The sequence below is a fragment of the Acipenser ruthenus genome, chromosome 2, assembly GCF_902713425.1.
Source record: "Acipenser ruthenus chromosome 2, fAciRut3.2 maternal haplotype, whole genome shotgun sequence".
In the NCBI taxonomy this organism is placed as follows: Eukaryota; Metazoa; Chordata; class Actinopteri; order Acipenseriformes; family Acipenseridae; genus Acipenser; species Acipenser ruthenus.
The window spans coordinates 107,056,828-107,262,756 of record NC_081190.1 but is presented as its reverse complement, the minus strand read 5'-3'; the positions used below and the strand labels follow the sequence as shown (position 1 = coordinate 107,262,756).

At 38.9% G+C, this 205,929-nt stretch overlaps 2 protein-coding genes across 20 annotated transcripts; both read left to right on the top strand.

Annotated features, from left to right (window-relative positions):
- The first annotated feature begins 29,432 nt into the window (after positions 1 to 29,432).
- Positions 29,433 to 89,020, top strand: LOC117409494 (transmembrane anterior posterior transformation protein 1 homolog). Its single transcript, XM_034015645.3, is given in 15 exon segments — positions 29,433 to 29,734; positions 48,187 to 48,317; positions 59,392 to 59,510; positions 69,846 to 70,008; positions 70,682 to 70,817; positions 72,123 to 72,220; positions 72,795 to 72,864; positions 77,555 to 77,635; positions 78,125 to 78,196; positions 78,199 to 78,230; positions 84,004 to 84,063; positions 84,573 to 84,641; positions 84,996 to 85,072; positions 85,800 to 85,960; positions 88,361 to 89,020. Coding segments are annotated over 15 exon segments (1,698 nt in total). The 5' UTR covers positions 29,433 to 29,535; the 3' UTR covers positions 88,591 to 89,020.
- Positions 89,021 to 96,494: 7,474 nt separating this feature from the next.
- Positions 96,495 to 204,406, top strand: LOC117408504 (prominin-1-A-like). 19 transcript variants are annotated; one of them, XM_059005712.1, is made up of 31 exons: positions 96,495 to 96,890; positions 123,843 to 124,558; positions 161,156 to 161,214; positions 162,279 to 162,305; positions 164,068 to 164,273; positions 176,800 to 176,920; positions 177,056 to 177,119; positions 177,616 to 177,705; positions 178,761 to 178,784; positions 179,672 to 179,889; positions 180,590 to 180,664; positions 181,815 to 181,878; positions 183,108 to 183,267; positions 183,895 to 184,047; positions 184,170 to 184,293; positions 185,046 to 185,149; positions 186,039 to 186,123; positions 186,529 to 186,675; positions 187,228 to 187,299; positions 187,966 to 188,059; positions 188,535 to 188,560; positions 189,014 to 189,067; positions 189,324 to 189,404; positions 189,499 to 189,567; positions 189,882 to 189,971; positions 192,321 to 192,436; positions 195,334 to 195,357; positions 195,859 to 195,927; positions 199,928 to 200,027; positions 202,753 to 202,792; positions 203,001 to 204,406. In XM_059005712.1, the coding sequence occupies exons 2-29, from the start codon at positions 124,336 to 124,338 to the stop codon at positions 200,001 to 200,003; spliced, it is 2,715 nt and encodes a 904-aa protein (XP_058861695.1). In that variant the 5' UTR covers positions 96,495 to 96,890; positions 123,843 to 124,335; the 3' UTR covers positions 200,004 to 200,027; positions 202,753 to 202,792; positions 203,001 to 204,406. The 19 variants fall into 19 exon arrangements, with proteins under 19 accessions (XP_058861695.1, XP_058861719.1, XP_058861806.1 ...); XM_059005715.1 differs by having other exon boundaries at positions 96,497 to 96,890; positions 187,966 to 188,058; positions 188,543 to 188,560; XM_059005736.1 differs by lacking the exon at positions 162,279 to 162,305.
- Positions 204,407 to 205,929: the final 1,523 nt, after the last annotated feature.

Below are 205,929 nucleotides of genomic sequence, written 5' to 3'. Positions count from 1 at the left end.
TATTCCATAGCTAGTACTTTATTTATATACCGATATAGACATTTATACAATTCCTGACTCCTTTCAGTTTCATACATTTCATATTCACCTAAACCTTGAGAAACATGACATTCAGCAGCAGTACTGTAGCTCTGAGCAAAGGATTGCCTCTGGTGTCATAGCGCGCTGTGTCTCAATTGTAGTCCTGCGAGACAGCCGTGGCCAAATGATGACCGTGAAGTCTTAAAAATGAATCGTGTACCCATTAAATGCTAAGGTTAAGGGTTTAATTGGTTTATTCAAGCACACTGCTAATTATAATGCAAACAGAGTTGCACCAACACAGAGAACCTATCAAAAGAAGAAATATACAGCACTAGATTAGTAACAGGATTCGTGAATACAGGCCACTGGCAGAGTGTGCTGAAGTCAGGATTGAGGTGTGCTCACAGTGTTTTAAGAGAAAGCTCTCATTCCACCAGTCGGCAAAATGTCTGACTGCATCCAGTGCCGTTAACCCTCTCTGTAAAACCTGATGATACCCTGGCTGTATCAGCCTTAGCGGAATGCTTTACTGATGTGAAGGGGTGGATGTTCCACATCTTTTACAGTTAAACTCTGATAAAACAGTGGTTCTGTTATTAGTTTCTCAGCAGCAACTAGAAGCAACAAAATATCTAAAACAAGATCTGGGCAATTTGACCACAAACATAAACATGGACGTGAAAAATCTAGGGGTCTTGTTTGACTGATTTTTCTTTTGAGTCACATATTTGCAATGTCACCAAAGTGTCCTTTTACCATTTGTCACGCCCCAAATCCCCTGCAGCTGATACAGAATGCAGCTGCTAGGCTTCACTGCAGCTGATACAGAATGCAGCTGCTAGGCTTCACTGCAGCTGATACAGAATGCAGCTGCTAGGCTTCACTGCAGTTGATACAGAATGCAGTTGATAAACTTCACTGCAGCTGATACAGAATGCAGCTGTTAGGCTTCACTGCAGCTAATACAAAATACAGCTGCTAGGCTTCACTGCAGCTGATACAGAATACAGCTGCTAGGCTTCACTGTAGTTGATACAGAATGCAGCTGCTAGACTTCACTGCAGCTGATACAGAATGCAGCTTCTGGGCTTTGATATACTTTTTTGTAAAGGTACTATATAAATAAAGTATTGATCGATTGATAATGCCTCATGGGTAGATAATTACTGCCTACCCTTATCTATAGGATAACATTCAACATGTTCAGTTGAGTCTCAAGGCTTTTTTAGAGTTCAGTTTCTTTGTTTTTGCCTTCATAATATTTGCACAAATCACCCTGGACCTTGCTTGAACTGAGCATTCAAGGTCTCTCCAGAGACATTCAGTGTGAATGAAAGTGAATGAGAAGCAAGCCTTTCACTATTCAGTTTTACAAACATATTGTTTTTACAGGGAATGTACAGGGAATCCTATTTATTATTACATTATCCCCACTCCGGATTCAAACTCTTGGCACTAAAGGCAGACACGCTACAGTTTCGCTAAAGGGGAATCCCGCCTAGCGGGTCTGTAGTCAGTGTCTTTATGGACACATACAATGTGCCTATCTGACCAGCGGGCCATTCATTACAACTACAACATTCATTACAACAAGCGGGCCATTCATTACAACTACAACATTCATTACAACAAGCGGGCCATTCATTACAACTACAACATTCATTACAACAAGCGGGCCATTCATTACAACTACAACATTCATTACAACAAGCGGGCCATTCATTACAACTACAACATTCATTACAACAAGCCGATCATTCATTACAACTACAACATTCATTACAACAAGCGGGTCATTCATTATAACTACAACATTCATTACAACAAGCGGGCCATTCATTACAACTACAACATTCATTACAACAAGCGGGTCATTCATTACAACTACAACATTCATTACAACAAGCGGCCCATTCATTAAAATATATATATATATATATATATATATATATATATATATATATATATATATATATATATATATATATATATATATATATATATATATATTGTAAACGATTGCACCCACTTGGGTTCGTTGCCCCTTTAAAAACATGACCCAGGACACTCAAATGGATTTTTTTTCAGCGCGGTTGCGCTATTTTTTTAATAAACACAAACGTAACACAAAGCACACAAAATAAACACCTAGCTCTTTCTGAGCACTAACTACACACGCAGGAACCTAACTATCACAGGACGGCTAAGCCGTTTCCCTGTTCCACAAAACTTAACCACACAGGTTTGCACTGTACCTTTTTCCTCGGGACTGCCAGGAAGCAGAGCACTCCTTTCTGCCTCCTTCTCTTTAGCAGCCCCCAACAGACTGACTGCCCCTCCTGCACCTGGCTCTAATTTACAATAATAGCCAGGTGCAGGGGATCATTATTAATAAAACAATTAACAAACAATTAAATTAAACAATAACACAATTAGCAAATTAAATGAAACAATAAAGCAAACAACCAAATCAAAACGGTGCATTTCTATAGCAGGGAGGTTTTAACCCCCTCCCTGCTGTTTCTCATAACCCACTACTTCACACATCCCCCCCCTTGTCTTTACAAGACACAGGCCACGAGACGGCCACCTCCTCCCCTGAAACACAACCACCCACCCTCAAGTCCATAAATGTCCTTTCTTGCCCTCTTCCACGGGCAGGCTTGAGGGTGGATCGGTCCACATCCCGGCTCAGCCAGGTAAGGACCGCGCACCGGCGACAAGGGGACCCAACGGTTCGACAGGGGCGACCGGAGCGTAGACCGTGGCACTGGAGGATGCAGCAGTGGGCAGAGATCTTCCCCTGGGAACCGGCGCAGTGATGTCCGATCACCCAGGGGAAGCGAAGCAGCGAACAGGGGGAGCGACAGCGACGTCTGGCAGCAGCCCAGCGACGTCTGGGTGCTCGGGAAGAGCGGAGCAGGGAACCAGGGGAAAAGCTGTGGCCAGTGCTGCAAACTCCTGGGCTCTAGGTCCAGCGCAGGAAGGTCCGGGAAGACCGGCCGGGTGTCCTGGAGCAAGGGGTGAGGGACTGGACGCAGCGGTGCCGGACTGGACCGTAGGGGCAGTGGTCGGGGCTGTGGTGGAGGTATACTTTTCACCTCCCCCCTGGGCTCCGGAAGCGGCGGCTCCTCCCCTCTGGGCTCCGGAAGCGGCGGCTCCTCCCCTCTGGGCTCCGGAAGCGGCGGCTCCTCCCCTCTGGGCTCCGGAAGCGGCGGCTCCTCCCCTCTGGGCTCCGGAAGCGGCGGCTCCTCCCCTCTGGGCTCCGGAAGCGGCGGCTCCTCCCCTCTGGGCTCCGGCAGCGGCGGCTCCTCCCCTCTGGGCTCCGGCAGCGGCGGCTCCTCCCCTCTGGGCTCTGGCAGCGGCAGCTCCTCCCCTCTGGGCTCTGGCAGCGGCAGCTCCTCCCCTCTGGGCTCTGGCAGCGGCAGCTCCTCCCCTCTGGGCTCTGGCAGCGGCAGCTCCTCCCCTCTGGGCTCTGGCAGCGGCAGCTCCTCCACCTCTGGCTCGGGAGGCTGCAGGGCTCCGCTAGCCTGCTCCCATTCTTGGAGCAGCAGCTCCAATTCTGTTGGCTCCCTTTTCTTCACTGGAGCCAACCCCATCTCTCTCTCCCACCTCTTAAGTTGCTCTCCCTGAGCAACGGCATTCCGAGTGATCTGCTCAATCAGGAACAACAAATCCATCTTCTGGGTCTTAGGGGCGCCCACACTATCTGCCACCATATGTAAAAGGTCTCACCCACTCGGGTTCGTTGCCCCTTTAAAAACACGACCCAGGACACTCAAATGGATTTTTTTTCAGCGCGGTTGCGCTATTTTTTTAATAAACACAAACGTAACACAAAGCACACAAAATAAACACCTAGCTCTTTCTGAGCACTAACTACACACGCAGGAACCTAACTATCACAGGACGGCTAAGCCGTTTCCCTGTTCCACAAAACTTAACCACACAGGTTTGCACTGTACCTTTTTCCTCGGGACTGCCAGGAAGCAGAGCACTCCTTTCTGCCTCCTTCTCTTTAGCAGCCCCCAACAGACTGACTGCCCCTCCTGCACCTGGCTCTAATTTACAATAATAGCCAGGTGCAGGGGATCATTATTAATAAAACAATTAACAAACAATTAAATTAAACAATAACACAATTAGCAAATTAAATGAAACAATAAAGCAAACAACCAAATCAAAACGGTGCATTTCTATAGCAGGGAGGTTTTAACCCCCTCCCTGCTGTTTCTCATAACCCACTACTTCACAATATATATATATATATATACAGTGCCTTGCGAAAGTATTCGGCCCCCTTGAACTTTGCGACCTTTTGCCACATTTCAGGCTTCAAACATAAAGATATGAAACTGTAATTTTTTGTGAAGAATCAACAACAAGTGGGACACAATCATGAAGTGGAACGAAATTTATTGGATATTTCAAACTTTTTTAACAAATAAAAAACTGAAAAATTGGGCATGCAAAATTATTCAGCCCCTTTACTTTCAGTGCAGCAAACTCTCTCCAGAAGTTCAGTGAGGATCTCTGAATGATCCAATGTTGACCTAAATGACTAATGATGATAAATAGAATCCACCTGTGTGTAATCAAGTCTCCGTATAAATGCACCTGCACTGTGATAGTCTCAGAGGTCCGTTTAAAGCGCAGAGAGCATCATGAAGAACAAGGAACACACCAGGCAGGTCCGAGATACTGTTGTGGAGAAGTTTAAAGCCGGATTTGGATACAAAAAGATTTCCCAAGCTTTAAAAATCCCAAGGAGCACTGTGCAAGCGATAATATTGAAATGGAAGGAGTATCAGACCACTGCAAATCTACCAAGACCTGGCCGTCCCTCTAAACTTTCAGCTCATACAAGGAGAAGACTGATCAGAGATGCAGCCAAGAGGCCCATGATCACTCTGGATGAACTGCAGAGATCTACAGCTGAGGTGGGAGACTCTGTCCATAGGACAACAATCAGTCGTATACAGCACAAATCTGGCCTTTATGGAAGAGTGGCAAGAAGAAAGCCATTTCTTAAAGATATCCATAAAAAGTGTCGTTTACAGTTTGCCACAAGCCACCTGGGAGACACACCAAACATGTGGAAGAAGGTGCTCTGGTCAGATGAAACCAAAATCGAACTTTTTGGCAACAATGCAAAACGTTATGTTTGGCGTAAAAGCAACACAGCTCATCACCCTGAACACACCATCCCCACTGTCAAACATGGTGGTGGCAGCATCATGGTTTGGGCCTGCTTTTCTTCAGCAGGGACAGGGAAGATGGTTAAAATTGATGGGAAGATGGATGGAGCCAAATACAGGACCATTCTGGAAGAAAACCTGATGGAGTCTGCAAAAGACCTGAGACTGGGACGGAGATTTGTCTTCCAACACAATGATCCAAAACATAAAGCAAAATCTACAATGGAATGGTTCACAAATAAACATATCCAGGTGTTAGAATGGCCAAGTCAAAGTCCAGACCTGAATCCAATCGAGAATCTGTGGAAAGAACTGAAAACTGCTGTTCACAAATGCTCTCCATCCAACCTCACTGAGCTCGAGCTGTTTTGCAAGGAGGAATGGGCAAAAATTTCAGTCTCTCGATGTGCAAAACTGATAGAGACATACCCCAAGCGACTTACAGCTGTAATCGCAGCAAAAGGTGGCGCTACAAAGTATTAACTTAAGGGGGCTGAATAATTTTGCACGCCCAATTTTTCAGTTTTTTATTTGTTAAAAAAGTTTGAAATATCCAATAAATTTCGTTCCACTTCATGATTGTGTCCCACTTGTTGTTGATTCTTCACAAAAAATTACAGTTTCATATCTTTATGTTTGAAGCCTGAAATGTGGCAAAAGGTCGCAAAGTTCAAGGGGGCCGAATACTTTCGCAAGGCACTGTATATATATATATATATATATATATATATATATATATATATATATATTATTTAACATCATGTAATCAAAGAAACTATGATATCGCAAAAGTCTACCGGAAGCCATAATAGTATTTCATGTTAAATTTCGAAATGTCACATTTTTCAATTGTTGTCAGTTTTTCGTTAAGTATATAGAAAACTACAAAGCAGTGTGCAATTCAATATGTTAACTTAACATTATTCAGCAGGTTTGATTCGACTTTATAAAGCAAAATTAGTTAATTCTACAGGTGATTCAAAACTTTTGGCAATAGCAGTATTATTCAGTCTTATCACACAACAATCACCTGGTTTAGCTCTATTGCATACATTGTTTCTAATAGTTTCTAATAAAATGTCCTCACTGTGTAAATATAAATGACGGTAATAACTGTATGGGATGAGGTAAGGTAGAGGTGCATAGCAACAGCCATAAAGAAAAAAAGTCCCATATTGAGTTTCACCTAACCACTAAGTGAGCATGTCAGACTTGTCAGGATGCGCAATTAATGCACAATTTAATACCTCTCTGTATGTTATTGCAATAGAAATTAAAGTTCCAGGATAAGCCAGATGATTTACATTTTTTAAACAATAACAAAAAGCCAGTCAACAAAAGAACTGCACAATTTTTGAAAGGGAAAATGTAGTCTATATTTTTTAAAATGTTGTATTATTTAAGCAGTTTGCTTTTCAGCCCTGTTTCCTTATAGTGTCCTGCAGCGGACGTTTTACATTTTGGTTTGGATTCCTGCCCAGAGTTAAATATATTACTAAAGCTGAGAGAACACAAAACCACCGTGGATTGGAAGTTGGTTTCAGGATACTAGGTTTCAGGCCACTGCATGGGCACACCAGAGGAGATTTGGGGTTTGATACAGCAAAGTTGTCTCAAACTAGATCTCCCGGTCTCCTGAAACCAGGTTTCAAGTCACTGTTCTTGAAAAAGTGGCTCAGTTTTACTGCAAGTGCCACAGGACCCATGTCTTGGCTCCCACTGTGAAAGAGTGCTCCTGGTTTCATAGGTAAAGAAGCTTGGTACATTCTGAAAGAAGAATGTGAAAAATGCACACCAAAAATATACTTCACTGTAAAACTAAACATAATTGTGAGGCACTTCATATTTACTATGCGTCTTACTAGTCTTCATTCATTCATTCACATTATTTTTCTTTTTTTAATAAAACAGCTTCAAAGATGGATGCTCAGATTTATCAAATGGGGTCAACTCAACACAAAAGTGTTTAATAGTACCGACTTACTTACATTGGTAATAAATGTGCTTATGGTTCACTATCCCAACGTAATTCATATAGACTGATCCTTATTATCTATAGATTATCTGCAGCCAGTCTAATGCTGCCCAAAGCTGGGATGGCATGGGTAATGTAGCCTCAACCCTACCCTGGAAGAGGAGAGGGAGGGGCATTTCAGTCTTCTTGTCAATCCAGCCCTTAGCCACTGGTTTTGAAAAGCAGCCCAGTACAAACTGGGCTGAAGAGCACAGTGGTTTTATGCTATGGTCTGATCTGTCTACATTGAGAAATCACCAAACTAACCTTGCAGTTGTCAACTCGGGAGGTGAAAGGCTATTGTTTTAATTAATCTACCTAACCTTAGAAAAAGTTTGATTGAATTGTAAAATAAAAACACAGTGTAAGCTTTGCCCTGTCCTTGACTCCAGTTTCCAGTTGACTATAAAACCCTGACAGAGCTAAAAAAAAATGTGCTTTATTAATGTTGGCACTGCCCTTCAACATGTACTGTGACAATATGAGGACTTTCAAGCACTGTTATTTTAACAATGAAAAACAACACTGATGAACTATATATATAGTAACAACCTTATCACACCTTGAAAATCAAGTGATGCAAGCTATTTCACTCAACGTTTTTCCTTCTTTATGCAAGTCAAGGTTGTGATAATAGTAGAAAACACGAGTGGAGGCTTTGAGTAAATTGTTGATGCTCATGATGCATCAGAGTAGAAAATTGCAACATGTCTAAGACTTTTGCACAGAAGTGTATATATATATATATATATATATATATATATATATATATATATATATATATATATATATACAGACGTGCTCAAATTTGTTGGTACCCTTACAGCTAATTGAAATAATGCTTCATTCCTCCTGAAAAGTGATGAAATTAAAAGCTATTTTATCATGTATACTTGCATGCCTTTGGTATGTCATAGAATAAAGCAAAGAAGCTGTGAAAAGAGATGAATTATTGCTTATTCTACAAAGATATTCTAAAATGGCCTGGACACATTTGTTGGTACCCCTTAGAAAAGATAATAAATAATTGGATTATAGTGATATTTCAAACTAATTAGTTTCTTTAATTAGTATCACACATGTCTCCAATCTTGTAATCAGTCATTCAGCCTATTTAAATGGAGAAAAGTAGTCACTGTGCTGTTTGGTATCATTGTGTGCACCACACTGAACATGGACCAGAGAAAGCAAAGGAGAGAGTTGTCTGAGGAGATCAGAAAGAAAATAACAGACAAGCATGGTAAAGGTAAAGGCTACAAGACCATCTCCAAGCAGCTTGATGTTCCTGTGACAACAGTTGCAAATATTATTAAGAAGTTTAAGGTCCATGGAACTGTAGCCAACCACCCTGGGCGTGGCCGCAAGAGGTAAATCGACCCCAGATTGAACAGAAGGATAGTGCGAATGGTAGAAAAAGAACCAAGGATAACTGCCAAAGAGATACAAGCTGAACTCCAAGGTGAAGGTACGTCAGTTTCTGATCTGACCATCCATCGCTTTTTGAGCGAAAGTGGGCTCCATGGAAGAAGACCCAGGAGGACTCCACTTTTGAAAGAAAAACATAAAAAAGCCAGACTGGAATTTGCTAAAATGCATATTGACAAGCCACAATCCTTCTGGGAGAATGACCTTTGGACAGATGAGTCAAAACTGGAGCTTTTTGGCAAGTCACATCAGCTCTGTGTTCACAGACAAAAAATGAAGCTTTCAAAGAAAAGAACACCATACCTACAGTGAAACATGGAGGAGGCTTGGTTATGTTTTGGGGCTGCTTTGCTGCGCCTGGCACAGGGTGCCTTGAATCTGTGCAGGGCACAATGAAATCTCAAGACTATCAAGGCATTCTGGAGCGAAACGTACTGCCCAGTGTCAGAAAGCTCTGTCTCAGTCGCAGGTCATGGGTCCTCCAACAGGATAATGACCCAAAACACACAACTAAAAGCACCCAAGAATGGATAAGAACAAAACATTGGACTATTCTGAAGTGGCCTTCTATGAGTCCTGATCTGAATCCTATCAAACATCTATGGAAAGAGCTGCAACTTGCAGTCTGGAGAAAGCACCCATCAAACCTGAGACAGCTGGAGCAGTTTGCTCAGGAAGAGTGGGCCAAACTACCTGTTAACAGGTGCAGAAGTCTCATTGAGAGCTACAGAAAACATTTGATTGCAGTGATTGCCTCTAAAGGTTGTGCAACAAAATATTAGGATAGCGGTCCCATCATTTTTGTCCATGCCATTTTCATTTGTTTTATTATTTACAATATTATGTTGAATAAAAAATCAAAAGCAAAGTCTGATTTCTATTAAATATGGAATAAACAATGGTGGATGCCAATTACTTTTGTCAGTTTCAAGTTATTTCAGAGAAAATTGTGCATTCTTCGTTTTTTGTGGAGGGGTACCAACAAATTTGAGCATGTCTGTATATATATATATATATATATATATATATATATATATATATATATATATATATATATATATAATCAGTTTAATACAACCTGGTTTTTGCGACTGGAACTGCTTTGCCCCAAAACTGGAGACAGTGCTCCACTTGGTGGTGAAACTGAAAACTAGTTTATCCCCCTTTCTGTTTTCTGTGTGACCTAATGTAATGCCATGGCAGCAGTTTGTTTTAATATCAATATTTTGATATTAGTATCTGCTAGTATCTGCTAGTGTATAATAAACAAATCCCAAATATCAGTCAATAGATACATAGACAAGCTGTGGTACCAGAAAATGGTCAAAATGAAAGGGTCAGTAATAAAACTTAAAAAAATAAATACTGATATAAAACAAAAATGCATTTGGATGGCTCATGTATAATATTTTTATTAAAATCCTTATCCATATCCCTACAATAATTTCAGCTGCATATTTTGATAATTGATTCTATAGTACGATATGTTAAAGTACAAGAGACTTTATTTACAGACGTTCTTGAGTACCTAATGGCTGTGCATCTCAGATCTGAAATGATAGGTTTTTGCAAACAGGATTTTTGAGGCGGTATTGGGAGCAATAGGCCAGGCTGGATTTGCAGTCAATCTTGTGAGGAAAGACCTCAGTGGCTGGATTCCTTTCTGTCAATTTGAGGAAGCAACTGGTTGGTTAACAACTAGGAAACAGGATGTTAGAGGGTCCGTATTTTGTGTTTTATGTTGTCTGTTATATGTATTATTGTAGTGGTGCACAGGGAAATGCACAACCACTTCACGTGCAGATTAAAATGGGTATTTGTATGGGGGCACGGGAAGTGCACAATTAGTCCACGTGCAGTCTGTGCTGAAATTCAATTGAATGATTGATTAGCAATCAAGTCTCGACACAGCTGCTTAACAGAATGAATGTTTCATGCACACGGGGCTGGGGGTTCAGTGTGGAGAGAGTGTGAGGAGAAAGTAAGAATTAGAGAACAATAACAATTGCTACTCGTGCTGGAAGCACCAGCACGGTACTTGTTGTTTGTTAGTGTTTTGTTTGTTAAACGTGCAGTTTTATTTTCTGTCCAGTGTTGTTTTGTCCTGACTGTTTGTACTCCTTCCTGGTCAGACATCACCCACCAGTCATTCTATGGCTAGAAAGTTCAAGAATGTTAATGGAATATAAACCTGCCAGGTGTAAACTGCAGTGCATCCCCCTTTATAATGGGGGATCATAGATCATGCTATCTGTGTAAAAGCCTTATAATAAGAATGAAATTGCTAGTGAAATGGTATTATGGGGCAAAAGGGACCATACCATTATTATCAGGTCGCCGGTCTAAAGGGACATCATATAACAAGGTACAATGTAGCACTGTAAACTGTGATGAACCTGAAACAGTGAAAATACCATTTTATTAGAGTCCTCCTTTTATTAAATAAAACACACACAAAAAACCACTCATTCTGAAAATTGAAGTTAAGGTTTCCTTACTTTCATCTGAACAAATTATTGTCAGCCCTTCTACTTTTCTCTGTTACCTTTAACCCCAGTTTTACCTTTTACCCCAGCGTTACCTTTTACCCCAGTTTCGCAAGATAAAGTTAATTATTGCTTGAATCACATTAGCTTTAATTGAGTTAATCAATTTTATCCAAAAAGGTGACAACCAGCTAATGAGGTTCATTATTAATTGAGAATTTACAGCAGTCTGCCAACACATCCTAAGACAAGATCATTTTACAACAGATAAAAGCTCTATCTATTACGCAGCATTCAGTTTTTTTTTCTAATAAAGTGCCCTGTCACACAGTTTATACAGATTAACAATTGTTCATATGTGCCAATGTATGTGTTTCACCCGCAATACATCCTGCCGTTAATACCTTTAATGTCTCAATATTCCAGATAGGAAAAGATAGTCCCTAACATTCCCTGCATTAACAAAATACTGTAGAAAAAACATGCAATAGGCTTAACCTCTGTGGAATGCACTTGCTTTATTGTTTCAAAATATTTAGCACCCCCTGCCTTCAATAAATAAAAGCCTCTGTGCTTTTATTTGGTATTTTGTTTTCTTTAGGTTTTGTAAATACCGTTTTTTGAGCTGGGGTTGGAAACCCTTCTCTAATAAGCAGGCAGTGGAATGTGTCCAGGTGTTAATTGACTTATAGATTATCAATTGGCCCTGGTCACATGCGATCAAAGAGGAGCTGTAAAGCCAGTTGTCTTGTTCCTTTGTTCTTTGCAAGTCTGAGAGAAATTGGTTGAAGCCTCAGAACTGTGTGTGTAACCTGGATGAGTGGAACCGGGGGCTGTGAGCAGTACGTTTAGATTAGGAATTCATTCAGACAATTTTAAATCCCACAATAAGTTTACCTCCCTGTAATTGGGGGGGGGGGGGGGGGGGATCTGTGCTGACTATCTGGCGCATGCACACTGCATTTAACGAAGGGGTACTGGCAGATAACCCTGACCCTGGAATCCAGAGAGAGGACGGCGTTTTGGACTCCCTTCGGGTTGTACCAATTTAGGACCATGCCTTTTGGGTTGCACGGAGCACCAGCCACTTTCCAGCGGATGATTTTGCAGCCCCATCAGCAGTACGCCGCTGCTTACATAGATGACGTGGTTATCCACAGTGAGGACTAGCCAAGTCATCTGTGTAAAGTAGCAGCGGTACTGCAATCCTTGCGAGGCTGGGCTCACTGCTAACCCAAAGAAATGTGCCATTGGGAAGAGGGAGTCGGAGTATTTGGGGTATCGAGTAGGGGGTGGCCAGATCAGACCGCTGATTGCTAAGATGAAAGCCTTGGCTGACTGGCTGGTCCCTACGACCAAAACCCAGGTGCGCTCTTTCTTGGGACTAGTGGGCTATTATAGGAAGTTCATCCCAAGCTTCACCACGCTCGCTGCTCCCTTGACAGACCTCACCTGGAAGGCTGCCCCAAATACGGTTCAGTGGACGGAGCTGTGCCAGAGAGCCTTTCTCGCTTTGAAGTGTAGACTGTGTAGCAAGCCAGTGCTATATAGTCCTGATTTCAGTAGGAGGTTCACCCTGCAGACGGATGTGTCAGAGACAGGTCTCGGGGTAGTGTTGTCTCAGGAGGTGCGGGGAAGTGAGCACCCGGTCCTGTATATCAGCAGGAAGCTCCTTCCCCACGAGAAAAACTATAATACCATCAAGAAGGAGTGTCTCGCAGTCGAATGAAGGATAACAATGGCAGAATCATGCAGTGATACTTGGCCCTGCAGCCCTATGCCTTCAGGTTAGTCCACTGAGCAGGGAAACTGCATCAAAACGCAGATTTTTTCTCTCGGGAAGGCTTGGGGGTGTAGGATTTTCGAATGGACCGGTGGTGCCATTCTGAGGGGGAGGATATGTAACGTGGGGGGGGGGCTGACTATCTGGTGCATGCGTGGTACTGCAGGAAGGGGGCAGCAGCCTCTTAGATCCACCTGTCAGTCATGGCAGTGACACGGAGAGGTGGGGATGAGGGTGTGTTGGCTTGCCCTCTCTCTGAGTGGCTGAGAGGTGGCCTTGGGGGATTATTCAGCCCATAAGTACTGCGCTTGGTTATGTATTCGGGTGGCCGCTGGCTGAGAAGGCCAGTGTAAACATAGACCAGGCAAAAACGCCAGTGGTTGGAGCGAGTGACCAAAACAGGCAAGCATGGCTGAGGAAAACAGCCAGCAATAAATAAACAAATTATTAAAATATATTGTTACGTACCCAAGGGGACATGTGTAGTGATAGGGGAACCTTGGCCACCCCAGTGTATAGTGTATAACAGCATAGGACGGAGATCCCGAGCTGACCGGCTTAGCGGCAGTGGGGGCACTGCGTAAGCAGCACTTTTTGTTTTGTAGTTTTATTACTGTGTTTTATTTTCCCTTTTCATTTCGTCTTTTGTTTTCATTTTTATTTTGAGCACCTGTGAATGTGCCAGCTGTTAACTGTTTACCAGTATTGGTATTTCTGTGGTCGGTACTCAGGCCATGGACAACAGCGCCCTCTGCGGGCTAAAAGAAATATCCAAAATAATAAAACTGGTCAGTGAATTGCCCACCACCCTTCCACACTCCCTTTTTAGTGGGAGCAGCGCTGAGGCCAACTGTGTGACAAACGTTTATTTTCTAGATGTGTTTTGTTTTGCCTTTCTGTATTTCTTTTATTTACACTTGTGTGTAATACCTTTGATGGTAGCCTAGTGGTGATTACGTGCAACAACACGTGGAAAATATTGTAAATAAACCTGGGCACCTGTGTTGCGTTTCAACTACAATCCCTCTCTCTCTCTCTCTCTCTCTCTCTCTCTCTCTCTCTCTCTCTCTCTCTCTCTCTCTCTCTCTCACCAACCATACACAAAGAGTAGAGAACATACAGGAGTAGAAACATTCAAGCAGTTACAAAAGTAATGGGCAAACAATCTACTTTACTCTTAACTACATTTTTATCACAAGCGTTCATAGAAACAACCAGACATCCATACTATACAAGAAAAGTACATAAAAAGTGTATGTACACGGCAAGCTTGCGTACACAATTAGTTGGCCAAATTGAAATCCAGTGCTGAGAGACTGAAGGAGAGGTTTCATTAAAAAAAAAAAATCTTAAATCATATTTATTTTTGTCTTTTTTATTTGGGAAAGTACGCATTCAGACTAGAACCTTTATACTGCAGTGAATTATATGGTAACATTATATTGTGTCTCTAATTACTGTGTATTTACGTGGTAATTACTCCGTCAAAACATGTGTACCTTCACATAATTACAATGTTTATACTTAATGTGTAAATCTTTTTGCTCAATATATGTAAGTACACAATTGTATCAGACAAGGGTTAGGGTTATAGCATGCAAAAACATTGTAAGTACACATGTGTTTACTAAGTAACTACTTTGTAAATACACAGTCATTAGAAACACTATATGTAAAGTGTTAACAATTCTACTGGATTGTTTCTAATCCTTCTGTTTTGGCCTTAACTGGAAGTGGCAGCTGCACATGGGTCTGGAGATTCTGCAGCTTTGATTGTTACATTTGTGTTTCGTTTATAATGAAACTCGCTCATTCAGTTGTTCTTTGCAAGGGATAGCGAAGCACAGAACCGTGAAATGTTGTGCTTCTCTGTAATTATAACACAGGCCCTGGCAGACATCCAAACCCTTTGGGAATCATCATCCAAAAATATATATACATCTTCATTATGCACCCAATATCAATGCTACCCACAGCAATTCATCTCTCTTCCAGCGAAATAATGTCTGAGATTCACTGGTATCTTAAGGAGTAAGTAGCAGGGTTCTGAAAAATATAGCGTGTTGCTACAACTGTTTAAATAACGTATCTGTAATTTCTCTTTTCATTGTTAACATCCTGACCACTTTTTACACTTGTAACTTTAAAGACTGTTTCAAAGCTCTTTTCAAAATGTCCGCTCTAGTGCACTGATACAGTAAGGATTATTGACCACATTGTCAAACAGGTAACACAGCAATAACGATCCATGATGTGGCATGGAACAGAAAAGCCAGAGCACTTGTTGCTATGTTTTTTTTTTTTTAAATCGCTCTTGCTGCAGTGTTTAGAGGACTCAAACCCCAGTGCACTAGAGCGGCCATTTTGAAAATAGCTTTGAAACAGACTTTAAATTAGAAGTGTAAAAAGTTGTCAGGATGTTAACAATGAAAAGAGAAATTAAAGGCACGTTATTTAAACAGATGTAGCAACACGTGGGGATGTATAACACTATATTTTTCAGAATCCCGCTACTTCCTCTTTAAAGTCATCTTCAGCTGTTTGGCCCCACTGTGATTCTTAGGATATTGCAATGCATTGATAAACAAAGAGGTGATTTTTATTTTTCCTGCTCACTTTCATTTCATATACTGTAGGGCAAAACTTGTACAGCTGTATAACCCTTTTTGTAATTACCATCATACTAGTAAATGGGCATTCATTGGGGGAAAAACAAAGTTGGCTTTTAAAACTATACTATACACCATGAGAAAGAAAGTGTCAGAGGCTATTTTTTTTTATTTGAAACAGTGTGTGATGAGTAGCAGCCCACTGTGTGTACTGTTTTCCTCAAATATCTGTTTTGTAGAACAAAGAATCGACTCCCTGTCATTATCCCCTAAACTCTCAGACAAGCAATGGAAGGAACATCTTCCTTTTCACTTGCTTCTAAAAACACACAATGATTAAGAAAAAAAAAACGTAAAAAAAATAATAATCAAATAAATTGAATGTAAAAGATAGGATAAAGCTCCTACAAAAGTTTTCATTAGGGAAGGTGGCCAAGAAACACTGTCTAGTTACTCATATCACTGCTTTCTATCTATTTTTAGTGGGAAGATAGCTATTACAGATGTACCAGCTACCATAGGGACATGCAGTCTGCATTCTCAACTACTGAAACTCACCTCTTCAGCTTAAAGTGCACAGAGACACAAGTACCACTTCAGCACCAGTATGTAAATGCACTAATGCATACTTATTTTTATTTTCATGTACACATCTGAAGTGCAGTATCTGTAGAATTCAACAACAAAAAAGTAGAGTGCATGCACCTGATCTTTCTGCAAATTATGACCATAAAGTCACTGTCTGGTCGATATGTCAGAGTATACACCTGCATTTAGAAATCCATCAAAAATGTTACTTGTTCATTTACAAACTATTACTTCAATGTGGCCATTTCTAATCACACAAACAGTTTTAGGATTTAACACCAACATTATTATTTTTAAATTTTATTAAGGCATGTGTGGAAGGGTGGGGGTATTCACTGACACGGGAGACAGAAGATTTTATTTGCAAACACCGCACAGGTGCCCACATTTATTTCTTTTCTTTTTTTTAATTTATTTTAGCCTGCAGAGGGCGCTGTTGTCCATGGCCTGTATACTGCCGACAGTAAAACAGGACCACGGGGTTACCAACACAGGTATACCATTCCGTGCACCTACAAGTGCACAAAAATAATAATGAAAACAGAAGGCGAAAGAAAAAGGGAAAATAAAACACAGTAATAAAACTACAAACAAAAGTGCTGCTTATGCAGTGCCCCCACTACCGCTCGCTAAGTCAGTCAGCACGGGTCTCCGTCCTACACTCAGTTGTCCCTATACACTGGGGTTGGCCAGGGTTCCCTGTATATCTACACACGTCCCCTCGGGTACGTATTTATTTATATTACTTTGTAAAATTCGTTTTTACGGAAGGCTGTCCCCTCAGCCGGGCTCGCCTGCTCCTTGTTTCACGCTGGCCTCTTCTGCCAGCAACATTGTATTTCCCCGAACACAGCCACCCGAGTGCACAACCAAGCCAGATCTTATGGGCCGAGCAGTCTCCCAAGGCCCGCCCCTCAGCCACTCAGAGAGATTTTTTTTTAATTGAATTGCACATGTCAATTAATTTTACACTGAAGGGATCATTCATACTCAGATCAACTCAACTTTTACTTGAACGCTGCATTTGTAATGAACTGTCACAGTTACATATACACCCCCCATCCCCACCCCCACCCCCTAAAAAAAAGAAATAAAGAGATATAATCACAGTACTAACATTCCTTAAAATATGGCTTGAGTGACCTAAATAGCTAGAGGGTATATGTTTGGCATCTTCCTCAACAAAACATTTTATAAGAGCCATCTTCCTAGTAGAAATTGCAAGAAAATAGTGATATAACTTCACAGTGTTTTTTGGCCATCTTCCGTAACAACTTTGGTAATATTATTATTTGTTTATTTAGAAGACGCCTTTATCCAAGGCAACTTACAGAGACTAGGGTGTGTGAACTATGCATCAGCTGCAGAGTCACTTACAATTACGTCTCACCCAAAAGACGGAGCACGAGGAGGTTAAGTGACTTGCTCAAGGACACACAATGAGTCCGGGGCTGAGGTGGGATTTGAAACAGGGACCTCCTGGTTACAAGCCCTTTTCTTTAACCACTGGACCACACAGCCATCTAATAGCCATCTTCCCAGTAAAAATAGCTAGAAAGCAGTGATATGAGTAACTAGTAGGGCTGCAACAATTAATCGATGCATCAATTATTGATAATCTGTCCTTACATTTCCCGAGCTTCGATAACATATTGGTGAATCGATGCATCAAATTAGAACCCAGGTTGAAGTCTCCTGTTGCCAGTTTGCATTAAAACCTTGAGAGTGCGAGAGTGCAATTCTTTTAGTGCTAGTATGGTAGATTAGCGCGTTGCTAGGATACACGCATTATTTTGTTGAATCGCTGCAGTTTCTCTTGCCGCATCGCATCTGGTGGGTAGCAGCCTTTACACCATTTACCATAGCATATTTATGTCCCGTCTCTGCTCACTAATGATTGGACACCTGCATAACAAGGGGCAGATCGTTAACTCTCCCATTGGTTAAACCTACTCAAGACCTTCAATTGTTTATGTCCCGCCTCCGCTCACTTATGATTGGACTGCCGTGGAGAAAATGCAGATCTTCTATTGGTTGATTTTACTTTATATATTAAAAAAAAAATTCTGCACAAACTCTTTAGTTGATTAATCTCTCCAATTTAATCTGTTAATTGGAGCAGCCCCTCGCTATACTGCGGATTCGGATATATCGCGGTCCTGGAACTGGCTCCCCATTTTTACAGTCTAACTGTGCATGTCTTAGCTGCAATATACATAGTCAATTGCACTTAGAATTACTGTTCTTTTTATTTCGTGCGGCACATCGCAAACAAAAATATACAAAACAAATAAAAACAAAACATTAATATCATACTGTTATCATATACGCACGCATTGCACAATAACACAAAGCAAATTAAATATCTACTTGCTGAAGTGATTTTTATTTTAGCTGACAAGGTGTTCACTTGTGGCAGCAATGCACTAGCAAAAGTCACAAGACAGTGACATCAGCTCCCTAGCAACAAGCTTCCTATGTTTGGAATGGGATTCTTTCAATGCAGCGGGTTTGTCCATTTGAGAAAGGAGAGGAAGACTCATGAAATTAATTGGAGACTTAAGCTGATGAGAAGCAATTACCCTCCGCATTATGAATTAAAACGGTGTGCTGCTTTTTATATGAAAAATGAAAAAAAGCGGGTTACGATTTACAAGAAATAGATGTCTACAATTATTTATTTCAGCAATTTTTTTGCAAAACTCCAAAAATGCTAATTCAAAAGTATTCATACCCTTTGATACTATGATAGTATTGTCTACAAGGTGCTACAAATTTCAATATGATAATGCAGAACCTAATTCTAGAAAAGTGTAGAAAATGCTGGATTGTAGGTGAACTTTCTTAGAGTATAAAAGGGTTAGGCATACGATGATTGCTGTCATTACCAAAGAGTCAATATGGGAAAAAGTGAAGAGCTGTCTGAAGACCTTAGGCAGAACATTATTTATTGTCATAAAGCTGGAGGATACAAGAAGATTTCCAAGCATTTGCGTATCCCAATTTCAACTATTGTTTCTATTATCAAGAAGTACAAGATTCATAGTACTGTCACTACCTCAGTCTGGAATAAAGAAGGTTCTTTCACCAAGAACAAGTAGAAGAATTGTGCGGATAGTTAATAACACTCTGAGATTGACTGCCAAAGATATTCAAAGTGAATTGACTGGAAGTGGGACTGGGGTTTCCATTTCAACCATAGGTCGACTATTGCATGGTGAAGGTCTCAATCGTCGCAGGCCAAGGAAAAAGCCACTCTGAGGAAAATATCACAAGGACAATTGCTTAAAGTTTGCAAAACGGCATCTGAATGATGAATATGAGTTCTGGTCAAAGGTTTTGTGGAGTGATGAAACAGAATTCGAGCTATTTGGTCATGCTGATAGTCGTCACGCTTGGAGAAAGTCTGGTGAGGCATACAAAGAAAAGAACACCATACCTACTGTCAAGCATGGAGGTGGTAATATCCTTTGTCACGAATGAATCTAAAACATGTCTTCTCTTGTACAAGGTGTGATCACCTTTTTTGAGTGGAAGGTGTATGCGGCAGAGATAGATGTCTCTTTGATAGAAACAGTTTAATTTATTTGAAGTCTTCCCACTGATGATGGGAATGGGAATGTAGAGATGGAAGCTCTGCTAACAAGATTTAAGTTTTTATGGGTATCAGTCTTTTAAAGACACACCTGTGGTGGCTTTGACAGACTCACTGAGAGCAGACACTGACCCAAGACTGTGACAGCTACTGGAAGCAGGCTTATTTTTGGGATGCAAATTGAACATTTGTAAAACTGCATGTGTGTTAAAATGTTGTAATAACTGTACTGTGTTTTAAAGAATATAAAGCCAACAGAAATACTAAACAAATTCTTAAAACACACTATTAATACAAGAAGTTATAATATGCTCTGTATTAACCTATAGTCATGTTAGAACATTCTATATTCCTGTTTATTCTGTTATAACGGTGACAAATATTATTGGATCTTTGTAAGTGAGTAAAAAGGGAGCTAGCAACCAAAAAACACCTGTGAAATGAGCTTGTCTGAGCTACTGGTGCCAAGGTTTATAACCTTGAGGAGAAAAGCAGAAACAAGAATCTCATTTAATTAACTCATATGCTCATAGTCAAGTTTCTTATTTAGCTTGATCTGAAAGTAGTCTTTAAGATAAACACAGGTAATCTAGAATAATTCAAACAGAATATAAATGAACTATATATGGCTTCATTAAATCATGAACATTAATGAAGACCCGGTAAAAACAAGTGAGGGGGAGCCATAGCATAGGACCATGTTACGCCATACATCTGAGAAAATGCTTACAGAAGACTCTTCTACTAATGATGACTAATCAATTTTATGGAGGGAGTTGCTGGGTGTTTTGGGAATGTTGTTGACTATGAGGGACAGGAGCTGTTAAGGCTGATTTAATGTGTACGACTTATTTGAGACTTCTGATGTAAAAACCAAGGTAAAACCCTAGTCAAATATAACTACAAGTTGATGTGGTCCATGCTCTGAGGATCTCTGATCGAGCTGATTGCTGTTGGTGTCGTATTTAGAAGTCTTTGCCTTTGAAGACAGTTTCTGTCCTTACATTATATTCTACACTTCCATATATATTTTGGAAGGTAAGAACTATTTTGAATCTATATCTATTTTATATTGATGCATTGCTATAAGGTATATGACTTGTGTTTTAGTCTAAGAGAGTGATATATTGGATGTTCTAGGATTTAGCGGTGGGCGTTTTTAGCTCCATGCATGCATAGCCTTAGGGCAAAACATGTTGTAACCATAAATGTATTGAAGTATTAATGCTATTATACCTGTTAAAGCACTGGACCGCCCAGGATGCCTGTCAGCTGGGATTCGACGTAGTCTGTAACTACTCAATCCATTTTTAAGCATTTAATAAACCGAAGGGGTACTAATACTACTCTGATTCATTAAAACTTCAAATCGAATGAGTCTGTGTGAGTTTCTTGATTATCAAAAGTCATCTGGATACGTTGCAAGCCCAGTGCACGAATGATCCACTTACAGGAGCCCAAAACAATGTCTCCCCTGAGTTTGAGTGTGCTTAGAGTATGTGCGAATCTGACACCTTCTATGGGGCTGTTTTTCCTCTAATCCACCACAGGTGGAGGGGACCTCTCGCTCTACAGCATAGCGCCGATACTGCTGTATAAAGGAGCTGGCTCCTTTGTAAGGAATGTATATCGGGTTGTACCCTTGAGCAAGGTACTTTACCACCTAGATTGCTCCAGTAAAAACCCAACTATATAAATGGGTAATTGTATGTAAAAATAATGTGTAAAAAAATAAATAAATAAAAAATAACGTAATTGTATGTAAAAATAATGCGATATCTTGTAACAATTGTAAGTCGCCCTGGATAAGGGCGTCTGCTAAGAAATAAATAATAATAGAAGCCTTTAGGTGACTTTCACGTGATTTGATTGGCTCTTGTAATTCTGATATTTGCATAAATCCCAACTACCCACAGTTCTATAGTTACTGCTTTCTTTCACCTTGACTCAAAAGCTACTTATATATATGAGAGAGAGAGTGTGCAAGGGAGACAGAATAATAGATGGGTTTCAGTGAGTTACAGGAAAATAATTCTAAGGTTTATGTGACGTCATAAACTATGAGACCATTAGGTTGAGTAGTTTATAAACTGTCACAGAAAAACGAGATGTTATCTATTATTTTTTATAATACATGGATATTAGTATCTGTAATAAAAAAGACAATAAATGGATGTTAAGGTTAAATTGCAAGTGAATTTAATGAATAATAATAATGTACATTAAGTTAATATTAAAGAATCTTAAATATTATTTTGTTTTTGATTATTCAGGAATGGTGTATTAAACTGGGTAGATAATGAACTGCAAAAAATATTGTATTTTTAAAGAAAATGTGTTTCAATGGGGTATGTTTTTTTTATTTTTTTTTTTTAATAAGTTGCTGTCAGAGTTGAAGATTTGTGTCGCTCGCTTGGTTGGTGCTCCCGTTGGTGAAGCATGATTGTAAATCTTCACAGATTTGTTAAAAGTGCCTAAAAAACACGAATTGTGGCTGTTGTCGAGTGATGAAACTTTGGAAGTCATTGACAGGAATGTCTTTAATTTCCCATTCCTCTCCAGTTTCTCTGAGATACGAATGTACCAGCTTTACATCAAATTTAGTTTTTTTTAACGTATTCTCATTTTGTTGATCATTAATGAACATTTCTCTACTGTGGGTGTTATCGAGTGATTGAAAATGAGACATTTTGTGTTTGAATTGAAAATGGTCTCAAGGAATTGAATAGGTCAAAGTTCAAGTATATTTTCCTCTAGAGGAATTATGACATTGATATCACTACTGTGCTATTATGCCTTTTTTTTCGAATGGCTCAGGATGCAAATATAGCCTATATATATTTAATTCAAAGGAACAGCCAACTAAGCCTTTTGAGACAGTATCAATATTTCAGTGCTTGGAAAACTAAATTGTGAATGAACCTGATCCCAGGTCATATCGAATTTGGTGATATATGCGATTTCAGCCTAGATTTTCTATCATGACTGAAAGTGTTTTGCAATGCAGCTTTTATATCTATAATATTCAGTCAATTTACACTGGAGAGATTGTCCAGTCCCTGTGCTGGATTTAATACAATCTTGTATTCAGGGAGTTAAATTCATCCAAGGAGTTTACTTGGTCATTTTATTCTTTCAATAAATTAGGAGTGTAAAAATGTCCAGGGAAATTGCTCCAGACCAGCTCCATCCCTTATAGAGCCAAGCCAATTCCATTTATCTGAGTGAGCAGCAGTTCTAAAGTACTTTGATTGAAAACCACTTTGATGTTTATTCAGGAGATTATGGAGATCGATAAAATGAAATCATTTATCATAGACACTCCCATCAATATCTTTTTTTAAGAACTGGCAGAAATGTTATGGGTTTTATTACAAAGGTGCACCACTTTAACTGTTTGCCACTTGGTGAAATTTGTAGATGCCAGCTGTTAACAACGGCCTTCTTAACACACTGGTTCTGAACAGGTGACCCATGGGCCAGAAGTTGAGGCGAATGTGACCCCCACAGCCAGACAGCGAGGGGGGAGCCAGTGCGGCAGCACCAAGTCCGGACAGGAGCGACGGGGCCGCCTAGGCTGAGGAGCCGCCAGACGGGTGAGTTGGAGCGTTTGGTCCTCCGTCAGTGTGAGAAGGCCCAGCTCCAGATTGAGGAAATCCTGCAGGCAATGGCTGCGGCCAAGACTACCCAAAGTGACTCTGAGGTGGGGGAGGCCCCCTATGCGAGTCTGAGGATGATGGTAAAGGAAGAGTGGCCTACAATAATCATGCAATGTGCAGCGTTGACGTCATCTCCTCGCATCAAAAACAAATCGGTTTGATGGACAGGGCAGCTGGGAGGCTTTCCATAGCGCGTCTGAAACGATCGCACTGGTGAACTGGTCGTCGGTGGCCAACTACACTGCGCTGCCAACTGCTGTGGACCAGCAATTTGGAGAGGCTGCATCTATCTTCACACACGTGATGCGGCTGAAGGAGCGACAGAGGCGACTGGGTGAGCCATTGGGGGCACTGGGCAATGATGTAACCATGTGAATACAGAAGGCACTGGGTATCAGAACTGTCCAACAAAGCTAGGGACAAGATAGGGAGGGCCGAAATGCTAGGGGATGCCGTAAAGGAGGCGTGCCACCAAGAACAGATCCTCATGTGGGCCTAGACCGCCTTCTCCCGCTCACAGACGGGCCACGGTAGTCGAGGTAGACACGCAGTAGCGCAGGCGACCCCCGAAGTACCCACAGATGAAGACAGTGTGGCTGTTTGTCAAGGCCGGCTAACAGTCCTGAAGTCAGGGACCCCATTTGACCACCTTGTGTGCTGGAACTGCAGGGTGCAGGGCCACCTGGAGGCCCGGTGCCCCCAGCCACCCCAATACCCAGGGTCTTGCGCTCCGCCAGCAGCAAAAGACAATGGGTTGGCTTAGGGGAGTGCAGACCAGCCCACGACATACAGCTTGCTCTAGTCAAGACTCTGTGATGGTGGGGCTGGTCAGTCAGTGTAGCCACATGCACGTGTCCTGCATGGTCGGTGGGGTACAGTGCAGAGCCTTGGTCGACACCAGCGCCACCATCACGCTTATTTGGCCTGGACTGTTACCATGCTGTGGGGAAGCCAACAAAACCTTTGGGCCCCTACCGAGTTCCGCCTCCAGGAGCTTGAAGTTGGGCTGGGCGGCATCAAGTGCTGACACCCAGTTTGGCTTGCAGACATCAGGGAGGAGTGCATTTTGGGGGCTAATGTCCTGATGGTTAAGGGGGCCACGCTAGACGTGGGACAGCAACAGCTGTGGGTACAAGGGGGGGGGGGGGGGCCAACCCGCTACTGTGCAACTGAGAGAGAAGCCTACCAAGCCTGGGGCATCACCCTGACAACCCAACTGCCCCGGCTCACCAGCTCGCCCGCCTGCTCAACAGCATGGAGGGGCTCGACAGTAAGCAGCGGGTGGCGGGGTGCCTCATCCCTGTGCGTTTTTTATGTTTATATGTATGTATGTAGTGGTGCACGGAGTGTGGGTTATGTAGCACAGGTGATTTAAAATGTATATTTGTATTTAGGAACGGGGATTGCACAATCACTTCATTTCATTACTCCAGTGCTGACTGTTGTCTGTCTCCTCCCTGGTCTGACATCACGCACCAAGGCAATCTGTGACACAGCGCCAGCGACTGAAGGGGCTCTTGGAGGAGTACAAAGCCTGTTTTGCCCCAAAGTCCAAAGACTGCACGCAATCTGGTTTGGTCCTTCCTCACCATGGGGGATGCGCTGCCTAGCCGCGAAAGTGCTCTCTGGTTCCCGCTGGCCAAAAGGGAGGCCGCGGAGGACAGCATCCGGGAGATCGCCGCCGATGGGTTGATCGAGCCATACGACAGCCCCTGGGTGGCTCCCATAGTGCTCTCACTGAAGAAGGACGGCAGCCTCTGGTTTTGTGTTGACCACTGGTGACTCAACATGACTCAGCAGTGTGGAGTAGTGGTTAGGCCTCTGGACTCTTGACCGGAGGGTCGTGGGTTCAATCCCCAGTGGAGGACACTGCTGCTGTACCCTTGAGCAAGGTACTTTACCTAGATTGCTCCAGTAAAAACCCAACTGTATAAATGGGTAATTGTATGTAAAAATAATGTGATATCTTGTAACAATTGTAAGTCACCCTGGATAAGGGCGTCTGCTAAGAAATAAATAAATAATAATAATAATGGTCATGCCTACCCGCTCCCCCGCATCGATGAGGCCCTGGACAAAATCATGGGCTCCTGCTGGTTCAGTGGCTACTGGCAGGTCAAGCTAGCCTCTGAGGATTGGCCAAAGACGGCTTTCACCATGGGGCACGGTCTCTGCCAGTTCACAGTGATGCCATTCGGCCTGCTCACCAGCTCGCCAGCCTGCTCAACAGCCAACCGGCTCACCAGCTCGCCTGCCTGCTCAACAGCTCACCAGCTCGCCTCCCTGCTCAACAGTCACCCCGGCTCACCAGCTCGCTGTCTGCCCAGCAGCTGCTTCGGCTAACCAGCTCGCCACCTGCCCATCAACACAACGGCTGGACCGCTCGCCAGTCAGTCCAACAACCCACTAACACTACTGCCCGGCTGCCCGCCCACATGCCAGTCCAGCAGCCCCCTTCGCTGTGGGCTCCTGGAGGACCTCCATCTGCGCAGCATGGAGGGGCTCCACAGTAAGAAGCGCCACCAACTGAAGGGGCTCCTGGAGGAGTATGAGGCCTGTTTTGCCCCAGTCCAAAGACTGTGTGCAGTCGGGTTTGGTCCAGCACCACCTTACCACGGGGGATGTGCTGCCTAGCCGTGAACGCTGGCCACCAATGGGGTGATCGAGCCATCGACCCTGGGTGGGTCCCATAGTACTCTCGCGGAAGAAGAACGTCAGCCTCTGGTTTTGTGTCGACTACCGGCGACTCAACGCTGTCACACCTACCCACATCGATGATGCCCTGGATGAAATTACAGGCTCCTGCTGGTTCAGCTCCCTTGACCTGTGCAGTGGCTACTGGCAGGTCGAGCTGGCCCCCATGGCCCGGCCGAAAATGGCTTTCACCATGGGATAACGGTCTTTGCCAGTTCACGGTGATGCCATTTGGCCTGTGCAATGCCCCTGCCACTTTCAAGTGCCTTATGGAGCGCATCCTCAGTGGCATTCCCCTCTTGGCCTAAGTGGTCTATTTGGACGACTTGCTCATCCATGCGGCGACCTACGAGGGGGCCATTTCCAACCTGAGGGAGGTGCTAGAGTGGATCCGGGCCACTGGCCTGAAGCGGCACCAGGTGAAGTGCTGCCTGATGCGCCAGGAGACTGAGTTCCTCGGTCACGTGGTGGGGGCCAACGGAGTTGCCACCGACCCAGCCAAGGTGGAGGCGGTACGACCCGTGTCCTTGCCTACCCCGACCCGTCATCAATGGCAGTGATGTTGGACTTGGGGGCATGCTGTCCCAGATGGGCCCCGAAGGGGAACGGGTAGTGGCCTACAATAGTGGAATTACTGCGTCACCCGGAGGGAGCTGTTGGTGGTGGTGCAGTCAATCCGTCACTTCCGGCCCTACTTGTATGGCAGGCCATTCACTAGTGGTTACTGCGCTTTAAGGAACCAGAGGAGCAAGTGGCATGCTGGATCGAGGTGCTCCAGGGCTTCGACTTCCAGTTCCAGCACCGGGCCGGCTGGCAGCATGGGAACACTGACGCCCTGTCTCGCCGACCATATGAGGTTGCTCAATGTCGGTATTGCGAGAGCCTGGACCTAAAGGAGGTGGGCCGGGGACCAGGTGAGCATGGTCAATCGCAATTTTTCGTGACTCGACTCGACTCGAGTCATTACCATCAAATGACTCGACTCGACTCGACTCCCTGCTCAAAAGACGTGACTCGATTCGACTCCCTGCTCAAAAGACGTGACTCGATTCGACTCCCTGCTCAAAAGACGTGGCTCGACTCGTCTCCCTGCTCAAAAGACGTGACTCGACTCGTCTCCCTGCTCAAAAGACGTGACTCGACTCGACTCCCTGCTCAAAAGACGTGACTCGACTCGACTCCCTGCTCAAAAGACGTGACTCGACTCGACTCCCTGCTCAAAAGACGTGACTCGACTCGACTCCCTGCTCAAAAGACGTGACTCGACTCGACTCCCTGCTCAAAAGACGTGACTCGACTCGACTCCCTGCTCAAAAGACGTGACTCGACTCGACTCCCTGCTCAAAAGACGTGGCTTGACTCGTCTCCCTGCTCAAAAGACGTGACTCGACTCGGAAATAGTAACAGAGTGGATTCGAAAGAGGAACAATTTAATAAAAGAATAAACACATTTTTAAATTTTAAAAAGAAGGGTTCATCTCACTATGATTTATTGAGTTTTAATGTCAGAATCAGTGCAATATTACTGTCAGTAGTCACATGTGAAGAAGGGTCTTGGGGAAGCTATAAAAAAGGCCAACAAGATGCTCGGATATATAGTAAAAAGTGTTGAATTTAAATCAAGGAAAGTAATGTTAAAACTTTACAATGCATTAGTAAGACCTCATCTAGAATACTGTGTTCAGTTCTGGTCATCTCACTACAAAAGGATATTGCTGCTGTAGAAAGAGTGCAAAGAAGAGTGACCAGAATTATTCTGGGTTTAAAAGGCATGTCATATGCAGACAGGCTAAAAGAATTGAATCTATTCAGTCTTGAACAAAGAAGACTATCTGGCGATTCAAGCATTCAAAATTCTAAAAGGTATTGACAATGTTTACCAAAGGGACTTTTTTGACCTGAAAAAAGAACCAAGGACCAGGGGTCACAAATGGAGATTAGATAAAGGGGCATTCAGAACAGAAAATAGGAGGAACTTTTTTACACACAGAATCGTGGGAATCTGGAACCAACTCCCCAGTAATGTTGTTGAAGCTGACACCCTGGGATCCTTTAAGAAGCTGCTTGATGAGATTCTGGGATCAATAAGCTACTAACAACCAAGCAAGCAAGGTGGGCCGAATGGCCTCCCCTCATTTGTAAACTTTCTTATGTTCTTATGTTCTAATATGGTAAAAATATATATATATATATATATATATATATATATATATATATATATATAACATACACTAATAGCACTGTCTACTGGCACAATTTTGCCCGCATCACAGTTAAAATAATGTAAAGGATTATGCAGTACATGAATATTTCTGCAAACCTATTCAGAATTTAGGAAATCTGTAATGACATTTTTTTCACGTGGAACTAAGTTTGGCATTTATTAAATTGGAATCAGAGTTATAGTGCAATTTAAATATAATATTTATATGTATTGTAAATGATAGGGTCTTGCATTTAAATATCTACATGTTTTCAAATAAAATACACGTCTTTTTGTCTTGCTGAAACAGTATGTTTATAACTTTTGTTTACAGTATTGTTAAGTGGCTTAAGTTTTTCCAGTGTGGCTAAAAAATGTTAAGTTACTTTAGCCACAGTGGCTAACTAAATGAAAGTCTTTGAGGGAATGTAGTATTGTCGTTTTTTATACACAAAAAAAAGCTTACTTGATTTGAAAAACGTCATGAACGATACAAGCAACTTCTTACACTATTTGGTTTGATTAAATGAGAAGTACACAACAAAATATGAAAGCTGAGCATTAATTTCAACAAATAACGACGACAACTTTTTAATAATAAAAAAAATTGTAGCCTACTTAAATAAGAACATTAGCCTGCTATATTAAATTAAACCAAGTACGTACACTACTCTTTCAAAGAAACGTTTTATGCCTCGGCACCTCTTTCTTTACAAATTAAGCACTGGTCAGAACCAATGACTCGAAGTGACTCGAGCCAGATTGGTGACTCGACGAGCTTGGTATGTCAAAGATTTTCAAGGTGTCTTTATATCATCAGTGGCTAAAGTTATGGAACACCTGTTAATCTTGACTAACTAAGTCAATAATTGGTGCAATTAAGTAAATGAGAGCTTGGTTGAAACGAAAATCAGAAAACAATGTAGCTCTTCATAACCAGGGTTGCAGACCCCTCATCTGATCTAGATGATACAGAACTATTGCAGAAGCCATAGCTAATCCAGCGAGCCTCTCTAGTGCTGCCAGCATCAGGAATAGTGTGGTGAGTACAATGTGTCCCCGGATTTGGAATACAAAATACGGTCACCTTAAGTTACAGGATGTCCCTTCACCAGATAAACACTAAATGCAGAGTATTCTCCAAAAGAAACGTTTCACCATTCGCACTGCATTGTAGGATTTGTAGTTCTCTAAGCCTCTCCCTGCGTGGTGAGTGATGACGTCACACTGTTGTGTTTGTTGGTGCTGTGAGCGAACATGGCGGATACGGTGGGATCAGGGCTGGAAGAGGGAAAGGAGATGGGGACAGAGACCGAGGACAAGGAGAAAGAGAAACAAAAAACGAGACACACTATCAGGACAGTGTCGGAGAAACTGAGCAGCACCCCAGAGATCACTGAAACCCTGGGCTTTTATGAGAGGAAGGTAAACCGGGAGAGGAAAAGAAGCCTGTCAGGTACGACTGAGCGCACACTGACTCTCGGTACTTGAGCACATACACCGAGAGAAACTGATACCGGTACTAAAAAGATTGACATACAAAATAAATAAATAAATAAATAATAAGTTCGGATACCTTTCTTATGCGCATGCATTTTCTAAATACGTTAAACCTCGGCGTCAGGTACACTGTTTTCTGTTCGCTTTTGCTTGTTGTCTCAAGTGAAGAACTATGATGTATCGTCACAAACGTGCAACATTATAATATTTACATGTTTAAAATCAGAGAAAGGTAATTTATCACATATGTCAGCCTTCACAGGTTTTCTATTTTTGCACCTGCAGAATTAGACTTGAATAAACTTAGACAAGTATTACAACTGTCATTACTTAGCTAGTGTACTATCAGGTTGAACTGGTCGCTCGCGTAATGCACTGCCTTGCACACAGTTTATGGTGTTTATTTAAGCACCGTACTGTGCTTTCTGTGATATCATATCAACAAAGATAACGTTTAGAGACTGTCTTGCAAATATAAGTAAACTTTGTTCTGTTTAGTGCCAGAGTTTCACTTTGGCTTTTTAGAAGTACAATAATAATAACCAATATTTCACCTCTTCCACAAATGCTTCATCATGATTTAAAGCATCCAAATGAGTAAATAGAATTGTTTGACCCCTTGTTCACGAAGTTGAAACGTTGGGTCCGTTTCTCAGGTGTTGTGTAAGTATTGTTTTTTTTTATAAACATTCCATAAGTAAAACATTTATTTCAAAAAATGTATAATGGATTTCTAACCCTCGATTAAACCAACTTGTTTTAACCTTCGACCTGAACACTTTTTGCTTTTTAATTAGATAAGGGGTTTTCAACTTTTTTTTTAAAACTTTACCGCGTTTTTTTAGCTAAAGTACCCTTTACAATTTTCGCTCTACTGAATGGTACCACAGTTGCAATAAAAGGCAGAATAATCTGATTAACAATTGATTTCTCGTTTATTTCATACTAGCTGAAGTACCCGGCGTTGCCCGGGGAAATTCAATATTTCAATATTATAATATTTAATGCATGTTAACGTTATGGTTTCCTATAAGTTACCGATCTTGGGTGTCGCACAATGCGCTCGGATTATTATTTTTTGGGGTTTTTGCCATTTTTAAATTTTTTAAAATGTGTGTTATTTTTATTTATTTATTTTGGTTTTGTGGGTTTCTTTAATTTGAGATACACGGCTACTGTAGTGATCCAGCAATGGGGTTACTAAATAAACCCGGGGGTCAAAATTCTGACAAACTGCTGGTTTAGACAGAATACCAAACAGTAGGCGTAATTCTTAAAACTTCGTTGCATGTCTTTGGATGCACAGAATTAAATACCGTATTTCGAAATCTCTTTGGAAATACTGGAATTCACTTTGTATTTGGCAAAATTATAAGTAATACAAAATAGTCTGCATCAAATGTTTATCACATTACCATTACTTTCCACACCAGCATGTCTGTGTGCCATTTATCACCCTCATGAAAAAAAATTAAAATAACGAACAACTTTTTTTTTTTTTTTATCCAGCAAAAACGTGACTCAACTTTCTGCCGCTTTGCACTTTTTCAGTAGACTGGTGTTTTTTCTTTTGCAAGAAATGTATCCATTTCAAACACTGAAAACAAATTCAACCAGAAGCTATTGCTAAATGCAACCATGCCTAATAAATAAAACAAAAACCGTCAAAGTATGAGTATTGTGATATGTTATGTATGTTTACTGGAGCATTTATACTTAGCACTTGCAGTATTAGACATAAAAGTATTAAAACTACTGGCTGTAGCTAGTGTGTCATGTTTGAACTGGTCACTTGCGCACTGTCCGGCAGTGTCTTGTTGACCCAGATTATTGGTGTTCATTTAAGCACCATAGTGATTCTGTGATTATCATCTCAACAAAGATAATATTTAGAGACTATAGCCCCTTTCACACTGGCCTGCTCTGCCCGGGGCAGGACCTGGTGTCATGCGGGTTGGCTACTAGGGATGTGCTTTTTTACAAACGTTTAAGTGCTGTGCAGTGTTAGCGTTTAAAGACTTAAACCATATCTACAAACACACACACTCTTTATGTTACATTCTGATGTATACCGACAGCCCTGGTTAGTATTTCCTAAGCAAAGAAACCCTAAATAAGCAAATAATGTTTTAACATCGAAAGACTTAACTACAAAGTAAAAAATAAAATAAAAACCCATACACACTAAAGTATATATTGAAGTGTTTATATTTCAATGTCCTATTCAATCAAACAATTGTTGTAATTATAGTTGTCAGGGGAGATAGAACTATATACATATTCAACCATTGGCGACTCATGGCTTGAAAAACTGGGGGGGCACAACCCCCCCAAAAAAAACGTGCTCAAACCCGATGCCCGATTTTAACCATTTTTATGTAAACATTAAGCTAGCTTTCTAACATTACCACATTATCATCACAAACAGTTCTACGCCAGATTGTCACAAGAGAGCTGCAAACAACACTTAACAGGCAAGAGTCTCTTATCGACAGACAGCTACACCTGCACTAACCTGAGCGTTTGAAATGGAAGGATCGTCACACTCTTGTGCTGTTCGTAACATTCTGAACTACAGAAGAGTCAAATTCGGTTTCTGTTGATGTCTCTGGTGTTGGAGGTTTAGCTTTTTTGTTGTAGAAAAACTCCAAACGTAGCTGTCTTTTTGCCATTTTAACAGGGCTCAAATTCACTCCGTTTTAGCACATATTTTCGCTGACTGAAAAAGTGAAAGTCTCACACGAGAACAAATATAACGGTGAAGGGTCTTAGACACTCTTTGGTTATGTTATTATGTTTTGAAAGTTTGAAATAAACTGCGCATTTTTAAATAATAAACCCTGACAACAGTGGCGTAGCCACGATTTTTTTTCGGGAGAGGGTGACAATGGTAACTTTTTTAAGGTGAATAGTCACAGTGGTGAAATTGGCAACCTGATTTCTTATTAGTGCATTGACGTTTTATTTTCGAAAAATAAATAACTTTTTTTTTTTTTAACAGAAGATCCAATAACCAAATACACTGTTGTGCAAAAAAAAAAAAAGATTCAGTTTATAAACTTCCGATTAAAAACAAAAAAAGGAAATACAAAGCAAAGGACTTGAACTTTTAACATGCGCATCAGATTTCAATTTCACATTATGATAATAAATAACTATATATAATTTCATTCGTACTTATGGTTGTTCATTTCACATTTGGTGTTCAAAGCAAAGCAAACCATTTTATTTAATTTCACAAATCCTGACTAATGTAATTACTCTTTGACTGACGCAGGACTGCCGATGGTACCTAATCTTCTGGAGGTTCGGGGGAGGAGGGACTTGTGCACACAGTTGCATTAACTACATTGTATAACTACAGCGCCTTTAAAAACAAAAAAAAATGTACAAACAGCTGATCCAACAAAAAACTTGGGTTGATTGACAGCAAATCCAACCACTCATTTTTTTTTTTTGGTATCACACTGCACTGACATTCGCTAGTTGAGCTGACGGACACGCTGTAGCCTAAACAAATAATCAGAACGAAAACAAGTAGGTAACCGAACTCAAGAATTGAAACAGTTTTGCCGGTTTTCTCTCAGCAGCGTCCAGAACTGTTTTCATTCTAATTTATTTCTTTAGCTATTCAATTAATAATAGGTTGTACATTTACCACTCCATCTCCAAGACCTGGATGGACTTGGTTACCGTCCCTTGATGAAGCTGGCTGCACAATCCGTGAAAAATGATAATCTTATTAGTAGGCTGGCTGCTGGAGAGGTCAGCTGGCAATAAGATATGTCATGAGGCGAGTGCATTCTATGTAAATACATAGGCTACTCATTACATAGTAGATGTCCTCTACCACATCTATGTGTGTAGTAGCTAGGCTACATAGCATATACAGTAATCATAGCCTATATGTTTCATGCATCTGTGTTTGGGGTTGAGCAAGTACAGCTTGCTTATGTATTCTCATTGGTTGATAGCAACGCGGTAAATAAAAAGTTCGCTCCGTGAACGAAAAGAAAAATCAGCGCTGCCCGTGCTGCGTCTGCTCCGCGTCCTGTGTGTACACACAGCCTGTGTGTACACACAGGTAGACTATAATGGGAAGCGAAAAATATAACAATATTTCAATTTCTTACACATGTTTAAGTGTAAACGATCCTAACACAGTGGCTAAGCCACTGCCCGCAGAAATCTGGGGGGGCACGTGACCAGGCGTGCCCCCCCTATGCGTCGCCACTGTATTCAACCCATTTCCGGATGGTATGTTTTTAGAATAGTTTGTTTCTTAAAGGTTCATTTAACAAAAATCTGTTCTGTTAAGTGTCAGTGTCAAAGAGTTTCACTTTGGCTCTAAAATGTTTAGAAGTGCAATCATAATGAATATTCCACCTCTACCACAAATGCTTCATCATGATATAAAGCCATTTTGACATACAGTGCCTATAGGAAGTATTCACCCCCCTTGGAAGTTTTCACAGTTTGTTGTGTTACAACCTGAAATCTTGATGCATTTAAATGGGATTTTTTTTCCTTCCTTTGATTTACACAACCTACTCAACACTTTCAATGTGTGAAAAAATGGGGGTGGAGGGTGAAAAAACAAATCAATTAAAAATAAAAACCTGAAAAGTCTTCATTAGATAAGTATTCACCCCCTTTGCTATGACACTCCTAAATAAACTCAGGTGCAACCAGTTGCCTTCAGAATTCACACAATAAGTTAAATGGGGTCCATCTGTGTGCAATAAAAATGGTTCACATGATTTCAGATTAAATACACCTGTCTCTGTAAGGTCCCACAGTTGGGTAGTGCATTCAAAGCACAGATACTACCATGAAGACCAAGGAGCTTTCAAAACAAATCTGGGATAAAGTTATGGAAAGGCACAGATCAGGGAGGGGTATAAAAAGATTTCAAGGGCATTGAATATCCCTTGGAGCACAGTGAAGTCGATCATTAAGAAGTGGAAGGTATACGGCACAACCCAGAATTTGCTTAGAGCAGACCGTCCTCCCAAACTGAGCAGCCAGGTAAGAAGGGCATTGGTCAGAGAAGCCAGCAAGAGGCCAATGACAACTCTGAAAGACCTACAGCGTTCCATGGCTGAGATGGGAGAAACTGTCCATGTGTCAACAATAGCTGAGGTACTCCACAAATCTGGCCTGTATGGAAGAGTGGCAAGAAGGAAGCCATTTCTGAAAAAAGCCCATGTAAAATCCTGCTTGGAATTTGCAAAAAGGCATGTGGGAGACTCTGAAAAGTTGGCTAAAGATTCTGTGGTCCGATGAAACAAAAATTGAACTATTTGGCCTAAATGCAAAGCGTTATGTCTGGCACAAACCCAACACAGCACATCACCCAGGTAACACCATCCCTACTGTAAAGCATGGTGGTGGCAGCATCATGCTATGGGGATGCTTTTCATTGGCAGGGACTAGGAAGCTTGTCAGGGTAGAGGGCAAGATGGATGGAGCTAAATACAGGCAAATCCTTGAGGAAAACCTGCTTCAGTCTGCAAAAGACCTAAGACTGGGATGGAGATTCACCTTTCAGAAGGACAATGACCCCAAGCACACAGCCAAAGCGACACACGAGTGGCTTATAAACAAGAAAGTGAATGTCCTAGAGTGGCCCAGTCAAAGCCCGGACTTGAATCCAATTGGGAATCTGTGGCAAGACTTGAAGATTGCTGTCCACCAGCGATCCCCTTCCAACTTGACAGAGCTTGAACAATTTTGCCAAGAACAATGGGTGAATATTGCATGATCCAGATGTGCAAACCTGGTAGAGACTTACCCCAAGACTCACAGCTGTAATTGCTGCCAAAGTTGGTTTTACCAAGTATTGACTCACGGGGGTGAATACTTATCTAACCAAGACATTTCAGTTTTTTTATTTTTCATTAACTGTTGTTTCACAGTAAAAATTATCTTGCCTCATCAAAGTGTTGAGTAGGTTGTGTAAATCAAAGGAAAAAATCCCATTTAAATGCATCAAGATTTCAGGTTGTAACACAACAATCTGTGAAAACGTCCAAGGGGGGTGAATACTTACTATAGGCACTGTATGTACAAAAGATGTAATGTCTGCACCCATCCCTACATATTATTTGCTGACATTGACAAAGGCAAAAGAAAGATGTTTTGCTACAGTAAATATATTGACTGGTGCTGCATTTACATTTTGCATTTGGTTGTGTATTGCATAGTAAATGCATACTTTACTCGGGTAGGATCATTTCTCAAGGATCCTGGCTACGATCATAATGGTCATCATTATTCATATGTATTGAAATACAGTAATGTACAAAGTTGAGGTGAGTTACTGTCACAAAGACGGCCAGAGTGGGTGGCGTCAGACCGGAAGTAGGAAGGAATTCAAACAAAGACAGTGGTTGTGATGATGAGCTGAGTGCAATGGCTGCACTCAGCGTTTATTAACAAAATAAAAAGGTTTAACAGTACAAAAACAGGACACGGCACTTGACGCCAAAATAAACAGACAGACAAAACGACTAGACACTAACTCACAGGTGAAACGGAGACGAACAAACACGGTGAGAATACACTTATTATATTTATAATTACGCTGACGATTTTACTCCTTCTCTCTCACCCGTTCTCCACTCTCTGAACACCTAACCACGACTGAGTGAAAATGTGCATCTATATATACTGTTGTGCTGGGATTCAATTACTAATTAATCATTCACTTGAATCCCAGCACGTGAATTAATTCTGTGCAACCCCGTGCTCACATATTACATTTAACCAGCACGTGAAGTGATTTGTGCTCTCCTCGTGCCTAAATACAAATCTACACTTTAAATATACGTGAAACACAGACCCGTTTATATCCCGTGTACCAATCTATACACCAACATTAACACACACACGCACGCAACATACAACACAGATCACACAAATGCACACAGGGGCGGGGCGCTTTGCCACATATACCCCCCCTTGTGCGCAGCACACATGGCCTCAATGGCCACCTCCCCCCTTAAAAATCCAGCAGTCCAGGACAAAGTCTCGGGCTGGGAAGGGAGGCTTCAGTGGGCCCATGGCTGGCCATGCTGTCAGCACCCCTGCCGGTAGTGGCACGGCTGACAGCCTGTTGGTCCCGTCCTGCAGCGAAAAAGCTGCGGGGGCAGGTGGTCCCCCGACCTCCCCCTTCTTCGTAGCCGGCAGCTCCCTCCTGTGGGGCTCCGGCCACAAGAACTCCTGCAGCGAAACTGCTGCTGGGGAAAGTGGTCTCCAGACCTCGTCCCCCTTCTTTGTAGCCGGTAGCTCCCTTTGGTGGGGCTCCGACCACAGTACTGCCGGCAGCGAAGAAGCTGCAGTGGGAGCAGGTCTCCGGACCTCCCCCACGATCTCCGGCAGCGAAACTGCTGCAGTGGGAGCAGGTCTCCGGACCTCCCCCACGATCTCCGGCAGAGAAACTGCTGCAGTGGGAGCAGGTCTCCGGACCTCCCCCACGATCTCCGGCAGCGAAACTGCTGCAGTGGGAGCAGGTCTCCTGACCTCCCCCACTTTCTTCGTGGCCGACAACTCCCCTTGGTGGGGTTCCGGCCACAGTACTTCCTGCTGCGATGCGGAGCAACTAGCAGCCCCAAGCAATGCGGCACGGCTGGCAGCCCCAGGCGAGGGTGAAGCGTGGCAGGGAGTCAGGACCAGCCGGGATGCGGGTGTTGGCCCTCTTCTCGGCCTCTGCGACCAGGCGATTCTTACCCATGCTTCCCTCAGCAGCCTATGCAAGGGCTGCGGAGGGCCGCCAGCTTCACGCCCTGGTCTTTCTGGTGAAGGGAGAGGCAGCTCCTGCTTCTCTCCCCCTGATGGTGATGGAGGCAGAGGCAGCTCCCGCTCCTCTCCTCGTGATGGTGGGGAAAGTGATACCAGCAGGCATTCATCCTCTGCTGGTGGGGGAAGTGATACCAGCAGGCATTCATCCTCTGCTGTTGGGGTAAGTGATACCAGCAGGCATTCACCCTCTGCTGGTCGACAGGGACCCAGCAGGCATTCACCCTCTGCTGGTGGACATGGCGGAGGCAGAGGCAGCTCCTGCTGCTCTGCTCCTGCCGGTGGAGGTGGCGGAGGCAGAGGCAGCTCCTGCTGCTCTGCTCCTGCCAGTGGAGGTGGCGGAGGCAGAGACAGCTCCGGCTGCTCTGCTCCTGCCGGTGAAGGTGGGAGCAGCGTGTAGTCTCCTGGCGACGGAGGTGGGAGCAGCATGTCGTCTCCCCCTTTTTCAGGGGACTGGTGCTGCTCTGCCTCTCTTGCAGGGGACTGGTGCGGCTCTGCCTCGGAAGGGGAAACCAGCAGGCATTCTTCCTCTGCTGGTGGAGGTGGGACCAGCAGGCATTCTCCCTCTGCTGGCAGCTTGGTTCCTAGGGTTATGGAAGCCCCGACTTTCCTCTCTTTGGGCTGTGGACGCACCGACTCCTCCCTTTTGGGCTGTGGACGCACCGACTCCTCCCTTTTGGGCTGTGGACGCACCGACTCCTCCCTTTTGGGCTGTGGACGCACCGACTCCCCCCTCTTGGGCTGTGGACGTTCGGGCTCCCCCCACTCAGGCGTAGGACGTTCGGGCTCCTCCCACTCGGGCGTAGGACGTTCGAGCTCCTCCCACTCGGGCGTAGGACGCTCGGGCTCCTCCCACTCGGGCTGTGGACGCTCAGGCTCCTCCCACTCGGGCTGTGGACGCTCAGGCTCCTCCCACTCGGGCTGTGGACGCTCAGGCTCCTCCCACTCGGGCTGTGGACGCTCAGGCTCCTCCCACTTGGGCTGTGGACGCTCAGGCTCCTCCCACTTGGGCTGTGGACGCTCAGGCTCCTCCCACTTGGGCTGTGGACGCTCAGGCTCCTCCTCATAACTGCGGAAGGGACAGTTGGCGAACAGATGATCCTGGTCGCAGAGGAGGCACCCCGGCGTTGGCTTGTTAGATCGCCGTGGATGTCTGGCCCTTAGGCGGCACTCCTCCTCCCTGTCCTTCACCTCTTTATCCTCCTTCCATCCCATTTTATTTATTTATATATATATTTTTTTGTAATCCAACACTTTTTTTTTTTTTTTTTTTCAAAAAAATGCGGTTCCTGCTCTGGCCTGAGTCCTGGAGGCGCTGTCGATCCCATGCAGGACACCACGTGTCACAAAGACGTCCGGAGTGGGTGGCGTCAGACCAGATGGAGGAAATAAATAAACAGAGAGATGGGGTTTTGGTGAGGCTGAACGCGTGATCGCGTTCAGCATTTAATAAACAGAACAGAAAATAAAAGGTTGGAACAGACAAAAACACTGGACACGGCACTTGACGCCAAAATAAACAGACAGACAAAACGACTAGACACTAACTCACAGGTGAAACGGAGACGAACAAACACGGTGAGAATACACTTATTATATTTATAATTACGCTGACGATTTTACTCCTTCTCTCTCACTGAAGTGATTTGTGCTCTCCTCGTGCCTAAATACAAATCTACACTTTAAATATACGTGAAACACAGACCCGTTTATATCCCGTGTACCAATCTATACACCAACATTAACACACACACGCACGCAACATACAACACAGATCACACAAATGCACACAGGGGCGGGGCGCTTTGCCACAGTTACACATAACAATACCCCTGAGACTCATTTTGTACTGTAATACCCAGTTTAATTCAGCCCTCACTCAGCCACATTTTATTCCGCATACAGCAGTATAAATATTGATTTAATCCCTCCAGCTGGTAAGATTCTCAGACTGTGAGGGTTTCGTGTATATTGTTTTACATATACTAACTCACATACTTTAAAACCATTACAAAAGACCAATGTGAAAATATACAGAAGTTCTGTCAAAATGTGTGTGAATAATTGGTTCAGGCTTGGAAATTTTCAGTCACAGTTCAGTCATTGCATGGGCAAAATTTGGGTATCACTGCTTGGATTCAAATTAGTGTAGTGAGAATATATATATATATATATATATATATATATATATATATATATATATTACAGTGCCTTGCAAAAGTATTCAGACCCCTGACCAATTCTGTCATATTACTGAATTACAAATGGTACATTGAAATTTCGTTCTGTTTGATATTTTATTTTAAAACGCTGAAACTCAAAATCAATTATTGTAAGGTGACATTGGTTTTATGTTGGGAATTATTTTTAAGAAAAATAAAATACTGAAATATCTTGCTTGCATAAGTATTCAACCCGCACACATTAATATTTGGTAGAGCCACCTTTTGCTGCAATAAGTCTTTTGGGGTAAGTATGTACCAGCTTTGCACACAGTGTCGGAGTGATTTTGGCCCATTCTTCTTGGCAGATTTGCTCCAGGTTGTTCAGGTTGGTTGGACGACGCTTGTGGACCGCAATTTTCAAATAGTGCCACAGATTCTCAATGGGATTGAGGTCAGGACTTTGACTGGGCCACTGTAGGACATTCACCTTTTTGTTCTTGAGCCACTCCAATGTTGCTTTGGCCTTGTGCTTGGGATCATTGTCCTGCTGAAAGGTGAATTTCCTCCCAAGCTTCAGTTTTTTAGTGGACTGAAGCAGGTTCTCTTGCAGTATTTCCCTGTATTTTGCTCCATCCATTCTTCCTTCAATTTTAACAAGATGCCCAGTCCCTGCTGATGCGAAGCATCCCCACAGCATGATGCTGCCATCACCATACTTCACTGTAGGGATGGTGTGTCTTGAGGCATGGGCAGTGTTAGGTTTGCGCCACACATAGCGCTTTGAGTTTTGGCCAAAAAGCTCTATCTTGGTCTCCTCTGACCACAAAACCTTTTCCCACATCGCAGCTGGGTCACTCTCATGCTTTCTGGCAAACTCCAGACGTGCTTTCAGATGATACTTTTTGAGTAACGGCTTCTTTCTTGCCACCCTCCCATACAGGCCAGTGTTATGCAGAGCTCTTGATATGGTTGACTGGTGCACCATTACTCCACTCCCAGCCACTGGACTCTGTAGCTCCTTCAAAGTGATTGTTGGCCTCTCTGTGGCTTCTCTCACAAATCTCCTTCTTGTTTGAGCGCTGAGTTTTGATGGACGGCCTTTTCTTGGCAGTGCCTGGGTGGTGTGATGCAGCTTCCACTTCCTGATTATTGATCCAACTGTGCTCACTGGGATATCCAAACACTTTATTTTGTACCCTTTCCCTAATCTATGCATTTGTATTACTTTATCTCTAACTTCTGTAGAATGCTCTTTGGTCTTCATTTTCCTTCAGATTCAGAGCCTGACCAATGATCCTTCAACAGTGGGGTTTTTATCCAGAAAATGTGACAGCAACTTTATTATTATTATTATTATTATTATTATTATTATATATTTCTTAGCAGACACCCTTATCCAGGGCGACTTACAATTGTTACAAGATATCACATTATTTTTACATACAATTACCCATTTATACAGTTGGGTTTTTACTGGAGCAATCTAGGTGAAGTACCTTGCTCAAGGGTACAGCAGCAGTGTCCCCCACTGGGGATTGAACCCACGACCCTCCGGTCAAGAGTCCAGAGCCCTAACCACTACTCCACACTGCTGCCCTTTAATGGTTCACAGGTGGAGGCCAATGGTAAGGTAATTGTGTCCTCGTTAGGGCAATTTCTTTCATCGGTGTAAACTGGGAGTTTCCACAGCAAGATATTTCAGTTTTTTATTTTTCCTAAAAATATTTCCCAACATAAAACCAATGTCACCTTACAATAATTGATTTTGAGTTTCAGTGTTTTAAAATAAAATATCAAACAGAACAAAATTTCAATGTACCATTTGTAATTCAGTATTATGAGAGAATTGGTCAGGGGTCGGAATACTTTTACAAGGCACTATATATATATATATATATATAATATATATATATATATATATATATATAATATAATAGAATTTTTTTTATATATATATATATATATATATAAAAAAAATTCTTTTTTCTTGTGTGACTGTGTACAAACATGTTTACAAGGTTAAAGTCTGATAGTGAGAATGCAAAGTTTATCCAAAGTGGTTCTATTGTAACAGTTTCAGATCTATATTACAAAATTTATAAACCTTTGCCTTCCTTTCCACTTCGTATAAAACATGAAAATTTATGTTTTTATTGAGTATTATTTTTAGTTTGTCCTCATCTGCTTGTGTCACTAACCAAATAGTAGAACCTGGAGTGGCTATAACTACTAAGCAAAAAACAAGTTGTTTCCATGCCTATATGTATGTGAACTAAGGGGTTGATTGGATCAACATATACCCCACTGGTATAAGCCACAGCTGCATTTGTTAAGAGCATTTTACAGCACTAGGAAACCCCCTGGATTGCATCAACAGCCTATCCTATGCAATCCAAGGATATTCCCAGGTGCTGTAAAATGTGCAAAACAATTAATGGGTGGCTTATACTAGTGAGTTATAGGCTGATCAAATCACCCCCTAAATATGCCCACTGATGAAGCATCCCTGTAAGGGGAGCTTGTGTAAATCAACATGCCTACATCTAAAGGCATCCTTCACGTAGGCCTTGTACACACACGCCTAAAGGCTGTGTGGTCCAGTGGTTAAAGAAATGGGCTTGTAACCAGGAGGTCCCCGTTTCAAATCCCACCTCAGCCACTGACTCATTGTGTGACCCTGAGCAAGTCACTTAACATCCTTGTGCTCCGTCTTTCGGTTGAGACGTAGTTGTAAGTGACTCTGCAGCTGATGCATAGTTCACACACCCTAGTCTCTGTAAGTCGCCTTGGATAAAGGTGTCTGCTAAATAAACAAATAATAATAATAAATGTGGTTGCGAGTTCACATTTTGCTCTTATTACGGTTTAAGTACACACAAAGTTTGGTTGCAAAAGGCAGTGACAACCGCACTAGTTAATACTGTTCGGAACAAGTAGCGAGTTCTGTTATTAATTCAGTTCAGTTAGTTGATGCATACTTCAGTAATACTCAAAGAAATGAAATAAGTTATTTACAAGCCGCTAACCAAAATCCTGCAACAGTCTCTTAACACAAGTTGTACCGACAGACTGGAAAATTGCAAACGCAATACTGATCCACAAAAGGGAGACAAAACTGAACCAGGTAACTACAGACCAATAAGCCTGACTTCTATTATATGTAAACTTATGGAAACTTTAATAAAATCCAAAATGGAAAATTATCTATATGGTAACAGTATCCTGATAGACAGTCAGCATGGTTTTAGGAAAGGGAGATCGTGTCTAACTAACCCGCTTGATTTTTTTGAGGATGCAACGTCGACACTGGATAATTGTAAAGCATACAACATGGTTTATTTAGATTTCAAGAAAGCTTTTGACAAAGTCCCGCATAAAAGATTAATTCTCAAACTGAACGCAGTAGGGATTCAAGGAAATGCATGCACATGGATTAGGGTGGTTAACATGTAGAAAACAGAAAGTACTGATTAGAGGAGAAACCTCAAAATGGAGCGAGGTAAGCAGTGGAGTACCACAGGGATCAGTATTAGGTAATCTGCTCTTCCTAATCTATATTAATGACTTAGATTCTGGTATAGTAAGCAAAGTTGTTAAATTTGCAGACGACACAAAAATAGGAGGAGTGGCAAACACCGTTGCAGCAGCAAATGTCATTCAAAATGATCTAGACAGCACTGGGCAGACACATGGTAAATGACATTTAATAGAGAAAAGTGTAAGGTACTGCATGCAGGCAATAAAAATGTGCATTATAAATACCATATGGGAGATACTGAAATTGAAGGAATCTATGAAAAAGACCTAGGAGTTTATGTTGACTCAGAAATGTCTTCATCTAGACAATGTGGGGAAGCTATAAAAAGGCCAACAAAATGCTCTGATATATAGTGAAAAGTGTTGAATTTAAATCAAGGGAAGTAATGTTAAAACTTTACAATGCATTAGTAAAACCTCTTCTAGAATATTGTGTTCAGTTCTGGTCACCTCGCTACAAAAAGGATATTATTGCTCTCAAAAGATTGCAAAGAAGAACAGCGACCAGAATTATTCCGGGTTTAAAAGGCATGTTGTCTGCGGACAGGCTAAAAGTCTTGAACAACGAATGCAGCGATCTGATTCAAGCATTCAGAATTCTAAAAGGTATTGACAATGTCGACCCAAGGGACTTTTTCGACCTGAAAAAAGAAACAAGGACCAGGGGTCACAAATGGAGATTAGATAAAGGATTCGATGGTAGATCCTCTGGAATGAGCTCCAGCTCATCCAGAACTCCTTGCTTCTCCCACGCTACTCCACTGCTCCGCTCACTCCACTGGCTGCCGATCACTGCTCAGATCCAGTTCAAGACTCTTGTACTCGCCTACTTGTCTTGCCCACACTGCACCCAGCTACCTGCAGACCCTCATCTCTCTGCTCCGTCTGCACTAGAAGACTGGCTATACCTCCTCTACGCTCCCCTGACTCCAGAGCCCGTTCCTTCTCCACCCTCGCCCCACAGTGGTGGAACGACCATGGATGTCAGGACTGCTCAGTCCCTGACCACCTTCCGATGCCTCGTCAAAACACACCTCTTCAGACAACACCTGTAAAACTCAACTCTTCTGGACGATTTAGCACTCTGCCTTTTAATGCACTTTAACTTGCACTGATCTGCTCCCAATTTTACTGTATTTAATCCTGTACTTACCCATTCTCTAGTATTTTGTATTTCATTTGCACTTGAATGTAACCCTGATGTAACTATCAACACTGTTATCTGCTCTTGAACTGCCCTGTACTATTTTACTGTAAAGTGACAACATTCCTGCTGACCCGGGTATATTATGTACATTGGAAAAGGTTGGGAACCACTGTCTTAGAGTATGGTACTGGGGATGCTTTGTTATTGTTTACAACATTTCTAGTTTCAATAGTGGACGTGATTTACTAATTACAATTTTTGGAGATCCACACATGCATTACAAAAAAAAAGCAACATACTGAATTATCTTTAAGACAAACCGATCTTTTTTCTTCACCCTCAGGGTTGGAATCATTCCAGGACTTTTTTTCATATTTTCATAACCGGTGCTTTTGTAATATAGTGCTCCAGTTTGAGAGCTGACACAAATGTTTTATTTCCACCTAAGGCCATGGTTTGATTTTAATTGGATCTTTTCATTTCATGTTTTTATAAATTAATTTGTCAGCCTATATTTTATAAGTCCCATATAAAATCTAATTGTAGTACCAGTCTACCACAAAAAAAAAAAATCAGTAAAATGAAAATTGTACTTCTCAAATCAAGCTGTACATACCTCCAGGAACAGACAACTGTTTCAGAAAAAGCGGTTGTCATTTGAAGTGATTTGGTGTTTTAATGAAGTTGTTGACTTTGTTGTATGTAGTTTTTATTATTACTGTACTGTAATTAATTTAAGTAAATAGAGCAAGAAACTTAATTCCAGGAGCCTACAGTACATTTTTACAGTGACTATCACTTTTTTAGGTCTCATGTTTCTATATAAACGACAAAGTTTATTGTAGATAATTTCACTTTTTTTTAATAGAATTTTTTAATATTGAAGAAAATGTATGTTTGTAGATATTTCAATGCTGTAGTTCCGCCCGCTTCTCTGCATTCTGTTTCAGGCAGTCATATAAGGGAACATAGTCAACATCAGGCCAGTAGACATTTGTTTCGTGTGAATGGACAATGCACATGAAACTTGGCAAGGAAAGTTTGTGAAAATGTCCCAAAAAAAGTTCTCAGTATTTTACCGTGAAAGTCTCAATTTCTTGTGTGATTTCAGGAAATGCTCGTGAAATCTACGCCCAGTCACATGTAAACACGAGTTTCTCGTGAAGATGTTAATTAGCTTGTTCAGTCCAAGCTGCTATAAAAGTCACATGGGAATACATAAGTTATCATGGTCCAAAGATGGCAGCAGGGGAATTAATGTTTTGTTTATAGTATTTCCTTTATCAGATTGATGTTGCAGATAACCCCGCTTTTTTCTTCGTCTTCCCTAGAACTTTGCATAATGCTAATCATACACGGATCTAAATGTTTTTATAACATGTCTTTTATAGATTGTATTTACCAAGTTTCTATTTAAAACTATTACTAATAATGTAGGGTAGCAATGTGGAGTAGTGGTTAGGGCTCTGCACTCTTGACTGTAGGGTTGTGGGTTCAGTCCCAGGTGGGGGACACTGCTGCTGTACCCTTGAGCAAGGTACTTTAACTAGATTGCTCCTGTAAAAAAAAACTCATACAGGTACAGCACAAATGAGGATGCCATTTTTGCTATAAAGAGATACAAAATAAGCTAATGAAACAAAAATGTGATACAAAATAAAAGTAAACAGTCGGGTTACAAAAATATAGATAGCTGTGCATCTCTAATAGCAGGACCCTCTTCACATTGCTGTTGTGCATTTCTTGCTGGCAGTTGAGGTAGCTGTTACTCCTTTGCTTGCCTGAACACCTCCTTATGGTCCTGGCACAGATTGTGCAGGATACAGCAGGCTGTAATAATTTGGGGAACAAACGCATGGTTCACTTCAGTACGCTTCAGTAGTATCCGCCACCTCCCTTGCAATAGCCCAAACGCCTGTTCAACCACCACTCGGATTTGGCCCAGTTTATTATTAGTAAAGATCTAACCCCCGTCCAACAGATGATGTGTGAAAAGCAGTGTGGGCGACAGCAGGGGTGGTAGCGGTGAGCTGAGCTAAACAAAATAATTGGACACTACTGAATTGGGGAGAAAATAACAAAATAACGAATTGGCAACTACGAAATAAAAACAAAAAAAGCAGGCACTGTCCATCGGCAAAGCAGATCTTTAATCTGCTCATGTAAACAGTATTTTGGGGACTTTCACGGTTAACAGCAGGAGAATCTAACTGATCCGTCAGCATGGCTAATTTAAATCTGACCCCCCCTCCCCCTCTCCTTAATTTGCATAGCGTTCTGGGAAAAGTAGGCGTTCCAAAGGAAATGAGAGGCTTTACATGTAAACACAAAAAGGCACCACGTCCACGTTTATTTCACGAGACACAAATGCCTCGAGAAAAGTCAAACACTCGGGTAACGCGACCTATTGAGGATATGTCGGTTGATTTACAGAAAATCTTAAATGTTGACGACAACTGTATCTCATTTTCTTAACTCATCCAATATGCTTCTAACAGGAAGTATATGATGATCAGTTTTGCTAAATTATTTAGTTTTTTAATGGTTTATTTTATACAACAAAGGGTGACATTTCAGAAGTGAGGTAATGTTGTAGGACATTAATGCCTTTTAAACCACATGTAGAAAGTTGCCTTTAAATTCCAGATTGTAGCAATAAAGATGGTTATGGCTAGTGAAAAAGTAAACTAAATAAGTGACATTTAATCAGAGCTTTGATGCACATGTTAACTGGCGAAAGGATGATTTTAGATAGACTAAACCTAATGAGTTATTTTTTTAGGTTGCCTTTTTAATTGATTATCTTTTATGATTAAACTGCAGTGCCATTTAAATCACTGTAACTTCAATGGATAACAAACTTGATTCAAGTGTACAGTAAATAGAACAAAAACATGAAATGCTTATAAAATTGTTTTTAAAATCTTATATTGCAAGACCATTGTAAAATATATTAAAAAAACAGTATCAGTTATAAAAAGGGCTTGTGAACCTCTCTAATGTGTTCGGTGCCAGGTTATTCACCTGACTGGCAGTACTAACCTGGGTTGGAACTGAGCTGTGACCTTTTGGGTACACAGAGTAAATGTAAACCTAAAAAGTGATATTTGTCATAAAAATGGATAGTGTGCTTTTGGAATTAATTTGTTTGCTCTATTTACTTTATAGGATTTACAGTTACAATAGTCAAGATACAGTACAACTCAGAAATAGATTTTATAATTGCAGCTTATATAATCACCTTATATCACTACCATTTTGTGATCATGTGACTGTTTCGTATGACGGAAACCACATGCTTTGAGATATTACACGTAATTTAAAGTTCACTTTCAAATTTGGTACAGCACAAAAACCCAGTATTGTTTGATTTGCATATAGTCCAGTTTGATTATCAATTACGCAAATGTAAAGTTGGTGGTCATGTGGCAAAGGAGGCCAGTTTATTCTTTAGGAAAAGACTGAAGGCACTGACAATAACATGCTTTTACTGTAAATCGGAGACTTCAATGAAAAACAATTACATGAAAACTACACCACTCGGTATGACTGGACTGGTCCCATCCCATTATTTTACCTTTTATTTTGTTTTCAAGCTCAAGAACAGTCTGCAGAATGTTACATTATTATTTATTTTCTCCTAATATAGAATGCCACGAATGTGTTTGGAACAGTAACAATGGAAACAGCAATCCTGCATAATGCATAGTTTTCTATTTGTAGCGTTTTAACTGATTTGTCTTTTTTTTTTTAATGCAGATCTTTCGTTACTGAGGTTCATAAGTGCTGAGCTGACAAGGGGATACTTTCTGGAACACAATGAGGCAAAGTACACAGAACGGAGAGAAAGAGTTTACACATGTATGCGGATACCTAGAGAACTAGAGAAGGTATGTCATTGCTGGTTATCAGTTATTATTAGTATAGTGTCTTATGGTGAAGGCATGTTGAACATGATTTATATTGGTTCCCATGTTATAGATAGGGGTCTACCTAAATCGCGATTTCGTGGAAATCGTGAAATTGAGGGATCACCGCGAAATTCACCTCTTAGGGGCCAATGCATACAAACAAGTACAGAGAGGAAAAAAAAATAAACAAAACGAGTTAAATGAACTACTGCACAACGCAAGCGACGCAAACTACGTATCTTCCTTCTGTAGATAGCCCTTTTTTATTCCTTCGCCATCTCGTGTGCATTGCACTTAAGCAAAAAACAAACAAACAAAAAGTAACATTTACAAAATAAATTCTCCAAAGCAGTTAACATTCTTGTTTACTATTCAAATGACAAAGTTTTAATCCGCCTGTCAGTGCGTCTTTATTGCTTTTATGTGACCTGTACTGTGCAGTAGGGGGTGGGACAAAGTTGGCGCTGCATTGTTTTGATTTAGGTTGCTAAAATCTAGTTTTCAGCATTGGAGGTAAATTAGTAGAAATGGATGACAAAAAAAGCAAAGTATATTTCGGCTGAGGAAACTGTACAAGCAGACTGAGGTCATTGTTTTGCATATCTTAATGTGTCTTTGGCGAAAATACGATCGATCGCTATTTAGCTTCAGAATCACACATTAAACAAAAAGGCTACCACAGAGGCTGCTGAACATAATGTAAAATAAACAGCTTTCAGAAACCAAACTGGAAAGTCAGCCCAGACAAAAAGTATTCCTGTCTGCAAGTTAAATTAGTACTAAAACGATCCAGCACAACCACCTCGCTTCAACCTGCTGCTTACTTTTTCGCAGTTGGAATTTTAGACCCGAATAGCCACGTTCTCTTTGTTTTGACTCGGTACTAATAAAATAAATTATTGGATGGGACAAATAACATGACAACAAACATGCTGCGTGCTTATTAGCCAGATGCCCTTGTGTAACCGAGTTTTTGGGCTGTTTCTAATCGATTTCCACATCTGTATAACTTGGCAAAGCTTTGCTTTAACGTCCAACCAATTCAGTGGATGCAGAACGTGCAGTCTCGAGGTATGGGCAAGTCAACTGCAGGGGGATGTTGCATGCTTGCCTTTAACAAATGACAGCACTCTTTTTTAGTAAGGAAGCAAGTACCACTATTTTTAGGCTTTATAGTGTTCTGAAATACTGTCTACTTGGGTTTATTTAATGTTTAAACAGATCCGCAAAATGTCAGCGAAATCCTAAATTTATTCCGCAACATACCCGTGAAAAATACGTAAATTTACCAGGATTTAAGTAGACCCCTAGTTATAGACCAGGTATAAAAATAAAATTCATAGTAGAATTCGTACAAAGTTTTTGCATAAAAGTAAATCGCTTTGCACACTAATAAATCACAAAAAACAACTGTATATAGTGAAAAGAGGTGCCTCGATGTCGGCTTTATTAACATTAGTAAAGATAGTAATGCATTTCTGAGGAAAAGTTAAACTTGGACCAGACCCTCATTGATTAATTAATGAGTGATTCACATGTGTATACGCTATGTAAAGCTGTATGGGCCCTTCTTTCCTTGCCCAATATTATAACATGCTTATAGGGAAGCTGACATCTAGTTGGCTGTAGTAAAATATTGAAGAGTACACTAGACTGAAGTTGAACATAATGTTCCACGTTATTCTTGGCCTGTTACCAATTGGTGCCAAGTCTACCAAATCCATAAATGATGATTTCCATTACGTGACAGTAGATGTTAAAACTTCATGCTGATTTGAACTCAGCTCTCGCCAAGATAAGCACCAACTAACATAGCTTTACAGTAAACTAATGTGATCCATCTGCGTCTCCATCCATTTGTGTTTCCTTCCATATGATGATGTAGATATCCTTCTGCCTGGTGTTGATGGCTGAAGTGTAATGCTGGTTCCAGGGATCAGCTTATTTTGCCTCCCCAGCGCATCAGCACACACAACGGTTGCGATGCTGGCTCCGGGGATCAACCACAGCGCAGTCTCCCCAGCGCATCAGCATGACAACTGTCTGGACTGAGCTAAGTAGGGTACATCTCTGGGGTCTTCAAGTGGGCATCTTCTGTCGTTGGTGTTTCGTCGACTAGCCCACGACACCTCAAGAGGGCTCGACTGTGATTCTAGTGTCCCAGCATCACCCCCCTCCCCCACTCAACTCAACGCAGCTTACTTACCTGTACATCAGCATTTCTTTCTTTCTTTGTGCTTGAGCTCCCCAACCAGAATCTTTGTCTCAACCACAGCCAGTTGCTGCTCCTCTTAGCTGCTTCAGATAAGTTCTTCGCTGTGCAACGCAACTCTTGGCCACTGAATCCGGTGTCTCTGAGAAACCGGGTTGTAGAGTGTGCCACAAATCCTCGACAACCCACCTCCACTGGGTAAACCCGGACTCTCCATCCTCGCTGTTCCGCTTCAGCGGCTAGTTGAGCATACCGCAATTTCTTCCTCTCATACGCCTCATCTACAGCATCCTCCCATGGCACTGTTAACTCGAAGCTTAGTGATGGCAATCTCAGGTGGAAAGAAGCCAGCATTTTCCAGTCTCTAGCAGCTTCCAGTTGTCCTGCGCGAGGATTGGTTTTAACACCTTTTCTTGGTGGTTGCTCTCCTGGGCGGAAGAATGTTGTCTATAATGTTTTGATGGAACTGGTGGTAACTTATTGGTCATGTTACGCTTGTCTTCCAATGCTAATGCCAAACATCGCAGCACCTGGTCATGGCACCAAGTAAATCGTCCTCGGCTAAGACCCACCTTGCATCCTGTCAAAATGTGCCTTAATGTTGCTGGTGATGAAGACAAAGGACATGAGGGATCATCTTCTCCTACCCAGAGGTTTAGGTTCTATGGTGATGGGAGAACATCATATGTTGATCTGATGAGGAAACTAGTCCTGCTATGTTCCATTATCCATAGGATTTGCCAGCCGATCTTGCGTTGTTCCACACTCTCCCATCTCATCCATTCTCCCTACTTGGCCTGGGAAACGGCCTTTACGCACCTCATCCTCTCCTCCTGCTTCTGCACCTCGTTGACTACCAGCTTCTTCTGTTGAGCTGGGGTTGCCTTGTGCCATGTAGGAGGAGCTGAAGTGAGACCAAGACCCCCTTATCCATGCTGAACTTGCCCCATGATATCACTGATACGAAGGGCAGCCTTTGCATCTTCCATGGCTTTCTTTCCCACTTTCTTCCAGTTAACAACACAGGTGCTGCCTCCCTTACGCATTTGTTGCGTGACTCTGCTAATGTAATTTCCAGTTGGACCTTGGCGCACTTAAACTCCTCAGTTAGAGCGGAGACTGGTAGCTGCAGTATTCCTTTACCATTAAGTCCCACTCTGCTGAGGCAGCCTGGAACTCCCAACCATTTCCTGACGTATGAAGTGATTAAAGCTTCCAGCTTCTCTGCTGTTGTCAAAGAAACCTCGTACACAGTCAGTGGCCACAGCAGCCTTTGGCTGTAGACCAAACTGAAAGCACCAGAGTTTTATTTTACCCTATAAAGCGCTGCTGTTTATGCTCTTCAACCTTTGCACTGTTTGTTGTCTAACTTCTCCCACACAAACTGTGTTCTTTAGATCCCTGTCGTACCATCTCCCAAGAGTTTCCAGTGGCTTCTCAGACACTGTTGGTATTGCCTCACCATTACTGTAGAACCTTTTATCTACTACTTTACCTTTTAATTATAGAGATGCTCCTTGATTTAGTGGGCTTGAATTGCATTCGTGCCCATTCAATGTTATTGGTTAATTTGCCCAATAACCGATTAGTGCAGGCTACTGTTGTAGTCATGGTTGTCATGTCATCCATGTATGCTCGAAAAATTATGGTAGTCACATTCCAGAAGCCAAGCACTCTCCTACCCATTTCGATGCCCTAATAATTACTTCAATTGCCATGGTAAAAGCCAGTGGAGAAATGGTGCATCCTGCCATTATTCCGACTTCTAGGTATTGCCATGTAGTGCTGAATTCTAAATTGCAAATCTCCAAAGTAGGCTTTCACTAAATTTGTTATTGTCATCGGTACACTCAAAAAAATCAAAAGCTGCCCAAAGAAGTTCATGTGGCACTGAACCATATGCATTAGCCAAATCCAGGAATGTCACATGGAGCTCCTTTCTCTCCTTTTTAGCTGATTGAATTTGTTGCCAGATCACATTGATGTGTTCTAAGCATCCTGGGAAACCTGGAATGCCTGCTTTTTGTACTGAAGTGTCAATGAAGCAGTTCTTTAATAGGTAAGTTGGCAATCTCTGAGCAGTAATGCTGAAGAAAATCTTGCCTTCTACGTTTAATAGGGAAATCGGGTGAAACCGACTGATGGATGGAGAAGAGCAGAACAGAGTCAGAAGGAGGGACTCAATCTGTTACAAAGGGTCATTAAAGATAAACTTGCTTGTAGAATCTTTCTTTTGTTCTAAAGACTCCACCTGCTCGGTGCCATGCTCTTGGTACAACCTGTTTTTCCCGTGCCACTTTCAATTTCAATTTCCACAGGATTCGTAGAACTCCTGAAGCACTCTTGTACACTGTGTACAGAACTCCATTAGGCCCTGGAGATGATGAATCCCTTGCTTTTATCACAGCTTGCTCTACTTCTTTCCACTTAGGTGCACAGTCCTCCATTTGGTATTCTGGTGGATTGATAGGTGGGATGTCTGGAGGAATTGACATTGGCTCCTGCTTTTTGAATTTGTATGTGTTCCCTCCAAATATCTCTCCAGCTCAAACTTAGATGCTTTTAGTGTGCCATTCTTCTCACTGGTGTATAGTGTCTTTACAAATTTGAATGGGTCTTTATAAAAGTTAGTTCACGCACGCTCCTTCTTTTTATAGCGTTTCCGTAGCCGCTCAGCTTTGTGCAATGTTGCAAGCTTAACTTTTATGACTCTTTGTAACAGGTTGAGTCTCTCCTTCTGACTCTGTTCTGCTCTTCTCCATTGCTTCCTCAGTTGCCTCCTTTCTCTAAGCGTTCAATCTCCTGCTGCCATTAGACTTTCCAGGAATAGTTTGTACTTTTTTCCTTCCTTTTTTCAACTCCAAACCTCTCGCTGCCACATGTGTAGATGATGTCCCCAAATTTATCCAGCTTTTTTTCAACTGTTCCACTTAACCTTTCCAACGCAAAACAGAGCTCTGTGTTTACTGTGTCTCACGCAGTTTTCTCACAAGCTCTTGCCCATTTAACTCGAGGCTTGAGCCCATTAAGGTTCTTTTCACTCTTATGCTGGTTTGTCTGACCGGGTTCACAAGGATCATTAGGTTCATCACTAGCTGTATCTATACAAGTTATCTTCATGGTCTGTGGTTTGCTTCCTGTTGCTGGATTTCATTTGACTTCCTTCATAAGAAGTACTGATCAGTGCGAGGCCCTTCTGTCCCTTCTCCCTCAAGCATTTCATTCTCCCTTGATGAATCTTCAAACCCCTGACCGCTGTCGCCTTGCTCCAGCCGCAGACACAAACCTGGAGTTCCATGTCTTTGCTAACTGCAGATCTTGAACTTTTGTGCAGTACTCTCCATTCTCATATCCGTTTCCGTTCCTAAGTCGTTAACCGTGTTGTCCAACGTTGAGTCATCTTCCGCCCCCGCTCTCGCAGACTCTAGGGGTATTTTTCTCTTTAATTTCTTAGAAGCCTTGGGCGGGTGTTTCCAGCATCCTGTAAACACAGAGCTGGATACTGCCGACAAGGGTAGCTAAACCTTGCCAGCCCCAATGGGGTCTCTTTCCTCCTGTCGGCTGTCTGGATAAAAAGATTACATAAAATAATGGGAGGAAAAATATGGTGCAAAATACACGCATTCAACCAAACATTAAAAGCTGGTAACTGGCATTTTGCTGAGATGAAACTTTGCCATTTTACTTTTAGTTTTGGACCCGAATATGTCTTTTAAAATAATATAGATATTGTCCCAACACTATATTCAGTACACTACAGTATGTTCCAGTAAGTTTATATTCTTTATGACCTAGGATTTAGAGTTAAATTAAAAATAAATAAAAAATATGTGTGCTGTTACTAAATAATGTACTGTGTAAAATTGAACGAATTTTGGAATAAATCCAGTTTGAATTTAGGTTGCATTATGTAGCCGTTACAAACAGCTAGGCTTATTTAGATAGTTGGATCATTTCTTGTAATTAATCCGGCTGGCTTCTGGTGGAGCAATAAGGTGCCACATGGCTTTGCAGTCTTCTGCAGTCCCAGTATTGGGTGCACTGCACTGAAAACCACACAAAGCAACTTTGGAATGGAGAGCAGGGGTGCAAATTCAAGACAAGGCTGTTTTATTGTGCTTCAGTTAATACTGGAAGTAGAGAAGCCTCGCTACTGAAATGGGTACAGTAGCCTTGTATTTATCCTGGTAACCAAATTTCATATTCTTTTCTCCTTCAGTATTTGTAGTGGTACGTTGATGCTTCTCACTGTCTAGTTTAACCTTCACCACCCTGGTAAATACACTACTGTATTTGACCATGCCAGGTACAAACCAGGATTGTGTTGAGTGTTTTTTTTTGTTTTTTGTTTTTTTAAAACAAAATTTAAAGTGCATGGTTTATGAAAGATTAAAATAGTGCATGATAATGAGTGATTGAGTGTTACAAAAATGTTTTGTTTTTAGTATATTTTTATGCATTAAAGAAAACCACTATTTATCTCCAAATGGTTTGGCAGATTATTATTATTATTATTATTATTATTATTATTATTATTATTATTATTATTATTAGTGCAGGTTATTGAAAAGCATATTGAAAACATTGAGGCCTGGTTAAAGTTATATTTTCAAGTGCTGTAGGCCTTGTGTTTGTTTTTCTTTTTTGACACCAGCAGAGGGAGCCAGGGTCAATATAATAAACTGCATATAAAAATAAATGGTGCATTCCAACCACCTGCATTACCCATAGCTAAAGTATTGGTATCACCCTGCACTTTTAAGAGTGTCTGTTTTTTTTTTTTTTTAGAGCCATAGAAAGAAATAATGATTTATTTAATATTTATTCATATAATATGTTGGGCTGCAACGGCAGGCTTAGCGTGATTAATGGGTCTGTTCAGACCATTTATATTTGTTGCAATATAAGGTAGATTATACGATTTTAATAATTTTCCAATTGATTATTTGAATAAATGATTACACGTGCCCATCCCCAATTGTTTATAAAATCAAGAACATTTCAATAAATAAAACAATGATCCCATTTTGATAAAATCATTGGACCATTGAAAAGAAAATTGAGGTGCTGTTTTTAATGCGTTGTGCCAATATTGTGCAAGTAACTCAGTGTCTACTTGGATAACAAATTGTATATAGCAAAATAAAATAATTGTAAAAATTATCTTTTACAATACTGACAGTGGAAAATGTAACAAAACAGAACACTAGAACAACTTATGTTTTACATTTAAGCCCTTTTATTACATATTCTGTAACTATGGGACCACAGAGTTCAGAATAATGTTTAAGTACTGAATTGAACAGTCATTAATCGTTAGCAGAATAAACATTATTTTCCCTGGCAGGTGAAAAACAAGTCACCACTAATGCAGTTACCTATGTATTTATAGTTGATATGATTGTCATCTGATCATAAATATAATTAGCAGTTGGTTTATATAGGTTTTTAAAGAAACGTGTAGTACAAAATCCCCATCTCTCTGGTAATTAGTCATATGCAGGCTTAAGCCTAAGAAAAGTGTGTCATACAGCAATGAGTAGCTTTAACTGTGGCAGAGACTAACAGGCAGGTTATTTTTTGACCTAATGTAAGATATTGCAACCATAATTAATCCTTTGCCTTAGGTTTAGCAGCAGTACGAATGCATTAAAGTAGGGTTGGGACAATATTGAAAATGTCTGAAATGATAATTGCTGGATAAAAAATTGCAATAATTGCAATTGTCGTGGTGTTTGCTCATTTAGGTTCTGCTGGTTATACAAATATAAAATGCAGTAGTCCAACGCTAAACCGAGGACAAGTGACCTGGGATAAGTAAGTGTCTGGTTTAAAACCAAACCAAAACAAAACATGCACATTTATACTTCTCAATTTATCTTAAATGTGTTTTCCTTTTTCGCTAAAATACAATTTCTCTGTTGTGTTCTTTGTACATAAAGAATCACTGTACAGTATACAAATAGTAAAATCAAATGAATACCCATTGCATTTTTTACTTTAGGCTATAGGCTACTGTGAAAACAGTAACACACAAAATAAATCATGCCTTCTCTGTACACATTACTGTAGAATTCAGGAAGAATAAAATACTAAGTTGAAACTAAAAAATTTGGCATACTTTTTTTTACTCAACTACTTAATAGTACATAAACAACAAAATAGTTAATGTTGCCGCATTAACAAGCTATGATACCATACAGTACCTTACATATACTGCACACAGTAAAGAAATCATAAAATGTACATAGACTAGTTTACAGTGTACGCATGGCTGCAAGAAAAACACATAGCCTAAAATAGTCCACAACTGTTTTGTGTTGGGATGATAACCTTAGTGTAGCACATTCTGCACATAGGGTTCCTCCATTTTCTCCAAGAATACCGAAAAAGACATTGAACTTGTAGCATTTCTCTTTTTTGTTAAGCTGTTTTTGAAAGAGAGCGCTCACTGCTGCTTTCACTCACTGCCTCAATTGTGAGGGTCTGGAACCAACCCCCCAGTAATGTCTCCCCAGCTGACACCCTGGGATCCTTCAAGAAGCTGCTTGATGAGATTCTTGGATCAATAAGCTACTAACAACCAAACGAGCAAGATGGGCTGAATGGCCTCCTCTCGTTTGTAAGCTTTCTTATGTTCTTAACCACTGGGTCATCATTTGGAAGTGGCGGCTGCTCCAATACACTACAAGACGTAACAATTCAATGTTACTAGAAAGATGGAATACTTGGAATTACTTGTGGAATAATTAAACGAAAAATAGCGTAAAATTCAGCTTTCATTAAAAATCGTCATAATGAGTACTTAGTGTTCTGCATTTCCGGTTTATTCTGAAATTATAGATTTTTTTTTTCAATTATTATTATTTTTTATTACTTAACCTCGGTTTTTACTGATTTTTCCGGTACTATTTTCTAGGAAATACACAATATTTTGATTAAAATGCTGTTTTATTTAGACCCACCTTATAATAAGCAGCTTTACATTACATCCTAGTATATAGCAGGTACGTTTAGACGTCAGAGGGTCAATGACATTCAAACGTTTCACATTCACAAACACATTATCACATAATTCTGTTGTCCAATCAACGTCTGAGCGTGGCAAGTTCTGGGCGTAGTAATTAATTGCTTGATCAAAAACTAAATGGAAATACTTACACAAAAATATATTATTTTTAGTGGAAGAGGAATGGGGAGAAAACGTAAATCGGTTTATGAATATACAAAAGAAAGCAAATGTTTCGAAGTAAACAAAAAGCCAAATAACAGAAGTGGGCGAGATGAGGCAGAGGATGCATAGTGCTGCAAATACTGCTGCATTGAGATACATGTTCGCGCTGACAGAATAAAAGAACATACTGAAAGTAAGCGACACATTTAACTTAAACAAGAAAGTGAACTGAGAGACAAGCAATCAACTTCTGTGGCTTTTACACATGCTTTAGTTGGTAAACCTATGGGACGCACTGATGGGAATGTCCAGTGTGATTTTTGACGTATCCCCCGATGGCTTGGATCGTCCAGTTCTGTCAATTTTCTTTTTATGATTTCAAGGTGAATAAACCTGGCTAGGTTTGTGCTGATGTCATGTTCATAACTTCTGCAGATACCATTTCCGTCAGCACATCGATTGACCAAACGTTTGCAGAGTACCAGCTAACTTGGGGAAAATGTGCACAGATTCTGCTTCATCATACATGCCAGGGACATTAAACTTAATCAGAAACCAGAACTGCTACGCATCATATTCCACATGTAAAGTGTGTATACTGAGATTTTTTCTCCCAATTTTTTCCCGATGTTTCAATTTAAAACTTTTTTTTACTACTTTTTTTTTTATCCCTATTTTAATATTTGTAAAATAAACTTGGAAGAATTCCCAGGATTTTTTTTATAAAGATAAAAACCAAGAATGCGGAACACTATGAATACTATATTGTACGTTTCCGATAACTTAGTAATTATTTTTCTAATGCAATTTTTTTTTATTGCGACTTCTGTTTGATACGATATTGTCGTAAATCGTCCCAACCCTACTTGACAGTATTTGTATTGAATTATCTAATGAAGTTTAGTGACATACAGTTCTGTTGTTATTCATATTATACCCCATAGATGGTGACATTCTCTACAAAGTATAGTGGAGGCACTGCGATAGTTTTGTCACACTTTGTTACATGTTTTGTTATTGAATTGTGATGAAACATGGCTTTAACTTTTTAGCATACGTTAAGGAGTGTATCAGATTGTCGGGATATATGGAGATTTCTCTGTCTGCTGTAAATCCGTCCGTCTGTCACACTTACATTTTTACATGTATCAAGAAGTTGTTCCACATACACATTTAATATACTTTACAATGATACTAACACATTGGTTGCTTTCCTAGTGACCTCTGGGTCTTAAACACCTGTTAAATTTTCATTAAACTATTCATTTGAATTTCTTGTTCTATACCATTCTGTACATGCTGTTAAAATAAACAGTCATCGACATTTTCCTCTGATTTTGAATTTACAGCTGTGATGGGGATATTGTACTGACAATTAACCCTAGTGCAAAAGTGTAGTTCAAATATCATATTCTGGGTAGTTTAGGCAATTTTTTTTTTTTTTTTTTACATTAACCACAAGACCTAGATGTGCCTCAGCCTGTAATGATTGTGTTTTTGTCATTGCATACTGAATATGAAAATATTACCTGTTAAACAGGGTAGTCTACTTTATGGCATTCTTTGACTCTGATTAACTGAGAGACAGCCCACCAATGCCCCTTTGTTCAATGCAAACCATGAGAGGAATATTGTGTAGCTTCTGTTTTCTTTTTGCTGTTTTTCAGTTAATGCTTTTCGGATTCTTTTTGTGCCTCGATGCCTTTTTATATGTCTTCACTCTCCTTCCATTGCGAGCCATCCTGGCCCTGATCAGGCTCATCACCTTTCCATGCTGTGGACTGAAGTAAGTAAACCTGCTTAGTGTGTTGGAATTGCACTAAAGGGAGAATCCTATTGTAAGCCTCCCTCCTTGAGACCAGCTCCATATAAAGACCAGCTCTGAGACCATTCTCTGTAAGAAGGTCTCCTTCTATTAGGACCAACTTTTTATACACTAGACCAGTGGTTCTCAAACTTGAATTGTTTTTTGATCTCGGTAGACCACACAATAAACCGTATAGGTGACTGAAAAATAAGCACATACAAAAATCACTATAATACTAAGCATAATCGTAGACTTGCCTTTGTTTGTTTCAATGCGATGACGGGGCCTGTTTCTGTGAGCAAAGTTATTTTAAAATTGGAGTTTTAAAGAACAGTTCTAGTTTACTTTTCATTAACACCAAGTTACAGAGAGGGGGAAAAAAAACATTGTTATTTTTAAATTGATAATTAGGGCAGAAATTGATGCAAATTAATAATTCGTGAAGTTACAATACATCCATGAGGTAACAGCAGTCGAGTCTCCAGCTATAATCCGTATTTATAAAACGGAATGTTTGGATACTGCGCGCTGATTGGCTGTTGAGGATTTTTTACCGTGCAAAATAGTACAATGCAATTCATTTTTGCCGAAGCACAGTTCAATTTAATAAATTATCATTACACATCATATAAAACTTGCAATCAATATCCACATTGTATTTAAAAATGAGTGACATTCCTTTCGTCACATTTGATCTTTTTGAAGGCATGACAGTATACAGTGCGTAGAATTACAAGACACAAAACCTGTTTGGGGGGGGGGGGAGCAAGACACAAAGATTTAACAACTTAATGAAATCGAAGAAAATAAAAAGGCTTGGGCAACTGGTGTTTTTATTGGTGAAACATAAAGACATGGTAAAACAGTTTGTCTTGAAAATCTAAACGGTCTGTTACGATAATTCTATGCTTCAGTGCGTAATTTGGCTGATCAAGAGTACTCAGTTTTGTTGTCTCCGTGCTGGTCTCAATCGCTCTGTAAACAGTGCTGACATAAACTGCAATGAGAGCCTATTTGTGACCAAGCCAATAATGTGTTTTTGTATTCATTTCTCCAGGTTAGCGGTAGTAATGCGTGGATAGTGAACTTTGTCTTTTGCTGCCTTTTCTGTATCTTTTCATTATCAACAAAAATAGTGATTTTTAAATGCTTGGTCACTAACAAGGCTAACATTGCGGGTTATGTCAGCTCTGTTTACAGAGCGATTGAGACCAGCACGGAGGCTTCATTCATTTGACTTACTTGCAATAAATGGAAACGCTGAAAACCTGCAGTTTGAATGTTTACTACAAGTAATAGAACCTTGTTTGAGGGACTTTTTTTCTCCAAAGCGGAAGGATATTTTATAAAAAAATGTTTTTGTTGTATCCGTTTTATAAGCGGGATAAAACTCCATGGCTTATGCGTTGTGTTTCATTAACATACAGCCATACGTTAATGCAACACAACGCCCGCCCTGTCGTTTGTTACTTTACAAGCTGCTGTGTTGAGTGCACGTGAGCGCAATACACAAAAACTCCCTGGTAACGAATGCATTTTAAACTCCAAAACTATATATGATGGAGGGTTTAGACATTTTTTTAACTTGGAGATATTCTCCATGTATGCATTTTCTTCCTGCATTTGTAGCTGAGTTTTTAAGGTCTCAAATTTGGGGTTTGCAGTGGGATCTCTAAACTGTGCTGCTGCTTCCTTTCTGTAATTATGTAACCTTTCCACAGACCACCAGTGGACCACAGATTGAGAACCACTGAATTAGACCATTTTATGCCCTCTGGTGGACGTAATATATTGGTATGTGGAAATATTCCCGAGCAAAGAAATTGCAGTTGCTGTTAAATGTTCAAAATGCGATACTAGCCTAAAAGATGCAAATCTTGCAACTGCTACTGGCATGGTATGCTGTAACTCCATGTTAACCCTTACACCTTCAGCTGGAAGAAGCAGCTGGAAAGGCAATCTTGCTGTAGATAGGGTTTGCAAATGTAAACATATTTCATACCATATTCCTGTTGGGAACTTGAGGGTGGCTTTTTTCTTAAACATTAGTAGTTATACGCAATATTAGATATCACCATGTTCATTTTAACCAATGAGAATGCAGTCTTGGTTTTGACACTTTTTTTTTTTTTTTTTAAACTGATCAAGATCTACCGGAAGTCCCGCCTCCCTTCCGGTTCCAAATTTTGTAGTTTTTAAGCAATTATGGAAATCCCACCCTTTCTTCCTGTCTTGTGTTTGTATTTTTTAAACAATTATGGAAACCATGCTCCATGTTTGTAGTTTGTTACAGTGAAATGGTGAATAAAACAAAATGTATTACATTTTTTGTGGTATTTTTTTATGTAATTTTATTTAACAGTAAAATGGGAAACTGGTACAAAGTGTTTTGTTCTATGTGTTATTTCAGAAAAAATGAAAAAAAAGCTTTTTACAAAAATAAAATTAGCTTGAAAATGTTAAGTTTGTTATTTCTGAAATTAAAATGAGCATTAAAATGTTAAAAACAGGCGTACAAAGTGTTGAAAAATAAAATAAGCTTGAAAACTAATTGTTACAGTAAAATGTTAAACGGGTATACAGTTTTTTTGGTTGTATTTAATTTAGAAAAATAAAATGAACTCAAATGGGAAAAACAAAGTGTTGAAAAAGAACAATAAGCTTGAAAACAAATCGCTGCAGTACAGAAATATATATAAAATATAAGATTTTTTTTTTTTTTTAAATAATGTGCCCTCTTACATTTTAAGACTGGCATCTAATCAACATGTTATCATATTATTTTATTTATTTATTTATTTATTTATTTTTAATTTGCCATTTCTTCGTAACATTATTGTGATCTTAGGCTGTATATAAATTTGACAGCCGGGGTATTGAAACTTTGCGCCAAACAGACATGTTCGCTTCTCGTTCTCATTGGTCAGTTTCCCTAGTTACGCCGTGTATAGCTCCAGAATTGGATCCAACGTCAGTTTTTGATCCCACTCCAGTGAATTCGGATCCGATCCCATTTTTTGATCTTGTTAGTGCAACCAGCCCCTGGAGCAACGGGTAGTCCCATATACGGTTCGGTACTGTACATACTCAAAGATGAAACAAAGAAACCAACCTGTAACGCATTTCTTTTGGAAGAAGCCAACTCTGTGTACGAGTGTTTAGTGATTGGATTTCTTAATTGTTAATTGTTTTTCTGCTGACAGTCCTGTGCAATATGATGTTTAGCTGCGATTTACGTTTTCATAAATCTGTGTTTTTCTTGCGCAATGGCAACACCTTCCCTCTCCCTGAGAGGGGTATTGCTGTAGAGCAAAGGCTCCCACAGTGTAGCTCTTGGCAGCTCACACAGGGTAGGGCTGTGTGCGCGACTCGTAATAGACGTCATCATTATATACTACAGCCGATCACATGATAAGGGTGATGAATGTAGGTACTAAAGAAGTTTATTTCATAATAATAACTTAACCCTAAACCTAAGGTTCGTGGGGTATTGGCCGTAGATTCTGCAGCGCTACCCTGTGAGAGCTACGCTGTGGGAGCCTTCGTTCTGCAGCGCTACCCTGCGAGAGCTATGCTGTGGGAGCCTTCGTTCTGCAGAGCTACCCTGCGAGAGTTACGCTGTGGGAGCCTTTGTTCTGCAGCGCTACCCTGCGAGAGCTACCCTGCAAGAGCTACGCTGTGGGAGCCTTCGTTCAGCAGCTATATACTCTTGCTCTCCCCTGATATAATGATTCATAGCTGTAGTACTTTTCATGTACTGTATTTGATGCCATGGGCTAGAAGAATTGGAGGTAATTATATTTATAAATTCACTGTTTGGCAACAGCAATAAACTGCAGCTATGTTCCAGCATGATCTCTGTACATCCGAAGCAGTTTAAAGTATATTTACATAAATTTAAAGCAACATTGTCTGTGTTGATGATTATATATTATAAGTGTATTGGTTTGGTTATCAAACAAACCAAAAAAAGCCTTGCATGTTGTTTGCCCCACCCCAAGTGTAAAAGTAAACATTCTCCTACAGCATAGAGACGTGTTTTCCGCAGCAAACAGATTCCGAAGGTTCCTATTCATGACGAGAAAGTTCAACTGAGTGCATCCTTTCGATATGTTTGATTGGTCTCGCAGCAGTATGGGTAAAAATAGACTGAATGGCCTTGCCCTGCTATATGTCCAGAGAGACATGTCCCAGGAAGAAGTGTTACAGCGTTTTGATAGATCAGGCCATAGGAGGATTGGCAAACTCTATTTAAAGTAAAGCCTTCTAAATCAGTTTTTTTAATCATGGCATCATAGTCTCAACAGTCCGATCAGTCTTAGCACTAGGTCAGCAATTCTACCAGTCCCAGCAGTGGCATCACCAGACTTGCCAGTCCAGCAGTGGCATCACCAGTCTTGCCAGTTCCAGCAGTGGCATCACCAGTCGTGCCAGTCCCAGCAGTGGCAGCACCAGTCTTACCAGTCCCAGCAGTGGCAGCACCAGTCTTACCAGTCCCAGCAGTGGCAGCACCAGTCTTACCAGTCCCAGCAGTGGCAGCACCAGTCTTGCCAGTCCCAGCAGTGGCTTCACCAGTCTTACCTGTCCCAGCAGTGGCTTCACCAGTCTTACCTGTCCCAGCAGTAGAAGCACCAGTCTTACCAGTTCCAGCGGTGTCAGCACCAGTCTTACCAGTCCCCCAGCAGTAGCAGCACCAGTCCCAGCAGTGGCAGTACCAGTTCCAGCAGTAGCAGCACCAGCACCAGTACCAGTCTTATCAGTTCTTGTTGTAGCATCAGTTTCAGCATTAACTTCAGTAGCAGTGAACCAAACGCATGTCTCAATGAAGGTATAAACCCATCTACTTATTCATATTCATAAGTTTTATTCTTGTCCTTTTAATATCACATATTTCTAACAGTGTGAATACAGTAATTTTAGGTTGGTGGTGTTTTTGCTTAAAAAAATGTGTCATGAAATTTCAAACCTCATCCAAGGTGGGTCACTGGGTAAAAAGAGTTAGCGACTTATGTTGCTTTGCAGTTTGCATTAATCATCTCCAGGCTTCATGAACAGGATATGTGGGGGATGGGGGGTGGGTTAGACAAAAATTAGATTTTTGCCTCAGTAAAAATCTATTCCTAGCTACGCCCCTGGTTAATGAATATTGTGCACAATACCCTGACCGACACCTGAAGTCTCCGCGGCAGGACGAAGCAGGCCTGTCTGCCTTGCCTTCCAGTGACTCTTAGTCTAGCTGTGCTGAAGCAGGAGAGGGGCAGACCTCAGACTCCAAATAATAAGTGCAAGTTAGTTCTATTCAACTATCTCTAGTTTTGTTTTGTGCATATTATTTTTTTCTTGTAAATTTATGCTATAAAAGTCTGTGTAATACACTTTTATATGCTGCGGTTTATTTGAGACCATTTTGAAATGTATGCAGGATCTTTATCTATACGTATAGCTCCGCTGTGACCAAACGTTATTTCAATTAGAATGTTGGTAACCATGGTTTTGTTGCATGATGAATAAGGGGTTTCACTACATGAGACGTTTCTCAATGGCGAAAAGCCTGTTTTTTTTTAAAGCGTAAAGGTCGATTTCACCCATTCTCTGCTTGAATGGAAAAATAGATGGGAAAAACCTGGTAAATTCTTTAATCAAAGTTAATCAAATAAAACGAGTGCTATATTACATGTATGGAATGAAAATGTATCTTGCGACAAAGCTGTTATCTGAATATGGAATGGTAATGTAAGCCTATAGAAAATGTACTTTTTAATATGAGTTTTTTTCAATATGGTCCATATTCATAAAGCATTTTCAACTAAAATCAAAAATAAGCATTTGAACTGCCTATAGGGACTCTTAAATTAGCACATGGTGGATAAGTCTGACACTACAACTTCTTTGTGTTTTCCAATAAGGAAAAAAAGGTAAATGCTTTATAAATACGGCCCTACAGTATGTTTTCTCCAGATCTCTTTGAAAGCCTGTGTTGTGAGTCAGGGACATTTTGTATTGTACAAAAAAGGCAAATGTTTCTTTTTTTATGAACAGTGTGATTTAACAATGTGTTTAGTATTTCTTCTGGCTTTATATTCTTTAAAACACAGTACAGTTATTACAGCATTTTAACACACATGCAGTTTCACAAATGTTCAATTTGCATCCCAAAGATCAGCCTGCTTCCAGTAGCTGTCATAGTCTTGGGTCAGTTTCTGCTCTTAGTGAGTCTGTCAAAGCCACCACAGGTGTGTCTTTAAAAGCCTGATACCTGTAAAAACTTAAATCTTGTTAGCAGGGCTTCCATCTCTACACTCCCATTCCCATCATCAGTGGGAAGACTTCAAATAAATTAAACTGTTTCTCTCAAAGAGACATCTATCTCTGCCGCATACACCTTCCACTCAAAAAAGGTGATCGCACCTTGTACAAGGGAAGACAGGTTTTAGATTAATTCGTGACATCATTCTTAAATTTTTTTTGTTTTATAAAAAAAAAGGGGGCTCCTCCTCAAAGCTCCTGCAAATGAATGCCAAAATTTGAAAGCACTGAAATTAAGAAAAAATGGTTGATGCATGTTTTATTCAGTTGTTTTAGTTAAGGTGAAAACATTTATAAAGCGCTGAAAGCAATCAATAAAACAATATATGTTTGCTGTTCGTGTTATACAGTCAGCACTCGGATATACGACACTCAGATACATGTCAGTCGCGTTTTACCATCCTTGTATTAAGAATAAAATCGATCCCCATTTGATTATATATATATATATATATTGTAAGATAACAGGGAGTGATTTATTTTATTGTTAATTATCCCTGCACTTGGTGGTAATTGTAAATTAGAACCAGGTGCAGGGTATTTAAGAGAAGCAGTCTGTCTCCTCGAGGCTGCTGTGTGAAGAGCCCGACTGTATGTCATATACTGTGATAAGGTGCGGTGCAAAAGTTAAACCTGTGTTTGGTTTACATGTGTTTGTTTAAAAAAGTGTTGGTATGTTTTGTAGGTCAGGTAGGGTGGAGTGGTGGTTAGGGCTCTGGACTCTTGATCGGTGGGTCGTGGGTTCAATCCTAGGTGGGGGGGACACTGCTGCTGTACCCTTGAGCAAGGTACTTTACCTAGATTGCTCCAGTAAAAACCCAATTGTATAAATGGGTAATTGTATGTAAAAATAATGTGATATCTTGTAACAATTGTAAGTCGCCCTGGATAAGGGCGTCTGCTAAGAAATAAATAATAATAGGTAAACAGCTTAGCTGTCATGCATGTTAGTCAGGGACCTGCAAAAGTGTTTAGTTAGTGCTCATTAGAGCTAGGTGTTCATTTTGTTTTTTGTTTATTAAAAATAGCGCGTCAGCGCTTTGAAAATCCATTTCTGTGTCCTGGGTCGGTGTTTTTAAAGGGGCAATGAACCGTGAGTGGTACAAGTTCTATTACAATATATATATATATTGTAATAAACGAGAAGTGTTCTATGTTATTATTTAGAGGGGCTATCTATAGGAATAAAGGACTGGGTTTTATTTGTTTAACACACACACACCAACACAGCCAATTCTTATTTGAAACTGTTCTCATTCTACCAAAATGAATTACATCAAACTCTTGAACAGCATCTCAAAATAAAACACAACCAGGCACTTCTCACCTATAGCCTATCAACACAGGCCAGTGTAATCCCCCGCCCTTCGCCCATGAGTGGGGACCTGTCGCCTGTACAATTGTCTCCTTTTTTATTTTTTTAATTTGGAATCACAAATTTGTATTTGACCCCATTTTCTCCCCAATTTGTAAGCCTGGCTCACCCATGCTGACGCGGGAGAGACGAAGACGAACACATGCGTCCTCCGAAACATGTGCTGACAGCCATCTGCTTCTTTTCACTCTGCAGCCCTGCCATGCGGCTACCTCAGAGTTACAGCGTCAGAGGACCACGCTCTGGGCCAGGCCTGGAGGCGCCCGGCCAGTCTACAGGGGTTGCTGGGGTGCGTGAGCTGAGGACACCCTGGCCAACCTAAGCCCTCCCCACTCCGGGCAGCGTTCAGCCAATTGTGCGCTGCCCCCTGGGAACTCACGTCCACGGCCGACAGTGGAATAGCCTGGACTCAAACCGGCGACCTCCAGGCTATAGGGCGCATCCTGCACTCCATGCGGAGTGCCTTTACCGGATGCTCCACTCGGGAGCCCACAGTTGTCTCTGTTTGCCATACTCACACAAGAATAGACACAGCCGATGTTTGTGGCGTTTTATTTTAAAACTGTTTTTCATAAATTCGACCTCCGATAGTCAAGTCTTGTTAATTTATTTTAAAACTGCTGTTTTTCATTTTAAATAAATACATTTGAACAAAGATGGACACTGTCTAAAATATGACCGTTGATAGTAAAGGTTTGTAATGTGTTATTTTTGACGTTTTTAAGCTACAAACTAAAGAAACTTTGCACAGACATTTATGATCCGGGAATTTCAGCATAAATGCATGATTTCAAAGTGTTTAAATACATGCTTAAAAACTGTATTGTTCAGTTGAAAATCCTTCAGCTTGTACTTTTGAAAACGTGTGTTTGTTTGCTTCCGCATAAGCTTACCAGCCGCTCCAGTATTGCCAAGAGAGACCCAAACCAGTGCCTTGAGTCAACATATACCTTATTTTATTTTTATAAATTAAAAACCTTTTCATTTTATTTACCGTTTTACTGTAACAATTTGTTTTCTTAAGATCAAAATTTACTTGAAACTACAATCTTTGCTTTGAAAACTACACACATGGCTCTAAAAACTACAAACACCTGATAGGAAAGGAGAGTGGCACTTCCACAACGCCCTTAGCCCATGAGGGGTCCTGTTGCAAGAACAATTGTCTCTCAGTTTGTTCAGACACAGACATGGTTTGTAGCGTTTTATTTTTAAAATGTTGTTTTTTTTTGTTTTTTTTTTCTTTAAGTAAATACATTGTAACAAGTCTAAAATACGTCCTCCAATTAGTCAAGATTTATTTTATTTAATGTTTAAAACTCGACACTTTGCACAAAATAAATAATGCAATGAGGTTTTAAAATGTTAACAATGTATACAGGGTCTCACACTTTTTTTTTATTTATTAATTTATTTATTTTTGTTGTTGGTTAAGAAGTACTTACATTTCTTAAGCAGGTGTCCTTATTTTTGTTTTGTTTTGTTTTTTTAAACATACACGCTTCTCTGGTTAAAACCATGCTGTGTCGCTTCCTTCAGTAGCAGGCCTGTATGGATCTGGACATGCAGCCTCTGCACGTGTTAATGCTTTACATTAACATGGATGGGAGGGTGGGATTTCCGTAATTACTTAAAAACTACCAATTTGGGACCGGAAGGGAGGCGGGACTTCCGGACAGTCCTGATTGGTTATAAAAAAGGGGTGGACTCAAAACCAAATGCTGCATTCTCATTGGTTAAAAATTAACATGGTGATATTTAATATTGCGTATAACTACTAACATTATTAAGAAATAATAGCAAAAACTTGGAAACATGTTCCATTACACACTTGAGCAACACAATACATACTGTGGCTTTTGTCAAGTGCGGATGTGACCTTGAATTAGAATATTTCTTGGTATTCCTTGGCATTCTGATAAAGATTTGTCTCTTGCTTTTTCCACTTTCAGGGCAAATACATGCCCATTCTGCAAAAAAAGACAAAGTAGCAGGTATGCTCAGATGAATTATTGCAGTGTGGTTTTGTCCCGAGCTCGTGCTATAGGCTGAAGACATTGGCTTGCAATGCAACATATTTAATATGTTAATGAGGATTCATTTTTCATCTTTCAATATCCAGAATGTGTATTGTGCTCCCTTGTTATTTTGCTATCTGGCTTAAAAATGTGTGAAATATTGAGGACCGTGTATTAGTGAAGGGTGCAGAAGTCGTATAAGACATGTACAACTGACTTTCAATGTGGCCTAATGGTGAGTTAACCAAATTTGTGAAGTATAAAATCTTGAAATGTAGAGGGAATGCAATATTTGTATTACTTTTTTAAAAATGTGTGTGTATGTATATTAGGACTGTCATCGATTTACATTTTTTGATCAGTTAATTTTATGGGCTTAAGTTGATTAATCTGTAGAGTAATCTCTGCAGATTTTTAATAAAGGTAACAATATTTTAGCGGCTGTCCTGCATGTAGTGGCTGTCCTGTTTTTACAAGGATTAAAAGTAGTCCACAGGCCCGCATTAGGACTGGAATTAAAATAAATAAATAAAAAATGGGACTTTAAATTGATTGATTGTAAGCACAAATGCAGACCTAAATTTGTTTAAAAATCCTGATTTTATTTGTTTCCAGCGGCACTCGTCCGTTACAGCCTGCCCAGGTATGTGATGTCCTCAAGGGCTTTATAATGGTCATCTGCTACTTCATGATGCACTATGTAGATTACTCCATGATGTACCATCTAATCAGAGGGCAGTCTGTCATCAAGCTTTACATCATCTACAACATGCTGGAGGTATGAAACATGACATTTAATAATAAAACAATTATATCAGAACAGAACAATGTTGGGCATGCCAGCTTCGTAGACCTGTAGTACCTGTTATACAACAGTAATGTGCCTGTTTTTAAAAAAAAAAACTATTATGTAGCTTATGAAGCTGGTGGCTATGGAAACAGCCTTTTTAGAGAATCAGTAATGTGAACAATACAGAGTCATAATAAAAATGGGTCCAACAATGTATTCATTCGACATAAGCACAGCAAAGTTTAGTTGCCCTGGATACCCATAAAAATGCCCTAACTGCAGAACAAACATGAACCCGAAGTCACTATTGGAATTCAAGCATGTTTCATAGTTCTTATATAGCTATTTTATCCTTAGACCAAACTCTGTGTGTCATACTTTGAGCCAGAAAAAAAATTCACTATTGCAATTCTCTGCAGTAACATAGCTTATTATTCTAAAGGTAAGCTGAGTGGAAACACATGTTTTCATATAGGCTTATTTATTTTCAAAAAATGAAACTGGGACTTTATCAACTGGTTTCAGTTTCTGTTCCTTTTCTAATCTAAACTAAAAAGTAAAGGCTGATCACAGACATGAATAGTATTTTCCCATGGTTTTTTGTCAGTGAACACTAATTCTCTGTTTCTTACAATGCCTTTGTTTTTACAATGTCTTCTAGGTAGCAGACCGTCTATTCTCATCTTTTGGGCAGGATATTTTGGATGCATTGTACTGGACAGCAACCGAACCTCAAGAAAAAAAGCGAGCACACATTGGACTGATTCCTCATTTCTTTATGGCTGTGCTTTATGTGTGTATCCTTTTTTAAAAAAAAAAAAAGGAAAAAAAGTGCTGATGTTTTGTTAAATGGCCATTTCTGTGATCATATTGTCAGTAACTTCAATCTTAATATGAACTCATTTTCAGTCATTTTGGAATTTGTGTGTGTGTGTGTAAATATTCTATCCTGATTGGTCAAAACAGGTCACCTGGGGATGTGAATATTATAGCATATTCCCATGGGTTGAACCTTTTTTTTCAAAAAGGGGTGAATCACTTGTAGATAGCCATACACCTCCTAGAATTTTTGAAAAAAAAAAATAGCCATATTTAGATTTATATTAATAACCACATTTAATATATAATTTTGGAAAAAAAAATTAAATTTGCAATAAAGATGACTGACGAGTGTATATCAATTTTTATCTAAACTCTAGATGAGATTTTGGATGAGTCTGAATCAGACACCAACACTTATTCAAGTGGTCAAAAAAAAGTAATGCTGCTAGGCATCGAACTTACCAAAGCACAGCTTCTGGACATAGAAAAAGAAAAGGATAAACAAAATGCACAGAAGTCTGAGTATTTAAAAATGCAAACAACATCTCTGTTGCCACTGAAACGGTACCTCAAATCTGGCATGGATATCTCCTGTCACTACTCCCGGATCACAAAGGACGATTAAAAAAATAATATCTTCCCCAACACTGTCACCTGACACTGCTGCAGGTCTTGTGTGAGAGGTTTGTTTTGATGTGCAACTAAATATGGCCAGACGTGGTAAAGAAGGTCAGCGTGATTGTCCTGCTGCACTTCCTCAGACAAGGACAACAATTAATCAAACACCATGTTGCTCAAAATTGCTTGCTGCAGCTCCACCTACTAAATAGTGCTTCTCGTTTTTAATCAGTTCAATGTTTATTTAAAAAAAAAAAAATTAGTAATAATAATTAATGCATTTTTGGTTTTTAGGGAGTATTTTTTAGGTTGTGACTTATAACGCACCTGGGGTGTGTGGATATTAGAGTATATCCCACACCCTGTCGTGCCTTATTGCTTACATAGTATTATTCTTTATGCTACAATATAACTGCTGCCTAATATTAAACACATGTCAAATAAAGTTCAGTGGAAAGGCTCATAAGAAGTTTTTGTTGCGTTTCTCTCAGAATATTTGCTTTTGCACCTGGTTCAAAATAAGATCCTTTAGGTTCTCATTAGATCCCCAAAAAATATTAATATGATGCTTTTTCCAAAATGCATTGTAAAAAATGTTTTTGACAAAGTGGCATTTGATGCAGTGTGTCAACCATTTTTTTTCCTTAGCTTTTCCTTTACAGTCCTTCATGCCATTCTTATAATGGTCCAAGCAACAACTCTCAATGTAGCCTTTAACTCCCACAACAAGTCATTGCTCACCATCATGATGTCAAATAATGTAAGTATTCAAGGCAGAAATACTCTCTGGCACAATATAGTTTGCTAAGCTGCCAGTTTTTAAAGGTCTCAGAATAATAACTGCAAACAGTATATTTATTTATTTATTTATTTACCGTAAAGGCAAACTAACTTATCGAAGAGAGTGTGGAAATGAAGAAACGAAGAAAACAGCATATTTTCAAAGATACTTGTATGTTCATACATTCAGATTAGTAGAGCAGTAGGCCCAAATCTGTTTTGTAGAAAATGAGAATGGGTGTGATGACATTTCTTTCAAGAATTTAGGAATGGGTCCTAAGGAAAGCACTGTTATTTATTTGGTTTTGATTTGGTGCCTTTTAGCCCCCAATAAGATTTTGACAGATATGTTTTCATCTTTTACTGTGCCTTTAAACTTGACAAAACTCAACCCCTATTTAGAAAGATTTTTTTGTTCATGAATAACAAACTTTTTTTTTAAACTCGGTATTTATTTTAATTTTTTTATGATACTATTTATTTATTTACATTTTATAATGCAAGATTTTGCCTCCCTTTTTTTTTTTTGGATTAAACATAGATTTGTTTTGCAGTTTGTGGAAATAAAAGGGAGTGTTTTCAAGAAATTTGAGAAGAACAATCTGTTTCAGATGTCAAATAGTGGTAAGTATTTTATTTATTTTAACAATTAAACCAATTGATAAAAAGTATGTACAAATCCTAAATTGTTAAATGTATTTCTTGACACAACATATTTGCACAGTCTAACAGCAAGATGTGAATAAAACATGTTGGTTTATTTAATGTTCTATTGGTATGTTTATCCATTGATGCATTGAATTGTTTGATCTCCATCAATGGTCAAGTTCCTGTATCGTCTCCAAATACCCTCTCCTTCTATGTGCCTGAAGAGGACATGTGAATTGGTGTTAGTGTAGACTAAACCCTCATTTTCATTTTATTTGATTGCATTTTTAATCCTACTAAAATGGAAACATGAACTGAAAATTATGTATTTGTTGACAAGATATAAAACAATAGTAAATGGAACAGTGTAGTGTTGCATTTAAAGCTCTTGTGAGTTTTTCCCAGGCTAAAATAAAATGCACTAGCCTATGAAGAATTCATAAGCAGCAGCAATTGAATGCAATCTAAGTTAAACAATGCTTTTGAAGTGTGCTGGGCTAAATCAAACTTCAAAAGTTTAATTCTTTTTGAAATGTAAATGATTATAGAAAATAATGCTTTGAACTTAACTTAAGCTCAGGATTTCCAATTGATGTTGTGTGGTTACCTAGAACCTTAAAGAACAAGGTCAGCTTTTATTTAGAAACAACAAGACTGAGAAATACATTTTTTCTTTCTGTACAATTTGTCTAAAATATTTTTTTCAGTGTTATGGAAACTGTCCTAGGATGGCTGCCATATTGTGGTCTTGTGACATTTTGGTTTTCGAATGACAGCCGAACGCTTTGAGATACTGGCCTCATGCTCCACACTAATTTGTATTTTGTGATTCACTCTGTAAATTTTGGTCACGGTCATCGTATAAGAAAAATTAACCCTGCAGCTGCTGCAGTGTCAAAGCCTTGGTTCGCGAAAACCATTTGAGGTATATAAACTCTGCATACTAAATGTATTGGTGATCATCAAGGTTCCTAGAAATACGTTTGCCGCGGAAAAACACAGAATTTTCAGTTTGGCAGAGAATTTCAGAGAATTGTTTTTCTTTATTTTGTTGGATTATTATTTTTTTTTAAATCTGTGAACTACCCTAATACAATTTATTTTGAATGTTTAGTTTACCAGTGTAATTTCTGCAAAGTGCGCAACATCGCCCTCTTGTGATCAGTGCCTAAATATACTTTAATAAACTGTTTCCGGTTTAGAGGTTAATCAATCTCGGGGAAAGTTTTCGTTATTTTCAATTGTGATTAAGCAAGTTGGTAAACAATGCCGAAAACTTTTTTAAAAAATCACCCCTAAAGACTGTGTCACAGAGTTTGGTAAGGACAGATTTCATGAAGATGGTAATGTGCTGTTCTGTACTAGATTATTATTATTATTATTATTATTATTTATTTCTTAGCAGACGCCCTTATCCAGGGCGACTTACAATTGTTACAAGATATCACATTATTTTTACATACAATTACCCATTTATACAGTTGGGTTTTTACTGGAGCAATTTAGGTAAAGTACCTTGCTCAAGGGTACAGCAGCAGTGTCCCATACCAGGGATTGAACCCACAACCCTCCGGTCAAGAGTCCAGAGCCCTAACCACTACGCCACACTGCTGCCCCAAGATGCAACAAGGCAGTAGAATATGTTCATAGGCAAATGATTGTCGAACACTTGGAAAGTGCTAAACATAAATTGAAACGGAAACAGACTGAAAATCCTGGGCCATCGATAACTGTGAAGAAACCGTGCATTGTGACTGGGTCGTTTTGAACGTTATACAACTGCCAAACAACAGCGTGAAACTGTCACTTAGGATTTTGTCCAAATGTGTGTACAAGCAGACATACCTTTGCACAAAGTTGATCTACCTGTAATTAGAGATTTTTTTTCAGCAAGCACATTAATGGTGGTGGTGCCATTCCCAAGTCAGATCAACAGCATTCCCGTTACTTGCCACCTCTTTTTGAAGAGGAAAAACAGCGCCTTCTGAGAGACCTGGAAGGAAAATTAATTGTAATTTTGAATGTATAACTTACCAAAGTAAGGATGAACTATAAACTAAGGATGCCGTTTTCACTTTTTGTTTGTGTTTCTGTTTGTACATAAAACATGGCTTTTTTTTCCCCCCCAAAAGGACAATAGTGAATGAAAACCAGACAAACAAACTTAGGCTAATTGATGGTTCTCTATGGGCTCCAACTTTGATTTAAAAATTTTAAATCAAAGTTGTTTAACTCGGTATATTGTGTTTTGTTTAACTCGGTATATTGTGTTTGTATATATTCTGGTTAGGAATACTTAATTTTAAGGTTATATTTTAATCGCAGAAAAACACAGATTTTCTATTTTTTTTTTATCACGGAAAACTAGGAACCCTGGTGATCATGAAACTGACCTGTAAGCTAATATGGCTGGCAGATCTATTTATATGAACTCTTTAACAGTTGCATGTTTGTATTTCTCTTGCCACTTTGTATTATATAGACTATACTGTGAGATATCTGCTTGGTGCATTGAATGAACACAGTGCAATAATATGAAGTTCATTCAGTGGTGGGATGAGAGGTCCTGTCTGAATGGGAAACATTAAAATAAATCAGACAGCTTCTTATTTCTGCAACACGGGCATTGCTGACTCAACAGCAGCAGCTGTAGCATCAAAGTAAGCCGTGGTTACAGGACAATCGCCTCCGCTTCAGTCTTGGTGGCCTCTTCTGCAGAGCCTGGAACAAGAGGTTAAGAGAAATAAATAAAAGCAATAATAGCCATGGATGTTTTTCTTAAGCAAGCAAAAATGCAGATCAACAATTGCTGTTTATACCACTGTTTTTCTTTTTTACATATGTATTTTTTTATAAATGCTAGTAGGATTATAAAGCATAGCATCATACTTGAATTTTAAATCCGAAGTCCAATTTAAATAGGCCTCAAAAGCAGTCTAGTTTTATGTAAAATAGGATGAGGCACATACTGGAAATAAGTGGCATTTCTTTTGAATAATTCTTCAAAGAGTACAAACACACACACTTTTCATTCCATAGCTGTTTGAGCATAAAGGTCTATTCACACCAGATGTGATGCAGTCCTGTGATAAGATTATACTTTCGTGGCAACCCTACCTTTCACATTAGTGGTGATAGGTGCGTGTGATGTGATGATAGTCCAGTTATACAGCTAATATAAATGTAGAATACATAATAGCTTTTTGCAGAAAACTTATTTCAGTAAATGTAAATAAATCATACACACCAGCTATATCAAGTTCCCTGGAAATTGTCTCCCAGATGTTCTCCCTCATTGCCATGTCTTAATAATTTGTATTGTACAGCTTCGGGTAGTTAGAAACTGCAAGAATGATCTTCCACTATTTTTACTGTAAAAGGTGCACAAGGGAAGCTGTTCCTCATTGGTCAGTTCCCTAGCTGCCACAGGGAAAAAATTGTAAAAATAGACACCATTCCCATCGCATTGCAGGCAGTGTGAATGGTTTGTATAGAAATTACATGTTTTATTTTTTGTCGTGGTGCAGTGTGTGGTACTACACATTCCCTTGTCACATCGCGACTGGTGTGAATAGGCCTTGAGTCAACCACGTTGGATAGTAACCCTTCTCCACTGGCACATCCGATCTGTGAGGGCGGGGATAAGGATTTTCATCATTACGTTGCATCAGTCAGTATACTCCAGAAAGAAAAACAACAAATATGACTGGCAACGAGTGTGATGAGAGAAGTACAGCCTTGGGACGCTGAAGAAGTGCAGGCTGTAGTTTCTCTGTGGGCATATAGAAGTGTTCAGGAAGATCTGGAGTCATGCATCAGAAATGAGACAGTTTATGCCCGAATTTGCTGACGATTTGAAAATGGACATAAACCGCGGGTACGGTACACTTAACTCGCACACTCCAAAAACACAAAATTCTGCTAAATTTATCATCCTTGACCTTTATTATATTAATATAATGGGGGAAAAAAGTGAAAATAAAACCATTCTGAACTTATTTACAAACATATAGTCAAACAAAATACTGTACAGCTGTACCGTACATACAACTACGGCTCTCGGTGCGCTCACAGATTCTTTTTTTAAGCACCCAAACAAAAAACTAGAAAAAACAACTGTCCTTAAACAGGATATCTTTGGCAAATCATATTTTTAAAAACCTTCTTTTTTCCCCTTCAACAGAACTAATTGAACTTTAGTAAGTTGATATAGGCTAATCAGTAAAATGTGTGGATTATAAAGCCATTCCTAAATATATTTACAAAATATAGCGATACAAGATAGAGCTGTACTGTTGGTCTATTAATTTTTGAACACCATTTGCACGTCTTTTGGCAAACTGAGTTAATTCATAACAATAATTAACAACTGTCATTCATTGCGTGTGACGTCAGTAGCATGGCTCGGCAGTTGAAAAACAAAAAAGCTCCCCTTAACTGCACCGTGAGGGCTCGTTACAGCCCTGGCGTGGCTTGGTTGTACAGTGGAAAAGAAGCATAAGTGGTTGAGACAGATATCTGTTTTCTGTAGAGCTGATGTACTGTGTTTGTTGTATAGCGTCTTCAGTGATGTGCCAGATTTTTTGTTTATAGTGACACTAACTTGTTCTTGTGTGGTTTGTTAGTATCTTATACATTTGATTAATGTGGCAAATCTTTATTGCAGATATCAAAGAGAGATTTACAAATTACGTACTACTGCTGATAGTGTGTCTAAGGAATATGGAACAATTGTCATGGAACCCAGGTAACAGTAAATAAATGAATAAATACATAAGAATTACCTTAATGTCATTACTGCTAACAATACTTGGTGGGCCCCAACACTAGATATCAGTGTTTGACTGCTAAATAATTAGCTAGGCATAACAGGAGGAATATGTGGAAAACACAGGTCTTTTTACGAATTCCACTGTTCTCTATAATTGACACCCAGTAAAGTAAGGGTGGAGGCTGTAGATGTGTCACTGAACTTGTAATATGTCCAAATAGGTTTGTTAAATGTATTAAAGATCATTTAAATATGTATACCAGTATGTTGTTGTATATTTTTTATACAATTACATGTGTGTGTTTTTTGTGTGGTATTGGTTGTTTTTTAGGACCTCTCCATACATTTTTACAGCTATTAAAAGTTGCTCAGAATATACATTTCTACAGGAAATAAATTGTCATATGTTAATATTCTTATTTTTTTATTCCATGTGGTGAATTTATTTTCTCTTTTTAACTCTAGATCACCTTTGGGTTTTGTTTCCAGATGTCTGTATGGTAATTGCCTCTGAGATTGTTGTGGATGTAGTAAAACATTCATTACAAAGTTTAATGACATTACAGCTGATGTAAGTATATTGGTTTGTCTGCTGCCTTACTGTATTTGTATTTTTTGTATTAATTTATTTTTGACATACACCCCCCACCACAGCTGTAATTCAAAAATTAGAGCTGTCAGTAATATGAAACAGCTGATGACCATGACATCTATTATCAGTATGTACAGAATAGTATTCATTAAGAATTACCAAGGTTTTTATGCTGTGTTTTGCTGTTCTTTCATTTTAGAGAGACCCTTCTCCTTGTTTGGTTACCTGAGCAAATCCTTCGTGCATTTTAGGTTTACATCCCAGAAATAATTCCAGCCATCAAAGAGCAACTTAAAATAAGACCAATTTATAATCTGCTCACTGCAAAATAGGTAACCTGCCATTCGAATACTACCCTCTTATCCGTGGAGGAGAACGACGTTCGGGCTAGCTTTTTTTCTAAAACTACTGCGGTACAAGTTCTTAAAATGATGTTTGTGTTAAACATTTTATTAAGAGGTGCATTTAAGTGCCTTGGACCTCACCACAGTCGAGAATAAAAGGATAAATATAGGCAAAATAAAACAGAATGTCAAGTCTACACATATGTTAGTCAAAGCAGCAGTTATAATGCTGTAGCCCAAATAAAAAAAAAAAGTTAAATGTTGTGTTTTATTTTTTGTTGCCACGACATACAGAAATAAACTTTTTAGGGACATTTTTCAGAGTTGGTTTGAATTTTAATGATTCAGACATGTATTTGTAGGTCTTTTTTCTATTAAGTAATGTTGCTGTAACTTAAAACATAAATAGATTGCGCAAAATGTCGGAATGACTAGGCTTCTGGTTAGAAAAAGGGCACAAGATAACAACTGAAAACTGTCCAGAAAGAATGAAGACACTAATTCCAGGACTGCAGCCAAAAATGTAAGCATACTAGACAAAAACGTACTTGAGCAGTTATTTCAACTGATCTGGGAAGATGGGGAAACAGCACAGCAAGACCCAATACATTTTAACATTATTGTTGTAACGTATGGATGAGATGGCTCTTCAAGCTATGTAATGTCAGTACCAAGTTTTATAACAAGTAATTTTCCAAGTGTGACTTGCAACCGCCTCCACTATATCCCCTTTAGTTAATTTGTCTTTGTATTAGCTTTAATGCTTGAATGATTTGGCGGAGGCAGAAGTTTAACAGTAATGTTTTAACTAATTAAATACTTTGTGGGAACCACTGATGTTGTTTGAACTTCATTAGTTTAAGATTGGCATGTCACTCATTTCCAGTAACATTTTTAACTAGCTAATAAGGTTGTACAGATGACAAGTAACCAGACTATTTCTTAACCTTTTTGTTCCTTTTGGTAGGAGGTCTGGCCATGTTATTGTCTCTCCTAATGTACCCAATGACAAGCATGGACTAGTAAAAATATAACTATTATAAAAAACGGTGTATTTATAAACAATAGAGAATTGCAGCTTGTTGAAACTGAATATACCTGACAGTGGTTTTAAAAAATACATTTTGTGTTCACACTTCCTGTGGAATATTTTCAGAATTATCCTCAGCCATGTTTAATCCATTGGTGGGTGAGTGAGTGAGAGTTTCCAAATCAATGCTCTCCTCCACAACAATGCTGAGGCTGTTTTTATGTTTCCCATAAGTGCTGTTCAATCAGAGCATTGATTTGGATACGAACACAGCATGTGGTGATGTTTCTGTTTTAATTAATCATTTAAATGATTCATGGAGGCCTCATTACCATTAATCTCATAAATATTTTAGTTAAGTACACTGTCCACATTTTTGCAAAATGTGATCCATTGAGTTGTTGTATTGTTTAAACATTTTGAAGATGCTCAGTCTTAAACAAATCCCCATATATTCCCTTGAATTAAATTAATCTTGATCTCCAAAGAAGGCTTTGCTGATGTATTCTTTGTGATGCAGTTCCATTCTGATGTATTCTTTTGTGATGCAGTTCCATTAAATTGGGTCACAGTTATTTCACAAATTCTAATTTGATCTCTTTCAAACTAAGATTCTGAATAAAACCAGCATTTAATACTATATATACAGGATATCCAATACATTAAAATGTAGTTACTTAACCATAATTCTCTACTTGAAGATTAGGCTTTTTAAAGGGACATTATAAAGTACAGTCAGTGCTGCAGTCAGTTCTAGTCATAAACATGTCTTTATACAATCCAGTCGCCCACCTGTTTTTCCCTGTTATTATTTATTTATTTATTTATTTATTTATTTATTTATTTATTTCTTAGCAGACGCCCTTATCCAGGGCGACTTACAGTCCTAAACAAAAAATACATTTCAAGAATCACAGTACTAATACAATTAAGAGCAAATAAAAAGGTTGTTTAAAACAGTAAAGCATTTAAAAGTATAAATGCTGTGCCCATCTAAAATTTTCCAAAAATGAAAAAAGTTAGATTTATTTGTATATTTTATTTGTGTATAAGTTAAAAATGGTTCCAATCCTGATCCTGTCTACTGCACAAGGGAAGGATGACATGAGTAGAAGAACAGTTAAAAAAAAAAAAAAAAAAAAAAACTGTGTTACATCAAATGTTTTGATTTGCATGCACCTAAAGTAATTTCTGCAACGTGATTCTCCACTGCAACACATTTAGGAAAAATAATTAAATAATATCTACCTAAGAAGCAAAAAAAGATCTCTATGCTGCTATGGTCACTATGAGACCTGTATTGGCCATACCCATACTGTTTATATATAGATGCTTTTTATGATTATATATAATAATTTATTCCCATCTTTTTGCTGTCATATTTCAGTAATATTTGCATTGTACAAAGCCAAAAGGACTTTTATTATCGCTGAAGACAACAGTGTCGTCATTTTTCCAAACAGTGGATTTAGACGTACCCTTTCCAGCAACAGGACGTTCCACTGCTACACATTCTTCTGTTGATTTAGTTTATTTTATTTTTTTTATTATTTACACCATCAGCCTTTATATGGTTAATGTAGAGAATCTCTCTTTCGTAGAAATGTTTGTTTAACTGATGTGCACGCTAGAAGTCCTCGCCACTCATGGCAGCAATTCAGTTGTGCGAGATATTTGTAGACAGGCAAAAAAGGAAGCAGGAAAGTGAATTTTAGGAAGCACTTGCACTTGCGTAGGGGTGCTGTGTTAATTTAGTTTGACAGAAAGTTTTCCTGTTACTTTATTATAGTTTATTAACATATACATACTCAAATCATTTCATAAGTTGATGCACCTGCGTCATGACAAGTAATACATATTTATTTATTATTGATTCATATTGTGTCTGGTGGCTAACTCCGTCTAAGCTTGCTTCCCGAGGGGTTGTTCTCTTCGCCGGAGACTACTGTATAACTCATTATAAAGGGGTATTCACACTATAGCGTTTATTCGCTGCATTTTCTATGGTAAAAAATCGAACCAGTGGAATTGAATACTACCTTTCATACTTGAGCGTAATCACTGCAAAAAAAAATCGAAACCGATTTGACGTTTGGACGAAAAACACTGCAATCACTGCCTAAATTTGGATTTAGTCTGAGTCAGAATCTCATGGGACAGAAAAAAGGCAAACACGTCATTCTGAAATGCCTCGCTTAAACAGTACCCAACTTCCTGAAAATCTTTTCTTTTTATAATAGATTACCACTACCTTGCTTATTTCTCCTGTTTAACTAGTTTAATGTGTGCTTTAACACAAAATATTATATATATTTAGCGATCTCGGTTAACACAGGCAGGCACATCACACAGGGCGAGGCAATCCACACACAGGCAAAGGGCGGGCGCAAACCGGGGACCTCTCGCACTAAAGTATAGCGCCGATACTGCTGTACTTTATAGGGGTGTGTGATTTGTTAGTTACCGAAATTTCAGTTAACAACTGAAGACATAAAAGGATAATTTCGTACCACTTAATTTGCACCAATGAAACATAACCTGGTTAACCGTACTGATGGCATATCAAATGCTTAGATGACAGATATGGTTGCATTCTTGTAAAACTTAAGGATAAAACAAAATACTGTAAAGTAAGTTTAATTTATTAGCGAACATAATGGCTTTTATTACATTTTGAAAAACGAACGAATATCCGAACATGAAAATCCTGTGTTCGTCCCAGCACTAATCTCCAAATTGCGTTATTGATAACAGATAATCTCAACAATGTTATTGGCAACAAAAACAAAAACAAAAATTAGAACTACAGACAGGACTACCAAACGCAATCGTTTCACTGCATCCTGATGTGTTTTTTTCATATAAATAAACAATACAGTAAATGCAGATGTAATGTCAGACAGCACAGACAGTGTTTTACATTGTTGGGGGAAAAATACATATATTGTATAAACAATATATTTCTCATGGTATGTGCTTTCTAGAAGCTGCACCTGGACATTTAACGAAAACCTGTAGTCAAAACAGTGTGTTTATTTTATCATACCAATAGTGCTTACTTTCCGATTTCCTCATATTTTTCCCTAGTTTCTGTTTGTATTCCTTTATCGATATTTCTTGTGCTGCTTATCAAGAGCAAAATATTCTGCACTGTTATGATCAGACGTTCCCCCATCTTGCCTGTGATATTTGACGCGCAAGTCTGAATACAAAAATAGCAGCGAAACGCCGGGTGTAAAAAACGCAGTGAATAAACGCTGTAGTGTGAATAGCCCATTAATCTGTCTGTTTGAAAACAGATTTGTAATGATTGCAATGTTCATTGTCAAATAATTTTGTTGTTCAAACTGTCTTTCGGGTGAGACGTAGTTGTAAGTGACTCTGCAGCTAATGCATAGTTCACACACCCTAATCTCTGTAAGTTGCCTTGGATAAAGGCGTCTGCTAAATAAACAAATAATAATAATAATACTCCATTTTTAGAATGTTTTAAATTAGCCTCATGGTCATTTTATATTGGAGACAGCATTAATGTTTATTTAATCTTTGTCTTCTCTTTGAACATCAGAGGGATTTTTGTATGACTACCCCTGACATTGCTGTTAATGCAGGAGTGTAACATCAGGGGATTTCAGTACAGCAGGAGCGAGAGCTGTTTGAAGCGGATTAGTGATTTCGAGCAAACTAAATCTGTCGGAAACAACAAAGACATAATAAGTGGTGAAACCTGAAGCCAATTGATGCTTACCAAGAGATTGTACATATCACTGAGTGAATTTCCAGCCAGTGATTTTACATTTTTAAGCTTTGATATTGACCCTTTTTTTATTATTATTTATCAGAAGCTAAAACAAGCCCTGTATTTAATGTGTGTGTCAGTCTTAATATGCAAAGAATACAAGCGTGTTGACTCCTAAACTGGCTTTAAACTCCTGATCTGAACCTCCTTCTGCATTGAGTATTATTTTATTATTTGTTTATTTAGCAGACACCTTTATCCAAGGCGACTTACAGAGACTAGGGTGTGTGAACTATGCATCAGCTGCAGAGTGACTTACAATTACGTCTCACCCGAAAGACGGAGCACAAGGAGGTTAAGTGACTTGCTCAGGATCACACAATGAGTCAGTGGCTGAGGTGGGATTTGAACCGGGGACCTCCTGGTTATAAGCCCTTTTCTTTAACCACTGGACCACACAGCCTCTATTTTAGTTCCTTTTTTACTGATCTGTCTTTTTCCAAGAAGGAACCAAATACAGAGGCACTTATTATATTTAGTAAAAGGTACATTTCTGCCACTACTGTACAATTGGGCATAGTTTTGGTTCATCCAGACCAATGTAATGAAGGTGTTTTTTTATTTCTATCATTATTACAGGTATACAGTGAATACAGAGCCAGCCTTGCTTTTGACCTTGTTAGCAGTCGACAGAAAAATGTAAGCAAAAAATCATGTAGTATATATTCTAAAGCCTGAATATTGTAACAGTGCATAGTAGTATAGTATTACATAAAATAAATAAAGTATCTCAGGAGTAGTTAAGTCCCCAGTAATGTTGAAGCTGACACCCTGTGATCCTTCAAGAAGCTGCTTGACGAGATTCTGGGATCAATAAGCTACTAACAACCAAACGAGCAAGATGGGCCGAATGGCCTCCTCTCGTTTGTAAACGTTCTTATGTTCTTAACCTTGTGTGCATCGAATTACAGCACCTGAGAGAAAACACTGTACAGCAGTGGTTCTCAAACTTTTTTGTTCGTGGACCACCTGATTTATTTTTTTGATCTCGGCAGACCACACAATAAACAGTATAGCTTACTGAAAAATAAGCACATAAAAAATCACTAATACTAAGAATATACTTCTATTCAAAAACTGCAGTTTTTAAATACTTATTTACTGAAAAGTGAAAGCAAGGTACATTAAATGAATTTCTATGATTATAGGCATACACGGATTACAGTGATTCGGTGTCCAGGAGAATGGGTTTCATTCCTCTTCCTCTAGCTGTGATAGTAAGTGGTGTGGGGTGTGTTGTTGTTTTATTTTTTTATTTTTTTTTAAACCATGTTCATATCAAATTAAGGGCCCATCATTTGTATAACTAGTAGAGATTGATCAGCATTTCTAGGAGACGGACCCAGTTTAAATTCAAGGATTCAGCTTTATTTTGTCAACGTAGCGAGCAAATAAATTATAAAAGCTATATATCTGCACATTGTCATTATTGATTGTGCATAACATATCGGAATCAATTAGGAATCTTCAAAATCACCCATTGTATTTTTAATAGTTGTCAGTTTTACAAATAAAATACTGTGTTTAGCGACTGGAATTTCAACAGCTTCAATGTTTGATTTGTTCAACAGCTAACCAGAGTCATCACAAGTTCAGTGAAAGTACAAGGATCCTTGGCTCTCATCTGTGCAGTACTCTTCTATTTGGGGTAAGTCCATTTATTTAACTTCATAGTCAAATGCCAAAAATAACATTTGTCCTGCTTTTTCAATTGCGATGAAACTTGCTAAGGACATTCTTTAGCACATGTTATTGATAGTATAACATTTACAAATGATCTAACCTTAATGCTTATTTTACCAAAGAGTTTATAGATTTGAAATAGATATTCTAATTAAGACACTGTTTTGACCTGTCTGAATCAAAGCAAGTTACTTTGGCTGTGATTTTCTTAAATGAAAACAAAATGTCTCTACTTGTGAAATAGAAAAGTTCTAAAATACAACGTGATCTTAGTGTTTCATCTATTCATGATGTAGTTTATTTTACTGCCTGTTAATATGTTTTTTATTGTTAAAATGTGGGCTATATTAAGAAATCTGGAAGTGTAATATGTCTTCCGATTTGGAAGTGGAAAATCTTAAGTGTTTTGTCAGTGGTTTAGTTATGAATTTGGTACAAACTTGTTAACCAGAATTCTGAAGACAAAAGAGTGCTTCGTGTCTGTTAATATTTTTTTCCTTTTTACTGGCAAGCAGTCTCAAAAGTCTTAATCCCAGATTGTGTGTCTGTGTACCTGTATAGCTTACATGCCTTCAGTATAGGGCTCTGTTTTGCTCAGTGGGTTTACAACACTGTTGTGCCGCAGGGAGTACTTTGTGTTTTGTTGAGAGAAACACAAATGTATATGTTTCTATTCTTTTTTTACTTCACAGGCTAATAACACTCAAAGTTTTGAACAGCATAGTCTTACTTGGAAAGTCCTGTTTGTATGTTAAAGAGGCCAAGATGGAGGAAAAGCTTATTCAGACTCCACCAGCCACCACACCTGGGAAACCACCCAACAAGTCAGAGAACAAATTCCGAGCTCCCCCAGGTGAGTTAAAATTAAGACTTTGTTCCTACAAACAATGTATAATAAATAAAATCCTATATTAAATACATTCTGATTCTTATATTTGACTTTTTTTATCGTTTATGCCTGTTACTTTTTTTTACTTTTGTCCCACAATCAAAGTCAGTAATATAATAAATACCCTTTCATCTGCAGTTTTTATAAGAGAAAAGTTTAATGTTTTTTTTTGTAATTAACATATTTGTTGGTAGAGAGGTTGCTCTTTAAAGAATACATTGTAAATTGGTCTTTTTTTTTTTTTTTTTTTTTTTACACATTTTACTAATTACTGTTGGTGACAGAAAGTTGAACGGTTTGTGTAGCCGCTGATAGTTTTCACCCTGTGGTGCACTGGTCACAGGGTTTATTTGCATATCTTTTCTTTGGGAAGCATTCAGCTGGAGCCCTTGGAGTTCCGGACAGTTAGGCCTCATTGTTTTCTCAGCATTGTGCCTTGCCAAAACCTAGGCAACATGCTGAAATTCAAGGGGCCTGTTAGTCACGGTGTCTGCATTGCAGAATAGCTAGCTAAATAATGATAAAGACCAGGTTTACTAGATAATTGCTCCAATATCTTGGTTTTCTCTACAAGTCCAACTTTAAAGAGCACATATTTAGTGTTTTCTGGTAATATCAGTATTAACATGCATGTCAATATACAGAACCAGTAATTTTGGCGATTTGCTGAGACTTCCTAAGACTGGTATGGATTATTTTAATATCAAGTTTGAAAGAAGCACAACTGCTTACCCTGTCTTAAGTAACTTGGAAATGACCATTTTTCTCTTGAGGAGTTATATTTATAATGGCCAGGGATTAAATCTGTCAGATGAATTAAGCTTATATGATCATTATGGGTTTATAATCATGAGTGCTTGTTAGAGTGAATGTTGTTCGGTTAACCTGGAATCTGGTCAAAATAAGGCAATTTACAAGAATTCTTAAATACCTTATTTGTGAATGCCACATAAAAGCCAGTTGCCATCAGCTGAGAAGTATACCCTCTCTGCTATCCAAGCAACAGTGATCTTTTTATCTCTCATTTTAATTGATTTAAGACTGTTAAGAGTAATATTTTCCTTTGCAATGTTATCTTTACACAGCTTTCACTACTTCAAAAATGACATATATCAAATGTAAAAGACTATTTAAATGTGAGCTTATTGAAGCAGACAGAAAGCTGAGCTTTATTATGCAAGAGAACACTAGGTAGTCTGTTCCTTTCACACAGGTCAACAAAAATAGCACTCCCCTACTCAATGTAGAGAAGTGAGCATGTAATTGTATTGGATTTTGGTTATTTTAGATTCAGAACAGGGAAAAAGGATTTAGGAGTAAATGTGTAGAATACAAATTCAGAACACTGGTGCTGCACAATCGTATTCTGTTATTAAACCATGCAGCTTCCATTTAAACTTTTCAGACCACCTTAAATACAGCTCAATAGTGCCGCAGATATAAAGCCACAAAAGGCTTCTCTTTTTAAGTTGAGAAGACCTTATACTATTCCATTTGTGATAATCATTTCAAATGGCCCTGTAATTGTAAACCCCTCCACAGAAATTTAAGTTTCAAAGCTTCTGCTTTGTAGGAATAGTTTTGTGACACTTTTTGATGTTTTAGAGCAATTGCTCCACAATTGGGTTAAATCTAGTATAATATCTGTCAGTGGAATCGGTGGAGAACAGTGAAGAAAGTGGAAATGACTGTAAAGAAAACAGTAAAATGTACACATGGTGACTGGCACAGATACTTAAGGCTCGGATATTGGATTTTCTCATTTGCACAATGAATACTTTCATTATTAACATCGCTTTTTAAATCTTTTCTTGGAATTGGATGTTATTTGAATGGTCAGTTGCTGTTCGGTAGAAGAATGGAAGTGCTGTCTGACTTACCAGGATACGCACAAATAAATCTTGCATATGCCGACAAGCAACATTTTGATTTACTGCCGATTTCATACACTGAATAAGAGTACAATGATCTGTACATGTAATACACCATCAAAACTTTACAGATTTTTTTCACAATTATAGAGTAATTGAAGTATTACTTACCCTCAAGCCAGCCATATCCCAGTATCCTTCAGTACAGCTAAAAAAGAATTGTAAGATTAATGGCATTACAAACATACACATTCCTGTACAGTCCCGGGGGGGGGGGGGGTGCAACAAAAAGCTCTGAAGTACATTTCCGCTACCATATGAGTTTGAAATTCACTCTTAATTCCAGATCAGACTAAAATTGCTCCATGAGAGAACAAATTTAGCTTCAAAGACATAGGCTATAGTTTCCAGAGGCTATATTTTTTTAATTGACACACATGGATGTGTGTATCTAACATTGCTTAATTTCTTAATCAATTCTCCTTCCCAACAGGCATTTCAACAGATGACCGTCTGTCCGCCTCTATCACCAGCCAGCCTGTTCACCAGTCAGAGAGCACATCCCCTCTGCTCCCAAAAAGCAACTCTGACCAGTTCCTCATGACGCCAGATGCAGAAGAGAAGGACATAACGCAAGCTGGGCTGGAGCTCAAACACAGAGCTTCAAAAAAGGATCTGCTGGATATAGACAGGTTCACAATATGTGGAAACCGGATCGACTGATGCTTTCTGCTTCCCATCAAAACTGCTCAGGAGTTTTTAGCATGGCAAACAATATACTGCCAACAACGTCAATTGCCAAAGACGACACTAGAGTATTTATTGAAATACCAATAGTTTGTTGTTGACTGAAATAAACATTATTTGCTCCTTTCTTTCCCCCAATATGTCTGGAAACACTTGGTTGAATTTAGAGTCTCGTGGGTTTGTAAATGATTTGAAGGAAAACAAAACAAAAACACTTGCTTGGTCTGGCTCATCCATGCGACTGAATGAACTTCAGAAGGGAATGACACTTTAGTCCAGTCAGCAAGATAAAGGTGGTGTTTTGAAAAGGTGTATCCAGTAAAAACATGTACTGTTTTTCAAAAGGCCTTGTCTGAGATACTGAATTAAAAAAAAAAAAAAAAAAAAAATCTTATTCGGTTAAAAAGTGATGCTGACTTCCCAACAACATCAATGCATTTTAAATCCTCTTTGCATCACTATAGAACGTTAAGAATACTTACCTAGTAATTATTTTACAAAGATCTGCAATTAAGAGCCTGTATGGCATTGTTGACATTGATTGTAACCCTTTTTTCTCTATAGCTTTTGACCGGGAATAGTACAAAATACAACATGGTATTACACTGTAAGGAATAGTTTTTATTTATTTTATTTATACAAAAATGAAAGAGAATTTCCCGGTTACCTGAAATTTTTAAATTGAGTTCAACACATTTTTCAAGGTTTTAAGTGACATAGGAAAGAAAACAGTCATTTTAAGGTTTATAACATCTCAATTTGGTTTAAGAATGGCATTTTTAGTGAGTGAAAAGGGCATTTCTTGCATATATAATTTTCTTTCTGCCAGATCAAGTTAAATACACAGATATTAAGATGTATATTAAGATACATTGTTTTTTATTAATTTCCAAGCTTCTATTTTTTTTCCAGCTCAACTCACAAAAATGTTTGCATTTACTATACATCAATCATAAAATGGTGAAAAGAACTATTGTATTTTTAGCAGGTTGGATGGTACTTTTAGGTAGCATTTTGTGCATGAAATTATGTAGTAAATACCAACATTTTTGTACAGTTTAAAGAGAATGTTTGTCGTAAACAAAACCAGTTTTCTTTAAAACAAACAAAAAAAAGATTATTCACCTTTGTAACAAATGCAGTTCATTGGGGGGGGGGGGGGGGAGTGATGAAATAAAAGTTGTTTTGTAATTTTGTAGTAAATTGAGTTTAATTTGATGCGATTTGGTGTTTATGGATTGTGAAAAAAAGCAATTATTTGCTTGCAATTCTGATATTTTCATATATGTGGTTTTGGAGTTCAGATTTAGGCTTGCAAAGGAGTGTTACATTTTTGTCTTTCAGGTAAATATTTAGTGGACACTTGCAGAATATGTTACTGCCTTCACGAACAGGCCATCTATTAGAAAAACACAGTTGCAATTAAGTGTTAATGATCAATTGCCAGTTCCAAAAAGGAGGAAAAACACATGAAATGGACAGACCAGGTCCCATATGTTGAACTATTAGACTGTTTGTGGTTGAAAACCTGTCAAATGACAGCTTTGGTAGAAACTATCCATCCTTTAGGCTATGTTGGCAGATCTCTTCTCACTGAAGATAACACATTTTTACCTGCATGCCATTCTGATTACATGATATGTTTTGTGTGATTAAAATACGCTTGAAACTGTCTGATTTTTACCTATTTTGTTTAGGGATAGTCCAGGATTAACTGTTGTTCATAAGAAGCTGATTGGTTTTGTGGTATGCCGGCCACGTTGGATGACATCATAAAAAAACAGTAAAAAGGTAAAATCATCAAAAAACAAACATCTTGGAAAGCGTTTATTCGATTGAAACAAAAATTGCTATACATGATCTAATTATGGTTGGCTTTTACACTTGTTCAATAGAAGTTGCTACAGTAAAAAACATAGCGGCCACGTTGGATGACATCAACAACATACAAAACTGGCTAACCTTTGTCTCTGAAATGACTAGTCCGATTGAACCAAAAATTGGCACACATGATCCTAATGTGGTTGTCTTTAAATGTTCAAGGGAAGTTGCTACAATAAAAAAAACATGGCGGCCATGTTGGATGACATCATCAATTTACAAAACTGGCTAACTCCTTGTAGAGTACAGATAGGGCCATGGCTACTGTGGAACATAAGAAAGTTAACAAACGAGAGGAGGCTATTCGGCCCATCTTGCTGGTTTGGTTGTTAGTAGCTTATTGATCCCAGAATCTCATCAAGCAGCTTCTTGAAGGATCCCAGGGTGTCAGCTTCAACACCATTACAAGGGAGTTGGTTCCAGACCCTCACAATTCTCTGTGTAAAAAGTGCCTACTATTTTCTGTTCTGAATGCCCCTTTATCTAATCTCCATTTGTGACCCCTGGTCCTTGTTTCTTTTTTCAGGTCGAAAAAGTCCCTTGGGTCGACATTGTCAATACCTTTTAGAATTTTGAATGCTTGAATCAGATTGCCGCGTAGTCTTCTTTGTTTAAGACTGAATAGATTCAATTTTTTAAGCCTGTCTGCATATGACATGCCTTTTAAACCCGGGATAATTCTGGTTGCTCTTCTTTGCACTCGTTCTAGAGCAACAATATCCTTTTTGTAGCGAGTTGACCAGAACTGAATACAATATTCTAGATGAGGTCTTGCTAATGCATTGTAAAGTTTTAACATTACTTCCCTATCCGAGGATCTTGTTGGCCTTTTTTATAGCTTCCCTACATTGTTTAGATGAATACATTTTTGACTCAACATAAACTCCTACGTCTTTTTCATAGATTCCTTCTTTAATTTCGGTATCTCCCATATGATGTTTATAATGCACATTTGTATTGCCTGCGTGCAGTACCTTACACTTTTCTCTATTAAATGTCCTTTTCCATGTCTGCCCAGTTCTGAATGCTGTCTAGATCATTTTGAATGACCTTTGCTGCTGCAACAGTGTTTGCAAATGTCGTCTGCAAATTTAACATCTTTGCTTACTATACCAGAATCTAAGTCATTAGTGTAGATTAGGAATAACAGAGGACCTAATACTGATCCCTGTGGTACACCACTGGTTACCTCACTCCATTTTGAGGTTTTTCCTCTAATCAGTACTTTCTGTTTTCTACATGTTAACTACTTCCTAATCCATGTGCATGCATTTCCTTGAATCCCTACTACGTTCAGTTGGAGAATTAATCTTTTATGCTGGACTTTGTCAGAAGATTTCTAAATGAACCATGTCATATGCTTTGCAGTTATCCATTGTCGATGTTGCATCCTCAAAAAGGTCAAGCAGGTTAGTTAGACACAAACACATAAAGTTACCCATGTGTGCTCTATAAAAAAAATTGTTTTTGCCCGTGACCTTTGATCTCTCCTAAAGGTCAAATGTAAAACTGGATAATAACTCATTAGAGAATGCAGATAGGGTCATGGTTACTATGGAACACATAGTAACCCATGTATACTCTATAAAAAAAAAAAAATTCATTGCCTGTGACCTTTGACCTTTCCTTAAGGTCAAATGTAAAACTGGTTTATAACTCCTGAGAGACTGCAGATAGGGTTACTAGGTAACACATATAGTAACCCATTCATATAGTAATGCATTCTGCACTATTTGCTAAAGTGTTTGGTACTGGTACTGTTACTGGTACTGGCATTCTGCGCTATTTGCTAAACGTTATTGATATCCCATATTTTAATAGTAAAAGACTAATTTTTGTTCTAAAGAATTCATCTCCCTAAAAGAAACCTACCCCTAAACCAAGACTGACGAGAAGGTACTACAATACCAAAATAGCATGACTAGTTTTTATTCTCATTGTTCATCGCCTGATATTGAAGTGGACAACTGGTAAATTGCTATCCACTTTTGTTTTATATGTGAAATAAAAAATCCCTTGCCAATATCATTTGGATGTTGGAAGGCAACTTTGTCTAAACATTGTCTGGGTTATGAGGTCATGTTATTTTAGTCTTTGCCTAATGGGTTGGTTATCCCCAGGAACAAAGACTTCTGCACACTAAGCACTCTTTGCAAGGATTACTTTAATCTACAAAACCTCTGTCATTAAATTTGAAATTGATTTCTGTATAAAAAAGTATGTATGGTGAGAAATAGTTTGGAAGCATACAGTATGAATAATAAGGACGTCGATTCAGCTGAATATTTGTGGTAAATGCATCATTAATGTAATAAATAGTACATTTGTAAACAGATATTCCAAATACTGCACCAGCTCCTAAAATACCAAGTATGTGCATAACATACATCCCCTGACATGCCTGCAAATTCAAAATGTGATTTATCAGTGTGCCAAAAATACTGAATACCATGATGCATATCAACAGTATTTACAGAATAGAATAAGAAATGACAATGAATAGTTTTATGAAAATGAGATGAGCAGTATTTAAGACCTAAAGGTAAGCAATGAGGCGCTAGTATCATAGTAGAGCATATTCAAATAATAAAATGGCTGATTTACAGTATGTGGAATAGCTTCTTGTGTTCTCAAGGTGCATGTCATTGTGACATACAGATGGGGAAATGTAGAGACAGACACACAGACGGATGGTTTGGTGGAACGATTTAATCAGACCTTAAAGCAGATGCTGAGACATTCCCTACCTCCTTTTTGCAGTGAGAACGGTGCCACAGAGTTTGACAGGGTTCTCCCCCTTCGAGCTCTTGTACGGCCGACAGCCTCACAGCATCCTTGATCTGTTGAGAGAGGGGTGGGAGGAGCACAAAGGCTTGTCCAAAAATGTAGTGCAGCATGTGCTCCTACTAAGCGATCGCCTGGATTTGGTCGGTCGTTTGGCCCAGGACAACCTCATATCGGCTCAGCACCAGCAACAGCAGCATTACAATAAAAATCCATGAATTCGAACCTGGAGACCTGGAGACAAGGTAATGCTGCTGCTTCCCTCCTCAGAATCGAAATGATGTGCTAAATGGCAGGGGCCATATGAAGTGATTCACGCTATAGGAAAGGTGAATTATGAAATTGGACAGCCCGATCGCCGTAATGAACGTGAAATTTATTATGTTAATTTATTAAAGCCCTGGCAGGCAAGGGAGGCCATATTTATAGCCCCAGGCGATGTAGAGGATGATTTAGGCCCTTGTCCAGAGACCACTAGCACTAAAATCATTTCGATGGGGGAACAATTGGTTCCAGACCAGCAACAGGAGCTGCGTAAGCTTATTGAGGAGTTCAGCGATGTTTTTTCTGACTTGCCGGGCAGAACTAATTTGGTTGAATATGACATTATCTCTCCCTCAGATGTCACAGTACGAGAGAGACCTTACCGGATCCCAGAAAGTCGACAAAGTGGCATTTGCAAAGAGGTATGAGACATGCTCAAACTTGGGTTGATTGAGCCTTCCAGGAGCGAATTGTGCAGTCCAATTGTCGTAATGGCCAAGAAAGATGGCACCAACCGCTTCTGTGTGGACTTACGGAAGGTAAACAAACTTCTAGATAGACTGGGAAAGGCAAAGTTTATCTCTACTTTGGACCTGACAAAGGGATACTGGCAGATCCTCTTAACCCACAGTTCTAGAGAGAAAACCGCATTTTCAACACCAGAAGGGCTGTTCCACTTTAAAACCATGCCTTTTGGGCTACATGGTGCGCCCGTTGCCTTTCAGAGACTGATGGACCAGGTCTTACGCCCACATCGTGAATATGCAGCAGTGTATATTGATGATGTGCTGAGTTACAGCTCCACCTGGCGAGAGCATTTGGCTAGGGTTACGGCCATCCTTCAGTCTCTAAGGGTAGCCCGGCTGACAGATAACTTGAGAAAATGTGCGTTTTCCAAAACAGAAACTCAATATTTGGGATTTTTCAATGGGAAATGGAAGGGTAATACACGTTGTCACCAAAATCCAGGACTAGTGACCGTGTTAGTATATTGTGGGACGGATATTTGTGTTCATTATTTGGGACTGCAACCCCGTTGTTATTTACTCCATGCTCTACACATTGTTGTGTATTGCTGGGTATTATTATTTGGTCACCAGACCTGGAATTATAAAAATAAAATAAACCACTTTCCAACTGGATTACAAGTCTCTGTTAATTACGCACCGCATCACTCCTGCAAACCACTTTGCCACACACACACACACACACACACACACACACACACATATATATTTATATAAGCAATCAATGAAAAACAAATCTTTAAAACATGGCTTTTGTATATAAGCCCAGAAAACAGATCCCAAATATAAAAAAATGCTATGTAAGTGACTTATTTATGTGGCATGTCCAACAAAGAGCCTTAAGGGGCCCCTAATTTCCTTGTTTTCCGTTAATTAACTTCTCCTGGTTATGCAATAAACATGCCAATTCAATGTGGTCAGTTTGAGATAAGCCTTTACAAAACAGTGAAACCTGTTTGTGCGTGGTTACATACGCCCTATACATTTCTGCCATGGTAAAGGAATAACACATTTACAAAAGCATCTTGAATAAAACCCTGTATACATGGTTAACCCAGTAAAGCCTTAAAGTCAACCAAGTGCATAGGAAAAGCATACATCAAACTACACATCACACTGTGCCTTTTAAACTGACTTAAAAGTGCTAAATACGGTTAGCGTTTACACTAGGCAGCGAGACTCGACACAACGAGTCCGGTTCTAATTAGATCGCATCAGGTAGTGTGGTTTGTCAGAAGTGTGGACGCTGTAATACTGAATTACATTTTTTGTGTATCCTCCAATATCCCAAAATGCTTTGTGATATGCTTGGCAAAATACTCAAAACACGTGCCTGAAGGACTTGCTATCATATCACAACGTTAAATTAGGCGACTGCAAAAATGAAATGCGAGTTAAAAGTAGGATCAGGGATGAACAATTCACCTCTGTTTGAAATAAAATTAAGGGGACCAGAATTAGGCTCAGTCAAGATATGAAGGTAAAAAGAAAGATCATTTTGTAATTATCACTTTTTTCTGAGTTTAATTATGAAACAGAAGCACCTCGGTTTGTTTAAAGGTATGTCACTGGATTTAAAATAAAACCCGAAAATTTAGGGAAGGGAGACAACACGCTGGAATCAGTATCAAATCTTTTATTTCGAGACGCTAATCTCTAGAAAACACTCAGAGACCACTGCTCAGACTGCTTCTCTGCTTTCAGGAACACAACCAAATCAACAACACACAATTTAATAACATTTTATAACATAGCTCCGCCCCCTTATGTTAACGGTACCGGAGCTTTAAACACATCCCATTGGTCCTAAGCCGCACACCAGGACCAATGGGCACATAAACACAGAGACAGGGTTATGCACGCTAACGGCGGGTACTACAGAACGGAAAGGGTACACAGTACGCAAACACAGTAAAAAACATAATTGCACGGATAGCTACAATATATTTTTTTTATTTCTTTTTAGCATGGACCATGGGGCATAACACATTATTTTAAAATAAAATACAGTGCACGGTGGGATACTATCAGATTAATTTCCACGGTTCGTTGCTCTCCTAGGAACTGAAACTGAACTATTGGAAAAGTGTTTGTACGCATATGCCCGACTAAATATGAAACGGTACTTGTGGGCGCTTTGAGCTGGACTAATTAGAACAATTTCGAGTACGATTCTCGAGAGTGGTCAGGGCTTATGTGTTGCGTATTTCAGCATCACGAGTACATTTGCACTGCGTAAAACAAAGCAGGGGAAGCAACACTTCCTTGATTAGATGGCACTGTTTATTTACGACCCAACAAAACCGCACATCATTGGCGAATATACACATCAAATCAACTGGAACTGCTTGTTAACATAAGTTCTTTAAACGTTTTGCCCTAGCATTTAGTCTCGGAGTTAGGCTGGAACGAAGACGTCCAGATAGAACCACTCGAGTATGCTATAGGGTACACTGCGAAAAAAACACCCTGTCTGTGACAAGCATGTTAATGCTTGGTGTATTTACTCAAAAAACGTGCTTTCGGCAGCACTAACAATGGACCTAAGAGTTTCTCACCAAGTCCCAAAGGGATCTCAAAAACCCGTGCAAAAACAGCAGGTGCAATACACTGATATTAATGACCCAAGAGCTCCCTTTGTGAATGGGGTTGCGGTGACGCAGAGGGGATTGGTTCCTGAAAGTTTGGGACATGACAAAACATTTTCTGCGAGTGGTTAGAGAAGATAAGCTAACGGTATTAATACATTGGTCACAACCAGTTTATTTGCTATTAAAACTTATTTCTACGGTAGCGTGTCGAGCTACAAGAAGAAGAGACGTAAGTAGCTATTATTCATGTTTTTGTTTATTTTGAGAGGTTTGAAAATGTGAGAGAGCTTTCCCTTGTACTAGGCTAATTTTGTTGTAGAGATTAAACATTTGCACAAAGATGTGTCGTTTTTACACATTAAGGGTAGGCTAGATAAAATATTGAGGAATGGAGAGAGTTGTATGGTAACGAAACAACCTCAGGGTACTGTATTTTATCTGAATGTGCACGATTTAGATAACACATTGCCCCAAGTCCAAGTGTTGCACAGCAGTTTACATACAAAGCGGGCATTGTGACGAAGAATGGACTTGGTTGGTTTATTATAAAAATGACCAATTTTCATGTAACCATTTATGTATGTGCCTTTTACCGTCGTTGCTGTACACTTGAATCGGGTAACATACGTGTATACATAGACAATTGTTTTTTTTTTGTTTTCTTTTTATTTTATTCTTGAAAAACTTGTGTAATGTATATTTGATATTGATTAAGTCCGTTGCATAAGCTACTCGGACTCGACCCCCTAGATTGCTACTGTGGTTTACGGACAATGGAGTTGCATGTTTTAACTTATCCATAACTACAAATAATGTTGAGATATGTAGTAATACTAAAAAATAAACTTCAGTGATAAAAGTTTGACCTAGAAGTCTTTCTCAGTGTTCTGGCTTGGTAGAAAAGGGTACGGTGGCCCTGAAGTGCAAAACACAAGCAAATAAAAAAATACAGACAAACACCTGCAATTAAAAAAAAACGCCTGCATCTTAAAATTTGTGTACAAACACAAAAAAACGCTTACATCTTAAAATTTATGTACAAACACAAAAAAGGCTTACATCTTAAAATGTGTGTACAAACACACAAAAAAAGGCTTACATCTTAAAATGTGTGTACAAACACACAAAAAAAGGCTTACATCTTAAAATGTGCGTACAAACTCAAAAAACGCGTACATCTTAAAATGTGCGTACAAACTCAAAAAAACCGCGTACATCTTTTAAAAAAAAAACAGCACCATACAAATCAAATCCTATAACGGAAATGACATAAACAAGTGGGCAGGTGTTGGTTGTGAAAAGACTAAATCAGCTCTCCGATTGGATGAACATTTACTCAGTTACTGTGATCGTGGACCGTGGAAGCTGTCGTCTTTGTACACTTGGGTCTCTCTCTCTCTCTCTCGCTCTCTCTCGCTGAGGATTGTGGGAGGAGTTTGCGGAGAGGCGGTAGCGTTTGAACGCTGGTGCGGTAGGAGAGTGTTTTTGCTACTATATTTTTTGCAAATATCTATATTTAATTGTTAATTGTTTAGTTTGTTTATATATCTTTGTTTCGTTGCTTTGTTTGTACTTTACCGTTTATAGAGTAGTGTGTGTGGGGGTCCCGTTATGGGATCTCAGTCTGGAGGGCTGGGGGCTCTCAGCCGCCGACACGGGGTCAGCTGCTTGCCCGATGCCGGCGTGTCGGTGGAGGAGTGCCTGCTGGCAGTGGGAGACGTGGTCGGGTGTGACAATATAATGTCGGCATCCCGGATGAATAAAAGGTTTGTCGTATTTTTAAAAGAGGTATCGCTGGTCAATCAACTAGTGGAGGAAGGTTTTTCAGTCAAAGGGGATTTTATCCAAGTATCCCCCTTAGTAACCCCTGTTACCAACTAATCATGTCTAATGTGCCGCCATTTTTAAAAAACGAGACCTTGGCAAATGAACTTGCCCGATATGGCAAACTGGTGTCCCCAATTAAAAATATACCATTAGGGTGCAAAAATACAAATGTTAAGCACGTCCTGTCTTTTCGGAGACAGGCGTTTTTGCTGCTGAATAACCCGGGGGAGGTGATTGATGTTGCTTGGCGCGTCGGTGTGGAAGGGACGGGCTGCGTTGTGTTTGTCAGCTCGGACACAATGCAGTACTTTAACTGTGGGGAACAGGGACACCAGAGGAGGGCCTGCCCGAGAAAAAACAGAAACGAGGAAAGACAGGAGTAGGGTTCTGATGGCAGGGAGGAGGCTGGGGGTGTTGGGGGTGAGCGGGAAGATGAGGCTGCTCCCCCATCGCAGCGCCAGCCGGAGTCTGCAGAGACCAGGGAGCCGCCGAACAGGATGAAGCCGCCCACACCACAGCCGAGGCTGAAGAGACTCAGATCCCCGAGCCTGTGCTGGAGGGGAGCCTGCAGTCTCAGGCAGGGGGGTCTGTCCCTCCTGACATGGGGGGAGAGGGGAGCGGCACGGCGACAGGCTTACAACCTGGCGCGGTGCAGCGCTCTTCTCTCTCTGAACCCCAGTAAGCGGAGGCAGAGGCAGCGGTGACGGCTGTGGCTGTACTGGGAGGAGGAGGAGAGGAGAGCGGCGCTGTAGAGGTAGAGAGAGCCGCGGAGGAGCTGGCAGCCGTGGACGGCGGAGCAGACAACGAGGACAGAGCAGAGGAAATGGAGGGGGAGCTCTGACTCCTCGCTTATCTCTGACATCCCTGATAGCCAACCCGTTAACAGGGGGAAAGAACTTTATACTCTAGATGAATTTAAACTGTTTATGGAAAGTACAAAAGGGAAAAGGGGGGTTGAAATTGAAAACTTCTTCCCCGATTTGAGGTTATTCCTCCACTCAGCACATATCGTCACACGAAAGGCAACATTAGAGGAGTTTGACCAGAGAAAAGGGTACCGTCTTAAAAAATATGTACAAATAATTAAGAAAAAGATCGCTAATGATGCTAACCAATAATTTTATAATGGATACTTCTTTTAAGAATTTTTTTATTGTTGCTTGTTTTATTCTGTCAGTTTTATATTTTTTAGCTGCTATGGAAAAGTGCATTTTTATTTCTTTTAACGTGAATGGCTGCAGACAGTCTTTTAAAAGAGCGCAGCTGTGTGAGTTTTTAGAGCAGAAGCGGGCGGGGGTCGCGCTGCTGCAGGAGACGCACTCAGACAGGGAGAATGAGGCGGCATGGCTGGCAGAGTGGAGGGGGCCGTGTGTGCTGAGCCATGGCTCAAGGACCAGTGCAGGAGTGGCAATTTTATTTAAGCCCAGCCTTGGAGCAACAATTTTAGACATAGAAGAAACTGAAAAAGGGAGGTTACTAAAAGTAAGAGCAAGGTTGGGTGGTACTGTATTTGTTTTTATTAATATTTATGCACCAAATAAAGGAAGGGAACGCATTTTAATTTTTACTAAATTAAAGCAAGCTCTTTTAAATATTGATAATGATGATGTGGTGGTGGTGGGAGGAGATTTTAACTGCACTGTTGATTTTACAATGGATAGAAATAATGAGGAACCCAATCCCCAATCCTCAAGTGAATTAGCTGCAGTTTTTCAGTTCAGTGGCCTGGTTGATGTCTGGAGGTGTCTGCATCCTAATGCAAGGCAGTACACCTGGTCTCATTGTCGCTCACAACAAATATATCGAGCCAGGTTAGACCGCTTCTACACATCACACACACATTTGAATAAATTCATTAAAGCCAATATCATCCCCAGTAGCCTCTCTGACCACCACTGCCTGTTAGTTACAGTAATACTTACCACTGACTCTCACAGCACCTTCTACTGGCATTTTAATTTAAAGTTATTACAGGACACACTTTTTGTAAAACAATTTAATGATTTTTGGAACATTTGGAAAAAAGAAAAAACAAATTATAAAAATATTAGGCAGTGGTGGGACATTGGCAGAACACAGATTAAAATCTTTTGCCAGCAGTACACACTCAATTCAACCGGGTCACTGAACGCAGCGGTGAGAGAGCTGGAGTTTAAAATTCTCCAGTTAGAGAGCAGCCTGGACACAGACCACCAGGAGCAGACCCTGCAAACGCTGAGGGAGCAGAAACACATGCTGGGCAGCCTGCTGAAGGAAAGAGTGAAGGGGGCGCTGGTGCGCTCTCGCTTCATGGAGCTTAAAGACATGGACACCCCTCCAGTTTCTTTTTTGGCTTGGAGAGGAGGAGAGCAGACAGCCGGAAGATGCATTGCATCCGGACGCCTTGCGGCAGGGAGCTATACAGCCGGGAGGAGATCAGCAGGGAGGCAGTAAAATTCTATACTGAACTATACAGCAAAGAGCCTTGTGACCAGAAGGATACAGACCTGCTGCTCCAGGATTTGCCCACCCTGAGCGAGGAAGAACAGCACCAATTAGATAAGCCACTAACATATCAGGAGCTGACCACTGCTGTTACACAACTTTCAAATGGAAAAGCTCCTGACATTGATGGACTGCCCGCTGAATTTTTTTAAAGTTTCTGGACTGTGATTGGTGAGGACTTTTTGCAGGTGCTGGGAGAGAGCCTCCGAGATAAAGAACTGCCCCTCGGCTGCAGGAGGGCAGTAATCACACTACTGCCCAAGAAAGGAGACCTGTGCATGCTAAAAAACTGGAGACCTGTTTCGCTTTTATGCTCCGATTTTAAAATAATTTCAAAATGTCTCGCCAATAGACTAAAAATGTGCATAGGAACTGTAATTCACATGGACCAAACTTACTGCATTACGGGGACGTTCCATTTTTGATAATTTGTTTTTAATTCGAGACTTTTTATCAATGGCTAATACATGTGATTTGAATGTTGGGCTGGTTTCTTTAGATCAGGAGAAAGCGTTTGACAGTTTCGACCACACATACAGTGCCTTGCGAAAGTATTCGGCCCCCTTGAACTTTGCGACCTTTTGCCACATTTCAGGCTTCAAACATAAAGATATGAAACTGTAATTTTTTGTGAAGAATCAACAACAAGTGGGACACAATCATGAAGTGGAACGAAATTTATTGGATATTTCAAACTTTTTTAACAAATAAAAAACTGAAAAATTGGGCGTGCAAAATTATTCAGCCCCTTTACTTTCAGTGCAGCAAACTCTCTCCAGAAGTTCAGTGAGGATCTCTGAATGATCCAATGTTGACCTAAATGACTAATGATGATAAATAGAATCCACCTGTGTGTAATCAAGTCTCCGTATAAATGCACCTGCACTGTGATAGTCTCAGAGGTCCGTTTAAAGCGCAGAGAGCATCATGAAGAACAAGGAACACACCAGGCAGGTCCGAGATACTGTTGTGGAGAAGTTTAAAGCCGGATTTGGATACAAAAAGATTTCCCAAGCTTTAAACATCCCAAGGAGCACTGTGCAAGCGATAATATTGAAATGGAAGGAGTATCAGACCACTGCAAATCTACCAAGACTGGGCCGTCCCTAAACTTTCAGCTCATACAAGGAGAAGACTGATCAGAGATGCAGCCAAGAGGCCCATGATCACTCTGGATGAACTGCAGAGATCTACAGCTGAGGTGGGAGACTCTGTCCATAGGACAAGAATCAGTCGTATACTGCACAAATCTGGCCTTTATGGAAGAGTGGCAAGAAGAAAGCCATTTCTTAAAGATATCCATAAAAAGTGTCGTTTACAGTTTGCCACAAGCCACCTGGGAGACACACCAAACATGTGGAAGAAGGTGCTCTGGTCAGATGAAACCAAAATCGAACTTTTTGGCAACAATGCAAAACGTTATGTTTGGCGTAAAAGCAACACAGCTCATCACCCTGAACACACCATCCCCACTGTCAAACATGGTGGTGGCAGCATCATGGTTTGGGCCTGCTTTTCTTCAGCAGGGACAGGGAAGATGGTTAAAATTGATGGGAAGATGGATGGAGCCAAATACAGGACCATTCTGGAAGAAAACCTGATGGAGTCTGCAAAAGACCTGAGACTGGGACGGAGATTTGTCTTCCAACAAGACAATGATCCAAAACATAAAGCAAAATCTACAATGGAATGGTTCACAAATAAACATATCCAGGTGTTAGAATGGCCAAGTCAAAGTCCAGACCTGAATCCAATCGAGAATCTGTGGAAAGAACTGAAAACTGCTGTTCACAAATGCTCTCCATCCAACCTCACTGAGCTCGAGCTGTTTTGCAAGGAGGAATGGGCAAAAATTTCAGTCTCTCGATGTGCAAAAGTGATAGAGACATACCCCAAGCGACTTACAGCTGTAATCGCAGCAAAAGGTGGCGCTACAAAGTATTAACTTAAGGGGGCTGAATAATTTTGCACGCCCAATTTTTCAGTTTTTTATTTGTTAAAAAAGTTTGAAATATCCAATAAATTTCGTTCCACTTCATGATTGTGTCCCACTTGTTGTTGATTCTTCACAAAAAATTACAGTTTCATATCTTTATGTTTGAAGCCTGAAATGTGGCAAAAGGTCGCAAAGTTCAAGGGGGCCGAATACTTTCGCAAGGCACTGTACCTATTTAAAACCCTGGAAGCCTTCGGGTTTGGCCCTGTTTTTATTTCTTACATCCAACTTTTATATTTGAATGTTTTTAGCATTTTAAAGATTAACAATGGGCTGAGTCAGCTCTTCCCAGTGTGCAGGGGTATTAGGCAGGGCTGCTCCCTGTCTGGAATGCTTTATTCACTGGCCTTAGAGCCCCTGCTGCACTTGCTGAGGGGCCGGCTGGTTGGCTGGGCAGTGCCCTCCTCACCCTCCCCTGTCGCAGTGAAGGTGTCCGCTTATGCAGATGATGTGAACGTGTTTGTGTGCAGTGACGGAGACATCAAGGCACTACAGCAGAGCCTGCACACATTCCAGAGAGCCTCTACAGCAAGAGTTAACTGGGCAAAGTGTGACACCTTCCTGTCAGGCAGTTGGCATGATTGTACCCCCCCTGTCCTGCCCGAGGCACTGAGATGGGACAGGACAGGTATAAAAGTGTTGGGAGTGTTTTTCGGAGTGGAGATATATATGCAGAAAAACTGGGAGGGCCTAGTGGACAGGGTGAGGGGGCGGCTGCAGAGATGGAGGGGACTGCTGGCTCAGCTGTCCTTTAGGGGAAGGGTCCTGGTGATCAATAATCTGGTGGCCTCCATGCTGTGGCACAGACTGGTGTGTCTGGACCCTCCCCAGGGCATGGTGCAGGAGATCCAAAGAATACTGCTGTGGAGTTTTTCTGGAGCGGGAGACATTGGCTGAGGCCAGCGGTCCTGTATCTCCCCACTGATGAAGGGGGGCAGGGGCTGGTCAGTATTGCCAGCAGGGTGGCAGCCTTCAGACTGCAGGCGGTTCAGAGGCTCCTGTATGCTGGGGAGGAGGCTCATTGGAAGAGGCTGGCTTGTTTTTTCCTCAGCAGAGTAGGGGGGCTGGGGATAGATAAACACCTGTTTTTAATTGAGAGTACCAGACTAGCTAAAGTAGGTCTCTCTTCTTTTTATTTGAGTGTTTTAGATGCCTGGAGGGCAGTGAGGGTAAAAAGAGATGAGGGGTCCCTGACAGGCAGGGCCCTGTTGGAGGAGCCTTTATTTTTCAATCCACTCTTCCCTGTACTTTTTTTTCAGTCAATGACGCTCTGTGCCAGTTTTGTGAGGGCAGGAGTGACCAGGCTGAGACACCTGATCAACTTTGAGTTCTCCTGCTGGCTGACTGCTACACAGCTGGCTGGGCGGCTGGGCTGGCACTCTGAGAGACAGGCTGAGAAAATGGTCAGTAAACTAAGGAGTTCTCTTTCCCCCGAGTTCAGGGAGGCTTTGAGGGAGGAGATGTCCAGCTGCACAGGGCAGAGACAAGACTTCATCTTTCCAGGGCTGCTAGTGTATCCAGCAGTAGGTGAAGGAGAGGAGGATGTAGGTAACGAGGGAATGCTATTAAACCTAGACACAGTTAAAGATCTAACTTCATACAGCAGAAAGTAAGAAGATTTACCAGATGTGTGTGAAGGCATCACATTCCCACCAGCTGAGGGGGTTGGTGGATTCAAGTTGGAGGGCATGTCTGGAGGTAAAGGAGGGGTGCAGGCCAGTATGGAGGGTTCTGTATAAACTGCCCCTCACCAAGAGAGCTGGGGACCTGCAGTGGAGGATCCTGCACTGTATTGTGTCCACCGGCAGGTTTCTCCACAGAGTTGATGCTAGCATTAGCTCAGAGTGCTGTTTCTGCTCTGCAGAGGAAACAGTGTTTCACATGTATGGCGAGTGTGTCAGGCTAGGACCACTCTTCCGTCTTCTACAAGAGCTCATGCAGGGCCTAGGTGAGGAGTTCACGAAAGAGCTTTTTATCTTTGGGGTTCCCTACAGTTTTAAAAAGAGAAACAGGTGTGTTTTAATTAATTTTATAATGGGTCAGGCAAAATTAGCCATTTTAAAATCCAGAAAGAACAGTATCTCTGGGGCCAGGCTGACTGATGTTGTGGTGCAGTTCAGGGTGTTGGTGGTCAGCCGGATAAGAGTGGATTTTGAATTTTTTAAACTCAGTAATAATCCCGAGGACTTCCAGTAGAGGTGGTGTGTGGGAGACGCCTTGTGTGCTGTGAGTGAGGAGGGGGAGCTCCAGTTTTTGTTCTAGTTTTTAATTTTATTTTTATTGTTTTACAGTGTTTTTATTAATTTTGGCTTTAATCTGTTTTTAACAGAAAGAAAACAGTTTTTTTCAATTGATTTTTTATGATCCTTTTTTTGTTTAAAATCTATTTTTAAGGAGAACATGATGTATTTTAAGATTTTTAATATTGATAAGTCTTATTTTTGTTGTGTTTTACCTTTTATTGATTTTTAATGGATTTTAATTGGAATGTTTAATTAAGGATCTTAAGTCAAAAGTCTCTCTCTCTCTCTCTCTCTCTCTCTCTTTCCACATTTTTTTTCTTTCTATAAAAATATAGAATCACGTATTTAAAAAAAAAATATTATTACCGTGGTAAAGGTGGGACTGAACAATGGAGCATACAAAATAGTAGCCAGCATTATAAAAGTGAAAAAGCGCTGAGCTCCCACACCACTACTACAGTCTATGTACAGCAGCTACTTTTAGAGGTATGAGTTATTACATAATGGTGTAACTGTATTGAGGGATTCTGTCTTACTTTTAAGAATTTAAATATTCCTATGTGTAAACTTTTGGACGAGCAGCGTATAGAGTGTAGGCTGAACTTGGGCAAAGCAGAGAGGAGTTGCCCTTCGATTCCTCCTAATTATGAAAAGCTGTTTTAATAACGGAGTTAGATTTATTTTTTTAACATGAATACAACTGTCCACGTTTGTTAATCTTTGTGACATTTTACATAAGTGTTGTTTTAATACTAAAAAATATAACTTTTTTCTAGATTAGGATGTATTGTCCATTTTAAAGGACTTCATAAAAACAACACATTATATATATATAATATAATATTAATTTTATTAGTATTACAGCTCCCGAGTCTCAAGACCTTAGGTAATGAAAATACATATTCCCCTACTGAAGTGCACATGTCAAAGCACATTCACTGTGTAAAAACATGGAACAATGTGGATGGAGACATTTTGCGGAACCCCGGTCACGTTAAATTTGACTTGACTGTTCCGTTTACAAAGCGGGGTGTTCACTGGGAGGACCCTACCATCTCAGCAAACAGTGCTATAAATAATGTATAATCAAAAGCTTTCATGGTAACCTACGTGGGCAGTTGTATTCATGTTAAAAAAAATAAATCTAACTGTTATTAAAACAGCTTTTCATAATTAGGAGGAATCGAAGGGCAACTCCTCTCTGCTTTGCCCAAGTTCAGCCTACACTCTACTTATACGCTGCTCGTCCAAAAGTTTACACATAGGAATATTTAAATTCTTAAAAGGAAGACAGAATCCCTCAATACAGTTACACCATTATGTAATCACTCATACCTCTAAAATAGCTGCTGTACATAGACTGTAGTAGTGGTGTGGAAGCTCAGTGCTTTTTCACTTTTATAATGCTGGCTACTATTTTGTATGCTCCATTGTTCAGTCCCACCTTTACCACGGTAATAATATTTTTTATAAAAATACGTGATTCTATATTTTTATAGAAAGAAAAAAATGTGGAGAGAGAGAGAGAGACCCAAGTGTACAAAGACGACAGCTTCCACGGTCCACGATCACAGTAACTGAGTAAATGTTCATCCAATCGGAGATCTGATTTAGTGTTTTCACAACCAACACCCGCCCACTTTTTTATGTATTTCCGTTACAGGATTTGATTTGTATGGTGCTGTTTTTTTAAGATGTACGCGTTTTTTTGAGTTTGTACACACATTTTAAGATGTACGCGTTTTTTTGTGTTTGTACACAAATTAAGATGTACGCTTTTTTTGTGTTTGTACACACATTTTAAGATGTAAGCGTTTTTTTGTGTTTGTACACAAATTTTAAGATGCAGGCGTTTTTTTTAATTGCAGGTAAGCTTTTTTTTTTTTAATTGCAGGTACACATTTTTTTGTTTGTCTGTATTTTTTTATTTGCTTGTGTTTTGCACTTTAGGGCCACCGTAAAAAGGTCTAAACGTTAGTGAGTTTTAAACTTTTTTAGTATTACTACAGAGCAATTTATAACATTCGTTTTAAATTGTGCTCATGCTTTTACTAAATAAACTAACTGCTTCACAACAGAGCCAACTGCAATGAAATGAAAGGATCAAAGTGTATCAGCAGAGAAAATAATCAAGTTCTGCAAAACAAAGTTTCTTTGGTCATTTTTTTAATGGAAATGTTACTGTATGTTGCTATAATGAGTAATGTATTTAAAAACGGTGTTTTTTTTATTAAGATACAGAAATATGGGAACATTGAAACAGATGGTTTATAAACATTTGTTTCAGTTAGGCCTAATTGATAGAATGTGGCTACCCTTTCAGCAGATGTGCTTCATTGATCAATTGACTCGGGATCTAGGGCTTGGGGTTTGTAAGCATCCTGAAACTAGAGGCATGTATGCATATTTTAACCGGGGACCTTTACAACCAAACACATGAGCTACCACAATTGTGCAACTTCTTTATATATTTAATTATACGTCTAACTGTTGGCTTTTATGTGGGATGAATAATTATTTATTATTTATTATTATTTATTATTATTATTATTATTATTATTATTATTATTATTATTATTTATTTCTTAGCAGACTAAGTATCACAGTACGAAGTATCACATTACAGAATTTCACATTGTAAAGTATCACATTACAGAACATCATATTACAGATAAGAGCAGTTGTTAAAATCATTCACAGAAGATCAAAATCAAATAAGAGCAAAAAATAGAGAATACATTAAATAATTACATGTAAGAGCAGGTTCTAATTTTTTTTCTTTTAAAACCACCACACCCTAAGCACTAGCAAAGTTATGCAGTATGTAATCTACAGTATTAACTCCCTTGACTGGGGATTCTAAATTAAAGTACCTTCATCCTTAGAAACAATAGAATGACCTTTGGATTTTAAAATGCCCTATTGTTTTCTAATTACCTGTTGTAGTAGGACCTGTGGACCTGGGAGTACTGTAAACTCTATTTGGTGAGGAATGTTCAGTTAAATCTTGTGCTAGCTCTAGTTCAATGGAAATTATGGATGTAGATTTCACTAAGGGGAACTATCATTTCCCTGTGGGTTGTGGGAAAACTGATGTTTTCCTCTCTATCAAGTTCCCAGAGTGAAATGAGCAGGAATATTGTGTGACAACCATGGCTGGAGCTCCACTCACCCTTGTGTCCCTTGTGTATCATTTCACGGCTGTGAAATTGCTGTTTGTCCTTTAGTAGACAAAAAATAACTTGTAATAATTTAAAAGTTAAAGTTTGTAGAGGTACATACTTATGCATCATACCACTATCTGTATATGAGCCGACCTTCATTACTTGTTTCTATTAACAGCATAATAACCAGTTAATAATAAATAAACTTCCTCAATATTAAAACATTTCAGTCCTGTTGCTTCAGGTGTAGGAGGAGCTAAGTCTTCTGAGTGTTTAAAATCTGAAACAGAGTCAAGGGTTTTATACTAGTTGCATGCAAAAACCATCTCAAACGCCTGCGTTTTGTCTGTTTAATGTCTGGTTAGTTCACAGTGACAGAGGGATTACAAGGATGTACCTTTAGGCATTGTAACTCAAATTGCCTCCTGCAAATACTATTTTTGTAAGTTGTAGGGCTGTGCTACTGTACATGTCACGATACTGCAGAATAACACAAGAAAGTCAGCTGTAGTAACAAATGTTTTCAAAGTGTGAACGTCATTGCTCATCACCTGAATAACTGGAGTGTGAATGGCATGCCTCGAGCTCAAAGTAAATGAGCTTGTGCGTCAGCTGCTTCAAAGTGTAGGATTTATTTCTTAGCCTGTCCGTAACTGAGGACTTCATGGCCACATTCAAACTTAGAGGCTTGACTGACAGTTGTAGTACAAATGTAAACTACTAGGCATCTGCTTAACATTGTAATGTCTTTGTCCAACTTTAATAACGATGTACAAACTGCAATTCTCTGTTAAAATATATTAGTTTATATAATGTTCAACCCCCCTCTCTGACTGTTTTGTGAATGGCATGCCTCGAGCTCAGGCTAACCGCACACCTTAGTTTGTGGGTCAAGTTAAGTTTTACAGCCTATTCAGTTCTTAATAGTTTCCAACGTTTCTGGACGGTGTATGCCAGGAATCATAGATATCACTCTTTGTGGGTTTCTTATACTTGGCATCTCTGTGCATCTGTGGCCCATACAGTTTAAAATGTGTTTTTTACTTGCATATTTAAATAAGAAGATTGCTAGTTTTATATGGTTTTGTCTAAATGCTATGTAAGAAAAGATATGTCACACACCAAGTTCCAGTTTCAAAAGCAGAGGTTGCTTTATTGTAATCACACAAGAGCGAGGTTACAGCGCTGGAGAGAACTTCAAAATTCTCTAACGCAACCTTTTTATACATGCATGCAAAACAGCATCAGTATACGCCTCACAAACTGTTCATGCCTTTTGTCACATCAACCTTCACAAACTGCTCATGCCAATACTTTCCCGTTAGCTACCGTTATCTACTAACGCCCAATTATTATTTTTATAATACCAGGTACCCTTGTGTGTCTCTCCTTGTGAGCATATTAAATGGTGTGTTCTCCAGACATACAGTAAACTAAACTGTCCTTTAGTCCTAACAGCTTTCTTTTTTTCTTTTTATTCATTTTTAAAATTCTAATTTACCCCCCAGACTTTCGAATCCAGAACAATTACAAGCGTAAATCCAAATTCAAAATCATTCTTCCAAACTGGGTACAGTAGCGTGTTGCTCAATTGTTGACATGGTGTCACACAAGGCAACGCGCAGGCAACAGAACGTTTTGTGTTGTGGCCGATTACAAAAGTTGCTTGTGTGACCAGGACATTAGGCTCATAAAAGGTGTAGATGCCACTAAAAGAGAATCAGTTTTCTCTGGTTCAGCTTTCTCAGCACCTTTATCCCTAGTTTAATGAAAGTGACTGCAGAGTAGGTCAAGGTCTCTTAAAGTGCATATTGTTGTTGTGTTTTTTTTTTTTTTGGTCACTTCCGGCCTTAAAAACTTTAATTTGAAAAAACAGATCTTTTGAAAACTGTATTTTACAGCATTTTATTAATTATTATACATGGTAACAGACAATAATACACTTTTAATTTATTTATAATTCAGTATCTGAAATATATAGTGAGAATCCGCTTTTATTTCAAGTGACTGTCTTCTGAAAAGTAAGAACTAGATATTTTATTGTTATTTCTGTGGGCTAATAGTAATGTTTTCTGAAAATGATGATAAGAAAGTTATGCTATGTTGTCAGTGTAATATGTTCACTGTGGTTAGCTACATTGAGTTTACTAGTGACTTTACATGTAAAAAATGCTATTTTAACCAGGAACTTGCAGCTAAAGTAGTTGCTTTAGAAGATCATATTGTTACCTTAAGGGACATTATAAAAACTGAGCAATTCATAGAGGACAGCTTTAATAACACAAGACTGATGGGGTGTGTCTCGTTAAGTCAAACTGAGATGGAGGGTGTTCCTGGCTCTTCAGTTTCTATCCGGGATGTTGGGGCTCACCCCTTAGTTCCTGGAGAGGTGCAGGAGCACAGGCCTTCTCTTTCTCTTTCTCCACCATGCAATAAACAGGAGTGGATTACTGTAAGAAGGGGGCCTAAAGTTAAGGCTGCTCCTACTGTTCCTGTACTTAATATTAGGAACAGATTTGATGCTCTAACACAACATAAAGAAGTTATTTTAGTTGGAGACTCCATTATTAAACATGTTGGTAGATCCTTTAGAATTACAAAGAAAATAAGTGTGAAATGTTTTCCAGGTGCCAGAGTCAAAGACATTACCTCTCAATTAGATCATGTAATAGAGTAACACAAACAGATCTCTACTGTGGTTTTACATGCTGGCACCAATGATATAAGGTTGAGAGAATCGGAAATCCTCAAGAACTCGTTCAAAAGCTAAAGGAGTATGAGAGAAACATTATCATTTCAGGCCCCTTACCCGTTATGGGCAGAGGTTGTGAAGCTTTTAGCAGACTGTTCTCTCTTAACAACTGGTTAAAAGTTTGGTGTGCTGTGGAGAATATTGGATTTATTAACTGGGATATTTTCTGGGAAAGACCTAGTTTTTTTGGAAAAGATGGATTACATCCTAGCAGGAGGGGTTCAACTCTTCTTGCTGAGAATTTGGAAAATAATTTTACTTCTTATCTTCTTAAGTGTTGACTACATTTCCCCAATCCTGGTATTCTTCCGGATTCTAAATACTTGTCTGTACAGAAAAAACATTATGTCAATATAATCTCTGAGCTGTCCTGTAATAATCATATTAAGACTATTAAATTAACATCCAGGCATTATAGCAGTAGGCACGGTAGTTCACCCCAAAGGGTTAATGTAAATAATCTCATTAGAGTCCCGACCATCACAGCTACACCTCCAGTAGTTGAAGATGTAAAATTATGCCTTGCCTTACTCAATATTCGCTCATTATTAAACAAATCCTTTCTTATCAATGATTTAATCTCACATTATAAACTTGACTTTCTGTTTCTGACTGAGACTTGGCTTAGTTTAGATGATAACATCTCCTTGATTGAAGCCTCTCCTTTTAAATTATACTTTTGCTCAGAAAGCTCGTTCAGAAGGGCGAGGGGGTGGGATAGCTACTATTTACCGAAATAATTATAATTGCAGACAAAAAAATGGTGAGGAATTTTCTTCATTTGAATCCTTGTCTTTGCTATTAGCTAGCCAACCACCTATTCTTATTGTAATAATTTATCGCCCACCTAAACCTAGTCAGTTTTTTCTGCCTGAATTTACTGTCAACTAATTATGATAGGATTCTTTTACTTGGAGATTTTAACCTTCACATTGATAACAAAGCTGATTCAAAGGCTATTGACTTTTTAAGGCTCCTGGACTCTCTTGATTTTATTCAGCATGTTTCAGGGCCCACCCATAATCATGGCCATACCTTAGATCAGGGGTAGTCAATTATTTTTTGTCAAGGTCCAAATTTCTTGGTCAAGGTACAGTCAAGGTCCAGACTCATCTGAAAGTCAAGGTCCGAAACTATTTTCTTGCTGCAAGTGCCCCTGTCCAACAAACACATACAATGCTGTGAATTAGTAATATACCCCATTGCTTATATTTTTAGTCCATTAAAAAAAATGTAATAAATTAAATCTGAGACTTTGAGAAAGTACATATATAAAATGTCAAACAGATGTAAATATTAGCATTAAAACACTTTCAGATAACTGTTTTAAGTTTTGAATTAGAGTTTACAAAGAGTATTAACTTTGGTTTTGTTAAATAAAATTATAGTAGGCATAGATTAATATAGATAATCTACAAAGCCTTGTTGCTTGTTTAATATTAAAGTTTGAAAGAAAATAATACTTAGTACAGATGAACTCTCTATCTTGGCTTTATGATTCAAGTCTTTCCAATAACAAATACACACCCACACACACATGTTTTAAGCAAAATAATCATGAATAATTACTGTGAAATACCTGTTAACTATAGTACGGTATCACTACTGAAAATGTAATTTTATACAGCAATACAATTTGAAATAAAATATATGTGAATAATGTAGAATTATAATACTCACCATCAGTGGGAAAAATGACAGGTCCTCTGGTGGACAAGGGCCTTGAAGTTTGGAGTGAGTTCAGTAAAGGCAAGACGGAGGCAGTTGCACAGATGATTATCAGTCAAAACGGAGCGATTACGCGATTTAATGTTGTTCATTGTTGAGAACGCAGACTCACACACGTATGTCGAGCCAAACATAGTCAAGATGTTAAATGCCACCTTCCTCAAGTGTGGATACTTGGAGTCCAGCACAAGGGTTGTCCAGAAAGTTTCAAATGTAGTTTGTGTGCCGCATCTTAACCACTTCATCAGATTGTAAATCAATAAGCTCCAGCTGTAGTTTTGCTTTTTCAACATCCGGAAAGGATGCTTTTGCTTGATCACACCAAGTGCCGTTTGCTTGCACCACGAATGTGTTCTTTACAAACAGGAAGACATCTTTAACACTTTCAAATTCTTGGAACCTGTGCTGGAAGTTTTGAAGAAGCCTGTCCAGAGATGACGTCATCTGATGCACGTCTGCAGTGTCCCGGCAGCTTATCAGCGTTGGGAAATGCAGCATCCCCCCAGTTTCCAAATCACTTTTGAATAGACTCAGTTTGTTTTTAAATGAAGCGACACTGCTATGGAGATCTACTACATTGTGATTTCGCCCCTGTAGCTTTAAGTTGAAATCATTTAAGTGGCCAGTCAAATCAACAAGGAATGCCAGGATGCTCATGCTTGCGGCATCTCTCAAAAATGTGTATAGTTCTTCTGCCCTTTTCCCTGGAATTGTATGCAGATATTCTTCCACATGAACTCGAATTTCCCACAGCCTCCTTAGTACTTGCCCTCTGCTCAGCCAGCGGATGTCATTGTGGACCAAGAGGTCATCGTAATCGGCAGACACTTCTGAAAGAAAGCTTTTGAATTGCCTGTGTTGCAGTGCTGACTTTGACCGAAGGAAGTTGACAAGTTTTATAAGCGACAACAAATCCTCCACAAATTTCTCTCCATCAAAAAACCGGACATACATTGCTAGCTGAGCTGTGTCCCTGATATCACAGGATTCGTCCACTGCCATGGAAAATTTTCCAGTTTTCAGTTTCTCACTTAACTGCTTAAAAACGTCTTGTGCCATGATCTCAGCGCGCCTAATAGCTGTTGTATCTGAAAGTGGTAGTTGTCTGAAGGCTTCAACAACGTCTTTCTTCTCCGCGAAAAGGGTTTCAGCTGTAGTAACCATACATTGCTTAACCATGTCCGCATCTGTAAAAGGTTTCCTGTGTTTTGCCATAACCCACACACACCTCAGTGAAGCTTCAGTTGCCTTTTCCTGAGCACAAGTAGCCTTTGAAATAATATTTGTGCTATGAGAATATCCATCTTTTAATGAAGTGATCTTGTCTGATCTTAAACGGGAGCCCAGTGGATATTTGTGCTTCGTTTCATAGTGCCGTTTAATGTTCCCACTTTTAATAACAGCAACATACCGATCGAGCATTTGGTCGCTGTGGCAAAACAAAACAATAAGCATCGGTCCACTCTTCTTTAAATGAACGATTTTCGGTATCAACTTTCCTTTTTTTTGCTGCCATGTTTAAACACACTGCTGTTAACTTGACATCGAAAGCACTGGAGGCGGGACTATAGCGTTCAACAGTGCGCACAGTGGAAGGTGTATAAAAAAGGAACTCTCGTTCGTTTTTTTTATTCGTGGAAACTGACGATAGTTCAAATTAACAGTACACTAGATCAGAGATGGCATTGTGAGGGAATGAGAGGGTAAAAATAATAATTAAAAAAATACAATAATGATAATATTAAGTAAATAAAACGATTCCGCGGTCCGTTCAAAAGCGTCTGGCGGTCCGGATTTGGCCCGCGGGCCGCCTATTGACTACCCCTGCCTTAGATCTTGTCATCTCTCGGGGTCTAGTTGTTAATATCTCATCCATAATTGATCCTAATATCTCTGATCACTCTTGTATTTTATTTGAAGCCATTGTATCGGTACCCAGAAAGAGTGGGGCCCACACTATTAAAAGCCGTGTCATTAATTCTTCAACTGTACAAAGGTTTTCTGAAATAATAAGTTCAGCTCCATCACTTCCTTTGCAGTCTCTGTCTACTGAATTATTAGTTGACAGATTTAACCACCTTTGCACTACTACTCTTCATACAGTTGCTCCAGTCAAGACTAGATTAGTTCCACTTAAACATAATGCTCCCTGGAATTAACAATACTATCCGTCAAATAAAAAGAGACTGTCGTAAGATGGAACGAAAATGGAGGGCTACAAAATTACATATCTATTTTGATATTATGAAAGATTATCTATCGAGGTACAATGAAGCTATAAGATCTGCAAGATGTGCATATTTCTCCAAATTGATTGAGGAAAATAAAAATAACTCCAGGGTGCTTTTCTCAACAATAGATAAATTGATAAATCCTTCATTCTCACCCATCTGCAACATAGAAGTGTCCTCGTCCAAGTGTGAAGAATTTCTCAACTACTTTGAAAATAAAATAAAGACTATTGGGGAACAAATTCCATCTTATGGTTCTAATTTAATTATTTCAGATAGACTGGGGAAAACAGTGATGGAATCATTTTCTTGTATTACTGCACAGGAACTAAACATGATTGTCATGCACATGAAATCCACAACTTGTATGTTAGATCCCATTCCAACAAGGTTTCTGAAGGATGTCCTTAGTTACTTGTGTAATGATATTCTTGCCATTATGAATAGTTCGCTGGAAAATGGAATAGTTCCGGCTTCTTTCAAAATTGCCCTGGTTAAGCCCCTACTTAAAAAACCCAACTTAGACAGTTCACTTCTGAGTAACTTCAGACCCATTTCAAATCTCCCTTTTCTAGCAAAAGTTCTTGAAAAGGTAGTGCTTAAACAACTTAATGGCTTCCTGATTACTAATAATATGTTTGAAAAGTTTCAGTCTGGGTTTCGTTCAAATCACAGTACAGAAACTGCCCTGGTAAGAGTAACAAATGACTTATTAATGAGTGCAGATTCAAATGCTATATCCATTCTTGTTCTTTTGGACCTTAGTGCTGCGTTTGATACTGTGGATCATTCCATCTTAATTGATTGTCTTAAGGGATGGGTGGGCCTAGATGGTAAAGTACTGAACTGGTTTAGATCCTACCTTACAAACAGACAGTTCTTTGTTTCACTGGGGGAGTCTGTGTCGGGTTTAGCAAATATTACTTGTGGTGTCCCTCAGGGTTCGATTCTTGGTCCAATATTATTCTCTTTATACATGTTACCTCTAGGCCAGATTATTCATAAACATGCTGTAAATTTCCACTGCTATGCTGATGATACACAGTTATACATCTCTGTGAAACCTGGTGACATTAGCACAACATTAGCCTTATTTGAGTGTATCACTGACATCAAAACTTGGATGTCCTTAAACTTTCTGCAATTAAACTCTGATAAGACAGAAGTGTTGATAGTAGGCTCTCAGCAACAAATTGATTTATCAAAAATACATTTGGGGGACTTAACTCCTAATTTGAAGTCTGAAGTAAGAAATTTGGGTGTTATTTTTGATTCTACTTTAAGTTTCGAGTCGCATATTAAAATGATTACAAAGGTATGTTTTTATCATCTAAGAAACATTGCCAAAATTAGATCCATTTCTGTCTTTATCTGATGCTGAAAAAGTAATCCATGCTTTTATTTCATGTAGACTGGACTACTGTAATGCTCTTTTTTCTGGACTTACTAGCCAAGCTTTATTAAGGCTGCAGCTTGTGCAAAATGCAGCTGCAAGGGTCCTTACCAAAACCAAAAGGAGAGCACATATTACTCCCGTACTTGCTTCTCTGCACTGGCTTCCAGTGAAATATCGAATTGATTTTAAAATTCGATTGCTTACATTTAAAGCACTAAATGGAATGGCACCAGATTACCTCTCAGAGTTGCTGTCTCTTTATCAGCCTCGGCGTGCATTGAGGTCGACTAATAGTGGCCTCCTCTGTATTCCGAGGGTGAGGCTCAGGAGGAAAGGAGAGGTTGCTTTTTGTGTTCGTGCTCCGCAGCTGTGGAACTCTCTCCCCGACCATGTCAGAGGTTCACCTACAGTAGCTACTTTTAAATCTAGGCTTAAGACCTATTTTTATAATTTAGCTTTTTGATTTTATATATTGTTGTTTTTAGTTGTTTTAAATTGTGTCTTTTCTCTTTGCGATATATGATGTTTTTTTGTTTTTTTTAACTGTAACTGTTTAACTTATTCATCAATTTATGCCGTTTTATTAACTTTGATTTTAATCTTTGTGTTCTGTTACCTTCTTTTTTGTTTTTTGTGCAGCGCCTTGAACCTTGTTGTATGAAAGGCGTTCTATAAATAAAGATTATTATTATTATTATTATTATTACTACCAGCTCTTGCACTATGGATGCACGTCAGTGCTGATCAATTGGAATACTGTCAAACTTTGTAAGAAAAAAATTTAACATGAAATACTGTAACTATTATGGCTTCCAGTACACTTTTGCAATATCATTTTGTAGTTTCTTTGACATGATGTTAAATAAAATATCTAAATGATGTGTATATATATATATATATATATATATATATATATATATATATATATATATATATATATATATATATATATATACATACCGTGCCTATAGAAAGTCTACACCCCCTTGAACTTTTCACATTTCGTTGTATCAGTGCCTCAGTTTCATGCATTTAAATGAGGATTTTTTCCCGCTTATCTACACACCATACTCCACACTGTTAAGGGGAAAAAGTTATATATTAAAAATACAAAACTGAAAGATCGTAATTGGATAAGTCTCCACCCCCCTGAGTTAATACTTGGTGGAAGCACCTTTGGCAGCAATTACAGCTGTGAGTCTGTTGGAATAGGTCTCTACCAACTTTGCACTCCTAGATTTGGCAATATTTGACCATTCTTCTTTACAAAACTGTTCAAGCTCTGTCAAACTGTTCAAGCGTTGATGGACAGCAATCTTCAAGTCATGCCACAAATTTCCGATTGGATTTAGGTCGGGGCTCTGACTGGGCCACTCAAGGACATTTACCTTTTTCTCACTTAGCCACTCCAGTGTAGCTTTGGCTGTGTGCTTTGGGTCGTTGTCATGCTGAAAGGTGAACATCTGTCCCAGTTTCAGCTTTCTTGCAGAGGGCAGCAGGTTTTCCTCAAGGACTTCTCTGTACTTTTTTCCATTCATTTTCCTTTCTATCCTGACAAGTGCCCCAGTCCCTGCCAATGAGAAACATCCCTATAACATGATGCTGCCACCACCATGCTTCACAGTACGGATGGTGTTCTTTGGGAGATGTGCTGTGTTGGGTTTGCGCCAAACATAACACTTTGCATTTAGGCCAAAAAGTTTCATTTCAGTTTTGTCAGACCACAAAACTTTTTGCCACATGGCTACAGAATTTCCTGAGTTTTTTTGCATACTTCAAACGGGATTCAAGGTTGGTTTTCTTGAGTAATGGCTTCCTTCTTGCCACCCTACCATACAGGCCAGATTTGTGGAGTGCTTGGGATATTGTTGTCACATTCACACTTTGACCAGTCTTGGCCATAAAAGCCTGTAGCTCTTGTAAAGTTGCCATTGGCCTCTTGGTAGCCTCTCTGATCAGTCTCCTTCTTGCTTGGTCATCCAGTTTGGAGGGACGGTCTGATCTAGGCAGGGTCTTGGTGGTGCCATACACCTTCCACTTCTTAATCGTCTTGACCGTGCTTCAAGGGATATTCAAGGCCTTTGATATTTTTTTATACCCATCCCCTGATCCTTTCAACAACTTTGTCCCAGAGTTCTTTTGAAAGCACCTTGGTGCTCATGGCTGAGTCTTTGCTTTGAAATGCACTACCCAGCAGAGGGAACCTACAGGAACTGTTGAATTGATCCTGAAATCATGTGAATCACTACAATTTAACACAGGTGGAGGCCACTTGGTGTGTGATTTTGAAGGCGATTGGTTACAACTGAGCTAATTTCGGATTGCTATTACAAGGGGGGTGGACACTTATCCAACAAAGCTATTTCAGTTTTTATTTTTAATTAATTTTCTACAAATTTCTAGAATATTTTTTTCACTTGGAAGTTGTGGGGTAGGATGTGTAGATAAATGAAGAAAAAATACTATTTTAATGCATTTTAATTCCAGGCTATAAGGCAACAAAAGGTGAAAATTTTGAAAGGGGGGTAGACTTTCTATAGGCACTGTATATTCTCATATCTCAGTCCTAAAATAGTAGGTGATGCAAAACCTTTGGCCATAGCTGTACATTCACTGCAAGCACATGTTGTCGTAAAGTAAGTTCGATATACAGACAGACAGATACTATGATACTCTCAACAACCTGTGTTAAAGGTACAAGTTTCCTCATAATTGGACAAGCAGTTCCCTAGGTATATGCAAACAGGTAGAAATATGCCTGCCACCACTACTGTATAATCTTCAAAAGAAATGGCAAAATAAACAAGACACCATTAAATTGCCATTAAAGAATGTAAACTAATCTTTTGGCAAGCAAAAAGAAGGAGCTGTTTTTGGCCCTGTCCACACTTAAACCATATTAGTTGCCTATAAACTGGCTTAAAAGTGCTAAATACGGTTTGTGTCCACACTACGCAGCCTTTAATACCATACTCGAGAACCTCGGGGTAGTCTCGAGTCAGGTTCTAAATTAGATTGCATCAGGCAGTGCGGTTTATCAGAAGTGTGGATGCTGTAATACTGAGCTACATTTTTTGTGTATCCTCCAATATCCAAAAATGCTTTCTGATATGTTTTGGCGCATGGACCTTATGAATACAGTGCTCAGAACAGGCGCCTGAAGGAGTTGAGAAGGACTATCAATACTGATGTACCGTATACAATTTCTGAGGCTTGTTGTAAAGTGGTGGATCATGGAGCGCTGTGATCAGATGCCGAAATCAAGGCACATTGATATCTGGAGCGATTTAAATATGTCAAGAAGTTCAGAGTTCAAATCGAAACGCACACATTATGATAAAATGCACCTTGTGCTATTAAGCAACAAAACCATAACGTTCATGCTAAGTCTTCTGTGGGCACGGGCTCCATATTTGCAAGGTTGTAAACAGACAGTGCATTATGGGATACTATCATATTAAGTCCCACAGTCCATTGCGCTGCTAGGAACTGTAACCAAACTTTTAATAATGTGTGTACGCATGAAGCCTGACTAAACATGAAACTGTACTACAGTGTGGACGCTTTGAGCTGGCTTAATTAGAACGGTTTTGAGTACGGTTCATGAGATTGGTTATGTAGTCTGTACAGGGCCTTTGTTAATTGCAAGAGAAGTCCTACTCCACTGTTTCAGTGAACATCATCTTACCAAAGAGGTCAACTCTGTTTGACAACCACATGTCATAAGCAATGAGCCAGATGTTTCCCTGTTATTATTTTCTGTAAATATCAACAGTCCCCTCAAACATTGTAGAATGAAATGGTGTGTCTGCTGCTGCACTGACATAGACCCTGATGTGAGCCCCTGGTTTGCCCAGTTTCTTTTAATGGGATTTCTGACCCTGGAGGCCAGTCAGAAAGAATCTTGCAAGTTCTATCCTTTCTGCTAGCGCAGCCTGTTTCATCTCTGGCAGTATTTTATAGTGTGAAAGGGGAATGGGTGCGGGGTGGTTAGGGGAGTCTAGTACATCTGAATGCCACTGCGTTTATATCATTTAAAATCGCTGCTATGACTACGTCAGAGCATTGACTTAAATTTCTTTACCTTAAAGATGCAGTCTCCCTCATTCTTGTCTAATTTTATACTTAAACAATAACTAAAGTGTGCATCGTGCTTCTTGGAGATTTTATTTTTTGATGTATTTATTTGCATGGATAAAATCAGCGACAGCGCTGTAAACTTGAAATTTTCAAATGAAATTTGAAGAAGGATTCAACTTGTTGGTGTCTGTTAACTAATTAAATTAAGCCTCGTTTGCACTCATCACTAGGTAGACTATTCCCCAAAGGTAGTTTTAGCTTCGCTTTAGGGACACCTCCCTTAAAAACCTGCTTTACCCTCTCATTACTATGTGAACAGTGCTGCCATGGCTCAGGAAGCAGAGTAAATTTAAAAAGGGGATCACATTTTTATGAATGGTGTTTTTGCTCTGTACATAAGTGACAAACTCCTACTGAGGTGAAATTTTTAGCTAGGGCATAAAAGGTAATAAGATATGTTTGAATTTGAAGAACCACTTTAGCCTGTAAAAGGTAATGATTACCTTACATAACATCCACAGGGAATGCAGTCCTACTGCAGCTGTTTCATTATTGCACTTTTGCCTACACTGTGATACTGCAGACCAGTGAATTAATCCATTACATTAGTTACCCCCCACCCCCTCCTTTTATTCCATTTCTAAATCCAAAATACAGGTTCATGCAAGATGTATTGAAAAGCCCTGTTAATGTTTCAGATTAATTCTTTATATCATTGGGACTGCTTGTTTTCCAAACTCTGGGCATTTTGTTGGGTGTCTTTGCTCTTGACAAAATAAAACGACTAGCACGGTTCGACATTAACCATCGCAGTTTGGCTAGTAGTTACGGGTTGGAAAAAGTTTTAACGGTATAATGTATATATATATAGTATAGGGCACATGGCTTCCGTTTCATGAACTCAGGAAAATGGGTAAGTGTGCCAAAAAAGTTGAAAAAAAAAAAAAAAAAATTCCGAAACCCATTTCTAAAAACATATCCACCCCAGATAACGGCGTAATTGAACTCGTCTGAACTTTCCCGCCACACGTCGTACTTGTTGTACACACAGCATCTGAGATTGCGTACTGAAGTGCTGTTGGTACTGCTTCTTACCTCAACATGGCAGCTTTTTTACAGTATAGAGTGGAGTGGAAGAAATCTGGCTTCATGATGACAGTGAAACAAATGACAGTTCCCCAGACTTGCAGATAAAACAGCAGCTTTTTTGTTGGGGATTCAACATTTAGTTGCCCTCATATCCAGTCTTACAGTAATAGTTTGCAGGATAGCAGGTGTCTGTCTGCAGCTGTGACTGCAGCGAATAAAGATGCCCAGATGAATACCCAGATACACCACATGGAAGCTGGACAACGGGATTGAATTGTCTAACGTTTTGATTTTTGGCACAATGTGTTCAGGTCAGAAATGCCATTCACAATCTTTACAGGACTCGTTCGTACTATCAGCAGTAAGTGGTGCGGACTTGAGAGAGGCTAGAAGCGACAACGATCTGAAAACAATTATTTTTATTATGATTATTGTGTGAATAGTGTTTATTATTAGGATTAGTATAAATCCGTTAACCTTTTAGCATTGCTGTTACCATATAGTAACAGCTCGGTTGCGGGTTTGCTTGTAAAAAAACGAGTATCATTTGTATACATACATTTTCAAATCTTGAATACAGTGTTTTCATTTTCTAACAAGCACGCCAATGTATGCATGTTAAATGGCTGAAATAATACAACAGTAGTATATGTGGAAATGCTTCGCTTCGCCACTTTTTTATATTTAAGACGTGGGCTCACTTTGGTCACCGTACACATTACTAAATATACGGAAATGAAAAACCATCATGAAAGAATATGCGTTTTTATTTCCCCCCTTAGGTTTTTTTCAGGAACGAGACCGTTTGTGTTAACATGTAGTTTAGGATTACCAGATTTCCAAAGAGAAAAATGGGGATGTTTTTTTTATTTTTTTCCCCCTTTAATTTACTGACGCAGTAGCAACTCTGAAGCCAAAAATAATAGTAAAATAAAACAATAATAGTTTAAAAATTTAAATATCGGGTGAATTTATTTCTGGTGATAACTCATTTATTTTATTTATAGATTCTCATCAAAACATGTTAAATGTACAAAAAAACAGATTTAAAAAATAGATCAGCTATTACCATTTAAACACATGGTATTCACATAAGTATTATTTATTTCTAAGCTAGATGCCCTTATCCAGGGCGACCTTACAGTTGTAAACAAATACATTTCAAGAAGATTAAACAAATAATCCTTAAAATTGTTTGTTATTTTTGAATGGTGCTAACTCACAACCTAATATATTAACTTGCAGAGCAAGTTAGTGCACTCTTCAGTTCATTTAGAACTGAAGAGTGCACACACACCAGTGACTCCGTTCTGTTAAGAGCTCCCACAGAAATCCACTTGTCATTTTAGAACTGAAGAGTGCACACATACACTCTCTCGCTCACAGATACACATTTCATCACACAGTAAAAAATCTAAATGTAGAACCCTGTCTAAGTGGGTGATTGTAGGAAGTATGTAAATTATACACAAGCATTGCAATACCTGAAGTACTTTTTAAACAAATCTATATTTTAATGCTAAACTAGATTTCTGTGATATTCAGCAATATCTATTGGACAGAACTGCAAGTTCTGTTCCTCCATGTCAATTAATGTTCTTCCTCGTTTACTGGTCCAATAGGGTTTCCACGGGACTTACAGATAAACATGCAATTTGTTCACTTGCCAAACCTGTGTTTGGGCCAGATGTGTTGTATTTTTAAAAAAAGAATAGTTTCAATCCACCTGAAAAAAAAAAAAGCCTAAAGCTTTGATGCATAATCAAGCGTGTTCATTTACCTTGACGTTAATGCGAAAATTGCAGGAAGTAATTACACAGAATAATGTGGTTTTGCTGTGTCAGATGCAGTTAGTAGGGATACTGTAGTAATAATCTGGCAAAAGAAAAAAAGAGGAGGCTTTTGGGTTTAAATAAATTAGAAGGTTGATTCCTCATTAAAAGCAGTGGTTGTTTTTTAGTAAGCAAGATTCTAAATGGTAAATGTATGTTTCCAATTCAACTGCAAAATGCTTGTTTATCCATAAGAAGTAAACATTGCAGTATTTTGGATTGTGACTACAGAGTGTTGACAGGAGATTTACTGTAAATCCTGTACTATAGAGTGTACAGTTACTGTATATCTAGGTGCTTTTGTAAGTTTCTTTTAAATATTTCACAGTAGCTCATTGTCTTTCATTTTTGTGTTTCAGGTTTCTTGTTGTCCACAGTCTCGGGCCTTTCCAATAGGAGGGGTGCTTCATGTCTGAGCCAGTGTTTTCCATCACTGCCAGAGATGGTGCAGTGTCTCCGTTCTGTTAAGAGCTCCCACAGTAATCCACTTGTCATTTAGAACTGAAGAGTGCACACACACCAGTGTCTCCGTTCTGTTAAGAGCTCCCACAGAAATCCACTTGTCATTTAGAACTGAAGAGTGCACACACACACCAGAGACACACTTCATAACGGAAAGAAGAGGATTGAGAGGCATCTGGTTTTGTTTTTGTATTGCTGTTTTATTCCAGTGGACAAATATTCAACCCGGGAGAGCTGTTGGGCAATGATTTCCACACATCAGCAAAGGACATAAAGTTTGAAATATAATCCTTTTGTTCTTCAAAGCTTTTGACGAAAAAAAACAAAACAAACATCCCTGAAATTGTAATCTTGGGTGTTTTATTTTTTTTTATATGAGCACTGCCAATCATGATGGGTAAAGCAGGGTTGCTGTTACTGATGCTGTGGGGCTGTACAGTATGTGGAAGCCAAACTTCAATGCAGAGATCACCACCGGGAACTTTGGATTTTGGGTTTGTTCCCTCTGGAGTTTATGAAACACATGCATATTTTGAACCCGGACCTATAGGAATCCTTTTTCACTTAGTACACACTTTCCTTCATGTGGTGCAGCCCAATCCTTTTCCTCAAGGTAAGTCTTGTTAAATTTGCTTTATTAGCCTTGCCCTTGTTTGTCAAATAAATTTCTCAGAGTCACTCAAGATATGTAACCATGTAAGCAGTCAGATTGTGTTGCTGCAGTGCTGAAGTGTAATGTCCCATTGGAAGTATATGCTTATAGCATGTAAAGAGCTCGCAATCCATGTTTTAGTAATGTACAGAATGAATCTTGGAAAGTAAATGGTCTCATGTTTTGTTTTTTGTTTGCAGACTATTTGTTTTTACAGTTTTGCCCATCATTAAAACAGGTTCTTCAAATCAATTTGAATATGCTGGATTGTAACAAACCAGTGTTTTGTGCTGTTGAATCAATAATGGTTTTAATGGGGAAAATGTAATCGGCCAACAGTATATCGGTTGAAAACTGGTTTCATTCAGACATCTGCAGTCCTTTTTATAGCAGTGGCATTCAAGGGAAAAGGATTTGAGCTCAGGTACACTTATTAAACAAATCCATGTACAGATATTTCTTTTTTTTCCCTCAGTGTTTGTTTTAAGGAGGAGTGATAAGGTTAAGGTCCTTGTTATGCATAGGGGCAAGAAGATTAGGTTTAAATCCACGTACCATTTCAGTGTTCATAATCAATTAGAAAATTTAGGGATTAGGCATGGCTTTCCCAGTCACCTGCTTAATTAGGTCATTCTATAATCCCCCTGCTCCATATGTTGCTGTGTGTTTCATTTTCACCTTGCAATAGTTGGTTATGCATATATGTAGTGGGACATGTGTGTCCTTTTATAGCGTAAGTAGCGGGGTTCTGAAAACTAGCCTTACACGTCCCCATGCGTTGCTACAACTGTTTAAATAACATAGCTGTAATTTAACATCCTGACACCTTTTTACACTTTTATAACTTTTAAAGTATGTTTCATAGCTCTTATCAAAGTGGCCGCTCTAGTGCACTGTGGTTTTAGATCTGTCCTCTAAATCACTGCACAAAAAGCAGCTCTGGCTTTTCTGTTTTGTACCACATCATGGATTGTTATTGCTGAGCTACCTGTTTGACAATGTGGGCAGTAATCCTTACTCTAGCAGTGCACTAGAGCGGCCATTTTGAAAAGGGATTAGAATCCACTTGAAAGTTTTAAGTGTAAAAAATTGTCAGGATGTTAACAATAAAAATAATGTTTATTTAAACCGTTGTAGCAACACGTAGGGACGTGTAGTGCTATATTTTTCGGAACCCTGTGTAGCACCTGCCCGCCGAGACAGAGTGGGGCAAGCGCCACAGAATGGACAAAAAGTACAGCCTGACTACGCCACTGAGGGAATTTCACTCTCAGAATTAAAACAAACGGTAATTTTAAAACATGTCTCTTAAGTAGGTTCTTTTATAGGGCGTGGAGCTGGGATACAAATCAGAAGGAGCACGCAAACTACAATGATTAAAAAAAAATTCTAGGTTTTATTTGGAGAGGACACAGACTCGGATCATAAATATGCACAATAACAAACAATTACTACTACCATCGACAGCATATAACCGTACAGACGTGACGGAGGAGTTAAAAACACTGCAAAAACGCTAATAAATACTACATCATAATAGTAAAATAAACAAATCAAATACACCAAACACATCTTTAAATAACATATACAAACCAATAAAAACACATGTGAAAAGTGCCACACATTGCTATTATAATTAACTATTCCATTATTTTTATACACACACAAAGTAAGTGGGTTATCGTTGACAGTGCAGATCATTTATCAAGTAATCATATTGCGAGCTGGAGTCTAGTCCTATTACAGGAAATTAACGAAAGCAGTCATAATAAAAACAATACAGTACATAAAAACAAAATAAAACAACCAGGGGGATATCTAAAAGAACGGAAGCTTAAAACACAAACTAATCGGGGGAACGGCAGGCTGTTAGGACATTATGAAGCGCGTGGTGGTCCAAGAGTAGCCGGCCACGTCATGTAAAACACTTGCTGCTTTGAAACAATAAGTTCTAAACCAGTGAGTCCCTTTGAGCATTTCACGACAACCAACGAAGGTTGTAGCTGACTAGAAGATCATAATCAAATTGGCTTACTCACGTCTCATACTTCAATGTTACTGCCGCTACTCGCAGACCACACACAAAATCCTTTTAAACACACCGCCATTGCACAGACTGCCGCCGTCACGCCAGCCTCCTGCTCCCTTACATTCTGCTTCCTATTCCATTCTCCCTTGTCTGTAAAAACCAGCCTTTTAAATGATCCAGGTAAGGGAATCATCCTTTGATTGGCGCGGGGAAAGATAAGGGGGTAACGAAAACGATAAACACAAAGTAGCGACCTGCTACCTACTCTTTAATGCAGCACATGGAAAGAGTTATAACACACATTGACTTCCAAATTCTATTATACAGTAAATTACAAATGGCCAAATTGAGTTTTCAGAATTTTGAAACTGCTAGGCTGAATGTAAATGAATACCGTATAATAATATTGATAGAAATACTGTAGGAAGTGATGCATTGTCTACTTTTCAGATGTTTGCAACAAACGTACTGTAGGACTTGAAAATGTACTTGCAACAACTTTGTTTTAAATCTAGCTCAACAGGGAGATATCCCGGTATTTTTGGCGTGCACTGTGGAGTGTGTCATTCTGTCACGTTCAGTACCGTGTGAGAGATCCAGCAGCAACAAGCAGTTTGGATTGTTCTGAGTTGCAAAAGCACATTGCTTTTTAAACTGTGCCCAGTTTATATTGAGACTCGGGAGCGAGTATTCAGTTTCCAGGGCAGTCCTGGCAACACTAATCACAGTCGGAATCCCTGAGAAACAGTACTTGCTATTGAAGTAAATGGGGTACTATCAGTTGCCAAGGAAACAATCTGCAAGTCTATGTATTACATGGTAATACATGTTTTTTTAAATGTGTATTCAAGCGTTACATATATTTTCTTGAAGTATACACAGCCAGTATCTTTTCCATTATTTGCAGCTGCTGGCTGTTAACCATTGTCTTTTCCAAAAGCTCTAAAAATAGTTATCTTCATAAACAAGCCCTAAGCTTTAATTCTTTCTTTTTTTTCTTATTCATGTTTAGAAGATTTCAAAATCTTAAGAACTAACCCTTTAATGTTCATCAATGTTTATGATGCTAAAATACACACATTTCATTGACACAAACTTTGCATTGTTTACCTTTTTCTAGTATTACTGTATACTTGGATTCCCTACAAGTAGACCCTGTATTATTATTATTATTTTTTTTTAATAGTGTAGTTGAAAAAGTCATATAAGACAAATGATTCAGAACTGGGCAGACACATGGCAAATGAAATTTAATAGAGAAGTGTAAAGTATTGCATGTAGGCAATAAAAATGTGCATCATAAATATCATATGGGAGATACTGAAATTGAAGAAGGGAACTATGAAAAAGACCTAGGAGTTTATGTCGACTCAGAAATGTCTTCATCTAGACAATGTGGGGAAGCTATAAAAAAGGCCAACAAGATGATTGGATATATTGTGAGAAGTGTTGAATTTAAATCAAGGGAAGTAATGTTAAAACTTTACAATGCATTAGTAAGACCTCACTTAGAATATTGTATTCAGTTCTGGTCACCTCGTTACAAAAAGGATATTGCTGCTCTAGGAAGAGTGCAAAGAAGAGCAACCAGAATTATCCCGGGTTTAAAAGGCATGTCGTATGCAGACAGGCTAAAATAATTGAATCTATTCAGTCTTGAACAAAGACGACTACGCGGTGATCTGATTCAAACATTCAAAATCCTAAAAGGTATAGACAGTGTCAACCCCTGGTCCTTGTTTCTTTGACCTGAAAAAAGAAACAAGGACCAGGGGTCACAAATGGAGATTAGATAAAGGGGCATTCAGAACAGAAAATAGGAGGCACTTTTTTACACAGAGTATTGTGAGGGTCTGGAACCAACTCCCCAGTAATGTTGTTGAAGCTGACACCCTGGGATCCTTCAAGAAGCTGCTTGATGAGATTCTGGGATCAATAAGCTACTAACAACCAAACGAGCAAGATGGGCTGAATGGCCTCCTCTCGTTTGTAAACTTTCTTATGTTCTTAAAGCATGGTATCCCATTATCTGCTGCCATTGAAACAACCCTGAAAGCCGCCAGTCTTCTGTTTTATTTTTATTTGTTTTTGTCTAAAACCTACTGTATATTGCCGTCTAAAGGCCTGTTTACACCGGATGAGACAAGCGAGTCTGAAATACAACACACGGCGCCACAACAAAAAAAATAAAACATGTAGTTTTGATACAAACCATTCACACTGCCAGCCATACGACGGGGCAACACTGAAGCGATGCGAAAAAAAAATAGGATTGGTGTTAGCAGTTAGGGAACTGACCAATGACAAACCAGAAGAGTCACCTATCACGTCATCGCAGCAAAAGTATCACTTTATCGCAGGATAAATCGCATCGCGTCCGGTGAGAATAGGCCTTAAGTTTGATCATTTTCAGTAGGCCTTTTCATAGTAATTGTTAAGCATAAAATAATCTTTTGCTTATGTGTTATGTATTTAATTTACTTTACAACAGTGAGTAAAAGCATATGGGGCTTGAATCGCATTCTTAGAACTCTGAGAATGCTTTCTCTCACACAAACCAAGATATTTGGGTATGTTTACTAAATACAGATTCTATTTACATGGTGAATATTCCAGATCCAGTGGCTTCTTTGAATATTTAGGGTTTCCTTTGAGCTGTGATGTTCTTAAAGGTCATGTGTCACCAAGTCTCTGTTTAACCGCTTCCTAACCCGGCCTGTTCAGGGAAAGTAAAATATTGATGGCTACTCCTTGAAGAAAAAAGCAGACTACTATATACACTTAATCATAGATCCATATTCACAAAGCATTTGCCACCATGCTAAGTTTGCACAATTTTTGTGAAAATAAAACAAACTGTCAACAAAATAAACTTGTCAAACATAAGTATACAGTATTGACTTCTGTACAGTTACTCTATGAACTGTATAGATACATTCAAGCAACATTTATTGCCATACACAGGAGACGTATCCCACACCATGGACCTGATTGGCTAGACCCAGATTTGTCGCTGCGGGACAATGTTTGAGCAGCAAAATATCGCTCACCAAGCGATATTTTGCCGTTCTAAAATTCTGACACTTTTCCACAACGTCATTTTTTTTTGTCCGTGTGTGTTTACTCTAATTGAAATAAAAGGTGAGCGATATGTGCGGCATTTTGCCGCACCCCGCTAGCGGTGCCACGCCGCTCATGTGTGTCCTAGGCTTTACAGTTCGTGGATTTCCACTGTCATAATCCGGTTCATTGTTCATGAAATTCATGGATAGATGTACCCCACATTTTCCTTTCCAGTTTATAAATTAATATGTAAAGGGGTAAAAAAGTGCATAGAGACTTATTAAAAGTTACCCATTAGATAAGAGGGGGATTTGCATATGTTGGCTTATGTAATTCCATGGGTATCTTCTGAAAGAAACAGGTTTGCAGTGCATTGTATAGACATTTATGCAAATCTACTGATCACTCTTAACAGTCCAGATTTATAGCGTTTTGCATGTTTCTAGGCATTCAATGTATGCATCTTGTATGTGATTGTGTGCCCATAAATACAGTATTATCTCTATCACGCAAAGGGAATAATGAAGACTATATTCAGTGATATGATGCTGCTGCAGTATTTTCAATACTTAATGGTATGTACTGTTTGTAAGAATAGGTTTGTCTTGAGAAAACTGCAACACAGGAGCGTCTCACTTCCTGAGAATAGAGGAGAAACAAAAACAGTTATGATATTTGAAATAACTCTGACTTCATTGTAGTTGCCAATTAAAACAGAAGATTGAGGGTAGAAGGGCTGTTAGAGAGGGATGGGTAAGGGTTAAGGTAGCTCATGAGGTGAAGGAAGGTTGACTCGGTTAGAGGGATGGTAATGAGGGGTATCGTTGGCATGCGGATCTAGTGCGGAGCAGCCGATGTAGATACAAGCTGCAATGAGAGGTAGTCATGGTTTATCATTCTCAGTGATAAGCCATGAGCTGTATTTTTTATTCAATTGAGATCCTTTGTATTTGATGTTCTAATGCTTCCCCTGAGTCAGGTTGCATAGATATTCATGCTGCTGATTGCTTTTGTTGATGTGTTTAAGCCTTCAAATCTATCAGGACCCCAAGGGGAGTGCTTGCAACCTTTTAATATTTCTACATGTATGCTGCCATGAATTAATACATTTTTTTATACCTGTTTTTTATTCAGCGTTTGTAGAAGTAGGGAGGGGTGAAAAGTCATATTTTTCTCCTAGGTGCAGGACACCGGTCAGGGGTCTTTACAGTTCATTTATACACTGGCAGATCTAAATAAATCATTAAATATAATCCTTCTTAAAGCTACTAATTGGTAGTTTTTTCAAAGTTTATTTTTCAGTATATCTTATGTGTAGATGTACAAAACCTAAACTTGTAGATCATGGAGAATTTGCAGCTATAGTATCACTCCATTTTTAGTTGTTGGTATGAATAATTTTGGCATAAAAAATGTGTGTAATGTAAAAACAAAAAAAAAAACATGGAAGTGGATACTTAAGGCCTGGGAGTATTTACTGGGGACTTTGCCCTCTCCTGGCTAACATTTCCCACCAAAACTGTTTCTCTGTTTTCAGTGGTACTTTGGAGCTTAAAGGCTTAGCTGGATTGCATGCTGTTATACAGATGGCCCAATCCTCCAAACCAGCAGGAGTGCTTTAAGACCAAGAATCTGGTACTTATCCCCGTCCCCAAATAACTAAGTGCCGCCTTCTCAAAATGCCCGATGAACCAGGAATAAACTACAGTAATCTGTCGTGTATCCACCCTAACCGTGTATCCGCCATTATCAGCAAATGCACGCACCCACACGGCAGACAGCAACTCTGTCACAAGCATTAATACCCTGTATCTTTATAAACAAGGGATTTAGGGGAGCTCACTAATAAAAGTGGAATCTCAAACCAATAATTGTGTAAATAGTCATTGTTACTGCTGTGTATAATGGTATTTAAAACAGGATTCATTTATCCGATTTTTAAATATCCGCCCTTAACCTGGTCCCACCGCAGTTGGATACGCGACAGATTACTGTATAATTAAATAATTTGTCATTGGCCTGCAATGCTTGCATCTATCATTTTATACCCCTCTGTCTAACATCAGTTTTCTTCTGGACTGATTGTCTTCAGCAATGCAAGGTGTTTATTTTTTATTCCAATCTTCGACAAAGGCAATCAGTGTTTTTCAACCTGTAGTCCCTAAAATTATTATTATTGTTGTTATTATTATTAATAATAATTTATTTTAAATCTTAGAATTAGGCTGTTTTATCTCCCTTTTCCCAGACCCTCAAACCGTTAAACTGCTACACTGCACCCAAAGATAACATGTATTTGTTTATATTGACCTTTAATGTTTTTGCTTTAACCACTCATTTTAAGCAGGGAGTGTGTGTGAAAAGGACTGTGTTTTCTCATAGGGCTGAAGGGATGCCAGAGTAGTACAGTGTGCATGTTTTTAAATGCATTACACGTCTGGCATCAGTCACAGCTTTGAACGTTCTTCCTCAGGAAAACCATCAAAACAAAGCTTTCACAGGAAGTGAACATTCATTTTTCCACCCCCCCCCCCCCCCCCCCCCCCCCCCCACACACACACTCACTCCAAATTTAATGGATGTTATTCTAGTTTTGCAGTTCTGTATTGGTTCTGATGCGCTCCAGTCCAAGGAGTCGGCAGATGCCCCAGCAGATGCAAGCAAGCTGGATTCCCAAATGAGAAAAAAGAAAGTTGGCTCTAGTGTAAAGAAACCCAGAGCAATGACCAGAGGCGAGTGATCAGGAGGAGAAGTTCAGTTAATAAATCCATACTTACTAAATGGAAAGCTCACTTTAACCTGTGACATACAGTATATGCATTCTGTGATTCTCTCAGGCAAGTTTGCACGTAGGCTTTGTACAAGAAAAATGGTGTCGTTCATTTAGCTAAGCAGCCTCCTCCACGTTATAGGCTGCTATCATTGAGGTGTTGACTTCATATTTGCAGGATTATATACCGAGCATAATAAGGTATATAAATGATAGACATTGACAAAATGTTTTTGGTTTCTTTTTAATCACTCGATCATTCATCCTTGACCATGACACGTAATGAGCTGCTCTAAAAACTGTAAAAGCAGCAGTACTATTGGCTGATAAAATCAAGAGGAGCATGGTGTTTTTGAAATGGAGAGCTTTCCATAGAAACAATGCTGTTTGCGAGTGGAATAACCTTTTATTCAAATAGGAATGATACTACTACACTAAACAGCAATGCTTTTTTATGTGATTTGGCTATATGGCAATAGTACTGCACTAATACCTGGTAATGTGTTTTGCCTATGCATGTTACTCACTAAGCATAACCAAAACACCTTTCCATAAGATACTCAGTAATACCAAACCTTTACAATTAGACAGGTGGCTAAAGAAGTGTCATGTCATTAAAACACATGTTAACATGGGAGCATTGGAAAGCATTGTATTTACTCTTGTTGGAGGACAGAGCGAGTACAGCTAGCCCCTTTATTCATCATTCAGCAATGTGACAAGCTTCTGTCAGGACAGGCTGCTCCCAAAGCAACTGTAGCGTTTTGAATTGTTTCCAAGCTTGCGAATACTATAAGAGCACAGCTCGATGTTTTATAAATGTTTTCTACATGTGGGTGACTGGCACAGGGGGCACGTGGTATTGTGAGCAGCTAGTGGAGCACAAAACACACAGTCCCCTACCCTGAGCCCCTAGTTTAAAAAACAATAGGGGTTCCAGTGCTGTTAGCTTCTGCATTAATACGAGTGATGGTAACAGGACGGATTAGCATGTCTTTGATCACTGAGGGTATCTTATTTATAGCAATGTCTGTCTGTTTTTGTTGCTATGACAACCAGGTGTTAGCCCCAATAGGCTTGTGTTAATCTGGGATTCGTTTGCCATCTTGATGTGCACAGCAAATCCTCAGCTTTGTAAGCCCAGCCTCCTCCTACTAAGCCTGAACCAAATAAACACAAGACTTCCCCTCTGTGATTTCCTCTGGGTTTCTAGAAGTACTGTAACAGCAGTGTAAACTGTTTACTGTATTCAAGGGAACCATCTACCAGTACGATATTTGAAATGGAGAATCTCTTTAACAATTTCTATAGTGGCTTAACTTTTAAAGAAAACAGGATTATGTAAACCAGGATGCAGTTAAGTTAACAGACACTCTATTAGTAAAAAAAAAAAAAAAATAATAAATAAATCCCCAATGTCTTTTTGTAAATAATTTGTGTCGGTACTGTTTTATATTTTCCTGTTATGTCAAAAGCCTGTCACGATTTGCTGACAATGAATGGGACAAGTCATGTTAGTCATGCTGTAGAAGTTGCACAGTGTGTTGGTTTTCATTTTAATGAATACAGCTATAGATTATGTATTTTTGGAAGGAACCCTGGTTCTCCTATCTCTTCTTTAGTTTTAGTTGTTCAGTCCTTCGTGGAAATTGTAATCTGACTGTCACGCCAATTTCACTGTGCTTTTTAATTGTTTTTATTATAGTAATTGTCATGCCGAACATGCAGTTTAATCGACACACATGCATTTTTGTGTCCTGATTTTAAATATGCCACAGAAATAGTTAACAAGAAGTACAAATATTATGAAGATTCTATTGCATATTAGAAAACGATTGAGTGCGAACAGCCAATCAGCTTCCTAATCTAGCGGGCTTCTATTTTGCATAGATGCCCGCTGGAACGTTGAAGTGCTTAACTGTGAATTAAATTTTAAATCAATCCGCGCATAAATACCGGCTTTTTCCCTTACAAACGCCCTCCCTCAAAACCAGCCAGTCAAACTGCCAACCCTGTTTCAGCTCTTTCCGATCCAGCCAATCCACTCCCTGCCAGCTTGAATGACACCCCGCAATTCTACATGTCCAGATAAATTATACTAAGAAAGAGTAAGACCCCAATCAATAAATATGTTAGCCAAACAATAAGGTAACCCTGCAAAATATCATAAGTTCAAACTAAATATAGGTTTTAAAGTGTGTTTTTTTTTTAAAGAGAAAATAAAGAAATAAATTGTTTTCTAATAGCGATAGAGCCCTCTCGATGCGGGCTCTACCGTGTGGTAGATGAACTTGACTTTCATTAGGACCTTTGCTTGTGGCTTGGGACGCATAACTCCAGTCGTGGTCATCTACCACACGGTAGAGCCCGCATCGACTGGCTCTATCGCTTAAGTATAACGTAACCCTAGCTAATACAGAGTCATCCCTGTATTAACACTTTTATTGGGAAACAAATTGCAGTTCTCAATGTATGCAAAACTGTCAAACGTGACTTATGTGCAGGCGGATGTTTCCACTTTATCCCCAAGGGGGAATAAAAATGTAATGTAACCGACATTCTGTAATACCTCTTAACTAGCCCAAATGCCTTATCAGTCTTGCATATATGTGTAGAAATACAGAGACACGCTTCTAGCACACATTATTGATTGGGAGTATGTGGAAGCTGTCTCTGTCTGTATACCACACTTACATTTTTACATATAGAGTATCACTTTTCCAAGAGCGGTGGGATTTGCAAAGGACAATCTTTAGCAGAAGCATGAGAATCTGACGGCACCGATCTGCATGAGAATCTGACGGCACCGATCTGCATGAGAATCTGACGGCACCGATCTGCATGAGAATCTGACGGCACCGATCTGCATGAGAATCTGACGGCACCGATCTGCATGAGAATCTGACGGCACCGATCTGCATGAGAATCTGACGGCACCGATCTGCGAATCTGACGGCACCGATCTGCATGAGAATCTGACGGCACCGATATGGCTTTGTCAAAGTCAAATGATTACATGTGCATACAGTAGATGCAGGTCACGGGGATCTACTGGTTAAGTGACTGATGGCTGCAATTTGTACAGCCGAGGCAGGGAATGTCTGTTACCGACGTATTTGCCCTCCTATGCTTAATCGTTGCATTTGATTAGATTAAAACATCTCAAATATATATGATGTTCAACAACAGTTCAGAATGTGTATTGCATGCTTATGGCTTGTGGAGCCTTGTATGCTTCAGTGATAGTAAGAGGCAGAGTTAAGTCTTGGTAGTGTTTCTGTTGTACAGTAGCACTGCAGTGAGCCCTCCCACAGGCTTGACTAATGGAGCTTACCTGCACAATATTGTTTGCCAATACTTTGCAACGAGCAAACTAGAAGAACCAAGGAAATGTCCTGCTGTTAACTCAAACCCAGAATACAGCTCTCTTGTATTCTTGGCAGCATATTTCTTTTATACATGTTCTTTTAGAAGATATACTGGGATACAAGACCAAATGCACAAAATAGCTCATTGTATTTCACCAACTGCTTCTTGGATTAAGAGTGTGTTTTATGTAAGGGATACACGGTACTCGAAACAGTGGCTTATTTACCACCGATTTTTCAACACCGAGTTGTTTATGCCACTCAAAACATTTCTTACTTTGATACTTGTTCCATAATGAGATTCAGTTGATTATTAATTTGGTCACTGGGTTTGGTTTTTTGTTCTTTTGTGATGCTTAGTTCAAACAGTTAAAACGTATTGTAGGATTGTTGTAATTAATTTGAAACCCCACTTACACAGACAATAGTGTCTGTTGTAAGTGAAGATAGAGTGAACTAGGTTTTAAATGTAGAACAAATGCAAAAAACAAATGAATGGGAAGTGGGAAAGGAGAGTAAAGTTATTGTTTTGTCGAACCTAAAACAGATTTAGACCTAAATATCACTGCCAGCGATTGGTTTAGGAGAAGTTCTCGGGCACAATTTAAGTGGTATTGCGACCTGCATGTTGCAGTATGTATTGTGACATTAGTCTATTGCTTTTCTCAAGCTTGTACTTCATTTACCATAGTTAGCCCTGCTTTACCATACCTCTTTATTCTTTACAATGCTCAATGCTTACCTAAACTTTGCTTTGCTTTCCCTATGCTTTATTACACTATTAGGGAGTGCCTAGATTTATGGATGAAATCCCTTGTAGAATCCCATTGTGAAGTTTGCATGATTTTAAAATCAATTATCCAAAACCTAATTAACTTCAGTATCTTTTTCGCTGCTCCAATCATCTTGTAAAATGTGTTCTTCGATTTGTGGACATCAGAGATGTTTCAAAACAAGAGTGCACCCCTCTTTTCCATGTTGGGCTGCAGGTTATCCATCACCCAAGTAAGAAACCCTGGAGAAACTGAACATTTTAAAATGTACATTCCCGATACAGGCTTGCAATGCACTGTACTGTCCCTTGGAGTGATAACATTTCCCAGTGTGCTAATGGCTCATTCAAACATGGTTCATTTGATTAGTGAAACAATTGCTGATTCCCCCACCCCACCTCCCCAAATTATTGGAAGCTCTCAACCTTGTACAGCAGTAGCAACAGCCTCTGATTTTAACTCAATTACCCGTGAATCAAAAGCCCTTTTTTATACAGACATATACATATGTAGGTAAGAAATAACGAAATTATTCTGTAAAAAGGCTACAAATGGAAATGATATTCAAGTACAAGTAGCAATTAGTGGATTCTTTTTAGAATGGATGTACAGTGGCTTGTTTTAGCTAATTAGTCTGTGGGGACCTCGCTGTGGACAGTAGTAAAACACACGTCAGCCAGCCTTTGTAAGTAGATTTCCTGTCCCTCTTTGTTGTAGTCAATCAGGCTAAAAGCCCTGTCCTCTCATTATTTATATTATTGAAGGTTTTCTAATTTGTCAGTGCTGGCCAGCCTTGGCTGACTTTGTCAGACATAATCTACAATTAGATTTTACTACTTTGTCTCATATGTAGCACATAACCACATTACTCTCTCAAATCTACATACTGCAGTATGCCTCTGAAAGGGCAGCGTTGTGGTGCAGCCTTAAAGCCTGTAAAAATAGCAGCAGAGGCGAAAGGAGGCAGCTTAAGCACTCTTATGTGTATTTATTTACAAACAGAAAAACTAAATAAAGGTTAATCAAATAAAGGGCACTGTGTCTTTAAATATGGCACATGATAGCCCAGGCAGAGCAAGATCATAAACAAGTGGTATACTTGTAAACCGGACCAGCTGTAGAGGCTGGGCTGGCAGGTAATCTTCTCTTGTTGTTCTGGGGTAGTTGCCTGCTTTCAGTTGGGAAATAAAAGGAGAAAGTTGTAATTCCCTGTTTGGCTGCTCTGCTCTGCTCCTTTCCGTGATTCGTCTCCCACAAGTGGAGAGACTGCTGCTTCGATACACCTGTGGCTTAACTTAATTGATTGTTAATGAAGTCCCAGCCACAGTCTGCACTTGTAGTATTAACCCTATTCCTGCCAAACTGGAAGAACAGCAATATTATTATTATTATTATTATTATTATTATTATTATTATTTATTTATTTATTTCTTAGCAGACGCCCTTATCCAGGGCGACTTACAGTTGTAAACAAAAATACATTTCAAGAATCCCTGTTACACCCTGTTAGTCTCATTAAAATACCCCTTTATAAAAAAGAAAATACAGTAAAGTACTGTTAGTATTTTACAATATGTATTCTTAGTAATACAGTGTACACTAATATATTAACTTCAGTATCTTCACTTCACTTAGTTTGTGTAGTGACTAATTTTATTAAAATAATTCTGTTCTGTTTCTCCCCAGTTTTACACTTGGGTTCATGGGCACATGATGGTGGAACAGCTGCCTCTTGGTGAACCTAGAATCCTCTTTTGCATTGAACATAGTGGCATACTTTCCTATTACCAATATACAGAGAACCGATCTGGCTAATCGCTCTTCAGATACAGACACACTGTCTTATTTTGGTACTGTTGGCAGCTTGTTCAAGTGACACAGTGGGGTTTTAAACTTTCTTCATCCTCATCCTCTTCCTCTTCATTGTGAACAATAATTTTTCAAAACAATTTGGAGGTGACGTGAGACCTTTGTATAATAAGATTAGGTGGTGACGCAGGACTTGTGTACTAAGATGACCCCCGTGTATAATAAGGTTGATGGTAAGACTGCTAACCTACATTTTAAAAACAAACTACCAGCAGTACATGAACACAACAAAACCACTTCAATACCAAAATAAACAACAATGGCCTGCAGATTTAAAGTTGTATCCACAGAAGACAGGGTAACATTTGCGGAGAAGCAGAATAACGCAAGTACTAGAAAAAAAATAAGAGACATAAATTTGGTAAGAAATTACTTCAGCCAGATTTTTCATGGGATGTTAGGCAGTGTAGACTGATGGCCCACAGAAAGCAGAGGCTCTTGAGTGACAAGGAAATCATTCAACTCCACACTCCAAAAGAGCCAAGTGAATTTTCTGTCTAGTTTTCTTGTGCCCCTGTCTAAAAACATGTTTAAGTAAATATTTATTTTTAAATAAACTTGTTTTACATTTTTTTAATTGTTTTCTAATGTTCTTTTCAACACTTCAACTGTTAAATAAATACTGCTAGTTCTGCAATTTCAGTCTGTTATGTTACCATTTCTTATGACAAATATACACAAAAGTTGTACATATAAGGCTGTAATTCTGTATCAGGTTTTTGGTGACATTGATAAATCACTGCGCTCTCGTGATTTATGTCACCAGTAACCCTCGACAGAATTACAGCCTTTTTATTTATTTATTTGTTTGTTTGTTTGTTTATTTTTAGTATTGTCGTTTTTCCTCCCAAACTGCTCCTGTTCGCACGCGGTGTAACCAATCAACATGAAACTTGGCAGGTATCATCCCGTGTAGATTACAGTTAAGATGCAAAAAAAAAGATTGTGATCCTGCATCAACCAAGATGGTGGCCTGATGCATTTTTTGGGAAAAACCTTTCAAAATCTTTCTTGGGAACTGGTGACCGATTGATCTAACTCCTAACTTGGTAGGCATCATCCTGGGGACAATTGAATTCAAATATGACAAAATGGTGACCTTTCATAAAACAAGATGGCGGCCAGACCTACGTTTCGTTCTTAAATTTAAAACCGGTTTTGTTGATTTAACTCCAAAGTTGACAAGCATCATCCCTGTGTCAATACAATTGACTTTTTCAAAAATTGTGTTTGTGCGTAATCATCCTGGTGACAATAGAATTCAAATAGGGAAAAATTGTGTTTTTGTAAAACAACATGACCGCCTGACCTACATTTTCTTTTAAATTTAATTTAAAACCGCTTCAGTTGAAAAATGGTTTATTTTGATTAACTCCAAAGTTGACAAGCATCATCCTTGTCAATACAATTGACTTTTTCAAAAATGGTGTTTGTGCATAAAACCAACATGGCCACCTGACGCAAGTCTTTAAAAACCTTTAAAAATCTTCGGTCAAATGTAAAACTAGCTTATAACACCTTACAAAATGCAGATAGGTTAATGGTTACTATGGAACACATAGTAAACCATATGTGCTCTATCCAAAAATGACCTTGATTGTGACCTTTGACCTCTCCTTAAGGTTAAATGTAAAATTAGCTTATAACTCCTTAGTGTGTAGATAAGGTCATGGTTACTATGGTGTTTAAAGTTGTAAAGCATTGTAAGATAATGAACTAATGCAGTATTTTGAATTGAAACTACTCCATAAAACTGATCTGTTGCTGACACTTGTGCTGCAATGCTACAGCTTGCCAAAAAGTTCCAACCGGTACGGAGTTGTAAAATTGCCTAAAATTGCCTAAATTGTTGTAAAATGCACATACCAGGTTAAAAACATAGCAGTCCACAGACACTCATGGATCACCATGTTTATTTACACCATAAGTTACCAAATCTATCCCTAAACACCGTACTGCGTGAACGTACTCTATATAGTACACTGTAGCTTTTTCATTTTGTAAAGGACTTCAAAGGGATTCCTTGATTTTATTACAGAGTTAGGACAGAATAACATCATTATATATATATGTGTGTGTGTGTATTGTAGCGTGCACGGTGGAAGGCAGCAGCAGGGCTGGTAGGTGATGTAATCACACACAGAGACATAAACCCGATATACGCTCCTTGCAAAGGAGCCGGCTCTTTTGTACAGCAGTATCGGCGCTATGCTTTAGAGCGAGAGGTCCCGGGTTCGCGCTGAAGGTCTCCTGGTGTGGCTTAGACAAAAATCTGACAGCTAAGAGGAAGTGACCTAGAGCAAGACCTCTGAAAACAATCCCTCCTTCAAGTTACTGATACTATACTGGTACAAGGTGTTATACAACCGTCTCTAAGGTATACAATGCTGCTTCTGGTTGAGTTACATTCTGGGTCCCACAATGCGAGTTATATTAGTTTACAGTGTGTTCACTCTGGGACTGCAGTGCAGTGTAGCACTGATTAGAGCAGCTTGCACAATGTACTGTAGCACAGAAGCTTTTTTTTTTTTTAATCTCCTATGAGGAAGAGATGTTTTGAACAAATGTTAAAGGGGTATTAACTAAGCCTTTAAAAAGACTAGAGGTCTCATTAGCACAGCATTTCTTGTTTTGCTGTTGATTTTCGTATTTTGGGTGTCTGTTCAGTCAACATTAAAATGTAAAGCATAACAAAAAGATGGCTAGTTCAACAGACTGATTTTTAGTAGTCCCAGTTTAGTGCTGAGAATATTGTATGATTTATTACAGCCTTCTCAATTCCAGCCAACGGCAGGCTAAATTGCCATCTACTTTGCCAGATGAGCCACCTACTTTGCCAGTTTTCAAAAAAAAAAAAAAAAGAACTAGTTTTTACAGTGCTCGTGTGTTCAAAATGTTTATTTTGTTCCACTAAAATTAGTGGTAATTTCCACAATTCATTACATATGTAAGTCGAGTAAAACATACCTTCTCTGAGGGCATTTCGTTTCCAGGCTTATGTTTCCATGGACACCGTGAATGGACTAATCAGTTTCGATTTTATAAGCGATGTTGGTGTTGATGGCCAAACTGTACAATCATATACCCGAGTCAGTAACCGTGCAGCAGTTATGACATTGTAACTTTATAGCGGGGGAAGGCAGCAGCAGGGCTGGTAGGTGATGTAATCACACACAGAGACATAAGCCCGATATACGCTCCTTGCAAAAGAGCCGGCTCTTGTACAGCGGTATCGGTGCTATGCTTTATTGCGAGAGGTCCCGGGTTTGTGCCCGCCCTCCGCCTGTGTATGGATTGCCTCGCCCTGTGTGATACACCCACCTGCGGGAACTAAGTTTCGCTACAATACATTATTTATGTGTGTATTTATTTATTAATGCACTAGTGCATTCTCAGATTTGGTAGTTAATGAGAAACGGCAACAAGGGAAAGTAGGTATAGTCAGAAAATTGGAAGACTAAAAATAAGTGTAAGGACTGGTTGGTTCCATGAATATTTTTAGAAACTTGTCTTGTTGGGGTTTTTTTTGCATGTAAAATGAAAAGGAAAAAATGGAATACGTGCAAATATAGAATATAATACAGCTTATGGCGTATCTTTTCTGTATTCAAATTACTACCAATTAATACTGCTTCTTACCGTCTTTAATTTAGAAATTGCTTCACATTTTTATCTTCACTTGGTATTATGGTATCTATATAATGTGACATTGTTTGTTTGTTTTTGTGCCTGAAATATAATTTCTCTGTTTCATTGGTGTTTGGTTCTGTCATTCTTTCACCATTTTTTTTCTGTGTGCAATTATTGCAAAACCAAACGGAGTTTGCTTAAATATGTGGACTTTATTACTTTGAAATTTACTGTGTGCTCAGACAAGTCTGTGATTTTAAACTTCTAATTCTTTTGTAATTACTTTTCATACACATATGTAACTTTTACTTGCTCTCTAAGTGCCTAAAATCATAAAAAAATGAACAGTTATACACTTATTTTGAATTTTAGGTCCCTATTAAGGCACATATTTAGGCCCAGGATATGCAGGGTTTAGACCCCTACAAAACCCTGAAATTCGATTTCGGTGGGAGGCGTTGCCATTTGCACCTGCGCTGGGGAGGGGGGACCCCCATACCCTCCTGCCTTCTACTTGGGATTTCTAGCCTCCTGCTTTAAATGAAAAGACTGTTATGCTATTGAGAAAATGTCGAAATTTATAAAAGTGGTATTTCTAGAATTGTAATTTTTGTTACGTATATTTCACCCAATAATTAAACGTATTGTTTTTAATTTTAAATTATTTAAATATCTACCTCATAACCGACACTATTAAATAACTTTTTATTTTTTTCCTGAAGAAAAAATAAATCCTAAGCAAACAGTACTTAGACAGATGTGGAGTGTTTTGCAAATAGAAAACAACTATAGCATTTGTTTTTTAAACTTAAATTTCATATTTGTTTAAATTCTGATTTTAATTACAATGTTGGTTATGAGTGTGGGGTGTCGGTTATGAAAGCTCTGTGTTGGTTATGAGTTTCTTTCTCAGCACTTCATCTTATAGCTAAATCCTTGGGTGCAATTCATTAAAACATCAGAAGAAAGGGTTACAGACTGCAGGCCGTCCTTCTATATCATATTCCAGTTGACATGGTACCCTTTTGAGCCCTTTATTTAAATACATTTAAAAACTATATACAGTGCCATGAAAAAGTATTTGTCCCCTGTCTGATTTTCTGCATTTTTGCAAATTTTTCACATTGTATTTGGTCAGATTGTTGTGTGGGTTGTAGTAGTACATAGGGAGTCTGAGAGAAAAAATGACCCCACAGTTTGGTGCTTCTTTCATTTGTTTGGTGTGCAAGGTAATCAAACATGCAATCTTCAGGTGTGAAAAAGTTATTGCCCCTCCTAGTTAACTCAACCCAATTAAAAGGATAATTAGGGTCAGCTGTTTGAGTACTTTGGTTAACAACCAGGCCTGATTTGGGCCAGCCCTGCCCAATATAAATCTGACTAACTTTGGCCCTTACCATCAGAGTGAAGTTGTCAGCACACACGTTCTAGAGGCACATCATGCCACGAACAAAATAAATTCCTGAAGACCTCTGGAAAAAAGTTGTTGATGCCTATCAATCTGGAAAGGGTTACAAAGCCATTGCTAAGGCTCTGGGGCTCCACCGAACCACAGTCAGAGCCATATTGTCCAAATGGAGAAAGTTTGGGACAGTAGTGAATCTTCCCAGGAGTGGCCGTCCTGCCAAAATCTCTCCAAGAGCAAGGCATAAAATCGTCCAGGAAGTCACATAGAACCCTAGAACAACATCCAGGGATCTGCAGGCCTCTCTCGCCTCGGTTAAGGTCAGTGTTCATGACTCCACCATCAGAAAGACACTGGGCAAAAATGGGATTCATGGCAGAATAGCACGGTGGAAACCGTTGCTCACTAAGAAGAACATGAATGCTCGTCTCAAGTTTGCCAAAAAGCACCTGGATGCTCCTCAAGAGTTTTGGAACAATATTCTATGGACAGATGAGTCAAATGTGGAACTTTTTGGCCGACATGGGCCCCGTTATGTCTGGCAAAAACCAAACACTACATTCCACAGTAAGAACCTCATACCAACGGTCAAGCATGGTGGTGGTAGTGTCATGGTTTGGGAATGCTTTGCTGCATCAGGACCTGGATCCCTTGCCATTATTGAAGGAACCATGAATTCTACAGGAGAATGTCAGGCCATCCGTCCCTGAGCTGAAGCGCAGCTGGCTCATGCAGCAAGACAATGATCCGAAACACACAAGCAAGTCTACATCAGAATTTGTATTTTTCAGTTTGTCTTTCCAGCTTCCTTATCTTTTCCTCAAGGAACTTTGCTTTTTCTGTGGCCTTTATGTTCTTTCTTCTTTGGAAGTATTCTCTTCTATCTGTCTTCCCTTCCCAAGACTTTTTCTAGAGGTGCACGGTGATTCATGCGTTTGGACCTGGCCTGCTCCAGATACAGAAGGCCTTTCTGCACTCTTATTACCCAGATTTACAGGATGTGGTGGTGTTGATTGTGGAGTGACAGTGGTCAGTTCTTTTAGTTGTCGGTCTGTCTTCTGTTTCTAATGAAAAGCCTTTTTCCAATTCTTTCTTCTACCTCTCTGTACCGTATCTGACGCTTCACTTACTGGCATGTATTTCTTTTTACTTCTTTCCCTTTCCTTTCCTAGGTATTTAATTTGTCTCTCAGTATAATTTTTTCTTCTTTCCCTGTATCTTCTAAACTTCTCACAAATACACAGCTCAGCCTTGCTATATACAAAGACATCTTATTAATATCTTAACTATCAGCTCTGAGAGAAAATCTGGATCCAGAAGAGAATATAAAACTGATTGTAACCCTAACTATATCTATATAATGGGATTTTAGTGTTATTAATGTGCGACACCCCAAAAAATGATTTGAAGTATACAAGTAAATATAAAAATCATAACCGACACTAGGCCTAACTTCTCATAACCAACATTTTTCTTGTTTTTGAAAAGTGTCGTTTATGAGAAAAATTGTAAGGTGTCGGTTGTGAGAAATTTCACTTCTTTGTCCATTTACAACAAACAGGGCAGCCATTGTTTTCTGATTTCAATGTAATAACAATGAGGATGAAGTAAATTTTATATTAAATACATGCACATTTCATAAATATTTTTATTTCCATGTTTTGCTAGCGGTGTTGGTTATGAGCTACACAACTGTGCCAGGCTGCACTAGTGAGCTAAACGGTAATATTTTAAAAATAATGAAGAGCATATTTACCTCTGTCTCCAGTCCTTCCCTACAGAAACCCTTGACCTTTCACCTTGTTTGAAAGACTTTATTGGTATGTTAACATTTCTACACAAAAAGTCAGTGGGTGTCGGTTATGAGATTTTGTGTGCAAAACTCTGGGACATGCATAGAATGGTGTATAAATAGAAAATGACATAGCTTTTCTCATATTTAACATATGTTTTTGAAACAACTTAAATACTTCTTTCAGATTTTTGTATAAAAACATAACATTATAATAATTAAATGTATAACATTTCACTCTGAAACTTAAAAATCAAACTCTGGGACTGGGGTCGGTTATGAGATTCAAAATATGAAAGTACAAAAAAAGGCAAAAACATTTTTTAAATGTATTAATAAGTTATTGTGCAACGTAGATTAAAATGTTACCTTTCTGAAAATATATAATTTTCAATAGGAAATTAATTTGTTTTGAGAAATGTGTCAGCCGGACACCAAGTTACATAGTTATTTGAAAATTCCCCAAAACTGGTGGTGGCACAATACATTTGTATAGTGATTCTATCTAAGAAATTTGTGACAATTTTCTGTTGAATTTCATCATTTAAACTATTAGATAACAGTATATGGTAATAAATATACATACAGTGCATGGATTTTCAAATCATAAAAAACTATGTGATTCAGCTTGAATGATACCCCTCCCCTGCCACCAAAATAAGCTCACAGCTGGTTGTTTGAAAAGGAGATTAAGAGGGGAAGACTACTAAGTAACACAAACCCTTCATCTTCGTATCGCTCAGGCTGAGTTTCATTTAATCTGTAAGTGCTCTGGTAGTGTTTACTCTAGGCCAGGCTATTGGGAATTAATGATACCGAATATTTGTATTGGCATTTTAAATGGATTAAACCCCCTTTTTTATTATTATTTTTTTCTTTCATTGGTAACGCTGCATGAAATGAAGCATGCACAGTTCCTTTGCAAATGTAATGAACATCCCCTCCTGTACACAGGGCTGTACACTGTATATGAGAGTGTGTGTGTGTTTAAACTGGCACGCATTGTTGTTTCCACATCACTGTGCTCATGATGGGCTCTGCTGTTCCTTCAACTGCAGTTCCATCTGACAGACACATTAACGGGAACAGTAAGCCAAATCACAGCTTACGGCAATTGCTATTCTACCAGATTTACATAATGTATCAAGATTTTGGAGTAAAATGTCTGAATATGGTTTCTCACTTTTTTTTTCAATGCAGTCATTAGTTGATAGAGAAGGAGTGATGACTATCAAGTAATATTTTGCTGTAATGGATTAAAAAATTCAATAAAACAATCCTGTTTGTAGATTTCTCCCAGATAAACAGATAAATGCTGCATCTTTGTTTATTTCTTGTCTGGTAACAACGCTACTAGGGACTAAAGGGACTAGGAGCTCTTAAAATAAACAAATCTCCTGGGCCAGATGAGATCCTCCCAATAGTACTCAAAGAAATTAAAGAAGTTATTTACAAACCGCTAACCAAGATCATGCAACAGTTTCTTGACACTGGTTGTATCGACAGACTGTAGAATAGCAAATGTAATACCGATCCACAAAAAGGGAAACACAACTGAACAAGGTAACCACAGACCAATAAGCTTGACTCATATTATATGTAAACTATAGTAAGATCCAAAATGGAAAATTACCTATATGGTAGCAGTATCCTGGGAGACAGTCAGCATGGTTTCAGGAAAGGGAGATCATGTCTAACTAACCTGCTTGATTTTTTTGAGAATAAAACATCGACAATGGATAATTGCAAAGCATATGACATGGTTTATTTAGATTTCCAGAAAGTCTTTGACAAAGTCCAGCATAAAAGATTTATTCTCAAACTGAACGCAGTAGGGATTCAAGGAAATGCATGCACATGGATTAGGGAGTGGTTAACATGTAGAAAACAGAAAGTATTGATTAGAGGAGAAACCTCAAAATGGAGTGAGGTAAGCAGTGGTGTACCACAGGGATCAGTATTAGGTCCTCTGCTATTCCTAATCTACATTAATGACTTAGATTCTGGTATAGTAAGCAAAGTTGTTAAATTTGCAGAAGACACAAAAATAGGAGGAGTGGCAAACACTGTTGCAGCAGCAAAGGTCATTCAAAATGATCTAGACAGCATTCAGAACTGGGCAGACACATGGCAAATGACATTTAATAGAGAAAAGTGTAAGGTACTGCACACAGGCAATACAAATGTGCATTATACATAACATATGGGAGATACTGAAATTGAAGGAATCTATGAAAAAGACCTAGGAGTTTATGTTGACTCAGAAATGTCTTCATCTAGACAATGTGGGGAAGCTTTAAAAAAGGCCAACAAGATGCTCGGATATATTGTGTAAAGTGTTGAATTTAAATAAAGGGAAGTAATATTAACTTTGCAATGCATTAGTAAGACCTCATCTAGAATATTGGGTTCAGTTCTGGTCACCTTGTTACAAAAAGGATATTGCTGCTCTAGAAAGAGTGCAGAGAAGAGCGACCAGAATTATTCCGGGTTTAAAAGGCATGTCCTTTGCAGACAGGCTAAAAGATTTGAATCTATTCAGTCTTGAACAAAGAAGACTATGCAGCTATCTGATTCAAGCATTCAAAATTCTAAAAGGTATTGACAATGTCGACCCAAGGGACTTTTTCAACCTGAAAAAAGAAAGGACCAGGGGTCACAAATGGAGATTAGATAAAGGGGCATTCAGAACAGAAAATAGGAGGCACTTTTTTACACAGAGAATTGTGAGGGTCTGGAACCAACTCCCCTGTAATGTTGTTGAAGCTGACACCCTGGGATCCTTCAAGAAGCTACTTGATGAGATTCTGGGATCAATAAGCTACTAACAACCAAACGAGCAAGATGGGCTGAAAGGCCTCCTCTCGTTTTGTAGACTTTCTTATGTACTAATTTATTTTAGCTCATACAGACAATGGAGGAGTAAAGTGATATTATTTTACTACACACTTACAAATGACACAGTCCTAGGTGGCACGCAGAGGCATGCATGTTATTTGAAGCAAAGGCATTAATGAGACAATCAATGCCTCCTGATGGTCCATGGAATCCTCCTGTAGTAGGATTTTCCATTACTTGTGTATGGATGAATGACATGTATGAACCGATAGGAAATTGATAGCTTTTTATGTTCACTGCTTGGCAACTGTGTCAGTTCTTGATGTTTTATTTATTTATTTTTTTCTGCAAGTTCTTCCAGTAGTGCTAGCTGTTTTTTTTTTTTTTTTGGAATTGTTGCTATCGTACTACATGCTCCTTCATTCATCCAGCAAGTACATTTTTCTTTAACAAAAATGAATGTATTGCTCATGGAAGGTGGCAATTAGTTGTTTAGTGCTGGTAGCTGAGCTCTGCAAGCACACCTCGTTCCTGTCCTGAACAGCTTATTCCTTGACAACATGGTCCTCTCTTATGCAAGACTGTGGAGTGTTTGGTTTTGTGATGTGAACTAATGTTCACTGGGAGATCAGTTCAGATCACCAAAGTAATCTGACTTTTTTTTTTTTTTTTTATAAATGCACAATGGTAAAAACAAGTACATTTTTTCTTATTACGCTTACAAATGCTGTTTTTACAGTTGTTACAGGCCAGTTTATTTTAAACCAAAATATTTTGCGATGAACCAAGCAAAACATTTTCCATTTAATTGTGCAGTGGCATGTCTGTGATTGTGACATGTTATTAATAATGACGAGAGAGCCATCCTGGCCTCTGGAAATGAGCTTGGAAAGGATGTACCTAACGGAAAATGCCGTTAGACACTTTGGGATCAAACGGTTTGCAGCTGTGTATGGCATGCACTTTATCCTGGAGTTCATGATAGCAAGAGCAATGCCATTTTAAATGCTCTGTTCTATTTTGAGGCCATATTCACTACCATACAGGCAATGAACAGTGCAAAGATTTATAATGTAATGTTTTTCTTTATTATTCAGTGAGCCTAAGTGCTGCTGGAGATTTAATAATATTAGCAGTTTCTTTTGTCATTGTAACAATAGTAAGTCACCCTGGATAAGGGCGTCTGCTAAGAAATAAATAATAATAATAATAATAGCTATAGTGACACCTGTGTGCAATTGTCTCACTTCTATCTCCATTGTTTTTTGTTTTTTTTATTATTTATTTTATGATGTGTACAATCATGTTCTAGGCAGAGGGCCGTACTGTGATTTTAGAGCATTCACATTAATGAGACTTGAATCATTCGTGTAAACTATTTCTACTATAAATGTTATATTTTTTTGCTGCTTTCTGTTGTGCTGAATTTCGCGTGTAGTAACTAGAAATGTCAAAAGAGGTAGACAAACAGGATTCACAGTTTCAGTGCTGCTTTTCTTTTTTGGCCCCCACAATATTCATGTATGCCTCTCTCTGCCATTAGCTGGCCATTGTTCTGGGCAGACCAAATGGATTTTTAGTTTCAGGAACTTGAAACACAGTTAGTGTCCAGTGGGGAGGTATGATAATGAATGTTTTGAGGACAGAGATGTTTCCCCAGCTCAGGCAGAGACAACCCATCCTCTAGAGGCTGTGCAATTGTGCTGTATTTTATTTTTTTTTAACTGATTTGCAATGCAAATTTCATGTTTTTTTTTTTGTTTAGTTTTGTTTTTTTGTCTCTGCTCACAATGTTTGCATACTGCATGTTTTGCATATCGAAAACCTTGCATATAGACCTTTTTTTTATTAATATTCATGAGCTACTGGAAGTTCGTCATGTGCCCCAGAAAACCTCTGATTTACAGTATGAGTGATTTGAAGGAAACGAAATGGAGAGCATGAAAACTAGAGCTACATTAGGATCTTGTTGCTGGGCAGTCGGGTGTTCAGAACGACCTGGTACAAACCAGTTGTCGAAGGTAAAGATTTTCAGGTTTCCGTAAGATACCTGAAGGAGAGAGGCGTGGATTGCCGCCGTTTAAATGGGAAGGATGGTAAAGAGGGCACAATCGGGATTTGACTCCTATAGTAAAAATATAGAGTGCAAACACAAAACACTGTTATTTTTTTATTTGGGAGGCACCTTTGTCCAAGGCGACTTACACATGGTTATGAGAGTAAACTTAGAGAAAATCAATTTGCATAATGCATAGTGCACATAAATATATTAAGTTTATCTACCCCAGTATCACAGTCTACTGTGATACTGGGGTAGATAAACATAATACATTTAGCAAGTGCAATAAATTGAAAATCGCTTGGTCCTATTCTCTGTGCTGTGAGCAGTTCTGGTTTATAAACACTATTACATCTTAATGGAAATACAGTTCTAACGTAACTTACTTTTAAAGCTTTGCAGGGGAACCCCTGCCTTTTATAAGAGGGCACATGGAAACTGTTGACTTTACCATAGAGTCTGGTACTCCTGTTTTTGTTTTCTAGGCTTTGAGAAATTTATCATGGACACTGATTTGGGGTCGACCTAAAAAGCAATAAACCTTTTATAATTTCCACAGTAATAAATTAAGCACCAATGTTTATTTAAAAAAAGATTCAATTCTTCATTTACACGTTCATTTATTTGTTTAACGACATTATGTCTCGTGTCCTGGGAATTATGGAGCTAGCTGGTAGCCTATGGACTGTATTAATACAAACCGTGTAATCGATTGTCAAGTAACAGAGTAAATCAAAAACACAAATATCAATATGTTATTGTATTCTGTGTGTGTTTTCATGATACAAACTATATATTCAGCTACTTTAACAGGGGACTGCACACTTGGCTCTGATGGTGCTGATGGCGGGCGTGTGCAAACCTTCTTTTACACATTGCTCAACTGCAACCAGCACTGCAGCAACATGACTGCAAACCCCTCCAAGCCTAAATGTGATAAAGACACGAGTGTGATGTGTTCCTCTTGTTACGCATAATATATATATATATATATATATATATATATATATATATATATATATATACACACACACACACACACAAACAGTGCCGTGAAAAAGTTTTTGCCCCCTGTCTGATTTTCTGCATTTTTGCACATTTTTCACATTGTATTTGGTCAGATTTTTTTGTGGGTTGTAGTAGCATATAGAGCGAGTCTGAGAGAATAAATGACACCAAAGTTTGGTGGTGCTTTCATTTGTTTGGTGTGCAAGGTAATCAAACATGCAATCTTCAGGTGTGAAAAAGTTATTGCCTCTAGTTAACTCAACCCAATTAACGGTCAAGCATGGTGGTGGTAGTGTGATGGTTTGGGGATGCTTTGCTGCATCAGGACCTGGACGCCTTGCCATCATTGAAGGAACCATGAATTCTGCTTTGTAGAAGTGATAGTGCAATCCTGTGCCTAAATATAATTATACAATTTAAATCCTCGTGCTGCACACACCCATTTATATCCCATGTACCAACTACAATACACCAACATTTAACACACCACACGCAACATACAACATATAACCCACACATGCACACAGGGGCCGATTTGCTTTTTCACACAGGGGCATTGGGTGTTGCATAACTTTCTTTAATAAATAAATGAAATATGTATCACATTTTTGTGTTATTTGTTCACTCATGGTCCCTTTTATCTAATATTAGGTTTTGGCTGAAGATCTGATGACATTCAGTGTCAAAAATGCAGAAAATCAGACGGGGCAAATACACACACACACACACACACACACACACACACACACACACACACACACACACACACACACACACAGTGCTGTGAAAAAGTGTGTAGATAGATAGATAGATATAGAGAGAGAAAATAGTATTTGAAATAAATGTAAAAAAGCATATAATAAGCATAACCTACCCTGCCATGCAGGTGCAATGACCTCTGCACACCTCACCACAAATTTTATCCACAATCCAGGCACAGTATGACTTGCGGACAACCTGACCTGCTCCTATTTCTCCATACACTCTACACACATCACTGTCCTCTAATCGATAAATCCATACACTCTACACCACTGTCCTCTAATCGATATGTACTAATCTATACACTCTACCCACACCACTGTCCTCTAATCGATATGTACTAATCCATACACTACCCACACCACTGTCCTCTAATCGATATGTACTAATCCATACACTCTACCCACATCACTGTCCTCTAATCGATAAATCCATACACTCTACACCACTGTCCTCTAATCGATATGTACTAATCTATACACTCTACCCACACCACTGTCCTCTAATCGATATGTACTAATCCATACACTCTACACCACTGTCCTCTAATCGATATGTACTAATCCATACACTCTACACCACTGTCCTCTAATCGATATGTACTAATCCATACACTCTACACACATCACTGTCCTCTAATCGATAAATCCATACACTCTACACCACTGTCCTCTAATCGATATGTACTAATCCATACACTCTACCCACACCACTGTCCTCTAATCGATAAATCCATACACTCTACACCACTGTCCTCTAATCGATATGTACTAATCTATACACACTACCCACACCACTGTCCTCTAATCGATATGTACTAATCCATACACTCTACACACATCACTGTCCTCTAATCGATAAATCCATACACTCTACACCACTGTCCTCTAATCGATATGTACTAATCTATACACACTACCCACACCACTGTCCTCTAATCGATATGTACTAATCCATACACTCTACACACACCACTGTCCTCTAATCGATAAATCCATACACTCTACACCACTGTCCTCTAATCGATATGTACTAATCTATACACACTACCCACACCACTGTCCTCTAATCGATATGTACTAATCCATACACTCTACACACATCACTGTCCTCTAATCGATAAATCCATACACTCTACACCACTGTCCTCTAATCGATATGTACTAATCTATACACTCTACCCACACCACTGTCCTCTAATCGATATGTACTAATCCATACACTCTACACACATCACTGTCCTCTAATCGATATGTACTAATCCATACACTCTACACACATCACTGTCCTCTAATCGATAAATCCATACACTCTACACCACTGTCCTCTAATCGATATGTACTAATCTATACACTCTACCCACACCACTGTCCTCTAATCGATATGTACTAATCCATACACTCTACCCACACCACTGTCCTCTAATCGATAAATCCATACACTCTACCCACACCACTGTCCTCTAATCGATATGTACTAATCCATACACTCTACACCACTGTCCTCTAATCGATATGTACTAATCCATACACTCTACACCACTGTCCTCTAATCGATATGTACTAATCCATACACTCTACACACATCACTGTCCTCTAATCGATATGTACTAATCCATACACTCTACACCACTGTCCACTAATCGATATGTACTAATCCATACACTCTACACCACTGTCCACTAATCGATATGTACTAATCCATACACTCTACACACACCACTGTCCACTAATCGATATGTACTAATCTATACACTCTACACACACCACTGTCCACTAATCGATATGTACTAATCCATACACTCTACACACACCACTGTCCTCTAATCGATATGTACTAATCCATACACTCTACACCACTGTCCTCTAATCGATATTTACTAATCCATACACTCTACACACATCACTGTCCTCTAATCGTTATGTACTAATCCATACACTCTACACCACTGTCCTCTAATCGATATGTACTAATCCATACACTCTACACCACTGTCCTCTAATCGATAAATCCATACACTCTACACCACTGTCCTCTAATCGATATGTACTAATCCATACACTCTATACACATCACTGTCCTCTAATTGATATGTACTAATCCATACACTCTACCCACACCACTGTCCTCTAATCGATATGTACTAATCCATACACTCTACCCACACCACTGTCCTCTAATCGATATGTACTAATCCATACACTCTACACCACTGTCCACTAATCGATATGTACTCATTTTGTGTACTTTCCCCACTAAAAAAGTACTTGTAAGCATCTAAGCTTCTGTACGCCTTTATTGCTTCTCGGGTGTAACAACATTCTGTATCTACCAAGTAATGATGGACGTCCGGGTATGTTGTCTCAGGAAGACTTTTGAAATAATTTTAAAACAATCTTGTCCTAACATCGTTGTCAAATGGATCAGGTAGTGTGGTTGTATTAATCGCTAATTTTTCCCGGTAACAAGTTATTTCTGAGGTCGGTAAGTTTAGAAAATAGCTTCTTGTCATTTTTTTAAATTTGCGCTGATATACAGTCAACCGGAAGTCTCCTGGGGCACACAACAGTAGCGCATGCGCAGTACTCTTTGTTTATGCTGTCATACAGAAAAGGGTCTGTAGGTTGGTCATATTGTTTTTGCACATGAGTTTATCATTCAAGGTCTTCATTACAAACATCTGATTTAAATGGAATATTTACTGACCCATTAGAAAAAGATTCAGTAAATCAGCTTCCAGCTCTAGCAGGCTTCAATCAGACACAAGATGTCTGCTGGAACCTCATGGCATCAACTGCAAATCAAACTTAAATTCAATCCGCGCAAATGCCAGCTTTTTCACTTTGACTTGCCGTATTGAAAGCTCAGTTCACAGCTATTGGACAGCAAATACTAAACAAAGACAAGTGGTCCAAATTAATTTTATTATCCACCAAAAACCAAGCAATCAATACTTTGCACCGAAGAAAGCAACCAATCCTGTACCTGCAACTGCCGAGTCAGCCAATCACAGCCTGGAGGCTCGACAACTTTCAACAATATAAAATCATTAAAATGTTGTCTTGTACAAGCACACATTTCAATATTAATATTATTATTATTTATTTCTTAGCAGACGTCCTTATCCATGTTTCTTTGTGTAGACTACTTTTTTCTCAGAGATAACTGATGTGCCTGTATGTTGGGAAGCTGACAGTATTTATTTCAAACATTCTCAGTTTGAAGAGTACCCTGAGAGAAGGAAACAGACTGAGGCGGCAGTGCTCCGTCATGCATTGAAACAAACACTGTACTGTACATCACAACATGCAACTGTTACAACTCCGAAGCAATCATGTTATCATATACGTGACTGAAACAGAGTACTGAAACGCTGGGTCGGTGCGTAACCTTGATGCTGAAGAGAACCGAGACGGACTCTGCAGTATTTATATCCAACGTTGTCAGCAATTCCTCTAACAACCCCTAAACTGAAGTGACGTGAATTCAGTTATCTGTGAAACACAACCAATTAAATACCGTGGATTTTTCTGTTTTGTTGATTTATTTAATAAAGTTTGGATTCCGCACAATGATTTTGTTTAACCATAGCCTCTGGAAACCCCACTTGTATCATGTTTTAATATATTATTTTTCCAAAGCTTCCTTTATACATACCTTAATATTGAGAAACTGTCTAATGGGATTGAGTTGTAGCTATTTGTAGACTTTAAACCTGTGTTTAGAGCAATTATGAAACTGACATTGCTTTGAAGCATTTCTCTGACAACACAGCAATTTCCTGACCTGACCTCCAACTATGTTTTAAATTATTTATCTAGTGCTGTGTGTGTGTGTGTGTTCTATAAAATATAGCAACTGTCAAGTGTTGTGTGTGGTGTGGTTTTTTTTTTTTTTTTTTTTTTTAAAAAGGGATTACAACTTTAAAGTAGTATGTACTACCATTTCATCACATACCCAGATCAAATGGTTTTTTTAGTATATGAGTTAGCTTTTTGTGGTTTTAAAGGTGTGTGTTTTTTTGCTTTGAATCTATTTTCTGACTTGGGGGCATTTTACACAAGGCAATACTTGGAAAAACGTTGTTAAGCTTGCCAGCAATATTGTTCCTGTTTCTGGAAATCTTGTTTTGTATGTTATACCTGGCAATCCATTGATTACAGTAATTTTGTTTACTGGCAATTATTGTTACCGGTAGCTACATTTGCAAACAGTTATTGCTCGGTGAACTGGCCGGTGTGGCACCCAAGATATTTACATTGTCCGCCACTGAGATGTGTATTCCTTTTCCTTTTCCTTTCCTTTCCTTTCATTGTGTTTTTTTTTTTTTTAAAGGAGATCTGGCTCTGAAGTGTTTCCTTACAGGTGTTAATAGAAATACAGAAAGTCAGCAGCAACAGCTCTTGGCAATGCAGACCTGTGAGCATTAAAACAACATACACTGGAAGATACAACAATCACCCAATATGCTTAATTAAGCTGTAGTGAAAGGAGCATTGGATATTTTTTGAGATTTGGACTCCTTCAAGTGGTAAACCGCTGCCAAGCATATTCATCCAGCTAATCCCTATAAGTGTACTGTAGATAAGGAATTGTGAAAAGTTGGAAACTGCCTTATCAGAAAATGCAAAACCCTGTGAACTTCTGCTCTCAACAGTATGTTTTCCTGTACTGTAAATGGACGAGATAACATTCGGAGCTCAGTTCAGTAACACACTCCCTCATGGTTTCTGAATTTCCAGATATTGAATCACAGGAAGTAGCAGGATGAATCAAATTGTTTACAGCAGTTCTGTTTTCATGCAGGCCATGCAACTACTTCATTTTACATAATCAGAGCAAAACTAACCAGCACTGTAGGTTGAGTTAAACATACAGTACAACTGCATTACAGTAATACCACAAGGTACATTACAAGTGCAGCTCTGAAAACTGTTACTCTGTGTGATTTGAGGCTTCAGAATAGATACTGAGAGAGGCTGAAGGCTGCTTCTGCAAAGCACCCTGCAATATCAAATCGTTCTACCTGCCTTGTACTGTCTGTTCACTCCAGGGATCTCTGCAGCTCTGTGGCTGGGCGGTTCCACCTGGAGCTCGCTGCACTGCTGTTCCAGCACAGCTCTATAAATAACACTCCGAAGAGTGACCTGTATTTCTGGGCTTCAGATAATGTGCATACAACTACAGTACACCCTCGCTATAATGAACCTGTTTGGGTCCAAGCCTTTTGTTCATTATATCGAGGGGTTCATCAAAATGAACGATAAACTGTTGGAGTAAGTTAAATAGATGAGATTGTGAATACAAGTGGAATTATAGGTACCTGCTCGTCTCATGTATGCAGTATTCTGTCTTTGCTTTATTCTATTCGTTAAATAATTAAAATGCAGTACAAAAAGCAAAAATCCCAAATTGAAGCTGAATTTTTATTCAAAATCAATCTGACATGAATCGTTTCCAAATCTTAATCCAACATTTTTAAATTTCTTTTATTATATTTTATTTGGGGTCCAGTGGCCAGGTTCGTTATAATGAAGGCCGTTATAGCGAGAGTTTACTGTACTGGAAATATACCTTTTAAGAAAATGTACATACTGTAAATACACTATGTAAAACATCTGTTTTGCTTTGTTTTCTATTGGTTCCAAAAATTCTCTATATTTGTGACCTTTTTGAGTTTATTACATTTCCGTAATGTTACAAATCTAAAATGTTAATGCCAAATCTAATTTGCTGTAATATACAGTATTTATATCCCCTAAACTGCACGTTGAAAATGAACCACTGAAAGTTGTTATAAAACTTTAAAAAATAGTTTCTTGACAATAAACAAGTGAGCCACTGACGTTCACAAGTGCCCGGCAGCAGAGTGGTTATTTACTCAAACAGAAGTGAGAAATGGAAATTGTTCATAACATGATACTCCGGTAGTAACAGTGTAGCATCTGGAACATGCAAATTCCAACGTACATCCACAGCAGATCAGTATAAAGTGCAGCAAACAAAAATGTGCTTTCCCTTGAGCATACTAGAAAAGACTACTGTTGATCAATGTCTTCTATGCTAAATCCCTGCTTCCTTTGACCCAGAAACACTACTGCAGGTAATCCTGTTATGCCCCCCCCCCCCCCCCCTCCCTCCCCAACACTCTGAGGAAAGAATAGTGATCCAGCCACACTACTGTTACAGTACCATCCAAGTACTGGCCCATGGGCCCAAATAGGCTACCACCCAGTTTCATTGAGTAAATGAAACTTTAAAGCTCATAGTATGGTCTAGGCTAAAATAGAAGCTTCAATTTATTTATTTTCAGACAATATAACTGAAGTGTTGTGTAAATTCCCACCTGTCTTTCAGTATCCAGTTATATTGCCCAACATTTAGGTATTGTAAATGTATTTTCTCTTCCCAAAAGGCAAATAGTAGATCTTTTCTAAAATCTTAGCAGTTGTTCAAGATGGTGGTTGGGTTGACCTGATTTATGAATTGAGTATTTGCCATGTTTTACAGTGGTGGTCATGCATACAATATTTAATTTATTCACACATTATTATCTAAATACACTGATGGTTCTAACTAAGAATTAAAGTGATCCCAGTGCCCAAGCTTTTAATACGTTGGGGGTTTAACTTGTATAATGTGCATGCATTTTACTTGTAAATCTCGAATCTCAAGGGATAGCATCTCATACTCAAAATAAAAAAATAAACAATATGAATCAATGAATGAAGGAACGAGCTGCTGCTGACTTTTAGAGAAGTTACTTAAACTGTCAAATATATCTCTGCGTGTGAAACCTTACATATAGTTCTGGCGCTGATAACTGTGCTGTAATTAAAAATAAATACATAAAACAATAAAAAATGTACACCAATTGTATTGACTGAGTGTTTTCATATAACATTTCGGTATTTGTACACCATGCCACCATTCAAAACGGTGTTTTCATTATTGCTGATAATTCTGGCTGTTGAAATAAGATGGTGATTGGTCTGTAACATGTTAAAGTGAACCAATGAAAGCGGATGCTATTATGTATTGCAGTTGCTGAAGTTCTCTGCAACAAGATCACAAACAGAACACTGCACTGAGGGAGATATAAAGCACTGCACTGCAGGGTTTAAGAAGGGCTAGCATATCTATTCTTCATGCAATCGCACTGACATGCTCCTGTAATCAGACAATGTTCTTGACAAACATCACATAATAGATATCATGTAGTTTTCTATGTCCTATACAAAAAAGCAATAAGCAGAGACAGCTTGGGTAAATGCATTACTGTAATTTTACCTCTGTTGGTGAGCTTCATGATGTAAATCTGTCGCCCCTGAATTCAAGTCACACCCCCAAATACGGACACCAAAAAAAAAAAAAAAGACCCTGAATGCAAGTCACATTTAACTCTTAATAAAAAAAAACACAATAATTAACAGTTAAATTACTTTTTCATTTCTAGGTGCCAGCAGGGAACACTGTATTACTGTACATTAAAGCATCAGAGTATGTCACCTACTATATTACAAATGCAAATGGTAAAAGAAAATATGTACAGTACTTTCAGTATTGAACGACAGTCATTGCAGTTCATGGTAGCTGGGAAAGGGTAAATTACCTTGAACTTTATTTCAGTCTGCTTTATTGTCCTCGTTTGTTTAATTTGGCCAACATGACTGTCACGTTTGCAAGCACAATTAGTGCAAGAGGTTTGAGTTAGGACTTTGGAGTATACACTAGTGGGGTTCCTGTAGTTAAACCAGGCACAGACCATAATAACAGTGAGTAAGGTAGAGAATCAGAGAACGATGGAGAATCCGCCATTAAGCAGTACATACCTTAGTGTTCTGTTTCTTGTGCTCCTCCAGATAGAGAAAGAAAGATATATAAATAAATGATGGTTCATTTTGAAGCCGGACCCGCGTTGATCATTTCAAGTACTATACTGGTAATATTACAGTATTACATAGCCTTTCGATTGCGTCTCCATCTTCTGACACATCTCAGATACCGCAGTATCTCTTTTCTTCAGCAAACAAAATTACTTTTCTTTTAAAAGCTGCTTTAACAAATGTTCATGAAGTTCGCTGTGCAGCCATTTTAATATACCGGTACTGTACCGAGAGTAATATCAGTAGTGAGCAGTTCTGTGTACAGTTGGTCTTGTTCAAGCGCACCAGAATCATTGACATGCGCAAATGTAAATTGGTACCCTAACTAAAAACCTCGAATCTAAGTCGCTCCCCCCAAATTTGAACTTTTATTTTGGCCACAAAAGTGCAACTTAAATTCAAGTAAATACGGTATTCCTGCCTGTCCCGGAATGAGGTCCAGTCAGGTTTCCCGTGTGGTTCTCAGCAGATCTAGGTATAGCCAGCCAGGATGTGGGAGAGTAAAATGACTGCAGTCTGCGGGCAGAATTAGATCCTTTTGGGTCTTTGTACAGTAAGTGTGGTCATGTGACAAGATCACCTTAAGCTGGTTCAGATAACAAGCCTACATCACATGACCATTGCCTCGGTCGCAAGTGTCTCAACTAATGAGCTACTTGATTGAAAAAGCTTGTATTGTTTTATGAAGACATGGATTTTTTTTTATTGAAAATGGTAATTGCATTAATCGTTATACTAAAATAAGAATGTATGTAAGGACTGGTTTTCAAGTGTAAGTGTCATACTTTTACACTCTTTAAAATAAAAAGTGTGCTACTGTAGCAAGGCAGAGCCTCAATTGGCTACAAGTCCTTTCAGAATACAGCCCTGAGCTAAACCAAAGAAAGCATTACTTGAGATGTTGTGGCTGCTAGACTGCATTACATGGATAAATATCTTCAGCAGTGACAGTCAACAGGAGGAGAAATATTCTTTGTGCATTCAAAACAACTTGTATTTTTTTCGAGTGAAAAGTGGGCACCAGATTTTAATAAATGGTGTAAACTTGACACTGAAGCAAATGCTTAGTAAATCTGGCCCATATGCTTGACTTTTTACATTATGTTTTGAACCTTCCGATAGTATTGATAGCTGTTTTATTTTTGCATAGTAGTATTTTTTCATGCTACGTTTGTGAGGGTAAAAGCGGCCGTGTAAGTGTAACATGTTAAAAGAGATCAAGTGCATACCTCCAGTGAAATTTCAAATACATTTATTTTTTACACCATGTGTAACCTCTTTTTTTAAAACATTTTTTTTATTTCAGATCTCATCACAAAGGTGGCACAGCAGAAGTTGAGAGAAGTCAAACAAGAGTATAAAAAGGTAATTGTGTGTTTTGAAGAGAGAACGGAGTGTCATTGGAGAGTGTGGCAGGGGCACGCGGGGGGGCGGGGGGGCGGGGGATAATGAGTTGCCAGGGAGGGGGTTAAATTGCTCCCTGTCAAAGCATGTGGGAATGTGTCTGGAGCCGTGAATTGAGTAAGTGATTTAAATACTGAGTTAAGGCTCCAGATACAGGTGTATAAATAAGGTGATCACGGGTGTTCGTGAGTAATGATTCAAGTTGATGTTGGTGAAAGGTGAAGGTGTTTCTTGCTGTCCCGTCTTGTTTGTTTACATTTGTGAGTGTTTTTGTAGACCTCCTTTTTGTTTTGGCCACTGTGCCTGTTTTGTTTGTAATGTGTTTTGTCTAGAGTTTGTGTTATTGTTTTCTATTTGTTATTAAAGAGCGTGTTCAACTGCAAGCTTTCTGTGTCTGAGTCTCTGTCCCTGTCATTACCATCTCTAATACCTCTGTGAAATAAAACCAATACATTAAGTAAATGCAGCAGAATCTCTTGCCAATAGTTCATTTAATGCACTACCAGGTCCCAGCTGTCTGGCAGATCATTTGACAGGTTTATAACACTTGCATGTTAATAGAGTAGCTGTTCTCATTTTGACACGAATTCATTCATGTGGTGGTGTGTTCATTTTGCTGATGCACATAATACACAATATTTATAATTACGATGTGCATGTGTGCTCCAATCGTTCAACGTGCTTACAGAGCAAAATAAGAGATGTGTTAACAATCTAATGATTGCCCTTTTAAACATGGTTATTATAAACCCTGCATGTAACGCTTAACGAGATAATAGACACTCATGAGACATTCTGCTGTTTTGAGAAAGACATACAATTGTTTGTATTGTTCAGATTCAGTCATAATTTACAATTTGTTTTTTCCATTGAAGTGATCCATTCGTCTTTGTTTCTTGATTTGTTGTTCATGTGTCTTTTTTATTGTTGTTGCTGATTTCATTCATTCACTCAATCAAATGGCTTTGTTTTCTGCATGCTGCTGCTTCATCATTAAATGTCCTCCATCTACTCTGGTCTCTCAGCCAGAAAACATTGTGCTGACACTCCAGGTAAAGTTACACGGCCCCCATTGCTTGTCAGCAGCTTCCCGTGTGTTACTATAGCTTCCTTAGTAACCCAACAACATCCCTGGAGAGTAGAATCTAGCTCACATAGCCACACGATTTAGAGCATACACTAAATCAATAATGAGGTGCTGTATTACTGTATTTCTTTTCCTGAATATCCTTTTATTATATAATACTGTTTTTTGCTTTATTTCTAATTTTAATGTTTGTTTTGCATGCTGCTGTTCTAGTATTTCTAAGACCCTGTCCCTACTTTTGAGTTATAGGTTTGCTCACATTATTGCTCATAATTCATATGATACCTTTAGTATGGGATCGGGCATAGCCCCCCCCCCCCCCTTCCTGGACATCTAAATGGTCACCATCTAAGGCTATGGTCGATGATATTCCATTAATACCAGGTGTTGAGTATGTCTGTAGTAAAGCACTAAGTTAGTATAAGGACTGCTCTACCTTGAACCTGATTGGCTGAGACTATCAATGATGTTAATATTCGGTCCACTACTTAGTGGGGTGTTCCAGGAATTGTGAGCAGCAACTGTTGGTGCACAGCATTATTGTACTAACACTACATGTAGATAGCATAATTCAAAGTTGTTTTTTTTATCCTGCCTGATTGACTATAAAACATTACAGAAACCAGTTTTACATACAGGAAAGGAAAACATTCAAGAATGTGGAGATGTCTAATAACTATTGAAAATAAATACTGACTTACCAAGAGAATACTTTTGGTTTTGTTTTTGCTTAGAATGAAATTTTCTCTTGTTTCAATTTACCTGCAGGTTAAACATGTGTAACTTAAAGGCCCACGCTTTGCTTGAACAATGAAAGTTCTGGAAAAAGTCAAAATGTTTACACAAGTTGATATGAGGAAAAATGTTGGGTGGGTGTGGGGCATACTTTTGAATTTTTGCTTCTGTAGTTTGTACATGGGAAGACACTTAACTGCCACTTGACTATCATTTTGGTTATCCATTGAGGACATATTGAAACATGAAGCCACATTAAAGTCCACTCTCAAGCACCATGTGGTGGAGAAAAACTGTACACAAGCATTGATAATTGTGATGGCTTACACAGATTTTGACCACGAAAGGGCTCAAAATGCTATGTCAAGTATCTACAATCATCATATGTACCATTTGATATAGTATATAGCCTAGATCAGTTAGCTGGTAATTTAGTAGGCTGTAAAATGGATACAAGTAAAGATCTGAATGAGGCATAATAGTCACTACTCCATTCGTCTGAACATCTGTATCTCTGACAGATTGCAATTTCAGCTAGAAAAACAAGGACCACAGTGTCACCCATCATGAAGAGAAGTTCCAGAACACCAGTGCTGATTGGTGGAATTGCAGTCAGAAGTGTCTGGAAGGCCTTGGCTGCAGAGTATTGTTGCACCAATCAGATTACTCAATTATTCAAACACATTATGCAGGCAGTGAGAAAGTTGTGCAAACCAGAAAATGCAGGGAGTTATGTAAGATGGATTTGGACAGAAAAGGTTGCCTAACAAAGTGGCCCCACCTCATATCCTACGCTTGGTTGCAGTAAATAACACAATTTTCATAGAATGTTCATTGTTAATGTCAACCAGGGGCTAATTGAAATCACTTTTTCCATTATTTCTGTATATCTTATCAAAAAACGTGTGTGTGTATGTCTATAATATATATATAATTGTCTGCTTGCTGGAAAATGTATCGAAAGGAACTTAAGCTTTCTCTTTTAATCGCAGGCCATCTACTATGAAATCGGTTTCATTGTATGCGCTTCTCTGGGAGTGCTTTTTGTTCTGTTCATGCCTCTTGTGGGGCTTTGCTTCTGCATGTGTCGTTGCTGTGACAACTGCGGAGGGGAGATGCACCAGAGACAGAAGAAGAATGCTGACTGCCGGCGAGGCTGCTTCGTAACATTACTCTTTCTGACGTCTCTCATAATCTCGTAAGTTTTTACATGTATGGCAGTAGATGTTTTATGCTACCTTTTTATATATGTTTGACAGGTTAGCTATTTTGCGGGGGGGCGGGAGGGGTGGGGGGGAAACGGACACAAAACAGCATGCATAAACCTCACAGTAAATAGACATCCATTCCCATTGTATGGCTGATGCAGTAGCTTGCCTGGTCTAGTTTTAAAGTATTTGACTTACTATTGCTTTTAGTACTGATGCTTCACTTGTGGCCACCTTTGGTGCTATAATTCACATCTAATACATGCCATGGTCTCTCTTGAAAACTAATGTACAGTATGTGTGACATGCATGGTAAAAGCAAACAATACAAAAGAGTGATGCAGTGTGCTTGTATTACTTACAAAGTTGAATGTAACAACCAGAAAAAAAACAAATTCTTCTTTCCCGCGAAATTAGTGGACACACAACAGCGTATGCGGCGGCAGTTTCCAAAGTAAATCCTGCCCCTACCAATACAGCCAAACTGACCTCAAATTGTGGACTGCCGTTCCAGTGATGATGAGATGGTAGAGGAAGAATTTCAAACTAAATGATATGCCGTTTAGCAGGATAAGTCCAGTATATGCAGTTAATTTATTAAAGAAAATATTGTTGTTTACGGACCAGGAAAGAAACAGGAGGAATTGTACTGTCCAAAGGTATGTTTCCCATCATCTCACCGCTACCTTGTCATTCATGAATAGTGAGCTTTATTTAAACGATACAAAATTGAAATGTACATGTATTGCTTCACTCTGTGTTTGAGATTTCTTAGTTACATTTTAAATAAACTGCAATGAAAGAGGTGTTAATTTAGTAGGGCAACCCTTCATTATGCTTTTAAAAAAAATGCCTTATGTTTCTGAAAGTTTCATTTTTCCCCCGTTAACTTACAGAATTAAATATCAAGAACTGTGTTACCCCTAACAGGCACCAAATAAAATCAGGCCAAAATGTTTTGAATGTAATTTGGGATTAACATGCATTACTTGTGTGTGTGATGAAGTATTATTATTATTATTATTATTATTATTATTATTATTATTATTATTTATTTCTTGGCAGACGCCCTTATCCAGGGCGACTTACAATTGTTACAAGATATCACATTATTTTTACATACAATTACCCATTTATACAGGTGGGTTTTTACTGGAGCAATCTAGGTAAAGTACCTTGCTCAAGGGTACAGCAGCAGTGTCCACCACCTGGGATTGAACCCACAACCCTCCGGTCAAGAGTCCAGAGCCCTAACCACTACTCCACAGTATAAGATATTCATCACACAAATCATGTTGGTGGATATTCTGAAGTTTTCATCCAGATATGATGTATCATGCAATCCCAAACCATCCATCTTGATTAGTCACAGCTAGAGTTGCCTCTGCAGGAAAATGCCTCTGCTGCAAAATATTGCACACCTAGCGGTATTTTACCGTTCTAAAATTCTGCCACTGCGATACTTTTCCGCTACGGTATTTTTTCATCAATGTGAGTAGAGTGTCATAGAAATAAATGGTGAGCGACATGTGTGGCAAAATGCTGTTTTTTCCACGCTGCTCATGTGTGTCCCAGGCTTTAGACTACAATAACACATTCCGTTTTTCAGTGAACATAACTAAAGTTCCTTGTCGACACATTTTTTTTTTTATTATGCTTTTAATTGATTCACACAAAAGGTTGTTTAATATTCCTTTTTAACAGATGTTAAAAAACTGCTGCACCTGCAACTTGCTGTAATTGATCCCAGCTCCACAGCTGCTGCCTTTTCACAAGTTACTGAGTTTGGTCTGCGTGGAAATGTCTGCTATTTGTGTCACAATCTACAGCATTGTCATCAAGACAAATACTGATCAGTGAAATTAGTCTTTTTATAATATAACACATTTTCTACCAAAAGGCCCTGTTGTTACAAGCTTGAAGGTTCATACATTTTCCATTCTTCACTTCCTTTGTGAAGTGGGTTTTGAAGTTCACAGTGATTGGTTTCTCAGGGAGGCAGAGGATTGTTTGAGCATGGAAACCAACTTGGCTTCTGCCCTTAAGACTGAAAGAATGGGGCTGACTTGACAAGTTGTGCATTTACATTGGGGAACCATCACCGTAGCCAATAATTATACCTGCTCGGTGCACAAACCAAGTTCTGCTTAAGTTCGCTGCATGAACTATATATAATATATATATATATATATATATATATATATATATATATATATATATATATATATATATATATATATATAAATATATATATATATAATATATATATAAAATTTATTTATTTATTTATAGCAGTAGCTTGGGTTGATTTGTTTATTCTTCCTCATAGTGCAGCTACTAGTTTCAGATCCTGAGTGAAATCACTTTGTAAACATCCAGCTAGAAGGGGTTTGCTGACTCCACCTGTTTGCCCTATGCAGATGTGACAACAGCTGGGGCGAGTGGTCCAGTTAAAAATCATTAGACAGATTTCTATCTGGAAAACAGTGATTCAAATTGGAAGGAGGTCAAGGACAGTAACGTCTCTGACTCCCCTGTGCTTCAAAGCAGTCTGCTAAACTAGAACGATGAGAATCTTCTATCCAGTAATCTTTAAAGTCTATAATGCTTCTCTCCAGGATAATAATAACCCATAAAATTCACAGGACATGGCACATGCAGTAGCAGTTGTGAATTTTCCAATCATTTGTGTTTTCCTGTTGACATTGGTCTTGCTTATTAACATAAGCCCATCAGGCATTTGCTGGCACATATGAAAGAAAGGACCTAACTAATAAAGCTCTTTGCAAATACATGTCTTTGCACGGTATATCTGTGGGTGAGAAGCACTATTGATGCATCCAGTCACTTGGTGACCGCCACAGTCATAGTGAACAAAGGCATCTTTTAAAATACTGAAACTGCAGATTATGAATAAAAAATATGTGAAATCCTTAACCACAATCTCAAAGTTGTTCTATAAAGTGATAAATAGACATAGGAGAAACATTTATAGATATATCTTATGCTAGGGAGGAATTGAAACACCAACATTGAAAGACATAACATATTATAATGTTCTCTCTAGTATATATGAATGAGCATTGCTGTAAGCCTTCGAGCTTTGACTTACTGTAATACTTTTCTGGGCTGGTGGTGTACAATTTGTTAAAGAATATCTGAAACACTGTATGCCTGTACCCAAACCAGAATTCATCTTGATCGTATATCGAAGTTGGAGTTTATTAATGTGCTCATGGATTCAGACAGTCCTTATTTATTTTTGAAGAGGAGGAGTAGGAATGACTGAAGTAAGTGAATTTGAAAATAAGAGTAAAAAAAAAAAAGTTTTAAATTTGCCACTGGTTAAACTTTATTATTAAAATTACTTGATCACATACTGAGTATAAAGACTAATGTTTGTTTGGGGACCACATGCACAAACAGTTATAAGACCAAGCAAAACCATTGAAGAAACAAACCAGCTATATTAGAATTGGAGGGTGTGACAGGATAGCTGAGTGATGACGTCCCCAGACCAGACAGCTAACAGAGACACAACACGGGTCACAAATGTTAAAGTTTAAACAATAACAGATCTCGAGCACTTAAAACAAAAACAAAACCTAAATCGGCTGGGCAGTTGCCTTCACTGTTTCTAGTAACGTGTTCTTTACTATCTCTTTCTCTTTGTTCTCTCCTCTGCTCGTGTTCGTGTTCCACCTTCCTGAACACCCACCCCAAACACACAAATATACAGGCTATATACACGTGGCCATCTCCGCATTAACATCTAATTAATTAATTTGGAGACGGCCACATTCTGCATGGGGTTTAGTGGGATGGGGCTATAACCCCCTCCACACTGCCAAACAAAACATTGCGTTTTTAAATAAACACAAAATACATTTAAATCATACAATAACAACATCACCCATTCAAACACCAAAACAATACAGTATTTACAATACATTTACAAGCTGGGCTTTGCCCTGCCCCTTAATTATGTGCAGGGCTTTTCCACTGCCCTGCCACAGAGGGTTACATCATCACACTTAAGCATCTCATCACATTTGACTTACAAATAACAACCTAACAAAATAACATCTGGAACCACAGGAAGGTGGGACCCGAGCAAACAGGCTGCCGTTCAGAAGACAATTTCCTCTTTGGTTAATGTTTAAACTTTGAAATGTGTGCCAGTTCATAATAAATTAGGTTAGGGTTTACTATGAATGATTGTGGGATGAATCTATCTTGCATTCATGTTTAAGTTTGTATAAACACGAGTGCATGAGATTCCACAGTTATTTATGATGAATTACATTGGATATCATGTGATAGTTGGATTTTGAAGTGTAAAGTTAACTTAGAAAGTGGTGACGCAACACAGTTGATTCCCGGTCGTTGCACTGGCTAGGCTGGACCTCGCCTCCATGGTTCAGTAGATGGGAAACTTTTTTTTGTTCTGCAGGTGAAAAGAATTGATTAGCTTCACAGCAGAGGACAGAGGTTGACCATTTGTCTTCAATCCTCCTGAGCAGAGAGTGGGTTTCTGCAATGAGGTGGTATTCAAATTGGTCACTTCTAATTGCGTAGAAAACAGGGATAACATTTATTCTATAATTTTAAAAAAATTATCAAAAGGGGAAAACAAATTATAATTGATATTCAGGAACTATTTTAGACTGTCTGTGTTGTCTTCTTTCTGGTACTTTTTTTTTTTTTTAACCCTGTTTTTCTCCCAATTTTAAATAGCCAATTGTGTTTTTGGCTCAGCTCACCGCTACCACTCCCGTGCTGAATTGGGAGTGGTGAAGATGAACACACGCTGTCCTCCAAAACATGTGCCGTCAACCGACCACTTCTTTTCACTATGTATGTAGGACAACGCAGCACTGGGCAGCTTACAGGAAAGCCCGCAGGCGCCCGGCCAGTCTACAGGGGTCGCTGGTGCATGGTGAGCCGAGGACACCCTGGCCGACCTAAGAGCTTTTGCAAGTGCCCTCGTCTATAGATGTGATGTGGCAGTCCATCTTTGATGATGAGCCTGCTGCCTCTTCCGTGTCCCCCCCCCCCCCCCCAGTACACACAAATTTTCTTTTCGGTATACAATCCTCCTGGGGTCTCCCGGCTGCAGCTCTGGCTGTTTCCCGGTCAGTGGACGTGCTGTATAGCATGAATGACGAAGAGAAGCGGGGTTTGGAACAATTTCAACCAGTAGAGGTGTCTATTGCCGCACTGGTACAGGCTCCTAAACTAGCACTCCTGACCAAGGACGCAAGCTGCCCTAATAAACAGCCTCAGGTGTCTGAGGTCATTCTCAAGCGTGCTTACTCAGCCGGTACGTTCGCCACACAGCTGGGTAACTATAACAGTATACTGGTAGCTGACCAGTCCTGCTTGCTGAAGTTGCTTTCAGAAGCATTGACCCACACTACAGCAGCTGGATGAGCTGCGTTTTGGTGAATAAAAACCACAAGCCCAGGGCCCCTTTTCAGGGAGCCACCTGGAGTATTGGTGTCAGTTCACCAGACATCCGGCTGCTTGCTACTGTACAGAATGGCTATTCTCTGCAATTCAGGCGTGGTGCCCCTCCCTTTCAGGGCGTGACTCCAACATTAGTCACAGACCCGCAATACGCTGTGGTATTGCAACAATGGGCTATTTGCACGGTACACCCTCTGCACTTGAGAGAAGGGTTTTACTCCAGGTATTTCCTGGTGCCCAAGTGGGATGGCGGCCTCAGATCAATCCTCGACCTCAGACGTGTCAACCTGTCTTTGAGTTGCAAAATGTTCAAAATGTTGACTATGCAACAGCTGTTGCAGTCAATCAGGCCAGATGACTGTTTCACCACAGTGGACCTGAAGGACATTTATTTCCACATCCCCATAAGACTAGGGCACAGGAGGTACCTTCTGTGTACTGTCATTCGGCCTCTCTCTAGCTCCCCGTGCCTTTTCAAAGTGCATGGAAGCTATTCTAGTCCCATTGAGACTCGGAGGCATCAGAGTGCTCAATTACCTGGACAACTGGCTCATTTGCGCTCAGGCTCCAGCGCAGGCAGAGGCCCACACAGAACTCGTCACCGGCCACCTTCATCGGTTGGGCCTGTCAGTGAATTGTGCAACAGCCATCTCACACCTTTGCAGACAGCCTCCTATCTTAGTGCACTTGGCCTCCAGGTCCATGCTGTCCACTCTGTCGGACGACAGAGTGCAGAGAATAGCTGACTGTTTGAAGCTTTTTCAGGTCAACATAGCGCTTACAGTAGTGACGTTCCAGAGACTTCTGGGCTTGGCGGCAGCAGCTTCCCAGACCCTTCCATTAGGTCTCCTGCGCATGAGCTCTCTGCAGCCCTGGTTCAACAGCAGGGTTTTTGAGCCCGTGTTGAACTGTTGATGCCTATTGACAGTGTCTCGCCACTGTGAAGGCGCTGTCTTGGTGGACACAGCCGGTCCATCTACTCTAGGCAGTTTATCTGGCTTTGCCGAGTTTTTTTTGCAGGATGTTCAATGGGAGACAGACGGACAACACTACAGTGGTGGCTTATATCGCGTAGCATGCAAGCTTTTGCTCTGGTCACACGATCACCTCCTCTCACTGCAGGCAGTACACCTGCCAGGGTGATAAACTGGGCGGCATACCTCCTCTCAAGGTGAGCTCCCAGCGCTTCAAAATGGAGTCTTCACTCCAAGGTTGTGAGCCTCATTTGGGAGCGGTTCGAGGGACCTGAGATAGATCTATTTGCCTTCCAGGAATTTACCCATTGTCCCCTCTGGTTCTCCATAACAGGAGCCGGGGACCCACTGGCGATTTTATATGCCTGGTTGATGTCGATAGATGCAGCTGTTATATGCCTTCCAGACGCTCGCCATGCTCCTGCTGTGTCTGGAGAAAATCAGACAGGACTGGGCCAGGGTGCTACTAGTGGCCCCTTACTGGCCCAGGAGACCTGTGATTTTCAGCTCTGATGCAGCTCCTGAGCGGCCAGCCGTGGAGCTTGCCAAAACGCAGCGACCTGCGCAGTCAGGTGCGGGGAACCTTATGGCATCCCAACCCATCGAGCCTGCAGCTCTGTGTCTGGTCCCTGAGTGGCTGCATTTAAGCCGTCTAGGTCTGTCAAATAGGGTCATTGCCAGAGCAGTGTTCACGCGTTCCCAGTACTGGTACAAGTGGGGCGTCTTTCAGATGTGGTCCCTGCCTCAGGGGTTTGACCCCACGACCTGTCCCATAGCAGTTATACTGCAATTATTGCAAGACCTTGCAAAAATTGTTGCAAGTTTTAAGAGGGGAAATCCCCCTCTACATTAAAGGTCTATCTGGTAGCTATTTCAGCTTGCCATGTCAAAATTGATTCAGTCTCCCCGGGGGCTCACTTCCTAGTGGGGCAATTTTTGAAAAGAGCTCAGCGGTTTCGGAAGGATATTGTTCCTCGCTGGAAGCTTAATGTGGTGCTTGAAGCTTCCATTTGAGCCCTTGCATTCAGCTGAGCTGAAATTTGTATCGCTTAAAAAGCAGCTTTCTTCCTTGCAATCGCATCCTCTAAGCAGATGAGTGAGATTCAGGCATTTCGATTGTGAAAGCCTGCTTAATTTTTGTAGAAGCCAGGACAAAAGGTTACGCCTCGTACCAATCCTGCTTTTTTGCCGAAAACTATATCTGCATTTCATGCCAGTCAGTGGAATTGGAAACTTTCCATCCACCTCCTTTCCAGTCTGATAGGGAGCAACAGCTCCATACGCTCTGCCCACTGCGGGCACTGGCATATTATGTTGACAGGACACAGAATTGGAGGCAGTCTGAACAGTTTTTTTTGTCTGTTTTGGGGCGAAGTCCCATGGTCAAGCCCTGTGTAAGCAGAGGCTATCTAAATGGATAGCAGACACAGTCAGGAGTACCTATGAGCGAGCTAACTTGCCCCCTCCAGACAAGCTCACTCCCCATTCCACCAGGGGCATGGCAACTTTGTGGGCTTTGCTCCAGGGTGCATCTGTTACAGACATTTGCAATGCAGTGGTGTGGGCTACTCCCCATACTTCTACCAGGTTCTATAGACTGAATGTCATAAAACCACAAAACTAGAGTGTTAAGGGCAGCTTCAGGGTCGATCCTTGCAACATAAACAAAGAGGTGAGTTCTCCCTCAATTTTTTTATCCCTAGCTACTTGTTACCGGGGTTCCTAATGGTAAAGCGCTAGGTAGCCTTTGGCTTAGCCTAGTAGCATTCCAGCCGTTCTGCAATATTGCCTTGTGAAGGTTTTGGTATTCATACCCATTAGGTAATGGTTACATTTTGTACTTGATAGGGACGTTAGGTTATTATCTTAACCCTGGTTCCCTGAAACCAGAAATGTAACCATTAACCTTCAAGGTCGCTGCGTCCATGATTGCAGCAGGCTTGAAGGAAAAACGATGACGAGATATGTTTGTGCAGTCCTTATATGCCCTCGGGGGCGGGCATGACTGTGTCACAGGCTCTGACGAGCAGCTTTGATATATTATTCAGGTTCTGGGTCTTTAGGATATAAATATCCATTAGGTAATAGTTACATTTCCATTTCAGAGAACCATGGTTATAATAATAAACCAACATTCTAGTTATTAGGGGTTTGTTGCAGAAATGTCCTCGGACCTAGGATATCCAAGGCCAGATATATAATTGATTATTTTATTTGTTTTATGCAGTGTTTAGGTCTTCAAATTTGGTGTTTTGTACAGTGTTAAATCATCTTCTATGAATGATCTTGCTTTAACACAAAATAAATCTCTTCACTTTAACATTTAAAATAGAATGTTAACTGGGACAGAAGATAGCAGTTTTGAAATCATTGGAAACCGTGGTTGTGTAGAAGAAATGTAAATAAGGAGAATGCATTGTACCTTTTCTTAAGAAAGCACTCCCAAGTCAAGAAAATGTTTTTTTTTTGGGTTTTTTGGTTTTTTTTTTTTTTTTTTAGGGAATACATAACAAAGACGAATGAGTCAGGTTTCAGAGCTAGCAAGCAGTCGACTGCCAGTTATTTTCAGGACTCGCACATACTTCAGCAGGAGCCCCTCACTATAACCTGCTTTTACCTGATACAGAGGGCGAAAGGGAGCCTCAAGGTCGAGGAATTTGTCTTCCAGGATTTTCTATCTGTGTACACAGGTTGCTTATACAGAAGGTGTGCAGTGTTCTTTGGCTGTAGTTTTCTGTATAGTACAGTATTTCTGATCGTACTGGAGGTAGTTTATCCCTGGTCAGTGCTCAGATTGGAGGACTCGCAGTGTTTCAGCATTAAGAGGTTTGAAGATTGGAGTTTTGTGAACATGTTTAAGGCCCAGCATAAATAGTGTATTTCAATGAGCAAGTTTGTTAACACTAAGATTTTGGTGAAACTCAAGTAGTTGCCTCCTCAACTCCTTCAAACGAGGACCTGTAAATGAAATGTTAAAATTCAATACTGTATAAAAATCTTAGACGTTCTAAGGCTATTACTTGACTTTCACCAGATAGAACAGGAACATATGAAGCCAGCATTTACAATCCAGTTTGCTGTTTAGTTGTATGAAACACTGTAGCTGTTCTTTATTTAATGTTTTGCAGAATGGAAAGAAAGCCTCTAAACAAAGTGCACAGAGAATAGGAAGCTGATACTCCTACATACCGGAGCTTGGTTGAGAATTAGTTCTTAAACAATGAATATTAGCATAAGCCATAAGCCAGTGATGCACCTTGTGCACTGCAGTCAGCCACAGGTGTGTATTACAATTGCAGGTATTCGGTTTCTAACACAAATGGACCTACATTTTATAAACCAATTTGGCTAATATAGTCTTTTTTTTCTTTTTAAATCGGCCTTTTTTTCTTTGGCCGTAGCTGTAGGTGCACCGTATTTTCCCTTTTGATTCTGCTCTTGGACAGACAGTACAAACCGTTCTCCCTGAATGCAGCGTTGTACTGGGTCTGACGATCACTCCAGTCTTCAAAGCACCTTTGTTCAGAGGAGATTGTTTTGCTAACCCTGCTGCTGTGTGTCAACAGCAGTCAAAGAAGAAACAATGGGGTCTTCGTAAGGGAGGGGATGCAGATTGCTCCTCTTGCACGGTTCTCTTCATGAGAGATTTTTTAGCGAGGAGTTGGTACATTTCAAAGTGTTTGTCTTTCTGCAGCTGCCTATCAATTTTCTTCGGTGGATTGCTTAGTTCACTATCAGTCACACAGCAATTTCCCTACAGCGCTGCGTTACTGTGCTCGAGCAGGAGCTCTGTGAACAACTTTTAAAAACAGCATATTCTATATAATGTATTATAATTATTCAGAAGACTGATGTATACAGGTCAGTACATTCAGGAACATTGCAAACAGAAAGTTGCTTAAAATTACATGTTGGTAGTTTTTTTTTTTTTTTTTTTTTTTAATATGTGCTGTTTCCCTGCCATGGTGATTGCAGTCATTCTGAGTGTAATTATTCACAGTTTTAGTTTTTAGTTTTGTTTTGTTTAGAAGCTGCTCTTCAGTTCTAGTTGACATCCACAGACATACATAAAAAAATATATACTACAGAGAATGGGTTCCCTAGATGGCCCTGATGCTTATACTAATATAAATACATTTGTGACACTTGTTGCTAATGTCTATGGCTGACCAGTAGAAAACGAAGAGCCGCTCCTGAACTTACAGTAGATCAAATCACTGTAACATGGACTTAAAAAAAAGATTGCTTGCAATACGAACCAGAGATCTCCAGGATACAAAGTGGGACTGCCGGATAATAGTCACAAAGGCTAGAACTCTGAGAAATCTCCTGTTTGCTTCAACACAGACGTTCTAACACCCAGCTGCTCTTGCAGGTGTATCCAGGATAACCACGCTGTCAAATCCAAAGTACATTATTTGAATGGCATAATAATTAAGCAGCTGGAATGTTCAGTGGGATTGTTCATCACCATGGACAAAAGCATGATTTCATTTATTTTTCAAAAACTTCAACATTGACCACCTAATTAATGCTCCAAATACTGCATTACATTTATTTTCATTTTTGGTGCAGTAAACGTATCCGGTTTTTATATAACTAGTTTATTTCTAATCTGATGATAAGTGGTCATTTGGCACATGCTGGACACCGTTTTTTAAAGAAATAATACCAAGTATATTTATTTCCATGGCAGTTGCTGATGCCAGGCATTTTCAGTGCACATCAGCTTTGGAAACTGAGGATTATAGAATGAATTATTCATTTTCTTTTCTTTAAGATATGCCCATATCACTGATGGATAACTGCAGCACACCACAGCTATAATTTGCATAATACCCGTGCAATCCAGTATGTGGATGTGATTCACAGTCTGTGGCTCAGCAGCAACAGCAAAGTGGACTGTAACCCATCTCTTGTAATGTACTATGTGCCTAGACTATTTAAAACATTATTTTAGGCATTTCAAATCCTGAGGGGTATGCATATCCTTGCCAGCTGGAGTTTGAGGAAGAACCCCTGTGTATATCCGTCCATATGTTCGATTTTTTTTTTTGCAAGCTTTTCAGCTATATTAAATCATTGAATTGTGATGCAACTTGGCAATGGTATGCTTTAACAGAAATTTTTGAATTTATCTTACATGCTGCAGATAATCAATGACAGTCATGGTGACCAAAATTGTTATGTCAAATTTCTGGTTTGTGTTTGGACTTATCTGTGGTTAGGGTATTCTGTATGAAGGAAACCACTGGATGAAACTTGATGGATAAACATTTCTCGTAGATTTTTCTAAACAAAGATGTCCTGAGATGAGTGGAACACCCTGGAGGTTGTTTTCTTTCTGCACCGAAGGCTAAACTATGGAAGGATTTAGTAAACGGATTGAAACCTATGAATTACATTTTAACGTTCGATTTGAGCATGATTGTTGGGCACTGCAGTAATCTGTAATGTTTTGGTGGCGGTTATTTAAACCGTGTGAGAAACTGATACATGCAGTCTTTATTTCTTTAGTTTAATAGCTGCTCTTCTGTACTGTTTTACGTGGATTAATGTTATGCTTTAATAGTTTTTAAAGCACAGCAGTACAGTGCCATCTAGTGGAGCTAATGCATTACTTTCTTGCAAGTAGTTTTAAGGCATCTTTTTGTAATAAAAAAAATAAATAAATAGAGAGAGATTTTTAAAGTGTGGCACTTATTTAATCTGATCATATAGTGATGTAAAGGTAATCTGTATCTGTAATCTGTTTTTACTCCTAATGTACTTTATGATCACATAAAGTAGTAGATTTTGTTTTGGGTGAAAAGCTATGGGGATCATTTGTTATATGTAGGTGATTCATCTAACCAGTGATTGCAATAAGCAGATTTCATTGTACTCCTGACAAAATCCAATATTACATTTTCTATGGCATTAGTTGATTTCTAGCTGCTAAAAAGTATGTTTGAATTTGTGTTTTGTAGAATATGTGTGCTCGATAATGAGTACAGACTGCATACATGCACATTTCCTTAATTTGTTTTGCAAAGAAATCTGTTAAAGGGTTTTTCCTAACTTGTCTTCCCAGAGCCGGTGTTCTGTGCGCGTACTCAGCCAATCAAAATCTATCAACCCAGCTGAAGGGAGTCCGGAAGCTTGGCAATAGCAATTTCAGGGATCTGAAAACCTTTGTAAACGACACTCCAGCGGTAAGGACACAAGCTGAAATACTGCACTGTTTGTGCGCATTGGCTTTGGATGTGTTTGTTTCACAACTCTGATTTTGATGTGGAGTAAATGTTCTGATTTATTTCTTTATTTACATCAATGTATTTTTATTCCAGCAAATCGAGTATCTGGCTAACCAGTACAACACTGCCAAGAACAAGGTCATTTCTGACCTAGATAGTAAGTACAATAGAAAACTAGCATTGTTCTTATGACCTACTGTAAATGGTCATTCCTGCTTCTAAACATGGTCATCCCTTTAAGCATTTTGTGCATGTGCAATTGATCCCAACCGGTCATAATGAAAACATAACATTGAATAGAGGCTTTAATGTTGAAGAACAAAGAGTATGATAACCTAATCTTTAGGCTTAGGTCAGTGAATCAACCAGAACAATATCTGGTGATATCATCTTGATAAAAGCATGCCTGCCTTTCAGGCAGTTCAATGAATCTGAATGTATTACTGTTGCAGAGAGATGTTCAGTGGCTAAAGACAATTAAAAAGCATATATGTAAAGGTTATAGTATATTTTCTTTTTTTGTGGTTCTTTTGACTTATTTGGACATCCATACAGTATATACAAGTGCACTGTTTGTGATGCAGTCCTAGTCTGCAGTGCTTTGTGATGTTTCTTGCACCACATTCTGATGTGTTTTCTTGTTCTTGTTAAAGATATAGGTCCTTTGCTTGGCAGTAGGATTCATGCACAGTTGGGAAAAGAAGTTCTTCCTGCACTAGATGGGGTTCTAGGTTTGGCTGGAGGTACAGTGTGATATTCCTATTCATTTCTGTATCTCATTGTGTGTTTATTTATTTATTGAACATATTTAACTGGGGGAAGCACTCTTAAGATGTACAGTGTTATTTCACATGACACGTGATGCAGTAAAGTTGGTGTTCTGCATTTCATTTCTCCTTCCATCTTCTCATTTCATATTGTATTTTTATTTATTTATCTAAACTTTTTGTTTTTTAATTACATTTTGGATTTTACATTTCCCTCAACATTCAGAAACAGAGTACTGTACATTTGTTATACTACCCTTTCCAAATTTTTTCCTTTAAAAAAAAAAAAAAAAAAGATAAAAAACAGCTATTAGAATTAACGTAGGTGTATTTATCCATAATGTTTAAATGTTCTTGTATTTAGCCCCTGTAGTTTTAACCTACTATTTACCAATGTCCCCTTAGTATCCCTTTTATTTGGACTTGCTTCAGTAACCTCTTGAATTCCTGTTAGTATTTTGTCAAGTTTTCTTAAATATATATTATAAAAATCTCTTCACAAAGTTTCTCCTCTTACATCTCCTTTTAAAAGGGATACACAAAATTTTAATATGAACCCTGTAATATATACTTTAAAACTCCCCCAGTGTTACGGACTGATTGTAGTACCATTCAAATAGTCATATTAAAACATATATCTATTGTTGCCCACCCTAATTCCTAAATACATATAAATAAATTAATTCATAAATGCATTAAAAAAAAAAAAAAAAAGAAAAGAAAAAAAAACAACCCATTCATCATCTCCCCAAATCATACAACTAGCCAGGGTCGAATTTCATTCAAATATTAAAAGTAGTCTAAATAAGCAAGATAAAGATTCACAATTAACAATATATACATTGTTCACATTGTTGTATATTCAAGCCATAAACAACAACAACAACATAATAATAATAATAATAATAATAATAATAATAATAATAATAATAATAGAGACCCTTTTTTATACTTATTTTCTTGTTCTTTCTAAATTATTATTTATCATCAACTCCTCTGCTTCATCTTTTTCTTTCCCTTTTGGCTTGAAGTCAAAGTGGAAAGGTCTATCAAAGGTAACAGTGGTTAAAACGTAACAAGTGCTGTGACGTGTGTATCCTGTGTTCTTTTGCGTGTTGTGTTTCGTTTTGTCACTGTTCTTGCCTAAAATGGCCACTGTTGGTTCCATAGCAGTTTTGTTTTTTAATTCTTTCAATGACTTTTAGACATACCAAAACCCACCACCATAGTTCCACTGTAATTCACAATATTAAGGCTAAACATTTTAAACTATTTTAGTTTTTAGCCATTTCTTTAAAAAATGTGCTTATTGCTGTCGTTTCGAAAAAAAAAAAAAACCTTCATATATATTAATGGTGTGAAATATTCACAGGAATTCAAGGAGTTAAATCTTACCCTATGGTTACATTTTAAATTGTGGTGTTGACATTTTATGCAGTATTTGTATTAAATAATGATACACTGCTTTCATCATTTTACTTTTGAAAGGCCACTGTAAGGGCGTCAGCGCCATCATTTAAATGTAATCCTAGAGTTAGTGTGTTCTTATTGAACCTGTATATGTGTGGTTTATTGTGGAAAATTGAGATGTAGGCATGGTAATTATTAAATTGACTGCTGCAGTTCTTGTTTCATGTTTTTTGTATTTACTGTAATATTAATTTTATATCATTTAATAAAACTCAGTGACATTTATTACAAGTTTAACAGAGACTGTGTAAGATGCTTAAGTGCTTGAACAATAACAAAAGAATATACAAAAATAAGAATGTCCATGATTGCATTCTTCTGTATTTTGCAATGACTATTTCTTTTTTTTTTTTTTAATTAAAGATTGAAATGTGGTGGGTTTTTGTACAGCTAGAACCCTGTTTTGGATTGTGACTGATTTGATTTTCCAGAAGTAAAACTAATACTCTTAAACCCCTCCCCATGTGTGCAGCCATGAGAGAAACAAAAGAAGCTTTGGAGAATGTGAGTGTCTCGCTGGAGGTGTTGCAGGAAGCAACCGACAGTCTGCAGGTGAACCTGATCAACGAGCAAGCGAGGCTGAGCAACACACTTAATGACCCAGCCTGCTCCTCGCCAGGGGTCTCCACCACCTGCAGTGACATCAGAAGAACACTGAGTCAGCTCAGCATCAACGCAAACTTCAGCACGGTAAGAGGAAATAACGTTTACACAGGCTGGGAATCGTCATCCTATAGTGTCAATATGGTCTAATTGTCGTGAAGTTCAATTAACATTCAGACAGAGAGGCTTACTTATTGGTTTTAAACTTGAAGCAATGCTTAAATATGAAACAGTGCTGTTTCCATTTGAATCATGCTGTATCGCTCTTTTTGAACCCCATTTGATCTCTGCCAAAAATGTACATCAAAGCAGTGTGGAAGTAGGTTAATGCCAGTCATGCTCAAAGGCTGTGGAGATGAACAATATATTGTATGAAAAGATATTTAGCTTTTTTTTCATACAGAATTAAATGTGTCCCCTAATTCTGTTTTTACAGCATGAATGTAATTGTGCTATTAAAATTGCAGAGGGCAGAATTTGAAAAATAAGGGAGAAGTGTCACCCTGTATAAATTATAAATCCTTAAGGACAGGTTATAAGTAATCCGTGGCAGATAACAGTTTATAAGCTGGGAAGTTGCAATGTGAATAAACTTTAACATGGCTTTACAGGGAAATGAAACACTTACAGTAACCTTACAAATCTCATTTGGCACATAGCATCTAATCTAAAAAGTAATAATTCAATAACATGACTATTTTGTTGTTGTATTTGAACAATCAGAGCTGTAACATTAAATAATTCATTATCCTAGACCGTAAATCTTTTTTTTTCTTCTTTTTTTCAGTTGCCTAATGTAGACACAGAGTTGGCAAATGTGAAAAATGTTCTTAAGACCGACTTGAGCAATATCGTTCAAAAGGTGAGTACGCTTGTGTACCTTTCTCTACCTGAACAATGACCCTACAAGCAACGAACCACCACAGGACAATAGCCTGAAAACAGTAATACAGTACTGTGTACTTGTTGGAATTCTGTCACAATACAAGCCTGTATGCCACTGCCGACCATGGACGGGAGTTCCCAGGGGGCAGCGCACAATTGGCCAAGTGCTGCCTGGGCGGGGTAGGGGTTAGGTCAGCTGGGGAGTCCTTGGCTCACCACGCACCAGCGACCCCTGTTGCTGGCTGGGCCCCTGCAGGCTGGCCTGTATGCAGTTCAGAACTGCGTGGTCCTTCGACGCTGTAAGTTCTGGATATGGCTGCACGGCGGGCTTGCAGAGTAGAAAAAAAAAGCGGACAGCTGACAGCACTCATTTCGGAGGACGCGAGTGCTCATCTTAGTCTCAGGGGTTGCAGCAGTGAGTCAGGTTGAATAATAATTAGGTATCCCAAATTGGGGGAAAATGAATAAAAATAATTGTTAAAAAAAATAAAAATTACAAGCCTATCACGTACCTTTTATTTAAAAGGTACAGAAACAGTCAAGCATTGTGTGGTGAACATTATGTGCAATATACACTTCCCCACACAGCTCCTCTGTCTGAAATCAGTCCTGATCTCAGACAACTCTGTGAGACCCAAACCCATTGACCCACTGGGTTATCCAGCCTCCTCAAACCCCACTTACTGATTGATAGGATTATCAGCATATGTTGTGTGTCTCAGCTACGGGTACTTCACTTTAAGCAGGGCCTGGCTCTTTATGCATGTTTAAAAGTGCTTGGTGGCTACATCTAATCAAGCGTCATTTCTTGTGCACTGCTCTGCCCTACAAAGAGTGCAACAGAACGTACACTCTCAACTTGATTAGAGGTAGCCACCGAACACTTATGAACATATTATAAGTCATTTAAATCTCAATAAAAAACCACACAAAGACCCTGATATTAATGCACCTAATCTGTTTTTATAGAACCTGTTGTGGTTTAAAAGTTTAGCATTCTTTGTTACTCCCAGCTATATTATAAGTGTAGTTGCTGCTAATAGGTTCCAGTGTGGATGTAACTAATTTATTTTTCAATGATCTTCGTAACTTAAGTCTGAGCTCTACATTTTGTTTGATGTTTTCAGGGATATTCAACGTTTAACGACACCCCAGGACTGGTAAAGAACCAAACTACAAATATTGTATCAGGTGGGTTTCTCTCAACATGCTTATACTAAAAGGAAAGACTGTACTTTCTCAATTGGCGGCATTATGTGGGACACTATCATTTGAGCAAGGCTGTGTTTGATATCAGATCTCCAGAGAACCTGTGGCTTCAGGGTACTGGGCCACCCAAGTTCTTTGTGTTGATTTTATTAAATTCATGCTAATACAGAGTTTGGTGCAGAAAAACTAGAGAGCTGTAAATCACAAATACAAAATGTAATAACATTTTAATTTCTTGTTCTTTCTTTTTAAACCTTTTACAGCTCTTCCTCGTAAGTTTATCAAACTGTCTGTACAGCCTGTGGCATGATGTCATTTTTATTTGCTGTGATTGCTGTTTGGTGTTTTGTAATCCTTCATTGTGTTTTACCTAACTAAGTTTCCAACTAATGTCATGGATAATTTGTTTTAATCCTCTAGCATCCCTCTCTCTCTCTCTCTCTCTCTCGCTCTCTCTCTCTCTCCATACATACATCCTGTGGTAAAGTGCCCTTGTTTAGGTGGCAGGACACATACTCCCTGCTAGTAGTGGGTTGTAGAGAGATAGGAAGCGGACACAGAGTTTATGGTTCAGTGCGTTCTGCGCACTTTTACAATTGGGTTTGTTGAAATAAAACAAAAACAAACAAAACACCTAGCTCTCCCAGAGCACTCACTAACACAAACGATCTTCACTAATATGAGGGCGACTACACCTTTTACTTCATCCCCATGCACAAACCCTTCTAATTGATTTACCATTCTTACTCCACGCTCTCCAACCTCGTTCCCTGATGGTCTCTTTCCCTTACCCCCTCTTACCCCCTTTGGTCACTGGCTGCCCTCATTTCTCCACATGTAGCTCCTTGCTGGAGCCAGAATGCCCTTATGTTCTGGTTGCTAACATACACCCCATCACCACCCATCCATCCATCCATCCATCGAGAAAGAGAGAGAGAGATGCTTAGGTGCAAAACTTGGATACACATACATGCATAATTGACACTGTCTCTGTCTCCAATAGAGATTATTACCATTCGCAACCAAGGTGTTTTAGTGTGCTGTGTTATTTGGTATTATGCATTGATTTGACAACATGAGTTCACAGAATGTTCATATTATGTTGCACTTGAATGTTGCCCCTCCTCCTCCTCCTCCTCCTCCTCCTGTGTGTGTATTAATGGTTCCTGACGCTTGAGCTGTCTGCCCATTACTTTGCACTGGGGTTTCAGGCATCAAGTCCATTCTGGATGACATTGGGTCTAACATCACCAGCTTCTCCAAGCAGATCCCTGTTCAGGACATTCTTGCCAATGTCACCCTGTACCTCAGTCAGAGCCAGTCATACGTGGAGGACTACTATCCTGTGATTGACAAGTATGATTTCTATAGGTATGAACAGAGTTTTAAATACCGTTAATTGCATTGCTGTGTCTTGAGCCTTTCGGCACACCGTACTTTACTCCCGGCCGCGGCAACATTGTAATGAGTGTCTGAGTGCAGTTATTGTTTAAATAGAAAGTTAGTCACTGAACCGCTTCATGGAGCAAAGCACTCAAAATGAATGCGATTTTTTTTTTTTTTTGACGGGCTCACTGGACAGAAAGACACTTACTTGTCTACTGTCAAAGTGAGTTCCAGTATCAAACACGAGTACATCTAGTCTGCTGCGTGCTGAACACGCCGTCATCTCTCAAAATACACTAGCAGCTCTTTTGCTACAGACAATAACAACAACAAATGAAACCCACCAGTTTTGACAAATGCAGAATCGCTGCAATCCCATATCATGATAATAATGAGTTAGACTGCGTTGCTCTTTTTTTTTTGCGCATTGTATGTAAAGCCTAACAGTTGTTAGTTTGCGGTTTTTGGATATGATGACACTTTTTTATTTTTTTTGTATGTTCTCAGCGAGTGTACCTTGTTGTGCCGTGCAGTGCTAGTTAGATGTTCTCTTTTGACCTTGGCGAAGGGTGCCACTGCAAATGAATATATAAACAATGTGAGTGCTTTTAGGTGGATGGGGTGCATCGTAGTCTGCTGCATGGTGGCTCTTATCCTTACCTTCAACTTCCTGGGCCTGCTGTGTGGCACCTGTGGGTACGACAAGCATGCCTCCCCCACCACCAGGGGCTTCATCTCCAACACTGGTGGCAACCTGCTCATGGCGTGAGTATACCTCCTGCAGGTCTTGCTACTGCTGCAAGCCGGAGTTAAGGGTTTGTTTTGTTTTTAGTTTTTTTAACATTGGTTTTCACATTTTAAAAACGTGTCTCTTCCGATTCTTCCAGAGGTGTTGGGTTCAGCTTTCTCTTCTCCTGGGTGCTGATGCTCATTGTAATGATTGCTTTCGTCGTGGGAGGAAATGTCGAGAAGCTGGTCTGTGAGCCTTTCGGGAACAGAGCTTTGTTTAGGGTAATTTTCTATGCATGGTTGAGGTACACTTAATTTGCGTAGGCTTACATAGTTTAAAATAAAGTAAGCACTTGTCAAGTACCAAATATGATGGATAAATGAAAACAATCCGTAAGAGGAATCATTTCATTTTATTATGCAGGAGTGTTAACACCCCAAACTGTCATAATATATGTTGTAGGGTAGTGTAGTGCCTATATGAATACTGTGGCCACCACAGATCAGTGCAACTGGGGCTAATGTGTCTACAATTACAATTTTATAAACCACCCTAACTGGTTACTAAAACAAACAAAGAAAACTTGAAGTGTTAAAATTGAAATTTGTTTTTTATTGGTCCCTTTTCTTTTAATGATGTCTGAGGACAAGAGCTGCTGTACTGATCAGTTTCCTTGTGTTTTGCTGGAACTACTTCGTTGTGTCCATTTATGGTTCTGGGGCTCGTGAATATAATGATACATTACACTTTCCTATGTCTGTCAACTAGAACTGACAGCAGCTTCTGAACTCAAGTGAAAGCACCTTAACATAGACTTAAAACACAATGTTTAAGTAACCAAGAAAATAAAAAAAAATGTAACATCATTAAAACATAATGGAACAAAAATATTACATGTGAAGCTACTTTAAGAATTTACAAAATAGAAAGGATTCCGTAATAAATCATTACAATGTTAACATTCTTCGTTTTATATTTGTCGATACGCTTTTGCTCCGAGCTCTGAATACCAATGTGATTTTGCATTTTGCAGGTTCTGGATACTCCCTATTTGATAAATCCATATTGGAAGAACTTCCTGCCTGGCTTCCTCTATCAGAATCCTGAAATAGATCTGACCTTTGAAAAGCTTTATAGGTAAAGTGAAATAGTCAGATTATTTACTTTATGCAAATCCAACATTAGCATTATACAGTCTTGTTTTTAGTACTTGTGCTTATTTATTTTGTATTTTTTAAACCCACATGTTATACACTAACTGTTCACTTTATAAGGAAATCCCCAATGCACTCACCATGTTTAGTGAACCCTCTACCAATCTGGAAATGCAAACTAGCCTGGGTCCTTTGATTTTCCCTGAACATTGCTGGTGATCAAGCCCTTTCGCAGTGCTAAATGATTGTCTACCATGACAGATCTACACCCACTGCAGTCCCTCATTAAGCCCTTCTCAGGGGAAACCTGAGTATCTGGGGGTGTATTGGTCTCCTCTCACACTGTTGTCTGTACAGTAGGAAGGTTTTTTTACTTGCTCTTTTTATTATTATTATTATTATTATTATTATTATTATTATTATTATTATTTGTTTATTTAGCAGGCGCCTTTATCCAAGGCGACTTACAGAGACTAGGGTGTGTGAACTATGCATCAGCTGCAGAGTCACTTACAATTAGCACACCATTATATATATATATATATATATATATATATATATATATATATATATATATATATATATATATATATATATATATATATATATATATATATTACACACACACACAGGGTTTGTTTCTTTAAAGTGTTGGGAAACCTCATTCTGCAACTTGTACTAATATCCTCCACCAGGAGGCAGCATTTTTTGCTTTGTTAAACCGGTAATACTGTAAGACAGTAGGTGAGACCGTACAGTTGTGTACTAACACTGTTGTTTTTTTTTTTCCCCTTGATTTTTTAAAATAAATATTTATTGCAGTTGGTAATAGTTTGCTGTTCATGTTTTTATAACTATTTTTTTTTTTTTAGTAACTGCAAAGAGAATAAAGGCATCTATACAGCACTACAGCTGGATAATATTTTCAACATCAGTAATTATTTAGACACAAGCATTGTAAGTAGAAATATAAATCTCAATTAAATGTGGTCCCAAGCTGTAAAACGTTGGCTGTTATAGTTATGGAAATGGATTGTAATGGAAACAGTTTTTTTTTTTTTTCTCCTGATTTATACGCATCAACTTTGCAGAATTTAGATATGCTAATTCGACTTTAATGGAAACAGCCTTTGACAGAGAGCTGAGGGAAGTACATTTGACGCATTGTATCAAGTATCAATTGTGTTATATTGTTGGTTTTATTGACGGGTGTGAGTCATTGTGTTCTTATGTATGCTTAGCATTTATAAGGCATTTTATTTTGGAAGTTCATTTGCAAGTGCATAGAGTTAATAAAAAATCTTAGCCTGATAAACAGTATTCCCCTAGGTACCGTAATGATCGCGTGCATTTTGTTTTCAGTATACCAAGGATGTGGTTGACGTGTTTGAATTTGTAAATGTGAATCTGAGTGACATGGTCCTACTCGACGCCAAAGCAAAACAGAATCTTCTGAATTTCACTAATACTGGCATTGTGAGCATCAACTATGATGCCTACTTAGCAGAGGTAAGTTCAGATTTTGCTCCTCTTATGACTTCAATTACACTCCTATACCAACCCTGTATGCATTGTATGGGTAGAGGTTCATCAGCTATGCCTTTTAGTTGAAATGTAACGCAGTACCAGGACAATTCATTGCAATGGATGCATTGTACAGTATGTTGCACAATTCATTGCAATGGATGCATTGTACAGTATGTTGCATGAGGCAATCATGAGAGTGTGAGAACAGGTCAAAATGCCTCACAGTTCAGCCGTGTGATGCAGAGGTGTCTGAATATGGTTGCAAGGGATATGATTGCTCAATGTGATTGCCAATCGCCTTGTACTTAATGTATTATGCATTTTTCACAGTTTTATGCATTCTTTTTTTTTTAATATCATGTATTATGCATTTCTCTGTAGTTAAAGTATTATGGATTTTTTTGTTGTTACTGCATCTTGTAAAGCGCTTTGTGGTGGTGGTCCACTATGAAAGGCGCTATATAAAATAAAGATTGATTGATTGTGTGTGTGTGGATTGAGTGTTCTTGTTAACATTTCTTTGTACTTTTTCAGATCAACAAAGGTGTAACAAAAGTGGATCTGTTGTCATTTGCTAATAACCTGGAAGCTCAGGCAGACAAGCTGGTAAGTTTTTTAGAATAGAAAAATAAAAGAAATGAAGGCTGAGAGCTTTTATTGATATTGAATTTGTAGTCATCATGAATGCATACATTTTCACGCATACCCAGTTTGTGTAATCTGTTTCTGTGTTGCAATAGCCCTTTCCAAAGCAGTCTGTCATTTTAGCTATAATTACCAAAATCTGTCTCTGGAAAATATACTGGTAAGGCCCACTATTTTTTATTTATTTTTTTTTATCCATAAGATTTCAAGAACAACCTCCCTATTCATCAAGCAAATGTACTGCAAGGAATGAAACGTGTTAAAAAGCTAACAGGCCTGGGTGGGGAGAGATTATATATATATATATATATATATATATATATATATATATATATAATTAACTAATGTCGAGCCATGCAGTATAAAAACATTACAGCAGAAGCACCCTTTCATACAAAAAAATTATTTAGTTTGTCTGTAAAGATGTCTTCCCCTACCCCCAGTACCACTGTGTATATATATATATAGTATTTTGTGACCCCAGACCCCATAGGCAAATTATTACCCTGTTCAGCCAGAGATATACTTGCACAATATTGTCACTTTGCAAAGCTGCATTTATCACCACATAAAAATGATTGAGATGTTTTGGAGATATAGGTTCATGTTTTGTATACTCTCTTGCAGCCAAAGGGAGCGCTGGAGAATGCGTTGAAAGGTCATGCAAGCAGTATTCGCTTCATTCATGGTCAACAGGTGGTGCCACTGGAGCAAGCCATGGTAAACAGAGTTACACTTTTTTTTTTTGTTCAGATAGAACAGTACACATCTCTATCTATCTATCCATCCATCTATCTATCTATCCATCTGTCCATGTGTGGTAGTTTTGTTTTTAGGTACCTAGAGTTATATGAGGGTGTCTCTATCTCTACCCACACACCTGTCAGTCTGTACACTGTATATGGAGAACTGCCTATCCAGTTGTTATGAACTTGATAGTAACACTATTTATATTTAGTTACTGAGAATAGCAAATTATGGAGATATAAAGACGGACAGATTTACAGACATACACCTCTATATGTCACACTTACATTGTTGCTTGAATCTGCTTAAATTTTGAATTATTATTCTACCTTCAGTACCAATTCCTTTCCTCTTCTGAATCAAACTATTGTGTCCATGCTTGTGCGCGCTTGCACTATAAGGCTGTCTTACCTTTCTCTTCAATTTTCTTTTACTTTTGTCTTAATTGGCTGCCAAGAAATATGTTAAAGCAAGGGTAAGCACCTGTAATCCCTGTTTTACTGAACTGTTTGCTTCCTGTTTCGCACTTGTAACGTAAAACAATGTTATATCCCTCACCTGTAATTGCAAACTATGTTGTGTTTCTGAAAGCAGGCTCCTCCCTCTAATCACATACGTAATCAAACTGTTCCTATAAGTAGCCGAATCGCCTGCACCTCCTTGTTGTTTCTTTGTTTGATTCTCCTCCTCTCCTGCCTCCACCTTGCAGCGTGCCTTGGCCAGGGGGAAGGTGGCCCACAGTGCCACTTGTCCAGCCCGCTGGCTATAGCTGTCATCAATCAGTGATCATTCCATTAAAGTTCATTCTTCCATTTTTAAATTAGTTTTCCTAGAGGCCACTGGCCTCCACTGTATTGTGTCTTTTTAAATATTTGAGAGAAAGAAAGAAGCATGGCCTATTTTTATTTTGCATTTTATTTTTTGACAGAGCACTTTAAATCAGAGTATCCGTTTCCTGCAGAGGACTACATCTGATCTCCCAGTAAGTCAATGCAAGCCTTTTAAACACTGTTTCACTCCAGAACATGCCTGATTAGTCAGGTGAGCAAATATAACACTGGAAAGAGGGGTGATGTAAGAAGCAATAAACCCTTTTCATGAAAACAAAAATCATTTTAAAGAAAAATGCTTAATGTTAAATATTGAATGTTGTTTTTTGTTAATTAAAAAAAAAAAACTTTCAAAGATATCCAGCATGTTCTTAACATCTTTTGCATTCTTTTTTTTCTTTTTTTTAGAATAAAGTGAATAATGTGATCAGTGCTATTGATGCAGCACAAAACCTCATCACCAACAATGCATCCTTAATTATTACCCTGGTAATTATTCTGACATCACTGCAGTCACAGTTTCCAGAGTCCAGTCTCCATTCGGTTAACCCTTACTTTAAAACGTCTTCTCATGTCATTGCAGGAAACAAAAAAATATATGGAAGTGATGATTGGCTACTTTAAGCAATACCTGAACTGGGTCAAGAATTCTGTAAGTATTTCAGTCTAGTCAAGCACCTGAATCGGTGATGCTCTAAGTGTAATTTAGCATTATCATTTACCATTGTATAAAATACTATTTTGTATTAATTGTGTTGCAGTAGCTTTTCTAATGTGAAGAGTGAGAGAGGTTGTTAGTTAAAAGCTTCTTGAAAACCATTTATATTTTGCTCTTTCATAAATTGTATGGATACTTTTAAAATAAAAGTATTTCAATTGTGCCAGATGTTTAGTATATGTATTATTATTATTATTATTATTATTATTATTATTATTATTTTTTTTTTTTTTTTTTTTTTTTTTTAGATGATGATGGAAGTTGCAGCTTGCAAGCCTGTGGCCAATATAGTAGATACAGTTGAGATTGTAACCTGCAGCTTCGTAGTGGATTCCTTGGTAAGCATGCTTTCCCTTCTAAAACGAAACGTGTACCATCAGCGGATTGGTTAATGTTACCTCCTATTAAAGACATAATTTCCAGTAACTGTCCTATTTTCTGTTTCACTGTGGTGATTATTCTGTATGTGAATGATCATGCAAAGTCATTTAATTCAATCCAGCAGTTCAATACCCCAGCCAATCAGAGTGAAGGACTCATATGACTCCTGTTTAAGAAGGGCACCATATATATATATATATATATATATATATAAATACACACACACACTTTGCGGTCCATTTATTAATCGCGCGTCAGGCACGCCAGGTCTAATTAATTTTCACACGCGCAGTTAATTTTAGACGCGCTGTTTAAAAGTATTTTTTTTCAGTCAAACGGGTTTAAATGGCCCTGCATATCAACAAAGCACACACTAGGCATCTCCAGCCCCGCCCCAGCCTTTTGTTTGCTATAGCGTTCAGCTATGTAAGAAATAAATAATAATAATAATAATAGTCGTACATACCGATCGATCATCTCCAGATCACTCGTTTTATCACCAAACTCCTCAATAATGCAATCCAAGTCATTATTTTATTACTATAACATCTGAAAAAAGCTCTGCAAATGTCCATGATAGTCTCAGTGCGCTGATGCACTTAGCCAGCTTGTTTACTATGGACGCCCATTATCTGATACCTGATACCATGTATGACTATTCATGAAATACGCCTTTTTTTTTTTTTTTTTTTCCCCGACTTGTCTCGGCTCCTGTCGCTACCACTCGGCAATTGAATGGTTTTCTCGGCTTTTTCCGGAGAAAAAACGACTAAACACCCGTTTATTGCGTTGCTATAATGATGTCGGACCCAGTCCGACAAAGGACCTGTGAGGAATAATTGCAATGTCGGACCCAGTCCGACAATGGACCGCAAAGGGTTAATAGGGCGTTGGGCCACTATGGTATCCCGCTCTGTGGAGTTCTCGGCGGACCGTTTTTGATGAAACTGGCTGCTCGCGCCCCAGGTTGAAATTTGCAGTCAATTGATCTGCAGTTGCTCGCCTGTTTTGCCTTGCACTTCCAATTAATGCATGGATATCACGATCCTGGAGTATGCGCTTCTGCCCACTGTTGCCCTTTGCTGATGATGTCTTTCCCTCGGAGTTCCATGCCGACATCACCTTAGACACCGTTGCTCGTGAAACATCAGCAAGTTCAGCTGTCTTGGTCACTGAATCTCCTGCCAAACACGCCCCAACAATCACCCTTCTTTCAAAGTCACTGAGGTCTCCTCTTGCAGCCATGCTAGCCATAATTATAGGCAAACAGGCCTGTCCAGCATTTTTATACATGACCCTAAGCATGCTGGGATGTTATTTGCTTAATTAACGCATGAGCCACACCTGTGTGGAAGCCCTTGCTTTCAATATACTTGGTGTCCCTCATTTACCCAGGTGTTTCCATTTTTTGTCCACTACCTGTATAGCCATCCTTTTGTACTATTTGTGCTAAGGAATGTCAAATCCAAGTATCATGTAATATTTAATCATGGCTGCTGACATTTTAAATGCTTGTTAAAATAGCCATTATAATCAAATGTGCCCAATAACAGCTGAAAGGAAAAACTTGATATTGCTGCAACAAATCACATCCAGCTCTCTGACTTTTTGTATAGCTTTTTTTCATGTGACAAATTGTATAGCCTTGAGTTGACTTAGTGTCTGACATATTCTAGAATAAACTTCTGTTGAGGAATGCCAGAGGTCCCCCCAGATCTTAACAGTAATGTGACATGAAGAGTCTTGTAGCACTAGTATTTTTTTATTTGTGTTGAATGAAATTTCACAGTCCAGTTAAGTACATTCCTTAAATGGCTTAGTGTGTTTTAGCTGTGGAACACCTAAGCTCACTGTCTAGAAGCGGGATCATAATGAATGCACATTAGATTGGCATCTTAGAGCTCAGTTGTGGTCACAGGTCGAGGGTTATTTCACAGTCATATACTTACGTGCATCTACACAATATACAAAAATGACAATATACTTTAGAGTGTGCATAATTGATGCTAAACTTTTATTGGAGTCTTAAAACACTAAACACAAGGGGTGGACAATTGTGACTTCCTTGCGTAATATAGACTATAATAATGTCTGATCATTGCACTTCCATCTGATACTTCACCTGGTAAATGTTTTACATTGAAATGACTCCAGTCGGAATGCAGGAATTTGGGATTTGTTACACAACTCTGAATATTCCATAATAATTTGGAGCAGAGTATAAAACTAAAGCTTTACAGCATACCTGCAACTACAAATGCTGTTTAATAGCTGATTGCTAAATACAATTGTTGCTTTATTTTTAGAACACTTTCTGGTTTGGCCTGGGATGCTGCACAGTATTTTTGATCCCAAGTATAATAATTTCTGTGAAGCTTGCCAAATTCTTTCGCAGAATGGACTCCGAGGATGTGTATGATGAGTAAGTTATGAAGAAAACCTACCAATTGCTACAATGTAGACCTTTTATTAGTCTCTTTATTAAAATCCATGTTTCACACATTGTACATGTTTTAGTTTAGGAAGCTTGTATTTTATCTATTAAAAGCAGTTTGTTTTGATGTATTCATTGTGTTGGACATTAAGTTCTCTTATAGGTTTTACAAACTAGCTTACCGGGCTGATATTCAGCCTTTACTTCCTAATTCTACAAAGCCCAGTCCCAGTACATGGCGAGACAACAGCCCCTCTTCTTTCCTCAATGGTTTACCTCAGTAATTTGAAAGCTTGGACTTGCCACCATTCTCCTGTTTCTTTGTGTTATGTGAAACCCACTTTTCTCTAGAGAAGTATTTATTTCCCAACTTGCATTAGCATGGAGAGCTATTTCAGAAACCTTGCATCAATGAAAGTATCTGAGCAGCAATTTAAAGATTAGTACATCTCTAAGCTGCCAAAGAATCTGCGCCAACTAAAGGTGTAAAATCCAGCAAATCACAGGCTTAAAAATCGGTTTTATCGCCATTCAGTTGATCAAAACAGCTGGCTAAGGTTTCTGGCTTTCAAAAGCTATTGGATGTTTTTAGAGTCATGACCCCATCCATCCTTCTCAATGGCATCTTTTCGGGATTCAGAGGAAGGAAAAGTTTTACTTTTCAGTCCGGCTAACATTCGGCTGCTCAAACCACCTGAAGGTATTTGACACCCTGTCCAAAGACCACTGAATCATTTTTCTATTGCATATTCCAGACCGCTTATTCCTTATTCATTTCTCCTGAGTTTCCCCAGCCCAAGATATATTAGCCCTCTAAACAGTATTTCACACTCTTGTCCCTCTGTCAGAAGAAAAAACAATGGTTTCCATCACATGTATGGTATTATTCTAGATTGCATTGCTATGGAAGCCTGCTTACCCCAGGAAAAGCTGGACCGCCTCATCCTGCTCATTTGGAAATCCTGCTCATTTGGAATCCTGGGTGATTTGGAAACTCCTGGTTTGCAGCACCTTGCCCCCCCCCCCCCCCCCAACAGACAGAACTCTAGTCCTGCACAAACTGTCCCAAATTGTTGCAGCTGCAGCCATCTGGAGTCATTCCTGGTTCAAGAAATCCAGAGATCCACTGTAGCCATCATTAACAAAGGGCGCTACAGGTCCCATTATCCTAATCAAAGCGTTATTTGTGCACAGCCTATTGCAGACTTTCTCTGTCAGATATTCCGACACCCGACGCCATTGGCCGATCAACACAGCTTCACCGGTAACAAGGTTCTGGTTTACAAATCCCCTTCAGACCTCTTAACCAAAGAACACTTGCGAGCCCCCTTTTTTCTCAATTTTTCTGTAGTCAATCTACAACTGCAGCCTGGGCCAGCATTAATCGGCACCTGATTAAAAATCTGGGTCCTCGGGTTCATTTGAAATGTCCAGTCTCAAGCTTCCAGCACCATGCCCAGGACCCCTCCTTGGGTTGATGGTTCCCATCACCCAGCCTTGAACTCTGACAGCTGTCGGAGCTGGGGCCTCAGGTCGACGTGTCCCATCCCCTGGCCTCAGAGGACCATTCTGAACACCACATTCAAAACACACCTAACTGTCCAGTAATAATCGCTCCGTTAAGACAGAGGCTTCACTTTCGTGTCCAAAGGCCTGAATAAGTGCATACTGTTTATTTATTTTTTTCTTAGGGCACATTAACCTGTAGTGGGGAGTCGGGACCACCAGATGTTTATTTTCCCTTATGGGTTTTGTTTTCTCTCTCATATTTGCACTGGAGGTGGAAGCTCTTGCCTGGTTCCTGTCTTTGGAGGTTGTTGGGCTCCGTTACCTGGCACTTGAATAAAGTATTCTAGCACTTACTGATGCTGTCGTCTCGCTAACTGAATTAAAAGGCTTGCGAGATGACAGCCCGTCCTCTTCCCTCATTGGTTTATGCCAACCTTGTAAAAACTTTAACTAAGCTCCATTCTTCTGTCGGGAAGTTTCTTTCCTCCTCCTCCTCCTCCTCTGTTCTTCATCTCTTTTTGGGGGTCCCTTCACCTGGCCTTGGTTGACCTGTGACAGCTGTGAGGACAACTCCTTCTCAGGCCACGATCTCGAGTAAATATTCTAACGCTTGTCGTGTCGCTTATTGAATTGCTGTAGATAAACTGAATAAACTTTATTATATACATTGTCATTCTTTAAATACCTCATGAGTTAGTAAATAGACTCCAGTTTTTAACTGGATTTTCTCAGGAGCATTAATACCCAATACAATGAATGTCAGGCCTTTTAAATGTATAGAATTTGTGTTAATGAAATATTTAAACTACTGAAATAGTCATTTATAAATGTATAGCACTGTTTTGATGAAATAGATCAACAAAAATAAATGTGTATTTCATACTTTTGCTTGGATCGTTTTGACCCAGCCCCAGCAATTAAATATTGCCTTGCATGGCTGAAGAAACTGCTACCCCCCACCCCCACCCCCTCCCTGTGTTTTCTGCCTTTTTTTCCTTTTCCTGTTAGTTTTCACCCTGTAGTAACTTGTCTTTCTTTCTTCCCTACAGTTCCTCTGTCTCAGGGACTTGGCATTTCACTTTATGATAACCATTTCTACTGATTCCATGTTTTTCATTCTCTTTGTGTGTTTTCCACTCTTTATGGCATGTTACGCACACTGCACTTTAAAAAGACCAACTTTTCTTTACACTTCCACACAACACTTTCCTTTACTTGTATTCAGAATGGACAGCGCCCTCATTGAACCTGTTACTGTACATAGATAGTTCAGAGCCAGGTGTCCTCCTGACAGCAGAGCAGCTAACAGCATTGAAATGGTATGAAATACTCTCTGGTACAGTTTATTAATATTTTGCTTCTTTGTATCTTTGTAGCATTGAGACTATACCCATGAAAACGTAAGATTTTTTTTATTTCTCATTTTGTCACTAATAAAACTGCAGGGTTCGAGAAGTTTTGTAAATATGTTTCAGGGTTTTTGATCTTGCACTTAATGTTACTGTTTGAAATATGTTTGGTGCTGAGTTTTAATATGTTTTTGTATATATATATACTCTTTGGTGGAGGGTTTTTAGTTGTGTTTCATGAACTATCACTTGATCACGATTTTCTTTTCCAAATTGAAGGTAATTTTAAAATCCCGGAACAGCAAAAAATAGTATGGAATTATTGTAAATGAAAGAACATGTATATTTAAAGATGCTACAATTTAAGTGCATTTTTATCATTGTATGTTCAGTATAGCTTATGGACGTCGTATAGCTCATGACATCACTTTGCCCTAGACAGGATTAATCCATTTTGTCATGTCTTTGTTTTTCATGGCTGGAGACGACTTTACATCAAGTGCTGCATTTGTAATTTTTGTTTTCATTTTTATATTTGATATTTTGTTACAGTATGGAAATTGGTAATAATGGTTATCATAATGAACATTTACATGGTATTCAAAACCCTGTAATGACAAGGTAAAAACTGTTAAAGAAATCTAGATGCATGCTGTTGAAAAGGGTAGCCTAGTAGCTAGCAGTATATGAAAAAGATTTAAAGAATATACTTTTTTCAAAGTTAGTGCTTGCAGAAAGAATTTTAAATCTGGAAAAAAAACCCATCTGGAACTCCTCTGTGATACTAATTAGACTGTGCGTTGGATTTAAAGCTTTCTTAACTCGCTATACAGTAGCATGATTTGCATGGGATATGTGGAATGCTTCTGATACGTTCGTCTTTTCTTTACAGTAGTACTGAATTTTACTAACAATCTGAACTGCTGTGCAAAAAGCTGATGTGTTAAAATATTAAAATCATACCATACATGTTATCATTTCAGTATTTTATTGGTCTTTGCACTTTCTGGCAATAGAAGTGAGATAAATTGTGCTTAGAGGTTTTTTTTGCACAGACAGTTGAGATTTTTTTTTAATGCATGCATTTCTGATTGAACTTCAAGCTATTACAATGTATCATGTGTACTCTTAACAACATGGTTTTAATGCTATTGCAGCATAATGTGCTTCATACTTTCTCAACAGCAGTAATGTAATTGATGCACATCCTCTGCAAGGCCACTATAACAGCTTTTACATGCAGCACTAAATACATCTGTTTAGCCTGTTTCATGCTTTCAGCTGCTTCAGACATTGACCGAAATCGATTTAAACTAATTGCGAAGTGGGAAAATGACAAACTACCAAAGAGCATATCGGTGAAAATAGAAAGCTGCATCGGTCTTTGTGCAAAGCTATTTACACATTGTGAAATTAACGGGAAAACAACCAAACATAAAAGCAAAGACAGTTTATTCAGTCTTTGTGTAGTATTGTTATTATTAGTTTATTACCTTTGTTAATGCGTTGACAGTTCCTGTGGACATTTTGAGAATGCTGCTGCCTTGATCCCCAGGGTCCTACGGTCGTATATTGAATATGATCACATTCTATAGGTGAAATCACATTCATGGGCTGGATGTGCCACCACAAGTTGGGCATAATTTAAAATGTTGTGCATTTCTCTTCAAAATAAAATAGATTGCAGAGCGGCACAAACGGGCATTCGTGAATGCACGTTTGTGCCGTTTTGCAATACATTTTATTTTGAAGAGAAATGCACAACATTTTAAAGTTATGCCCAACTTGTGTTGCATGAATAATTAAAAAATGTTTGCTTAATAATATAAAGAGTTGAAGTTGTGGCTCAACACAAATATGCATTATAGGGTTAACCAATGACGCATGTCTCATATACAATTTGCATGTTTATGGCAGCGTGGCAACGTAGACATGCTGTTCTAGGTTTCTTCTAATTATTCTCGTTTCCGTCGAAACTTTCAAGTGCTTCTAGTACTACAGCTTTGATGCTATCAACGTGAAAATGTAGCTACGGTATGTCTGAGGCGTGCCTGTACTTTGTTTACGGGTCCGTTGAACGGATCCGCAGTCACGGGGGGATTTCTGTTTTTCTCCGATTTCGCTCTTTTATTGTCATTTTCCAATTCACAGTTTGTTTAAATCCCTTCATACAAAGAGCGATGCAGATGTTGTTGTCTTCTGCTTCAATCTTTTCTTAGTCTGTATTATACATTTTGCAATTTGAGCAAAATAATTTTCAAACACTGAAAAAAACATTATATTTCGGTCTTTCCAAATGTTCAAATCGCAAAATGGTTATTTTTTTCAGTCAATGTCAGAAATCACCGATTTCAGTATAACATATGTATATATAATTTCTAGAAATTTATTGAAAACAAATAATTTTAGGAAAAATCTTTTGTAGCAAAAGTTAAAGAAATAGATTTACAATTATTTATTTCAGCAATTTTTTTTTTTGCAAAACTCCCCAAATGCTAATTTCAATAGTATTCATACCCTTTGATGCTATGATAGTATTGTCTACAAGGTGCTAGAAATGTCAATATGATAATGCAGAACCTAATTCTAGAAAAGTCTAGAAAATGCTGGATTATAGGTGAAAATTCTTAGAGAGTATAAAAGGGTTAGGCATAGGATGAATGCTGTCATTACCAATAAATCAATATGGGGGAAAAAAGCTGGAGAAGGATACAAGAAGATTTCCAAGCATTTGACTATCCCAATTTCAACTATTGTTTCTATTATCAAGAAGTACAAGACTCATGGTACTGTCACAGCGCTCCCTCGGTCTGGAAGAAAGAACAAGTAGAAGAATTTTGAGGAAGGTTAATAACAATCCGAGATTGACTGCCAAAGATATTCAAAGTGAATTGGCTGCAAGTGGGACTGGGGTTTCCATTTCAACCACAGGTCGAGTATTGCATGGTGAAGGTCTCAATGGTCGCAGGCCAAGGAGAAAGACTCTTAGGAAAACATCACAAGGACAATTGCTTAAAGTTTGCAAAATGGCATTTGAATGATGGATATGAGTTCTGGACAAAGGTTTTGTGGAGTGATGAAACAAAAATCTAGATTGTCACGCTGATAGTTGTTACATTTGGAGAACGTCTGGTGAGGCGTACAAGAAAAGAACACCATATCTACTGTCAAGCATGGAGGTGGTAATATCCTTCTATGGGGCTGTTTTTCCTCAAATGGCACAGGAAATTAAGTTCCAATACATGGTAAAATGGATTCCATAGCATACCAAAAGATATTGGCCAATCATCTAAAACCCTCCGCTACAAAACTTGGTTTAAAGCGCAACTGGATGTTCCAACACAACAACGATCCCAAGCACACATCAAAATCTACTTCAGAATGTTTAAAGAATACAGTGAAGGTTATGGAATGGCCTTGTCAAAGTCTCAGTCTAAATCTTTGGTATGAGTTGTAGAAGGCTATGCACAAGAGAAGTCCTCGGAATTTGAATGAACTGGTACAATTTTGTGTTGAAGAATGGTCAAAAATCACTAAAGAATCATGCCAAAAACAAATATCCTAATCATTTAAAAGAGGTTATTATGGCAAAAGGTGCCTCAACTAGCTATTAATTTCATTTCCTTGTCAGGGTATGAATACTTTTGAATGAGCAGTTTTGGAGTTTTGCAAAAAAAATTGATGAAATAAATAATTGTAGACATCTATTTCTTGTAACTTTTTTCCTCATCCACAAAAGCAAAACTTTTGCTACAAAAGATTTGTCCTATAATTGTTTGTTTGAGAAATTTCTAGAAATTATAAATTTCCATCGGGGTATGTAAACTTTTGACTACAACTGTGTGTTTCCAGAGACTTTAACTTCTACAAGGAGTGAGTTTTAATATTGGCTTTCTGCTCTAAACACACATCCAGACTTCATAATCTAACAGTGTCTTGTCCTGGCTATTGAGTGGCCATTCGTCCTTTGTAATCGATCCAGGAAATAGTTTTTCTCACTGTTTTTATTAGGGGCACTGTCTTGCTGACTGGCTGGGAACCATCTGGAAAAAAGCTGTCAGCCGCGCTGCAGACCATATTTAAGTTGATCTATAGATCTTTTACAACAGATGCAGTATGAGGGAGCCCTTACCATGGGCAGACCTCTGACTGTCCTTATCCACCCTGTAGTGCATTGAAAATCAAAAGCAATAGCTGCATTTGTGCAATAATAATAATGCCTGGTGGGCACTGCAGTACCAAGAAATGGAGTTCTTTCTAGACATTATCCAGTGTTCCATTCAGCCCACTGCTGCATGAAGCTTTGTTTAATTTTGCAGCTACTGTAATTAGTGCATTAATAAAACGCATCTTTTCTACACAAGTGAAATAGAATAACCTATATAATAGCTGGAGCATGATTGTAGTGGATTTCATGGCTACACCAGAAAGGAATGATCATATACTATGTAAAATGCCCATGGTACTGTCATGTGAGATACTGTATACTGCAGTATGTAAGTTACATGTGATCTATCCCAAATGAAGCACATCAATAACAGTAATAGTCATGGTGTTTTCTATAATTTCTATAATGTTTAAACGTCAATAACATTCCCTGGAATTGTTTTCACACCAATAGCATCCCTTCCTATGACACTATGACTAGATTCCCCCGAGCTTCTGCACCCCCAAGGCAAGCTGAGTGGGGAGACTAACCAGGGTTCTCTGGCCCAGACAAGGTACTTCATAAAACGCATGTTTCTGTCCCTTCATATTCTGTCAACATCCTCTTTATTCCATAAAGAGCAATATGTGTTGCCCTCACTACAAGGTGTTTTTTTTTTTCTTCATTCACCTCTGTTACAGTATTGTTGTATTGGCATATTGCTCAGCTTTCATTGACATTTCCAGAGGATCATTTAGGAGTCACTCATAAAGAACAGAGTTTTTTTTCGTTTTTGTCATTTAACATTTAATCTCGGGTGAATAAATATTTCCTTTTGCAAAAGTAGACTAAGATTTTGGTCACAGTATCAGTGTCAGTTCCAGGCTATAAAAAATGTAACGTTTGAATACAAACACTGGGCCTCATTTACTAAGCGGCAGTAATTATGCCCTATTTACTAACTAATTAGAAACAAAAATACCGGTCGGAAATTCTAATTAGCATACAAATTGTCGGTGGCAACAGGTCTGAAGTTGTGCACGGTATTTATTCAATTGACAACAGGTGAAGGAGTTAACTTACTGGTGGTGGCAGGGATAAAAATATAAGAGAGAAAGAAGATGATGATGAAGATGGCAGATGAGGGAAGATCCTCGGTCAGCCCAAGCAGCTAGATTTCGAAATGTTAAATTCAGTGAACAAGAGCTGGAAATATTGACAACAGAGGTTGTGAATAATTATGCCACACTATTTGGCCCTGCCTCTGCAAAAACACCAGCGCCAGTAAAATCCCAACTCTATAAACAGGTACCAGAATTTGAACTCAATTCAACTGTTTGACACAATGTTACAAGATTCATCAAGATTCATTGTTACAACGTAACCTCCCAACTTTGTTCAAGTCAGAAAGAACATACAGAAAAATGTACGTTGTAACTATGTTTACTTACAATTTTAGTAACTATGTTTCATTACAAATGTGATGAATCTGGTAACATTGTGTCAAACAGTTGAAATTTGCTTCTAACACTGTTTAATCAGTAAAGGTATTTAAAGGCTGTTTGCCTGTTTTTTTCAGTAGTATTATGTCATACTCACTTTTAGTTTTAGTACGTGCATCATTTTCATCCCAAACTGAGTGTTCGAGGTGGTTTTATGAATAAAGGTATGTATTTATCGTAAGGTATGTGGGATAAAGGTCGGTTTGGGTGGGTTTTTCGTCCGCAGTATGGTGCTGTCGACTAATAATAATAATAATAATACATTATTATTATTATTATAAAAAGCGTCGGCCAAATAAATTATTATTATTATTTGGCTGATGCTTTTTTCCAAAAGCAAGTTACAATTAGTTATTTTACATACAAATTCTGGTACCCATTTATACAGTTGGGTTTTTATTATGCATTGTATTTTCAATAGAAACTAAATTATTTCATCATAGCTTCTTTTTATCTTAGTCTACTTACAATTAGCCCTAAATGATTTGTTTATTTAGCAGACGCCTCTGTCCAAGGCGACTTACAGAGACTAGGGTGTGTGAACTATGCATCAGCTGCAGAGTCACTTACAACAACATCTCACCCAAAAAAACGGAGCACAAGGAGGTTAAGTGACTTGCTCAGGGTCTCACAACGAGTCAGTGGCTGAGCCGGGATTTGGACCGGGGACCTTCTGGTTACAAGCCCTTTTCTTTAACCACTGGACCCCACCCCCAATCGTACACTGCTTCCGCCGCCTATGCTCTCCGCTCTCTGAATTTTTAGGTAATTTTTTGCCTGCGCCAAATCCTTGTCAGACCTTTGTGAATAGCTCAGGAATGTGTGGCAGCTCATTATCTCTGTTTAACATGCTGCTTTGCATATACATAAACATTAATTCAATGCAAATGAGGCGGCGGCGCTATTCTGCCCCTTTCATTTTGCATCCGCTCAACCCTTGTTTTCCGCACGGAAATGAGAATAGTAAATAGGACAGGACTGTACGCTGTAATCATGTTTTGCGTACGGTAAACGCTTCGCTAATGAGGCCCACTTTGCATAACTGTATCAAAGATCCAACAAGTTATACAGTACACAAATATTTTTGTATGTTACCAGAGAATAATGTTTACATTACATTAGTCTGTATAAGCTATACCACAATTTGCTTCAAATGCCACATTTAATATATATATTTTTATATATTAAACTGAGCGAAGCATCTCAACATTCTCTAGCTTTCCTGTTGCACAAAGCATTGCCTTTTAAGAGTTTTCTACTGTTTTACACACAGTTTAACATAGTCTGAGCAGGTTTTATTTTACCTTTCAAAATGTACACACTGTGCTTAAACCTGAGACAGAATTACAAAACCATATTCCTTTCCAATTTCGCCCTGCATTCCCCATTGTTTCCTCTGTTTTGCTGTTACCTTGCCCTAGCCTGTGTGGCCTGGGGGTTGCCACCACATGCAGCATACTGCCCTATACATTTCATTAGTACTAGCGCTTTACATTTTGAGTGTTATCATTAAAGATGTTTTGAAGATAGAGAACTACCAAGATGCCTCATAAAAATAAAAGCAAAATACAAAATAAATGTAAACTAACGAACATATATGGTAAAGCTCCATATCCCAAAGGTTTTAATTGTAAGTTGTTTAAGTAACACGTATAGATAACATGTCCCTGTCTTTATTACCACATTATTTAATGAAAAAGAAAATATTACTTCTTTTAAATGTGATACTGTTTTTGTCTATAACATTGCAACTAACTTTTGTGTACTACACTAACAATTTGAATGATTTCTCTTCAGTCTGGAAAATTGGTAGAAGACACTGACCCTTTCCCTAAGGGTAAGTAGTAACAACCCAGGAGAGTGCAACTGCTTTTCTAGGGGAACAAAAGAATAAAACCTAAAATGTAGTAGACAGACATCACAGAATATTAGTGTTAAAATAAATTTTTAAAAAAGTTCCTGAAACACTGCAGGTTTTAAGGTATTTTTTGACTCATTGTATTGTTATTTGTGTTTTTTTAATGTCTGTTGTTTTTATATTCTAGGAGATCAAGCTCCTGTTTCTTGGACAGAATGACCATATCATGTCTGAATGAAGTCCATCACTAGGACAGATGGTTTTTAGGCTGTTTTCCCCCATTCTTCAGTCTGCTATCCTCCTATCTTCATGACTAAAATCAACGAGGAATGAACTATCCAAACACCAAACTTGTAACATTGGTTAGCCCCCCCCCCCACACACACACAGGCCCTACCTATATAAATCAAATCACAAATGTACGTTTACACTGTAGAAATTTGTGGTAACAGTTAAAGGAGAATCATGTCACACTTCACATTAGATTATGTCAAACCTGAATCTTTTTCTTTAGCAGTGCTATCCTATAACACATTTGCCACAGTTCTTGTGCATGTTAGATAGCTGTTGATCAATTTACTTTTGTTATTTTAAATAAATATATCTTTCCTATATATATATATAGATATATATATATAAGGAGACTGCAAGTATTTTGAAAATTGTATATATTTATGCTAAGGTAGTTCCTTTTTCTCTACTATCAAGCTGCAGCATCCTTTCAACCACATATTCTTTTTTTTTTTAACTTATTTTTGTACATCTCGTTCCTAAGCAAGATGTTGTGAATTACTTTTTTTAATACACCCTCGACTTCACACCAGTATTTAAAATACCCCCAGAACTTTTCTGTTGTCTTTATCCATCCTGTTGATTCTCTAAATTCTGCTGCTTTAATTGGATACAAGAAAATATTCTATAACCTTGGCCCTGTAGTTAATTGGTAATAAATCTCTAGTTGAGCTGAATTAAGAAAGGTATGTTACTATCGGGTCTCACTCCACTCGAGTTTTGCTTAAGATCACATTTATAGTTACAGTTGCAATTAGTGCTAAAAAGGATCAGGCAACAACTGTATTCATAATGACTGCACAGAAAAAAAGATGCCAGCTTCACTCACCCTTCAGGCGTATTTTTTCCATATATATTGTTAATTTAAAAGGCATGGTCAGTCACCTTAACACCTGTAAGATATGCCATAAACTGTTCCCTATGAATGCTAAACACACATAAATCTACATTTATAGGTGCTTGCAATCTGCCCATGTGAGTAGAATTGCACGATTTGTGATATAGCTGTTCACAACAGTGAAAATGATGACAGCTACCACAGGAAAAGTACCCCACTGTTGATCTGAAGTGTAAACAAACATGTTCTAAAGATTTCAACCCAGTGAGTTATTCCTGCTGTATTTATTGTTAATTTGTTTCCACAAGTATTGCAAGTACAGTGCAAGTTAGACAAAATAAACCTTTTTTTAGTAAAAGAAAATGTGTATATAGCATTCACTGTTGTAGATTTACAAGAAGTTTCTATTTTTAACTTGCTGAATTGTACCCATTCAATAAAGTAAAGTCTTGTTAAATATGTAATGCTTTGTGTCCAGTTTCCTTTTTGATGGCCTCTTTACCAAAGTGCAACACAATCACTGCTTATATGAGTGTACGTTGCTTCATTGAGAGAGCCTACCCAGGTCAGTGTTTTTTTCTAGTATCAAACTGAGGGTGCTGCCATTCTATAGTCCAACCTATCTGAAATCAAACCGTTGCACCAAAGTCAAAGATCTCCCATAAAACATTTTTGTATAATCACTATATTTGTAAATTAAATTGGTTCCCAGGCCACTGTTTCCATGAATGCGTAATTATTTGAGTTTCTATTCTGCCTGCTGGTTTTGTTTGTTTTCAGTTTAAAGTTTCATTTCTCTTCACATTGGACAATCAGGCTTAAACGTATCAAGCCAAGCAGTCACTAGTGGTGTAAATGCTCTGTCATTGAGTGTCAGTTTGGGGAATCTGAATTCAAGTGGTCTGATATTGATCTGCTGCGAATAAGGGAACGGCTGTGATTTCAAAATCGCATTCATCCCAGTAGCAGATGAAAGGGTCTTTGCAGATATGACATTAACTTTGTGAGGAATACGCTTTTTTTTTTTTTTTTTTTTTTTAGCTCGCACTTGAACAGAGCAAGTTCAACTACTGCACCATGTGTATAAATATCCCTCGCCATCCTGTGGCCGTGTTTTTCTACAGTGTGGGGTGATGTGTGTCATATAAAGACCAAGGCATTTAAAACGAGCGTACATGAGTGGCTGAGTATTGAATGAAAGGGATTCCTATATCGAAGGTCAAGACGTTTGGCCCCTCTCGTGGCATTATTCCAAGACACATTTGCGTTGGCCTTTGATTTCTCCCAATAGTAAATCAGACAGAATGTTTACATAAAAGAAACTGCGTCCTTAACAAGAGACCCTTTTCAGCTCAGCGGGTTAATTGTTGAGAAAACAAACTCAAAAGTAGTATAAACTCCATGACCTCCATACTTCAGTTTTCACAAGTGCATGTGATGCTGGTTGCCATCACGTGTCTTTGGGTCTTTTAGTAATACATACAGTTGTAGTCAAAAGTTTACATACCCCAATGGAAATGTATAATTTCTAGACATTTCTCTAAAACAAATAAGTATAGGGAAAATCTTCTGTAGCAAAAGTTTTGCTTTTGTGGATGAGGGAAAAAAGTTACAAGAAATAGATGTCTACAATTATTTATTTCAGCAATTTTTTTTTGCAAAACTCCAGAAATGCTAATTCAAAAGTATTCATACCCTGACAAGGAAAATTAAATTAATAGCTAGTTGAGGCACCTTTAGCAATAATAACCTCTTTTAAACAATTTAAACAGCCTTTCTCAATCTCAATCAGATTTAGATCTGGACTTTGACTATGCCATTCCAGAACCTTGATTTTATTCTTCTTTAACCATTCTGAAGTAGATTTTAATGTGTGTTTTGTCGTTGTTGTGTTGGAATGTCCAGTTACTATTATTATTATTTATTTCTTAGCAGACGCCCTTATCCAGGGCGACTTACAATTGTTACAAGGTATCACATTATACAT

Bases quoted from the DNA above. Each gene is read 5' to 3' on its own strand.
- LOC117408504 (XM_059005712.1), top strand. From the start codon at position 124,336: ATGATGGGTAAAGCAGGGTTGCTGTTACTGATGCTGTGGGGCTGTACA. The intron at 181,879-183,107 runs GTGGGTTTCTCT...CTGGGGTTTCAG, and splicing joins AACTACAAATATTGTATCAG to GCATCAAGTCCATTCTGGAT. The intron at 189,068-189,323 runs GTAAGTCAATGC...TCTTTTTTTTAG, and splicing joins GGACTACATCTGATCTCCCA to AATAAAGTGAATAATGTGAT.